At 42.3% G+C, this 288,358-nt stretch overlaps 3 protein-coding genes and 3 pseudogenes across 6 annotated transcripts; 3 read left to right on the top strand and 3 right to left on the bottom strand.

Moving 5' to 3' along the window:
- Positions 1-1,226, bottom strand: part of LOC114204122 (induced myeloid leukemia cell differentiation protein Mcl-1 homolog pseudogene) — a 1,235-nt pseudogene extending 9 nt beyond the window's left edge.
- A 4,042-nt stretch (positions 1,227-5,268) lies between these two features.
- Positions 5,269-6,503, bottom strand: LOC114204123 (induced myeloid leukemia cell differentiation protein Mcl-1 homolog pseudogene; annotated as a pseudogene).
- Positions 6,504-77,668: 71,165 nt separating this feature from the next.
- Positions 77,669-78,668, bottom strand: LOC114199688 (heterogeneous nuclear ribonucleoprotein A1-like; annotated as a pseudogene).
- An 18,982-nt stretch (positions 78,669-97,650) lies between these two features.
- SMG1 (SMG1 nonsense mediated mRNA decay associated PI3K related kinase) lies at positions 97,651-202,406 on the top strand. Of its 4 annotated transcripts, XM_088017389.1 has the most exons (64): positions 98,029-98,109; positions 124,025-124,082; positions 127,407-127,570; positions 128,100-128,255; positions 130,482-130,618; positions 131,608-131,666; positions 132,680-132,893; positions 135,812-135,937; positions 136,342-136,414; positions 137,780-137,877; positions 140,066-140,239; positions 141,905-142,129; positions 143,794-143,895; positions 144,551-144,820; positions 146,350-146,480; positions 146,656-146,817; positions 147,478-147,596; positions 148,256-148,343; positions 148,432-148,533; positions 149,219-149,359; positions 149,909-150,108; positions 150,517-150,713; positions 150,871-151,032; positions 152,020-152,174; positions 154,726-154,868; positions 155,009-155,210; positions 158,438-158,547; positions 159,234-159,381; positions 159,754-159,913; positions 160,942-161,062; positions 164,637-164,885; positions 165,181-165,465; positions 166,557-166,701; positions 166,834-166,972; positions 167,928-168,158; positions 168,261-168,438; positions 168,962-169,123; positions 169,667-169,884; positions 170,197-170,351; positions 171,966-172,188; positions 174,254-174,500; positions 174,895-175,124; positions 176,480-176,728; positions 177,231-177,369; positions 177,456-177,565; positions 177,680-177,898; positions 178,341-178,531; positions 179,253-179,425; positions 179,574-179,853; positions 180,723-180,995; positions 181,229-181,463; positions 181,727-181,953; positions 184,696-184,846; positions 184,962-185,151; positions 185,325-185,794; positions 187,526-187,663; positions 189,957-190,109; positions 191,208-191,387; positions 192,703-192,930; positions 193,606-193,817; positions 193,986-194,092; positions 195,094-195,273; positions 195,355-195,461; positions 197,917-202,406. In XM_088017389.1, the coding sequence occupies exons 2-64, from the start codon at positions 124,069-124,071 to the stop codon at positions 197,992-197,994; spliced, it is 10,905 nt and encodes a 3,634-aa protein (XP_087873515.1). In that variant the 5' UTR covers positions 98,029-98,109; positions 124,025-124,068; the 3' UTR covers positions 197,995-202,406. The 4 variants fall into 4 exon arrangements, with proteins under 4 accessions (XP_087873514.1, XP_087873513.1, XP_027947495.2 ...); XM_088017388.1 differs by lacking the exons at positions 98,029-98,109; positions 124,025-124,082 and adding an exon at positions 97,651-98,014; XM_088017387.1 differs by lacking the exon at positions 124,025-124,082 and having other exon boundaries at positions 97,651-98,109; positions 195,097-195,273.
- Positions 202,407-205,189: 2,783 nt separating this feature from the next.
- Positions 205,190-213,451, top strand: ARL6IP1 (ARL6 interacting reticulophagy regulator 1). The gene is made up of 6 exons (XM_028091691.2): positions 205,190-205,310; positions 207,513-207,646; positions 208,127-208,246; positions 210,485-210,602; positions 211,211-211,295; positions 211,710-213,451. Exons 1-6 carry the CDS (start codon positions 205,275-205,277, stop codon positions 211,826-211,828), a joined length of 612 nt encoding a protein of 203 aa, XP_027947492.1. The 5' UTR covers positions 205,190-205,274; the 3' UTR covers positions 211,829-213,451.
- A 6,114-nt stretch (positions 213,452-219,565) lies between these two features.
- RPS15A (ribosomal protein S15a) lies at positions 219,566-226,633 on the top strand. The gene is made up of 5 exons (XM_028091678.2): positions 219,566-219,659; positions 220,717-220,854; positions 221,488-221,567; positions 225,192-225,277; positions 226,500-226,633. The coding sequence occupies exons 2-5, from the start codon at positions 220,722-220,724 to the stop codon at positions 226,591-226,593; spliced, it is 393 nt and encodes a 130-aa protein (XP_027947479.1). The 5' UTR covers positions 219,566-219,659; positions 220,717-220,721; the 3' UTR covers positions 226,594-226,633.
- Positions 226,634-288,358: the final 61,725 nt, after the last annotated feature.

Genomic DNA, 288,358 nt, shown 5'->3' with positions numbered 1-288,358 from the left:
TAGATATGCCAAACCAACTCCTACTCCAACAACACCTGCAAGAGCCAGCAACACATTTCTGACGCCACCTTCTAGGTCCTGTACGTGGAAGGACTCCACAAACCCATCCCAGGCTCTTTGTTTCACTAGCCAGTCTCGTTTTGTCCTCACGAGAACATCTGTGATGCTTTCTGCTAAGGGTTCGATGCAGCTTTCTTGGTTTATCCTCTTCAAGTGTTTGGCCACAAAGGCACCAAAAGAAATAAGAGTCACAATCCTGCCCCAGTTTGTTACTCCGTCACTGAAAACGTGGACCATCACTGGACACAAAGATTTGACATCGTCTTCGTTTTTGATGTCCAGTTTCCGAAGCATACCTCGGAAGGCCGTCTCGTGGTTGCGCTGTAGCTGGTCCCCGACCCGTCGGAGGGCCTCTAACGCCTTCGGGCCGGCCGCCCCAGACCCGGCCAGTGGTCTCGCGTCCTTGGCGCCTGTTGCCTGCTCCCGAAGGTACCGAGAGATAATCTCCAGCGACTGCCGGTACAACTCGTCTTCCTCCTCCTCTGCTGGGGGTGGCGTCGAGGGCAGTGAGCCGTCCCTGCAAGGGCCACTGCTGGCCTCCCCGACCGACTCCAGCAAGGGCAGGACAGCCGGCCGCTTCCCCAGAGGTTCCGGCTCGTACCCGTCCAGCTCCTCTTCGGGCGACATGATGGCGTCGGCGGCTGGGCCTTCCATCTCTCCAGGCGGCGGCGACGCGCGGCGAGTGGGCTCGAAGAACAGCAGCCTCGGGGCGCGGGGGGCGTCGCGGTGACGTCGGGGCCCTCGGCGCTAACGGGCGAGGGCCGCGCGACCCTCCGGGCGTCCGGCGCAAGAGTGGCCGGGGCACTGGCGCCGGCGCTTCCGCCAATCCCCGCACCGGCTTCCCCTCCCCCTCCCTCCCGCCGGGCCGGGGCCTCCTTCCCCGAAGCCAAAAGCCGCCCTCCGGAAGAGGAGGCCCCGCCGCTGCCGGCCCCTAACCCGGCCGCCCCGCAGTGGAGGTTGAGTCCAGTTACTGCTGCCGCCTGCTGTGGGGCAGGCCCTGATTCCTCAGTGTAAGGAAACCTGTTTCCCCTTTTTTTCCCCTGTACCTTATCAGTATCTTAAGGGTCTTGGAGACATTTGGGATTTATGAAACGGACCTGCAGGCATTTGGCATTTGGGAAACACAATCCCTTGTCCCCAAAGAGGTAGGTGAGGGCTGTTATCATCTGGTCTTTTCGGGAACCCCAGACCAGCATTTAGGAGGTACACATTCCAGGCATCCGGGAATCCGTGCTCTCTTAGGTCACACTTCCGAGCAGCAGAGCCTAAGACAAGGACATATGTGCAAGTGACTTATTGAGGAAGTGTTCACAGGAGGAATTCGTATGGGAAAATGCATAATTAATCCTTTCATCTAGTGACTCATACATTTCCAATTTATTCTTTGTTGCTTATTTTCAAATTTGGGAAGTATATCCATATGCTTTGTTACAGTTTTCCATTCATTGAGCATACTTTCCAACAGATTCGATATAATCTGAATCTTTCCCCTGGCCTAGGGTGATCAGCTGTTGGGAAAGCAAAAGAAAGGACCCAACCACACCACAAGAACAACAGCAGCAAAAACCTAGGCTAAGCGCTATTGCATGGACAGCAACATGGCTGCCACTCCATTTCCCACTTCCAAATCTTGCACAAATATGTCTGCAGCTCCTGCTGACGGGGAACCCTAGAAGGAAGGGAGTTCTGAGAAAGGCATTTCCATTGTAGCTGAGGTGATATAATACAAATTCGACACAGTTTGTCAGCTCCAAATGACCAGCCCAGTGAAAGCTGGGGTTGGGGAGGAAACCCAAGTAACTTCTTTCCAACAGAGCTAATTCAAACAGAAGCATATTAAAGCCATGAAACAGCTTGGTTAGGGACAGTTCTTTGTACGGTGGAGGTGATATCACCATCATGACGACGATACACAAGTGACTACTATTTTCCCCCATGTAGTTGTGGAAGCATTAAAAAAACAAAAACAAATCCAAAAAAAACCAAGAACAAAAACCCAGGACCTACTTCCTTTATTTCTTCTACTATGACTAATTGAGAGTATTATTGAGTCATTAAAAGAAACAAAGTACTGACGCTACAGTGCAGATGAACTTTGAAAATATTAGGCTTGCTCTACATCAGATGTCGTGAGGAAGATGCAAATCAGAACAACAGTGAGACGGCACCACATACCTATTAGAATTGCCAAAATCCCGAAGGCTGACGTTAATAAACGCCGAGGAGGATGTGGAGCAACAGGAACGCGCATTAATTGCTGGTGGGAATGAATGCAAAACGGTACAGATACTTTGGAAGCCAGTTCGGTAGTTTCTTATAGAACTAAGCATACTTATGCCATGTGCAATGACATGGATAAAGCTGGAGAGTGGAATGCTAAGTGAAGTAAGTCTGTGAAAGACAAATACCAAATGATTTCACTCACATGTGGAATTTAAGAAACAAATGGAACAAAGAGGGTAAAAAGAGAGACAGAGACAAACCAAGAAACAGACGCTTAACTACAGAGAACACAGGGATGAAGGAGCACACTTGTGATCAACACTGGGTGACGTATGGGAGTGTTCTATCAATATATAACCCTGTATGTGAACTATCTGGAATTTAAATAAAAACTTTAAGGGGCGCCCGGATGGCTCAGTCGGTTAAGTGTCCTACTCTTGATTTCAGCTCAGGTCTCAATCTCAGGGTCATGAGTTCAAACCCCGCATTGGGCTCCACACTGGGTATGGAGGAGCCTCCTTTAAAAAAAAAGAGAATTCCATAAAAACTTTTTAAAAACCCACAAGACTACACATATTCTTACCATACAACCTAGCAATCATGCCTTTTGGTATTTACCCAAAGGGCTTGAAAACTTATGTCCACACAGAAACCTGCACATGGATGTTTCTAACAACTTGATTCACAGTTGGAAGCAACTGAGAGGTTAAGTAACTGGCCCAAGGTCACACAGTCGATAAATAGGAGATCTGGGATTTGGATCCCTCTTCGTCTGACTCTAGAACCTGCGCTCAGAATTGCTAAGTATGGCCTTGCATGACCAAGGTGGACTGTGACTTTCAGAAAGAAATACACTTGACAGAGGGACCCCAGACATACCCACATGCACACACATGCACACACGAGACAAAAACCAAAACCTCACAAAGTCAAAATTTACCCTTATTTTTTTTTAAAGATTTTATTTATTTCTTGGACAGAGAGAGACAGCGAGAGAGGGAACACAAGCAGGGGGAGTGGGAGAGGGAGAAGCGACTCCCTGTGGAGCAGGGAGCCCGATGGGGGGCTTGATCCCAGGACCCTGGGACCATGACCCGAGCCGAAAGCAGACGCTTAACGACTGACCCACCCCGGTGCCCCTAAAGTGTATCATTTCATGGCTTTTAGAACATTCCCAGGTGTGTGCACCCATGACAGTCATCCCTTTTGGAATATTTTAATTACCCGCAGAAGGAAACACACACCCTCCTTAGCCATCAGCCCCAAGCCCCTACCCCGGGCCAAGTAGGGTGGGTTTTTTTGTTTTGTTTTGTTTTAACTATGGATGAGACAGGGACATAAACATATCAATACATCACAGAGGTATTGCCCACCTATTTCACAATTTGCTCCCAGCAGGCAGGACCCAAAGTCCAAGTCCCAACATCAGCATTTCATTGCATTGGAATATTCATGCAAGTCCATGATATTTCTCCCATTCCAGCATCCCCCTCATGCTCTTAGAGACATTTCTAGGGTGAGGGGTAGGGGATGACACAACTATATGGTGCCATAACACTCCTCACTTTGTTTCCCTTTTTTTTCCCCCAAGCCATCATTTTACAATTTATTGACCAAACAAGGGATCGAGTATCTCTCATCCACTGATGGGATCTTTGTATATACACACTGTTAGTAAGTCCCATTTGGAACAGCTGAAAATCTTTTAGCAAAAGTTTTGAAGATGACCTCATAAACTCAATTTAAATTTTACCAGTTAAATTAGGTCAAGTGGAAGGAACTCAAATGAGTAGCTACTCGTCAATCAGAGCCCATTATTTTGTAAGGTATCAGCCCACATGCGCCCCCTGCCCCAAACTTAAACTCCACCTTGACTCAATTATTGAAAACCCACATGTAAGGCCGTGAAAGGATGAGTTCCCATCCCTCAGTTTCTCAATCCCAGGTTTAAAAAAATAAAAACAAAAACTAAGGAACACTTACCAACCAGATAGGAAAATTAAAGTCTGCATAGTTATGAATCAGAATTGTCCCATTACAACCAAGTTGTGTACAATTACACCAATTGGTTCTGTGTACAATCTAGAAGACCAGAACAATATTTAGAATACAAAAGCTGTAAGAAATAGGTTCCTAACTACACAAGTTCAAATGGGTATGCAAAAACTGATGTCTCTGGAGACTCTTCATCCCTTTACATTTCAAAGAAATAGACTTTCTGTAAAAATATATACAATTTTTACAGACAAATACATTTACAAGATGTTTTTACCTTAAAAATTGAGGCTATTCTCATATTTGCAACTCTAAGTATCGAGCCTTAAGTCGAGTATTCTTGGCCATCACCAGGCTATTAAAACTAAACCACTCAAACCAAGCCAAAGCAGAACAGGTAGAAAAGTCCTGAGCACTTGGACTTTCTATTCAGGAAGTATACCTGGGAAAGCTAATTACAGGGCAAAAGCTTCCCTTCACACTCTGTTGTACAGTACTCAGGCTTCTAGTCATAGTTCTATTAGCTGTAGCTTCAATCCATTTTATACAGATCAATGCCATTGCCACTGCTTCTCTTGTAACGCTATTAAGAAGTTAAGGAATTCAGTGGGCATATTTAATGGACTCTAGGACTAGCCTGGCTACTGGCCACTCTCCTGTTCTAGACGAGGAAATTAAGTCTCTTCAACCCCACCATCTTCACTAAATCGAAAAGTCCTCCTCCACGGCCTCCCAAAGTTTGCCTGTTGCTGAACTGACCTCTGCTTCTTTTAGACAGTGACTCTTCAAGGAGGACTACTTTTCCCATGTATTTATTCCTGTTAGCCATAATCCTCTTGCCACCTGCTGTTGTACGTTGCTAGCCTCGAACTCTTGGGGGTTACAGCCTGGACAGCTCAAAGTCCAGCTTCATAAATACCTTTGATTTCACAGGAGTCCTAGGGGGTTTTGGTGCGGGTTGGTTAAAAGTCAATCATTGCACTTAAAAGGCTATCTTATTAGATATGCCAAACCAACTCCTACTCCAACAACACCTGCAAGAGCCAGCAACACATTTCTGACGCCACCTTCTAGGTCCTGTACGTGGAAGGACTCCACAAACCCATCCCAGGCTCTTTGTTTCACTAGCCAGTCTCGTTTTGTCCTCACGAGAACATCTGTGATGCTTTCTGCTAAGGGTTCGATGCAGCTTTCTTGGTTTATCCTCTTCAAGTGTTTGGCCACAAAGGCACCAAAAGAAATAAGAGTCACAATCCTGCCCCAGTTTGTTACTCCGTCACTGAAAACGTGGACCATCACTGGACACAAAGATTTGACATCGTCTTCGTTTTTGATGTCCAGTTTCCGAAGCATACCTCGGAAGGCCGTCTCGTGGTTGCGCTGTAGCTGGTCCCCGACCCGTCGGAGGGCCTCTAACGCCTTCGGGCCGGCCGCCCCAGACCCGGCCAGTGGTCTCGCGTCCTTGGCGCCTGTTGCCTGCTCCCGAAGGTACCGAGAGATAATCTCCAGCGACTGCCGGTACAACTCGTCTTCCTCCTCCTCTGCTGGGGGTGGCGTCGAGGGCAGTGAGCCGTCCCTGCAAGGGCCACTGCTGGCCTCCCCGACCGACTCCAGCAAGGGCAGGACAGCCGGCCGCTTCCCCAGAGGTTCCGGCTCGTACCCGTCCAGCTCCTCTTCGGGCGACATGATGGCGTCGGCGGCTGGGCCTTCCATCTCTCCAGGCGGCGGCGACGCGCGGCGAGTGGGCTCGAAGAACAGCAGCCTCGGGGCGCGGGGGGCGTCGCGGTGACGTCGGGGCCCTCGGCGCTAACGGGCGAGGGCCGCGCGACCCTCCGGGCGTCCGGCGCAAGAGTGGCCGGGGCACTGGCGCCGGCGCTTCCGCCAATCCCCGCACCGGCTTCCCCTCCCCCTCCCTCCCGCCGGGCCGGGGCCTCCTTCCCCGAAGCCAAAAGCCGCCCTCCGGAAGAGGAGGCCCCGCCGCTGCCGGCCCCTAACCCGGCCGCCCCGCAGTGGAGGTTGAGTCCAGTTACTGCTGCCGCCTGCTGTGGGGCAGGCCCTGATTCCTCAGTGTAAGGAAACCTGTTTCCCCTTTTTTTCCCCTGTACCTTATCAGTATCTTAAGGGTCTTGGAGACATTTGGGATTTATGAAACGGACCTGCAGGCATTTGGCATTTGGGAAACACAATCCCTTGTCCCCAAAGAGGTAGGTGAGGGCTGTTATCATCTGGTCTTTTCGGGAACCCCAGACCAGCATTTAGGAGGTACACATTCCAGGCATCCGGGAATCCGTGCTCTCTTAGGTCACACTTCCGAGCAGCAGAGCCTAAGACAAGGACATATGTGCAAGTGACTTATTGAGGAAGTGTTCACAGGAGGAATTCGTATGGGAAAATGCATAATTAATCCTTTCATCTGGTGATTCATACATTTCCAATTTATTCTTTGTTGCTTATTTTCAAATTTGGGAAGTATATCCATCTGCTTTGTTACAGTTTTCCATTCATTGAGCATACTTTCCAACAGATTCGATATAATCTGAATCTTTCCCCTGGCCTAGGGTGATCAGCTGTTGGGAAAGCAAAAGAAAGGACCCAACCACACCACAGGAACAACAGCAGCAAAAACCTAGGCTAAGCGCTATTGCATGGACAGCAACATGGCTGCCACTCCATTTCCCACTTCCAAATCTTGCACAAATATGTCTGCAGCTCCTGCTGACGGGGAACCCTAGAAGGAAGGGAGTTCTGAGAAAAGCATTTCCATTGTAGCTGAGGTGATATAATACAAATTCGACACAGTTTGTCAGCTCCAAATGACCAGCCCAGTGAAAGCTGGGGTTGGGGAGGAAACCCAAGTAACTTCTTTCCAACAGAGCTAATTCAAACAGAAGCATATTAAAGCCATGAAACAGCTTGGTTAGGGACAGTTCTTTGTACGGTGGAGGTGATATCACCATCATGACGACGATACACAAGTGACTACTATTTTCCCCCATGTAGTTGTGGAAGCATTAAAAAAACAAAAACAAATCCAAAAAAAACCAAGAACAAAAACCCAGGACCTACTTCCTTTATTTCTTCTACTATGACTAATTGAGAGTATTATTGAGCCATTAAAAGAAACAAAGTACTGACGCTACAGTGCAGATGAACTTTGAAAATATTAGGCTTGCTCTACATCAGATGTCGTGAGGAAGATGCAAATCAGAACAACAGTGAGACGGCACCACATACCTATTAGAATTGCCAAAATCCCGAAGACTGACGTTAATAAACGCCGACGAGGATGTGGAGCAACAGGAACGCGCATTAATTGCTGGTGGGAATGAATGCAAAACGGTACAGATACTTTGGAAGCCAGTTCGGTAGTTTCTTATAGAACTAAGCATACTTATGCCATGTGCAATGACATGGATAAAGCTGGAGAGTGGAATGCTAAGTGAAGTAAGTCTGTGAAAGACAAATACCAAATGATTTCACTCACATGTGGAATTTAAGAAACAAATGGAACAAAGAGGGTAAAAAGAGAGACAGAGACAAACCAAGAAACAGACGCTTAACTACAGAGAACACAGGGATGAAGGAGCGCACTTGTGATCAACACTGGGTGACGTATGGGAGTGTTCTATCAATATATAACCCTGTATGTGAACTATCTGGAATTTAAATAAAAACTTTAAGGGGCGCCCGGATGGCTCAGTCGGTTAAGTGTCCTACTCTTGATTTCAGCTCAGGTCTCAATCTCAGGGTCATGAGTTCAAACCCCGCATTGGGCTCCACACTGGGTATGGAGGAGCCTCCTTTAAAAAAAAGAGAGAGAATTCCATAAAAACTTTTTAAAAACCCACAAGACTACACATATTCTTACCATACAACCTAGCAATCATGCCTTTTGGTATTTACCCAAAGGGCTTGAAAACTTATGTCCACACAGAAACCTGCACATGGATGTTTCTAACAACTTGATTCACAGTTGGAAGCAACTGAGAGGTTAAGTAACTGGCCCAAGGTCACACAGTCGATAAGTAGGAGATCTGGGATTTGGATCCCTCTTCGTCTGACTCTAGAACCTGCGCTCAGAATTGCTAAGTATGGCCTTGCATGACCAAGGTGGACTGTTGACTTTCAGAAAGAAATACACTTGACAGAGGGACCCCAGACATACCCACATGCACACACATGCACACACGAGACAAAAACCAAAATCTCACAAAGTCAAAATTTACCCTTATTTTTTTTTAAAGATTTTATTTATTTCTTGGACAGAGAGAGACACAGTGAGAGAGGGAAAGCAAGCAGGGGGAGTGGGAGAGGGAGAAGTAGGCTCCCCGCAGAGCAGGGAGCCCGATGTGGGGTTCCATCCCAGGACCCTGGGACCATGACCCAAGCCGAAGGCAGACGCTTAAGGATGAACCACCCAGGCACCTCAAAACTTACCCTTATTACATGGGATGCACTTTGATGTTTTCTAATCTCTTCTATTTTAATTTGTATTTATTTATTTATATGTTACATAATCTCCATGTTGAACCTGGGGCTTGAACTCACAACCCCAAAGAGTCACATGCTCTACTTACTGAGCCACCCAGGCGCCCCCTAATTATTTTTCTATATGGTTACACCCCACTAAATTTATTTCCACACCTACTAATGGATTGCCACCTGCAATTGGGCAGATCGCTATACTAAGCTATGCTAAGTCTTCAGCACTTAAACACTTACCGAGGATGACGACGAGCCAGGTGGTAAACTTGACTAGAGATCTCAAGAGAAATGAGACATGGCCCCTAGCTTCAGAGATTTTGCATTCTAGGGCAGAAGGGTCAGAGAAAGAAATGACTCATGTTATTTGCACATCTGTAATGTACCAAGCTCTTTGCCAGGCATGTACATACCTGATGTCACTGACTTTCAGGACAAGTGTATGAATTAGGCCAGTGCTTCTCAAATTCGAAGGTGCATGTGAATCACCTGAGGGTCTTGTTACAGTGCACATCCTGTTTCAGGTCTGGAGCAGGGCGCCGAGATGCTGTATATCTCACAAGCTCCCAGCCAATGCCTTTGCTATTAATCCAGGGATCCTACTTTGAGTGGTAAGGAGTCATTTATTTTTTAAGCTGATGATTGAGTTCTTATATACCAGGCATCATGCTCAGCACTCAGGATGTGAATGCAGAGGTCTGTGGTTGCAAACTTTGTGCTCACAGCCAAGGAAGTGGGAGCACTTGTGCTCAAGATGCAGGGAATGGAAATAATAGTAGATGGGACCGGGGTGGGGGAAGGGAGCCAGAACAAGGCCAGGCTCCAGGGCCAGTTTCCAGGGCCAGAGGGCCAGGCTCAGGGACAAGCGGGTAATTTTATGGGCAATTTGGCTGTCATGAAGGGCATGATGTGGCGAGCTGGTGGTCAGGGTAGGCTCACGTTTGTCCCTCCGGATTCCTTGCAGCCAAGAAGCCTCTGGCTCAGGGCAGGTCACATCAAACACATGCCCTGTGAGGCAGCGCTTCCTGCAATAGCCTTGGACTCTTCACTGGGTAGCTTCCAAATGAATCTTTGGGAACAGACTTGGCAAATAGCACAGTGGGTCTGGCCCCCAAAGGGCTCCACAGCCTGTGATCTGTCTATCCGGACACCTGCCCCTCAGCAAGACACTCAGCTTAACAATCAAAGCCACCATGGCTCTGAAATGCTCAGATATTTATTCCACTCACTCTCTGCAATTTGTTTTTGTATGATTTCTAGAGCTGGAGGGTTTCCAACCCCAGGGAACAGCTTAGTTAGACCATTGCTGACTGCAAAAAGATTCAGTGCCCTTCAACAGACACAAATGAAAGCCAGCCTTGTCCCACACCCTGTGGTAGGCATTGGGAGCACAGAAATTTGAAAATATGAAAAAGAGGTCCCAATGTGGTCATCCAAGCTACGTGGCCCCTACTGCTGAAAGGTGTCTCATAGGAAACCACATGGCCAGTAACCATAGGAAATAACGCTCAGACTCCATAATGAAGTAAAGTCTAGGACCCAGATGGGTCCATCCTTCAGATAGGCAAAAAGCTAAAAAACAGAAAAGATTTGTTGTTGTAGATATTCTGGTGAAATGGACACCCTCATACACTGTTGGGTCGTTTAAGTTGTAACGCTTTTGTGGAGGTAATTTGGAGGTTTCTAGCGAGAGGTGGGAATGCGTTCCATGGCCTTTGACTCCGTCATTTCCTTCCAAGAGCCCATCACTGAAGAAAGAGGCAAACGGAGGAAGCGGCATAAAAATCAAGAGGTCTGTGTTGTGAGCACATGTGCCTTGGGACTCCCATTGCGAGTCATGAAGGAATTGATAATCTGGACGTTCTGTAGGACAAGAGGGGACAGATCTAAAGAAATGTTGCTTGCTAACTGTCTTCTCACCCTACTCTTGTGCTGTTTCTCACCCTACTCTTGTGCTAACTGTCTTCTCACCCTACTCTTGTGCTAACTGTCTTCTCACCCTACTCTTGTGCTAACTGTTTCTCACCCTACTCTTGTGCCTCTGAAAACCCTGGATTATATCCAGCCTCCACCCTTGAGGGGCTTATAACCCAGTATGGGAGACAAGTGCTTACATAAAAATAATGAACTCGCAGCTGAGTGGGATGCATTCTGTAATGGGGGGACAATACCAGGAGCCAGTGCTTATCAAGGTCCCGCTGTGTGCCAGGCATTCCATTTGCATGATCTCGACTGAGGCTTTCTGAGAACTCAGTGGGCTAAATGACAGTATTCCCATTTTACTGATATGAAAACAGAGCTATGAAGAACTTAAGTAGTTTGGCCAAAGTCTCACGACTAGTAATTGGCCGAACGAGTCAAGATTCTGGCTCCAAGTTGGCTGATTCCAAAACCAGCACCCTCCCCATGATAATATCGCGGTCCTCCTGGGCTTTCTCACGGAGGTGCCCAAATTCAGATAACTTCCTGAGAGCCACCATGAGAAGCCACTGCCCTGGGGGCAGGGCTGTCTCTATTTTTTTTCTTTAAAATTTTTATTGTTATGTTAATCACCATACATTACATCATTAGTTTTTGATGTAGTGTTCCATGATTCATTGTTTGTGCATAACACCCAGTGCTCCACGCAGAACGTGAGGGCTGTCTCTATTTTATATGTTTAGCCAGGACCCTTAACTGGATTCCTGACTTAATTTGTATATCACTCAAAACGCAAAGGCATCCTAAGCGAGCAAATCTTGTGCGTACAGCGGGCACACGAGGAATCCCTACTTATTTATTCCTTCAGAATGATGGAAAGAGAGATGACATAGTGGTTAAGCACATAGGCTCTAGACCCAGACCACCAGGGTTTGAATCTCAGCTCCCATTTACTAGCTGGGTGACCTTGGGCATGTTACTTAACCTCTCTGTGCTTCAGTTACCAACAAACACCAAGTTTTGGTGAACTAAATGAGTTAATATTTGTGAAGCCCTTAGAACGGTGTCTGGCATCGAGGGGATGCTATTTGTTAATGCTTCAGTAGCTGGTGGGAAATTTCATCTTTATTTTCCTATATTTATATAGGAAATAGATTAATTTGGATAAAATTCAACTACATTTGTTTAGATAAAAATACATTGATGTTTTGGGATGAGACCACACTGTGCCCTTCCCTCAAAGGTCATGCTCAAACAACGAAACATGCCCCACTAAGATACCTTTCAAAGCGAGGGGTTTTATCTACCAAAGAGCCTCTGTTTTGTTTAGTATCATCATGGATGTTTGGATGTGGATTTGGACAGAGAAGGTGAATTGCTCCTCACACTAAAGGGATAAAGAGTTGAAGAGGAATCCAAGCAAGGCCAGACACTCAGGTTGGGTGCTAGATATGAGATGCAGTCAGAGCGTGGGCTCTGTGGTGTCCCAGCTGAAGAACTTGGGAGAACAGAAACACCCAGACAGACAACCAGGGGGATGACATGACCAGCTTAATGTGCCCCCTCTGTCCTGTGACCCCACAACTCCTCAGTGAAGTCAATCATTTCTCCCACATTCTTGGTGTGATCAGATCTCTGCAGAAATTGGTGTAGGGCATGGGTTCCGACTTAGGGTCTGGGTGGCGGGAGCACAGAGAGGCTGGGGGAACTGACATCCGGGTCTTAGCCAGGTAAGGTGCTCACTGGTGGCTTGCCATGTGGGAAAGCTGCAGCTCCCCGTGGTGACTGCTATGAGAACATCACATGGTTGGTGCTCACCTGCTGGGGCTGATGAGGTAGCCTCTTGGCCACAGGGATGGGAGCCCCACTCTGTTCCTGATGTCGCAGCGGTAGCCCTTCACTAGAGGAACTCCTGGGCTGGGTAACTAATTTGCTTAAAGTAAGTGAGCAGACACCCAAAATGAGTGTTCCTTTTGCCTTGGGCTGAGTTGAGAATGGGTGCAGGCAGTGGGAAGGAAAACAGGATTGGAAGGAGGGAAAAAAGGAACATATACTCTGTATTCCTGTATAAGCTAAGTTGGGTAACAAAGAGATCCCAAAATATGGTCATTTCTGGTTTGTTTGTTTTTGTTATTTATATTTTATTATGTTTATTGATTTATTATTGCTCGCTTTTGTAAGAGTTCAGAGGTGAGTGGTCTAGGCTGGTGGAGCAACTCTGATCCACACAGTCATTCAGGAAAGAAACTTCCTTCCATTTTGTTCTGTGTAATGGTGTTGCCACACCCATCCAACATTCACCCATGAGAAAAGGAAAGAGGAAAGGTACTTGGCAAGAAATCTCCTTTGAAGCAAGTAATGCAGAGGTCCCCATGGCAACTGCCCACCAGAGGGCCCCTGGTGCCCTCCAACCACCGCTGACTCAGACCAAAGCCATCCAACTTGCCACAGACTCCCCCATGCATCCCAGACAATCTCCTATTACTGTCCACTCATAAAACCGGTGACCTATATCACAAATACCCCAGGCAGGACTCCAGCCTAATTCAGAAGCCTCGAAATTCTCCAGCAGGCATTCCAAGACTTCCAAGGTCAAAAAGCCCAAGGTAACTTCACAGAAGAGCCAGGACTCCTCCAGGAATCTGGCCAAGCAGCCCCTGGAAAAGCCCCACGCCCAGCACTTTTGAGCTTAGCACCTCCTGCCACTTTGACCTCTGCCCCCTCCCACCAAAGTGGCTACAGGATCCAGAGCTTCAGTACCCTTACCCATCCCCAAGGCCACAGCATCTCCATCCCTGAGAACTGCCCAGCTGAGCTCAAGTTGCTGGGTCAGTTATGTATACCCAGGAAGAGCCTGAACCTGACCAAGTTTCCTCCCATGCAGCTAGCCTCCCCAGTAGCCAAAGGCAAAAGGGCAAGACCGAGCATAGGAGTGGGAAGCCCGCTTCTGCATTGGCCTGTTTCTCCTCAACCCAGACCCAGCAGCTCCTGGGAGTGATACTTCCTTTTCAGAATTTGACTCAGCAATGATTTCTCTCTCCTTTTTCTCTCTTTCTCTCACTCCTCCCGACTCCACCCCCCCCCCCCCAACCCCATCATCCTCTCCTTTGGACACTCACAGATTCTTCCCACCTTGGAAGGTAAGGCAGAAACTTCTAGTTGCCTATACATCAATTCACCTTTTATTCCTTCCAAAAGAATTCATATGCCTGGCTAGAAAAACTGTATTTCCCAGATTCCCTTTCAGGGAGAATTCTGGCCAATGAGATATGGAAATAGAAGTTGTTGGATAAGGTTTCTGGGAAAGCTCTCTGAAAGGGGGCTGACTCAGATGATAGTCATGCTTTTGCTCCTATCCCTTCCTTCCTGCCACTTGGATGGGAGAGCAGTGGCTGCAGCAACCACTTGTGACCATGAGATGACCTTGACATTGAAAGGCACATGCTAACGATGGTGTGGGGCAGAAAGCCAGAGGAACCTGGATCTCTGCTGACAATGCCGAACTGTCTTTCCGACTCTGGACACCTGCCTCCGGATTTTTTTCATGTGAGAGACAACGCTCTATCTTATAAAGCACCATTAATTAGATTCTCAAGCAGGGACAATTTTGTCTCCGAGGGGACACTGGGCGATGTCTGGAGATACATTATTGTTGTCACAACGTGGAGGAGTACTACCGGCATCTGGTGGGTAGAGGCCAGGGATATTGCTGATCACCCTATAACATACAGGATAGCCCTCCTTTCGCGCCCCCCCCCAACACACAGAATCATCTGGCTCAAAATATCAATGGCGCCAAGGCTGGGAACAGAGCTCTATAGGTACCGAAGCCCAATTTTTAGCTGGGCACAGGGCTGCCTGGAATAATGACCACATGTGACCAAGATCTGGCCAATGCAAGATGAGTGACTTTTATATCATGCCCTTAAAGGAAGAAGTGTGCCAGGAGGACCCCGCACCCCGTATGATGTCACAGAATGAGTCCCCACACTAGCTGGGACTTTTGCCTGAGAGAGAAAGGCAAACTTTCATCTTGTTAGAGCTGACATTATTTTGAGTTTTGGTTACAGCTGTCAAACCCTTGTGCCAACCAACACAAGGTAATATCTCCCTCACTCTTGCACATTCAGAGAACTTCTGGGCTCTGGCTGAAACTCTCTGGAGCGGCTGAGTATCTGCTTTGTTTTGGTAGCAGACCCTGAGGGATGGGAAAGCGCTTTTTAATGGCAATGGCGTCACCACCCCATGGCATTTGCTCTGTTAGTTTATGCCCACAAGTCATCTCTATTCGAGGTTGTCAGTTCATCACATTCCCAGACTTTGACTCAGCTCCATTAAGTCTTTGCTTACAGGGCCTCAGGCGGTCTCTTTATGCACAAAAACAATCTCCAGAATACAGAACAGGTGCACATTTCTGGAATTTTAATCTGTCATCCTGGGGAGACTGAAATGAAGGAGTAGGTGCCCAGTCTCTGCTGATGGGTTTGCTGTCCCAGCTGAGCACATCTCGGTTCCCTTGTTCGCTCGTCAAGCTTTGACGGGAGGCTGTGGCTGATCACCTGGATGTCATTAGGATCTCCACGGAGTCATGTCATCCACCCTGTTTCTCGCAGTCCGGGGCCACGTGGCACGTGTCTGGGACACATTGAACACAGTCAGAGGGGCAGTGGAAAAAAAGACTGGCCTGGATATTAAGATTATGTTGTTTCTTACTCCCAAGCCTGCCTTCAACTAGCTGCGTGATTCTTTCTGTTTGCAAGTGACAACACGTCAAAGGGCTTCAGGAGAAGAATAGGGGATTTATTGGCTCCTGTGACTAAGTCTAAAATCAAGGTATGGCTGGATCCAGGGACAATATTCACTGTGTTTCTGTATCTTGGACACTTGTTTCTTTACCATCTGCACGGCATGCATATGCTTCACACACCTTGTTCGAGACAACCCGATAATATGCCTCAGCTCCGAGTCACCTTGCCTTGGCCTGCTGCTTCCTTTGTCACCCTCACTCCTCAGGAGAACTTCTCCAGATGTGCTTTTCAGGTACAAACTGCCCATCCAGAGTCTACACCCCTCATCCCCTCCCTTATTGGGCTCTCGCCCCCCGGGCCACCATACACCTGCTCTAATCACCCCAGGACCAGGTAACAAACAATCAGGGACAGCCCCAATGCCCCAGAGTCTATTGAAATTATTCAAACCTGCCTCACCTGTTCCTTCCCACGGAAACCACAATAAAGACTCCTAACCGGGCACCTGGGTGGCTCAGTCGGTTAAGCGTCTGCCTTCTGCTCAGTTCTTAATCCCAGGGTCTTGGGATCGAGCCCCATGTCTGGCTCCCTGATCCGTGGGGAGGCTTCTTCTCCCTCTTTCTCTGCCTGCCACTCCTCCTGCTTGTGTTCACACGCTCTCTCTGTGTGTGTCAAATAAATAAAATCTTTTTTAACAAAATTAAGGCTCTTACCCACAGACCCTCCTCCCGGCCCTGCCTGGTGACTGCCCCTTGCATGCTGTCCCCCAGCATGTGACATGTACTCTCTCTCTCCATATCTGTGAGCATAACAAGTTATCTTTTTAATGGCAATCATCTCATCCGTTGACGTTGCCACACCTAAATAATAATAAAGCCTCTAAAACGGGGATGCAGACAGTGTCATCAGAAAGTCTCTCTCTCTCTCTCTCTCTCAGCACTGTTTTCCTTGGAGCTGGCTTCATTCGTAGATAAGCTTCCCCTAAGAGGTGACAGAGGTCAGCTGGCAGTCCCACTGCCCTTCATGGAGTTCAGTGGCCCCCACGGAAGGAGGGCTTCTCTTCCCACCAGGAGTCTTTTTTTTTTTTTAAGATTTTATTTATTTATTTGACAGAGAGACACAGCGAGAGAGGGAACACAAGCAGGGGGAGTGGGAGAGGGAGAAGCAGGCTTCCCGCAGAGCAGGGAGCCCGATGCGGGGCTCGACCCCAGGACCCTGGGATCATGACCTGAGCCGAAGGCAGATGCTTAAGGACTGAGCCACCCAGGCGCCCCCCCACCAGGAGTCTTATACTTGATTTCTATGAGCCTGACTTTGAGTGACACTCTAAGATTCGATCACCAACTACAGTTCTGGCGAATTCTGACACTGTCTACCTGGAGATAGCATAGACAGATCCTACAGGTGTCGGGCTCAGTCCTGCAAGACTGACCCCCACCCCCCACCTGGCTTCAGATGCCAATTGCAAGTCCAGGTTGTCACCTGTACTTCTGACCAATCAGCCATAAATTGCAGGTTTCCATGACCCCCTCCGTGGGTTTGATGAATTTGCTAGAGACAGTCACTGAATTCAGGAAAACATGTATTTACTAGATTGCTGGTTTATGATAAAAGAATAAAATTCAGGAACAGCCAGCTGAAAGAGATGCCTAGGGCAAGGTATGTAGGAAGGGGCGTGGAGCTTCCATGCTCTCTGAGTGGCCCCCCAGCCCCCCTCTCCCCAAATCTCCACATGTTCACCAACCTGGAAGCTCTCTGAAACCCATCCTTTTAGGTTTGTATGGAAGCTTTGTTACATAGGCAGGATTGATGAAATCATTGGCCTTGGTCATTGAGCTCAGTCCCCAGACTGTCTCTCCCCTCCCCAGAGTTGGGAGTGGGAGAGGTGTGGGACTGAAAGTTCCAACCCTCTCTCTATTCACAAGGTTAGCTCCACTGACAGCCTGCCCCCATCCTTAGATGATTAGCATAACAATCGATCCCATCACAGGAAAGTCTAAGGGTTTTAGGAGCTATGAGCCAGGAGCCTGTGGATGAAGAACAAATATTTATTTCTTGTTATAAATCACAATATCACATAGACCCATCCTTGAACCAATCCCTGTGGTCAGACAGATGGGGTACTCTGTATGATATAGCTCCCTTGGAGCTGGGGAGTGGGAGGGATCTATCCCACCCAAGCCATGGACTGAGAGTGGGAAGGCTGCTTCCCAGAACAAAAAGAAGGTATAGGACAAGAGAAACCCCTGAGTGGTCCCTACCTTAGTTTGGGTTCTCTAGAAGCAGATCCCAGAAACAAGGATTTGACATAAGTAGCTTATTTGTGAGATGACCCCAGAAAGCACCAGTAGGGCACGGGAAAGTGAGACAGGGAAGGGAAGGAAGCCAATACAGGGCGCATTCGTGAGTGGGTTACTGCTTAGGGCAGTTGGGACGCAATCCAGCTGGGGACCTCCGGGAGACTGTATAAAACTCATCTAAGGGACGAGGGAGTTGGGGCATTTATCCACCAGCTTCTATCTGTAACCGCTTGAAGCTACTTAGCTGGAGTGATTCGTGAGCAGACTCTTAGGGCCACCAAGTGGCCCAGACAGAAAATCACAGGTGCATGGCAGTAAGAAGCTGTGGGTCTGTACAGAATGATGCGGCCCCACCAGCATCTGCTACAGTCAGAGGTAAGACGTTTCCTCATGCAGCACCTCCTAAAGCATTCTCATTTGTGAAAGGAGATAATTAGACTAGAGGCTCTCTCATCTCCCTCTCCAAGGGGAATCCTAAAGCTTCCTCTCTGGGTTGAGGCACTGTAAGGTGGCGGCTGAGCGTTCAGGCTCTGAGGTGGGATTACCTGGTGGCTCAGCCAGAAAAACATAGGGCACCTGCTACAGTGTTTATTTTAAAAGAGTTTAACGAGGAGGTGGTACAACAGGCAGGACTAGCAGAAGCAGGGAGCTGGACCACCCCCGTCAGTACAGGAAGAGAGGATGTGTCCCCAGAGCCAGAGGAGAGCCAGAATGGGGGAGGAAGGGCCACTAGACAGAGCCTTGGCAGAGCAGAACTGCAGCCAGGAGGGGGGCGGGGGCAGGAAGGTGAGAAACAGTCAGATCTCTTCCTGTCCTCCAAGCCTCCCCCTGGCTGACCCCAGCTGGAAACCAGAGAACGAGGGAACCGGTCATGGAGGTCAGAGTGCCGGAGCACAGTGGGACAGAGAAGGGCAGCCACTGGATCTAAGGGGACAAAAGGAGGAAAAATCTGCCCGCCTGGATTCAACACCCAGTTCCTCTATTGACTAGCTGTGCAACGTTGGGCCAGTTGCTTCGCCTGTCTGTGCCTCAGTTTCCTCACCTATAGATTGATATCAGTATTAGTATCTACCACCTGGGGTGTTGTGAAGATTAACACCTATTGGGGCGCCTGGGTGGCTCCGTTGGTTAAGGGTCCTACTCTTGGTTTCGGCTCAGGTCATGATCTCAGGGTCATAGGATCGAGCCCTGTGTCAGGCTCCGTGCTCAGTGGGGAGTCTGCTTGGTGATTCTCTCCCTCTGCCCCTCCCCCCACTCATGAGCACGCACGCTCTCTCCCTCTCAAATAAATCTTAAAAAAAAAAAAGATTAACACCCATAAAAGCACTTAAAACAGTGCCAGGCATTTTGTAAATGATCAACAAACATTAGCCATTATTAATATTATCATATAATTATATCATTTATCCTAAATATTATCCTGTCAGCTATTAGCATGTGATAGCCCTGTGCTAAGTGCTAAATTGCTGTGAAGTTAAAACGTGATAAGATATGAAGAGACTTGAAAATTTAAGTGTACTCCCAGACGCTAAAGAGTATTATTATTTAGCCTAAAAAGATTTAATGAAGAAAGAGACTGCAGGCAGAGACAAAAGAAAAAAGAAAGGCAATAGGGGTGGGGTGGGGAGAGCTCTTGATTTTCCTTTCTCTGGGACTTTCCTTCCACATCCTGGGAAAAACCATCTGTCTGGACTTCACCAAGAGCAGATGTTAAAGGAGCAAAATATCCTCTTCACTGTAGATAAGTCAAGATAGATCTTTCCAGATGAATAGATAGTTATCTCTGGGAAGTGACTGAGAGGAGTCTGGCTCTCATGAAGTTCTACCGAAAGCTTTTCAGACCGTGGGATCCCTTCCGGGTTATTACGGAGAGCGAGGTGCATGACAAGCACACCAGACTGGGCGGGGGAGGGGGCTGTGGTTGGGGATCAGACCCCCTTCCCTGAATGCTTGCTAAGGGCCAGGCACTGTGCTGAGCACATACAAACATTAACTCATTAATCCTTCCTGCAAGGTGTTACTAGATTCCCCCATTTTACAGATGAGAACACCGAGGCTCAGAGGGCTCTAGGAATTTTCCCAGATCACGAAGCTGGTGCGTGGCTGGAACTCCAAAGCTCATGCTCTTTCCGGGACGCCTGAATCTAATTCCAGCTCAACCATGAACTTACTCTGTAAATTTATTCCTCTGTAATCCCAGGGAAGGCACTCCCCTCTCCGTGCAAACAGTAGAGTGATGGAGCCGGTCTAGGTGGTAATCTCTCCTTCCAGCTCCAAGTTCAAGGGAGGGGCCACAGTGTAAGTTCCACTGAAGCTCTTACCCAGGTAGAACCAAACCATAGCATGAACACCGTGTGTCAGGATTTCTCACAGCCAGCCTGCTTTATATTGGCCCTGTTATTTGAAAAATAATAAAAAATAAAAATAAAAAAGTTTGCAAAGTAAAAGTGTCAACTGGAATGGAAAACAATCCGAACATCTATTAACTGTAGAATGGGTAAATAGCCTAATACCATAATGGCTCTGGGTCTCACCTGGCTGAGTCAAGATGCCAGCTGGGGCGAGGTCTCCTCTGAGGCTGGGGTCCTCTTCCAGACTTCACTGGTTGTTGCCTGAGCTCAGTTCCTCCCCTCTGTGGGACTGAGGTTTCAGCTCCTGGAGGCTTCCCGCTCTTCCCCGCCACAGGGCCCTCTCCACACAGGGCTGTTTGCTTTTCCAAGGCCAACTGGAGAGCACCGAGGAGGCTTTGCATTTTTTCATTTCTTCTGTCTCTGACCTCTAGACCCAGATTCTAAGGGTTCGTGTGATTAAATCAGGCTCACTCAGGATAATCTCTCTTTTGGTAAACTGAACTACTAGGGACCTTAATTACATCTGCAACGTCCTTTGACTTCGCCGAATAATGTAACCTTATCAGCAGAGTGGTGCCTCACCATATTCCCACATCCCACCCACACTGCAGGGGAGGGGACTGTACAGGGAGTGGACACCGGGGCGCCATCTTGGACTCCTGCCTGTCACGACTGAGCAGTTACTATGTAGCAGGCTCTCTACTAATAGCTTTATATGGACTCATTTAATCTTCCCACCAGCCCTACAGAGCAGGGGCTGTTACTGTCCCTGTTGTACTGACGAGCAAGGTGAGGCCCCAAGAAGTTGAGTGACTGTGAAGACACAGCTAGTGAGTGGGTGCAGAGCCAGGGTTTGGACCCCCCGCCCCCGTCTCTCTCTCTCTCTTTCTCTGTGTCTCTCTTGTCTTGCACGTACACACACACACACACACACACACACACACACACACACACACACACAAAACACCTCCTCCGGTCCTTTCCTTCTCCACCCTTTTGGTGAATGTTTGCCTTCGGAGAGTCCTTCTGAAGGGTCCAAGGGGATGGGAATGTTTGAAGAAAGGAAGAGACAGGGAGCAACCTTAGGGATTGGTGTGATGACTGCGCACTTACTGTGTGCTATGCTAAGCTCTACTCTTCACATCCGAGATCTCACTCATCCTCCCAGCAACCCCAATTACTATTGTTATACCTGCTTGACTGACAAGGAGATGGGTGCTCAGAGAGGTTAAGCTACTTGCCAAAGTCACACAGTAAGCAACCAGGATGGAGGCCCGCTGACATGAGTCCAACCAACTGCTAGCTTTCCCCTGTACCCCAGGGCCTCTCCTCAGAGCCCTCTGGCTTCTCTACCATCTCATAGTGAGCTGACAAGGGAGCCCTGCTGCCCAAAACCTCAGCTCACCTAGAAGGGAGACCAAGAAGCAAACAGAAGGCCCTGGCTCTCCCTGTCTCCTAGCCTCCCAGCCTCCCGGCCTCCCAGCAACCTTGCCCTGCTTTGCATTCATGACAACATCAATCTTGTTCAAACCCCAGAGCCCATGAGCCCCACCACGCTGGCAGCCTCTGAGTCACCGCACCCCGGCAGACGGTGCTAAACTAATTTCCTCAGCATCTTTGGGAAGGATTTGGTTTCTGTCTCCCCAGCTAAGGGCCGTGCAGACAGTGGCAGGAGGCCAGCAGGACCCAGGGGGTCCCTTCCTTGTCTGGGAGAGCCCAGACTGAGATGTGATAAGATCCTGATTAGCAAAGTGGCTGGGGCTGGGAGAGGGTCCAGAAGGTCCAAGCTGAACTGAGGGATGGGACAGTAGGTGCCGAGTCACAGGGATGGTGCTACAACATCCCTGGAAATGCAACCACATAGAGAAAATTCTCATTGCCTTTTACAGTGACTTCCTGTGTATAAAGATGACTTTGTTACAACCCTACGAGGTAGGTACAATTTATTGTTGCCATTTTACAGATGAGGAAGCTGAGGCACAGAGCTCCAGTAACTTGCTCAAGGTCACAAACCTAGTAGGTGATAGAGCCAGATTTTTAACCCTGACCACCTGACTCAACAGGACACCACATCATTTGCCCATCCGGGTGCCCACGCGTCTGGGTCGGTCCAACCCAGAAGATAAAACAGTAAGTTGGTTAACTTCTTTCGCTCTCTGGAATTGGTTTTGAATTGGTCCCCAACTGGGTAGTAATGCTAGGCTTCAAACCAGGTCCACCCATCTTCTGGCTTCCCTTATAGGGCTCAAGGTGCTACTCCCCACTTGCTAATTCCATCACCAGAGGCAGCATAGAGTAACAGAAAAAGCCGGAGCAGAGGAGCCAAGTTCAAATTCTGGCTTTGCCACTGCCTATGATCTTGGGCACTTCTCTCTCTCTCTCTCTCTCCACACACACACACACCACACACCACACACACACACACACACACACACACACACACGTACGTAAGTATAAAGGCACACACTGAGGGGCACCTGGGTGGCTCAGTCGGTTAAGCGTCTGCCTTTGGCTCAGGTCCTGATCCCAGGGATCGAGCCCTGCAATGGGCTCCTTGCTCGGCAGGGAGTCTGCTTCTCCCTCTCCCTCTACCCCTCTCCCCTGCTTGTGAGCATGCACGCTTTCTCTCTCTCTCTCAAATAAATAAAGTGTTTTTTAAAAATAAAATAAAATTGTAGTAGCAGAGAGGCTGCATGTCTATTTCAACCTTGACCTTGCTTTGGCAGATGGAAATTAAGATTCTGCCAGATGAACTACTTTTAACCAAATCTTATTACAACAAAGCAATTAGTAATACAGTGGATATTTTGAGTACAATTCAGTGGCATTTAGTATAAAATGGCAAATTCTATGCTGTGTGATTTGCTGCAATAGAAAAGTATTCATTTGTTCATCCTAACAGTGTCACAAAGTCTGGGCTATTTTGGACAGATGATACGGGATCTGGGAGTTTCATATTATTATTTTATTCAAAGGATATTGCTGTCCATGCAGAGATATTTGGACAAGCAGAAGAGAGCAGTTTTCCCAGCCTGCAGTCTTGTGAACGTGCCCTACTGACTGACAGCGGAACTGTACGTAAATACAGCCAGCAGGCTCAGCTCTGCTCAGAACCAGGGCAAACCAAAAACGGTGACTGATTGTTCATAACCCCCACCCAAGCACCATCAACGACCTCTGTCAGAGCTGTGGCAGTGGCCCTGTAGAAGCAGCCTGAATACATTCTTGAAATGACTTCTCCATGGTTCATGATGCATCGTAAATTTATAAAGTTAGACACGCCTCCTCCAAAATGTCAGGCTGGAAAGAATATGACAGGCACCAGCATTTTAAAACCCAGTTATCCCAAACGACCAAAAATAAAGGCTTTGGAAGAATGCCACTTATCCCATTTGCCTTCCCTCCGGGTCAAGAGCTGCCGTATGGCTTTTGGAACTGAAAAACCTCAATGCCTCTGGTATTAGAAAGGTGGCCACTGCAGGTGAAAGCCAAGCGCCCTCTGTTCATCTTACTTGACATCATGATATTTTGGCCAGGCTTCTGGGTGACTGCTCAGAAAGGCACTGGCAGTCCATGGGTCTGGGCGTTCATGTGGTAGCAGGTGGGGATCAAACGTGCCTACTGGCGCCACCTGACATTCCCAAAGCCCTTGCTGGAGCCCATCATATGTGCAGGTGCTTTGAACGTGATGTTGGGCTTCAGCATAAAAGCTGGAGTCAAAATCCGCACGGGAGAATCTTAACATTTGTTTAATTTTTTTTTTTTAAAGCTCATAGATAGCAAAGAACTGTGTCTGTGATCGCCTGAGATTTTGTTTAGTTTTCATTTTCAGAGCCAACCAAAGATTTTATTCCTTCCACTTGGAGAAGGCCAAATCTCCGCTGAGCCCTGTTGATCCTTATCTGGCTTCTGGATCACATCCTCTTTGGATAATTGGCATCAGTGAACTCAACTTCCAGCCTTCCTTCTAGGAGACTGGGAGCCCATCACAGAAATATGGAGCCGTATTTGTACTTTCTTGACTCTGTAGGGAATGCAGGCAGGCTTCTGCATGAGACATAGATCTTGGCCTGATCGGGTCACCCCATCTCAAATCCAGTTCTCAACATCACTGGGAACAGCAGGGTTCCCCAGGAGCAAAGAAGCTATATTTTCAAATGGAACCCAACAGATTTGCAGTTAGAAGTAAAGTGAGATGTATTATTTTAACCTTACCACTGGTAACTCCAACCTACATATAACCAAGTCTTCTGGGATCAATCTTTCCTTTAATAATAGTGTCAGCTACAATGCTTTCAGCTGGAAGCATTAAAGCTTGCAGAAAACCCAGTTTAACTGGCTTAAGCAATGATAAATGTATAATCTCATATAATAGGATGAAATAATAAATAAGGCAAGAATGCTTATTCTCATCACTTCTTTTCAACGTTGTACTGGCAGTTCTTGCCATTGCAATAAAGCAAGAAAAAGAAATAAAGGAATAAAGATCAGAAGGGAAGAAGTAAAACAGTCTCTATTTGTAGATGATATAATTTACATAGAAGAGCCTAAAGAATCCACACAACAACCACTAGAACAAATGAGTTTAACAAGGTTGCAGAATAGGATCAATATATAAAACAATCATATAGGAAGGTACCTGAGGGGCAGGGATGTCCCTAATTGTTCAACAATATCATCAGGTACCTAAGTTCTTTAGAGCCTTCCACATTGCCAAATATAATGTTGTTTCTTATGGGTGCACAATGACTGACATGGGTCCAAAAATCACATCTCCATGGAGCAACATCCAAAGGTCAGAGCAAGAAAAGAGGACATACTTCCTCCTTGTGTCCATTTATAAGACATGGAAATTTTCACAGAGGCCCACCCCCGCCAGGCTTTCCTTCATCGGCCAGAATGGTATCAAATGCCAATTTATGAACCAGTCACTGGCCAAGGAAGCAGAATTACTAAGATTGGCTTGAAATATTCAGGATTTACCCCCCCCCCCCGCCATTCAGTGGGGCTGGGGAAGTAATTCTTTAAAGCTCATGACCACAGAATATCTGAACAAAACCAGAATATGGTTGATATGTAAGCAACTAACAGTATCTGTCATGATATCCTACACACAATTTGCCATGATATCCTACACACAGTTTCCACTAATCAAGCCACTGGGAGACCCCAAGCTGGTCATGAATAAGATCTTAGCTTCTGTCAACATCAATGTCTGCTGCCTCTGGGTAGCCTCCAGAACCCTGGCTTTCAATGCAACCAGCAAAATCCCTTCAGCTCCTCATTTATATATTCTTGAATGATTAAAAAAACAAACTTCTGTTGGGTGCCCGGGGGGTTCAGTTGGTTAAGTTATTAAGCATCTGCCTTCTGCTCAGGTCATGATCCCAGGATCCTGGGATTGAGTGCTACATTGGATTCCCTGCTCAGCAGGGAGTCTGCTTCTCCCTCTGCCCCTTCCACGTCCTCTCCCTGCTTATGTTCTCTCTCTCTTGCATGCATGCACACAAAAATAAATAAATAAAATCTTTAAAAAACAAAAAACCCTTCTGTTAAAAAAACAAAACAAAACTGGGGCACCTGGGTGGCTCAGTCAGTTAAGTGTCTGCCTTCGGCTCAGGCCATGATCCCAGGGTGCTGGGATCGAGCCCCATGTCAAGCTCCCTGCTCAGCGGGGAGCCTGCTTCTCCCTCTCCCTCTGCTCCCCTCCTGCTTGTGCTTGTTCTCTCCCTCTCTAATAAATAAATAAATAAAATCTTAAAAAAAAATTCTGTTTATAAGTACATTTTTAACTTTTCAAGGTGATTTCCCATCCTTTATATCATTCTCTCCACAGAACCAACTTCAGAAGCCCCAAGAGATTGAATGATGTCCCTAAAGTCACCAGGAACAGAGAAACCATGGTGTGTTGATGGCCTCGTATGCCCCAGAATGTGTACTAGGCATTCTATATGCATTGTTTCCTCTAATTCTTACTACAACCCAACAAGGTAGATTTTAGTACTATTCCCATTTTGTAAAGGAGTACTGAGGCACAGAGAAGTTATGTAACTTGTCTATGGTCACACAGCTAGTGAACAGAAGACCCAGGATAGACCTCAGGTCTATCTGACCCCCAGTGCCATGCTCTTTAGCCTCTAAATTAGATTTTTAAATCATCTGGTCCCAAATACCTATGCTCAGCTTGACTTATTTAGAGGTTAACTCATCTAATATTTCCCTTAATGTTTCTATCCATGTCAGCACATGGATATCATAGTCTTGGAAGGCAGAAACAAAGGAATGGGGGAAAGGGAGGCTATCTTTCATTTCTTTAATCTGGCAAATCTTTCTCTCACAAGCTCTCCCTTCTCCCAGCCCCTCACCCCTACCCGGCCACCACCGCCACCCTGCCACCACCCCACAACCTGCAATTCACTCACAGCCCTCCCATATCCACACATCCTACACAGTCTTGGTCCTATACCAGTTGTCCTCCAACCTGTCTTCCACTCACAGGGAATAAATTCTAGGCCTCCCTCAATTTTCTTTTTTCCAGCCACATGTCACACCTTTAACCCAGTTCTTGGTGCTCTTTTTCTGGTCCAACACTCTGGGAACCTTGTTGCGTGTGGCCAAGGATCCTGCTCAGTCAGTCAGGTCTGCCAAACCCCTAAGATCCCAGTTCCAATAAGAATTCCTTCCCTGTCAGAGTGGAAAAGCCAGCTGTATTGTATCCCATTCTTTCACATTCCCTGCTTAAACCTTTAGCCTGGGGCTCAGACCGGCCAGCACATCTATGAAAGAAGGCAGAAGGGGCTGCAGTTTTCAGGTAATGGAAGATTGCCCAGTCAAAAGGTCTCTCCCTCTCCCCATGTGAAACCTTACTGCGTCCCTCCTCCTTTTTGAACTCCTCTCCCATCCCTGACTCTCCCTTAGCCAGTCACACATAACCATCCCCACACCCCCAAGCACACCAGAGGCCAGGCCCCTGTAGCACCCACTTTTTACAGAACACTTCCTATCCTCAATTTCATTTAAAAAGACAATATAAAAACATCATTCCATGTGACCATCTCCTATCTCTCCAAGTACAATTTGCATTTAATTTTTCGAGGAGATGAGGAGGAACTCTTAATATCCCTCTTTTACTCTCTGATTTCATTATAAATTGCGAGAATTAAAGCAACATAATTATATCATTTAGGGAAGGTTTTCAGGAAATTGACATTACAAGGAAATTGAAGAAAAAGAAAAAAACCTGATCTTTTTTTATCTATTCAGTAAAAATTTGGAAAGAATAATACTGTACCTACACCTGCCTGTTCTCTCCAGTAGATGCTTTCCAACACCATTTTGAAAGTAGATGACATCAATATGAAAAGTGGAAATGTGTATCATGCAAACACTCTCACGATTCTAATCAAAAGAAATGTAGTTCAGCAAGAAGTTTAAAGCAGTAAAGGCAAATCGGTGGCTCTCAGGAGGGATTTGGTCCATAGATACTGTATGTGGTGGGACTTTTTCAAAACTAGTTGCCATAGATTTCTACCCCAATGGCTATTCCCAACTCCCTTCTTTCTTGCCATCCACTCTAGAGATTGAAAAAAGCCAGATACTTGTATTAATGTATCATCTCCTGAATTTGATTACTCTACTGTGGTTATGTGTAAGAAGAAACTTGTACTTGGGAAATACACGCTGGAATGTGTAGAGATGAAGGGCATTCTGTTTGCAACTTATTTTTATTGTTTTTTTATTTTTATTTTTTTAAGTGAGCTCTAGGCTCAACATGGGGCTTGAGCTCATGACCTCGAGATCAAGAGTCACATGGTCTACCAACTGAGCCAGCCAGACACCCCTGTACCTTATTTTTAAATAATTCAGAAAAAGTTGATATGAAAGAAATACAGAATTATAAAGCAAACATGGCAAAAAAAAAGTTAGTTGGGCAATGTGGGTAAAAGATATTTGGAAGCTGTTTATATTATTCTTGCCACTTTGCTGTAAGTTTGAAATTATTTCAAAATAAATTTACCAAAATTAATGAAAATAAGGGAAAATTTTTTAAAAATAAAAGAAAAAAGTCAGATACCATGTTATTCTATCTTGAGGCTAAAGGTGGTCGTGTGACCAAACCCTGATAAAAGGCACAGCCTCGGGGCGCCTGGGTGGCTCAGTCATTAAGTGTCTGCCTTCGGCTCGGGTCATGATCCCAGGGTCCTGTGTTCAAGCCCCGCATCAGGCTCCCTGCTCAGCAGGAAGCCTGCCTCTCCCTCTCCCACTCCCCCTGCTTGTGTTCCCTCTCTCACTGTGTCTCTCTCTGTCAAATAAATAAAATCTTAAAAAAAAAAAAGGCACAGCTTCATGAGGAGCACGCAGGGATGCCATCCCATCCTCTTATTCACAACTGGAATGGAGACATGATGCTGGAGCCGTGGTGGCCATTTGATGGTCATGAGACAAGACGAAGGGCAAAAAAAGCCAGTATGGGAAGGATAACTGCAGAGAGAAAAAGCCTGGTCCTTGATGACACTGCAATTACTGGGTCAGCTCTGTGACTACAGGTCTTTGGTTTCTTGTGTCTTTATGTTTTAAGCTGTTCGCGGTAACGTGTAGCCTAAAGCATTCCTAATATGGTTGCTGTGCTCAGTTTTTTGTTTAACTTCCCAGCATTTAAAGTCTAAAAATAAGAATCCCCAGTAGGTCCTTCTCCCATTTCAAGGAAGCCAAAGGGGAAGATATTCCCTCTTTCTCAGTTCCTGGGACATGGGACCCAGGTGTTGCCACTTGAAGGGCACACCTGGCATTATGAATGGAGGGGGCAGCTGGAAGGCAGTGGGGCTGATGGCCCGGGGGTGGGGGGCAGCATTGCCCAACGTCCCACGGCAGTGGTACCAACGTTAGCTTTTTACCAGGTACCTCCCTTGGCACAATCTTGCTATGTTCCCAGCTGCTGGGCCTCTCGTGGTTCTTGCCCATTTCCTGAGCCCAGCTCTATACCCTAAGGTCATTTTTTTTGAGCTGTTATGCCTTTCTATTAACCCTTCTGCTTAAGCCAACCACAGAGAATTCTGTTAGCAGTGGATAACCCTGACTGGTATAATTGTACACATCTAAAAATCAGAAAATTCACATCAAATCCCAAATTTCTGACTTGTTTTGAAAAGTCAGAAGATGATTCAATAGTGGGCCTTACTTCCCAGGCAGGAACAATAGACTGGTGCTGATAGCAGCCACCAACCCCCTTTAAGTGGTGCATTTTGGCTAGCTGCCAGGCATTTGGGCTTGCGTCTTCTAGTCATAGCTACCCATATTAAATGTGTTCTTTCCTTCCTTTAAATTTTATCAGAAATACTCAAAACGATAACATCCAGTTAACCCATCTTAACTCTCTGTCAAAATTTTTGGACATAGTCAAGTTCAGTGACTGGATGTAGTAAGCACCAATAAAAGTGGGTGAGTAAATGAATGTAAAGCATGACTGTAGCGCCTGGAGGTATCCAGCCCGGACAAAAGGACACTAAGTCTGTAAATAACCAAAAAGATAAGAGGTGAAAGAAGACTATGTGTGTTTTGGATTGACCCAAAAGTCAGAGCTAGAATCATAGTGTGGAATTTATACAAAAGCGAATTTCCATTTAGACTAAGAAAAACTGCAAATAATTTGAGCTGCTCTTCATGGAAGTGTCTGGCTGCTAAGTACAGAGTCAGACCTGTGGCTGGAGGCATTCATGCAAAGACTGAATCGGGACGGGGCAAGGATGTAGGAATCTCTGAGCTCTGTGGAGGGCAAGGTAGGACTTCTCGAAGTTGAATGTGCAGGAAAACCACCTGGGAATCCTGTTAATGTGCAGCCTGTAATTCAATAGGTCTGGAATGCAGCCAGAGGATTTGCATTTTTTTTTTATTTGAAGAATAGTTGACACACAACTGCATTAGTTTGAAGTGTAAGAGGTTCTGCATTTTTTTTAAAGGAAGTTGAGGATTTTATTTTATTTTATTTTATTTATTTATTTGAGAGAGAGAGAGAGCACATGAGAGGGGGAAGGGTCAGAGGGAGAAGCAGACTCCCTGCTGAGCAGGGAGCCTGATGTGGGACTGGATCCTGAGACTCCAGGATCATGACCTGAGCCAAAAGCAGTCGCTCAACCAACTGAGCCACCCAGGCGCCCGAGGTTCTGCATTTTTTAAAAATTTTATTTATTTATTTGAGAGAGAGAGCATGAGATGGGGGAGGGTCTGAGGGAGAAGCAGACTCACCGCTGAGCAGGGAGCCCGATGTGGGACTCGATCCCAGGACTCCAGGATCATGACCTGAGCAGAAGGCAGTCGCTTAACCAACTGAGCCACCCAGGCGCCCGGTTCTGCATTTTTTTAAAATGATTTATTTATTTATCTGAATGGGGAGGGGCAGAGGGAGCAGGAAAGAAAATCTGAAGCAGATTCCAGGCTCAGCACAGAGACCTCAACAACCCTGAGATCACCACCTGAGACGAAACCAAGAGCCAGACGTTAACCAACGGCGCCACCCCGGCGTCCCAGGAGGTTCTGCGTTTTTAACAAGTCCTCAGGGAATGCTGATGTTCCTGGTCCAAGACCACACTTGGAATAGCTGAGAGATTATCTCTGGGCCCCCTTAGCACTCTGATGTGCTATGAACCTACTTGAGGATGCCTGCAAGCTCCAAACGAATAGGGACCAAAGCTGTCCTGACTTCTGTTATAGCCCCAATACCTAGCACAGAGCATGACACATAGTAGGCGCTCAAAAAAAACCAACACAAAAACCTCACACATAACAATGTTATTGAGGAATACTACTCAGCAAAATAATGATGATGATGATGATGATGATGATGATGATTGACAGAAACCAGTCTCAAAATATTATCTAACATGTATGCTCACATCTATATGACATTCTTGAGAAAGTAAAGCTATCAGTGTTTGCCAGGAGTTAGGGATGGGGGGTAGAATGTAATTATAAAGGGAAAAAAACACAGCAGCGTTTTCTGGGGTGATGGAACTGTTCTGTATTCGGATTGTGGTGGCAGCTATAGACGTCTATACATACGTTAAAATCCATTGATCTGGGGTGCCTGGGTGGCTCAGTGGGTGAAGCATCCACCTTCAGCTCAGGTCAGGATCCTGGGTCTTGGGATCAAGCCCCCCATCGGGCTCCTTGCTCAGCGGAGAGCCTGCTTCTCCCTCTCCCTCTGCTGCTCCCCCTGCTTGTGCTCTCTCTCTGTGTCAAATAAATAAATAAAATCTTAAAAAAAAAATCCATTGATCTTCACACCAAACAAGGTCAGTTTTACTGTATGATAATTTTTTAAATTAAAGAGATATTTTTCAAAAATGATTTTTATCATTGAAAACGACATTTTTGGGGTGCCTGGGTGGTTTAGTCTTTAGGCGTCTGCCTTTGGCTCAGGTCATGATCCCAGGGTCCTGGGATAGAGCCCCGCATCGGGCTCCCCGCTTTGCGGGAAGCCTGCTTCTCCCTCTCCCACTTCCCCTGCTTGTGTTCCCCCTCTCACTGTGTCTCTCTCTGTCAAATAAATAAATAAAAAATCTTATTTAAAAAAAAAGGCGTCTGCCTTTGCCTCAGGTCATGATCCCAGGGTCCTGGGATCGAGCCCTGCATCGGGCTCCCCGCTCTGCGGGAAGCCGGCTTCTCCCTCTCCCACTCCCCCTGCTTGTGTTCCCTCTCTCGCTGTCTCTCTCTGTCAAATAAATCAAATAAATAAATAAATAAATAAATAAATAAATAAATAAATAAATCTTTCCCAAAAAACGACATTTTCAGAATCATATTAATGGAATACCTACCCTGGGCCAAGCCGGAGCCAGGGTAGGTATTGAGGATTCAAAGATGAAGAAAACAACCCCCCCCAACCTAGTTCTTCATTGTTGCTAAAACTACTCCAGGAAAATAATGATCCAAGAGCCATAAGTGACAAGTGGAGATGGAGAAACCATTTAAGTTTCCATCAGTTTGTAATCATCATTGTTGACACTGGGAATGAAGATGAGTGCTAATGACATCCTGCACTTTTGATGGGCTTGGAAAAAATTCCAGGAATGCTGCTCAAATTGCCTTATTTATTAGCCTGTCCCCACTTAACAAGTCCACATGTTTGCCTCCAGACTTAACCTTGTAGATTGTCAAATCCATCCAAGGGGAAAGCCAATTTGCATAATCCAGCCTAGCTGCCAACTGACAGATGAAACAGATTCAGCCCAGAGCACAGGGAATCTTGACTCAGAACTTGTCAAAATTCAAATACAGAAATCTAAAATGTAGAGACAACTGCTGCTGAGAGTTTGGTATATATTCCTCCGGAGGTTTTTTTTTTTCCCCATGCACATACTAACATCGGTACAAAAATTATTTGTTTTACAACATGGGATCGTACTGAGCGCACTGTCCCACAACTTGCTTGTTTTCGCACTGACAACAATGTGGACAGTTTCCCATCTCAGTGATAGAGACAGACTTTTGTTTGTTTTGGCAAGAGCTGCACTAGTAAACTATTATTGAAATATACCATCATTTAAAAAAAAAGGAAACATACCATCCTTTATTAACTGAGTCCCCTGTTGACAGATATTCGCATTTCTTGCGGTTTTCACTGTTACAAACTCTGTCGGTCAGGATGCTGCTGTAATTAATGCTACTGAAGACAAGAAAAGTTTATTTCTTGCTCATGATGTATTTCCATTATTTCTGCCCTGTGTCATCTCTGCTCTAGGAGCCAGCCTGATGGAGCAGCCATTATCTGAAATTTGCAGGACGGTGTAGCAGAGAGAAAAGAGGCGACAAGACACACCCTGGCTTAAAGCTTCTGACGGGAAGTGACGCATGTGACCTGCTCACCTTGGGGGGGCAGGCGCAAAACCAAGTCACATGACCAAGTCTGGGTTCAAATGGCAAGGAAGTATAATCCTCCCGCAGGGAAGGGAGCCAGGTAGTGGTGAAAATCAGTTTACCAGTGAGCATCCTCCTTCATGTATCTGTATATTCTTGGGTAGTTTTTCAGTTGACTTGGTCAAAACAAAGGAAACACCAGAATATGTGTTTACTTGAACAGTTAAGTAAATGGATAGCAATGGTGGAAACCAAGGCTCTCATTGTTGGAGTGGGAGATTATAAATAAGCAAGCAGAGGGATACTTGGGTGGCATGGTGGACGAGAGACCGACTCTTGGTTTCAGCTCAGGTCTGATCTCAGGGTCGTGAGATCGAGCCCTGCATCAGGCTCCGTGCTCAGCATGGAGTCTGCTTGTGTTTCTCTTCCCCTCTCCCTCTGCCCCTCCCCATTCTTCCTCATTCTAAAATAAATAAAATAAATATTAATAATTAAACAAGCAGAGAAGGCTAGAATGACCCATGTAGAACGGTTTACAGAAAGAGCAGTGTGAACTCATGTCAAGCTTAATATACATTCAGATGGTTCCATATAGAAATATTTACAGTTCTAACAGTATACACACAGGTTAGTATACAGATACTTTGCTCTGCGCGGTCTTCTGAGAGGACCAAGCAGCAAGAACACCTCGGTAGCAACAAGCACATTTAGCTCTCAGATCTAGGTTTGTAAAACCATTCTCCAATAAAATGAGGGATGGCTGATTCTAGCACGGGGCCAAGAAATACACAAGCTGAACCTGGAGCATCTTGTAGTGCCAGGAAGTAAGGAAATGTTCAAACACAAAATCACCATGATGGGGTATGTCAAAGGGACACAGGAGCTAACTGGAAGAGTTCCAGTGGCCAAAGCTGGAATAACTTGAGATTCAAAATAAATAAAATAACATTGGAATAGAACCTAAAGTAAAAGAAGAAAAAAAGAAAAGGAAAGAAAGAAAAGAAAAAAAAAAGACTCACGAGTGCATACTGATACAAATAAATAATTTAATAAATAAATAAATGGGGAGATGGACAAGAGATTCTCCTGCGCGAGAGAATTCTAAATAATTTAGATACTTTGCCTGAAAGGAGGCAGAACAGAATGTTGTACTCTTCCAGGATGAATTGCGCATACCGACTTCCTTCCAGAGAGCACAGCGTGAAAAGGGGAGCAGGCGCAGGAACAGCCATTTTGATGATCGTCTTTTACTAAATGAACCCCTTCTTGCACTCAGCTTCCTTGGGGGGAAAAAAGTGCAGATCAGACATTTACCCACTGTGTGACCCTGAGCAAATGCGTTATTTCTCTGAGCCTAAGCATGCATGTACAGTACCGGGCACGAAGTTCAGTAAGTGTTCCATTCGATTGTGGCTGAGTAGACACATCCTAGCGCATCGCAAGAGTGGGGATCTGCGGGCGCCTGGGTGGCTCAGATGGTTAAGCGTCTGCCTTCGGCTCAGGTCATGATCCCGGGGTCCTGGGATCGAGTCCCGCATCGGGCTCCCTGCTCAATGGGGAGCCTGCTTCTCCCTCTGCCTCTCTCTCTCCTCTCTCTCTCTGTCTCTCATGAATAAATAGGTAAAATCTTAAAAAAAATCAAATCTCATTAAAAAAAAAAAGAGTGGGGATCTGCAGTTTACACAATCAGTGCCATTCTGGTCTGGAGACAAACTATAACCAAAGGGAAAAACAAAGACTGCAACTACTATGTAAGAATTGGTTGTGGGTCTTCCATCTGCAGATGAAAGACCAGCTTGCCAGTGGCTTAAAAGATAAGAGTTCTGGCAGCGGAGAGCATCCAGGGCCCATCAGTTCGGTGGCTCAACAAAATCATCCAGTCCTCCATCTTCCTGCTCCGCCAGCCCCGCGTCTCCTCCTCTGATTGACCTGTGTGGTCACAAGCCGGGTGCCTCGGTTCCAAGCATCATGTGTAGCAGGAACACGTCCAGGGGGAGGAACAGGAACCTTTTCTTCTTTGTGCAACTGTTTTGAAAAACAAAGACCCTCTTTCCCAGGAGCTCCCAGAAGACGCCCCTCGTGCACCATTGTCCAGACCATTAGGTTTAGACGGATCAGGATTGACTCCGAGGAAGGCTGGGCGCGGGGTGAAAACTAGCACTCAGGAGGCGGGACAGAGAATGTAGTCTTCTCTCCTGTAGCCTTCTGAATACAAGTGAGAATGACGAGAATGCTTCCTTCCTTCTGTCATTAGAAAACAAAGTTAAGGGGCGCCTGGGTGGATTAGTCAGTTAAGCACTGGCCTCTTGACCTCAGCTCAGGTCTTGATCTCAGGGTCCTGAGTTCAAGCCCAGGGTTAAGCCTACATTAAAAAAACAAAAACAGGGCACCTGCGTGGCTCAGATGGTTAAGCGTCTGCCTTTGGCTCAGGTCATGATCTCAGGGTCCTGGGATCGAGTCCCGCATCGGGCTCCCTGCTCCGTGGAAGACTGCTTCTCCCTCTGCCTCTCTCTCTCACTCTGTCTCTCATGAATAAATAAATAAAATCTTAAAAAAAATAAAAATAAAAAAACAAAAACCAAGTTAATAACCATGTTCCCGTGACCACCACATATACCCCCAAAGCTAGATTTTCTCTGTAAGTCAGGCTATATAAGGTCCTACCCAATGCAGAGAGATGAAAAGGATGATCATTTGAAGACCCTTCTAATCTAAAAAGACTAAGGTTCTAAAACCTCTGTCTCTGTGACCTTGGACAAATACCTGCCATCCCTCTGAACTCCAATGTCTTTGATTATAAGATAAACGTGGTGCTATGTCTAATTAATTCCCCACTTCTTGAACTCAGCGCTTACAGATATTCCTTTTCAATGTACAAGCATAATCTTCTAATTAATATTTTGTCATCGACATGATTACATGTATTAAACAGGCAGATAGCCAATTGATTAAGCATGCAGACTGTATGAATATAAATCCCAAATTTGCAGCAAATCCATTGTTAGTGGCAGCGTGATATTAAATAGGTTCTTCAGTCACTTTAAACTTCCATTTCCTTGGCTGTAAAATAATAACATTTACCTCCTAGAAGAATTATATGAGACGAGGCCTATGAGGTGCTTGAAATGTGTCTGGCACATAATAAACACTCGATAAATGTGAATCCTTCTATTCAGGGTAGAATCCATACTGGCGTCCATTCTCCCATTTGTACTTTCTCTTCTGCCATTGTGTGGACACAAATTAGAATGATCAGGTAAGGGCTGCAGGGGGCCCATGGTGGGCAGAATAATGGCCACCCCAAATATGCCCACATCCTCATTCTCCAGAACACATGACTCTGTTACCGTACAGAAGGAAAAGGGCCTTTGCAGAGTAGCCTGGATCATCCAGGTGGGCCTAATCTAATCCCACGAGCCCTTAAAGATGGCGGAGGAGGAAGAAGGAGAGTCAGTCAGAGGGATTAGACAGGAGAGACTCAACTCACCGACACTGGCTCTGAAGACAGAGGGAGGGAACCGAGGAAGTTGACAGCTTCTAGAAGCTGAGAACAGCCCTCAGCTGACAACCCACAAGAAAACAGGGGCTTTGGTCTTATAATCACAAGGAACTGAATTCTGCCAAGTTGAACGAGCAGGGCAGTGAATCTCCCTCAGAGCCATCAGAGAGAACACAGCCCTGCTGTTGCCTTGATTTGAGCCCAGTGAGACCCATCTGGGGACTTCTGACCTACAGACCGGTAAGATAATAAATTTGTGGGAGCTTTTTAAAATCACTATTGTGGTAAAACAAAACAAAACAAAATAACACAATTTATCATCTGAAATTTTTTAAATTTATTTTTAAAAATTTTTTTAATTAATTCATTTATTTGAGAGAGAGAGAGCGCATACAAGCAGGGGCAGAGGGAGAGGCAGGCTCCCCGCTGAGCAGGGAGCCCAATGGGGGACTCAATCCCAGGACCCTGGTGTCATGACCTGAGCTGGAAGCAGACCCCTAACTGACTTGAGCCACCCAGGCACCCCTGTCTTAGCCATTTTTAAGTGTATGGTAGTGTTAGCTACATATCCACTGTTGTGCAACAGATCTCTAGAACTTTTTCATTTCCTGAAACTGAAGCTCTACTCTTTGAACAACGACAACCCCCCCCCCCAGCTTCTGGCGACAACCATTGCTACTTTCTGTAAAAAGGTGACTTTTTTTAGGGGCGCCTATCAAGAGCATGCAACTCTTGATTTGGGGTTGTGAGTTCAAGCCCCATGTTGGGTGTAGAGATTAAAATCTTCAAAAGTAGGGGCACCTGGGTGGCTCAGTCGTTAAGCGTCTGCCTTCGGCTCAGGTCATGGTCCTAGGGTCCTGGGATCAAGCCCCGCATCGGGCTCCCTGCTCCATGGGAAGCCTGCTTCTCCCTCTCCCACTCCCCCTGCTTGTGTTCCCTCTCTCGCTGTGTCTCTCTCTGTCAAATAAATTAAAAAAAAAAAAATCTAAAATCTTCAAAAGTAAAAAATAAGGGGCGCCTGGGTGGCTCAGTTGGTTAAGCCTCCGATTCTTGATTTCTGCTCGTGTCCTGTTCTCAGAGTCTTGGGATCAAGCCCGGTGTTGGGCTCCCTGCTCAGCAGGGAGTCTGCCTGAGGATTCTGTCTCTCCTTCTCTTTCTGCCCTTCCCCCTGCTCCCGCCCTCTCTCTCTCCAATAGTTAAAAAAAATAAATAAATAAGTAAAATAAATAAATAAGTAATAAATAAAAAGGTAACTACTTTAGATACCTCCTATTAAGTGGAATCACACAGTATTTGTCCTTTTGTAACTGATTTATTTCACTTAGCGTGAGGTCCCCAAGGTTCATGGCTGTTGCAGCATATGATGGGATCACTTTCCTTTTTAAGACTAAATAATCTTCCACTGCATGTCTGCGCCACATTTTGATTAACCATTCATCAGTTGGTGGACATTTAGGTTGCTTCTGCCCTCTAGCTGTTGTGACTAATGCTGCAATGAACTTGGGTGTGCAGATACCTCTTCAAGATCCTGTTTTCAATTATTTTGAATACCTATCCACAATTGGTTGGTTGCTGGATCGAACGGTAATACTATTTATAATTTTTTAAGGCACCTACATACTGTTTTCCATAGCAACTATACCATAAATTTGCGTTATTTTAAGCCACTAAATTTGGATTATCTGTTATGGTGGTGATTGGAAACTAATACTGAGCCTTTTTTTTTATTGATTTTTCCTTTTGTTTTTTTTTTTTTAAAGATTTTTTTTTTTTTTTGACACAGAGAGCACAAGCAGAGGGAGAAAGAGGGAGAAGCAGGCTCCCTGCTGAGCAAGGAGCCTGATGTGGGACTCGATCCCAGGACCCTGAGATCATGACCCGGGTTGAAGGCAGCCGCTCAACCGACTGAGCCACCCAGGCATCCCTTTCCTTTTGTTTTTAACCTCTCGATGTACAACATACACGCAGAAAAGTGCACCTACTGGAAACATACAGCTTTATAAGTGTTCACAATCTGAGCACACTTGTATAACCAGACCAGGAATCAGAATTTTTCAACCTTCTCCCCTCCACCCAGGACCTCTCTCATGCCTGGAAGGAGTCTGGAAATCATCTTTTCTGACTCCATTTTACAGAAGGAAAAACCAAAGGCCCAGGAAGGGTGCAGGCAGTACCACCATGTATTTATTTTTACACTTGATCTTGGCCAAAAGACCGAGAATTGATATTTTTTAAAATATGTGTGTTTCATGGAGCACCTGGCTGGCTTAGTCAGTAGAGCATGTGACTCTTGATCTCGGGGTTATAAGTTCAAGCCCTACGCTGGGTGTAGTGATTACTTAAAAATGAAGTCTTTGGGATGCCTGGGTGGCTCAGCTGGTTAGGTGTCTACCTTTGACTCAGGTCATGATCCCAGGGTCCTGGGATTGAGTCCTGCATCAGGCTTCTCACTCAGTGGAGAGCCTGCTTTTCTCTCTGCCTCTGCCTGCCACTACCCCTGCTTGTGCTCTCTCTCTCTCTCTCTGACAAATAAATAAATAAAATCTTAAGAAGAACAAACTGCCTAAAAAATTCTTTTTAAAAAATAAAATCTTAAAAATAATAAAATAAAATTAAAATATGCACATTTCAAATACCAAATACTCTTCAAAAATATTTAATAGATGAGATTGGTGGGGGTACGTGGGTGGTTCAGTCGGTTAAGCATCCAACTCGGCTTCAGCTCAGGTCGTGATCTCAGGGTCATGAGATCAAGCCCCACTACAAGCTCTGCACTCAGCATGGAGTCCGCTTAAGATTCTCTCTCACTCTCCCTCGGCCCCTCCCTCTCTCTCTTTCTCAAATAAATAAATAAACCGTTAAAAGAAAATAGATGGGATTGTTGGAGGAAAGAGAATCTTTCCTTTTCCAGGGAAATTCATTTTTAAATGAGTTTTAAAAGATCCCCTAGAGGATTTTTAATGTGTCATAAAAAGAAATTGTTCCATAAATTTGTGGAATTGTTTGTATAAACCATTTTTATTTAAAAAAAAGTTTTTTTAAAGATTTTATTTATTTATTTATTTGACAGAGAGAGACAGCGAGAACACAAACGGGGAGTGGGAGAGAGAGAGCAGGCTTTCTGCTAAGCAGGGAGCCCGATGCGGGGCTCGATCCCAGGAGTCTGGGATCATGACCTGAGCTGAAGGCAGATGCTTAACGACTGAGCCACCCAGGCGCCCGTCTGTAAACCATAAATGCAGACCCACCCATGATCTAAATGAATGAGAACAGAAGGGTTTTTTTTGTTGTTGTTTTTTGTTTGTTTTTTTACTTTTCAACTATGGCCTAGCCTCTTGCGCCACCTGCTGGTTTATTGTGGGAACCTCGTCACCGCGTAGGCAGTGGTTCGTTTTTTCAATGTATTGAACACACAAGTATCTTGCAGAGGAGACATTCATACACATATAATCAATGCAAAATTACGAGTTTAGTAAATTCAATGATGGCAAGTGATTCTCTAACCTAGCTGTTCATCAGATTCCCTGTAAAAATGCTGTTAGAATAACCTTCAGCACAAAACCCACACCCAGAGGTTTGTGCCCATTGGCCTGGAGTAGAGTCCAGGAAGTCGGTATTTTCTACTGACACCCAGTAAGACTTTTGATGCACAGACAAGCGTGGACAGAGTAGCTTGGTTTTGGAAGGGTTAGGCATAAAAGGAACTTTGAGAGTTGAATTTGATTATAAATACACTAAGTAAAACTCTGAGTACAGGGGCGCCTGGGTGGCTCAGTCGGTTGGGCATCTGCCTTCCGCCCAGGTCACGGTCCCAGGGTCCTGGGATGGAGTCCTGCATGGGGCTCCTTGCTCAGCGGGGAGCCTGCTTCTCCCTCTCCCTCTGCCTGCCGTGATCCTTGCTTGTGCACGTGTTCTCTCTGACAAAATCTTTTTTAAAAAGCTGAGTAAAACAAAGATGTTAGTAGTGGAAATCATCAGGGTAGAAGGGCAGTTATAATTGGAGAAAGCTGTAGAGTGTTTTGAGGGAGACAGAGACAGAGAAGTAGACAGAGAGAATACAGAGAATAGAGTTTTATGTGGGGAAGAGGAGGGAGAGAAAAAGCAAGGGGGGAAGATCAGGTCTTCCCAAACAGTCCCTCGCTACCAGAAAGCCACAGCAGGCTACCCAACCCCTACCACTGTACATCACTGCATCACATTTAAGGGCTCAAAAGGATGGAGACAGTAGCCATGCATCCCTGGGACATAGGGTCATGATAGGACCTGAGCTCCTGTCATGTGGCACAATATACCAAATACCGGCAAGTTCCCCAAGAGCGCTGTAAACCCCACCAGGGCAAGGACCCACGTGCCATTTTCACCACTGCCTGCTCCCTGTAGGTACTTACAGAAAAGACCCATTGAGTGGCTGTAGACCATACAGCACCGAGCTCTGAGGTCAGGTTGTACTGTCTCCCCACTCTCCCTGCTTGGCAGGGACAGGCACCTGAGCCCGCTGGAGCCAAACCTCTCTACTTCTACTTTCTGACACACTGATTGGTCCAAGGTGGGGTCATGTGACCCAAAATGAGCCAATCAGCATCCGTCCTTAGCCTTTTGGAACCTCAAGCTGGGAGACGTTTATTGAGTGCCTCCTAAGAGGAACTTACCCTTGAAGGTTTACTTCCAGCTTCGGTCATCTGTGAAACTATAAAAACAAGTCCGTTTTGAATTTCCCCATTTGAGAACAATTATTTGTTAAGCACTTAAAAAAAAGATTTATTTATTTATTTGAGAGAGAGAGAGAGATTGAGAGAGAGCCTGAGCAGGGGGAGGGGCAGAGGAAGAGAGAGAGTCCCAGTCAGACTCCCCACTGAGTGTGGAGCCTGACACAGGGCTTGATTCCAGGACTCTGAGATCATGACCTTAGCTGAAGTCAAGAGTGGACCACCTAACCCAGCAAGCCACCCACATGCCCCTGTTAAGCGCTTTTTTTATACCAAGGAATATGCTGTATGTAGTATCATGCCTCAAAAATCTTACAAGAGAGGTAATTTCTCATCTCCACTTTTCAAATGAAAAAAACTGAGATTTACCAGAAATGAAGCAATTTGCCCAAAGTCAAACAGCCAGGAAGTGCCCAAGTTTCGAATCAAGCTTAGATTTGGCTCCAGAGTTCAAGCTCTTAATTAATGGCTAAACCGATCTCATCTACATGATTCTGCTCTAAACATATCCCTAGTTCATTATGATTTCTTTGAAAACACCATTTCTAATGACTAGATCATTTTCACCTGAGGGATGTAGTATAGTTTGATTCCCAATTGTTGAATATTTCAGATCTTCTCAATATATGCCATTATAAGTGACATTTTGTTCCAAATGTAAATCAGCAAACTATAGCTTTGTGAGCCAAATCTGGTCCACCATCTATTTTTTTTTAAGATTTTATTTATTTATTTAAGAGAGAGAAAGAGCCCAAGCAGAGCAGAGGGAGAGGGAGAAGTGGGCCATGGGGCTCAATCCCAGGACCCCAGGATCATGACCTGAGTCGAAGGCAGCCGCTTAACCAGCGCCCCCCCACACCATCTATTTTTGTAAATAAAGTTTTATTGGAACACAGCCACATGCATTTATTTACATATTGCCTATGGCTCCTCTGTGCAGGTTGAGCAGTTGTGACAGAGACTCTATGTCCTACAAAGCCTCAACTATGTACAATCTGGCTCCTTACAGAAAAGGTTTGCTGGCCCATATTCTAAATATGTGGGGTCACTGATTATATTTTTAGGATAAACATATAGAATAAGAGTCAAGCTAAATTGCTTTCCAGAAAATTGGTCCTTGAACCACATTGCCACTAGCAGTTTATCTGAAGGGTCCATTGCCCATACCTTCCACCTTTACCAGCACTGGCCATTAAGCAAGTAGATGTAAGGTAGTCCACTGTTCTGGGTAGCGGCAAGACAGCAGTGACCAGAATATGCGAGTCATTGCCCTCAGGGAGCTTGTAATCTACTAAAGGGGTGAGGACATAAAAAAACAAAAAAACAAAAAAACAAAAAACCCACCTGCCAAGTAAACCTTTTATTTGTCAGGTGGTAGGAAGGTGCTGTGATAAAGACAAAAGAGGCAAAGGGAATAGTGACTATGAACAGAGTGGAGTGGAAAGGCTCAAAGGGTGACCACCACTTGTCACTGGGAAGATGATATTGGCGCAGAGACCTGAAGGCAGAGCATCCCCAGGAGAAGAAAAGGCAAATATAATGAACATGGTGTTTGCAGAATTCAGAGTGGTTATTTTTAACTCCACAGTAGCATTGTGCTGCGGCATACCTTCTTGGAGCCTGTAAGTGAGAAGTCGTTTCTATTCGACTCTGAAGTCCCTCGTTCTCCTGCAATGGCAGCAGCAGCCGATTTGCTTCGAGATTAGGTTGTGCTAAAGCTAACACCAAAATTAGTTTTCATTTCCTAAGTCAACAGTGGCTGACAGGACATTTGGGGGTGGAAAGCAGCCCAAATGAGCTGGGTAGAGGAGAAGAATCATCAGGGATTTCGTATTTTCTGGGGGAAGGAGAGGCATGCATCAGTGGCTGAGGGGAAATACTTGTACAAAAGGTGTTTTCGTAAAGCATTAGCAAGTAAAATCTCACTGTCATCTAAGATCCTTCCCTTTTTCTCATCCCCCTCATTCATTCAGTTGCCAAATCCTGTTCTGTCTCCCTCAAACGAGAACAGTTGATTTAGGAGCCTCATCTCACTGACCCTGACCTTTGTGGCTGCTGAACAGAGAGGGCTAGTTGTCCCTGATAACTAACCTCGCCTTCCTTCTTCCTTCCTGAGCACATGGCCATCCAAAATGAAGACTACATTTCCCAGGCTCCTCTGCTGCCAGTGAGGTCATGTGACTATGTCCTGACCTATCATATGTGATCAGAAACGATTGTGTGCAGTTTCCAGGTTGCGCCCTGAAAGGTGGGGAGCATGCTCTGCACCATCACCGTTCCCTCATCCCTCTGGCTGGAATGCAGACATGCTGGCAGGAGCTGGAGCAGCCGTTTGGATCATGAGGTGGCAGCTGTGTGTTCCACAATTCAGGCCCTAGACCTCCAAAATGGACTGTTTTGTTGAGAGAAACGAACATCTTATATTAGCACGATCTTCAATGGCCACTTTAGCTTTGTCATTTCCATAGCAATGTGCCCAGATGGATGCCTGCAGATATGCAAAGATACAAGGATATTTGCTGCCACATTATTGTAATTAAAAAGAAGCAGCCGGGGCACCCATCTGGCTCAGTCGGGAAAGCATGCAACTCCTGATCTCCAGATCGTTAGTTCAGGCCCCACGTTGAGCATAGGAAAGTGGAAAATTCTGGAATTTTATCAAATACTCAAGTGATCCCAATTGGGATGTGCACATGGGGGAAGCTGACTTTTAAGATTAAGATAGTCAAAACTACTTGAAATTATAACCATAATCATAATTAATTTATAATTACAATGTTTAACATCAGTTGACCTAAACAGCCCTTCCGGCACCCCACGTGGCGCATGCTTGAGACAGACTTTCTGGTTTAAGTGTGAATTAATTTGCGGATCCACCCCTGTGCGCTGAAAGTGAAAATTCTTGCTTGTGATAGGGAACGGAGGGCAATTGCCGAACCTTCCACACATGGCCACGAGAGGGCGCGCCAAAGTAGCCAAACCCGCCAAGGAACCGGGAGATCCCCAGGGAACCATTCCCTATCAAAAGACCATCTTAGTTTCAAAGGGTTGATAGGGGTCCCCACAGGGTGTTCACACTCGGTCTTCTCATAAGTAAACGGACGTAATTGCAATTTAATTTCTTCCAAATTGCATCAACAATTAAAGAGAAATTACTCCCTTCGCCCTTTCTATTTTTTTGCAATAGGCTCCTGGTAATTTCAGCAATTTAATGAAGTCCTTTGTGGGGAAGCAATTGGATTTCAATGACTTTCTCCCTGGAGCTCGACCCCTGGGTAGGATCTGCCTTCTCCGCCTATTTTTGACTTACTGTGAATCTCCCAACATCTTAATGCATCATTTTGCCTTTGTTGTCTGATAATAAATAATCTCCTTCCTCAGAACTAGGCATATAAATGTCTCTCTGTGGCCATCATGATTCATTTTTTCAAGTTCAAAAGGTAGAAAATAGAAAGCTTTTCTCTGGTTGGGCCCCTCCCTTCCTCCCTCACAGTGCCTTCTACCATAATTGCTTCTCTGGTCATTCATTCTTTTGCTCTCAGATCTACAAGCCTCTTAGCAATGCCTATTATGTACCAAGAAGGGTAGAAATTAATAGTACCTGGCCCACCTTTCATTCCTCAATTCTAGGCCCTGGAAAAAAGGAGTGGACCAAAAAAAACAAAAACAAACCTACCCTATTTCACAATCACCAAAAGGTAGAAACACCCAAATGTCCATAAACGGACAAATGAAATGCGGCTTATCCATACAATGGAATATTATTCAGCCATAAAAAGAAATGAAGTACTGATATATACAACATAGTGGATAAATCAAGGGGCACCTGGGTGGCTCAGGCAGGTAAGCAGCTGCCTTTGGTTCAGGTCATGGTCCCGGGGTCCTGGGATCGAGCCGCACGTCGGGCTCCCTGCTCATTGGGGAGTCTGCTTCTCCCTCTCGCTCTGCCCCTTCCCACCGCTTGTGCTCTCTCTCAAATAAATAAATAAAATCTTAAAAAAGAAAAACAACATACAACCATAGTGGATAAATCGCGGAAACATGTTAAGGGCGAGACATGTATTGCATGACTTCATTTATATGAAATGTCCGGAATAGGCAAACCCACTGAGACAGAAAGTAGATTAGTGTTTGCCAGGTGCAGGCTAGAGAGGATAATGGGGAAGGACTGCTTCACGGGCACAGGGTTCTCCTTCTGATGATGAAAATATCGGGGCACCTGGGTGGCTCAGTCGTTAAGAGTCTGCCTTCAGCTCAGGTCATGGTCCCGTTGTCCTGGGATTGAGCCCCGCATCGGGCTCCCTGCTCAGCGGGAAGCCTACTTCTCCCTCTCCCACTCCCCCTGCTTGTGTTCCCTCTCTCACTGTGTCTCTCTGTCAAATAAATAAATAAAATCTTAAAAAAAAAAATATCTTAGAACTAGAGAGAGGTGTGCTTGGAAAACGTGCATGCACTTGATGCCACTGATCTGTACACTTTACAGTGGTTCACTTACGTGAATTTCACATCAGTTAGAAAGAAAAAAGCCCTGCCCTTATAAGAGTTTGCCTTCTATTGGGAGCACACTGAATGTGAAGTAGATAATGTGTCACATGAGATACATTGAATCCACAATGATGCCCGATGCCTCTGAGTCACTCTCTTCTTTCTGCCAGTGTCCATCTTTTCCGTCCTGGGATTTCCAAGAAGTAGTAGGGCCTTTTTATTTGTAGGATGTAGAGAGCAGAAAATAGGAGGAGATTTACCTGAGATTCTCACCTTCCTGATTTCTGCTGCTTTATGGGACTTGGTTTCAGTGCTGACCAGGAATCTCGAGCCACAGTGGATGCTCAGAAGCCGATGAAGAATCTAGGTCGGGATCCACTGGAATGCAATCTCCCAGTCTTTAGTGATTCTGATGATGTGCAAGGCTGTCCTCTACCCACCAGTGGTGTTTTTTCCTGGTTTAGTCCAAGGGATCAGGGTGACACAATCCCAGTGGCTGCTTCCATGGAAATTTTGTGGCTACTGGGAACACAGGGGTAGTTTATATTTATATGCAAATAATATAAATATATATAAACATATGTTATATATAAATTTATTTAGGGCCTGCCCTAATGATTTCACTTGACTTAATTACCTCCTTAAAGGCCCTATCTCCAAATCCTGTCACATTCTAAGGCACTAGGGTTAGGATTTTAACATATGAATTTTGAGGGGATGCGGTTCAGCCCATAGCACTCTCTAACATATATGAGCACCTGGTATTATACAGTCCTCCACCAACTCAAAAAGATTTCTGATTCTTCCTCCTCCCCTCTTCCTGGTCCAACCACCTTAGTCAGACAGTCTGGTCTCTGAATCCAGCTGTCCTCAGAAAGTGACCATCTTCTCCTGGCCACTTCCTGAGTAATGATCAGAATGAAAGGGGTAGTGGAGTGACTTGTTTTCAAAATTCACAATTCCATCTTGACCATTTCTGGGCTATTAGCAATGCAGGCTATCCCTTCCTGGAATGTATTAGTCTGGATTCTCCAGAGAGACATAAACAACAGGAAACAGAAATCATATACGTATAATCATGGAGGCTAAGAAGTCCCAGATCTGTGGTAGGCAAGCTGGAGACCTAGAAGAGCTGATGGTATAAGTTCCATTTCAAGTCCCAATCCAAAGGGACTAGAAGGCTGGTGTCCCAGCTTGAAGACAGTCAAGCAGAGAGAAGAAATTCTTACTTGCTCAGTCATTTATTCTATTAGGATCTTCAGTGGGGTGGATAAGGCCCACTTATCCTGGGGAGGGTGATCAGCTTCACTCATTCTACTGCTTCAGATGTTCATATCATTTGTACACACCCAAGATATACAAGGAATAATGTTTGACCAAGTGTCTGGGCACCTCGTGCCCCAGTCAGTTTGACACATAAAATTAACCATTGTGGGGTAGAAACATAGCCAAAGAGGCCAAGGAGAATCCAACTTAATTCTGCGTCAGCCACCTCGACTCTTTTTGGATTAACATGGTCCTAGATCACAAGGATAATGAACATCTCACTGAATCCCCCTAAAATAGCACCCTAAAGTGGGGGCCATGGTGGTTCTCTGTAAGTTTTATAAAAATGCCCTTGTCCTTGAGCCAGCCTTTCAGACAAGAGGGCTTTGTGTGAGCAGGAGATGATTGGAAAAGGTGAGGTCACGGAATGGACACACTGATTTTTGTGGCAGTTGAGGAAGGAACACCTTGGAACTCCCAGAAGTATGGAGAAGGAAAGGACACCATTAGTCCTTTGTCTTTCAGAGCTACTTCTAGAGCTTTCCTCAACTAGGGAAATGCCCTCATTCCTAAGCTGCTGCAAATGCCTTAAATCTGTCTACTGGTTTGGCCACCACTCCCCTGCCTCCCCCTCCATGAGAAGGCTTTGATAATGATTTGATGATCACTGTTCTCCTTCACCTTACTGAGAAGTCTGCTGGGAACAGCCAGACTTGGCCCCAGCTCCCGTACCTCCCACACAAAACACCTGTCAACCTCTTTCCACTTCCATTCCCACAGTCATTGCTCAGTCAGTTGGGGGGTGGGGGGTGGAGAAATGCCCCAGCTGGTGGCATGAACAAACAGAACAGGTTAAACCAACTGCCCCCAGGTTGTTCCTCAACTATTCAAACTGTATGGGTGCCTTTAGGTCTACTAACTGGCCAGGAGAAGACATTTGAGACTGTGTCATCCCATACCCTCTGACTGGAATAAGCTCCACGTGGGATAATTGTGGGAGGCCCCAACATTTGTAAGCAACGCTCTCTTTCCACGAGGGCCATGTGCATTCTTATGTGGAAGCCAGATGTGAGCTTGTCTCTCTCCTGCAAAACACCATGACTTACGCCATAGGGTGGATGTGAGAGATCTTCAAGTGTTAAGGAAATGTCACAAGTAGATCCTGTAGCCTCCACAGATCAGCAGAGATCTCTCCAAAATGAGGCACCCTAATATAGCCAGGGCCATAGCCGGCTCATTATTTTTCACACCCTGTGGGCGGCTATCCCTGCAGCGGAAGTCATCCAATTAGAACAGGTGGTATGCAACTTGTCCCTGACCTTAGCTGGTGATTAAATGATACCACCTCATCCTTGGAAGACTTTCAGGTCCATCTCAACTCACTGGCCAGAGTTGTGATGGATGATGTAAGGGCTCCAGGCTTCCTTTTTGCAGGCCACAGGGGAGTCTGCACAATTGTTAGTACACTCTGCTGTATCTGGACCAGTGCCTTGGGCCAAGAGGAAAGGTCAGAACAAAAATTTAAGGAGAAAGCCACCTGGCTTTCTAAGGTGGATCCAGATGGTTTATGGTATTTATTCAGCTGGCTGGGTCCAAGACTATGGGTAGGAGAATTGCCAAGGCCAATACTATGGCTTGGAGTCCCGTGGACAGTAACCTTAATTAAATGCTGTTAAGGCAAAGTAAATGGATTCGGTTCTAGCTTCTGTGGGTCCGATTCATCGAAATGGCCAATGGAATGGTATACTCACGGGAGAATTTGCCAAAAGCCAAGACAGCGCTGTAGAAGTAATGGATAGACATTGTTAGGAGACAATTCTCTATGGGTCTCTTGTGTTTCTGTCTGTTTTATGAACAGAGCTTTTCCAGATTGTGTTTGTAAGGTTGTACAGCAAACAACCTTGGAAGATAGAGATAGGATCTCCTTCCAGAACAAAAGACAAATTTGTTTACTGTCTAATGTAGAATAGTAATGTCTCCCTCTGGGCAAAAGCCAGGCAGATTTATTGCCTGTTATGAAAGATTTGGGGCCTAAGCCTAAGCTTCTTTTTCTGTAATGCATCCCATTGTGTATGCAGGAATCCCTTGTCCCTTTTGCACTGCCCTTTGGGAATGGGGGTTGGGAAACTGGCACAAATACTGGTCCATCAGTCATTGTTCCTGCAGTGAGCAATAGTCTTTTGTCTCTGACCTAGGAGTCTTGTGCCATCTCCTAGCATCCATGAAGATGTGGCAGGTCATCTTATTCTTTTTCTATTTTTTTAAATATTTTATTTATTTATTTATTTATTTTTAAAAGATTTTACTTATTTATTTGAGATAGAGAGAGAATGAGAGATAGAGAGCACGAGAGGGAAGAGGGTCAGAGGGAGAAGCAGACTCCCTGCCAAGCGGGGATCCCGATGCGGGACTCGATCCCGGGACTCCAGGATCATGACCTGAGCCGAAGGCAGTCGCCTAACCAACTGAGCCACCCAGGCGCCCTATTTATTTATTTTAGAAAGAGAGAGAGTGCAGGTGGAAGAGCAGCCAAGGAGGGGAAGGGAGGGGGAAAGAATCTCAAGCCGACTCCACATTGGGAACAGAGCCCGACTGGGGGCTCAATCTCACAACCCTGACATCATGTCCTGAATTAAAACCAAGACTTAACCAAACTTAAACTAAACTTAACCAACTGAGCCACCCAGGCACCTCCCCCCCTTTTGTTTAAAGATTTATTCACCTATTTGAGAGAGAGAGAGAAAGAGAGAGAGAGCACAGGAATAGGTGGTGGGTCAGAGGGAAAGAATCTCCACTGATTGCAGAGCCTGATGCAGGGCTCGATCTCCATCTCACGACCCTGAAATCATGACCTGAGCGGAAATCAAGAGTTGGTTGGTTAACCAACTGAGCCACCCAGGTGCCCCTGGCAGGCCATCTTATTAACTGGCAAGTAGAATAGGGTCTCAGACCCTCGAAAGTTCTTGACAAATCCATCTAGCATGTTTTTAATTGAGAATCTATCTTCTAAGTACTTCTGTAAATGTTGTGTCCACAGAAATGAACAAAGCAAAGTCTGTCTTCATGAAGCTTATATTCCAATGGGACAGAATATGGCAGGGTAAATTGAGGCATCCTTTATACAGAGCAATTTGGCAGAACATATTTAAAACCTTAAAAAAAGGGGTACCTGGGTGGCTCAGTCGTTAAGCATCTGCCTTCGGCTCAGGTCATGATCCCAGGGTCCTGGGATCAAGCCCCACATTGGGTTCCCTGCTCAGCAGGAAGCCTGCTTCTCCCTCTCCCACTCCCCCTGCTTGTGTTCCCTCTCTCGCTGTGTCTCTCTCTGTCAAATAAATAAATAAAATCTTTTAAAAAAAGAATATAAAAGTAATTTATTAAAAATAAAATAAAATAAATTAGGGGCGCCTGGGTGGCTCAGTTGGTTAAGCGGCTGCCTTCGGCTCAGGTCATGATCCTGGAGTCCCGGGGGAACCTGCTTCTCCCTCTGACTCTCCCCCCTCTCATGTACTCTCTCTCTCTCTCTCTCTCTCTCTCTCATTCTCACTCTCTCAAATAATCTTTAAAAAAATAAATAAAAATAAAATAAAATAAAATAAATAAAACCTTAAAAAATATGCCTACCTCTTAAGCAATTATAAAGAATTCATCCCAAGGGGTGCCTGGCTGGCTTAGCCCGTGGGGCACATGACTCTTGATCTCAGGGTTGTGAGTTCAAGCCCCACATTGGGTGTAGAGATTACTTAAAAATAAAATCTTTTTTTTTTTTAAAGATTTTATTTGTTTATTTGAGAGAGAGAATGAGAGAGAGAGAGCACATGAGAAGGGGGAGAGTCAGAGGGAGAAGCAGACTCCCTGCTGAGCAGGGAGCCTGATGCGGGACTCGATCCTGGGACTCCAGGATCATGACCTGAGCCGAAGGCAGTCACTTAACCAACTGAGCCACCCAGGCGCCCAAAAATAAAATCTTAAAAAACATTAGACAAGTAGTCAAAAACATGTGCTCAATGGAAGTGTTTTCTAAACTTTTGTCATTCAGGCACCAAGTTCATAGTCTGTGTTCTGTCCACCTGCCACCATACTATTTTGTTAGTCTTTTTAACTGCTCAAGATATTTAGTTAAATAAATTTTATTTTTTTTTTAAGATTTTATTTATTTATTTGAAAGAAACAGAGAGGGGCGCCTGGGTGACTCAGTTAGTTAAGCGACAGCTTTCGGCTCAGGTCATGATCCCAGGGTCCTGGGATCGAGCCCGGCATCGGGCTCCCTGCTCTGCGGGAAGCCTGTTTCTCCCTCTCCCACTCCCCCTGCTTGTGTTCCCTCTCTCACTGTCTCTCTCTCTCTCTCTCTATTAAATAAATAAAATCTTAAAAAAAAATACAAAAATAAAAAAATAAAAAAAAAGAAAGAGACAGAGATAGCGAGAGCAGGAACACAAGCAGGGGGAGTGGGAGAGGGAGAAGCAGGCTTCCCCCTGAGCAGGGAGCCCGATGCGGGGCTCGATCCCAGGACCCTGGGATCATGAAGGTAGACGCTTAACGACTGAGCCACTCAGGTGCCCCTAAATAAATTTTATTTTAAAATTAAACATCATGTGACCATCAAAAATGCCAGTTACATTGTTTCTGATAATATATAATACATAAGCAAATACACATAATATGTATTTAAATAAATATATAATTACTTAAATATTTTAAAATGTATCAATGTACTGGGGCGCCTGGGTGGCTCAGTTGGTTAAGCGACTGCCTTCGGCTCAGGTCATGATCCTGGACTCCCGGGATCGAGTCCCACATCGGGCTTCCTGCTCAGCAGGGAGTCTGCTTCTCCCTCTGACCCTCTTCCCTCTCGTGCTCTCTATCTCTCATTCTCTCTCTCTCTCTGAAATAAATAAATAAAATCTTTAAAAAAAAATCTATCAATGTACTATTCAGAATCATTCTGTATCATTCCAGTTACACAGATCCCATTATGAGAAGTTACAGCTCTTTAACATCAAAAAATTGGAAACATTGTCTACGGTTAAACAAGTTGCAGTATATTGGGTTTTGGGGATTTTTAAAGATTTTATTTATTTATTTGAGAGAGAGAGAGAGAGAGAACGAGCAGTGGGGAGGGGCAGAGGGAGAAGCAGACTCCCTGCTGAGCAGGAAGTCCAATGCAGGGTCTGATGCCAGGATCCCAAGATCATGACCTGAGCTGAAGAGAGATGCTTAACCACCTGAGTCACCCAGGCGCCTCTGTAGTATATTTGTATAAGTTAAAGGAATGTTAGCAGGCATTCCAAGTGATGATATAATGTATATTTATTGTCATAGATAAAATATAAATAGAAAATAAAGCAAGTTCATAATAATGTTATTCCATTTAAATATATAGTTATACATATTACCTATGTTACATACATATAACATATATGAATGTATGTTATACATATTACATATATTTATTTATATACAAGTATAGGAAATATTCTAGAAGGATTAATTGTCTTTGATTAGAACCATGCTTAAAATTTTTTTTTGGTTTTGCTAAAAAGAAGTTTAGTTTTTTGCTGTTATTTTTAAGGCCAGAGAAAAGTAATTCACTACATTTATATGCTCTGGGGGGAAATATGATGATTTATATGCTCTGGGGGAATATATGCTCTGGGGGAAAATATGCTCTGTATTGATCTAAACATTCACACTTGAAAAAACCTCATAAAGTTATTTGACTCTGACCTGGACATTGGAAAGATGGAGACATTGTGACCCACTCAGATTGACTGACATGTCTAAAGTCACACATTGCATTTACATTAGTGATGGAAAGAAATAGGGCATGGGTGATTTGTTGTGAAATGAACATGATGGACATGGTCTTTTTTTTTTTTAAGATTTTATTTCTTAAGTAATCTCTATACCCAATGTGGGGCTCGAACTCACAACCCTGAGATCAAGAGCTGCACGCTCTATCACCTGAGCCAGCCAGGCGCCCCCATGATGGACATGGTCTTATGTTCAAATTCAATCCTATTACATCCTTATATCCTGGCTGAGGCAACTTGGTTGAGTTAACTTTTCTGAGCCAACATTTCCTCATCTTTGAAATGGGAATAATGTTTCCCTCAGGGAATCTTTGTGAAATTTTTAACAGCATGGTTGCCTACCCTTTGTCGGTTACCACTTCCACCTGGGGCAGCAATGGGCCTTTATCAGCATGCCCATTTCCATGATGCCCAAGTGACACGGTCTCTGTCAAAGACTAATAAGCTGAGGAAAGCTTCTGGGAAAGCTTTTGCCTTGTGGAATCAGATCCTGTCCCTTTCTGCTTCCTGTTTGCTCCTGCTGGTCTTGTCATAGATAAAATATAAATAGAAAACAAAGCAAGCTACGGGCGCCTGGGTGGCTCAGTTGGTTAAGCGACTGCCTTCAGCTCAGGTCATGATCTCAGGGTCCTGGGATCGAGCCCTGCATCAGGCTCCCTGCTCGGCGGGAAGCCTGCTTCTCCCTCTGACCCTCCCCCTGCTTGTGTTCCCTCTCTCGCTGTCTCTCTCTCTCTCTGTCAATTAAATAAATGAATAAAATCTTTAAAAAAAAAAGAAAACAAAGCAAGCTCATAATAGTGTTATCCATTTGAATATATAATAATGTTATCCCATTTGAATAGTATACATATTACCTATGTTACATACATATAACATATATTACATGAATATATGTTATACATATTACATATATTTATTTACATACAAGTATAGGAAATATTCTAGAAGGATTGGCAATACTGAGAGGGATGCAAGTGGAGCAGCTGTGACACAGTCATGGAAATTTATGCATGAAGGCAGAATCCAGCATGCTGAAGATAGCAGAAAGGAAAGAGAAAAGGCCTGGGATGCCATTGTTTTTTTCAAATTAACATATAATGTATTACTGGCCTGAGAGGTACAGGTCTGTTATTCATCAGTCTTATATAACACCCAGTGCCCATTACATCACATGCCCTCCTGAACGTCCGTCACTCAGTTACCCCATCCCTCCTTCCCTCTGCCCTCCAGCAACGCTCAATGTGTTTCCTATGATGAAGAGTCTCTTATGGTTTTTCTCCTTCTCTGGCTTCATCTTGTTTTTTTTTTTTCCTCTCTTCCCCTATGGTCCTCTGTTTTGTTTCTTAAATTCCACACACCAGTGAGATCATATCATAATTGTCTTTCTCTGACTGACTTTTTTCGCTTAGCGTAATACCCTCTGGCTCCATCCATGTTGTTGCAAATGGCAAGATTTCAATTTTTGATGGCTGCGTAATATTCCATTGTGTATATATACCACTTCTTCTTTATCCATTCATCTGTTGATGGATATCTGAGCTCTTTCTATAGTTTGGCTATTGTGGACATTGCTGGTATAAACACTGGGGTGCAGGTGCCCCTTCAGATCCCTACATTTGTATCTTTGGGGTAAATACCCAGTAGTGCACTTGTGGGTCGTAGGGTAGCTCTATTTTCACTTTTTGAGGAACCTCCACACTGTTTTCCAGAGTGGATGCGCCAGCTTGCATTCCCACCAACAGTGTGGGAGTGTTCCCCTTTCTCTAAGATGGCATTATTATTGAACACTGCCCCAGTGGGCTGCCTGCTTTCAGACTCCCTGTTGGAGAAAAACAGAAATGCCTATTTGGCTAAGCCAAAGAGGTATATTGGAAGATCTGTCCCAATGATTTCCTGCTCTGTAGTAGAATTCTCCATCTATACTAGCCTCATGGAGGGTGTCCTTTCCCATGTCTTGACTTCGGTCTTCATCATGTGATTTGCATTGTCTAATGGGATATTGGCTGATGAAATGGAAGCAAGGCCTTAAAATAAATATGTTTGTGCAGCTGCATTTGCCATCTTGCATCCCCGCCATTTCCATGAAAAGAACATGCCTTGAGAAACCTGCTGGTTTCAGAAGAGATGTGGGAAGCAGGGCTTAAACTCAGGGCCTGGCACTAAACCCAACCCACAACGGTCACCTTCAGCCAATCCACAGATGTATGAGCCAGAAAAAAATGTTGGCCCTCATATGCCACTGAGATTTGGGGATTGTTCATTATCTAGCAATAGCTAATGAATATATCTATTATAGTCACATGTTGTTACTTTTCCTTAAAAAAAGCATTCTTGGGGCGCCTAGGTGGCTCAGTTGTTAAGCATCTGCCTTTGGCTCAGGTCATGATTCCAGGCTCCTGGGATCGAGCCCCACATCGGGCTCCCTGCTCAGTGGGAAGCCTGCTTCTCCCTCTCCCACTCCCCCTGCCTGTGTTCCCTCTCTCACTGTCTCTCTCTGTCAAATAAATAAATAAAATCTTAAAAAAAAAAGCATTCTTAAATATAAACAAGTAACACGTAAAGGGTGCCTGGTACCTACGAGATATTCAGTAAATATCACTGTCTTTTTACTCTGCCACACAATATCATTTCTGGAAAAGGAAGACATTTCTTTGAGTGTTAGTTGGCCTTTGGTTTTGGTCTGTGGCTCCTTCAGTGGATTTTCACCTGGGATTCAATCATTCCCATTGGGTCTATCTTTCCACTATAACGTTATTCCAGACTTCAAGAAAGAAATTAAAACCAGTCCTCAGCAGCATGGGCTATGGATGTCAGATTCAAAGAACTGAGGTTTCTGGCATGGGATTAATAATTACAACCAAAAGATTTATGGAAAAGTATCAAAATACTGACTTTGGGCTCCGTCGTAAGAAACAGTAACTTAAATCAGTCCGTGAACTGTCCCTTTTTTATTTTAGTTGTACCTTTTCTGTGTGTGCTGAGGCTGTAATACAAGGTGACTGCTAATGGTCTCTTGCTGCTAAATGCTCAGGCCAAGCCACAGAGACTGTTTGCATAGCAGGAGACATTGATCTCATGATACTGTCCAGTTATAGTGACTGTGGGTATTATACTGAGCCACTGAGAGGCTGAAGTGCCCTTGACTTCAGGGTTCTGTTCTTGGGCAGCTGACCTTCCAGGAGCTCAGGGGATAGAGCTGTTGGTTGTGTAAGCCGAACTGCTAAATCAAGAGCAGACTTCCGCCTAGACTTGCCACTTGGTATGCTCCAAGACCAGCAGTGTTGGCACCACCCAGGGACAGGTTAGAAATACAGATTCTCAGGCCCAGCCCCAGATCTACTGACTCAGAATCTGCACTGTAGCAAGATCTCCAGATGAGTCTTTCTTTTTTCAGGTTTAAAAAATTGAGATATAATTTGCATACCAGAAGTTCACCTTTTTATTTTTTTATTTTTTTAAGATTTTATTTATTTGTTTGACACGGAGAGAGAGAGAGAGAGAGAGAGCACAAGCAGGGGGGATGGCAGGCAGAGGGAGAGGGAGAAGCAGGCCTCCCGCAGAGCAAGGAGCCCGATGCGGGGCTCGATCCTGGGACCCTGGGATCATGACCTGAGCAGAAGGCAGATGCCCAACCGACTGAGCCACCCAGGTGCCCCACGTTCACCTTTTTATTTATTTTTTATTTTTTTAAAAGAGTTTATTTATTTGACAGAGAGAGACACAGTGAGAGAGGGAACACAAGCAGGGGGAGTGAGAGGGGGAGAGGCAGGCTTCCCGCGGAGCAGGGAGCCTGATGCGGGGCTCGATCTGGAATCACGACTTGAGCCGAAGGCAGACGCTTAACGACTGAGCCACCCAGGCGCCCCCAAGTTCACCTTTTTAAAATGGACCATTCTCTGGGTTTTAGTATAGTCCCAAAGATGTGCATCCATCACCACTGTCTAATCCCAGGACATTTTCATTAGCTCAAAAACAAAAATCATTCTCAATAGGAATCATTCCCCATGGTCCCCTCCCCCAAGCCCGGGCAACGACTTGTCTACTTCCTGTCTCGATAGACTTGCCTGTTCTGGACGTGTCACATATGTGGAATCAAGCTGTCTATGGCCTTTTGTATCTGGCTTCTATCGCTTAGTGTAATGTTCTCAAGTTTCATCCCTACTAGAGCATGCATCAATACTTCATTCTGTTTTTTGGATGAGTATTATTTCTTTGTGTGGATACATCACATTTCATTGAGCTGTTCATCCGCTGATAAACACTGGAGTTGTTTCCACATTTTGTCTATTATCAATAATGCTGCAATGAACATGTAAGTACAAGTTTTTATGGGGACATATGTTTCCATTTCTCTTGGGTATTTACACGTAGGAGTTTGCTGGGTCAAATGGTAACTCCCTGTTAACCCTTTAGAGGAACTGCCAGACTCTTTCTAAACTGGTGACACCATTTTGCAATCCCACCCACAGTGTTTGAGGGTTTCAGTTTCTCCACATCCTCATCAACACGTGTTATTGTCCTGTTTTGTTGTTGTTAATTGTAGTAAAATATATATTAACATAGAATTGACCATTTGAGCCATTTTTCAGTGAACAGTTCAGTGGTATTAAGTACATTTATATTCTTGTGCAACCCTCCCTACCATCCATCTCTAGATGTCTTAATCTTAGAAAACTGTAACTCTATAGCCCTTAAACAATAACTCCCCATTTCCCTGGGGCACCTGGGTGGCTCAGTCGTTAAGCGTCTGCCTTCGGCTCAGGTCATGATCCTGGGGTCCTGGGATCGAGTCCCGCATCGGGCTCCCTGCTCTGCTGGAAGCCCGCTTCTCCCTCTCCCACTCCTCCTGCTTGTGTTCCCTCTCTCGCTGTGTTTCTCTCTGTCAAATAAATAAATAAAATCTTAAAAAAAAAAAAAATAACTCCCCATTTCCCTCCTCCCATCAACGCCTGGCAACCACCATTCTAGTTGTGATTTTGACTACGCTAGGTACCTCATATTAGAGGTATCATATAGTAGTTGTTCTGTGTGTGTGTCTAATTTATTTCATTTAGCATACTGAATTCAAGTTTCATCCATGTTATAGCATGTGTCAGAATTTTCTTCCTTAATAAGCCTGAATAACCTTCCACTCTGCATATAGCACATCGTGTTCATCCATTCATCTGTGGATGGGCACCTGGGCTCCATCCAGGTTCCACCTATTGTGAGTTCTACTGCTATGAACATGAGTGTACACATATCTCTTAGAGGTCTTGCTTTTAATTCTTTGAAACATTGTAAAAATTCAAATTTCAGAAATGGAATTTCTGGGTCATATGATAATGCTATGTTTAATTTTTTTTTGAGGACCCACCCTACCATGTTCCATAGTGACAGAACCAATTTCTGTTCCCAACATCAATACACAGTGTAATAATTTCCCTACATCCTTGCCAACACCTGTCATTCTCTGTTTTCTTTGATAATATCTATTCTGATGTGTAGGAGGTGGTATGTCATTGGGGTTTTAATTTGCATTTCCCTAATGATGAGTGATGTCGAGCATCTTTTTGTTGGTGCTTATTAGCTGTTTGTATATCTTCTTTGAAGAAATGTCTATTCAAGTCCTTTGTCCATTTTTAAATTGGGTTGTTTTGCTGCTGTTGAGTTACAGTTCTCTATGTATTCTAGATACTAATCCCTTGTCAGATATGTGGTTTGCAAATATTTTCTCCTGCTCTGTGAATTGCTTTCTCACTCTGTTGATGGTGCCTTTTGATACACAAAACTTTTTAATTTTCATGAAAACAACTGGTTTATGTTTTCTTTTGTTGCCAGAGCCTTTGGTGTCTTATCCAAGAAAACACTGCCAGATCCAAGTTTGTGAAGCTTTTGCCCTGTGTTTTCTTCTAAGAGCTTTATAGTGTTAGCTCTTACATTCAGATCTTTAATTCACTTTATGTTAATTTTGCATACGGTGTTCCCTCTGAAGACACAACTTGATTCTTTTGCATGTGAATATTCAGTTTTCAGAGCCAGTGTAAAGTACTCTGTCTTATCCTAACCCCTACCCCTCACCCTTCAGTGCTTTTCCTCCATGCGCCCCACTCTTTTTATATCTTGTTCATGCTTTTTTTTCTTTTTAAGTAAGCTCAAGCCCAATGTAAGGCTTTAACTCAAGACCCCAAGATCAAGAGTCACATGCTCTACCGACTGAACTGCCAGGCGCCCCTCTTTTTCATATTCTTAAAAAACAAAAGTCAACCTAGAAACTTCGTTCAGTGACTCATGCAACAGGCAACATCTCAAACAAACAGAAAGAAGTGCCAGTGAGCTGGACAAAATAGAAGGCTTTTATAGGCAGAAGAGGGCAGGAAAGGAACTAATAGAGAGTGGATTGTTGCAGGCAAGGTCACCTTCTTTAGGGGGCAGGGGGTTTCTATCATGTAAATTACCTCCCTGGAACTGACCAGGTAATTTCATGTTGATTGGTTGAAGGTTACATTCCTGGGTGAGGCTGAAGCTGCAATTTACTTAGATATCAAGTCTTGGTTTGCTGACATGGGACTTAACACAAGTCACTCTATTTTGGGCCTCTTGTCTCTCACTCTCGCTCTCTCTCTCTTTTTTTTTTTTCTCTTTAACAGTACCACTGATTAAACTGAATTGTAATTGCCTATTTACTTATCTGTCTCCTCCACTAAACTCCAAGCTCAGTGAAGGCAGGAACCATGCTTTTCCTACCCTGCCCCCCACTGTATCTCCAGCGCTTGGCATAGAGTAGATAATCAGAAAATATGTACCTGTGTGAAATAATAATTCTATTTGATCTTGGTCCCTGGCTCCTGGTACAGAGCTCCAAATACTCTTGGAGTCTCCAGAGTGATAGGATTATCCTTTGTTATTCCTAACAAGCCCCTTTAGTCAACTCTGAGTTTATGCTAATCAGGTGATTATGGATGGGACTGTTCAATAGCCTCAGGATGGGGCCAGGGCGGGTTGCCACAAAGACCAAGCTTGTGATTAGAGGGTGGGAACTTTCAGCCCCACCTGCCGACCTCTGGGGTGGGGGGGTGGGGGGGGAGTGAGCGGAGAGCTGGAGATGGAGCCATAGAAAGACTTTGGAACATGAAGTAGTGAGATTGGTGAATTTTGAGTTGATGAACATATCAAGGTGCTGGGAGGATAGCACGCCTGAGGAGGGTAAGGATGCTTCATGCACCTCTCTCTCCACACCTTGTCTATGCATCTCTTCCATTGGCTGCTTCCTGACTTTTAGCCTTTGTCATAAATTGATAAAAATAAGTGAAATATATTCCTGAATTCTGTGAAACATTGTAGCAAATTAGAACCCCCAAATTTGTTGGTCAGAAGTCTGTGGGTGGCCTGAGACTTGTGCCTGGCATCTAAAGTGGGGTCGAGGGGCACCTGGGTGACTCAGTCAGTTGAGCGTCTGCCTTTGGCTCAGGTCATGATCCCAGGGTCCCGGGATCGAGCCCCACATCGGGCTCCCTGCTCCGCGGGAAGCCTGCTTCTCCCTCTGTCCCTTTTCCCCCTGCTTCTGCTCGCTCTGTTTCAAATAAAAAATATTTTTAAAAAATCTTAAATAAATAAAGTGGGGGTGGGACACCTGGGTGCCACAGTGAGCTAAGCATCCGATTCCTGATTTTGGCTCAAGTCATGATCTCAGGGTCCTGAGATGGAGCCCTGAGTCAGGCTCCATGCTCAGTGGGGAGTCTGCTTTTCTCCCTCTCCCTCTGTGCGCCCCCCTCACACTTAACTTATTTGACAGAGAGAGAGAGAGTTCAAGCAGGGGGAGTGGCAGGCACAGGGAGAAGCAGGCTCCTGCTGAGCAGAGAGCCGGACATGGGGCTGGATCCCAGGTCCCTGGGATCATGACCCGAGCCAAAGACAGATGCTTAACGGACTGAGCCACCCAGGCGCCCCTAAATAAATCTTAATAAATAAATAAATAAATAAATTAATTAATTAAAAAAATAGAGGAAGTCCTGGGGCACCTGGCTGGCTTAGTCAGTGGAGTGTGTGACTCTTGATCTCAGGGTTATGGGCTCAAGTCCCATGTGGGATATAGAGATTATTTTAAAATAACATTTTTAAAAAATATTTTATTTATTTATTTGACAGAGAGAGACACACAACGAGAGAGGGAACACAAGCAGGGGGAGTGGGAGAGGGAGAAGCAGGCTTCCTGTGGAGCAGGGAGCCTGATGCAGGGTTTGATCCCAGGACCCTGGGATCATGACCTGAGCTGAAAGCAGATGCTTAGCCGACTGAGCCACCCAGGCGCCCCTAAAAATAACATCTTTAAAAAAAGTGGGGGCAGTCGTGTGGGACACAACTCTTTAACTTGTGGGATCTGACACTACGGGTAGCATTAGAACTGAATTGTTGGACAGCCAGTTGGTGTTGGAGAATCAGAGAACGGGTGTTGGAAAAAAACCCCATGCAGGTGTCCAGTAAATAGTAGTTATTTTTATAATCATTATTACCAGCACCCTACTCCAGCCTTTACAAACTCACGCAGAGATATGTGAGTATTTTCCATTTGTGTTTCCTTCTGCACAGAATTTAAGCTCATTTAGACATCTATATTTCTGATTAATGAGCTAGAGATAATGATTAAACCTGGGACTAGAGCTTAAGATGGCTCTTTGAACTTTTCTGAAATTGTCTACTTTAACACCTTTGGAAGGAAAATGCATCCAGGATGATAACTTCAAAGTAAAGAACTTCGTATCCATTTAGCAATCAAAAAAAGTAAAGGATAAAAACACATCTTGAGATTAAAGCAGGGGAGGCAGGGGAGGCAGCGGGTGGTAGGGGGACATTTTCAGCTAATTGAATTGAGTATTTCCTTTTCATCCTTGGCTGCTAAGATTAATGTTGGTTTTGAAGGCAGGATACAGTGGCTGGGAGAAAATTTGGCATGAAGTTTGCTGGAAACAATTATAGAAAACTGTAGAGATAACAACTTGGAGACTCTTGGTGTGGTACTAGGACAGAGATTTCATTCAACTCAAGGCTGGATTAAGTCCTTCAGGAGCCTTAAACCCCGGAAAATATTGCAGCATATAATGCAGTGTGTCTTCCTAATGGAATGCACTCTAAGGGACAAATCACCTGTGAAATGTTCTTGCCCCAAAATAGTTAGCCTGAATCCAATCACGCCTCTAGAAGTAACTTCCAGCATGCCAGAAAGACAGGGAGGAGAGTTAGCACCAGGAGGAAGCCAATCAGATGCATTTGGAAGGTGGGCCATCTTTTGTGACAACGGACCTGATTTTTTTAAAAGTTAATGTCGCTCATTTCAGAAAGTTCATTGTTATTGTAAAGAGACACTACTGATTTTTGTCTTTTGGTTCTAATCTGTGTGTGTGTGTGTGTGTGTGTGTGTGTGTGTGTGTGTGTGTGTGGAGTGTTTAAGGTTTTCTTCCTATTAGAATCATGTCACCTGAAAACAGATAATTTTACTTCTTCCTTTCCATTTAGATGCCTTTTCTTTCTTTATCATGTCTAACTGCTCTGGCTAGGACTTGCAGTTCCGTGTGGAATAGGAGTGGTGAGAGTGGGCATCCTTGTCTTGTTCCCGATCTTAGAAGAAAAGCTTTTAGTTTTTTACCACTGAGTATGAGGTTACCTGTGGGCTTTTCACATTTGGTCTTTATTGTGTTGAGGTAAGTTCCTTAAATAGCTAATTTGTTCAGATGTGTTTTATCATGAAAGGGTATATTGGATTTTTATCAGATGCTTTTTCTGCGTCAATTGAGATAATCATGTGATTTTTATCCTTCATTCTGCTAATTTGGTGTATCTCATTGATTGATTTGGGTATGTTAAACTATCCTGGTATCCTAGGGATGCGTCTGTCTTGTCATGGTGTATGATTCTTATAATGTGTTGTTGAATTCAGTTTGTTAATACCATGATGAAGATTTTTACGTCTATATTCATCAGGGATATTGGCCTGTAGTCTTCTTGTAATGTCTTTGTCCAGCTTTGTTATCAGAGTGATGCTGGCCTCATAAAATGAGTTTGGGAGTGTTCCCTCTTCTATTTTTTTTTTTTTTGGAAGGGTTTAAAAAGGATAGGAATCAATTCTATAACATAGATGAACTTGGAGGACTAAGTAAAAGAAACCAGACGCAGAAGAAAAAATACCATACATTTCCATTCATATTAGGAATCGAAAACACTCAAACTAGGAAGCAGAAAGTAGCATGGTGGTTTCCAGGGGCTGGAAGGAAGGGGAATCCAGGAGGTTGTTGGTCTAAGGGAACAGAGTTTCAGGGACCCAAGATAGAAAAGTCCTAGAAATCTACCGTACAGCATGTAGTGCCTACTACATATAGTTAATGATACAAGCAGGGGGCGCCCCTACAACACTTTTTATGGTGATGGTGTCACAGGTGTAAACTTACCCTCAGACTCATCAAGATATATACATTGAATATGTACAGTCTGTATCAAAAAAAAAAAAAAAAAGTCCATGTCACTGAGAAAGTAGACCGGGGTTTGCCAGGGGCTGGGGGGAGGAAAACAGGAAGTTAATGTGTAACAGGTGCAGCGTTTCAGTTCTGCGAGCTGAAAATGTTCTGGGGACGGATGGTGGTGATGGCTGCACAATGGTGTGAATGAACTTCACGCCATTGAACTGTACAGTTAAAAATGGTTAGGATGGGGGTGCCTGGATGGCTCAGTCATTAAGCGTCTGCCTTCGGCTCACGTCATGATCCCGGGGTCCTGGGATGGAGCACCGCATCGGGCTCCCTGCTCAGTGGGAAGCCTGCTTCTCCCTCTCCCACTCCCCCTGCTTGTGTTCCCTCTCTCGCTGTGTCTCTCTGTCAAATAAATAAATTTAAAAAAAAATCAAATAAAAATGGTTAGGATGGCAAATCTTATGTGTGCTTGATACGATTTTTTTTCACGTCAGTGAGAAAAAGGAAAAGATGGAAAGACATGAGAGGGGTGTTCTGTATGAAAAGAGATTAAAGAGACGACTATAGCTGGCACACGTGAATTTTAACAGCATCCTGGTTTGAGAAAACAAAGCAGTCTTAGAGGCATTCTGAAGACAACCGGGGCATGGACTGGATAAGAGACACAGTTCATAATTATCGTTAATTCCCTTAGGCCGGATGATGCCCGGAGATCTCTCAGGAGAATGTCTTTATTCCTACAGCGCAGGCACTGAAGTATTTAGGGATCAAGTGTCCATGATGTCTGCAACTTCCTTTCAATTGGTTCTGAAAAATTAAAAAAAAAATAAAGTCCAATAAAAACAAAAATAAATAAATAACAGAGAGTGCAAATGACAAAATGTTAACACTTGTTGAATCCAGGCAGAAGGCGCGCTGGCCCTCATGGTATCCTCTTTCTGAACTTGAGGGGTGTGTGAAAGTTTTCATAAGAAGATGATGATAGGATAAAATGACGATGATTACTCTTCGTCCTTTTTCTTAGGCGGTTCAAGATAGAAACAAAACCAACAGCAAGGTGGTGGGAGGAGGGATGAATAGCTGAAGCACAGGGGATTTTTTTCAGGCAGTGGAACTTTTCTGTGTGATACCGAAAGGGTGTATACATGATGTTTTGCATTTGTTGAAACCCATAGAACTGCACACCACAAGGAGTAAACCCTAACGTTAAGTTATGAGCTTTAGTTAACAATACCATACAGTATTGGCTCATCAATTGTAACAAAACTACCACATTGATGCAAATTAATAATAATAGAGGACATTTAAGGGAAGAGAGGATGTAAGGGCACTGTCTGTACTTTCTGCTCAATTTTTCTGTAAACCTGCTCTTTGTGTAAAGCTGCTGTGAAAAATAAGAGTCTAGGGGCGCCTGGCTGGCTCAGTCAGAAGAGCATGTGAATCTTGATCTTGGGCTTGTGGGTTCGAGCCCCACACTGGGTTAAACAAATACACTTAACAACTTAAACAAATACACTTTAGGGGCATCTGGGTAGCTCAGTCATTAAGCGTCTGCCTTCAGCTCAGCTCATGATCCTGGGGTCCTGGGATCGAGCCCCACATTGGGCTCCCTACTCCGTGGGAAGACTGCTCCTCCCTCTCCCACTTCCCCTGTTTGTGTTCCCTCTCTCGCTGTGTCTCTGTCAGATAAATAAAATCTAAAAAACAAAACAAAACAAAACAAAAAAATAAATACATTTTAAAAAATAAATAAAAAATAAAGTCTATTAACAACCATAATATAGTTAATCTTAAAAAATAAAGGTAGAGAAATCAAGGGGAAAATTAAGGTGTAATAATGATCTGAGAAAGTACTAGTCAGAAATTCATGCACTGGGGTATTATGTAATTATAAAATATGGGCCACAAATGTGGCTCTGAGCTTCACAGAAGCTAGACAAAGAGGGAAACACATGATAAAAAAACATATTTACTGGGACACCTGGGTAGCTCAGTCAGTTAAGCATCTGCCTTTGGCTCAGGTTACAATCCTGGACTGCCGGATCGAGCCCCGCCTAGCCTCAGCATCCAGGCTCCCTACTCAGTGGGGAGTCTGCTTCTCCCTCTCCCTCTGCCCCTCCCCAAACTCGTGCTCTTTCTCTCTCTCTCGCTCACTCTGTCTCTCAAATTAAAACAAAAAAAATCTTCTTAAAAAGTTAAAAAGATTTAAAAAATTAATTAAAATTAAAATCTTAAGAAAAATAAAAATTTATTTAATAGAGGGTAAGATTTTTATTTTAAGATTTTATTTATTTATGTGACAGAAAGAGAGAGAGCACAAGCAGGGGGGAGCGGCAAGCCGAGGGGGAGGGAGAAGCAGGCTTCCTGCTGAGCAGAGAGCCCCATGCAGGGCTTGAACCCATGACCTGAGCAGAAGGCAGACTCTTAACCAACTGAGCCACCCGGGTGCCCCGAGGGTAAGATGTTTTCTGGAAGGATGGGAAGAAAATAAGAAAGAAGTCTCTTCCATGGGTCCTAAAAAAAAAAAAAAACTAATATGTTTTGTAATTGTTCATCCTTGATATTCCTAAAATGTATTCAAAAGCAAGTTTCCTGGACTCCCCAGGAGGTCATGGCCACTCCTGGCTCCTGCTGCCTGAGTCTTTTTTCTCTTATTTTCTTGATAAACCTTTTGCAATGGAAAAAAAAAAAAAAGCAAGTTTCATGTGTCAGTTATTACAAATAAAATTGGGACCATAGTAATAGAGGGGGAAAACCTCTAGGCAGCAAAAGGAATGTAAGGAAGTACACAAAGTTCTCCTTTCTTCTGTTTTCGCAGAATGACAAGTTCATTGCTTTTATCCAACTATCAAATATCAAATTCTTTGCGGGGGTGGGGGTTCCCCTCTTTGGCTATTGGTACTAATCCCAGTTGGGTAATCCAGCCCCAATACAGCTCTTTGCTTTAGCAAATATTTGCTCAACAAATATTGACATTTTGATATCTGTCAAGTGCCAGGCATTAGGTTTGGTTCTGAGACCACAAAGGTAAAAAACAAAAATTCCTGCCTTCAAGGAACTGAGACACTGAGGGGAAGGAAGGGGACTAACCAGCAAATCTCATCCTCGTGCCATGAGCCCGAAATGATCTGGTGTCAGAATGATAGTGGCAGCAGCAAGGCAGCTTCACCACTGAGGCTGTGAGTCACTGAAACTTGAAAAAAGAGAAGCCACCTGCCAACGCATGGGGAGGAAGAGGCAGAGGCAACGGCGGGGTCTGGCGGGGAGGGCGGCGCGTGCTATCGAGTGTACACTGTTAGAATACAGGTTGTACCAGGTTTACAGCTGGAAAGGTGGGCAGGGACCAGGTCTGGGGGCTCCAGAAAGCCTCTTTCTAGAGTTTAGAACATGATGGTGACCAGGAGGCTGCTATGCAGAGCAGTCTCCAAGGCAGAAATAGGTTGTTTGGGAAAATGTCCCCTGGCTGTTTTGGAGGAGCCCACACTGAAGGCAGCTAGACCAGTTCTGAGCTCTTGCTGCAATGAAGGAATGACCCGGGAATGGAGCCAGGGGAAGGGGATGGATTCACTGGGCATTCTGGAGTAGAACCAACAGGACTTTTTTTTTTTTTTTTTAAACTGCGAAGGGCTTGGCATGGCTGTGGCCCTGTGTAGCACTTTGCACTTTTTATTTTTTTTAAGATTTAATTTATTTATTTGACAGAGAGAGACACAGCGAGAGAGGGAACACAAGCAGGGGGAGTGGGAGAGGGAGAAGCAGGCTCCCTGCTTGGCAGGGAGCCCGATGCGGGGTTGGGGAGAACAAGCGGGAGGAGGTAGGCTGACTCCTACCTTCCAGGCAGGGCTCTGGGGTGATCCTGGGTGTGGAAACTAGGTGAAGAGCTGCGAGAGGAACAGAGGAGGTCACCCGTAAGTCTGGGACAGGTTTAATCCCAGGGGACCTGTGCATGTCCTGGTAGAGACGGTGAGCTGGCCACTCCATGGGCAGGTGTAGAGGTCTAGAGAGAGAGTGTGGCTGGGCTAAGACCAGAGAGTGTGCTGTGGGCCTGAGTGTCCCAGCGGGGGACTGTAGAAGGACCACACTGGCCCCTCCTCAGCAGCGTGTGCTCACACCATCAATGGCCCCGCCCAGGGGATGGAGGTTGTGGAAATAGACAAAGACTATCCAAAGGAGAACAAATAGATGCTGTATACTCAGAGCTGGCTATATACCAAGGGAGTCGGCCCCCATTATATGCGTTTTGGCAGAGAGTCAAAGGCAGACAGAGGAGTGGGAAAGCTTTATTGTTAAAAAAAAAAAAAAAAAAGTTGGCGGGGGGAGCACCTGGTTGGCTCAGTCGGTGGAGCATGCGACTCTTGATCTCGGGGTTGTGAGTTCAAGGCCCATGTTGGGTGTGGAGTCTACTTAAAAAATAAAAATGAAAAAAATTGTAAAAACTTTATTAAGAAAAATAAAGAGGGAAGGATCCAGGTGTGTCCCCATTGGAGGCTATTGGCATGAAGAAGTCAGAAGTGGGCTAACTAGAAGCAGGGCATCCTATGTGATTGGTGAGGCTTTCTCTACCTTTGGCTTTCTCTAGTTGGTCCTAAGATAGAAGCAGGGACACCACATAGGGAAGCTGTCAGTGACTAATCAAATCCTGGCCTTTTAGGGCCAGTTGTTACTAGGGCTGTTGTGTGGCTCCCAGGCTGGTTACTGTAGACACTGGGCTGCAGACTGAGGGCCCGAGTTCTATTTTTTTTCCTAAAGATTTTTTAAAATTTATTCATTTGAGACAGAGAAAGAGGGCATGAGAAGGGTAGAGGCAGAGGGAGAGGGAGAAGCACACTCCCTGCTGAGCGAGGAGCCTGACTCGGGGCTCGATCCCAGGACCCAGGACCCGGAGATCATGACCTGAACCAAAGGCAGATGCTTAACCATCTGAGCCACCCAGGCGCCCCAGAGTTCTGCTTTTATATAAGATCTGGCCATTGTTCATCATCTATTCTGTCTATCAAGATGTGGCAATGAACCTACCAGCTATAGTCCTGGCCCTCAAGGAGCTGAGACAGGCACTAAGCAAGCAAACAAATCCACTATCAAGACCCTTACATCCAAGTCCTCAGTCCTTTTACTGTCCTTTTCAACTGGTTCATATTTTTCAGGGACACTCAGCCATGTCTCAAAGCATCTTGATCTTAGAACTCTGATAGGTTTTCAAACAAAAACGTGTACATAAATGTTTATCACAGAGCTATTTACAACAGACCCAAAGTGGGAACAACTCAGCTGTCTTATCAATAGATGAATGAACAAAATATGGGATATCCATACAATGAAATATTATTCAGCCCCAACAAGGAATGGGGTGCTAATCAACAAGACGACATGGATGAACCTTGAAAACATTATGCTTAGTGGAAGAAGCCAGATGCAAAAAACCACATACTCCACTTAAATGAAATGTCCAGAATAGGCAAATTCATAGACAGAGAAAGCAGATTAGCTGTTGCCAGGGGCTGGGGTGAGGGGAAACATGGGAAGTGACTGCTTAATGGGTACCAGGTTTCTTTTGGGGATGGTGAAAAAGTTCTGGAACTAGGTAGTGGTTATGGCTGCACAACATTGTGAATGTCCTTTATGCCACACAATTGTACACTTTAAAATGGTTAAAATGGCAAATGCTAGGGGCACCTGGGTGGCTCAGTTGGTTAAGCGTCTGCCTTCGGCTTAGGTCATGATCTCAGGGTCCTGGGATTGAGCTCCTGTCACATCAGGCTCCCTGCTCAGTGGGGAGTCTGCTTCTCCCTCTCCCACTCTCCCTGCTTGTGTTCCCTCTCTTGCTGTGTCTCTCTCTGTCAAATAAATAAATAAAAGCTTTATAAAAAAAAGGAAAGAAAATTCATTTTTTTAATGAAAATATCAGTTCCTGGATAATTAATAAGTTTCAAATATAAAATACACAGTGATATCATAGAAAAGACAGCTTTCACTCAGTTTGGTAGGTTCACTGTCTCAACAAACTCAATTATTATTTACGTGAAATGGGTTATCCTTTCAAAGGCTTGTACATGATAACAAAGCCAGTAGTTAAATAATGACAAGTAAAAAGGTGATTTTGTATTTGATAAATGCCACAGTGTTCACATTTAAAAGATATCTAATGTAGAACAATAACTCAGTTTGAATGATTGCAAAGTGACTTTAATGCCATAATGTAACCGTGTTAAAGCAATAGCAATGAACTTTTTTTTTTGAGTCAAATGACTGCTTCTTTTTCTTTTTCTTTTCTTTTTTTTTGAGAGAGAGAGAGCAAGTGCGTGCAAGCAGGGGATGGGGGGTTAGGGGCAGAGGAAGAGGGGGAGAGAGAGAATCTTTAGCAGACTTGGTGCTGAGCATGGAGCCTGATGGGGAGGCTTGATCTCCTGACCCTGAGATCATGACCTGAGCTGAAACCAAGAGTTGGATGCTTAACTGGCTGAGTCACCTAGGCACCCCTGGTTCTTTTTCTGTTATTCATTGGAAAACTATCAATCTCACAAGGTGATTCCCAGTCTCACTCTCCTATTGAGTACAATTTATTCTCTCCTTTCTAGAGAGCCACCCAGGCGCCCCAATAAGTGAATAAATCTTTAAAAAAAAAAAAACTCCTTAGATTCCGGAAAGAAAAGACTGTCCATCAAAAATAATATCCATGAAGGGCGCCTGGGTGGCTCAGTTGGTTAAGCGACTGCCTTCGGCTCAGGTCATGATCCTGGAGTCCCGGGATCGAGTCCCACATCGGGCTCCCTGCTCAGCAGGGAGTCTGCTTCTCCCTCTGACCCTCTTCCTTCTCGTGCTTTCTATCTCTCGTTCTCTCTCTCTCTCTCAAATAAATAAATAAAATCTTAAAAAAAAAATAATATCCATGATATTCCAAGCATATCCTGGATCAGATATGGCCCACAGGTCCCCTTGTTTGCAACCTCTTCACTCTGGTTGCATGGGTTCTCAGCTCTGGCTATTCTTGGGAATCACTTTGGACTAAAAAAGGCCTCAGAGAAATCACTTTGGACTAAACAACAACAACAACAACAACAACAAAAATCCTACCCCCAGAGATCGGATTTACATGGTCTGCCGTGGAGCATGTGTATATTTTTAAAGCGCTCCAGTTGATTATGAAGTGTAGGCGCTGTTCCCTCCTTCAGCCAATTACACGTACTAATCCCTGGAGCCCCATCCAATACACACTGGAGGAGGGCAGATTTCCAACTGCTCTGGGTCCAAAAGTCAATTCATTTAACCTGTTCCTGTTCCTGTTCCTGCCCCAAGGCTGTTGCCTATAAACACTGCCATAAAGGACGGGAGTCTTTCTCTTGCTCATTAATCCTTCTACCTGTTAGAGAAAAACACCTCTTCTTGCCCGGAGTGAGGAGCAAAATCATTAATGACCATTGCCAACGAAGTCAGAACGCAGAGGCAACTAGCCAGGGGGCAGATGTGGGAAAGAGTCGGCTTGTAGCTTTTTCTGCCAAGTGCCCTGGTCTGTTTAAAATCCTGGGGTACTTGGGACGCCTGGGTGGTTCAGTTGGTTAACCAACTGCCTTTGGCTTGGGTCACGATCCCAGGGTCCTGGGATTGAGCCCCACATTGGGCTCCCTGCTTCTCCCTCTCCATCTGCCTCTGCCTGCCGTTCCCCCTGCTTGTGCTCTCTCACTCTCTCTGTCAAATAAATAAATACACAAAATCTTAAAAAAAGAATCCTGGGGTACTTGAATCTTGGCTGTAGTCAAAGGAGCCCCCCCCCCCCCCACAGCTGGAGGCCAGCTGCCTGGCTCAGGGGCCCTTAATAGCCTCTCTTGCTCTTTACCTTGGCTTCCATGGTCTGGTCCGCTGTATCAGTCAGGATTCAACACAGAAACACTGTAGGTTATGGGATAAGAGATTTCTTCTAGGATTTAGACCTTACAGAGGTGAAACAGGAGCTAGGAAAGGGACGATCCAGGAGGGAAGCTAGAGGGTCAAAGGAAGCACTTCACCAGTCCGTCTAAGCAGCCAAGCGTGTTTGGCCACCATAATGGAACAGCCAAGGGAAGGCTCTCTGGCAGGCGGTGCCTCTATGTAGCTACTGCCACCAAGCATCTGGAGGTGGGACAGGGACAGCTGTTGGTCAGCAGGGTCAGCAGGCAGGAAAAGAGCTGGATGCAGAGCCGAGGAGAGCAGACACGTGGAACCTGCAGGCATCCCCTGCATCTTCTCGTCTATCACTGTGTCTGACCACAGTGACTTCCAGGCATGGATGCTGGTGCACCTGCTCTTGCCTCTTCTGGCCAAACTGAACAGGGAAGAGGATCCTAGGAAACGTATTTCCAACTTAATCGAGTTGACCCGATACAAACCACACATCCCTGCATTCCTCTCTTGCCTCTTCTGGCCATCGCCTTCTGTGATGGTGAATTTATGTGGTATCTTGAGCTGGGCCCTGAGATGTCCAGACAGACACCTGGTTGAACATCGCTCTGGGTGAACCCGGGAAGTTGTTTTGGAAGGAGATTAGCATTTGGATCAGTAGACTGAGTGAAGCAGATTGCCCTCCCCGATGTGGGTGGGCCTCAGCCAATCTGTTGAAGACCTGAATAGAACAAAAAGCCTGAGGAAGAGGGAATTCTCCATCCCTGCCTGAGTATAGATGCTGGCACACCTGTCTTCCCGTGCCTCTGGATGGGCACCTGCACCACCAGCACTCCTGGGTCATGAGCCTTCAGACTCAGAACTTACAACCACTGGTTCCATTGGTTCTCAGACCTTCAAGTTTGGACTGGAACTACACCACTGGCCTTCCTGGGCTTCCAGCAGATTGTGGGATTTAGCCTCCATAATCACACGAGCCAATTCCCTTTCTCTCTCTCTCTTTCTCTCTCCTGTGGGTTTTCTTTCCCTGGAGAATCCTGACTAAGACCCTGTCTGTCCTACACACTCTTCTTTAAGTTCCCAGAAGTTCCCAAGTTCTTTCCCACCTCAAGGACATTTCACGTCAAGCTGAAATGTTCTCCCCCCTCCCCCCAACTCCTCATCTGGCTCTTTTTGTCTCATCCTCTAAGGCCCAGCTAAAGTCACTGTCCCTGGACCTCCAGTATAAGTTATCTTCCTGTTATTCTTCTCCCGTGTGTATGACTTGGGGTTGTATATATACAACAAAGAGAGAGGCACCTGGGTGACTCAGTTGAATGTCTGGCTCTTGGTTTTGGCTCAGGTCATGGTGTCAAGGTCCTGGGATAAAGCTCTTTGAGGGCAGGGATTATGTCTATTTTGTTTACCATTGTAAACCCAGTGCCTGGCATACAGTAGGTTCAAAACATACCTACTAAATGGACAAACATAGTCTTTTTTTTTTTTTTTTAAGTAATCTCTATACCCAGTGTGGGGCTCAAACTCACCACCCTGAGATCAAGGGTCACATGCTCCACCGATTGAGCCAGTCAGGTACTCCCAAACATAGTTATTTTCAAGGCCACTATTTAATACAGTATTTTGGAGGAAAAAAAAAAGATGGTCCCTTGCCTAATATATGACTTTATTTTGCTATATAATTTATGGTGTACATATGTCAAAACAAACCAAAACAAAAATACTTAAAGTCTCTGCCAGCAGGCAAAAATTAACCTTACTACCCACTAACCCTGCCGGGATCCCCCATTGGTCTGGTAAAACCATTAGAAGCAATAGCTAAAACTTTGCGGTGTAATTAAATCACTAGCTCTCAGCAGGAGTTTTAATAGCCACCACGCAAGGTCTAGAAAGTTTCTATGGCTTAATGGCCCACATACATTCAGAGCTCTACAGGCTGCTTTAGTGTCTATATATTTTCTCTGTGAGAATGCTTTATCCGAAGAGACTATTTTGCTTAAAAAATTTTTTTTCCAAAAAAATTCCAAACAGTTATAATCCCAGTGCAGAGTTTTCTACCACAATACATGAGCTAATGAATGCGAAGAAGTTTGTGGACTCCCTGAGACCTAGAAAGTTTCCCACATCTCCAGGGTTATTTTTCTGTAAGGATTAAACAAACTTGCAACAGGTAATAAATAAGTCCTAGAGATCTAATGCATAGTAATTGTATAGTGAATACAGACCACAGTACTGCATCCTGATCATCAAAATTGCCAAGAGACTAGATCCTTTTCTTTTAAGATTTTATTTTATTATTATTTTTAAAGATTTTATTTTTATTTTTTTAAAGACTTTATTTATTTATTCATGAGAGACAGAGGGAGAGAGAGAGAGAGAGAGAAAAGAAGAGGGAGAAGCAGACTCCCAAGGAGCAGGGAGCCTGATGCGGGACTCGATCCCAGGACCCTGGGATCATGACCTGAGCCGAAGGCAGATGCTTAACCATCTGAGGCACCCAGGCGCCCTAAGATTTTATTTTTAAGTAACCTCCACACCCAACGTGGGGCTTGAATAGGAGTTCGAGAGTCATTTCCTCCACTGACTGAGCCAGCCAGAGGCCCCAGCGAAGAGACTAGATCTTAATTATTCCAACCACTAAAAGGAAATAATTATGTGATATAATAGAGGTGCTAATTATCAGTACAGTGGCAATCAAATGACAATACATAAATGTATCAAATCAACATGTTGTACACCTGAAATTTACATAATGTTATATATCAAAATTTTTTCAGTTTAAAAAATGCTACTTAACTCAAACTACTGATTATGAAAATGTCCCTGAAAAGGCGCCTGGGTGGCTCAGTTGGTTAAGTGACTGCCTTCAGCTCAAGTCATGATCCCAGAGTCCTGGGATCGAGTGCCACATGGGGCTCCTGGCTCAGCGGGGAGGCTGCTTCTCCCTCTGACCCTCTCCCCTCTGGTGCTGTTTCTCTCTCGCTCGCTCTCTAATAAATAAATAAATAAAATCTTAAAAAAAAAAAAAAAAGAAAATGTCCCTGAAAGAAAATAAATAGGTAAGTAAAGGAATTTTCTTTGGGGAAGATAAAAGTGAATATTTAAAAAGAGCTGCTAGGCCTTACCTCTGCTTTGTCTTAATGCTTGCTTAGCTGTAGCATGCGTTTTCTTTCTTTCTTTCTTTCTTTCTTTCTTTCTTTCTTTCTTTCTTTCTTTCTTTCTTTCTTTCTTTCTTTCTTTCTTTCTTCCTTCCTTCCTTCCTTCCTTCCTTCCTTCCTTCCTTCCTTCCTTCCTTCCTTCCTTCCTTTCTTTTAAGATTTTATTTATTTATTTGTCAGAGAGAGAGGGAGAGAGAGAGAACAAGCAGGGAGACTGGCAGGCAGAGGGAAAAGCAGGCTCCCCGCCGAGCAAGGAGCCCTATATGGGACTGGATCCCACGACCCTGGGATCGCGACCTGAGCTGCAGGCAGACACTTAACTGACTGAGCCACCCAGGTGTCCTGCTTCTTTCTTTTTTTAATGTAAAAAAAAAAAAGAATTAAAAGCTGGCAGAAACTTTATATGGATTTGGAAAATAACTCTTTGGAGTAAGGAGCTCAGTATTTTCGGGAACGGCCCTGGATGTTGAACATTCTTCCATCTGGTTCCCATAAGAATTCTTACTCCTTCTACCACTTCTCAATGTCCCTGTGGTTACAGCTGAGCTCTTCCCCCCTTTGCCTAAGAAGCAGAGCCGCAAAAGCACCTCTGGAATGGAATCATGGACTTTAACCAAAGCGAGTTTGGATGTTCTACCACCATCCAGACTTGGTGGGAAATCTCCAGCTTGCCCAGGGCCAGGCATTCACTCTCACCATCAGCACCACCTCTCTGGGGACAGACGAGGAGGCCACCAGCTTCTATTCTAGAGGGGCTACAACTGGCCCGAACCATCACAAAGGGGGTTGTCCACACGACATGGACAGGTTGGAGTGCTGACATAAAGCAGGTTCATGCAGTGGCTGTAAATGGTGTACAGTCCTTTCCAGGTGACAAGATGAACACAGCCAACATAGCTTCCAAGCTCTGGTAATTTATGCTGACTTAAGTGCTTAAGTGAAGATCAGTGCCTCCCCAGGACTCGTCTCTGTGTTCTCTCTTTCCTGGCCCACGGGCAGTGGTCCTCCAAGTGTGATTCCCCAGACCAGCGGAATCAGCAGCACTTGGTTAGAAGTGGGAATTCTCAGGCCTCACCCAGACCAACTAAAATCCCGCAGGGTGGGGCCTAGCAATGTGTGTGTCTTTACAAACCCTTCTGGTGACCCTGAGGTATGCTAAAGTTGGCAAACCACACTGCTGTAGCCTGGGGCATTGCTTCTCAAACTGAGCATTGTACTAGAAGCTCCTGGGAAGCCATGGAAAATCCTAATGCCCAGGCTTCACCCACACAAATTAAATCAGGATCTGGTGGGAGAGACCCAGACATCAGTACTTCTTCCAGATCCCCCGGGTGACTCAGGTGGGCAAGTCTGAGGACCAGTGGTCTTACTCTAGGGCCTTGAGGCCCAAGAACGTGCTCCCTGGACCTGCAGCTTCAGCATGGCCTGGGAGCTGGTTAGAAATGTAGAGTCTCAGGCCCCAGCCCAGACTTGCTGAAGCCTTCTGCACTTTCACAGGATCCCCAGTGACTGGAAAGCACATTAAAATGTGACAAGCACTGGGGGGTCTGAGGGGTTCAGTCGGTTAAGCATCTGCCTTTGGCTCAGGTCATGATCTCAGGGTCCTGGGATCTGACTCCCTGCTCGGTGGGGAGTCTGCTTCTCCTTTTCTCTCTCTCTCTCTCTCTCTCTCTCTCTCGGCTCCTTCCCCTTGCTTATGTTCACTCGCATGTGCTCTCTCTCTCTCTCTCTCTCTCAAAAATAAATAAATAAATAAAATCTTTTTAAAAAATGTGACCAGTACTGACCTTTGGGTGCAAAAAACACATCTGAAGTATTTCTGACTTACAGATCAATGATTTACTGAATTGGGTCCAGAGGTTCTTGCTTTTGTCTTTCCGGTTCTCTGTGGCACTCCCTCGCCCCCCTCCCCCATCGGTGGATGCCCTGGCTGGGGGAAGGGAGAACAGCAGGGGGAGAGGAATTAAATTCAATGAGCACCTTAAGGGGGCCCTACAGAATGAGGTAGGCAGGAAGAAACATTTTAATTAACATTTGGACATGGTTCTGGAGGTGTGCTGTTCACCAGATTATTAAGCACCACTTTATGTAATATAGTCCCTGGAGGCCCCCTTGTAAACCAACTGGTTCTTACTCTCCCACCCTCCAATGTCTAATTTCATTCTTTCCTCACCATCTCACCAGATCACTACTGAGTGATTTAGAAAGTGAAACCAAGGCTGGCTCCAAATTGGAATAAATATTAACCGGGATTTATTATTTCCTTAACGAATACGAAGAAGAGTTCCAGATTTGAATAGGCCAACTTTGGGGTGACTGGCTGGCTCAGTCGGGAGAGAATGTCACTCTTGATCTCTGGGTCATGAGTTTGATCCCCATCTTGGGTTGTAGAGATTACTTAAAAAACATTAAAAAAAAGGCCGACTTTGTGACCAAGGGCAATAGAAATTTTGTGATTTTTTAACTGACAAGATTTTTAAAAATAAACCCAATCTATATTTTTAGTCGTTCTCCTCATCTTGAAAATATACTCTCACCTTTGTAGCTGTGTGTTTATGCACAGTCATGACAAACACGGATCTTTTACAATGCTGCATATCCTGGGCAGCAGGGTGTGGGAAAAGGCATGGAGTGAAGGTCCCTGGATCCCTTATAGCAAGTCACTATGCTACACAGGGCCTCATTTTTCTTGCTTCTATAACAAGGGAGTTTGACAGTTGAGGTTCAAATTTAAATGCCTTCACGAGCCTAGATGGAAATCTAAATGGAAATCTAAATGCGCTTAAGAGCAGCCCCTACTCAGCCCCTCTCTCCTTGTTAACCTGTAGGAATGTGGGTCCAGTGTTGTCAGATTTCAAGAGAAGAAAAAAAATCTGAATTTTTGTTCGCAATTTCCCAATGTTTGGAATGTTGAGAACTAATATAACTTGGTGGTTTTTGTAGTTTTTTTAAGATTTGATTTATTTATTTGACACCGAGAGAGAGAGAGAGAGAGAGAGAGAGAGAGAGAGAGCGAGAGCGAGCAAGCACAAGCAGGGGGAACAGGAGAGGGAGAAGCAGGCTCCCCGCTAAGCAGGAAGCCGGAGGCAGGGCTCCATCCCAGGACCCTGGGATTATGACCTGAGCCAAAGGCAGATGCTTAACCGACTGAGTCACCCAGGCACTCTTTTGTGTTTTTTTGTTTTGTTTTGTCTTTTAAAAAGACACATTTATTCAGCGTCATGATCAGACTATTACATTTAGCAATCAACAGCATGGGTGCAAAAAAAAAAAAATCTACATTAAAACCCTTTGTTGGAATGCTTTACACTTTCCACAGAACAGAAACTAAAATAACCTGTTTTACAGTTAGTCACAAATACAGTCCTTGAGTTTTTTGCCCATACACATGAGGATTGTCTAAAACATGTCTTCTTTGTAGCAGCTCGGGCCTGCCGCCACTGTGCTTGGCTGAGTTCACAAATCTCTGTAACCTGTAGCTTCCCCGTCCCTCCTCTGGCTCTCCTCTCCTGCTAAGCTTTGTTTCCTGGCAGTAATTAAAACCTTCTGCCACTGCCGTAGCTACTGCTGCTGCTGGAACCACCATAGCCACCCTGGTTTTGTGGTTTGGCAAAGTATTGGCCTCCTGGACCACCCTAGGGGCCAGAGCTTCTGCCTCCAAAATTTCCTCCTTTCATGGGTCCAAGGTTTGAGGATTGATTGTTGTAACTGCCAAAATCATTATAGCTTCCGCCACCTCCAGAGCTGCTTCCATCATTACCAAATCCGTTGTAGGCATCCCCACGGCCACCTTATCCACCACCGCCTCGACTGCCACCAGAGCCACCTCGGCCACTGAAGTTCCCTCCACGACCAAAGTCGTCATTCCCACCAGAACCACCTCCACGACCAGCACCAAAGCTTCCAGAACCACTTCGACCTCTTCAGCTGGATGAAGCACTAGCCATCTCTTGCTTAGGTAGGGCTTTCCTTACTTCACAGGTGTGGCCATTCACAGCATGGTATTTTTGAATGACAATCTTGTCTACAGAGTCATGGGCATCAAATGTTACGAAAGCAAAACCTCTCTTTTTGCCACTGCCTCGGTCAGTCATGATCTCGATCATTTCAATTTTCCCATACTGTTCAAAATAATCTCTTAGAAGATCTTCTTCAGTGCCTTCTTTAAGGCCACCAACAAAAGTCTTTCTCACAGTTAAGTGGGCACCAGGTCTTTGAGAACCTTCTCTTGAGACAGCCCTCTTTGGTTCCACAACTCTCCCATCCACCTTGTGTGGCCTTGCGCTCATGGCCGCATCCACCTCCTCCACAGCGGCATACGTGACAAACCCAAAGCCTCTGAAGTGCTTGGTGTTTGGATCTTTCATTACCACACAGTCCGTAAGCGGTCCCCGTTGCTCAAAATGGCTCCTCAGACTCTCATCGGTTGTTTCAAAGCTCAAACCTCCGATGAAGAGTTTCTGCAGCTGTTCAGGCTCTTTGGGAGACTCTGACTTAGACATGAGGGCGGTGGGAGGGGAGACTTTAACGATGCTTACTCGGCGGCGTCCACGGGCAGAAAGGAGTAATCTAACGAATTATCTCTGTTTTGTTTTGTTTTTATTGCAGAATCTGAAAGCCACTCACTCACAACACTCCTGAGGCCATCCATCACCTGGGGCCTGCAAGGTAATGACCTCTAGACTAAGTGATATTCCAGGACTCTTAGAATTCCATGCTACCCCTTTAATGAATCTGTTGTTTTTTGGGTAGTCATATCTGTGTCTCTAGTTTATTCTTTCAGTAAATATTTGAGTACCCATTATAAGCTGGAAACCATGGTCAATTAAAAAAAAAAAGAAAAAGAAAGAAAGAAAGAAAAGAAAAAAAGAATGACAGGGTTTCTACTTTTAGGCGAGCAAATGCGAGAGCTAAGTGAAATGCACCTATGTAGAATAAGGCTTCCTGAATAATTAGGCTTGTTGAAAAAGTCTAAGGAAAGGCAGACCTGCTTCTTTAGCCAGATGCACAATCTTTCTGAGGCTTGATATTTTCATCTGTAAAATGGGGAGAATAATACCTGTCCATCAAGACTGTGTGAAGGTTAGAATTCTGTCTATAAAGTGCCTGGCATGTGGTAGATGCTTAGAAAGTAATGCTAACTAGCACGACTACTGTTATTATTACATTATAAACTTCTTGCAGTTAGGGGTTGGGGCTGGTTGAAAGCATGCAGTGGCATTTCTCAACTTGTAAGCAGCAGGTTGCTTTCCCAAAGGGTATACTTTGTTTCCCCACGGAGACAGCATCAACTGGTTACTTCCCCAAGGCAAATCTGGAAAAGCCCCTCTAAACTGTAGGGTGGTCTCAATATTGCACAATGGTAATTTTTCTAAAAACCAGAAAGCAGCACTGATGTGATGCAAATACATCAGAGAAGGTCTTTTTCACCAATGATGATACAAGGCTTTTTGCTTGTTGTGAGTGGTGCTTGAGATTCTAAGGCAGGTTTAATTAGAATACCAAGAGCAAGAGTTGCATACTTGGTGATTTTGAAGGGGGCTTCTAGGGATGTGTAAAGGCCTTTAAGATGGATGATTCATGGGTTTTTTAAGTTTGCCTAATTGCAGTTGAAAATACATAACTTTCCTTTTTCTTGAGATACTTATTTCTAACACTGATTTCACACTTACCCTTCAAGCACCATCTTTAAGCTGATGACTCTTGAATTTGCAGCTTCAGGCCACATTCTTATATATCCAGCTCCCAGCTTGCATCTCTCCTTGGAGATCTCAAACACATCTTGGATTTAACATGGTCAGAACAGAACTTTTCACCCAAATTTGCCTCCTCCCAAGTCTTTCCTTTACCAATAAATGGTATCATCATACACTGGTTGCTCAGGTCAAACGTTGAGAAATATCTTAATTTTTTTACATCACACCCCACATCCTATCCCTCATGTAAGCCTGTGTGCTTTAGCTCCAATATCCCATAACATTATATTAAAGTGTGATCACTTCCCACCATGTGTACTTGATAGGTCAGTTCAAGCTACTGTTGTCTCTACTCCAACAGCCTACTAACCAATGTCTCTACCTCTCCCACTTCTACCCATAAATGGCAGCCTGAGTGATCTGAAAGCATACATGACGTTTCTCCCTTTCTCACAATCCTCCAAAGACTTTGCATTGCAGGTGGAATAAAACCCAGACCTGTTATGATGCCCCACAAAGCTCTGGTTGATATTGCCTTTGCCCACCCCCCCCCCCCCACCGAGTTAGACAGCTCAGCCAACCTCCACTTGGGGCTTTCTCTCTCTCTGTCAAATAATTAAATAAAATCTTTAAAGATTTTTTAAAATTTTTTATTTATTCATGAGAGACAGAGAGAGAGAGATAGGCAGAGGGAGAAGCAGGCTCCCAAGGAGCCGGGAGCCCGATGCGGGACTCCATCCCAGGACCCTGGGATCATCACCTGAGCCAAAGGCAGACACTTAACCATCTGAGCCACCCAGGCGCCCCAATAAATAAAATCTTTAAAAAAAAATTACATTGATATGATTGGGGAATTAAGATTTAATGCATTTATATGTCAAAATGAGTGGTTAAGATAATTCTATCGGTCAGAAAAGGGAGATTTCCTTCAGGTCTTAGAGTAAAGATAAATTGTATGTAAGAGTTGATTTCCCCAGGGGGTTGGGAGGGGAGGGTGCTGCCTGGGTGGCTCAGTCAGTTAAGTGTCAGACTCTTTTTTTTTTTTTCTTCTTAGAGAGAGCGTGCACAAGCAGGGGATAGGGGCAGAGGGAGAGGGAGAACCAGACTCCTCGCTGAGCAGAGAGCCCCATGTGGGACTCGATCCTAGGACCCCGAGATCACGACCCGAGCTGAAGGCAGACGCTTAACCAACTGAACCACCCAGGTGCCCTGTGTCAGACTCTTGATTTCAGCTCAGGTCGTAATCTGAGGGTCATGAGTTGGAGCCCTGAGTTGGGCTCCACACTGGGCATGGAGCCTGCTTAAGATTCTCTCTCCCTCTCCCTCTGCCCCTCACCCCGATCGTGCGAAGCTCAATCTCTCTCTCAAAAAAAAAAAAAAAAAAAAAAGAATTGATTTGGGCCTCAAAAGGTAGAAATTTTAGGTCTTGTGAGGAGGCCCGGGGAGAGAATTTTTTTTTTTTAATTTTATTTATTTATTCATGAGAGACAGAGAGAGAGAGAGAAGCAGAGGGAGAAGCAGGCTCCCAAGGAGCAGGGAGCCTGATGTGGGACTCGACCCCAGGACCCCGGGATCACGACCTGAGCTGAAGGCAGACGCTCAACCATCTGAGCCACCCAGGCGCCCCGGGGAGAGAATTCTTAGCAGAGACTATGATGAACTAAACAATGCCCGTGGGAAAGCTTGTATCTTTAGAGCTGCCCAGATACAGTGTCAGCATCCTTTAGACAGTGCTCAATCAAGGATACATACTTATCCTTTATCTAGCACAGCACTGTCCAATAGAAACATAATTTGAGCTATATGTATAATTTTAAACTTTCTACTAGCCACCTTTAAAAAAAAGGAAAGAGAAACAAGTCAAATTAATTTTAATAGTATATTTGCCATAACCCAATGTAGGTAAAATATCACTTCATATAATCAATATAAAAATTATTAATGAGATATTTTACACTCTGTTTTTAGGTAATAAGTCTTTGAAAGCTGGTGCATATTTTACTTAGAGCATGTCTCAGTGAAAACCAGCCACATTCCAAAGTACTCAATAGACACAAGTGGCCAGTGGCTACCATATTAGATAACATCAATCTAAACTACCACTCTTTTTTTTTTTAAGTACATTCTAGGCCCAGTGCGGTGCCTGAACTCATGACCTAGAGATTAAGCATTGCGTACTTTTTTTTTTTAAGATTTTATTTATTTATTTGACAGAGAGGGACACAGCGAGAGAGGGGATGCAAGCAGGGGGAGCGAGAGAGGGAGAAGCAGGCTTCCCGCAGAGTAGGAAGCCAGATGTGGGGCTCGATCCCAGGACCCTGGGATCATGACCTGAGCCGAAGGCAGATGCTCAACGACTGAGGCACCCAGGCGCCCAGCATTGCGTACTCTTAAGGACTGAGCCATCCAGGTGCCTCTAAAGTACCACTCTTATTCACATGTTCTTTCTTCCAAAAAGTTTGAATACAGTTAATTAGGTTTCAACAGTTTTCCCAAACTCTATTCTGATGGACATGACTGATGCTAGCAATATTTTTAATCTAAAAACTATTTCTGTAAATAACACATGAGAAAATCTATTGGGGCACCTGGCTGGCTCACTCTCGATCCTGGGGTAATGAGTTTGAGCCCCACATTGGGTATAGAGCTTACTTAACTGTAAAATATGAAAAATTATTAACTCATTACTTTTAAAATTAAATTACTAATTAATTTTAAAAAATAGAGAGGACGTGGAGAAAAAAGAACCCTTGTGCAGTCCTGGTGGGAATGCAAACTGTTGCAGCCACTGTGGAAAACAGTATGGAGTTTCCTCAAAAATTTAAAAATAGAATTACCGTATGATCCTGTAATTCCACGGCTGGATATTTACCCAAAGAATATGAAAACACTAATTCGAAAAGATATATGCACCCCTATGTTTATTGCAGCATTGTTTACAATAGCCGAGTTATGGAAGCAGCCCAAGTGCCCACCAATAGATGAATGGAAAAGAAGATGTGGTATATATAGAGTATATAGTAATATACACAATGGAATATTACTTAGCCATAAAAAAGAATGAAATCTTGCCATTTACAACAACACAGGTGGATCTCAAGAGTATAATGCTAAGCAAAATAAGTCAGAGGAAGGCAAATAGCATATGATTTCACTCATATGTGGAATTTAAGAAACAAAACAAACAAACAAATAAACAGACAAATCAAAAACCAAAACCAAAACCAGACTCTGAACTATAGAGAACATACTAATGCTCACCAGAGGGGAGGTGCCTGGGGGACGGGTGAAATAGATAAAGGGGTTAAAGAGTACATTTAACATGATCAGCACTGAGTAATGTATTGTTGAATTGTTGAATCAATATATTGTACACCTGAACTAATATAACACTGCATGTTAACTATGCAGGAATTAAAGTAAAATACAATAAAAAAAAGTTTCCATTATGCAAGATGAAAAAAATAAAAAGTAAGAAAATTAAAAGTAAAAGTTAGAGATGGCTGAGGCACCTTGATGGCTCAGTCAGTTGAATATCCAACTCTTGATTTCGGCTTGGGTTTGTGGGATCAAGCCCTGCATCCGGCTCCATGCTCGGCCGGGAGTCTGTTTGTCCCTCGCCCTCTGCTCCTCCCTCTTTTCTCTCTTTCTCTCTCAAATAAACAAATAAAAAATCTTTTAAAAAATATTAAACATTGTTATTTTCATTTGCTGTTAATCTTAGGAAGGCAGAGTTATTAAATAGAGAACACTACTCGTTCATATGACTTGTTCTTTCTTTCTCTCTCTTTTTACCATTTTAAAAATTGTGGTAAAATATACATAACATAAAATTTATCATTTATGTGTGCAGTCCTATGACATTGAGTACATTCACATTGTCATGCTACCATCACCACCATCCACCTCCAGAAACTTTTCATCCTCCCATTAAATAATCACCCACTAAATATTAACTCCCTGACTCTCCCTCCCTATCCACCCTTGACAACCACCATTCTACTTTCTATCTCTATGAATTTGAGTATTCTAGGTACCTCATATAAGTGGAGTCACACAGTATCCATCCTTTTGCATATGGCTTATTTCACTTGGATGATATCTTCAAGTTTCACCTAGGGGCGCCTGGCTGGCTCAGTTGGTGGATCAAGCAACTCTGGATCTCAGGGTTTGTAAGTTTGAGCCCCATGTTGGGTGTAGAGGTGACTGAAAAATAAAATCTTAAAAAAAAAGTTTCATCTATATTGTAGCATATGTCAGAATTTCCTTCCTTGGCCTCATTTTTCTTTCCTTCCTTTTTAAGTCTGATTAATACTCCACTGTATGTATATACTACCTTTAGCTTATCCATTTGTCCATCAAAGGACACTTGGGTTGCTTCCACCTTTTGGCTAGTGTGAATAACGCTGCCCTGCACGTGGGTGTACAAATAATCTGTGTGAGTCCCTGCTTTCCATTCCTTTGGGTATATATACCCAGTAGAATTGCTGAATCATATACTTCTATTCCTTAATTTGTTGAGGAACTTCCGTACTGTTTTACATAGTGGCTGTACCATTTTCTACACTCACAGCAATGTGCAAGTGTTCTGATTTCTCCATATCCTCACCAACACTTGTTATTTTGAGTTTGTTTGTTATTTACTTATAATTGCCATCCTACTGGGTACAAAGTGCTATCTTACTGTGTGGGTTTTTTGTTGGTCGGTTGGTTGGTTGGTTGGTTGGTTTTAAATAGGCTCTACACCCAACATGGGGCTGGAATTCATGATCCTGAGATCAAGAGTCACATGCTCTACTGACTGAGCCAGCCAGGTGTTCCTGTGGCTTTCTTTTGAACTTCTCTAAGGATTAGTGATGATGAACATCTTTGCATGTGCTTATGAGCCATTTCTATATCTTCTTTGGAGAAATGTCTATTCGAGTCCTTTGCCCGTTTTTTCAATTGAGTTGTTTGTTCTTTTGTCATTGTTGAGATGTAGGAGTTCTTCATATATTCTGGATATGGACCCTTTTTCAGATATATGATTTGCAAATATTTTCTCCCATTCTATGGGTTTCCCTTTCCCTCTCTTGATAGTGTCCTTTGATGTGCAAAAGTTCTTAATTAAGCCGTAGTCCAACTTAATCTACTTTTCTTTTGATTGCCTCTACTTTTGTTATCAGATAAAGAGATCAATGTCTTCCTAGTCAATGAACTCTGCCAACATAGTCTAAAAGTTAAACAGAGGCACCCTTAATATTTTAATCTACTGACAAACAAAAGTGTTTGTTTGTTTGTTTGTTTTCTGGAAAACACTGTGAAATTTTTCGAATGCATGTTCTCAAGAGTCCTTCCGAATAGCCTTTCAGAAGTTTGCTTACTTACGAGTACAACCTCTCCTTCCTGTGCTAAGCCTGGGCCTCTGAGTCCTTTCCCACTCCTCACCTGCCCTGTGCTGTAGCACAGACACTGATCCCCAAAGCCTGCATTTTCCAGGCTCTCCTGTGAGCTGACTCCCAGCTGGGTTGAACCAGTAACAGTCACTGGCCTGAGATTGGAGGGCAGGAGGAAGGCAGAAGCCAGAGCATTTATCTTCTCTTTCTCTGCCTCTGAATCACCTTCATGGCTCCAGTGCCCAGGGGAAAGACCTGGCCCAGATTTTCTCTCAGGTGTGACCAGGGCCCCGTGGGCTCTGGCAGCACCCCCTTTTGTCTTTTCAGCTCCAGGAGTGGTGGTGGCTCATGCTGATGTGAGTTGTTGGATTGCCTCACTGTTCAGCCAGGGGCTTTCGGGAGACAGCTGGTAAAACTGACCAAGGAAATAATAAGAAAATTTAGTAAAGGAACTGTTGATAGAGGGGTGGGCAGAGTTCCTTGTTAAGATTTTTTTTATTTATTTGTCAGAGAGAGAGAGGGAGCACAAGCAGGAGGAGTGGGAGAGGGAGAAGCAGGCTTCCCGCTGAGCAGGGAGCCCCATGCGGGGCTCAATCCCAGGACTCTGGGATCATGACCTGAGCTGAAGGCAGATGCCCAACCGACTAATCCACCCAGGCGTCCCTGGCAGAGTTCTGATAAACTAACAAAGGAGACACGGTAACCCCGGGCTAGTAACAGCAAGGAGCTTCTGTCACCCTTAGGCTATGGCAAAGGTAGCTGGATGAAGACAGCTGTAGGGCAGGGACTGTGGCCTTCAGTTGAGGGATGCAGCCACCTCCAGGTGAACTGCAGGGATGAAGCTGGAGGAATAAACATCCAGACATCACTGTGCTCCGACTCTCCCATCTGGTGGTGCCTGCTATTGGCAGAACTCAACCCAGAAGACAGGGACAGGGACCCCATGAATGCAGTCCATACAGGTCAACCTCTGGGGTCCAGAGCAGGGAGGAGAAGGTTGGAGAGCAGATCTGCAAGGACAAATGGAAAGTAGCAGGTACATCCACTCACGCATTGTCCCGTTTGGCTTTTCAGCGGCCAAGGCACACATTCCCATGGTCTGTGTACGGAAAATGGACTGTGTTATGACTCTTACTCTTACTACTTTGCAATAATATGCCTTTAAGAAAGATCGTGCTCTACCAGGGATGGGCAAGCCAAAGCCTGTAGACCAAATATAGCCAGCTGCCTGTTTTTGTAATTAGATTTTTTGCTAAGGCACCGCCCACTCATTCGTTGACATCAGCTCGGGCTGCTTTTCTACAACTGTGGCAGAGTTGAGTCGTTTCAACAGAGATCACATGGCCTGCACGGTCTAACTTATTTATTCTCTGGCCTTTTACAGGAAAAGTTTGCTGACCCCTGTGCTCTACCCATTATACCAGGCAGAACCGGTTACATAACTTGTAGGTCCTTCTGAAAAATGAAAACGCACAGCCCCTTCTTCAAAATCCATTAAGTATTTCAAGATGGCAGCAGCAGAGCATTAAGGAGAACTTAGGGCTTTTCTAAGTGAGGAGGTCACGTCATGTGAAACTGCACAGATCCCGCTCCTACGTCTATGAACACATATAGAATGTTTTCTTGCCGAATACCATGGCTGCATGGTAATCCAATTATTTCACTATTCCTGGCGGTTTCAGGAGCAGGATATATGGAATTTGATTTAATGGCAGTGTTCTAGGGGTGTGGAGATCTACCAGAACAGGAGGATTATTTGAGGGAGAATTTTCACAATGTGACAATTTTTCCATTAGAGAAAACTTAGAAACAGAGAACAGAACAGAGAGACCAATAGACACAGTATGTTAACATATACCTGCTACTATCCTTCTGGGGTACCTCCCACCAGTTTTTCTCGATGAACATATATGGAGAAAAAAAATTAAACCTGGTTCTCCAAAACATATCTCACTGGTGAAAATGACTAGGTGTTTAGAATTCTATGCATCATTTTGGTATATTATAACATGGTCAGAAAAATGGTCCTCCTTATAGGCCCCTCTGGTGGTTTTCAGGTAAGGGGGTGTCTCTGGCATTAGGTAGCCCAGTTTCTGCCACTTATCAAGCTGTGTGGCCTGGGGCAGGTAACTCACTGCATTTTTCCAAGTGCAGTTTCTTCCTATGGGGAAAAAAAAAAGATTTGATAATATTTACCTTCTAGAGTTTGAGAAATAGTGGTGGTTAGAAATAAATATAATTAAGATGAATGATCATTATTATGTTAACAAAATGGTAGAAAAGGTGGGTTCTGCTCTTGAATTGGGGAGCACAGGGCCAGGCTTCATCATTTATTAGCTCTCTGCTATCCCTGGGGTTCGCTGAGAATAAACATTTCCCAAACACTCACTGATGATTTGGAGATTAGGCTATTATTTTTCTACATCCTATTATTTTCGTATTTGTTTCCTTTACCCGAGGTGATGTAATACTCGGCCATCTGCTTCCCCTTCATCCAAAAGCCACCTGAAATCATGCTTTTTCTGAGAAGCTTCTTCCAGGGCCCAGCAGGGAGAGTCCCCTAAGAGGTGGCATGCTTGGGGGACAGTCCAAACACCGTGCCAAGCAGAGTGACCTTCAAATCATTTTAGCACAAAAGACCTTCCAGAATAAGCCTTCATTTGCTCCTTTGGCATAGGACGAAGTGATTGTTTCAGTTATGACACATAGCGCAGTCCACTAAAGAGGCCAAAAGACTCTATGTCAGCAAGAAGCTCTGGAGGGAAATATTTACCCCTGTCTTACCTGATAGGCAATTTCACTCTTTTACGGAATTAAGCCTGGGCCACCTGGCTGGCTTAGTAGGTAGAGCAGGCAACTCTTGATCTCGGGGTTGTAAGTTCCAGCCTCACGTTGGGTGTAGAGATTACCTGAAAAAACAAAATCATTAAAAAATTTTCAACTCCTATTTCCTAGCAATGTTACCTTGGGCAAGTCATGTGCTTTATAACCTCTGCTTCATCATCTATAAAATGAGAAGAAGAAGAGCAATCAACTTTATGTGCTAGGGTTGAGGATTCAGTAAGCAATGAGCTAGTTATATAAAGCCCTTAGCACCGTGACTGGCAAGTAACAAGTGCCCAGTATATATTAGTTAGTGTTACTATGAATTGTGTGTCATCACCATCATCATCGGATTTGGGTGACTTCCAAGCAGTGACAACAAAAACTAAAGGCACCACTCTCCTTTACCCTGACTTTAACTTCCATCTGTATACTTCCTCTTCCTGTCCCCATCACACATTAATATCCCTTCTCTTCAACTCAACCTCTGGGGCCGTGGCTTTAGGCAAGATGCTAATAAGAAGGCTATTGCTGGTGAGGAACTAAGGGAAAGACTCTAGAAGTGAGGGATTAACACAAGAGGAAGAAACCTAAGGCTAGACTGCTCGGAGCTCCCTCTGAAAGCCAGAGAGAAAGGAAGGTGTGGTATCTCTCTGTTATCTCTGGCTTGCTGATTAATATTCAAAGCAAAAAGTTTTGCTCTCAAGCAGTCCACTTCTTCAGAAAGACATTGACCAGGTAAAGGAAAGAGATATACACAGGATATCTTTTTTAAAATGTTAAATGATAACTGTACCAACAAGACATGGCAATGATTTACTGCTGGAGATTTTATTTACGAAATCTGCATTTTATTTACATATGTCCCACATACTGCTTTAATCTTCAGAAGCAAAGGAGCTGGTTATTTTAGTAGCAACCAGGCAAATCCTTGGGTGCTTCCAGGGCCAAGCTTGGGAGAATCTCACTCTGTGTTTTCTCCACTTCATAAGTCACAAATAGCTTTGGCCGGGCATCATCGTCCTCCCATTTTATTGTTTGGAGAATGCATGAGCCACTGGGCAGCACGTCTTGTGCCCTGATTCATAGAAGCTTGGCCCTTGCCTCAAGCTGAGGCAGCCTGAGTGGAGATTTCAAATGTGTCATGAGTTTCCCGGCCAAATTCCTTCAAGCACCAACTCGAAAACTCAAAAATAGCCCTTACTGAGGGAGCTTGACCTGTGACAAAGATTTCCTAGCTGGGAGCATGTATAAGAGGGCTGCTGTTTTTCTTTTTTAAAAATCTGCTTTAATGTCTCTATGATGTGAATTTGCTTTTAAGATTGTATTTGAAAAAAATCACTCTTGTACTTGAGTCTCCTGTTTGAGAATAGGGTTCCTTAATTCTTAGAGCCGAATTGGGGTTAGTCTTGTGCCAGATCTAAGGATTAAAGGAAACAAGAGGGAGCCTTAGCTTTTGTTTACTTGGGGTATCAATTTAAGTCTCTATCTAGGAAATTTGGAAGATCTATCTAGAAAAATCCTGGTGGTTAAGGACCCTGTGGTTGGCCTATGTTCAAATTCTGATGCCAGGGTCTTTCAGAAGATAAAGGCTCAAGTCATCTCAGAGATTTTGAGGTTCTGATATAAAAAATATAAGAATGTATAAGAAATAGCCAACAGGGCACAGAATATGTGGTATATTTTAGGAGTTCTCTTTTTACAACTGAGCACTTTTAACACAAAGGGGAAAAACCCCAATAATGCAATATAATTACTTATTCACCAGGTAATGATTATCATTTATTAGGAAGTATTCATGCATAACCCCTATAGGGGTGTGGACTGGTAAGTGTGCACTATTTTATTTTATTTATTTATTTATTTATTGTTTTTTTTAAAAGATTTTATTTATTTGAGAGAGGGAGAGAAAACACATGGAGGGGGGAGGGTCAGAGGGAGAAGCAGACTCCCCGCTGAGCAGGGAGCCCCATGCAGGACTTGATCCTTGGACTCCGGGATCATGACCTGAGCCAAAGACAGTCGTTTTACCAACTGAGCCACCCAGGCGCCCCTATTTTATTTATTTTTTTAAAGGTGCACAATTTTAAATTCCTGACTTCTTTCCCATCAGTGTGTCTCTGGGACTCTGGGTATAATAACTCATTAGGCAATAAAGTCCAAGGTCTAAATCTGGGGCCTTTGATGAATGTGAGGTGAGGACCATATGACTCTTCTGTCCCTGCCTGTGAGAGTCCTTGTCTGTCACCAGCTGTGTGACTTTAGGCAGGCTGCTCAGTTCCTGTTGGCATCAGAGATACCGATGTCCTAGCGTGGTTTTGGAAATTTCCATGAAGTAACTCACACAGAGCATTTGGCTCCGTAGCTGGCATTAGTAAATGCTCAGTAAACATTAGCTGGAGTTGGTCTCTATCATTAGAGCTAAGACTCTATAGGTTGGCCAAATTTATTTATTTATTTATTTGAGAAAGAGAGAGAGCCCAAGCAAGGGGAACTGCAGGCAGAGGGAGAAGCAGGCTTCCCACAGAGCAAGGAGCCCAATGCAGGGCTTGGATCCAGGACCCTGAGATCATGACCTGAGCCGAAGGCAGACGCTTAACCGACTGAGCCACCCAGGCACCCCGGTCAAAGTTTATTTAATTGGTCTCTGTGGGTCACTGCCACACCCTGAGGGTATCCATTCTTTGTCTATTCATTCAACACATAATTATTGAATGCTTACTTTTAGTTTTTAAACAAATTTTGTTTTACAACTACCATGTTTGTATTCTAATTAGGAAGCCAGCAATAAGCAAGAAAAAAAAATTACCCATGATCCCATGGATCACAGGACATTAATATTAGGCACATTTAATGCATTTTCCTTTTTTCTCCTTCCTGTTTTCTCCTCCTTTTTTATTTTTCATTTATTTTTATTTTATTTTATTTTTTTAAAAAAGATTTATTTATTTTATTTATTTGAGGGGCACCTCAGTGGCTCAGTTGGTTGGGTGTCTGCCTTCGGCTCAGGTCATGATCCCAGGGTCCTGGGATCGAGCCCCACATTGGGCTCCCTGCTCAGTGGGGAGTCTGCTTCTCCCTCTCCCTCTGCCTGCCACTCTCCCTGCTTGGGCTCTCTCTCTCAAATAAATAAATAAAAGATTTATTTAAAAAAATTTATTTATTTGAGAGAAAGAGAGAGACCGTGGGGGAGGGGCAGAGAGAGAGGGAGAGAGAAAATCTTCAAGTGGACTCCGAACAGGGGGCTTGATCTCACAACCGTGAGATCGTATCTGAGCTGAAATCAAGAGCCAGCCGCTTAACCGAGGGAGCCACCCAGGCACATCACTCCTCCTTTTTTTTTTTTAACTGAGTGGAGGAAACAGTACATACTTACTTCTGAATCTCATGATTTTTTTTAACACATTAACATAATATTTTCCTGATTCCATTAAGAATTCTCCATAAATATAAGTTTTTAAGAGAGAGACAGAGAACAAACAGGGAGAGCAGCAGAGGGAGAGGGAGAAGCAGACTCCCCGCTGAGCAGGGAGCCTAATTCGGGGCTTGATCCCAGGACCCTGTGATCATGACTTGAGATGAAGGCAGATGCTTAACCAACTGAGCCACCAGGTGCCCCTATAAATATAATTTTTAATGGCTGCACAAAATTCCAACTATGAATATACTGTCCCCTAATCAGTTTCCTATTGGTGAGCATTGAGATAATGTTCCTTTTTTCCCCCCTTTGGGCTATTAATAAGTAAAAATGAGAATAATACTTTTGTATCGATGTTGGTTCATATTTTAGATAATTTCCATTTCATTCTTCCATTAACAACTATTTTTTGAGTGTTTACTCTGGGTCAGGTGCTGTGCTGTGTGCTGAGGATCCGGGGGGTAGAGATGGACAGGTGTGGACTTGGCTTTCACAGATAGAGCTCCTATTCTAAGAGTGAGACAGATAATAAATGTACAAAGAAACCCAATACTTGCAGATAGTGATGGGTGCTGCCAAGAAAAGAAATAGGGTGTGTGACAGATCGTCCCTAATAAGGGCATTGGGCAGGGAGGTCAGGGAAAACCTCTCAGAATAATTGAGATGGGTCATGGAAAACAGTGCAAGGACTAAGGTGAGGCAGATGAGGTGCCTAGACCGCCAAATATTAGGGAGGCACTCACTGGCAGGTCTGTCTGCACCTGTGTGGGTTTGGCATTTGCATGACCTTGAGAGGGAGTGCCTCCTTCAATTTGGCACCCTAGGCACTTCACTCACCTCACCCAAGTCCCAAACCTGATGGCAACAAATATAGGAAAGGCATTCCAGGCAGAGGGAAGAACAGCAAATCAGTCCCTGTGACAGGAACAGAGGGATAGAAGTGCTAAGGGAGGGGAGAAGTGCTAAGGGAGCCATGAAGCAGAACCACCAAAAGAAACAAGATATCATTTTTTGAAAGTTTTGAGAGTTGATCACATTTGATGTATTTTTTTTAAGTATCCGTGTAGTTGCCATGGGAAAAACTGGGCTTTCACTTCTTTTTCTGCCCCCCAGTGGTTTAGAACTGTTTTTAAAACTCACATATATTGGGAGGCAAGGTTGGGGTAGGGGGACACCAATAAACTTTTTCAGGGCTTAAGGGCTTGAAGGTGGTATTTCTCAGAGATGGTTGCACTTTATATTTTTTTATTTGTTTAAAAGATTTCACTTATTTATTTGACACAGAGAGAGCACAAGCAGGGGTTGTGGCAGGCAGAGGGAGAGGGAGAACCAGTCTCCCCACAGAGCAGGGGGAGCTCGATGTGGGACTGGATCCCAGGACCTCGGGATCAAGCCCTGAGCTGAAGGCAGTCACTTAACCAACTGAGCCACCCAGGTGCCCTTGGTTGCACTTTAGAATCCCCTGTGGAAGCCTTAAAAATACACTGATGCCTGGGAGTCCTTGGTTGGCTCAGGTCTGCAGAGCATGCAACTCTTGATCTGAGGGTCGTGAGTTTGAGTCCCACTTTGGGCTTAGAGATTACTTAAAAAAAAAAAAAGACTGATGACTGAAATTCAGATTTAATTGGTCCGGGGTGCAGCCTAGGTGTGGGGATTTTACTATGAAGACAAAATTGATAACCACCACTAGGATCTTGTTCTGGGTATGCGCTGTTTGGGTAAGATGTTTACAATGTAGAAGAAACTAGCTTTTATAGACTCCTGTAGGCTCTTAGTTTTATCTTAAGAAGAATGGGAAGCCATTAATGGGTTTTAAGTAAGATGGTGACATGATCTGATTTTTATTTGTAAAGAAAATCACTGACACGCCTGGCTGAGCATGTGATTCTTGATATTGGAGTTGTAAATTCGAGGCCCACGTTGCATGTAGAGATTACTAAAAAAAAAAAGTGAAATCTTTAGGGCTCCTGGGTGGCTCAGTCAGTTAAGTGTCTGCCTTCGGCTCAGGTCATGATCCTAGGGTCCTGGGATGGAGTCACACGTGAGCTCCCTGCTCAGGGGGGAGTCTGCTTCTCCCTCTGCCCCTTCCCTGCTCCCCCCTTCACAAAAATAAATAAATAAAATCTTTTTTTTAAGTGAAATCTTTAAAAAAAAGTTAAAGAAAATCACTTTGGCTGCAGTGTGACAAATTTCCATAGGATAGATTCCCGGAAGCGGAATTACTGGGGGAACGATATTAACAATTTTGAGTCTTTGGATACACACTCTTTTTTTTTTCTTTAAATTTTTTATTGTTATGTTAATCACCATACATTACATCATTAGTTTTTGATGTAGTGTTCCATGATTGTTTGTGAATAACACCCAGTGCTCCACGCGGAACATGCACTCTTTAATACCCATCACCAGGCTAACCCATCCCCCAGCCCCTCCCCTCTAGAACCTTCAGTTTGTTTTTCAGAGTCCATCATCTCTCATGGTTTGTCTCCCCCTTTGATTCCCCCCCTTCATTCTTCCCCTCCTGCTATCTTCTTCTTCTTCTTTTTTTCTTAACATATATTGCATTATTTGTTTCAGAGGTACAGATCTGTGATTCAACACTTTTGCACAATTCACAGCGCTCACCATAGCACATACCCTCCCCAATGTCTATCACCAAGCCACGCCATCCCTCCCACCCCCCACCACTCCAGCAACCCTCAGTTTGTTTCCTGAGATTAAGATGGATACACACTCTTAAATTGCTTTCCAGTAAGTTGCTGCCAAATGACATTCACCTACCTTCTGTGTCCTCATACTGCTTCTTTGCCAACACTGAGTGCTTTTGAGGGTTAATTATTTCTGTGGGACAAGTACAAGAAAAGAAGCAGTTGTTGGAGCAACTGGACACAACCCCGGTCAGCTACCTTTTTTCCTTCTTTGTTGGTCAAATATTACCCAAATAGCCATGTACTTCAGAGAAGTTGTAGATCTGATTTCTAGCTAACATTTATTGTTTACTGTGTGGCAGGCACTGTGCAAAGTGCTTTACGTGCAAGATCTGTGTTAATTCTCTCAACATTCTTTTTTTTTAAAGATTTTATTTATTTATTTGACACACAGAGAGAGAGAGAGAGAGATCACAAGCAAGGGGGAAGGGGCCAGAGGGAGAGGGAGAAGCAGGCTCCTGGCTAAGCAGGGAGCCCGATGCGGGGCTTGATCCCAGGACCCTGGGATCATGACCTGAGCCGAAGGCGGACGCTTAACAACTGAGCCACCCGGGTGCCCCTGACATTTTTCTTCAGGGTCTAAGGTTCTGGTTATTGTGCTGCAAATCATTTTGGAATCTGACATAATTTGGTCCCTGCACCACTGTTAGGAAGTCAGAATGATTAATTGGCCACATAAGCCATTTGCTCATGGGTCTGAAGGGAGGAGAGGAGTGTTAACTCACCTGGAAGATAAAAACTATAAGATCTGAGGAAAGCAGGTCCAAGGAAGCTCAGAACTTACAATTAAGGAAAGGTTTTGGGAGTGGGGCCTTTCTAGTCACATTGCAAGAAAGGCTTGCATGGTGTTGGAAAGAAGGGAAATTGAGGAAAAATAAATATTTTAGTCATTTATAATAATAGATGTATCTTTCTGACTCCTACTCCCAGAGTTCCTTGAGGACAGAGATGGATGGAGTCTTGATTACTGTCCTGTCCCCAAATGCTTAGTTAGTGGATGCTGAATAAATTTGGCTGAGTGTTGAATGAAAGAATAAATCAGGATTAGGCTGTACATTCAAAATTTATGGGAGGCAAATGTATTCATTATTGTTTATATAAGTAAACATTAATTAAAAACAAATAGAACCCAAATATCTTGTGGCAGGAATAATAGTCTCCCAGAGAGGACTGAGTGAGGGAACCCTAATCCTGGGATTCTATTCAAGAAGGGCTTTTTATTTTCATAGAAGAGTAGGAAAGATGGACGCCTGGGTGGCTCAGTTGGTTGAGTGACTGCCTTTGGCTCAGGTCATGATCCTTGAGTCCCGGGATCGAGTCCCTCATCGGGCTCCCTGCTCGGCGGGGAGTCTCCTCCCTCTGACCCTCCCCCATCTCATGCTCTCTCTATCTCATTCTCTCTCTCAAATAAATAAATAAAATTAAAAAAAAAAAAGAAGAGTAGGAAAGAGGCAATGATTAACAGGGAAGAAAGGACACCTCTCCTTGGGACTCTTACTACAAACTGGTAGGCCCCTTCCTCATATCCTCTCCTCAGCAAGAGGGAGATAGGCAAGTGTGGGGGTACCTAGGGCAAATTTTTGGATGGAGTGTGTACATGAGATATATCCCTCTTAATGTACGTCTTTTTTTTTAAAGATTTTCTTTCTTTATATGACAGAGTGGGATTGAGAATTGGGGGAGGGGCAAAGGAGAGGGGGAGAAAGAATCTCAAGGAGATTCCACATTGAGCCTGGGGTCTAATGTGAGGCTCAATCTCACCACCCTGAGATCATGACCGGAGCTGAAATCAAGAGTCATACTTTGTTTTTTTTAAGATTTTATTTATTTATTTGAGAGACAGAGACAGAGAGAGCAGGAGGGGGGAGGAAGCAGAGGTAGAGGGAGAAGCAGACTCCCTACTGAGCAGGGAGCCTGACATGGGACACCGGGCTGAATCCCAGGACCCGGATGTCATGACCTGAGTGGAAGGCAGACGCTTAACCGACTGAGCCACACAGGTGACCCTTAATGTAGGTCTTATTTAAACTTTTTTTTTTTTGAACATATGTGGATGGCTATACTTGGGTCTGACCTAGTGGGGATTTCTTTATTGAGTCAAATATCAGCCCCAGTTCAGAGGTTTCTTTTTACCTGAATGGGGGGAAGCAAGGTGAGGGGAGAAAAGTTCTTTTTCAAAATCTTAACTTTCCATCTTTTAAATCTGGCAGGATGATACCTGAGTGAGGGATTCGTGGGCATAAGCAAGGAGCCCAAGGCTGAAACGGTATGCCTGTGGAAATATCAAAGTCTTATGATCTTCAAGTACTGTAAGTAACAATTTTTTTAAAGGTTTTATTTATTTATTTGAGAGAGAGAATGAGAGATAGAGAGCACGAGAGGGAAGAGGGTCAGAGGGAGAAGCAGACTCCCTGCCGAGCAGGGAGCCCGATGCGGGACTCGATCCCGGGACTCCAGGATCATGACCTGAGCCGAAGGCAGTCGCTCAACCAACTGAGCCACCCAGGCGCCCTAAGTAACAATTTTTAATTACACAAAAAAATAGACTGTCTTCTTGCAACGTAAAATGGGTTAAGACCCTCTGTGTTGACATGAAGACACTGTTGACCGTCCTCCCCAAAGGTAGCTCCCCTGTTTGATGTGCATCTTGGTCAGCTTTCCTCTGTGGATCTGCATCCACATTATGTATCAGATGCTTTAGTGAAATCTTTCCGGGGCACCGTGGGGGTGGGGGGGAAGTGCTCAGGTGTGCAACCCTGCCCCTACCAGCCAGATTCTTTCCGGTGGGGAAGGTGGGCAAGTGTTAAGGTGGGAGGATTTCTAAGCACATTTCACATTGCAGGGGACAGGGATTGCAGGGCACAGGGGATTGCCTTTTCTCCCTCTATTTAGTTTTTTACAATGTGAAGAGACGGTGAAGGTGTAAGGACTCCATGGGCACATTTCAGGTGGGGGCTGGGTAGGTGGATATCCACCCTCTCTTTTTTATTTTTACTTTTTACCGTATAGGGTGGGGAAAATGGGCACACGTGAGCCCTAAAGAGATGCCTGCGTGTGCGCGCGCGTCTCTGTGAGCGCGCGCGCAAAGGGCACCCCAGGTCCTTTATTGGATGTCTGTTTACACCTGACTGCCCAGCCCTCCCGGGTCTGGTGCTTTCTGGAGAGCATTTGGGAGGGTGTGCGCGTGGGGGTGGTGGCCGAGATCCCCTCTCCCATGATACCCCGCGGCGGGGCGGAGACCTTAGCGCGGTCCGCGGGGAGTGGAGGCGAGCTCGGGGCGCGGGAGGGCGACCCGCTCGCCCTGCCCTCCCGGCCCCGCCCCCCGTGGCCGGCCCCGCCCCCGCAGCCGGCCCCGCCCCTCTCTCCTGGCCCGGCGGGCGCCGGCACCGCCCCTCGCTCCCAGCATGCCGTGCGGCAGCGGCAGCGGCGGCGCGGCGGGCGGAGCCGGGAGGCGGGGAAGCAGTGGCTGTGTGAGCGTGAGGAGCCGCCGCCACCGCCTCCTCCTCGCCGTCCTCTTCCTCTTGGGTCCCGGCGTCGCGGGCCGCCCTCGGCCCTGGAAGAGACGTCGCCTCCCCTTCCTCCGCCTCCCCCTCGCGGCGCCACTCCCGCCTCCTCGTCCTGCGCTGCGGGCTCAGGCGGAACCCGGAACGGCCGTCAGCCTCCCCCGCCCTCCGCCGCCGCCTCCTCCTCCTCCTTCTCCTCCTCCTCCTTCTTCTTTTCGGCTTCCTCCTCAGCCCCGGGCGGGACCAGAGTGTCGGCGGCGGTCGGTTCGGGCGGCGACTCGCGCTTCTTTGGGCAGCGGCGTTTGGCCATGTCGTGTCGGGGAAGGTAATGAGCCGCAGAGCCCCGGGGTCTCGGCTGAGCAGCGGCGGCGGCGGCGGCGGCACCAAGTACCCGCGGAGCTGGAATGACTGGCAACCCAGGTGGGTGAGCCGGCACCCAGTCCGCCGCCCCGACCCCTGGGCCCCGCCTCGGGCGGGCCGAGGCCTACGGCCATCCGACTGGGAGGCGCGGCCTAGGCCCTCCACCCCGCCCCGGGAACCGAGCGCGGCTTCCTGGGTCCCCTCCCGCCCCGGCTGGGGGAGGAAGGCCGTGGGAGGCGAGGCCTAAATGTCTCCCCTCTCTGCCTTTCAGTTTTGGGGCTGGAGCTGAGACCCAGGGCGGCGGGCGAAGGCACTGGCCTAGGAGTTGGGTCAAGAATGGTGAAGAAAGGGGCCTGGTGGTGGGGGCCTTTCTGGTTAACACCCACCAAGTTGGAATTTGAGTTGGGGGATCCTGGGAGTCCAGGACCCTCTCTGTTACCCATTCACTTCTTGGTCCCTCACCTCTCAAGCCCCCACGTAAAAGAGCTCCTTAACTATGATCTCTTCTGTGAGGCCCCCCCCACGTGTTAATATTTCAAAAAACAAAACCCCCAACACTCGAAGGGTTTACTCTGACTTTAGGCTGGGCAGTTGTGGGGCATGAAATGAGGTTGATGAGGACGACCACTCTCGTCCTGGGAAATGAAATTTTCCTCAAGTGCAAGGAGCAGTTCCTCTGGTGGAGAGCAATTCATACTTGGTGTTTTTGAGAACACCCTAAGAGGAGTAGAGAATTTCCTCTTGCATGGAGGGCATTTGGTCTCAGACCTCTTTGGAGCCTCCTTGGAATTGAATATATTTGGAGCATCAACTTTTTTTATATACACTTTCTGTTTGTTTCTGATTAATCATGGGGCACACTTGTGCCTCATTTAGGACTGAGTGTCTAGAAAAACTTCCTAAATGTATATAATGTTTTAGGGTTAGTTGATTTGTGGAGTTTTCATACTTTGAAGCACACTTGACTGTAACTGGTCAAGTAAGTGTTAAGACAGGTTGTTGGGATGACTTTGGCTTCCTGATGGTTACATGTAACTTCAGCAGTGCTGGAAATAATTTAAGATGTTAGAATGTAACATTTTAAGACTTGATAGAAAAATCTTTTGGGTAAATGGGCGGTAACACATCTTAGTCTGTTTAATATGCCTTCCCAAATCCTATGTCTCTTGAGAACTATTTATATATAACTAGGTGACTTTAAAAGTTAATGCCTGACTCTAGAATTGAGAAGTTAAGTAGTTTTAAAAAAAATTGAAAAGCATACCTTTACTTGTCCTTTACCACTTAGGGTTTGTGAATGCTTTAAATACAATCAGTTGACTAGTTTTAAGTAAGTGTTATCTGTAATTGATATTCTTAGTTGTTTTATACTTTCATTGAAATGTCTGAAATAGCTTTTTTTCTTGCATCTAATGAAATTAGATGATTAATGAGCTTGAATTTGACAGCTCTTTGACGGTTGGATTTTCCATTATTTTGCAGTATTGTGGTCAGCGTATATGAAAAAATTTAGTATCCCTTTACAAGACTAACGTGCTCCTCACAAATAATCCTAGAGCTTTTGGAAAAGAATGAATTGTAGCTTGTAATTCTAAATAAATGGAGTAGTGAAGTTGCAGCCACCTGCTGGGGTCACTTGACTTCATTTGACAGATATGAAACAATGGCTTATATATTTATGGAATATATACATGGATTATAAATATTATCCATGTTTTCTTCTTTCACGTGTTCTATTTCTTGGCTGTGTATGGTGCGTTTGTTGGGGAGAGGATGTAAGCTTTCTTTAGAGCTATTCTCTGTAACAAAGTCTCAGAACTTATTGCCTAGGTAGAGGGATACTGTGAGATATAGTTCGTCATGGAGTTTAACATAACAGTTAGGATGTCGGAAATATTTGACTTTTTTGTAGAAGAGGGAACGGAGAAGTAAGGACAGTATCCCATAGCAGAACTTGATTGTGGGGTTGCCATAGTTGTTTTGTTAAACGTCAGTAAAGAACCTTGTTTGCCAAGTCATAATTTTCACAACTTAAATTTGAGGTTGTTCTGTCCGCTCTTCAGAAAGGTGACAGACTCCAGTTAACTGACAGAATAGAGGTTTGGTTTAAATATTTATTTTTCTAAACATCTTCAAAAGCAGGCAGATTGCTGCATGTGAATCATTTTGGTTTTTAGAAAAATTGTTTGCCTTTCTGTACCATTACTTCTCAGATTTTATTTTTATTATTTTCTTAGGTCTAGACTTTTGAACAAGTGGGGTATAAAAAAACAATTCTTGTCGGTTTCTCTTAGTGTTAATTTGTCAGTTAATTTGGAAACAGACTGTTTAGTCAGTCATGGGCACACGTGATCTTCACACATATTGACAGGAAGTGCTCCAGGTGGCTGAATACACTAGTGTCAAATGGCAAAAGAGCAAGCCCATCTTTGCTAGAAGCCTACCTTTAGCAGAAAGCATTTATAAAGCGCTGGTTGATAGTCTTCCTTTTCATTCACATTAAGATTTAAGAATGATTAGGCAAATGAATGGTTTTATCATTGCCACTAGCCAAAGTATGTTTTTTTCTTGACTTTGTTTTGGAATATAATCTTCTAGTTGTACCAATCAAGATAGAGATTGGAATGACTTTATTTTTATTTTTATTTTTATTTTTTTTATTTTTTTAAAGATTTTATTTATTTATTTGAGAGAGAGAGAATGAGAGATAGAGAGCACGAGAGGGAAGAGGGTCAGAGGGAGAAGCAGACTCCCCGCCGCGCAGGGAGCCCGATGCGGGACTCGATCCCGGGACTCCAGGATCATGACCTGAGCCGAAGGCAGTCGCTTAACCAACTGAGCCACCCAGGCGCCCCTGGAATGACTTTTTAAAAGTAAATATATAATTATTACACATTTTATTATTCCAAAATGACATGACTAATTTGACATTGGAGTCAAATATAGTTTAGTTTGGAAGCATTCAGGTCAACAGAAAACAAGATTTTACTTCCACACTTTGGAGTCTTAGACTTTAACAGATTTATATTGGGTGTTTTACAGTGCCCAAACTTAAGATCTTTCTACAGTTCTATAATGATAAAACTGTATATTAAAAATAGCTTCCATTTTTGGTAGAATGTAGACAGATTAAAGTTATCAAAAGTACAAGTATCTTTTTTTTTTTTTTTAAAGATTTTATTTATTTATTTGAGAGAGAGAGAATGAGAGAGAGAGAGAGCACATGAGAGGGGGGAGGGTCAGAGGGAGAAGCAGACTCCTTGCTGAGCAGGGAGCCCGATGTGGGACTCGATCCCGGGACTCCAGGATCATGACCTGAGCCGAAGGCAGTTGCTTAAGCAACTGAGCCACCCAGGCGCCCAAAAGTACAAGTATCTTTATTCTCCGTTGTCACAGACCAAAAAACAGGAAGAGTGTTGTGAAGGTAAAGCCAGAAACTAGTATGTCTGGCATTGTGAGAAACTGGATTTTTGAAATCAGAGTTGTCTCTTTAGCCTTTTATGAATCTGTATACTATTTGAAGTCCACAGATAAATAATACTGTGAAATACATTAAAGAAAAATGAAGTGGAGTTACATATTTTATAGCCATAAATAGAGCTTTAGTAGAATTTAATGGTTACCAATTCTGTACCACAGATTTTCAAGTACACTATGGGGGTTTATCAGATAACTGTGTATGGGTGTTTGTGGGGAAAGTTTGTTTTTTCCATTATAAAATAAAACATATGCTTCATGAAACATTTGGCAATTACATCTTTAAATTGAACCTTTTTTCCCCTTCTGTTTTGATTCCTTTTTAAGTTGGGACCATAACTGGATGGTATTTTAATAACAGGAGATTATGTAACATTCTAATGCAATGAAAATATTTGGCTTTAGGAAATATTGATCCTTGAGGCATTTTTATGACTAATAGAGCCACTATGTTTAAGGAGGTTATAGGTTAATATGGGATAAAGGACTTGGGAAAGGTGAAGTATTATATGGATAGTAATTGTGATATAATTTTTGCTATTTTTATATGTAATAGAGTTTAAAACTTGGAGAGCCAGAGGATGAAAAACTGTGCAATTGAGAAGGGAGCAGCAGGACCATGAAATTTGATCCATTTTGACAGTAAATTTGGGGGGTCTCAACGCCCCCCCCAAAGTAAGTAAGGAAGTGGCAAATGCAGGTTGTCCTTGGTAAAAAATTTCCAGTTTGATTAGAAGGATGGGGTAGTTTTGAGGAGTGATACAGATAAGAGAGAGAGGTCCAGAGCTATATTGGAGCTGTATTGTAGGCCTTGAATCATAGCTTAAAGAGACTGCTAAATACCTGAATATTCTGTTTGTAATTCATGATTTAAATTCAGACAAAAGTATTCAGCCCAGTATGTGGGAATTTCCATAAGCAAAAGCCCCTCATGAGTTACCTGGTGTTGATTGAGGATGGTCGTTATAGTGGTAATTTTTGTCTGCTCACAATTCAGTTTAGGTTAGGATTCTTTTTTTTTTAAGATTTTATTTATTTACTTGAGAGAGAATGAGAGAGAGAGCACATGAGAGGGGGGAGGGTCAGAGGGAGAAACAGACTCCCTGCTGAGCAGGGAGCCCGATGCGGGACTCGATCCCGGGACTCCAGGATCATGACCTGAGCTGAAGGCAGTCGCTTAACCAACTGAGCCACCCAAGCGCCCTAGATTAGGATTCTTTTTTTTTTTTTTTAAAGATTTTATTTATTTGACAGAGAGAGACACAGAGAGGGAACACAAGCGGGGGGAGTGGGAGAGGGAGAAGCAGGCCTCCCACTAAGCAAGGAGCCCGATGTGGGGCTCGATCCCAGGACCCTGAGATCATGACCTGAGCCGAAGGCAGATGCTTAACGACTGAGCCACCCAGGCGCCCCTAGGTTAGGATTCTTAAATGGAATGATCATACACAGAAAATACAGTGTGGTCCATGGTGTCTTTTTTTTTTTTTTTTTTAATTTGACAGAGACACAGCGAGAGAGGCAACACAAGTAGGGGGAGTGGGAGAGGGAGAAACAGGCTTCCCGCTGAGCAGGGAGCCCGATGTGGGGCTCGATCCCACAACTCCGGGATCATGACCTGAGCCGAAGACGGCGCTTAACGACTGAGCCACCCAGGTGCCCCCCATGGTGTCTTTTGTGAACAGTGAATTCTCACAACTTTTTTTTTTCTCCCCTATATTCCTTATGCTATACCTTTTATTCCTCTGAGTTACTCCAGAACTGGAAGCCTGTATCTCTCACTCCACTTCACCCATTTTCCCATTCCCCTACCCTGCTCCCCTCTCGCAGCCATCAGTTTGTTCTGTCTTTATGGGTCTGTTTTTACTTTTTGTTTGTTGGTTTATTTGAATTCTCACTACTTTTAAATTTAAGATTTCCTGCCTTCACTGCCTTGCATATAGTAGATATCTGCTTACTTGCCTTTCTAATTTTTTCTAATCACCTAAAATAAATCCCTGGGGTTCTTTTCAGTGGACCTCCCTTTATGGATTCACACAAGCAGTTGTTTGGTGTCTCTTCATGTTGTTACTATTTTGGTTACCTGTCTTTGGCTATCTTAAAGTTTTCTCAGAACTCATTTTTTTGGGGGGACTACAGAGTAAAACTTACCACCTTTTGTATGAGGCCTAACAGTAAAGATTGCAGGTATTTTGTGGTTTAGTTTCTATTGGAAATATTCAAGTTTATTATACTTTAATTTTTTTAAAAATGTGGAATGTAACCTATTAAGTTCCTGTTTTGACATTTGTGTTTTTATAGTGTTAGTTTTTCTCCATTTGTATTAGTTGATTGTGTATTTCCTTTCCTGAATTCTTTTCTGTACTCCACTGTTACTTTTTTTTTAGATTATATGGACATATGTATAGATCTTAAGTGAATTTTGACAAATGTATGACCCCACTCAAGATACAGATACACATTGATTTTCAGTTGGATTACACTCCCTTTCCACCCCTGCTCCCCAACCCCCCAACTGTGTACAGGTAGATCTTGCCTTAAAATTTACTGTAGAAAGGAAATCTTAGAATATTCTTATGATTTCTTACCAACTTAATGTTTCTGTGGATTGATAATCTTGTTGTCTTCAACATATTTCTTTCTTTCTTTCTTTTTTTTGCTATAAACATACTTTCTTGGGATATCTAAACATCATTTGAAAACAGTTTCAGATGGTGGCTCGCTCCTTAACTTCTTGAGATATTTTAGTCCTGGGATACACAAGATCGCCTCTTCTTGGCCAAGTTTATTTCTGTCAGCTGCAGGTTCATGTACCTTTCTTTACCCTCTGGATACCTACTGCTGCTTATTTGTTTTCCATGCTCTGCCCAGTTTAAACCTTGTACTTACCTTAAAATTCCTACCCTGCTACTTCTGCCCTCTGAGATCCCTCTGCCCTCTGAGATCCCTCTTCTCTTGCAACAGTTCTGCAGTGAAAGTTAACTTGTGCTTATCACCTCAGTGATTGATCTCTTAAGTCCCTGAGGGCTGAGCCTGTCCTTTTCTCCTTTGCTTCTGTGTCTTACTTGCCCTAAAGCACTCCCGAAGTTCATTTCTGCCTTAGGGTCTTTGCATTCACTGTTCGTGCTGTGTAGCTACTGTCTGGATTGCTCTTCTCAGAGTACAATGACCTGGATGCCCTCATGCTGTCTCAGCGTAAATGTCACCCCTCACTGAGAAGAGGCATCCTTCTCTAACATTTCACCCTGGGTTTTCTTCATTGCACATAACACTGTCTGAAATTTTCCTGTGTGTCAGCCCCAATAAAACATAACCTTCACATGTGCATGCATCTTAATGGTTTTACCCTGCATCCCTTCTTACATGCTAGTGCGTCAGTTACTGGGGATGCCTGGCTGGCTCAGTTGGTAGAGCATGTGACTCTTGATCTTGGGGTCATGAGCTTACTTAAAAAATAGTATACCCGATATTTGAGGGTCCTTCCTCAAGTAAATACATGAAAATGGAATTCTGCAAGTTTGTATTTAGAGTTAACTCTAGTTTATAATACTGTTAACTGTGGGAGGCATTTTGAGGGGAGCTGTTCCTTGTATAGCAGCCTGGTTAGCCTGAGGCAGCAATTTAAATAAGCTGATTGAACAGGTTTAAAGAGACATTGTTCTAGTGTCGCCAGATCTTTTACAGAAGAAAAAATATTTTCATAGGTTTTATCCATCTTGAAAAAAATACCTTGCTCACATATTTAAAGATCTTTTACGCATTGACATCTTACCCCTTATCTATTGTACGTATTTGTACATTGTTTAAACAATCTAATCACTAAAAAGTTAAGCACTGGGTTGTCCCTTCTGGCATTCCACTAGAATGCCTGAGTCCTTGTTGTATGCCTGCTGATGGGGAATTAATGAAATAAAAATTTTCCAGAACCAGGGGCACCTGGCTGGCTGGGTCAGTAGAGAGCATGTGACTCTTGATCTCCGGGTCCTGAGTTGAAATCAACTTCCGTGTTGGGAGTAGAGCTTCCAAAGAAAAAAGTAAAAAAAAAAAAAGTTTCCAGAATCAACAGATATCTCAACATGGTGAATTCCTTTTTTCATATTAATTTTCATACCTTTTCAAAAAAGGAAATTGTATTCTTTCTTTTAAAGATTATTTATTTATTTGATAGGGAACAGAAGCCGGGCGGGGGGGAGTGGGAGAGGGAGAGGGAGAAGCAGGCTTCCCGCAGAGTGGGGAGCCCGATGCAGGGCTTGATCCCAGGACCCTGGGATCATGACCTGAGCCGAAGGCAGATGTTTAACGACAGCTATGCAGGTGCCCCAAGGGAATTGTATTCTTGTTGGAAATTACTTTTTTTTGGAGCTTAATGTTGCTGTTCATATTAACGTAGTATGTCTAGGATTTCATGTTTATTATTTTAAAAACTTTTATTTATCAATATTTTATTTTTGAGAGAGAGAGAGAAAAAGGGGGAGAGGGAGAGAGGATCGTAAGCAGGCTCCACACCCAATGCAGAGCCCAGTGTGGGGCTCAGTCTCTCAACCCCTGAGATCATGACCTGAGCTGAAATGGAGTAAGATGTTTCACTGACTGAGCCACCCAAGCGCCCCTATTTAAAAACCTTTTAAAGGCTTCCCGTGTTTGTTTATTTGTTTATTTAAAGATTTATTTATTAGAGAGCAGGCAGGGGGAGGAGCAGAGGGAGAGAGAATCCTGAAGCAGGCTCCCCTCAAGAGTGCGGAGCCCAACGCAGACCCGATCCCAGGACCCCGAGATCATGACCTGAGCCAAAAGTTCAACTGACTGAGCCACCCAGGTGCCCCTAAAGGCTTTTTTGCGTTTATTTTAAAAATCTTTTTTTAGAGAGGTTTCTGGTATCAGAATAAATTTTGTTTTGTTTTGTTTTTTTGGTATGGAACTTCCTAAGTTACGTTATTTCTTTTTTTTTTTTAAAGTTTATTTGAGAGAGAATGAGAGCGAGCGAGCGAGAGCACAAGAGGGGGAGTAAAAGAGGGAGAAGTAGACTCCCTGCCTAGCAGGGAGCTGGACGCTGGACTTGATACCAGGACTCGAGGATCATGACCTGAGCTGAAGGCAGTCACTCAACCAACTGAGCCACCCAGGCGCCCTGTTTCTTAGTTTATAAGAAGAGACACTACTTTTCCTTTTCTTTCTTTTTAGCATCTTTTTTTTAAAAAATATTTTATTTATTTAGAAAGCACGGGCAGGCAGGAAGGAGGGGCAAAGGAAGAAAGAGAGAGAGAATCTTAAGTGGACTCAGCACTGAGCGCAGAGCCCAATGCAGGACTTGATCTCACGACCCAGAGGTCATGACCTGAGCTGAAATCAAGAGTCCAGTGCTTAACTGACTGAGCCACCCAGGTGCTTCTCTTTTAAGCATCTTAAAGAACCTCAACAGTGCTCTTAGAGTTCACAAAAAAATTACTAATGGCTCTACAATGGTCTAAGATAATTGTATATTCATGTGTGTTTGCATATTTTTAAAAATCCAAAATACGTAATACCTTTTCTATTGAATGGGAAGAAGTTTCCACTAATAAGTATGGCTTGGACTATATACTGACAAGATACTCATTTTTCCTCCATATATGACAGCATTGGCAACATTGTCTTTTTTACTGAAGCTCTTTGAATTTAATTTTTTCCTTTTTATTTAAATTTGTTCCTTGAAAATTTGTTTTTCTGATCCTTAGCATTTTAATCTTCTCATTTTATTTTTTGTTATTTTTAATTAAGTAGGCCCCTTTTTGTTATTTTTAATTAAGTAGGCCTCATGCGCAACATGGGGCTTGAACTCATGACCCTGAGATCAAGAGTTTAATGCTTTACTGACTGAGCCAGCCAGGTGCCCCAATCTGATTATATTTATTTATTTATTTATTTTTAAAAGATTTTATTTATGTATTTGAGAAAAGAGAGTACGAGCAGGGAGAGAGGAAAAGGGAGAGGGAGAAGCAGTCTCCCTACTGAGCAGGGAGCCCAACACCGGGCTGGATCCCAGTACCCCGAGATCACAACCTGAGGCAAAGGCAGACGCCGCCTCCCATCTGATTTTAAAAGAGGGATGTGTTTGTGTGTGTGTGTTTAAAATTTTAACTTTCATCTTGGAATATTTAGTTCTTTGAAGCAACCCATGAACAACTCTTTGGTGTTCATCTTCTTTTGAGGGTCTCCCTGTTTTATATTCCTGGTAATATGAATCCTGGAATTCCTTGCCTGAAGTGCAACACTTTATTTCCAGACTCTTTGTTTTGATTCTAACACTGGACATTCAGATTCATTGCCCTAATGCCAGATTCTATGTTGGCTTCCTGAGATTTGCCAGAATTCAGACAGAAAAACCTATTAATTGAGGGAAAGGTGTCAAATTTTTGTCCTCTATAGAATGGGGCTCTGATTATGTTAGATTCTGATAAAAAAAATTCCAGTGATCACCAGTATCACATAGTATGGTGCAGTTGAATTTTTCTTGCCTATCTTTATATACTTCAGGTAAATGTGAAGAAAAATGAAAGTGTAGCAGGTTTCCCAACAGCAGTACTATGAAACTTGAGATTCAGTGTTTATTCTTTAGTTGGGTTTAAAGGAATCTACCTGGGGTCATCTGACTAGCTCAGTTGTAGAGCATGTGACTCTTGATCTCAGGGTTGAGTTTAAGCCACATGTTGAGAGTAGAGTTTACTTAAAAAAAAAAAAAAAAGAAATCCACCTTAAGACACTGTTGTTTTTGAAGGACTTGAGTTAGAATTCTGACCATGAAAAAATGATTAATTCTGTCATAATTTGAAATATTGATAGCATTTATTTTTATTTTCTTATTGATAGCATTTTAGTGTGTGATATCTTATTCCTTTTTTTGAAAATACTGAAATGAAGGGACACCTGGGTGGCTCAGTTGATTCAGTGTCCAACTCTTACTTTGGCTCAGGTCATGATTTCAGAGTTGTGAGATCCAGCCCCAAGTCATGCTCTGTGCTTGGCACGGAGTCTGCTTGGGATTCTCTCTCTGTCTCCCTCTGCCCCTCATCCTGCACGTGTTTTCTCTCTCTCTCTCTCAAATAAATAAAATCTTAAAAAAATACTGAAATTAAAATTGAAGTTATGTTTAATGAAGGTTGTATGTGTGGGGAGTAACCAAATGGCTGACTGTAAAACAAAGTTTTATAAAAGAAGCCTTTATTTAGGTGGCCTATCTTGTATAGTTACTGGAATGCTAGTATTCCCTATGTTTTTACTGTTATTAGGATATAAAAATTACACCAGTAGTGCTGTTCTTCCCACACTTAGTTCATTTAAAAATCCACTTGCTGTCTTAGTATAATTGCATTGGAGAAGTTAGAAATAGAACCGGTGTGTTTTATGTTTTTTTCTCAGGTGTATTTATTTTTAAGAATATGTGCATTTTTAGTATTGATCCTTCACAAATATTTATCTTAGGAAAGGCTGGTGTCATGAAAATAACAGTGGAGTAAAAATGGGAAGACAAAGGTCCTTTGTAATGGCACTACCCAGTTGTTCCTCTCAGGAGGTAATTCTTGCCTTCCCTAAGATGTAGGGTTATGGGTGTTCAGGTTTGGAAAATTACTTTCAAAATTATTTAAGTGCTACACAAATGCTATTTATATGTTGCCATGTCTGAATCAAATTTGGAATTTCAAAGATCTTCCCTCTTTTATCTCTTCTTCAGAAAGTTTTAGAATTTATTACACGCATGCGCACACTCACACTCTAGTTAACATTTCATTTTTTTTTTTAACTTACTGTATACTTTTTTAAAGATTTTATTGGGGTGCCCGGGTGGCTCAGTCAGTTAAGCATCTGCCTTCGGCTCAGGTCATGATCCCAGGGTCCTGGGATTGAGTCCTTTATAAGGCTCCTTGCTCATTGGGGAGCCTGCTTCTCCCTCTGCCACTGCTCCTCCTGCTTGTGCACTCGCTTTCTCTGACAAGTAAATAAAAAATATATATATATTTTTAAAGATTTTATTTATTTGACAGAGAGAGACACAGTGAGAGAGGGAACACAAGCAGGGGAGTGGGAGAGGGAGAAGCAGGCTTCCCGCTGAGGAGGGAGCCCGATGCGGGACTTGATCCCAGGACCCTGGGATCATGACCTGAGCCAAAGGCAGATGCTTAACTGACTGGGCCACCCAGGCGCCCCAATAAATAAAATCTTTAAAGAAAAAAATAAAATTTTATTTATTTACATTCAATTAATTAACATACAGTTATTACTAGTTTCAAAGGTAGAGTTCAGTGATTCATCAGTTCATTTTTTTTCTTCTAGTACTCGTGTGTGTGTGCACACGTGTGTAGTAATTCTAAAGATTTCATAAAGAGTGAATAATTCAGGGTATATGAATCGAAGCACATATAATTGTTAAATTTCTATTAGGTGTGGCATATGTCATTTTTAATATTATATGAAATACTGTGATAAATGATATTTATTTAAAAAATGTGTGGATATGCAATTAGTTGCTCTCCAGGATAATAGAGGTTCTCTTTCTATATTTTTTTGTGTGCTACCATTATGTAAGCCTGCTTCAAGTTGGCTAATGAGGAATTTGACTGTAAATCTGCATCATTCTATATTTTTTCTCTTTATCTTACTAATCACACTTAAAGAACTTGATGCCACTTGAAATTGTGAGCCAGAAAAAAAGAATCTAATCTTTGTGACTACTTGCATACATTGGAGGGCAGGTGCCAGTGGAATAAATAGAGAAGGTGTGGATTAAAAGGTAGTTTGTACCTTGGTTAACTTTTGTTATACAGTTGGAATTTAAAGACCTAATTCTTTAAGAATTCCAGTTGAATGCTGCATTGCTCCCCCTCTTCTCCACCATCTGGTACTGTTTTAAAGGGAGTATGGGGGGGCGCCTAGGTGGCTTAGTTGGTTAAGCATCTGGCTTCTGCTCAGGTCATGTTCTCAGGGTCCTGGGATTGAGCCCCACATCGGGGTCCCTGTTCAGTGGGGAGTCTGCTTCTCCCTCTCCCTTTTCCCCCTTCATGCTCTCTCTCTCTCAAATAAATAAAATCTTAAAAAAAAGAATCAGCGTTCTTTAAAAAATAAAAAACGGAGTAGGGAGGATAGATCATGAAATCATAGAAAGGCTATACTCTGCCACTGTAATAGTTTGAAGTACTTAAAAAAGAAGACCACATATATTTTCTGAACAAAGATAGGAATTAATGAAATTTTATGTCATTTTTATGAGAAGGTATACAGTGTTAAGCTATCATGAGATTTTGGTACTATTTTAAATTATGTCACTACGAATTGACTCAATCAGTAAATGCTGTCTCCTAAGAAACTTTGTATCTGGAAACATTGATTTTTCTCTTTTGTTGTAAAAGGGAATTATGAAAATTTCTATTTTTAAACCTGTTTAGTATAAAATCTGACAATAAAAAGATGTGGTTTGTATAGACCTTGTGGGTTTAAAGTGGCTGAAGCGATGATTTTATATTGTTTCATAGCTTTCTTAAACTTAAGACTTAATACTTTTTTTTATTTTAGTCCCCCCCCCCTTTTTTTTAAGTAATCTCTACACCCAGTGTGGGGCTAGAACCCACAACCCTGAGATCAGGAGTTGCACGCTCCACCAATGGAGCCAGCCAGGTGCCCCAAGGCTAAATACTTTTAAATACCTCAATATATTTCATGCTGTGGCTGAGCACAGTGGGAGCGCTGTTTCCCAGCACTTGATTGCCACTTGCTAGTATGTTTCAGTAACTACCAAAACTGTCTTCCTTTAATGAATTTTCTAATAGAAGAATAGTGTGATTATTTTGAAAAGTATCTTCCTTTCCCAGCTAATTGATTTAGGAGGCCATATCTTTTGAGATTTATTTATGAGACCTTTCTATTTATTTATATTTAAATAGTAGGAAGTAGTTATTTCAAGATCACCCCTAAAACAGAGGTCCCAGTGCTTAAGTAGGAGAGTTTACCGTATGTATTTACCTCTGATTAGAGGTAGTATGTTTCTTTACCATCGTACACCAGGAGACCTACGGAGCTAGGTCTTATAGGTGTTATAGGGGATGTTGAAAGGAATCAGTCTGTTTAAAAGTCCACCTGTAGTCTCAGTATAGAACCAAGGTTTTTTTAGATTCTTCTCTAAGGTATATTTATTTAAGAGGGTTGGGGCAGGGGTAATGTGTATAATTTGAGAGTGCCCTGAAGATATTTCTGTTAGTTTCTTACTCTTTTTAAGAATTACTAGTGTGGAGGGGTGCGTGGGTGGCTCAGTTGGTTAAGTGTCTGCCTTCTGTTCAGGTCATGATCCTGGGATCCGCTCTTTGCTCAGTGGGGAGCCTGCTTCTCCCTCTTCCTCTTTCTACCGCTCCCCTTGCTTGTGCACGCGCACTCTCTGTCAAATGAATAAGTAAAATCTTTAAAAAAAAAAAAAGGAATTACTAGTGTGGAATATGAAATTCAGTAAGTGTTTTTCCCATAATTGCCATCATATTTATGTTACATGTCAAGGGCTTCATGATAGAATATTGCTCTGTTGATACCCTAAAACCTTGACTATGCCCAAGATTTGTAGGGTGTATCGTACCATGTGGCAGTAGTGCCTAACTTGATAATAGTTTTCTTTCTTTATTTTTTTTTAAAGAAATATTTTCTTTTTTTTTTTAATTTTTAAGATTATTTATTTATTTATTTGACAGAGAGAGAGAGAGAGAGTGAGAGCAGGAACACAAGCAGGGGGCGTGGGAGAGGGAGAAGCAGGCTTCCCGCCAAGCGGGGAGCCCGATGCGGGGCTCGATCCCAGGACCCTGGGATCATGACCTGAGCCGAAGGCAGACGCTTAACGACTGAGCCACCCAGGCGCCCCGATAATAGTTTTCTTTAAAAGTACGCATGTCTAAATTCCATAATATTTGGTTTTTCTTAACGTGTTACAAGTGATTTTTGGCAATCACATCATTTTTCTTGACCAGTGTCACCAACAAAAAAAAGTTGTAATGATGTTTAACTTTTACACAGTACCTTTATTTTATTTTAATTTTTTAAAAGATTTTATTTATTTATTTGACAGAGAGAGACACAGCAAGAGAGGGAACACAAGCGGGGGAGCAGGAGAGGGAGAAGCAGGCTCCCCACCGAGCAGAGAGCCCGATGTGGGGCTTGATTCCAGGATCCCGGGATCATGACCTGAGCCGAAGGCAGACGCTTAATGCCTGAGCCACCCAGGCGCCCCCGTACTTTTATTTTTGAAAGAGACTACAGTGCCTTTTAGGATTATTTTTAAAGGGAAGATTTAAAATATGTAATTGTTGGAGAATCTCACAAGCATATCAGTCCCTTGGGGATACGTTTGAGTCTATTAGAGGAACTTTATCTGAATAACTCTACAGTCAGTATTTGCCTATTTTCAGGACTTTTTAAAGGTGGCTGCACACATTTTTTTTTTTTTTAAGATTTTATTTATTTATTTGACAGCACAAGCAGGGGGAGCGGCAGGAAGAGGGACACGGAGAGGGAGAAGCAGACTCCCCACCGAGCAAGGAGCCCGATGTGGGGCTCGATCTAGGACCCTGGGATCATGACCCGAGCCGAAGGCAGATGCTTAACAGACTGAGCCACCCAGGCGCCCCAGTTGCACACATTTTTATGCTGATAAAACCCTCTGCCTTTTCCTTGCTTATAGAATCCCAGTCTGGTTTCAAGACTCTTCCTTTTGGGATTTCTGTAGTATTTAACTGTTAGTGATTCTTCTCAAACCTTCTCTGTTTTAACGGGCTATGTTTGGCATTTAACTGGAGAACCTCAGGGGGGTGTGGGTGAAGGGGGTGGACAGGTTTCTTTGTAGACTTTTTGTCTTTTTGTCCTTCCTCTGCTAGGGAGGTCATGGAGTAAGAGATTTCCTTTCAATCTTGGCAATTTCCCAGGCTGAATGGTATGTTTCTAAAGTACTTCCAGGACTTGCTGACAAAAGAGGAAGATAAGCGATACAAATGGGAGCTGAAGCAGGGTTTCTTTTTAAGGCAGTCAGCTAGCTTGGGTTAAAAATAAAGGCCAGGAGAAAGTGAGTCAAATTAACATGGTGCCTTAGATTGACGAACCTTTAGGTGAACTATTATTTAGCATAAACAGAATTATTTCTGTTAAATACAGAACCCTGAATTCACATTTGTATTGGAGATTGAAAGCATACCAGATTTTGTAACTGCAAATATTCTTAATGCCTGGTAAGATAAGAATTTATGCTAGATGAGGTACAGAGCCTTGGTATACTTAAATTAGCAGTGGATTTCTCCTGTCTCTGTCTCAGCCAGTGATTTTCTGATTTTGCCAGGCTTAGTGGTTTGACTCTTTCTGAAACAATATTTTTGTGCTGTCTCAGTGGTCAGTAAGAATTTAGCCACAGTTTTGAAAACTATCAACGTGGGTAGGTGATAAAATATTAATAATTTATAGTGCGTTTCTTTTTGTGCATTTCTTTCTTATGAAAATAAACTGCTACAGGGACTATATTAGGTATTTCTCAGGCATGGATAGAGTGAAATTGCTATTTTGCTAGAAATTTAGAATTTTTTCTGTTAATGTCAGTAACGGTTATCTTTTACTGATATAAGGACTGTTTTGTTTCTTTCTGTATCTTGGCTAGCTAGGCTAATCCTTTCTGAGCTTTAAGTTCCAGTTCTTAGGCCTGATTAATTAATTCAGACACTAACAGGCTTTGGTTTCATTGGAAAGCACAGTGACTTAAAGCTGGTGCCATGTTTTGCTTTTCCCCTTAGAATGGTTAAATATGGTAGGCAATGTAAGACCTGAAATACTGAAGTACTAAAAATAAATCAACAGTCTTTCCCTTATCTTTTTATACCTTTATTGTAAAGATCTGTTTCCTTTAAAGTCAGATTTATTGGGGTGCCTGGGTGGCTCAGTCGGTTAAGCGTCTGCCTTCTCAGGTCATGATACCATGGTCCTCTGTGGAGCCTGCTCTTCCCTCTCCCTTTTACCCTCCCCCTCACTCTTGTGCTCTCCCTCTGTCTCTCTTTCTCAAAATAAATAAAATCTTTTTTTTTTTAAGATTTTATTTATTTGTGAGAGAGAGAGAAATAGCACGAGAGGGGAGAAGGTCAGAGGGAGAAGCAGGCTCCCCGCTGAGCAGGGATCCTGATGTGGGACTCGATCCCGGGACTCCAGAATCATGACCTGAGCCGAAGGCAGTCGCTTAACCAACTGAGCCACCCAGGCGCCCAATAAATAAAATCTTTAAAAAATTTTTTAAAAAGTCAGATTTATTGAGGTATAATTTACATGCTGTATAGTTCTTTGAGTTTTGACCAATGTATGTAATGTTGTAAACATGACCACTGCAGTCAAGCTATAGAATAGTTCCATCATCCCAAACCATTTCCTTGTGCCCCTTTGTAGTCAGTATCTACTCTCAGCCCTTGATAACCTCTGGTCTTTTTTTTTCCCCTATAATTTGATCTTTTCAAGAAAGCCATAAATTTTTTTTTTTTTTAAGGAATTTTTTTTGGGGGGTGATGCCTGGGTGGCTTGGTCAGTTAAGTGTCTGCCCTTGGCTCCGGTCATGGTCCCAGGGTCCTGGGATCAAGTCCCACCTCAGGCTCCCTGCTTAGCAGGGAGTCTGCTTTTCCCTTGGCCTACTGTTCCCCCTGCTTGTGCTCTCTCTCTCTCTCAAATAAATAAAATCTTAAAAAAAAAAAAGATTAAAAAAAATTTTTTTTTAAAGCTTTTATTTATTTATTTGACAGAGAGAGATACAGTGAGAGAAGAAACACAAGCGGGAGTGGGAGAGGGAGAAGCAGGCCTCCCACCGAGCAGGGAGCCCGATGTGGGGCTCGATCCCAGAACCCTGGGACCATGACCTGAGCCGAAGGCAGACGCTTAACGCCTGAGCCACCCAGATGCCCCCCTGTTTTTAATTCTCGAGTAATCTCTACACCCAGTTTGTGGCTCAAACTCACAACCCCAAGATCAAGAGTTGCATGCTCGGGCGCCTGGGTGGCTCAGTTGGTTAAGGAACTGCCTTTGGCTCAGGTCATGATCCTGGAGTCCTGGGATCGAGTCCTGCATCGGGCTCCCTGCTCAGTGGGGAGTCTGCTTCTCCCTCTGATCCTCTTCCCTCTTGTGCTCTCTATCTCTCATTCTCTTTCTCTCAAATAAATAATAAAATAAAATCTTTAAAAAAAAAAAAAAGAGTTGCATGCTCCACCAAGTGAGCCACCCAGGTGCTCCAAGAATGTCCTAAATCTTTAAAAAATTGTGGTAAAATGCACATAAATTTTATTATTTTACAAATCAGTCTACCAAGTACAGTTGACCCTTAAACAGTGTGGGGGTTGGGGTGCTGACACCTCCCCCTGCCCCCCCAGTTGAAAATCTGTATATAACTTTGGACTTCCCTGAAACTTAACTACTAATAGCCAGCTGTTGACTGGAAGCCTTACAATAATATAAGTAGTCAGCTAACACATATCTTGTGTGTTGTATGTATTATTTACTGTGTTCTTATAATAGAGAAAAGAAAATGTTAAAATCATAAGAGAAAGTACATTTACAGTACTGTGCTGTATGTATTGTAAAAAAAAAATCTGCATGTAAGTGGACTGGTCCAGTTCAAATCCGTGTTGTTCAAGGGTCAGCTGTACTTCATGATGTACAGCCATCACCACTGTCTAGTTCCAGAATTTTTCATCATCCCAAACAGAAACCCAGTTTTTTAAGTAGTCACTTCCTATTCTCCCCTTCTCTCAGCCCCTGGCAACCACAAATCTGCTTTCTCTTTGGATTTGCCTATTCTGGATATTTACCATAAATGGAATCATATACTATGTAGTCTTTTGTTTCTAGCCTCTTTCACTTGGCATAATGTTTTCAGGGTTCATCCATATTGTGGCAGGTATCATTATTTCGTTCCTTTTTATGGAATCTTACATGGAATTTACAATCTTTTTTATCCATTCATCCTTTGATGGACTTTGGGGTTTCCACCTTTAGTTTATTGTGAATAGTGTTGTGGTGCATATTCACATACAAATTTCTGTGAGAAGACCTGTTGTCAGCTCTTTTGGGCATATACCTAGGAGTGGATTTGCTGGGTCAAATGGTAATTTTTTGCTTAACTTGAGGAATTGCCAAGTTTTTCTAAAGTGGTTGTACCATTTTACATTCCCTTCAGTTATGTATGAGGATTTCATTTTCTCAGTATATTTGCAACACTGGTAGTTTTTTGTGTTTTTTTTTTAAACTATGGCTATCCCAGTGCGTGTGAATTCTCACTGTGGTTTTGATTTACATTTTCCTAATCACTAATGATGTTGAGCAATTTTTCATGTGCTTATTGGCTGTTTGTGTATCTTTGGAGAAATATAGCTGTTCAAATCTTTAGCCCATTTAAAAATTGGATTGTCTTTGTGTTGAGTTTGTAAGAGTTCATTATGTATTTTGGATACTAGACTCTTAGAAGATACATGATTGCAAATATTTTTGCTGATTTTGTGAGTTGTCTTTTCACTCTTGATATAGTGCCCTTTGATGCGACAAAAATAAGGCTTTAAAAATGCATATTTTTATAAAATAAAAATTCAGAATTCATTTAAATATATTGCTGAAGCCAGCCCTTTCTAATTTTGGTGGCTTTTCTGTGTTCATAAAAGTCACTCTTTTTTTTTTTAAGATTTTATTTATTTAATTTGAGAGAGAGACAAAAAGAGCACGCATGCAACCACAGGTTGGGGGAGGGGAGAGGGAGAGAGAGCCGTAGACTCCCCGCTGAGTAGGAAGCTGGACACGGGGCTCCATCCCAGGACCCCAAGATCATGACTTGAGCTGAAGGCAGATGCTTAACTGACTGAGCCACACAGGCACCTCTTGAAAGTTACTTTTTTTTTTTTAAGATTTTTATTTATTTATTTGATAGAGACAGTGAGAGAGGGAACACAAGCAGGGGGAGTGGGAGAGGGAGAAGCAGGTTCCCCGAGCGGGGAGCCCAGTGCAGGGCTCCATCCCAGGACCCCGGGATCATGACGTGAGGCACTGAGCTACCCAGGTGCCCCAAGAAAGTTACTCATATGCATAGATCACATTTTAGTTATGGAAGTTTAACTTAGAAGACTAATTTTTACTTAATTTAAATAATTGTAATAGAGTTTGAACCAAGATCATCTTCTAGTCTGTCCGTACCCCTCCCTTCTCTATGCTGCAACCACTATGCTGTTCTCTTTTCCCTATGAAAGTTTGTGTGGTGTAATATAGTACCCTCTGCTAACATCTCAAACAAGTGAGCAAATTGAAGCTAGTATATAAATATAACTACTAAGTGCAAACTAGTGTGGTACATACTTTGAGAGTTTGAGGAAGGGGCTGGATAATGAGATTTTTTTTTTCCCTGAAATCACAGAGCATTTTATACTCCTAATTGGAACTTCAACTGACTTTACAGTTCTTTCCTTTCTAGATTATAAATTCTTACAGGGTTGGAACCATCTTAGTTCACCTTTTGGGGTCATAAGCTCTTAGTCAATGCTCTTGTAGTAAATGATCAAGAAAATACTGATTTTGATAGAATGCTTTGTAGAGGAAGTGTGGGTTGAAGAAAAGTTAGTGTTTGTTTAGGTTAGGGAACTGTATTCCACAGTTGAAAGGCCTCAGTTATGAGAATGGGTGATCATTTAGTCAACAAGTAATTTATATTCCATCTAGTCAGTGGGGTATATTCCATCTAGTCAGTGGGGGTGTGTGGTAGGCAACACTGAGAGTCCCCTGCCCTTCTGGTATTTACAGTCTCCTGGCAGAACACGTTTAAATGAGCTTCTTAATGGGGCGCCTGGGTGGCTCAGTCATTAAGCATCTGCCTTCGGCTCAGGTCATGATCCCAGGGTCCTGGGATCGAGCCCTGTGTTGGGCTCCCTGCTCAGGGGGAGCCTGCTTCTCCCTCTTCCACTCCCTCTGCTTGTTTTCTCTCTCACTGTCTCTGTCAAATTAAAAAAAAAAAGACAACAAAACTTTAAATAAGCTTCTCAAATCATCTAAGAGCTAAAGGAACTATTAGGTTCTCTGGTAGCACATATATAGCGGGACTACTAGCCAGACTCGGGAATCAGAAACTTTTCAAAGGAAAGCTGATGCTTGGAGGATAAAGAGAAATAAGCTAGGATCAGCAAAGAGTGAGGACAAAGCCATTCCAGGCTGACTGGCTGAGCAAGGTGATTCTTTCTGTGGCAATGAAAGATTAGAATGGATGGGGCATAGAGTGTAAAAGGGGTGGTTGGTAGAGATTTAGCTAAAAAGGGAAGTAAGGTACATAGGATGATAAGGGCAGTGAGAGGATATCAGATTTCTGTTTTATGATACTAATATTGGAATGTGGAGGAGAGATGGGATAGAGAGGAGAATTGGAAGTGGGAAACATATTGTCTGACTGATCAAATAGTGCCATTTATTAGAAAGTAGTGCTTAGATGATGGCACCATTTATTAAAATGGGGATTCTGGGAAGAAAGGAGCCAGTTGTTATGTTTGAGGCATTAGAACATTGAGATTGTTTTATTTATTTAAAATATTTTATTTATTTGACAGATACAGCAAGAGAGGGGACACAAGCAGAGGGAGTGGGAGAGGGAGAAGCAGGCTCCCCGCTGAGCAGGAAGCCCCATGCGGGGCTCCATCCCAGGACCCTGGGATCATGACCTGAGCCAATCCCCTTAACTTCCCTTAATATTTTCCTCACACCAATCTGTTAAAATTCCAACCCTGGATAAACCCTAGTATCAATTATCCATCCAGCTGAGCCACCCAGGCACCCCGAGATTGGTTTTTAAAAAGTTGGGTACATAGGTCTGGACCTCAGAGTGGACGTCAATGATGGAGGCCTAGATCAAGGAGTCGATGTTATACAGGTGGTAAATATTGCCATTGGCATGGATTGAGAAAGTCAGAGTGAGATGAATAGAGGCCTAGGGTCAGGCTTTGAGATACCTCAAGATTTTGGGGTTTGGTAGAGGAGGTTGAACAAGCCCTCAGAAGTTCCTGAGAAAGTAGAACCAGGTAGGAAGAAATACAGAGTACTTCATCCCATAAGCCAAAGGAAGGGAAGAATCTGGTTACTTTGAATTCTCAGGATCTCAGCACAGAGGGTTATTGTAAGAATTTTAAAAAGAGGTTTTCATTCAGCCCACCTCATTCCTCTGCAAGGCACCTTTGTGCAGGCCACAACCTGCTTAACTCTACTTAGCAGCCCTGTGCAAGCTGCTGAGAGGATGAGTAAGATAAAGCCTGAAGTAGGTGTTTAGCAACCTGGGCTCATAGTTGGTTTTGCTGAAAGTAATGGGGCAGAAGTTGGATCAGCGTGGATTGAGGAGCCAGTAGAAGTGAAAAAACAGGGTGGGGAGTAGGGACAACTCTTAGTTTGCAGAGAGTGAAGGCAGATTGTTTGGTGGAGGTCATGTGGGATTGATGGAGTTTTTGTTTTCTAATATTTTTTAAATATGTTTTTGTATCTTTAAATGGGAAACATTAAAATTTTACATGTGTAAAGAGAAGATTCAGTTCAATGGGAAAGAAGAAAAGGGTATTTGCAAAGTTAAGAGAAGGTGGAAGTAGATGGAATCCCAATCAAGGCTTAGAATTGGGTGCAGATGTGTGATGGTATCTTCTTTTTTCTTGGTGAACCAGAGAGACAGAGAAGTGTGTGTGTGTGTGTGTGTGTGTGTGTGTGTGTGTGTGTGTGTAGGGGGGTTAGGAGAGTATTTTGGAATCTGAAGAGAATGGGGCAGGTCTGGATAATGCATGTAGAGAATGGGAGATGAACGTTGGGAGGACGTGGGGATGTGGTGCTTACTTACGGATGATGGATAATTGATACTAGGGTTTATCCAGGGTTGGAATTTTAACAGATTGGTGTGAGGAAAATATTAAGGGAGGTTAAGGGGATTGGCAAGAGTGTTACTGAAATGATAGACTATAAACTCAAAGCTGAAAGGAGGTGAAGAAGGAAGAAAGTACTTGGACTGGGAAAAAGTAGAGAGTCACTGGAATTAAAGTTACTTGGAAAACAACAACAATTAGAGTGGTATTGAGAGAGAGTGTGAATAGACAGTTGTCAAAAGTAAGTCATCAGGGGACATTGAGCAAGATGAACTAAAAAGGGGTTATGGAATTTTAGAGACAAGTAGGCCACAAGTGGCAGCTCCTCCTTTTGCAGGAACAGTTTCACTGGAGTGCTGATGGTGGCACCCAGGTTACAGTGAATTGAAAAGTGAGCGAAGATGAGGAAGGTAAATTTTTCCCAAGAGTTTTGGCTGTGAAGAGTCTAGACAATGAGAATTAGAAGGAAAAAGGGCGTTAAGAGTTTGTCCCCCCCTTTTTAAAGTAGGCTCCATGCCCCAATGTGGGGCTTGAACTTGTGACCCCAAGATCTAGAGTCGCATGCTCTACAGACAGAGCCAGCCAGGATCCCCAAGATTCTGATTTTTGTTGTTGAAAGGAAAACTCGAGGGTGCTCATGTGTTGATGAATGATGAGCAGTAGCAAAGTGGGAGATCCACAGCATGCCTCAGAAAATAGGGGCAATGTATGGATTCAGAGCATTGCTGTAGATAAGACATTCACTTGTTCCATGATGTGTGGGTGATGGGAGGAAAGGCTTTGTGTCAACATGTGGGTGAATTTGTGGGTTTGCTGGAAGGAAGTTGGCAGGCACTGGTGGAGTGCTGAAAACTTAAAAGTTAAACAGAACTTAATTCTTGCTCTGCCTTTTACCAGATGTGCAGCTTTCGGTCAGTTATGGAACCTTACGTAGACGGCAATTTATTATCTTTAGTGATCATAATAGGATTATGTTAAAGATGAAATGAAGTACTAAATATATGTAAACTGCTTGGCTCAGTTGCTTACCAGATGTGGTAGGAGCTCAAAACTGTTAGTCCTTACTATTGAGAGTGCTGTAGAAGAATGACTTGCATTTCTCGTGAAGCAGGAATGTGGAAGGTCATGTACTGGAAGAGCTGGGGAAAGGAGGAAGGTGCAAAAAGTCTGAAAACTGTCTTGGAAAGGAGAGAACCCTGGCTAGGGAAACACGGGAAGTATTGAAGACCCAGTTGTAGACTGAAAATTACCTGGGGGTGGTATGTTGACCAGCCTTTACACTGAGGACAATTCTGCGCATGTAGAGCAAAGGTTAAAATCTAATGTAGTACCCTCCTAGAGTTGCTTTGTTTGTCCCTTCTGGTTAATTTGGCTAGAGCTCAATCAGTAGAGGGTGTTTGAGAGTCCTTGGAAGGGAAATTATACTGAAGTCAAATCTTTACTATGTTTGCTAAAGATGTTATTAATAAAATTTACAATCTTTAAAATTTTGGGTTAGGGCATGTTCAGTGATTTTAAATATCGATGCAGAGTTAGAGGGAACATGGTCCATAAAACCAGCCTTACTCGGGCGCCTGGGTGGCTCAGTTGGTTAAGCGACTGCCTTCGGCTCAGGTCATGATCCTGGAGTCCCGGGATCGAGTCCCACATCAGGCTTCCTGCTCAGCAGGGAGTCTGCTTCTCTCTCTGACCCTCTTCCCTCTCATGCTTTCTATCTCTCATTCTCTCTCTCTCTCAAATAAATAAATAAAATCTTTAAAAAAAAAAAAAACCAGCCTTACTTCTGATACCAGGTCCAAGTTCAGGGGTCCCTAAGACTACTCTTAGGTTGCATAAGTCACCAGAAGGACTTACTGAACTCATTGAAAGCTGTTCTACTCATGGTTACAGTTTATTACAGCTAAAAGATTCAGATTAAAATCAGCTACTGGTGAAGGCCCATACAGCAGAGTCCAGAAAGGTTTTGAATGCAGAGCTTCCAATTGTCCTTTCCTTGTGAAGTCATGAACACAATATTACTCTTCTGGTGTTGATGTGTGACACACAATACGCATGGAGTATTACCCACCATGGAAGCTCACCCAGGTATTGTTGTCTAGAGTTTTTTTATTGGGACTCCATGATCAACTGCCTACATACGTAAACTTAGTTTCCAGCCCTTCTGGAGGTTGAGCTAGTCCTTGGGACTCAAAGCCCCTTTACCCTCATAAATCACAGTGTTATACTTTCTGGTGTGGCCCAAAGCCTCCAGGTGAACAAGGGCACTTTTATTAGGCATGACATTCTAAGACTTCAGAGATTACCTTCCAGAAGCCAAGGGTAAAGGCCAGATGGACCTCCTTTGGTCTTGGTGAGATTATTTACAGTTTTACAAAAATAGTTAAAATAATATTTTCATATTTTGAGTCTACATTGCTATTTAGTTGAGTTTGATTAGTGATGGAAAATTGGTAAGAGAACCCATAAATAGATAATTAAGATTTGGTATTACATACATTTAATACTTAAGTAGGGAAGTTTCATCAAGAAATTATATTAACTTAATATTACAGTGCTGCAAAACCGATGTAAACTCATAATTTTGGCAAGATGGTTCAGTTCTGTTTTACTAAATTTGAACTCACTATTTTCTCTTGTGGGAAGAGTTTCAAATAGTGAAGTCCATGAGCCTCCCAAATGAATTTTTTAGCCATAGATTCATATTTCATAGTATAGTTTCACCTTTTCATCTATTCCTCATGAAACATGTCTGAATCCAGGTGAGTAACAGGCATCATAGGGAAAGCCTTGAATTTATTTCTAAAAGATAAATCATTTTCAAGTGGTATTAACTGTTAGTAAGGAAAAACTCACAGCATATTCTACAACTACTTTATGACAGTGACACTATTTTTGCCCATCATTGGTTTCGAGAATAAATGCATTCCCACCTCATTGGCTTAAGTGCAAATCTCATTTCCTGGTTGATATCCATTACAAATTAGATTTCACCCGTGAGAGCAAAAACCCTTAATAAGCCTAGTTAAAAACAACTTGAAGCAGTATGATGCTTATTCCAGTGGCACTACTAGGTGTGGTGTTTGCATCAAGTCATTTTGGGGTGCTTTATGGAAATGCTTCCTGATAGGGAATTCCCTGAATTCATACTTCCAGAGTGGTGCTTTTTGTTGTTGTTGTTGTTGCATTTTAGTGCTTACAAGAACTGGACGAGACCACATGTAGCCAGGAGATACTATATCCCCTTGCACACGGTGGATTGTTGATGTGAGGTCTGAGGATTTGGGTCATTCAAAATAAATGACCTCTCAGATTTATTACATTTTCTGTATACTGAGAATAGGTAACTAAATGAGCGGTAACTATATTTGCATGTGGTTTGTATGTTAAGTTAACATTTAAATTCTCTTATGTACTAAAAAGTTTTTTTGGTTTGCCACCTTAAGCCTCTCTCCCTTCAAAGGCACAGAGTGGCTTTCCATCTCCATTTTTGCTTCAGCATATGAACCCTAGAGGGCCATAGTACAACTAAAAGCACCTAACCCATGAATGATATTTGCTTCATGTTTGAACAACAAATGTTTTAACCCACTGTCTTCACTAATATTGTAACTACTGTCTTACAGATTGACTTGATGCAAAACATCACAAAGGCTCCATATTATACAGTATGCGATTTTTGAGGTATGAGCTTTAGAAACTTACCTCTCATGTGGCATGTACATCAGGCTTTAACTTCACTTTAATCATTTGGGGGAAATTTATGCATTTCTCTTTTTTCTCTCTCTCTCCATAATATTTTTAGAGTATTAAAGGGGCTGTGGAGGTATTTTTGATCCTTGCTAGTATGATTCTTAGTTTTAACAGATAGATTTTTTCTTATCACTAAACAGACACTACTTTCTGGCAGATGATAGCTTTTTCAGCCCTTATAACTGGCTTAACATTTATACCTGCCTCTTTGAATTCAAGTCTGTATTTTGTGCCTTTGATTGCCTCATTTTAAGTGCTCATTTCCGCTCGTTAACAGTTTTCTATTTATTGGACTTGGTGGTGGTGGTGGTGCTAACAGCCTGGTACTGACTTTTTTTGAGACCTAAGCAGTCTTGATATTAAAAAAATCAAGATTTCATATAAATGCTGAGCCATTTTGTGCTTTTGGATTCAGACTACCTATAACTTGAATTCTGGTTGGAAATGTTTTGATCAGTTTGTTTTAAAAGAATGTGGCAACCAGTGAGTTTTTAGACAGTTCTGAGACAGTAGTTCTAACCCTAGTGATTTTTTTTGTTGTTGTTGTTATATTTCTGAAAACCCAAACTTGGGGGGCGGGGGAGGTAGAACTTGGTGTTCATAACTCATGGGATTTTAAAACCTATATTTCTAATAAATTGGGAAGTTGTTCCCCATTCTTTTTTTCCAGTTTAGTTTGAAATCAAATGCTTTGTAGGTAGAAATGAATTTGTTGGTAGGAGATTGCTTAATTTCTTCATTGAAGAACTTAAAATCAATTGCTATGTATTGGGTATGAAAACTTGTTTTGGTTGTATTCCTGTGCTGTTGAACTGCCTATATATTATTTGTCTGTTAGACTGGAAATCTTGAGTTTAGTATTATGGTCTTAACTTTTTTTTTAAGATTTGTTTATTAGAGAGAGAGTGAACATGGGGAGGAGGGGCAGAGGGAGAGGGAATCTTAAGACTGTTCTGAGTGTAGAGCCCTATGTGGAGCTTTGTCTCACAACTCTTGAGATCATGACCTGAGCTGAAACCAAGAGTCGGAAGCTTAACCGACTGCACCACCCGGGTGCCCCAGGGTCTTACTAACTTTGAGCATACCCTGTAAGTTAAGTATTAGTATCTCGTTTAAGCCTCACAACAACTTTACAGGTGAGATAGGTATTATCCCCATTTTATGCAAGAAACAACTGAGGCTTGGAGATTAAGTACCTTGTGGAAAGTCCCACTTACTTTCCGTGTTGGAGTTGGGATTTGAGCCCAAATCATTTTTTAACCCACATTTTCTGCTGCCTTATGTTTACTGCTATGTCCCCAGAAGAATGATACAAATACTTAACTCTTTGTAGTAAAGGTAGTATATGTGATACATAAACATAATTTAAACAAAATTCAGACATTTTAAATATTGGTAGATTTTTGTTATCTTGTATCTGTTCATTTGCTAGCAGCTTACTTATCCAGGTTGTGTTAGGTGTCATACATATAGCCAAGTTCAAAGTCTGTCAGAAAAGCTCTTAAGCTCTCTTTTATTTTTGATTTCCCGTCCAGAAATTTATGTTACTTTATGGTTTATTGTAGGTGCACCTTTAATGTGCTATTTTTAAAAACATGGGAGATGCCATTACATTTGTTTTAAAAAGCTCTCATGCACCATTTAGTGTTAATGGTACTTAAATGCTTATAGATTAATATGCTTAGAAAAAGTTTTCTTTTTTTTCTTGAAATTTCATAAATTATATTTTTTCATCTATTGGAAATACTGAGCTTTGTTGATAAGTGAACTCTGGATATTTGAAGAAGATACTCCATTATGGAGCCTTAGTCATTTTCATATGCTAGGGTCAGAATTTTATCAAGTTTCCAATTGAGAGTCTTTAGGAATAATTTAGATTTGTGCCATTTACCCAAGTTTAATTGGACCTATTGTTTGCATTCCATATTAACAGTGGTTTCAGTAAGTATAGATCAGGTTGTCTGACTGAACTTATGCTAAGTTCCATGTTTAGTATTTTTGTGGGTGGGGCAAAGAAAAAATGATAAATTGAAATATATAAACAAACACTGAATTCATTTTTATATAAGAGGGAGGAGCTGCAAGGGTTGAGGAATAGGCTAGTTTCTGCTTTTTCCAGTGTCCTCAAGTTTCCCAAATAATTGTGGGTTCAGAAGGTGTTTTTAGTACATACCATAAAAGTGATTTTTTTCAGAAAGTTGTTCCTCAGAAGTAGTATCAATAGGACAGGAGCTTTTTTCTTGGTATTTTTCATATGGTGTTGTAGTGTTGTCTTATTTCTTGATGCTTTATGTTTGTTTGATGGTTGGAAGAATGAGGCTCATGAGAAATTATGAGACTCAGCTCCTGGTTGTATTGATGAGGACATTGAGGCCTAGAACTGATCCTTAGATAAGGATAAGGACTAATGTTACCTTGGGGCTGCACCACTTGTTTATTAATGGCCAAGTATCAGGGATTATTCTACACAGTACTTGACTTTTAAATAGATGATGGACTGCAACCTTCAATTTCAGCTTTATTGGAGTTCTGATATCTTATTTTTATTTTTCTCAATTTTTGTAATTTTAATAAGTGTCTATAGCTAAGGCATCTTCAGTGAAGTCTCCAATACATTAAAATAATCTTACTTTCCCCCTAATGTGTTTTTATATCCTGTCAAGCTTGCTTTCAAATATCGTTCTGTAATTTACTTTCCCACCAAATAATCCACCAAAACTTAGGAATTCAGGTGAGAGAGAGAGAGACTATGTGCCACATTGCCCCTGCCTTATATGTTGCCAGTGCTTTTTATTTTTATGACTGGGAAAACTGTAACTTTTCCACTGATTAACCTCTCCTGGGAGGAGAGCTGAGGAAGAATGATTCCTTTTATCAAATCATGTGAAGAGAATCCTGGACAAGGGTGACCAACTGTCTTATTTTGCCTTGCACTGACGGGGGGCGGTTCATGGACATGGGATTTCCATTGCTAAAATTGTTAACCCTTGACCACAGCAGGATGAGTTGGTCACTCTGATCCTGGTAATTATCCGTATTTCTGAATGGGTCTGTAGAAGAGAAGGGGCTGAACAGCTAGCTTTGCATTCATTGACAATCTCTTCCCTATTGAAAGACTTATTAGTAATTGGAGTGCTTATTTATAATAATGATTTAAAAATTAGAGTGGCAGGAGAGGCTTGAATAAAAGATTTATGAGTTGGGCTGTGAAAATATTTGTTTAAAGTTTAATCTTATACTTTTCTCTCTTTACAGAACTGATAGTGCATCAGCCGACCCAGATACTTTAAAATATTCTTCATCCAGAGATCGGGGTGGGTCTTCTTCTTATGGACTGCAACCTTCGAATTCAGCTGTGGTGTCTCGGCAAAGGCACGATGATACCAGAGTCCACACTGACATACAGAATGACGAAAAGGGTATATATGCTTCTTTTATTGTTAGAGGCATGTTTTTTTGTTTGTTTTTTAACCTACCAGCCTTTCCCTAGCTTTCTCTTTCCCTCTGTTTTTCTCCCTTACTTCTCTCTTTTTTTTAATATGCTTAAGATATAAATATTAAATAAGTGCTGTTGTTGAAACTTCATAATAAGTTTACCCCTTCGTTAAAAATTTTTTTAAATTTTCGTACATTATAATACACATAGGCAGTTTCCTTGCCACCCAAAATATCACAAAGGCTGAAAGTCTCCTGACTACTATCTCTCCTCTAGACTTTTAAAAGTTTTTAAAGGGCAAAATCTGACTTAATTTAGTTTATATTTCTCTTATCTTCTGTGGATGGACAAAATGAAATCAGGATGATTACAAAGCCGGGGCAGCGCAAGGGAAGAGTAGGAGAAGCAAAGTCTGGTTGAGCTGTAGATGGCTAGTAAGATCCTGAACTGTCAGGAATTGATTGAGTAAAGCAAAGAACCCTATTAAAATATGTAAATGTCTTTGTTTTTAGGTGGCTACAGCGTCAATGGAGGATCTGGGGAAAATACTTATGGTCGGAAGTCGTTGGGGCAAGAGCTGAGGGTTAACAATGTGACCAGCCCTGAGTTCACCAGTATTCAGCATGGCAGTCGTGCGTTAGCCATCAAAGACATGAGGAAATCACAGGGTAAGATTGGACAAACTGGGGGCCAGTGACAAATGCCTCCACAAACACCTGTATCCTTTCTTTCCCCTGGATGCGGTATTCTTCTTCTTTTTTTAAAACATTGATTATGTATCTATCTATCTATCTATCTATTTATTTATTTATTTATATTTGACAGAGAGATAGAGCACAAGTAGGCAGAGAGGCAGGCAGAAGGAGAAGGAGAAGCAGGCTTCCCGAGCAGGGAGCCTGATGGGGGGCTCGGTCCCAGGACCCTGGGATCATGACCTGAGCCGAAAGCAGCTGCTTAACCAACTGAGCCACCCGGGCGCCCCAAGATTTTTTATTTTTTATTAGAGCACATGCAGGGGGAGCGGCAGGCAGAGGGAGAAGGCGGCTCCCCGCCGAGTAGGGAGCCCGATATGGGACTCGATCCCATGACCCCGGGATCATGACCTGAGCTGAAGGCAGTCGCTTAACCATCTGAGCCACCCAGGCACCCTGGATGCCGTATTTCTTACTAATGCTTTGCACACGAGTTGGTTCGTTTACTTCGAGTTGAAAAACGTGTACAGATGATAATTGTTTGCATTCTTTCTCCTGTAAACTGTTTCTTAGATTAAATCCTCACAGGAAAGGCTTTAATACTTTTTTAGAGTACACTTTCTAGAGAATTCTCCTAAAGATTTGAAGTCTAGATGAGATTTAAAGAAATTATTTTTATGGTCATAGTGGATAATGAATGTCTGGTGTGTGGTGGACTCTCCCTGCAGCAAGTCTTTGAACTCTAAGGGTCTGTAGGGGCTATGGGTATAAATGGAATGGGTGCTTTTCTAAAGTTAAGTATGCTGATAGCACCTTCTGCCTTATAACACAGCCTCACTGTATAGGTAAAGTACCTTGAATGTGAGGTGATCATTAGTTTTCTAAAAGAGAATTTATTCTGTTGGTAAAGCTAAGTATGAAATCAGGATTTCTGATTTATATACTTTTTTGGATGTAGTCACTCTTTGGACATTTAGTTTATGACCATTTGCTCCCACGGGGTTGTGTATATGTACGTGTTGTGCGTATGTGCGTGTTGTGTGTGTGTGTGCGTGTTGTGTGTATCTTGGTGCGTATCTTTGTGCATCAGGCTGCTTTTTTTTTTTTTTTTTTGCATATGGCTTTTAAAAAATGAATTCTTTTGGATAAATTTTCAGAAGTGGACCCACTAGTCGGAGGCTATGCTGTTTCTTAAGAGTGTTTGAAGCCCTTGACTTTGGTATGATAGAAGCTAGAAAGTGAGTCCAAAGATAATTGAGTCTAGTTCTTTCTCCTGTGAGGCTCAGAGTTAAGTAGTTTGCTTGTGGCAGAATTGTAAATAGAGCCTAGATTTCCTGGCTTGTAACCTGATGACATTTTCAGTGTCCATCTTTACTGAAATACTCAATGGGCTAGGGATTAAAAAGAATCATTTTCCTTCCCTCAGATGTTGTAATTTCTTTTAGTAATTTTTTTCCATGCCTTAGAAATGGAACTATTAGACCCTTTAATGTGGTTTGTATTTACTGTAAGTTGGTTAATCATGAAATAGCACACCTGAAAATATAAAAAGAAAAATTTAGTACTTAAATGTATTTTTATTGGGCAATTGTTTGAGCATTCTTGCTTGTTCTTGTCCTTAAAAAACAAAGGGCAGAACAGTTCTGGTTTGCCACTTCCCCAGTGGCATCATGCCTTGTACATGGTTGGTGGTAATTAGACATTTGTTGAACTGAATGTTTGATTGCAGTTTACAAAAACTTTGTCTTAGGAAAATAATGATAATGTGAACAAGAGACTTCTCTCCACTGGCTACCACGTGCCCTCACTGGATACCGTGAGAATTAGAAGCATCTAGCCTCTTTTCAGCCTGGTTGAGACTTTATCCCTAACCTGTAGACGTTTCTTACCTGCACTCATGCTCTTTACCTGGATGTCGAAAAGATTATGGAACAAGTCTGAAGAAAGTAATTTCTAAGCTGCTCTTTTTTTCTCTCAACTGGTCCTCTGGAATGAGGTCTTTGCTTAGGTCTGTCTTTTTTGAGGGTCTGCTTTGTGCCTAGCAGTCTGCTGGAATTTGGCTTCTAGTGACAAGTGTGATGGGACCTGCATTCGGTTGAAGTTCTACTGTTTAGTGGACTGTGATTTTTGATGTACTTTAAAATATTTGGGTTGTAAAGTTTCTGTGTTTATACTCAATGCATAACATGTTTATTTTCACAGAGCGATCGATGTCTTACTCTGATGAGTCTCGACTGTCGAATCTTCTTCGGAGGATCACCCGGGAAGACGACAGAGACCGAAGACTGGCTACTGTAAAGCAGTTGAAAGAATTTATTCAGCAACCAGAAAATAAGCTGGTGAGTACAATATGGAAGTGTTGATAACTTTTGTGTTTCCATAATGAAATAGATAATGCTATCTGGAGTGGTTTAAGAAGGAAAAAATTTTGCTTCTTAGGAAAAATAACAGGGATTCCTTATTCTAGGTTAATTTGGCCTATATTATAATGATTGAGAACTTGATGACCCTGATGTGTAATTTACCTGCCATTGGTGGATTCACACTGGTGTCTTCTACAATAAAGTGCTTTTAACCTCTAATACATTTATTCTGTTGTCCTCAGAATTTTATTTTCTGTATGCCAGGACAGACTATGTCTTTGTTTTTCATATGTGAAATTGGGATTGGGGTGTGTGTATTTTGTTGATGGGTAGGTGTGGTCTGGTTGTCAGGGCTAACTAAATGGAAAAATCCTTTAAAGAAAAAAGTTGAGGAGCAGTTATAAATTTCTCTCCGGTCTGAGTAATTCTCCTAATGTGAAATAAGAACTTGATATAGAGCAGGAAAAAATTAATGAGAATGGTATGGTGAGTCAAATAATACTTGGTTCAAAGCAAGTTTTCTGCCTCCCCTCATTTTATTATGAAAAAATTAAAATATATAGCAAATGAAATTTTTGAAAACATTTCAAATATATATAGATACTGAATATCATATGTCTGCCATCTAAATTCTGTTAACATTTTATCATGTTGCTTTGTTACCTATCTCTTCACCTCATCAGTCCATCTCTTAATGCATTTCAGAATAAATAGCTAAGCTTTTTGAGTTTATGTTTTTCATTGATGATCATGGCAGTACATAGGAATGGATAAATTTCTTTCAGAATCTGAAAGGAAACTTGTAATACTCCTGATACATACTAATTGCAGACTGGGAATAATAAGAAAAGGAAGGTGTGCTGTTTGATTAGAATTTTGAGGGGGACGCAAGTAAAAAGTACACAATGTTATTGAAAGTATAGGAATTTGAAGTTTTTATACATGTGGTTTTTTTTTTTTTTAAGGTACTAGTTAAACAATTGGATAATATCTTGGCTGCTGTACATGATGTGCTTAATGAAAGGTAAGTAACCAGTGGGTAATTTTAAGACTGTATTTTTAGGAATTATTAAAAAATGTACAAGAAGGTAAACCCATTGGTAGCTTCATTTATGAATATCTACTTAATGTTTTACTGGGTTCTCCTGCCATCTTTATCTATGTTAAAGTATTTATATGTTAATTACCATTGAATACAATTGGAATCCACTTGAAATGCCTTTTTTTCTTTTTTTTTTTTTTCTAATTTGTCAACATGACTGAGTAATTGAGCATTGACTTGTGGAATGCCATAAACTCTTAATGCAGGCATGAATGAATGCGATTAACTTTTGTAAACTAGAGAATTTTGACACTGCTTAGAGAATAGAGGTGAAAGGGAGCTTCCTTCTTTGGGCAACAGTGGATTCAGACCACCTGCTCTACGAGGCTACTGGGGTTCTCCACAAAGGTGTGCAGTCTGTTCTTCGTATGGGGATTCCCAAAGAATTGCAGTGTTGGAAAGCACCAAAAACTCATCTCAGCAGGTCACGAACCTTACTGCTTTTTGATGGTTTCATTTTATATAGTTAGTTATTAATATACTTAAATCAGTGCTGTTATCTTGTTAAGTTTGTTGTGCTTTAACTAGTACCATTTCCTGTTTTATAGTCCTTACCTACTGAACACTACATCATATGTAGTTATTTGTAGTGTGTTTTATCTGATCCTTGTTGCTGCCCTTTTCTGTGGATTATTTAATGTAGCTTGAGATGGAATTTGAAGCCTGATTTTTTAGTATTTCTGGGCCTTTCCTTACTGTTTGTGAATAATTGATTCTGTAAAAGAAAAGCTAATGTGTCTAACAAAGGTACTTTTGGGCACTGTGGGATAGAGTAAAGAGCATATTTAAAGATAAAGTTTCAATCTTTTATGTAGTTTGAATAGAAAATTAAAAAAAATCGTTGAAGACATTCTTTTGTAAAATGTCATTCTTGTCATCTTTGAAAGCTTAAACCTTTCATGTGTTTTATTTTGTTTGCATTGAAATAAACACAGTAGCAAATTGCTTCAGGAGTTGAGACAGGAGGGAGCTTGCTGTCTTGGCCTTCTTTGTGCTTCTCTGAGCTATGAGGCTGAGAAGATCTTCAAATGGATTTTTAGCAAATTTAGCTCATCTGCAAAAGATGAAGTTAAACTCCTCTACTTATGTGCCACCTACAAAGCATTAGAGACTGTAGGAGAAAAGAAAGCCTTTTCATCTGTAATGCAGGTAAGAATGGGGGGGGGAAATTGATGGATTTGGGAAGAAAATTATCCTTAACAATTTTCTAGTAATGTTTTTGGAGAGGAACTTGGAGAAAGGAAACTTGGTATAGGGGTTATCTACTGATAGTAAATATGATATAAATAACATTTCTCTTTCTGAGTTTGAGTTAAAGGATACAAATTAAAGGTAGATTTAAAATAAGTTAGATTTTTCTTTTGTCTTTTCGCTTTTTTGAAGCTTTCCTTTGAATTTTGCTTAGTACTAGCATCATTTGCACATTTGAAAATAGGAACTCAGTGAGGACAGCTGGATAGGAGGGGACTTGACTTTTCAGAGGGAGACAAAAACTGAACGACACAACTCATTCTAGGCCTTTTTACGTTTAATAATATGTCCAAAATTCTTATTCCAAGTGATATAAAATAATTTTGTGTAAATGAAAACCAGCCTTACTTAGCTTTATTTCACTTTTGTGTGAGTATATTAAAAGATCGTTCTCAGTTTAAGTTTGAGCAAAGTTACAAGCAGTTAAATTTTTGTTAAGTAGGTGTGAGAGAGCAGAGAGCAGGGTGAGGGGCAGAGGTAGAAGCAGACGTAGAAGCAGACTCCCTGCTAAGCAGGGAGCCTGATGCGGGACTTGATTCCAGGACTCCAAGCTGAAGGCAGACGTCTAACCTACTGAGCCACCCAGGTGCCCCAGATATCTTTTATTTATATGTGTTCTTTACAATTGATGATACGCTTTATTTTGCTTAAGTCACTTTAAATGATAGAGTCTGTTTTTTAAAAATCCATTTTTCTTTAATTATAGAGGTTATGTGAAAAATTTTGGGAAAGATTCAGAAAATTATCTATAACTAAATATCATAACACCAAATTAGGCTTATTCTGCATATAGTTTTAATATTTTGAACATTTCGGGCGCCTGGGTGGCTCAGATGGTTAAGCGTCTGCCTTCGGCTCAGGTCGTGATCCCAGGGTCCTGGGATCGAGTCCCGTGTCGGGCTCCCTGCTCCTTGGGAGCCTGCTTCTCCCTCTGCCTCTCTCTCTCTCTCTGTCTTTCATGAATAAATAAATAAAATCTTTTTAAAAAAATATTTTGAACATTTCTCCAAATATTTATTTTGAAAATTTTCAAATCCACAGGAAAACATGTGGACCAGTATAATAAATACCCATATATCCTTTATCTAGGTTTGTCACTTACTAGCATTTTGCTACACTTGTTTTATTTCTACACACATAGTTCAGCTTTTTTGTTGAACTATTTGAAATTACACACGTCATGGCAATTCACCCTATAATGCCTCAGCATACATCCCCTAAAAATAAGGCTGTTCTCTTATATTAACAAAATTATTATCATACCTAAGAAAATTAATTTTATTACATAATGTAATCGATATTCAAACTTCTGCCCTTAAGATATCTTTTACAGCTTTTGTGTTACCTGACCCAGGATTCCGCCAAGACTTGTGTATAGTTTGGTGCTGTGCCTCTTTAATCGCTATTAATTAGAACAGTTCACACCTTTTTTGTCCCTCCTTTTTGTGGAATGTTCTACTTCCTGGGTTTGTCTGATTGCTATTTCCTGATTTTAAACCTTTTGGTCATGAATACTTCCGGGGTTCATTCTTACTGTTGCATCACACCGGCAGGCACATAGCTTCAGTTTGTCTTCCTGTCAGGGATGAAGAGTTTGATCACACTTGGTTGAGGTGATGACCCCCAGAATTTTTCTGTTGTGGAGGCTTATTTTTCTCCTTTTGTAATTAGTAATCTGGGCATGATACCTTGAGACCTTCTGAATATCCTGTTTTTTAGTTCTAGTCCACTCAGTGGTTTCGGCCCCCATTCATATTCTGTACCTGTGTACATTATAGCATTGGCTGTGCAAGATGTTAGGTACTTTTACAGTTCTAGCATTTTTTCTGTAGTTATACCTCATTCTTTTGTAAAGAAGAGCTTTACGTTTTAGGAAAAAATGGTTTCTAACAGCTGCAAAATATTGTCAGTGGCATGCCATATATTTGTTTAAAAAATAGATCTATAGGGATGCCTGGGTGGCTCATTCGTTGAGCGTCTGCCTTCGGCTCAGGTCGTGATCCCAGGGTCCTGGAATCGAGCCCCACATTGGACTCCCTGCTCAGTGGGAAGCCTGCTTCTCCCTCTCCCACTCCTCCTGTGTTCCCTCTCTCGCTGTGTCTCTCTCTGTCCAATAAATAAATAAAATCTTAAAAAAATAAAAAAAATAAAAAATAGATCTATATATAGTGGTAACATGAGCCTGCATGTCTGTTATTCATGTGTTGGGGCCATGCTAATCTTCTCTAAATCATTCAAATTTGAAGCAAGTACTAATAACCTAAAGCATAAATTTTATAAAATTTGCTATAAATTTTGAATTGGAAAGTAATTGAGGTACTTTAAAGAAAAGTTTTCCAAACACATCTTAATTTTTGTTCTTGAAATTTAATCAAGTCCATGGTATTAAAGAGAGCACTTAGGAATAATGTGAACAGACACTACTTAGGAATAATATTAAGAGACATTAAAGAAGGGGAAACTATTTATTTTCAGCCTGTTCATGGTGGAATGAAATGTTTTCAACTTATTTTTTAGCTAAAACTGCAGACTTTGTTTTCTTTGGTATCATAATCAATTTTAGATAAAATCACTTTTTTTAAAAAATGATTTTGTTTATTGAGAGAGAGAGCGCACACGCTCGCACGAGAGGGGTGAAGGGCAGAGGAAGAAGCAGACTCCCTGCTGAGCAGGGAGCCCTACTCCAAGGCTCAATCCCAGGACCCGGGGGTCATGACCTGAGCCAAAGATAAAGTCATTTTCAAATAATGAGCCCAACATGCTCGTTTTCTTCCTGTTTTGTTGAATATTCATGGTTTATAACTTTTATTTTTTAGCTTGTAATGACCAGCCTACAGTCCATTCTTGAAAATGTGGATACACCAGAATTACTTTGCAAATGTGTTAAGTGCATTCTTTTGGTGGCTCGATGTTACCCTCATATTTTCAGCACTAATTTTAGGGTGAGTTCCCTGACTCCCTCTGTTCGTATGATGGGGAGAAGGATTGGTTGTGTGTCTAAGGACTTTGGGAATCAGAGAGAAAACAAAGCTTCTGCTTCTTGGAGTATAATCAGTGATGCTTGAGGGTCCAGGATAGAATGGTGCAGTAATACAGTTTTTATAAATACCATCTGTACTTTCTGACATTAATACCTCAAAATATTTAAAGAAAAAACATTTCCTTAAGGTCATAAACAAAGTTCCATTATTCTCTTGCCCTGCCCTCTCCCTTTCTAAGTTTGTATAATGTCAAATAGATAGAGCGCAGATGCTTTTTCTAGGATTTCTTAATCTGAAATGGTCCACAGGAGAAGTAGCAGTTAGACCTTAAGATGATTAGCCTTTTTCTCTTTGTCTCCACTCAGGATACAGTTGATATATTAGTTGGATGGCATATAGATCATACTCAGAAACCTTCGCTCACACAGCAGGTGTCTGGTAAGTTATTCAGCATGTATCAGTCATTTAAATGTTATGGAAAGGAGCTCTGGTTTCTCAGAGTCAAGCATACTATTTCTTTCATAATGCAAGAAAAATAATTGCTTCACAGGAATAATTTGGTTATTACATATTTTTTCTTTTTTTAAAGATTTTATTTATTTGTCCGAGAGAGAGCACAGCAGGGGGAGCAGCAGGCAGAGGGAGAAGCAGACTCCCTCCTTAGCAAGGAGCTCGATATGGGACTGTCTCCCAGGACCCCGGGATCATGACCTGAGCTGAAGGCAGACGTTTAACTGACTGAGCCACCCAGGCACCCCAATAATTTGGTTGTTATAAATGAACATTACTTGTTAGCGGAATTTATCCTTTCAGAGGAAGACTGTGTACTTCGTAGTAGGTAGGGGAGAGTAAGTACAGATTGTAATGTTGCCCCTGTGAGAAATTGACTTTTCACGAGTCATTTGTAGTGTGTGCTGGTGGCAGGAGACATTACAGTGGCAATACTTGAGTGTAGATTGAAAGATCCTGGATATTTGTGACTTGTTTTCCTGGTTATTAAAAGAAAAAAAAAAAAAAACAGGGTACCTGGGTGGCTCAGATGCTTAAGTGTCTGCCTTCGGCTCAGGTCATGATCCCAGGGTACTGGGATCGAGTCCCACATTAGGCTCCCTGCTCCTTGGGGAGCCAGCTTCTCCCTCTGCCCCCCTCCCCCCCCGTCTCTCTCTCTGTCTCTCATGAATAAAGAAATAAAATCTTAAAAAAAAGTTTATATCATATCTACGTATTTAAAAAAAATTAAAAAAACCAAATGGATGAATTTGGGGAATTGTTTAAATGATAAATTTATTTTATTTTTTTTTATTTAAGTGAATGACTGGCACGACTCATTTGGACTGAATTTCAGCTTGTTTCAGGTGCTATAGTTTCTCTTAGCTTAATTGGTGCAGTGGACTTTGAAATTGGATGTACCACTGAGAGTGGTTCTCACCCATTTCCACTGGAGAGATTAGTGGACATCTTTGTGGTTGGTTGGGGTTCTGGAGTAGAAAGCCAGGCTGGTGGCAGATTGTGGCATTTTAGTCTAAGCCTTGTGTATATTAACAATATGGATATTAAATCTGCTAAAAAATAAGGACTAAGAATCACATTTTAATTTCTGGAGACTTCATTTTTGCAGCATTAAAAGAGACTTTGGTTCATCATGATCAGCATGTTTAATAGTTAATAGTTCTAATTTCATGAAATAGAGCATTGTTTAAGGGTATGCAACTTGAAAACCAGATAACTTTAAAACAAGGCTTTTAGATATATTTTTAAGTTGGATTTTTTGTTTTTTCCACTCTTGAATGTTTTGATTCCTAGGGTGGTTGCAGAGTTTGGAGCCGTTTTGGGTAGCTGATCTTGCATTTTCTACCACTCTTCTTGGTCAGTTTCTAGAGGACATGGAGGCATATGCTGAGGTGAGTATGTAGAAAGTTATTTCCTAAAATTTCAGTTAAGAACAAAACAAAAATCTTAAACAGTGCTACATTTATTTTATTTTTTTTTTAATTTTTTTTTAAAGATTTTATTTATTTGAGAGAGAGGTGTGCACACAGGGGTGGGGAGGGCAAAGGGAGAGCACGAAGCAGGCTCCCTACTGAGCAGGAACCTCTTGTAGGGCTTGATCCCAGGACCCTGGGATCATGACCTGAGCCAAAGGCAGATGCTTAACCGACTGAGACACCCAGGTGCCCCTAACAGTGCTAGATATATTTTAAAATAATTCAGACCACTTGACATTTAAATAGAAATTACAAGACCGTTGCAATATTAAAAAAATTTTTTTAGATGCTTTTTTTTTTTTTTAAAGATTTTGTTTATTTATTTGACACAGCAAGACAGTGAGAGAGGGAACACAAGCAGGGGGAGTGGGAGAGGGAGAAGCAGTCTTTCAGCTGAGCGGGGAGCCAGATACAGGGCTCGATCCCAGGACCCTGGGATCATGACCTGAGCCAAAGGCAGATGCTTAATGACTGACTGAGCCACTCAGGTGCCCCTAGACGCTGTTTTTAAGTTACCAGCTGAATTACCAGAAAGACTGAAAGAAAAATAGCAGGCCTCATTTTGCAAAGGTTGAAATATTCCTGGTAGCTAGTAGTTTTCAGACATTTCCTACAGTTCATTTTTATTTTTTGATACCAAAAGTATATTAAAAGTAACGTGAATTGATGTTGTATAAAAGCCCCTAAAGACTTTTCTTTTACATATATTGGGGATCTTGGGTCATGCTTTGCAGGAAAAGACTTGGCTCTAGCAAATTTTTGTGACTATACCAGTATAGTATGGCAACTTTAAGCGTGCTACTGAAGTCTCTGGTATTGGGTCTTGGCTTTCTTCGCTCACTGGTCATGACTTAAATTGGCCATGTCCTCTGAGAACTTCTTTGTGGTTCTTCCTTACTCAGGCCTACCATGATTCTCGCTTGGTATTTAAGGCTCCTATAATGATTTAGCTTCAGCTATGCTATTTCGAGCCTTTCAGAGAAGAGTGGAAGGAAAATTTTGCTTCTACATGTTTCTTTGCCTCCACACCTAGAATATCTCTTTTCCTACCTTTAATGCTGATCTACCTCACTGAAGCTGCCCATTCTGGTTGTAGAGATTCTCCCCCTTGGTATCCATAAGATGAAATTCTCTTCTATTATTTTGTGTGCTTAATTATATGTAGGTGTATGTTGGTTCTAGTATCCCATTTTTTGCTAATCTTTTCTTTTGAGTATATCTTATTTCCTTAACTAGATTTGTAAACCAGATTTTCTAATTTAACACTTCTCCTCCCCCATTTGCCCTTTGTGTGCATAATGTTGGTGTGGGGGATTATTGAGTTGAGTGGCTCAAAGAATACCTGGAATAAGATTTTAGCAGAAACCAATTCAGGAATGGCAAAAGTTTCTGGCTCCATTTGTACCTATATATAACAGAGCATATGTACTATTTATTTTTCCCCCACTACCTTTCTGAGTTGGTATGAGAAATTTTTTATTTTGTTGTTTTAAGATTTTATTTATTTGACTGAGAGAGACACAGCAAGTGAGGGAACACAAGCAGGGGGAGTGGGAGAGGGAGAAGCAGGGAGCCCGATGTGGGACTCGATCCCAGGACCCTGGGACCATGACCTGAGCTGAAGGCAGATGCGTAACTGACTGAGTCACCCAGGCGTCCCTGAGAAGTTATTTTCTTAATCTGCTGAGGTTACTTTTGGCTTATTTAAGTATAGATTTGTTAATTAGTGAAGTATAATTTACTTTTACATTTAGATTCATGTTCCTTTCTCTAACAGATTACTTTTTAATTTAATTTAATTTTAATTTTTGGTGATGGGGCCAGAGGTAGAGGGAGAGAGAATCTTAGGCAATCTTAGGCAAGCTCCATGCCCAGCGTGGAGCCTGATGCAGGGCTCGATCTCACAACCCTGAGATCATGACCTGAGCCAAAATTGAGAGTCAGATGCTTAACCAGTTGAGCCACCCAGGCGCCCCCATGTTTATTTTTCTGATAGGCTAAAATAAAGATTTGTAAAAACAAAGTTAATTGACTTAAAAACTGGGAGTTTGTTTGTTTTGAACAATGTGCTCCTTAAATAAGAGTGCTGTGATTACATATCTAGGACCTCAGCCATGTGGCCTCTGGGGAGTCAGTGGATGAAGATGTTCCTCCTCCATCGGTGTCGCTACCCAAGCTGGCCGCGCTTCTCCGGGTGTTCAGTACTGTAGTGAGGAGCATTGGGGAACGCTTCAGCCCAATTCGGGGTCCTCCAATCACTGAGGCATATGTAACAGATGTAAGTGTCTTTAGGAGTTTTAAGTATCATTCAAAAACAAAATTGTTGTGTATTGTAAGTGCTTCTTTTTCTTTACCTAGTGAACTGTGTTACTAACTCTTCATTTGTTTTGTATGTATGTACACATGTGGCTACTTTAAATTGCCAGAAAAGTAGGGAATCCTATTAATATCCCATCTCCTTTCTGTCCCCTCCCCTATATGAGAAAAAGGCTATACTGCATTTTAAAATGTGCATGAACTTTTTTTTCATGAGATCCTTCATAGGTTGATTATTCTTTTTTTATATCCTTTTAAAATCTTTCTTTAAAAGTAATATTTTAATTTTTGCTTTATAATTACTGAGTTTAGTTTTTCAACATAATGAGAATAATGCATTGTAGAGAAAGCCTCAAAAAGTAATTTTTTCTGAGCATGACAGGATGAAACAACTTGATAGTCTGACATCCAAGATTATAAAGATACAAGAACTTAAATGTTTAGTAGTCTGAGATCAGTTATAAAGGCAGCATGATTACCACACTTGAGCAGCCCCAAACATTAGCTGTACTCTGCTACAGTTCACTGAGTGGCTCAGTGTAATAGACGTGAGAAATGAACCTGCCCCTGTACTGTTCTTGAATAAGAAGGGAGAAACATGCATGATATAGTCATAAAATATTAAATGATTAAAATTTTACTGTTAAGATACAAGTCTAACTTTTATTTATTTCTGTTGAACACATTGCCAAATAAAATAGGATATTAATTTTATATGACTTTTTGCTAGGTTAATTGTGTGAACAGAAATGTCAGATCCTGAAGATAATTAAAACCAGAATTTTGATATTTTAAACCTGAACAAGATGATTTAATGTCTTCATTTTATTTATTCCTTTCTAAAAGTTGGTGGTTTGATAACTGTGTCAATGTTGAAATAAAGGCAATAAATTCAGATGTAAAACAAAAGGAAAGAAAATAATCATTTCCCAGGATAGTTACATATTTAATGTATTCTTGTATGAATGTCTTTTAGGCCTTCTTAACCTATAGGTTTAAAGCCTATATGTAGTGATTGTTGAAAATTACAGAAAGATATACTGTATCACTTAGTTTCTTATTTTTATTAGAAATTTAGTATATTAATATTGACTTGTTTAGTGGGGTTTTTGGTTAGAAATTACATGTTATGAATGAGAGACTTAACCTTTCCAAAGAGATCATCAGTACATGAACATTCATAAACTAAGGTGACTTGGGTATTTAGTTTTAAAAGATTGATTACCAAAAGCCCAAGTGCTTTATTGCAGGAAGATTATTCTCATGGCAGGTTATTCCTGTGTTTAATGCTACTGTTGAAGTACTGGTGTATTTCATGAATATAAAAATTCTGAGCTTTGGTTACTTTGGCTGGGGGAGAGAGGGTGATAGAAATTGGGTATAAGGGAAATAGAGGATGCATTTTCTGTCACAACAGTACTTTAGACTATTTTAGGCAAGATCATTTTTGCATATTTTACTAAAGATACCCTTTATTATTCAGCCACCGAGAGCGAGAATATTAAGAGACTACTGACAAGGCAGGCAGTTAATTTTCAGTTCAAACTGCATTAAATAGAAACTATTTTCTTACTTTGTGGAAGCATGTGAATTTTTTTAAAAAGCTGCTTGTTCTCCCCATTTGCAGGTTCTATACAGAGTAATGAGATGTGTGACGGCTGCAAACCAAGTGTTTTTTTCTGAGGCTGTGTTGACAGCTGCTAATGAGTGTGTTGGTGTTTTGCTCGGCAGCTTGGATCCTAGCATGACTATACATTGTGACATGGTCATTACATACGGATTAGATCAGCTGGAGAACTGCCAGACTTGCGGTACAGATTATAGCATCTCAGTCTTGAATTTACTCACATTGGTATGTGAATTCTTTTTTCCTTGCTTTTTCATACGGAATTTATTCGGGCCCTTAAATTTAAATTAGTGTGGAAGAAATGAGGGCCTTGGTTTTTTATGTTTGTTTTTTTAAAGAGTGCATTAGTCTTATTTATATAATCTAGCTTGCTTTTGCTCTGTTATCTGTTTACTTTTAGTGTTTGATCTCAGGGTAGTTTTTATTCCTTTTCTTCTTTTTTTTCTTTGATGAAATGTTGTCTTTCATGTAAGACTACCTAGTATTCCTGATAAGTATCATATAGGTACTTGATAACTATTTAGGAAGACCTTGTTATGTTTTGTTTCCCATATGAAACTTGTTTTATAATTTTTATTCTTAACCATAAATATTCTTCCTTCTCTCCCCCATTTATTATGGACATTTTGAAGTATATTAAAAAAAAAACAGAATAGCATAATGAATCTCTGTATACTTAATACTCTTTCTTATAAATAGAAACACATGGTCTATCTGGTTTCATCTAGGCCTCTCTGACTGCCTGCCTCTTCCTTGCTGTGTCTCCATCCCCAACTGGATTGTTTTATTTATTTATTTATTTATTATTTTTTAAAGATTTATTTGAGAGAGAGAGAGAGAGAGATCACAGTGGGGGGGTGGGCAGAGGGAGAAGCAGGCTCCCAGCTGAGCAGGGAGCCCGATGTGGGGCTTGATCCCAGGACCCTGGGATCATGACCTGTGCCGAAGGCAGACGCTTAACTGACTGAGCCACCCAGGTGCCCCGCCAGCTGGATTGTTTTAAAGCAAATTCTAGGTGATACTCTGCTGAACATTTCTGTCAAAAGTTATACCTCTCTTTGCCAATGTAAAAAAAAAGTAGCCCATGTTTAATTAAGTATAGATACATATATCCTATATAGGTATCTAGACGTTTTACTGTCATAATGTTAAGGCCTTAAAATACAGTTTAGATATATTACTTCTTTAATTAATAGATATTTTTCAGAGTAGTTTTTAGGTTTACACAAAAATTGAGCCTTAGGTGTGGAGTTCCCATACGCTCTCCCACAGTAGTTTCCCTCATTATTATTATTTTTTTTAAGATTTTGTTTATGTGTCAGAGCGTGCGCACACAAGCAGGGGGAGTGGTAGGCAGACAGAGAAGCAGACTCCCTGCTGAGCAAGGAGCCCCATGGGGGACTCGATCCCAGGACCCTGGGATCATGACCTGAGCCGAAGGCAGACAGTTAACTGACTGAGCCACCCAGGTGTCCCAGTTTCCCTCATTATTAACGTCTTGCTTTAGTGTGGAACATTTATTACAGTTGATGAACCAAATTGACACGTTATTTACTGAGGTCTGTAGTTTACCTTAGGGTTCACTCTCTGGATTGTACATTTTGTGGGTTTTGACAAGTGAATAATGCCACATATTCATTATTGTAGTATCATATGGAATAGTGAAACCTAAAAATGTCTTGTGCTCCACCTGTTCATCCCTCCTGAATCCCTGGTAACTATGGATACTACTGTCTCCATAGTTTTGCCTTTTCCAGAATGGCATATCGTTGGAATCATAGTGTGTAGCCATGTCAGATGGGCTTCTTTCAGTTAACTTGATGCATGTAAAGTTCCCCCATGTCCTGTTGTGTCTTGGTAGCTCACTTCTTTTTATTTTATTCTTTTAGATTGTTGAACAGATAAATACAAAACTGCCATCATCATTTGTAGAAAAACTGTTCATACCATCATCTAAACTACTATTTTTGCGTTATCATAAAGAAAAGGAGGTAAGTGTTGCATTGACAAGGACTTTAGTAACTTTAGTCATTGAAGAGTTGATTCAAGTTACTTACTAGGCTATATAAATGAAATGGAGTGAAATGATAAATGTTTTAAAATATAGTGATTAAATGATTTATATAACTTAGTATTTGCTGATTGTTGTACTGTGCCACATATTCTTATCAGATTTCCATAATTTCTTTTTATTAAGTTTGTTTTATTAAAATTTCATAAAACAGGCAGCTGTATTAAGTCATAAATTCAGAGATACTGTGTATGTCATAAATTTCATTATTAGCTTCTCAGCTGACTCCCAGTCAAAACCACTACAGGCTTTCCAAGTAGATAGAGGAAAAGTAATTGTAATAAATAGCTCTTTTTATGTGTGTTTTGATCCCAGCCACTTTTTAAAAATGGCCTTTTAAGAACTTTTTATTTAGAGGACTCTGGAATAAAGTTTTGAAGATTTTTATAAACTTACTGACATAAATTTACTGACACATGTAGCTTCCCTAAGGTTGGGTTTTTAAAAAAATTTAGGTCTTTGGTGTTTTGGACAGTGAATTTATTGGTCTTAAAATTAATTTGTACCATCACATTATGCAGTTAGTAATTTTCTTTTCCGTTTAATTATCACTTTCCTGAATTCTCTCTTTAAAGGTTGTTGCTGTAGCCCATGCTGTTTATCAAGCAGTGCTCAGCCTGAAGAATATTCCTGTTTTGGAGACTGCCTATAAATTAATTTTGGGGGAAATGACTTGTGCCCTAAACAACCTGCTACATAGTCTACAACTTCCTGATGCCTGCTCTGAAATAAAACATGAGGCTTTTAAAAATCACATATTCAATGTAGACAATGCAAAATTTGTAGTTATATTTGACCTCAGTGCCCTGACTACAATTGGAAATGCCAAAAACTCACTAATTGGGGTGAGTTTTTACTTGCAGTGCTTTGTTTTATTCTCACTTAAGCCTCTCTTCATTGCATGTTTACCTATCTTATTTACTACTATTACCATGTCAGTATCTCCAGAGTCACTGTAGAACCCACTGCCATATGTGGGACATGCCTGGATCATTAAAATTGACAGGAATGTTTTCTTGCCATTGTATTTCGCTTTCCTCTTCCTTTCTTTGACAACACTTCAAAGACTTTTTGTATTTTATCTTTTAAAAAATGTCTTTTATACATTTGTATGTATTCTAGCATGCCTATAAAACATTTGTCAACATTTTTCACAGCTCAGATTTGTATAGTTCTTTTAATTTGCAGCTCCTTCTTCCCTGCTTTTCTCCCCTTCACTAACGTTAGTGCCTACATATGGTCTTCCTTTTTGAGTGCCTACTTTTCTCTAGGAATATTCATATATTCTTTTGGGAATAGAATAAAGATTTCCTCTTTTTAAGAAATTTGACATGACCTTGCTTTTGATTGATAATTATTATTGCTTTATTTTTTTCCCTTCTGTTAGACCTTGCAGGATTGGAAGACATTACTTCTAATAAAAAAAAAAGGAAGGGATAAAGTTTTCTAAAAGAGAAGGGAGGGGAAAGTCAAATTTGATGTTTAGATTTGCATGCTTTCCTGATTAGATTGTTGCCTTGTGTCACTTGATGAGTAGCAGTTCCTTCCCCCACTGCTAGTCATGGCTGATGGTGTACAGTAAACTCTACTCAGACCCTAAAATTTCATTGTTGAGGAATTCACATTGTATATAGATTTGAGGAGGTTTTTTGTCTTGCATTCTGGAAACAGAGTGGGTCAGGAAGGGGCAGTCAGGTGTAATGGAGTGTATTAGCAGCAGAAGGAAAAGGGAAGGGTGGGTAAAGCTTAGGAGTGGCAGGATGTTCCTCTTTTCTCATTGGATAGGGCACCTTGCCATGTGTAGTGTATCGAAGATTGAGAGGCAGTTTGCTACATTGGGGGGTACAGAGGATTTTGTTTAAATCAGGACTCAGTAGACTGCAGCCTGTGGGCCAAATACAGCTGAGTATCTTTTTCTCTTCCTTTTTTTAAAAAAAATTACTTTATTTGAGAGACAGAGCGAGCACGAGCATAAGCAGGGAGAGGGGCAGGAGGAGAGGGAGAAGCAGGCTCCCCAGTGGGCAAAGAGCCTACCACGGGGCTCGATCCCAGGACCCTGAGATCATGACCTGAGCCGAAGGCAGACGCTTAACCGACTGAGCCACCCAGGCACCTGTTTTTTTCTCTTTTTTTAAAAAAATATCTTTATTGCTATAAATCAAACATCGTACAATTCCCACTTAAAGTGTACAGCTCAGGGACACCTGGGTGACTCAGTCGGTGAAGCATCCAACTCTTGATTTCGGCTCAGGTCATGAGCCATCCAGGCGCCCCTGTCATTTTAACTTTTAAAAATGTATACACATATTTTGAGGAATAAGCTCGTGTGTGTCTTGGAGGAGCCAAACATTTGTTTTCTTTTGTACATCATCAGATGTGGGCGCTATCTCCAACTGTCTTTGCCCTGCTGAGTAAGAATCTGATGATTGTGCATGGTGACCTGGCTGTTCACTTCCCCGCCATTCAGTATGCTGTGCTCTACACGTTGTATTCTCATTGTACCAGGTACTGTACTGTACAGATACTTCTTGTAAACAGGGTTTTGTTTTGTTTTTTTCATTTTTATAGGGGAGGATGGGCTCTTGAAAGTACAGATTTTTAAAAATACATGTTGACTTTGGAGTTGTTTTTTTTTTTTTTAAATTAGAGCTGAAAAGATGATTTTTCCTTTGTCTTCCAGGCACGATCACTTTATATCTAGTAGTCTTAGTTCTTCATCCCCATCTTTGTTTGATGGAGCTGTGATAAGTACTGTAACTACAGCTACAAAAAAACATTTCTCAATTATACTGAATCTCCTGGGAATATTGCTTAAGAAAGATAATCTTAACCAGGATACAAGGTAACTAAATAATATTTCCTAATATTAAGTATTCTTAACTTTTATTAACTTAGCTATGTAATTTGACGATAGGAAATCCAGATTATTGAGATAGTAGGGTGGAGCAGCTTCATTATGAAACACTTCAAAATACGGCTTTATTATTTAGGATTTCTTGTTCTTTCCCAAAAGAATTAAATGAAACCTCCCTGCCCTGCAATGTTTTGTAGAAGAATGTATCTGTAGAGGTTTTTTTATATTCTTTGCACCAACTTAATGCTAGTTTGGGGAAATTTTTCTTTTTCTTTCTTTCTTTTTTTTTTTTAAGATTTTATTTATTTGAGAAAGCGTGCGAGCATGAGCAGGGGGAAAGGGGAAGGGGAGAGGGAAAAGCAGCCTCCCCACTGAGCAGGGGGCCCCACATGGGGCTCCATCCTAGGATCCTGAGATCATGACCTGAGCTGAAGGCAGACCTTAACTGATTGAGCCACCCAGGCACCCCGGGGAAATTTTTTAAAAGGCATACAACTTTTTGACAAAGGAATTTCTATAGTTTCAGTTTTTGTTTCCTGTTGCTTGAGATATTTAAAGAAACCAAAAGCAAAGTAATGTAAGAAGAATATATTTTTATATTTTTCTTTCTCTTTTAATGTAAAGTCAACTGGCTATTTTGTATTTCAGGAAACTGTTAATGACCTGGGCTTTGGAAGTGGCTGTTTTAATGAAGAAGTCTGAAACATATGCACCTTTATTTTCTCTTCCATCTTTCCATAAATTTTGCAAAGGCCTTTTAGCCAACAGTAAGATTCTGTGATTTTTAAAAATTCTGTTACCTGCTCTTAAAAGGGATCTTTGGTCATGAGAGAAAGATCGTCACTTGAACATTTTCATAACATGAAATGTATAATTCCTATCTCAGTGGCAGATGCATAATCTGTCTTAACTTATTTTTCTTTTTTAAAGATTTTATTTATTTGGCAGAGAGAGACAGCGAGAGAGGGAACACAAGCAGGGGGAGTGGGAGAGGGAGAAGCAGGCTTCCCGCTGAGCAGGGAGCCCAGTGCTGGGCTCGATCCAGGACACTGGGATCATGACCTGAGCCGAAGGCAGATGCTTAATGACTGAGCCACCCAGGCGCCCCTGTCTTAACTTATTCTTAATATGTAAATTATTTTTAAGTGATTGTCACATTTTTAAGCTGATGTGAATGTTTTTACATTCTGTATACTTTTAAATCTCCTTCAGAAAATGGTTGAGGTGAAGGCTCGTGACTTTGAGTGGGTTTTGTTGAATGTGTGATTTTCCCAAATGTTACTGCCATCAAGGGTTCTAGGCAGGAGCAGGGCCTAGTCCATGGGAGGCACTTAACTGTTTGTGGAATGAGTGAGTGGGTTCAGGAAGTTAGGACATGCTGGCATGTAATTTTGGCAAGCTGAAAGTGTCTTTTAATTTCTAATAGCTCTTGTTGAAGATGTGAGTATCTGTCTGCAAGCATGCAGCAGTCTACATGCTTTGTCGTCTTCTTTGCCAGATGATCTTCTACAGAGGTATGGACTAAAGACCCTATCATCTCACCTGATCCTAATAACTTAAAGCTGCTTCCACACTCACGTTATCTGTTTCATCTTTCTGTAGGTGTGTTGATGTTTGCCGTGTTCAACTTGTCCATAGTGGAACTCGTATTCGACAAGCATTTGGAAAACTGTTGAAGTCAATTCCTTTAGATGTTGTTTTGAGGTATAACAGTTGTGTTGGAACAAAAGCATCCCACTGTTCAGACTGCCTAGTAGTCCTTTAGGAAGAGACAAATTGCCTAATAGTGAATTAATGTCACATCTCGTATGGCACCTCTCAGTGATTGAAGAGATGTCAGAGGATCAAATTGTGCAGGTCTAGAAGAAAGTAACGAAGTTTAATATTTTTTATAAACTTAGAAGCTCATGATAAGTACTGAATAACTTATATAATATATGATAATTTTTTTAAAAAAACATTTTATTTATTTATTTGACAGAGACAACAAGAGAGGGAACAGAAGCAGGGGGAGTGGGAGAGGGAGAAGCAGGCTTCCCGCTGAGCAGAGAGCCCAATGCGGGGCTGGATCCCAGGACCCTGGGATCATGACCTAAGCCGAAGGCAGATGCCCAATGACTGAGCTACCCAGGCGCCCCTATCTATAATAATTTATATAATATATAACACATGCCAAAATGTGTTTCTTAGTACAGTTACTTGAAAAATTCAAGTGTAATCTTTATTGTTTTTAAGTTAATTTTCAAGTTGTAACATCTCTTATTTTGAAGTCTCAGTTTTATTTTTTCATTTCTACATTTAGTTAGCAAGGAAATAGCCCATTTACAGTATGAAGTAACCTTTTAACTAAAACATTTTGTGTAACAGTGACTTTATTTTCTTTCTCCAGCAATAACAATCACACAGAAATTCAAGAAATTTCTTTAGCATTAAGAAGTCACATGTGCAAAGCACCAAGTAACACATTCCATCCACAAGATTTCTCTGATGTTATTAGTTTTGTTTTGTATGGGAATTCTCACAGAACAGGGTAAGATTTTCCCTGACTCCTTCATGTGCGAAAATAACTTAAATATTCTTGAATATCTTGACCCTATTCCCATTTTGAGGAGAAAATATGTCCGGAGTGGCAGAACAGAAAGTGATACCTTCTCAAATGGGTTACTTTTGTTTTCGGCAGTAAGAAGAATTGCTTTGAAGATAGTATCTGAAGAAACAAAAATGGGTTTTGAGATTGAAATATTTTGACAGTTAACTGCTCTGACCTAGTCATGAATGCTTTGGGGAGAGGCCTAGGGACATAGACATTCTGCAGATGCTTAGTTGCAATGAATGTTTTATCCTGGTAGCTGAAGTGTCATAAGCCATTTACCCCTAATAAGCCATCCACACCATACCCCATCCTGTTTTACTGTAAAAGACCTCACAATGAAAGGTAGGGTTATAATGCTGCTCAGTGTTAAAGGTTTTGCCTTTTTGAGGTAGGAAAAATTGTAATCCCCTACTCCTATTCCCCTGGCAATTTTTTTTTTTTAATGAATTTGTCATTGTCTGTTAAATATGAAACTGCTTTTCCCAGGAAGGACAATTGGTTAGAAAGATTGTTCTATAGCTGCCAGAGACTGGATAAGCGTGACCAATCAACAATTCCCCGAAATCTTCTAAAGACAGATGCTATCCTTTGGCAGTGGGCTATTTGGGAGGCAGCACAGTTCACTGTCCTCTCTAAGTTGAGAACCCCATTGGGCAGAGCTCAGGATACCTTCCAGACCATTGAAGGTAATCAGCTCTTTGTGCTTTTTCAAACTTTGTGATATAAATACTTTCAAACCCTTCTTACAGTAAGAAATAATGGACTTCTTATCTTTGTTAGAACAAGAATTTGAGAGTATACACTTTGTTTTTCTTTAATACTCTGACAATCTTTCAGGTACTATTTGTTAGAATAAACTTTAATCAAGTAATTGTGTTGACAACAACATGGTATCTACTTTTGTTCAAAAACTAGGGGATTTGTGTAGAGAAAACACTTTTTTCCCCTAAAATAGATCTTTCATGTTGGGAGTTTTGTTTTTAAATGATGGATGTACAGAGGATGCTTGATAAATGTGGTTTTGTGAAATTATCTCCAACTTCTAGAATCTTTAAAGATTTCTTTTAAATTTGGAATGTTGTCTTTGCTTTAAGGTATCATTAGAAGTCTTGCAGCTCACACATTAAATCCCGATCAAGATGTTAGTCAGTGGACAACTGCAGACAATGATGAAGGCCACAGTAGCAACCAGCTTAGACTTGTTCTTCTTCTGCAGTATCTGGAAAATTTGGAGAAGTTAATGTATAATGCATATGAAGGGTGCGCTAATGCATTAACATCACCTCCCAAGGTTGGTTTCAGTGGGCTGAGTGTTGCTTTGTAGCATTTTCATGGGCAAGCCTGGCAGTGCGTGTAGAGCTGAAATCACCATACTCTTGTGTATTTGAGACATCTGTACCTAGAATCTTGAAACCAGTCCTGAGTTCTTCTTTTTCTTTATTCTAAAGGTCATTAGGACTTTTTTTTATACTAATCGCCAAACTTGCCAAGACTGGCTGACGCGGATCCGACTCTCCATTATGAGGGTTGGGTTGTTGGCAGGCCAGCCTGCTGTGACCGTGAGACACGGCTTTGACTTGCTTACAGAAATGAAGACAAATCTATCTCAGGTAAAGTGTATTTGGAGTTAGTTTTAAATCTGTTAATTAGAAAAATTTGAGTTTAATTCCTTTATTGTGATTTAATCTATGGATGAAATAAGTTAAAATTTCTTTTCATTCAAAACCTACATTTCAGAGGTTTTTGATTCAATATTTTGTATAAGCAGTAACTTCCAAAGTCACCTATTCATATTTTGTGCTTATAACATATCAAAATATGTATCACTTAATGTTTAAGATTGGAACTTTAAAGGTAATTCTTACAAATTTTTAGAAGAAAATTCTCATCATAATTTTAAAGAATTGTATAATGTATAGGAACGTATATATAATTTATAATGTATGCAAAGGTACATATAATGTTATATGGGGAAAGTGCTGGCTTATAGATGGGTCCAGTAAGTGGAATCCAAAAATAACAAATGTTTATTTTTAAAGATTTTATTTATTTGACAGAGACAGTGAGAGAGGGAATACAAGCAGGGGGAGTGGGAGAGGGAGAAGCAGGCTTCTTGCTGAGCAGGGAGCCTGTTGGGGGCTTGATCCCAGGGCCCTGGGATCATGATGTGAGCTGAAGGCAGACGCTTAATGACTGAGCCACCCAAGCGCCCTGCAAATGCTTATTAATTAGATATAATATCAGTAAGCAATATTCAGACATAAAATTAATCTTTTAATTCATGGTTATTTATATTTGATTTTTGCTGTATAATTACTTGACATGTTACTCGTATAGATACCACAGTTTCAGTGTTTGGGTAACTTAGTTTGTAAAGATTGACACCCATGTGTTGTTAAGGTTGTTAGATTTTGTAGATACATTATGCGTAAATTTTCAAGAATTCTAATAATACAATACCATTGTTGTAAAAATAACTGTTAAATACATTGGCCTTTAAATGGGCTTAGATTGTGATCAGTAGTTGTAAATTTAGTAGATACTTAAATTTTAGTGGTATTGAGATCTATGATTAATTTTTCTGAATGAACTCTCAGGGGAATGAATTGGAAGTAACCATCATGATGGTGGTAGAAGCGCTGTGTGAGCTTCATTGTCCTGAAGCTATACAGGGACTTGCTGTCTGGTCATCTTCCATTGTTGGAAAGAATCTTCTCTGGATTAATTCAGTGGCCCAGCAGGCTGAAGGGAGGTAAGTTGGAAGGAAGGAAATAGGTGATAGGATGTCTTTACATTTATTTTATTTTATTTTATATATTTTTTTTAAAGATTTTATTTGTTTATTTGAGAGAGAGAGAATGAGAGAGAGAGAGCATGAGAGGGAAGAGGGTCAGAGGGAGAAGCAGACTCCCCGCCGAGCAGGGAGCCCGATGCGGGACTCGATCCCGGGACTCCAGGATCATGACCCGAGCCGAAGGCAGTCGTCCAACCAACTGAGCCACCCAGGCGCCCCAGTCTTTACATTTAAATCCTCTATTCCTGGGGCGCCTGGGTGCCTCAGTCATTAAGCATCTGCCTTCAGCTCTCCCTCTCCCAATCCCCCTGCTTATGTTCCCTCTCTTGCTGTGTCTCTCTCTGTCAAATAAATAAAAATCTTAAAAAAAAAAAATCCTCTGTATTCCTGGCTAACATTGTAGTTAAATGTTAAAACAGCTTTGTTCAGTTTCAGCAATTGAAACTTGCTGTAAGTCATTTTACTAGCAGTCATCTTTAGTCTGTTCTTTAAGTAGAGCAAAACTTAGATGCCTTTCTTATTTATGGATTAGTAAGCAATCTTCCTTAAAGTAAGATCTGCCCATTGTTTTGTAAATTAATTTCTTTCTCTCTCCTTCCTTCTCTCTTTCTCTCTCTCCTTCTCTTTCTTCCCCTATTTCTTTCCATGTTTCTGTCTCTCTTTCTTGATAGGGAGCAGGGAAAAGGGACAGAGGGAGAGGGAGAGGAATTTCAAGGGCGCTCCGTGCCTGGCACAGAGCCTGATGTGGGGATTGATCTCTCATGATCCTGAGATCATGACTTCAGCCTAAATCAGGAGTCAGATGCTTAACCAACTGAGCTACCCAGGCGCCCCATACTTGTTCTATATATTTTTGAACTTGATCTGTAATTGATAACCTTTCATTTCAGAGTCTGGTACAAACTAGAGTACTTGCTCATTAGCCCTGTGTACTCAGCATTTAAACTTCATGATTTCGCTAGGTAAATGAACATGAACCATTATAGTCTGTGTATATTTTTGTCAGTTTTACCAAATCTTGAAAATGTAGGAAATAAAGAACTGCTCATAATTCCATCTGCCAGTGAAAACTGTTTTGGTGTACATGCCATTTTAGTTCTTTTTTTCTTTCATATACAGTCTTTTCCCAGAAATCACTGTTTTTGCTGGTTACCTCATTTTGCTTTTGCCACTCAGCAATATTTTAAAAAATATTTTTCTATGTTAAATATTCTACAGTGTTAATTTTATTGAAAGGTAAGGTTATTTTTGATGTTTTTTACTAATCTTAATGTACCATGGCACTTAATTTTTTAAACTGTAGCTTATAGTTGTGTTTATTTTCTTTGAATTCATTCCTTCAAGTTGATTTATTAGAAGAAAGGCTATAAACCATAAGGGTTATGGTACATTCTTTTGCTAAGTTACTGTACAGAAAACCGTTTTCCAGTTTAATCCTTAACAAAAGAATAATAATAACCCCTTCCCCTCACCTTTGTTGAGTACTGAGGGTCACTGAAAAACAGCCCTGCCATCATCATCAGTGAAGATAGTTTTAATTTACATTTGTTTATTAATGATTAATAGTAGGACTTTCCCCATATGTTCTGTTGATCATTTGTGATTTTTTAAAATGTAAATTATGTCTTCATGGGCTCTCATTTTTTCCTGTATTGATCTGTGAGATTTTATTATACAGTAAGATTGTTGATGCTAATTCTTGATTTGTAATTTGTTTTTAATATTTATGGTGTTTTTGGTACTTAAAAGTTTCAAATTATGTCATTAGTATCTGTTACTTTGAGTTCTTTTTAAAAATTCTTCTTTTTAGCCTTTGTGTACATTGAAATCAGATACTTATCAGTATTTTCTGTTATATATATTTTTTAAAGTAAAGGATACCTTTGTGGTTTTTCCCTAAGATTTTATTTATTTATTTGAGAGAAAGAGAGAACAAGTGGTGGGAAGGGGCAGAGGGAGAGAGAGAGAAGCAGACTCCCTGCTGAGCAGGGAGCCTGCTGTGGGGCTTGATCCTGGGACCCTGAGATGATGACCCGAGCCCAAGGCACGTAACCACTTAACTGACAACCACCCAGGCGCCCCTTCTGTTACTGTATTATGCCTTTTTTTTTCTTTTAAGATTCTATTTATTTATTTGAGAGAGTTGTGCACAGTAGGGAAGGACAGAGGGAGAGGGTGAAAGTCTGAGGAGACTCCACACTGAGTGAGACGCCTGGTGTGGGGCTTGAGATCATGGCCTGAGCCGAAACCAGGAGTCCAGACGCCCAACCAACTGTGCCACGCAGGCGCCCCTCCCCTTTTTTTTTTATTTTTGAATTTATTTTCATTTGTTGGAGGAAAAACATAATTTTGTTCACTTCAACCCCACACAAAATAATTAACTCATTGTCTCCACTCGGTTTATTTATTTCCTCGCTCAATTTGTTGAGTGATTAATTTTTTTTTTTTTTTTTTGGAAGTGAAGTCTGTGGGTAATTAAAAATAAAGACTGTTTGAATTTGCATTAAAGGTTTGAAAAGGCCTCTGTAGAGTACCAGGAGCACTTGTGCGCCATGACAGGTATTGATTGCTGCATCTCCAGCTTTGAGAAATCTGTTCTCACGTTGGCCAACGCTGGGCGTAACAGTGCCAGCCCCAAACATTCTCTGAACGGTGAGCATCTGGAATTTAAATAAAAAGCTGTAGTCAGATAGTTTGTACTGATGATCTTACTGTGTATTTTTAGATTTCTGTGCTCTTTAAAATATTTATAACTGCCCTGGATCTCTGTTGTATGAAATACATTCACTCAGGTGAATCCAGAAAAACTGTGTTGTCCAAGCCAACTGACTCTTCCCCTGAGGTTATAAATTATTTGGGAAATAAAGCGTGTGAGTGCTACATTTCCATTGCTGATTGGGCTGCCGTACAGGAGTGGCAGAATGCTATCCACGACTTGAAGAAGAGTACCGGCAGCACTTCTCTCAACCTGAAAGCTGATTTCAACTACATAAAGTAAGGACTTTTTTTCATTTAAATAAATTTTCAGTAGCTTTAAAGTCTTCCTCTACGGCAGAAAAATATTAAAATCGGTCATATCTACTATTGCAAGATATTTGAAGTTCTAATAATATTGCTGTTTGAAAATGACTACAGTGAGAAACCAACATTAGAGGTGAGGAAGGTATTCATGCAGTGGGAAAACAGTCTTGTCACTGTTGAAACAGTCATTCGATACTGATTCTTAGAGCTTACAAAATAAACATAAAGAGAAATTTGTTACTGCTTTAGAAAGGGTCACATTTGATGACTGTTTCTAAAGTAGGTTTGAATTGATTGAAAATATTCTAAGGAGTGCAGAGTTTATGAATATTTGTAAATTAAATTCCCTTTCTTGTCTTTTTTCTTGTTCCTCTGTGTATTAATCCCTTAATTTTATTTTTTTAAAATTTTTTATTATGTTAATCACCATATATTACATCATTAGTTTTTGATGTAGTGTTCCATGATTCATTGTTTGTTCATTAATCCCTTAATTTTAAATGTATGTACTGGGGGCACCTGGCTGTCTCAGTCGGTGGAGCATGCGACTCTCAATCTTGGGGTCATGAGTTCGAGTCCCACATTGGGTGTTGAGATTACTTAAATAAATAAATATTTAAATTGAAAAACCCCACAAAGTATATGTAGTGAATTAATCCTTTAATTCAAAATCTGCATACCCGTAAGTGGCTTGGACACGGGTCATTAGCTTTCCTTCCCATTGAGAAGCCCAGCTTCTAAAAAGTAAATGTTAATGGGTAATTTCTCCATTGACCATGTACTATATGCCAGTCAGTGGGGTGCAACATTTCATGAAACACGAATTCTGACCCTTGAGGAGCTCCTTTCTAGAGGAGACACAGACACACAGACAAGGTTGGGAATGCCATCAGCATGACATTTGAGCAAAGACTTGAGGAAACAGATCTGATGGAAGAATGATGTGCTTTGAATGTTCTGGAAATACCCTGGAGGCCACTCTTGATGAAGCAGAGTGAATAATAAGAGATAAGGGTAGAGAGTAGGACTGTGAGGAGGACTTCGAGTCCTAATAAGAAGAGAAAATCTTAGGTGAGATTTGAACAGGAGAGGCATGTCCTGATCTGACTTAGTGGTTCACTCTGCTGTGTTGTGAAGAGACTGTAGGTGGATTGATGGCAAGGGTGGCGGCATGTAGACCACTAATCTGTGGGTCAAAGGTAGAGGGAGAAACAGACACTATTAATTGAAGTAGGAGCACACAGAACAATGAGGTGTGTTTAAGGTGCAAATGAAACATGCAGAGGAGATTGTTTAATAAGCAATTAAGAATTGGATTTGGAGCAAAGGAGAAAAGTCTAAGATAGAGAATGATTTGGGGATCATTTGCATGTAGGTGACAGTAAAAAACCTTCTTTTAAACTCTATACTCCAGAGCCTTTGTAATCTACCCAGTTACAGATAAAGCTCTGGGGATGGGTGAGTGAAAAGTAAAGAGGGCCAAGGACAGAATCGTTACGAGCATCTTTTTTAAAGGAGGGGAGGTGAAGCCATTGATAAAAAACACAAAGACACTGAGGAAGGAAGAGTTCCGAGATGTAGGAGAACCAACTGGGGTAGTCTGCCTTGTTAGGAGCTCCAGAGACTGCACGCAAGAAGAGCTTTGGAGAGAGAGAGAGAGGAGAAGCAGCCAGGCTGAATACTATTGAGTAGTGAAGAAACTTGGAAATCAAAAGTTCTCTAAAGATTACTTGGGTAGTGAGTTTTTCATGAAGTCAAGGAGAGGAAGCTGTGGCTGGAGGAGAATGTTGTGTATTGAAGTATTGGAGAGATTAAGTGTTCTTTTAAGCTCAGGGGAAGGAGTGACTAGAAAGCAGAGGTTGAAGAAACAGGATAAAGAACATTGATTGAAGGATTAACTGGAAAAAAGGACCCACCTTTTTTGCACCCAAGGAAAGTAGTTGGATATGGACAGAGTTTTGGGAGCGGGTAGATGGTGGATTAAGAGTAGAGGAAATGAAAGCCTGTGGGGCTGTGTGTGTGTGTGCGTGTGTGTGTTGAGGAGTCTGTCATTAGCTGAGAGTGTGAGGGCATTGTAGAGCCTAGTGGGGAAGCAGGGAACCTACCTCTGGAGAGGAGTCAGACCCTGTAGCGGCAGGAATGATAAGGGTGTTGTTACCAAACCTCGACAGTTCATCAGTTGCGGCTCACATGAGAAGCGTGTGGTTGCCTTGGCCCAGGCTTGGAGCTTTTAAGGGGGAGGCAGATGCAGTCATTGATGTTACATTTCTAGTGCTGGATTCAGGCTGCGTTGTAAGGGGGGGGGAACAAGAAAAGAAGAGTAGATTAATGGAGAAGAGATTAAGAAACGGAGTCGTTGTCTTGGTTGGAAAGCAGCTATAGTAGGAATGAGAACAGTGTTCTGAAAGTAGCAGCCAGTAGGTAGGGAGCTAGAAGGCCTCTCGTCCTAGCATTAGAGGCATGAGGAGATGGAAAGGAAGAATTCTTTTAAAGGAGAGAAACAGCGGGGTGCCTGGGTGGCTCAGTTGTTAAGCATTTGCCTTTGCTCAGGTCATGATCCCAGGGTCCTGGGATCGAGCCCTATGTTGGGCTCCCTGCTTAGCAGGAAGCCTGCTTCTCCCTCTCCTACTCCCCCTGCTTGCGTTCCCTCTCTCACTCTCTGTCAAATAAATAAAATCTTAAAAAAAAAAAAAGCTTCTGTGAAACACGTTGAACAAGGGAGAGAGGGAGGGAGGCCAGTAGTGAAAGGTGGGATGAGATGGAAGGCTGAGATAATAGAATAGGAGCCCTCCAGGGGCCTGGGCTTTAGGTGGGGAATGGGGCCATGTAGCGAATTTAGAGGTAGTTTGGGGAGAATCACATGTTGGCAATGCCCTGCAAGATCTGTCAGTTTGTTGGATGGTCTCCCAAAGATAACAGGCTACAAAAAGAGTAAGGAAACATGGAGGGGTGAGTATGCTAAACTGTGAATGACTACGATAGCTGTAGCTTTCTGGTTTGCCACTCCGATTTTAGTGCTAATTAAATTGGTAGTCACATCTTGAAAATAGAAATAAAAAATGATGGCCCACATAGAAGGAACCTCATCAAGAGAATGCTGTGTAACTGTGCTGTGTTTTTCCAGAATTTGTTCTACTTTTTTTGAATGATCCCACAGGCTGGATAAGTGTAATACAAGCTAACTGGTATTTTAATTACAGATCACTAAGCAGTTTTGAATCTGGAGAATTTGTTGAATGTACTGAGCAATTAGAATTGTTACCAGGAGAAAATATCAGTCTACTTGCTGGAGGATCAAAAGAGAAAATAGGTATTTGAAATAATAATCTTAGAATTAAGTATTTTATAGACAAGTTGCTCAAGATGTTTGGCTTAGTATTTTACTGGAAAATCTGGAAGTTTTTGTACATTTATTTTGGAGCAGAATCATACGTGAAGGAACATCTTTAGGTCTGTTTTACTTATATTTGATTTGGCAAATAAAAATAGTTTGAGTAAAATTAAACTAAAAAAAGACTATCGTAAGACTTTGAGATTTATCTAGCCACGTTTGAAAAAGTTTAAGTAGTCTTTAAGCTAAATATTTTTCTTGACCTTTTACTGTGGTTCATTAACTTTCTTACCACAACTGGAACATTGTGTAAAATATTAACACTAAAGTTAGTATGGTGAGTGGTTTGTGTGTTACCAGTAAGTTGCTAGATTCAGTAAGGTTTGCAGAGTAGGGCTAGATTTGCCCCTTTAAATGTAGTAGGTTGATTTACAGATTTTTGGAACTTTGGAAATCAGCTGTTTTGAGGCAGATCTGAGATATAATTTGAATGTGGACTATATTTTTTATATAGCTATCAGAAATGCTTAGTCATAGTGTTCAGCTGGCTGAATTTAAATATGAAAGAATGTTCTCATTGGTGATAACTTTTCAGTATTGTCAAAATACCACTCTTAACACATTAAAAGCAAATTAACTTCATGGAATTTATTTAACTTCTGTAGATATGAAAAAACTTCTTCCTAATATGTTAAGTCCTGATCCAAGGGAACTTCAGAAATCCATTGAAGTTCAGTTGTTGAGAAGTTCTGTTTGTCTGGCAACTGCTTTAAACCATATGGAACAAGATCAGAAGTGGCAGTCCATAACTGAGTAAGTTTAATCCTAAAGAGGTTGGTGTGCACTATGTATACCGTATGGTAAATGTATGTGCTTTGGGGAGGAGTCGATTACGTGATCACTACAATGTTAGTCATGACAGCTTCATTTTTGTTGTAGAAGTCGTATGATACAAGAATGCCACTTGGCAACATATATAGAGGTTGAAACTAACTAAATTGTAGAAATCCCCAGAAGCATGTCTTGACTTGCTTATGTAATTTTACTAAAGGGCAGGCAGCTCCTCTTCCTTCCTCCTCTTTGGATGCCACTGTAGTAGCATCTTACCAAACCACCTTATCCCTTCAGTGATTACACAGGTTGGAAAATCTCATTTATTAATTGACAGTGAATATTGTGTTTCAGAAATGTGGTAAAGTACTTGAAGCAAACCTCCCGCATAGCTATTGGACCACTGAGACTTTCTACTTTAACAGTTTCACAGTCTCTGCCAGTTCTAAGTACCTTACAGCTGTATTGCTCTTCTGCTTTGGAGAACACAGTTTCTAGCAGACTTTCAACAGAGGTGTGTATATATGTGTCCTTATCAGGATGTTCTTCTGAACATTAATAGGCATTCGTGTGGGAAAATTTTTTTTTTTTTTTAAGATTTATTAATGTGAGAGAGACCATGGAGAAGGGGCAGAGGGAGAGAATGTCAAGCAGACTCCCCGCTGAGCCTGGAGCCCAGCTTAGGGCTCAATCCCACACCTTTGAGATCATGACCTGAGCCAAAACCAAGAGTCAGATACCCAACTGACTGAGCCACCCAGGCGCCCCAAGATTTTTTTGAATTTTTAAAGTAGCATTTGTTGGACAAGCTAGTAAACCCAGAAATCTAAAATGTCATTTTCAGGCACATTTTCATTTGAGAAGTGTGTGAGGCAGATGGAGGAACCTAAGATATATCATTTCAAGGATGGCTAATTACTTAATTTTTTCCTTTTTTTTTTTTTTTTTGGAAGAAGAGTTGTGTATATAAATATGTTTTCCATTGATAGGTGTTATAAATTGTAGATTTGATTAAAACAAAGACTCTCTTGGGCACCTGGCTGGCTCAGTTGGTAGAGTATGCAGCTCCTGATCTCAGGGTTGTGAGTTCAAGCCCCACATTGGGCGAACAGCTTACTTTAAAAAAAAAAAAAAAAGTTAATAATAATAATGGTGACACCTCATCCTCTTCCAGATAGGGTAAAGTTTAAACCAAAGATGGGCCCTTCCCAAGGGAATTATAGTCTTTGAGAATCTGCTTATAAAGCCAATAGTTTTATGTTTCTCTGTAATTCAACTTCTTTATAGTAAATATGCTGTGTTTATTTTTTATAAAATGTGCTTTATTCAGTATATTGATAAATTGGAATTTTTTTTCCCCCCCAAAATAAAGATTTTGCTCTTACAATGTCTTTCCTCTTGTGATCAGAAGATAGTGAAGAAAGTGGAGAGTTTAATTAGATGAGCCTGGAGTAGTTGGCTTATGGGGGTTACAGCTTACCTCAACCTACGAACATATAAGGAGGCTGTTTATATTAAGTGGTTTTGGTTTTTCTCTGGCAGGATTGTCTTATTCCACTCTTCAGTGAAGCTCTGCGTTCATGTAAACAGCATGATGTGAGGCCATGGATGCAGGCATTAAGATACACCATGTACCAGAGTCAATTGTTGGAGAAAATAAAAGGTAATTAGGTTGGTTTTTTAATAGCTTTGATTGAGATACAGTTTTTTAATAGCTTTGATTGAGATATAACTTACACATTTTAAGTGTACAATTCCATGAGTTTTGACACATCTTCACCAGTGTAACCACCAATATAATCAGGATACAAAACATTGATCTTACCCCATAAAGTTTCCTTATGCCTCTTCCCAGTCACCTCTCCCATCTGTCCTGTCCTGGACAACCGCTGATTTGTCTTCTATCACTGTAGATTAGACATGTCTTTTTTTTTTTTTTTTAAGATTTTATTTATTTATTTGACAGAGAGAGACATAGCGAGAGAGGGAACACAAGCAGGGGGAGTGGGAGAGGGAGAAGCAGGCTTCCCGCGGAGCAGGGAGCCCGATGCGGGGCTCGATCCCAGGACCCTGGGATCATGACCTGAGCCGAAGGCAGACGCTTAACGACTGAGCCACCCAGGTGCCCGAGATTAGAAATGTCTTTACTAAAGTTTTATATAAATGGCGTCCTACAGCTCTCTTGTGTTTGGCTTCTCTCATTCAGCATTTTATTTTTAAGGTTCCCCTATGTTTTGTGCAGTAGTACTGTGATCCTTCCTGTTGTTGAGTACTGCCCATTCTATGGGTATACCATAATTTATCTCTGGGTCTTTTGGTAGATATTGGAGTTGTTTATTTTAAAATTTGGATTGTTATGTATAAAACTGCTATGAAATTCACGTACAGGTCTCTGGGTGGACATATATTTGTGTTTCTCTTGAGTAAATGCCTATGAGTCAAATTGTTGGGTCATATAGTTTAATGTTAAAAATAGTTTGACATTTTTTAAAAAGTTTTGTACATTTCTTCTGGCATCTTCATCCTTGGTAGTGCTGGTCTTTAATTTTAGTCACTGGCACCAGTGTATAATAGTACCTCATTGTTTTATTTGCATTTTCCTGGTGATTAATGAGATTGAGCATCTTTTCATTTGCATAGTGGCCATTGTATATCTTACTTTGTTAAGTGTTCAAATCCTGCCCATTTTTAATCAAGTCATAGACTTGTTTATTTGTTCTGGATACAAATTCTTTGTCAGATACAATGTACTGCGAATGTTAAGTTTTAAACACTCCAAATGAATAGAGAAGTAGTACTTGTATATATAGGGGCACCTGGGTGGCTCAGTCGTTAAGCGTCTGCCTTCAGCTCGAGTCATGATCCCAGGGTCCTGGGATCGAGCCCTGCATCAGGCTCTTTGCTCTTCGGGAAGCCTGCTTCTCCCTCTCCCACTCCCCCTGCTTGTGTTCCCTCTCTCGCTGTGTCTCTCTGTCAAATAAATAAATAAAATCTTAAAAAAAAAATACTTGTATATATATTAGTAGGTCTCTCTCTTTTTTTTTAAGTAGGTGTCATTTTTAAACTTTTTTAAATTTTTTATTTTTTTTTAGTAGGTCTCATTTTTAAGAAAGAAATGTCTATCATGTTAAAGGGATGCTAGCAATTTATTGATTAAAAATTGAAAAGTTGCCAGAATTCTGTAGAAGCTTAGTTGAAAATGTAGCTAAGGTTACTGAATACATTTGTGTATTAAATTTCAAGTAAGGTTTTGGTGGGGTATGGACTTGGATTGCAGACTGATTGCTGGGAACTGTGACTCACATGGACCTTCCTTGCCATATACACTTGGGTTGGATCCTTAGCCCAACATTTGCAAGTGGAAGGACCTTAGGGCAAGCCTATTAAACTTCTGAGTCACTTTCCTCTTCAGTTATGGGTATTTACTTGCTCAGGAGATTCTTATAAGGATTACAGGAATTAGCACAGAGCATGGCATATACTAGGACTACAAATATCCTCTTTCTCATCCTTCCCTTATTGAACAAGTTTTAAAATTGGGAATAAAAAGTCAGTAACCCAGCGGTTATAGTTGGAGACAGAACTCCACTCCTCCTCACTTTTTTTCCTTCTTCAGGAGGTGCTTATGAAGTGTTTACTTTGTGCCACGTATTGTGCTCCAAGTTGGGATGTAACGGTGAACAGGACAAGCCTGTTTTCTGCATTCCAGGGACCACAGTGATTCTAGTCAGTAGGGAAATCGTCAGACAAGGATCAGCAGTATGGTGTGCTGAGTGGAAGTGCTTGTACATGGTGCTAAGGAACATGCAACAAGGGCACAGATTGAATCCTAGGGATCAGTTAGAACAGGATTTGGGGAGGAAGTAACATTTAAGCTGATACATAAGGGAGGTAGGGATGAGATGGAAGGCAGTAGAGAGGTTGGAAAAAAATATGTGAAGGCCAGCGGCATTAATGAAAGATTCTTAGGTGACAGTTTGCGTAAGGGAGAGTGGGAAGAGAGGAAGCTGAAGGAGATTGAGATTGGAATGAAATGCAAGATATCAGCGCCTTTCAAGGCAAATTCAGGAGTTGGGGTTTTGTCAGGGGCGGTGGGAAGTCATCAAAGGGAAGTTTAAAGTTCATATTTACCATTGTGTAAGATATTTCATTTGCAGGTTGGAGAATGGACTAGAAGAGGATAAGACTGGGGGCAGAGGGACCAGGTAGGCTGCCACTACCAGTTAGGTAGTGGCAGAAGGGATAGAAAAAAATGGATACGATATATGGGCTGCAAGTAGAGTCTTAGGATGACTGGCAGGCACCTGCTCAGGTAGCCAGGTTGATCATATGCCTTTCCTTGAGAAAGGAGTAACAGGAGAAGGAAGTAGAAGGTTTGGAGGGTGGTAGAAAATGGATTCCACTTGACACAGGTTAAAAGTGCCCTTTAGGGTGCCTGGGTGGCTCAGTTGGTTAAGCGACTGCCTTCGGCTCAGGTCATGATCCTGGAGTCCTGGGATCGAGTCCCACATCTGGCTCCCTGCTCGGCAGGGAGTCTGCTTCTCCCTCTGACCCTCTTCCCAATCTTGTGCTCTCTATCTCTCATTCTCTCTCTCTCAAATAAATAAATAAAATCTTTAAAAAAATAAAAAAAATAAAGTGCCCTTTAAATACCTGAGTATAGGTGACTGGTAAGCAGGTGGGACTCAGATCTGGCTAGAGATAAAGAGTGAAGAGTCATCAGCATTTATATGGTAATTGAAGCTACAGGAGCAGATGATACTGTCCAGGGAGAATATGCAGAGTAAGAAGAGTAGAGAGCCTAGCACCGACCCTGAGGAACACCAGTTTTAATGGATAGGTAGTAGATGAGAAGGAGACTGAGGATTCTTCAGAAAGGTAGGAGTGAACCAGGAGAGAATGGCATGAGAGATGGTCTGGCCTTACTCTCTTTCCCCACCCTTTGGCCTAGGCCCTTTACTAAAAAGATCTAGAAACTGAAAAGCTAATTTCTTGTAGTGAATGATTTTTACTTTGCTTCATCGTTTGCTTATTTATATTTTAACAAACATGTACTGTTTATTGTATGCCAAGCACTGTGCTAGCTGCTAGGAATTTAAAGATAATGAAAAATGAGTTACCTTTATTTAGGGAGTTGATAGGGAAGGGAAAATGGCTGGGGAAGAATTTTTGGCCGTGTGTCTGTGCAGTCTGGGCTAGACTAATCAAGGACTAATGAAACGTTTTCTTTTCTCTAGAACAAACAGTTCCAATTAGAAGCCATCTCATGGAATTAGGTCTAACAGCAGCAAAATTTGCTAGAAAACGAGGGAATGTTTCACTTGCAACAAGACTTCTGGCACAGTGTAGTGAGGTTCAGCTGGGAAAGACTACTACTGCACAGGATTTAGTCCAGCATTTTAAAAAACTATCAACTCAAGGTCAAGTGGATGAAAAATGGGGGCCTGAACTTGACATTGAAAAAACCAAATTGCTATATACAGCAGGTTAGTAAAATGAACTGTGGTTAATGTCTGACTAAAATGAAAATCATGTGTATGAAAATGTGTATGCTGTAAGGCAATATTAGAAAAGCTGATTTTTGTTTCAACTGTGGCAGAATATTTGTACCTTGAATAATAAATTACCTGTAATTGACTTACCTTTGTAATTTGGTGCTTTTAGAACGGTATGATCTAGAGATCATTGATTACCACCGATTTTACATTGTTACTTCACCCTGAAATACTGTTAATCATTTGCATATAAGGCTTCTAAGGACTGGTTTTTGGTTTTCTATAGGCCAGTCAACACATGCAATGGAAATGTTAAGTTCTTGTGCCATATCTTTCTGCAAGTCTGCCAAAGCTGAATATGCAGTTGCCAAGTCAATTCTGACACTGGCTAAATGGATCCAGGCAGAATGGAAAGAAATTTCAGGGCAGCTGAAACAGGTTTATAGAGCTCAGCAACAGCAGAACTTCACAGGTCTTTCTACTCTGTCTAAAAACATACTTGCTTTAATAGAACTGCCATCTGTTAATACAATGGAAGAAGAGTATCCTCGGATTGAGAGCGAATCTACAGGTAGGCTTTCTTTATTTTACTAGCTTTAAAATACCAATTTTAGAAGTTATTTCTCCACTGTTTTAAAATTTACAATGTTAAGCTGGCTGTAACTTGCCGCAAAAATTGTTTGCATGGAAATTTAGTATACTATACCGTTTGGAAGTAATTAAAACACATTTCTTTAGTATTTAATGCCACTGTGGAAGTCACCTAACTCTGCTGACTTCTGGCCTTCCCAGGCCACAGTGCTTTTATGGACTTGGATGTTTTGCCGGCAAGAAGGTCCTGCTCCAGATACCTAAATCCCACCTCACGCTGGAAGGAGCAAGAAAGATACACGGTAGTTGCCTGTGGTCTCCTTGGCTCCTAGAGCACAGAAGCTCTAGAAGATGAAAGTTTCACATTCTGACAGTAGTGCTAGTAATAGAAAGGTACTTGACAAATAGGGTAGTTCATTCAGTGTTGGGAGTGTCTGTTCTGTCCAGGTTTTACAGAGTGGGAGATAGTTAACCTCTTTGCTGATGAGAATATACTTTCATTTTTGTTGTAATGAAGCCTAGGATTTTAATTACTTAGGTTGGTCTTATAAAATAATTATAATCTATGTAATTTACAGTCTTGATATTCATAAGGGATGTGTCCTGTGATTATTATAAATCTTGGCAGATGGCATTATAGCGGGTGTGAATAAAGATATTTACCTCATGAATTTTTTGACTGAATGAGATTGTATACTGATCACCTATATATTATTTTTTGCCAGAACGTTCAAGCTTAGCCTAATCACGAGGAAAGAGCCAGTCATATCTAGAATTTAAGACATTGTACAACACGTGTGACACCTGTGTTGTCATGAGAGATATTTATGCAGTTTACAGGGTGATAATTTAAACTGACTTGTGAAGCTGAGTGATTTCAGTATATTAGCCTTTTAGAAAAGCATAGTAAAAATGTGTTTTTTTGATCAAATTTTACTGTAATATTCTGGAAATTAGTGATAGCTTACGGAAAATAAATCCCGGAAAATGCCATTTGAAATTTATGAAGGTAACATTGCTGAGTCCTTTCTTTCTTTCTTTCTTTCTTTTTTTTTTTGTCCATTATGGCAGTGCATATTGGAGTTGGAGAACCTGACTTCATTTTGGGACAGTTGTATCACCTGTCTTCAGTACAGGCGCCTGAAGTAGCCAAATCTTGGGCAGCATTGGCTAGTTGGGCTTATAGGTGGGGCAGAAAGGTGGTTGATAATGCCAGGTATGTATGTTGAAATGCGTAATTTATTTACTGCATTACAGGATAGAGATTTGAAATGTCTGCTGACATGTTTTGGTAGCTTGACATGACAAGTTTTGGTAGCTGGAACCAGTGACTTGTTTATTTTTATAGTCAGGGAGAAGGTGTTCGTCTGCTGCCTAGAGAAAAATCTGAAGTTCAGAATCTGCTTCCAGACACTATAACTGAAGAAGAAAAAGAGAGAATATATGGTATTCTTGGACAGGCTGTGTGTCGCCCAGCTGGGATTCAGGCAAGGGAAACATCATACGGTCTTTGGGGAGAAATGGTGTCAAGATCACTGTTTTAATTCATTGATTTTGAAGAGGCTGATCACATATACTTGATTAAATGTTGAATGGGGTTTAGGCAGTTACTGTTACAAATGAAAACTTTTGAGTTTTAAGATGAAAGTGTGTTATGATACTTCTCTAAGGAGAATGTAATACCTTGAGAAATCATTTCCTTAAGGTCCTGTTACAATAGGTGAAGTTTGTTTTATGTGAATTAAATTTCTCTTTTAATCGATGATCAGAAATTAGGTTCTTGACACTAGCTTGGGACCTTTCAAAGTACACCAGTGCCTGAATACCACCCCAGATACTCTGAGTGGGAAGTGGGTGTATGTATTTAAGCTTACTCGGTGATTCTAATTCATAGCTGGAGTTGAAAACCAGTAGACTAAATGAGCTGTAGGATTTATTCTCTCTCAGCTCAGAGTCCTATTAATTCTAGAATGTTAGAGCTATTGAGTTTTTAGATAGACTTTAAAAGTGTGGATTTTATTTCATAGGCTAAACTGTACTGACTCATCTTGCTCTAGACCAGCATGTGTCATGTGTGCCAGAGCTGGCATTATGTATGTGCCCATTACTATAAAGAGAGGAAAGTCTGTTGTGAGTGAATTCTGTTTACATTCAAGCCTCAAACTTAAACAGATTACATTTAATGTTCTGCAAGCAGAGTATGTACTGTAACTTAGAAGCATTTAAAGTACCAAAAAAAAAAAGTCTTATATCCTTCATTAGCTGCATCAGTAAGTACATCGTAGAGTGCCTCAATGATACTGCTGTAGCATGTATGAAACTAGATGTGAAGTAATGTTTCGTAGATGAGAAAAATGCTTTCATAGGATAGGAAAATCATGTACCTTCCCCCCCCACTTTTGTGTTAAAAAAAACAGCATTTTATGCCCCAATTTTCTTCAGGATGAAGATATAACGCTTCAGATAACAGAAAGTGAAGATAATGAGGAAGATGACATGGTTGATGTTATCTGGCGTCAGTTAATCTCAGGTTGCCCGTGGCTTTCAGAACTTGATGAAAGTGCGACAGAAGGAGTTATTAAAGTGTGGAGAAAGGTTGTAGATAGGATCTTCAGCCTGTACAAGCTGTCTTGCAGCGCGTATTTTACTTTCCTTAAACTCAATGCTGGTCAGGTAGGTAGCACGGTGTTCGGTTCTAAGAAAATGTACTTGACGTTTTTTTCCTAGCAGATGAAAACAGTGTTCTTATTTCTGCCTTTCACCTTCCCCCCTTAGATTCCTTTAGATGAAGACGACCCTAGGCTACATTTGAGTCACAGAGCAGAGCAGAGTACTGATGATGTGATTGTGATGGCCACACTGCGCTTGCTCAGGCTGCTCGTCAAACACGCCGGCGAGCTGAGGCAGTATCTGGAACATGGCTTGGAAACAACGCCTACTGCCCCATGGAGAGGTAGTGGTCTAAGTGAAATGTTTGAGGAAAAGTTATTTCTGGGTAGGATACATAAGACAATAAACAAGCATCATAGTTTCTTTATGTTTATTATTTTAGTGTGTTACAGAATACGTAAGTTGATAGGACACCATGAACTGCATGTGACATACTCTTCTCTCTCGCCTTTCATAGAACTAGAAGGGTGACAGGCAGGAGCTTTATGGATACAAAGTGAATTTTGGAGACAGTGGTGAAAATAAGTTTCAAAAATTTTTGTATGCCTTTTGTTAAAAATTATCTCTGTCTTTTACAGGCATTTGTAGAAAATACATTTTGCCAGAACATTGTTGAATTGCTTTGCATTTTGATTATAGCTCTAACGAAACTTGCAAAACAAGAACTATTGTTAGGTTCTTTGTTAACACAGGGAGAAATTTGAGGCCCTTAAAACTGATTCTGACACACATGAGGTTTTATGCTTTTGTATCTACCATGTTGACAGTTTTTAATAACTTTATCCTTCTTTCTTCTTATCCTGAAGGAATTATCCCACAGCTTTTCTCACGCTTAAACCATCCTGAAGTATATGTGCGTCAAAGTATTTGTAACCTTCTCTGCCGAGTGGCTCAAGATTCCCCACATCTCATACTGTACCCTGCAATAGTGGGTACCATATCACTTAGTACTGAATCGCAGGCTTCAGGTATGGAATATTAAAATACTGCTACTTTAAGTAGAAATTATTTTGCAGATAATGTGTTAGGTAAATTTTTTTCAGCTTTCTGTTAAATAGTTGATGGAGTTTGTGGTTTTTTTCAGTAATAATAATTATTGTTTATTGAGGTGGTAACTGCTATGTCCAGCACTAGGGGATGTACTTAACACATGCGCCTCAATCTCACAGTAACCCATTTAGGCTTAGAGAAATTGAGTCCGTGCTCTCAGGTTCACCGATGAGCTGAGTAAATGGTAGATAAGGATGAAACCAAGCTCTAGACTCTGGCTGTGAGAAAGCTGTTGAGACTCATTTTTTCATTTATCTTCCATTTGCTTATAATATTAATAAATATAAAAGCTTACTTTGTGAAAAGGCAGAATGTCCATGATGTTTGGTTAATTTAATGCATGGAAGGCAAATTCGTTAAGTGAGTGCTGGAGTCGAATAGATTACCAATGTTTTCCTTAACTCAACATGCGCGCATAGGAGAAAATCGAAAGTGTACCTAATTTTTCTATTTTCTTATAGGAAATAAGTTTTCCTCTGCAATTCCAACTTTGCTTGGCAATATTCAAGGAGAAGAGTTGCTGGTTTCTGAATGTGAGGGAGGAAGCCCTCCTGCTTCTCAGGATAGCAATAAGGATGAGCCTAAAAGTGGATTAAATGAAGACCAAGCCATGATGCAGGATTGCTACAGCAAAATTGTAGATAAGCTGTCCTCTGCAAACCCAACTATGGTGTTACAGGTACAAAACACAATATGCATGTTTTTAAACAATTTTTATTATATTCCCCTCTCCTCCAAAGAACAACCTAAAAACAAAACCCATAAAAACTGTCATGGAAATATTTGAAGAACAAAAAGGCTTTTGGAATAATCGAAATTGGCTTTACAATTCAGTATTGGTTTTATAAGTCTGTGTTTATAGAATTAGTAATCAACGTTCTCTGATCGAATAATGAACAAAAAATGCACACACGGAACTTGTAGTTTCTAGTGTTTGCAAAACTGTGTGTGAACTTGTAGAAGAGCATATTTGCATGTACTGTGCGTGCAGGTTCAGATGCTTGTGGCTGAGCTGCGCAGGGTTACTGTTCTCTGGGATGAGCTCTGGCTGGGAGTTCTGCTACAGCAACACATGTATGTCCTGAGACGGATCCAGCAGCTGGAAGATGAGGTGAAGAGAGTCCAGAACAACAATACCTTACGCAAGTATGTTTTCATACACTTTTACTCTGAAAATGAAGCTACCTCCCACTCCCCCTTTTTAATGTAAAATATACAAAACATAAAACTTGTTATTTTAACCAATTTTAAGTGTATAATTGAGTCACGTTAAGTTTACAGTGTTGTGCAACCATCACTACTGTTGATTTCAGGAACTTATTCATCCCAAACATAAGCTCTGTACCCACTAAACACTAACTCTCCATTGCCCCTTAACCCTAGTGCCTCTTTATCACTATTCTACTTTTTGTCTCTGTGAATTTGACTACTCTGAGTACCTCACAAAGTGGAATCAAAGGTATTTTTCCCTTTGTGTCTAGCTAATTTCACTTAGCATGTTTTGAAGGTTCATCCAAGTTGTAACATGTATTAGAATTTCCTTCCTTTAGCACTGAGTAATACTCCATTGTATGGATATACCACATTCTGTTTTGCAGTCATCTGTCAATGGACATTTGGGTTACCACCTTTTGGTTATTGAGAACAAGGTTTCTATGAACAATAGTGTACAAGTATCTGTTTGACCCCCTGTTTTTTTATTATTTTTGTATATGATCCAATGGATTTGCCTGGGTCATAGTGTTACTCTATGTTTAACTTATGGGGGGATCACTAGCCTGTTTTCCTGCGCCACTTTATATTCCCACCAAAAGTGCACGAGTGTTCCAGTATCTCCATATCTTCGTCAGTATTTGTTATTTCTTGTTTTTTAATATGGTAGACATCCTAATGCATATGAAGTGGTATCTCATTGTGGTTTGGACTTGAATTTCTCTAACAACTCATGATGTTAAACATCTTTTTGTGTGCTTTTTGATCATTTGAATATCTTCTTACTTGAAATGTCTATTCAAGTCTTTTTCCCATTTTTGAATTGGGTTGTTTGGGGAGGTTTTGTTATTGATTTAGGAGTTCGCTCTGTATTCTGGATATTAACCCCTTTCAGATACATGATTTGCAAATATTTTTTCCCATTTTGTGCATTCTTTTCACTCTCTTAATAGTGTCTTTTGTTGCTGGTAACCCCGTTTTTCTGTTTTTGTTGCCTATGCCTTGTGCCATACCCAAGAAATGATTGGCAAATCCAGTGTCCAGAAGCCTTTCCCCTACATTCTTTCCTTTTTTTTTTTTTTTTAAGATTTTATTTATTTATTTGACAGAGAGATAGTGAGAGAGGGAACACAAGCAGGGCGAGTGGTAGAGGGAGAAGCAGGCTTCTTGCTGAGCAGGGAGCCCGAAGTGGGGCTTGATCCCAGGACCCTGATCATGACCTGAGCCACACAGATGCCCCTCCCCTACATTCTTTCCTAAGAGTCTTAGGTCTAAAGGTCTTTGATCCAATTTGAGTTATTTTTTTACATGATCGTATAAGGAAGGTAAGGGTCCGACTTCATTCTTTGCGAGTAGATACCTAGTTTTCTCAGCACCAGGTGTTGAAAAGCTGCCTCTTTCATGTGCTGGATATTTTTACAATGCTGCGTTTTAAGTTATTGTGCAAATATTTTATTTATTTTAGCTTATTCTTTGATACTGTTTACTTACATTAGATGCATTTAAACTCTTGTATGTTTGTAAAACTCTCGATGTCTTCCTGGTCAGGGAAGAGAAAATTGCAATCATGCGGGAAAAGCACACAGCTTTGATGAAGCCCATTGTGTTTGCTTTGGAGCATGTAAGGAGTATCACTGCAGCCCCTGCAGAAACACCTCATGAAAAGTGGTTTCAGGATAACTATGGTGAAGCAATTGAAAATGCTCTTGAAAAGCTGAAGACGCCGTCAAATCCTGCAAAGCCTGGAAGCAGCTGGATTCCATTTAAAGAGGTACAGAAAAATCTCAAGAATGCTACTAAAATGGGAAATTCCGTATGAGATACAAAATTTGAATATGGGAACTCTCCTTACTTGGAATGTGAAAGATTTTGTAGGCCCGTGGAAGGCAGCCTATGACCAGTTGCTTATAAGGAATGTGGAGAGAGGTATTTTCTTCATTTTGAGAATTTGGGAGCTAATGGGCCTAGGGCAGCAAACTTTTATCTATAGAGGGTTCACACTAGGAAGAATATACTGTAAGAAATTAGTTAAGGAAGGGGTCTGGCCTTGAACTAAATACTGATGGCTGGCTTTTTGTCTTCATAAGAGATTACAAAATTTAATCTTCTATCTATATTGCCTTTCTTAGGGGTGAGTATTAAGTATTTCTAACAGACAAAATATTCACATATAGCAACATCAATATTTATAAATAACTGTTTGAAAATCAATTCTGCATAGGCTATTTGGGGATGATTAGCATATTTAAGTATTTGAGAATCCTTATCTTTTTTTTTTTAAGATTTTATTTATTAGAGAGCACAAGAGCGAGCCAGCAGGAGTAGGGGGCAGAGGGAGAGGGAGAAGCAGGCTCCCAATGGAGCAGGGAGAACAATGTGGGACTCAATCCCAGGACCCCGGGATCGTGACCTGAGCTGAAGGCAGACACTTAACCAACTGAGCCACCCAGGCACCTGAGAATCCTTATCTTTTATGTTGTGGTCTCCTTAATCTGTATTTACTTTGGTTTTTATCTGGTATAGCAACAGCACCATTATTTGGGGAGCCTATTTATTACCTTGTAGCTTTCTCTTTTTTTATCCTTTTCTTTCTTGATCCCTTACCTTTATTGCTCCTGATTTCCTTACTTTATAGCAATGAGAAAACCATTAAAAGGTGCGCTGTAGAAACAAAGAGTACACCTGACTTTAGTAAATACTATCCAGAGGAAACGAACAAATGCTAAATTCATAGTAAATAGCTAGAAGCGGAAGACTAGAACACTAACATGAAGGATGAAGTTTATTGTGTGTGGCCTAGCTAAAACTTGTTTCCTTGCATTCCAGCAGCAGTTTCTTGCTTCTTTGTCTCCTTTTCAATAAATCAACTAAGAAAACCAGAGGAAGAGATAAGAGGAATACTTAAAAAAAAATTGTTATTTATTGATACATTTCTAAAGGATGTGTTTAGTTTCTGCCTGTTTCTAAACTTCATATAAATGAGACCTTACATATATACGTGTGTGTGTGTGTGTGTGTGTGTGTGTGTGTGTGTATCTGTGTTTATTCCATAACTGATGGGTCAGCATTAGGATTTTATGATTCATCCATATTTTGTATACAGCTGAGCATTGATATATTATGGGAAAATGCTACAGTTTATCCATTTTGTCCTGTCTCTGGCTACTTGGGGTGTTTCCAGTTGTCTTTTTCCTTTTATGGAACAAAGCTCACTGAAGATTGATAAAACATTTTTCACATGAAAGCAGAGCACAGAATTAATTCAGGAGCACATTATTAAGTTAGCTAAGTAGGGATACAACTGTACATGCGATCCACTCCCAATGAGTTATTAGAAGGGGTTATGGTGTTAATTCTGCATACTTCAAGTGGTCAGAGCTCTAAATTGTTACCAACTTTTCAAGTGGCTTCTAAGGGTGTGTCTACTCTACATCCAGCAGCTGTCAGTTTTATCTTTTGCTCTATTGTAAGGACTTAATTGAATTGATTTGGCATTGGTAAAACGTAGCTTAACACGGGGAATTAGCTTGCTACAGCACTGAATTTTGTGATCACAGCAGTGCTTTCCTTCCATCTACTGTGATTGCATTGGTTGTTTGGACAGAGAAGAAGAGACAGGTCTGAACAAAGTAGAAATCACCTAGGTCATATCAGCACACCAGTATTTCCTCTTTCAGGTTGGCCCAAGTATGTAACATGAAATTAAATTTGGGAACTACAATACGAAATTTCTGTATTGGTGTTTTAAGTTTACTTTTATGCCAAATTGAATGTGGAAGAAAGTTAAGTGTTGCAGTGATAACGTAAACCTGTTTTTCCCCATCTTATAAATATAGATAATGCTGAGTTTGCAACAGAGAGCACAGAAACGTGCAAGTTATATCTTGCGTCTTGAAGAAATCAGCCCATGGCTGGCTGCCATGACTAACACCGAAATTGCTCTTCCTGGAGAAGTGTCAGCTAGAGACACTGTCACAATCCACAGTGTGGGCGGAACGATCACCATCTTACCTACCAAAACCAAGCCAAAGAAACTTCTCTTTCTAGGGTCAGATGGCAAGAGCTATCCTTATCTTTTCAAAGGTGGGATTTAAAAGAAGAGCCTTAATTTGATTATGGATGCTTTGGGTATGAATGTGCTGGGAGAGGATTGTTCCAGGTGAATAGCCTGGATTGTCTTGTATCTTCTGTGATTTTGAATGGAAGTGGTTGGAGCCTGTGTAGTAAGATTTTCCATTCCTTGTCGTCTCTTTGCTTAAGAACTTATGCGAGCAGAACTGAGGTACAGCTAATAATGCTAGTATCTAATACCTTGTGACTGAATGGAATGTTCTCTAATGCTCCCATTGTGCTCTCTTGGCTCTCAGTTCTTGACTGCTACTGTTGATTGAGAGGAAACACAAAAGTGATACATTTGTAACCCCATCCCCACCCCATTTGGTCACCTCTCTAGCTACTTTAAATTTTGTTTCCATAGGATTAGAAGATTTACATTTGGATGAGAGAATAATGCAGTTCCTGTCTATTGTGAATACCATGTTTGCTACAATCAATCGCCAGGAAACACCCCGTTTCCATGCCCGACACTATTCCGTAACGCCACTAGGAACACGCTCGGGACTTATCCAGTGGGTGGATGGAGCCACACCCTTATTTGGTCTTTACAAACGATGGCAACAACGGGAAGCTGCCTTACAAGCACAGAAGGTTGATAAATTCAGATATACATGTACTTTTATTTGAATTTCCATAAAAACATATATTAGTCTCTTTCTTGTTCTGTGTGACTCATAGGCTTACTGTACTTGAGCATTTTGGTAAGTTTATAAATGTTACAGAACAGACTTTTGAAATATTTAGGAAAGTGTTTCTGAGGCACATTTAAATAAAGTTTTAAGAGGTGGAAATGGTGACATTTGGTTAATCTTATTCTAGACAAATACAGGGGGAGCAGGTAGGGTGGTAGTGTGGCTGTTAATCAGTGTAAGTTGATATTTCACATTTTAATGATTTTTTTTATTGGGCTTACTAGGGGTCTTTTTTTAATATTTTAAAGACTTTATTTGAGCAAGAGAGTGTGGGCGAGAGAGAATGAGACGGGGGGAGGCAGAGGGAGAAGGAGAGGCAGACTCCCTGCTGAGCAGGGAGCCCATGCGGGGCTCCATCACGGGATCCCAGGATCACAGACAGGGTCCCAGGATCACGAGCCAAGAAGGTGGACACAACCGACTGAGCCACCCAGGCACCTCCTAGGGTCTTTTAAATTAAATTTACAAAGAAGAGAGCTTTGAAAACCAGTTTCTTTTAAATTAATTACGTAAAAAAGAAACAACTTTATATTATATTTAGAGTTAATTACTGTGATGTCATATTTTGTGCCTCTGAAATTTATGATTTTGATTTAGACTAGGGATTTAATTTAGAATTCATTTAGCTAAGCATCTGAGTGCTTAGTATATATGCCAGGAACAGTACTAAGTGCTACAGAAATAAAAATAAATTTTATACAGTCTCAACCTCAAGAGTCCATATCTAGCCAAAATAATTATTCTAATTATGGTGGATATGGGAAGGAGCAAAAGTTTGAAAGGGGTCAAGTTTAAAAAATAAGCATAGGAGACTGCAGAACAATTACTGAGGGTTAAACGAGAGATGGGAATTAGAGAGGGGATATCAGTTTTTGTCTGAATACTGTTAATTTTATATTGACGGTTGAGTTGTATCAGTGAAGAATGAAATTTGTGCATAAATGAATGATAAATTTTCAGTAGAATTATAGATTACAAAGAAGAATGTAAATGTTGAGTTTGAATTGGAGAGCAAGAAAATAGAACAGTAGACCAAGTTTTCAATGAAGTGGTAGAACTTAATTAAGAGAAAGATAGGTAGGTTGTAAGAAAGATACATAGTCCAGAAGAATTATTTATTTGGTATGTGCAGTTTGGCTGGGAAGGTGGAGAACGCCGCTCAAAAACCAGTTTTTAAAATACTATATTCAAAGTAATCTTTATCTTTATTTAAATAAAGTTGATTTTTTTTTTCTTAAAAAAAATTTTTTTAAGGCCCAAGATTCCTACCAAACTCCTCAGAATCCTGGAATTGTACCTCGTCCTAGTGAACTTTATTATAGTAAAATTGGCCCTGCTTTAAAAGCAGTTGGGCTTAGTCTGGATGTGTCCCGACGGGATTGGCCTCTTCATGTAATGAAGGCGGTATTAGAAGAGTTAATGGAGGCCACCCCCCCAAATCTCCTTGCTAAAGAGCTTTGGTCATCTTGCACCACACCTGATGAATGGTGGAGAGTCACACAGGTATGTGTTTTGTTTTGGGGTGTAATCAATATTACTGTTTCTTTTGCCTGCTTCCTGTCTAGTCTGTGTTGTTCACCCTCCTCCTCTTCCCCCTTTGTCTCACTCCAGACGTGGTAGTTTGAGACCTGTATTCGAGTCTTGCGTTGCACTTATTTTCATAAGGCATGGCCATGACTGTGTGAGGGCAGAACAGAGGGGATTATGGATGAAATGAAAAGAATAAAAGCTTGAGAAAGGGAAAAACTAGGGAGGCTGAAAATAGTTGTTTTGTTTTAAATCTAGCATTCGAATACTAAGTAGGACCAACAGGGACCATAATGTCGTCTGCTGCTCAGTGCAGAGCCTCTGGGACCACTTGCAGCATCCCTGAGGAGTGCTATTTAGAAACGAGGAAGTGGGATTATGGAATTGTGTAAATTTTGGAGCATCAAACCATGTTGGAAGGAAAGTTGCTGATGGTGTTACATCTTGCTCTCCCCACCCACTCTCCCCTCTTGTTTAGTCTTATGCCAGATCTACTGCAGTCATGTCTATGGTCGGATACATAATTGGCCTTGGAGATAGACATCTGGATAATGTTCTTATAGATATGACGACAGGAGAGGTGGTTCACATAGATTACAATGTTTGCTTTGAAAAAGGTAAAAATAAGTGGGACTTTTACATTTATATGAGGGTCAAATGTTTTTGATAAAAGGACAAAAATAGAACAATTTGTCTTTTCAAGGTAAAAGCCTTAGAGTTCCTGAGAAAGTACCTTTTCGAATGACACAGAATATTGAAACAGCACTGGGTGTAACTGGAGTAGAAGGTGTTTTTAGGCTTTCATGTGAGCAGGTACGCTATTTCTCTCATACCTTTTAATGTATCTGTTAAATCCTGTGGAATGAAAAACTGCATTTGAATGAGGAAACTTGTGGCAAAACCTGATTAAAACACCTCTGAAAACAGGTTCTACACATCATGCGGCGTGGCAGAGAGACTCTGCTGACATTGCTGGAGGCCTTTGTGTATGACCCCCTGGTGGACTGGACGGCTGGGGGCGAGGCGGGGTTTGCTGGCGCTGTCTATGGTGGAGGTGGCCAGCAGGCTGAGAGCAAGCAGAGCAAGAGAGAGATGGAGCGAGAGATCACCCGCAGCCTCTTTTCTTCCAGAGTAGCTGAAATTAAGGTGAAGGCAACGATAAGTCATCACCATCGTTTTACTAGTGTTAACATGTCCATCAAAAAGCTGGGTAAAACTATCCTTTAAAAAAATATTTTTGAAAGACTGTCCTGTATAATATTGTGTCAGTGAAATAGGGCGATTTGATGTCTTTTTAGTAGGAAATGCTCCCATACAAAGACATAAAATATATTGTGTGGCGTGGTGGTAACTACATGGTGTTGTTGAGATTTGAGTCTCAGTTTATGGCTATGTAAACTTGAATGCAGTGGTTATCATTATCTGTAAAATACACGTGGTTCCATCATCCCCTCAGGGGTTTAAATAAGAGATTTAAATAGAGTAATATATCCAGGATGTCCATCTAACATGATCCTTGTAGCAGATGTCATCATATCTCACAGTTGACCCTGTAAGAATTTCCCTAATCATAATTACCTTTTTACAGGTGAACTGGTTTAAGAATAGGGATGAGATGCTGGTTGTGCTTCCCAAGCTGGACAGCAGCTTAGACGAATACCTAACCTTACAAGAGCAACTGACAGACGTGGAAAAACTGCAAGGCAAATTGCTGGAAGAAATAGAGTTTCTAGAAGGAGCTGAAGGAGTGGACCATCCTTCTCACACTCTGCAGCACAGGTTTAAAAGTGTTGAACACTTGTTTCTACATATATGCCATTAAGGAGAATTTTCATATTTGTGTAAACATTGTCAACTTGAATTAGAATTATTAAGCAGTTTACGTAAATGATAGAACCTTTCCCATGGAATGCAATTGTGAATTAATACATAGGAATTCACTTAAATTTTCTGCTTTATTATATTAAATTGAAATGTTTGCATAATTATGGGAGATAAGTGGATATAGTGGTTAGAATATGAACTTGGATTCAGAAAACCTGAGGTTTGGGTTTCTCTCTACAGTTCGTGTCTGGATCCTTATTCATTAGTACAGTGGTAAGTATTTTATCCACTTTGCTGAATTAAGCATTAAGCTAAATAGAATGAACTAAGTGAATGAACCTTGTACAGTGCAGGTGCTTGGTAAAAAAGGGTAAGTATGCAAGTGCCACACACTGCATGAGTCTCTGAGGTGAAAAGATCTGTGAAGTATCCATCGTTTACACTAAAGATAACTCAACACCTGGCAGGTGTGGTGGGTTTTGAAAATGTTTTACTTAAAATGTTGTTGAGTATAGTTGAGAGAAATATGGGGAAAACCAGAGAAGTAAGGGACATTTGAGCAGTGCCCTTAAGATTGAAAAGGAGCTTACCAGGTAGTCCCAAGTATGAGCAAAATCAAGGTTATGAAAGTACATAGAAGGAAGAAGCAATTTAAAAGTTTTTTCCCTCCTATTAGGTATTCTGAACATACTCAACTACAGACTCAGCAAAGGGCTGTTCAGGAAGCAATCCAGGTGAAGCTGAATGAATTTGAACAGTGGATAACACATTATCAGGCTGCGTTCAATAATTTAGAAGCAACACAGCTTGCAAGTTTGCTTCAGGAGATAAGCTCACAAATGGACCTTGGTATGGGTTGATTTATCTTAGATACACATGTTGAGCATGTGAGTTTTGTATTTCTGTGTTTATGTGTGGGGTTGTGGTTTGTGCTCCTTTCAACGACTGCTGGTTTGGAGTAGTTTCACCGTGATTAATAATTGTCTTTTACCAAAAGGTCCTCCAAGCTATGTGCCAGCGACAGCGTTTCTGCAGAATGCTGGCCAGGCGCACTTGATTAGCCAGTGTGAGCAGCTGGAGGGGGAAGCGGGCGCTCTTCTCCAGCAGAGGCGCTCTGTGCTCCGAGGCTGTCTGGAACAGCTGCATCACTATGCCACCGTAGCTCTGCAGTATCCAAAGGCCATATTTCAGAAACATCGAATTGAGCAGTGGAAGACCTGGATGGAGGAACTCATCTGTAACACCACAGTAGAGCGCTGTCAAGAACTCTACAGGAAGTATGTTGATCACACTTTTCTTGACTTCTCATGGGATTAAATGCAAAGTTGTTTTCAAATTATCATTATCATGTGTGCATAATATTTCATTTTTCGGAAAGAAATGGTTGTTGGATGGAAGCTGAATGGGGTCCTTTTTTTCTTGGTTTTAAGAAGATTTGAGGTCATGTTTTCTCTTTTAAGATGGTGTGTTTTTCCTAATTAATTAAAATGTATCCCAGTGTCAGAGTTATGGAATCAGGGTAAAGAGAGCTAAACTCATTTGAGCTATTGCTGACTCACAAGTCGTCTGGGAAAATTACTTGAGCTCTTGAGACTTTTTCTTATCTGTAAAAATGGAAATCATGGTTTCTACTATTTAAGATTTGGGGATCGATCAGAGGCAATATTCTCCAGTGTAAATGGGAACTTTTGGGGTGCCTGGGTGGCTCAGTCAGTTGGGTGTCTGCCTTTGGCTCAGGTCATGATCCCCGGGGTCCTGGATTGAGACTTGCATCAGGCTCCCTGCTCTGCGAGGAGCCTGCTTCTCCCTCTGCCTCTCTCTCTGTCTCTCATGAATAAATAAATAAAATCTTTTAAAAAAAATAAATAAATCGGGCTCCTGGGTGGCTCAGTCATTAAGTGTCTGCCTTCGGCTCAGGTCATGATCCCAGGGTTCTCGGATCGAGCCCCGTATCGGGCTCCCTGCTCGGCGGGAAGCCTGCTTCTCCCTCTCCACCCCTTCTGCTTGTGTTCCCTTTCTTGCTGTGTCTCTCTCTGTCAAATAAATAAATAAAATCTTTAAAAAAAATAAATAAATAAAATGGGAACTTTCTTTACAAGCAGGAGGTGGTTACATTGTAAACGAGCATCTCTCTCTCTTTGTGTAGATACGAAATGCAGTATGCTCCCCAGCCTCCCCCAACAGTGTGTCAGTTCATCAGCGCCACGGAAATGACTCTGCAGCGGTACGCAGCTGACATCAACAGCCGGCTTATCAGACAAGTGGAACGCTTGAAACAGGAAGCCGTCACTGTACCTGTTTGTGAGGATCAGTTGAAGGAAATTGAACGTTGCATTAAAGTTTTCCTTCACGAGAACGGAGAAGAAGGATCTTTGAGTCTAGCAAGTGTTATTATTTCTGCCCTTTGTACTCTTACAAGGTGAGTTAGCCAACTTTGTACTAAGACCATTTTGTTGTCTCGAAAACATTCATACTTAATGAGATTTCCTGTCCCTTTTGTTTAATACCAAACTTAAGGTATGCTTTGACTTTCATTTCATTAGTCTAGCCCACCGTTAGGCTGCTTTACTTCCTTTCCAAGTTTGAGGTATCCGCTTTTGTGTGTGAGTATAGCTGAGTAGGTTTCACTGTACAAACCCTTGTTGCCTTTAGGCGTAACCTGATGATGGAAGGTGCTGCTTCTAGTGCTGGCGAGCAGCTAGTGGATCTGACCTCTCGGGATGGAGCCTGGTTCTTGGAAGAGCTCTGCAGTATGAGCGGGAACGTCACTTGCCTGGTGCAGTTACTGAAGCAGTGCCACCTGGTGCCACAAGACTTAGACATTCCGAACCCAGTGGAAGCTTCTGAGGCAGTTCACTTAGCTAACGGAGTGTACACCTCACTTCAGGTGAGCGCTTTTAAATTAACTTAAAATTGATAAGTTTGTTTTAGATATTAAACATTGTTCTTTTTATTGCTGGTTCAGAAAAGCAATTTGACTTACCCCTTTTAATGTTGCTTAATCGATCATTTAAAGATCAGTGTGACGTTTGTAGCCAGAAGTTGGTTACAGTTGCATAAGTTTATTCTTAACACATGGCATTAAACCTCTAAATGTATAACTTATCTAAATTCAGTAAACATTAAAATATATTTTTCACATATTTATAGGAATTAAATTCAAATTTCCGGCAAATCATATTTCCAGAAGCACTGAGATGTTTAATGAAAGGAGAATACACATTAGAAAGTATGCTTCATGAGCTGGACAGTCTTATTGAGCAGACAACTGACGGCGTTCCCCTGCAGACTCTAGTTGAATCACTTCAGGCCTATTTAAGAAATGCAGCTATGGGACTGGAGGAGGAAACTCATGCTCATTACATCGATGTTGCCAGGCAAGTGGATGGTAGCTATGACAGAGCTGGGGAAGTCGGATGACAGGTTCTGGGCTCTGTGCTGCAAGTTTAGTTTTAATTTTACAGCAGATAGAATTACTTAAAAATGCTTCTATACACATCTTAAAATTTTTTGTTATTTTACTTATTTATTTTTAAGGATTTTATTTATTTATTCATGAGAGAGAGAGAGAGAGAGGTAGAGGCAGAGGGAGAAGCAGGCTCGTTGCAGGACTCAATTCCAGGACCCCAGGATCATGACCTGAGCCGAAGGCAGACGCTCAACCAAGTGAGCCACCCAAGCGCCCTATACAGATCTTTTTACAAAGTTTATTTATTTGGGGGGCGCCTTGGTGACTCGGTTAAGCTTATGCCTTCGGCTCAGGTCATGATTCTGGGGCCCTGGGATCGAGCCCTGCATCGGGCTCCCTGCTCAGCGGGGAGTCTCCTTCTCCCTCTGCCCTCTGCCCCTTCCCACCGGTTGTTCTTTCTCTATTAAATCTTTAAAAAAAATAGTTTATTTATTTGGAAATAATTACAGATTGACAGGAAGTTGTACAACACATGTGTGCAGGGACGTCTTCTGCAGGCTCCATCCTTCCTGTGGTGTTAGCATCTTGCAGACTCTACTTCTGTGGCACCACCACGAAGTGGATGTCAGTACAGTTGACAGAGCTTACTGAGATTCCCCAGTGACACATGCACTGGGTGTGTAGCTCCGTGCAGTTTTATCACATACACACTATACTTTGAGTGTTGTGGTTTCACCATATGTGTGCTGCACACACGCAAAGTGGAGTGTGTTATTTTTTAATCCAGCCCTTGGAACACCATGGAAGCATCTGAGCCAGTTTAGGTAATAGAGTATACACCTCAATTCAGGTGAATGCTTCTAAGTTTGCTTAAACTTTATAAGTTTGTTTTAGATACTGAACATGGTGTTTTTCATCTCTGAAATCCAGAAAAAACAGTTTGACTTTGGAACCTGCAAAGGTTGGGTGGTTCTTCCAGCCATGCACTATGTCCCTAGCTAAGCTGTAAGCCCCTTTATCTCTGGTGACTTAAGACCTCTTTCTTCGGCATTCTGGTGTCGAGTTTACCCTAGAAAGTATAATTGAGAGAGAAGAAATGGATTGACCTACCACTTCCTCCCGTGAGAAAATTCAAAGAAAAGAAAGTAGAATAGTATAATGAACCTTCATTTTTCCACCTTTGGTAATTATCTGCACCTGCTTAAATTGTTTAAATTATTTATGTTGTTTAAATTGTACCACCTCGATTATTTTGAAGCAGGTATTTTTTCATTTTTAAATACTACAGGAAGTACATATATCTAAAATACAAACTTACGTTTCTTAATCATGGTGCCGTTACTTCACCCCAGAAGTTAATAATTCTTCAATGTTTTCTGTTATCTGCATTCAAAATTTTCCTATTTATGTTTCTTTATAGTTGTGTCACCATACAGTATAAAAAATTAGTAGTTATAGCATAAACTAAATGTCAGCTAGATGATGATTTAGGTTATTTGCACAACAGCTTTATCATTTAAATTTCTAACATTATTTAAAAAGATGCTAAGTCGATACACCTTTCTTTCTCACTAAATTTCAGCTCTCATTTATCTCCCTTTAATATCTAATTCAGATTTCTCTTACCGTCAAATAGATGATTATTTACTTTTCATGTATGATTTGGGTGACAAACTTCATGCCTGGGGTTCTCTTACAGCTTGTTTGTACCTTGTTTTGGAGAAACTTTGATTATCTCAAGAAAAAAATTGTATACCATCTTGTAGCTCTTTTTTCTATTAGAAATTGCTCTGGTTAGTCTTTTTAAATTCTCTTAATAGTTTTATAGTTATTTCTGTGTGTGTGTGTGATAAAGTTGAAAATCTAGTTAACATTAGTAACATGAACTGATACTAGTTGTAGGTATCAGGATTGCTGTTTTTGATTTTTTATATAATATGGTCAGAATAGTGTCCGGATACAGAAGCCATGGTGCAAGTCTTAAGTTAATGATAACGTACAGGGTGAATTTCTGAGGACTTATACTCATCTATGCAGTATTCAAAACCAGGTGTGCCACAAATGGCAGGCCTTTGAGTTTATGGTCTGTAGTTGACTCTGTCATATATGTGACAGTGTAAACATAGTTGACAATTTTTGCTAAGTCCTCCAGCTTTAGAATTACATGATTTTTGACATCTATTGAGGGTTTGTATTATTTTACATTCTTTCTGTAAAGTGAGACTGTAATATCTTACATAGTTCTTTTTAAAATTGTCATAATTCAAGTTTGCATAAAATTTAATCATGTGAACATTTACTAATACTGAATTGGAACCATTAACTTCACATTGTGATGGCACTACATGTCATTTTATCCTAACACTCTGTCCTGCATTCAAAAAGATTTCTAGGGGTGCCTGGGTGGATCAGTTGGTTAAGCATCTGACTCTTGATTCCGGCTCAGGTCGTGATCTAGCGGTCCTGGGATTGAGCCCCGTGTGGGGCTCTGCGCTCAGCTAGGAGTCTGACTGAGAATTCTCTCTCTCGCCCTCTGCCCCTCCTCCTGCTTGTGGTCTTTCTCTCTCTCTCTCAAATAAATAAACCTTTAATGAAAAAGGATTTATTTTCTAGATTGCATGCTAGCTGTGACTCTTGCTGACCTTTTGTGTTCTCCCCCAAATGTATTATTCTTCAGTTAGGATTTTAATTCCCTTTTCTTTTTCTCCAGAATACTTCATGCTCAGTATGGTGAATTAATCCAACCAAGAAATGGTTCCGTTGATGAAACACCAAAAATGTCAGCTGGCCAGATGCTTTTGGTAGCATTTGATGGCATGTTTGCCCAAGTCGAAACTGCTTTTGGCTTATTAGTTGAAAAGGTAAATATTTTTCATTTATTTCAAATTATTTTAAGAATAAATAATGCACGTGTTGTAAAGTAGTTGTTCACTGTGTGGAGAGTGGAGAAATGAACTTTCTTTCTTTTTTACATAGTTAAACAAGATGGAAATTCCCGTAGCTTGGCGAAAGATTGACATTATAAGGGAAGCCAGGAGTACCCAAGTCAATTTTTTTGATGACGATAATCACCGGCAGGTGCTAGAAGAGATTTTCTTTCTGAAAAGACTACAGACAATTAAGGAGTTCTTTAGGCTCTGTGGTACCTTTTCTAAAACTCTATCAGGTAATCTTTCACATTTAAACATGCTGGATTTACTTGTGTAGAACTTTGGAAGGGGGCAGGATGGAGTAGGCTTAATTTAATTGTATGTTCATAAGGTCTTGTTTTTAAATAAGCATCATTATTACCTTATTTAACTTTGCATGAAATAGTTTAAGAAAATATTCCTTTTTTAGGATCGAGTTCACTTGAAGATCAGAATACTGTAAATGGACCTGTACAGATTGTCAATGTGAAAACCCTTTTTAGAAACTCTTGTTTCAGTGAAGACCAGATGGCCAAACCTATAAAGGCATTCACAGCTGACTTTGTGAGGCAGCTCTTGATTGGACTACCGAACCAAGCCCTAGGACTCACCCTCTGCAGTTTTATCAGTGCTCTAGGGGTAGACATTATTGCTCAAGTGGAGGCAAAGGATTTTGGAGCTGAAAGCAAAGTTTCTGTCGATGATCTTTGTAAGAAAGCGGTGGAGCACAACATTCAGATTGGGAAGTTCTCTCAGTTGGTCATGAACAGGGCAACTGTGTTAGCAAGTTCCTATGATACCGCCTGGAAGAAGCATGACTTGGTGCGCAGGCTGGAAACCAGTATTTCTTCTTGTAAGACAAGCCTGCAGCGTGTTCAGCTGCATATTGCCATGTTTCAAGTAAGTATTTTTCTAATGTGTTTTCCTCCACTATAGGAATTTGAAAGCCGGGGGAATTAATATAAAACAATATAAAGAAAAAAATATTTAAATGTCCTGAATTGTGCCAGCCCGCAGCAAAGCCAGCTTTTTGAAAAGCATTTTGTTATTTCCAGTTTTTTCCTTGTTTCTGTTCCCTATAGTTGAGAATATTTTGTGTTTACACTTTGTGACCTTTAACTTTGTTTCCATCAATATCGTATGGTTGGTATTATCTGTGTCATTAAGTATTACTTGTAAATATAATTTCTAATGGTTGAATTTATTTGTTATGTGAATATGCCTCCTATATTACTTAACATATAATTAAGATTTTCTAAAGTGACTTCTGTTTCTGTGTTGCTCTAATGATGTGACAGCTTTGTGCATGAATCCGTCATCATGTGGAATTTGTTTTTAGGGGCCTGTTTTTGTCCTTGATTATTTAGGAGACAGTATGACAACATAGGCTTTAAGGGTGAGATGGATTTGGATTCAGGTATATGAATTTGAGTTTAATTCTCCCTGAAGTGGGGACCATACCTCTCACCAAGGTTGAAGACTATGAGGGTTAAAAATGATGTTTTATATAAGACACTAAGCACAGTTATGTAAGACACTAAGCACAGTATAAATTGTAGCCCTTCTTCTTTCTTCTTTTCTTCTTCTTTCTTTTTTTTCCCTTCCAAATATAGGCTTCAGTATTGTCTGTAGCTTCAAACAGGTTGTGTAATTCATGGAGTAAATTTGGGGGCTGCATTTTCCTAGGATCTGTTTTGGCACAAACAGTGGTTACTTTGTATTATTTTATGGGAAAGCTGCTTCCCGATGGTGGAGTTGGTGGCTTCAGCTCAGTGCATGGGATCAGTGTATTTCCTTCTCTGTGCTTTTATCATGAGCTGATGTGTTTTTAGTTTATAAATTAAGAAATGTAATTTATTCACATTTTGAAATTGTATTATATATTAACGGTCTTTCTAGCACATTGGAATCTTTTTGTATTTTTTTTTCTAAAAAATGTAAGTTTTATTATACATTCTAGTTTCTTCCCTTAAAATATGGACAACTGTATGGAAAATGTTGTAAAAATACTTACAATTTTGTTGATCTGAACAAATGTTCATCATTTTAAGCCCTAAGTTCAATGTATTACTTTTAAATTGTAGCCCAAAAGTCTCATGGGCTTTCTGGGGCCTCCCTTAAAACATACAAGATGGCTTGATCCTCTGTGAGCAGTTGCCTGCCCCTTTCTGCAACTTCTAGGTTCTCTGTAGAATTCTTTGTTCTGTGACTGCTGCCATCATTTCTTTTAGTTACTTGCTTAGCCTCAGCTGGACAGTCTTCACCTCTCCACCCACTATCCCCCCATGCCTTTTCCAACCTCTTAACTGGAGATACCTTTTGGGGGGATTGTATACTAGACTTTTACATAGCCTTGGAAACATCTTCAGAATTACTACTTAGATGTTGCATATCACTGATCCAAGACGTCTTATTTAATATCAGCCATTCTCTGCATTAGGAAATATTTCACCTGGTGATTCTTTTGTAATGTTTCTGCTATTACAACTTCTCTGCCTCCCTCACTTTGCTGCAGCTGGGTTTTTTTTTTCTCTTCCCCCAGTCCTAATTCACACCTCTCCTCCCTTTATCTCAAGTTGTTGTTGTTTTTTTTTCCTGCTGATTTGATTACATTGCCTTTTCTTTGAACAGTGGCAGCATGAAGACCTCCTTATCAATAGACCACAAGCCATGTCAGTCACACCCCCCCCTCGGTCTGCCATCCTAACCAGCATGAAAAAGAAACTCCATACTCTGAGCCAGATTGAAACTTCAATTGCAACAGTTCAGGTGTGTTTTGTCAGACCTTAACTTGAAGCACACTCACTTTGAGAAATAACCTACACTGTGATAAGGTGTTCAGTCTATCTACATGTCTGTCCTTGGCTGCTAAGTCACAGGGGCATACTCCTTTTGCACTTTTCTTTTTAATTTATATCTTTTTTTCTTACCCTCCAAAGTAACCAAATCTTATGGTACCAGTGTATTTTTAACCAGGAATAGAGACATACTAAATATTTCAGGTTTTTAATGGATTTGATGATTGCTCTGCCTTTATATGTTAAGGGAACCTTGGTGATTAGAAAAACTTGAGCATTTAATTTGTTTTTTGAAAGGCACATAAGCAGTTATATCTGGCTTACTATTCATATCTAAAAAGCTTAGGCATTTTTTTTTTCATTTCGAGGAGAGTGCGCATGCGTGTGTGTCCCCATGAGTCAGGAGGGTCAAAGGGAGAGGGAGAGAGAATCTTAAGCAGGCTTCACAGCTCAGCACAGACCCTGACGCAGGGCTCGATCTCACAACTCTGAGATAATGACCTGATCCGAAATCAAGAGTTGGACGCTTAACTAACGCATGCACCCTGCTTAGGCATTTTTTATGTGTAGTTAATGATATTTTATGCTGTCAAAGGCAATAGAACATTTTCCTGACTACTATTATTGAGTGTATTTCTTTCTTTTTCTTTTTTTAAAGATTTTTATTTATTTATTTGACAGAGAGACACAGCGAGAGAGGGAACACAAGTGCGGGGGAGTGGGAGAGGGAGAAGCAGGCTTCCCGCTGGGCAGGGAGCCTGCTGTGGGGCTTGATCTCAGGACCCTGGTGTCATGACCTGAGCCAAAGGCAGATGCTTAACGACTGAGCCACCCAGGTGCCCCACTGAGTGTATTTCTTTATCATTTCTGCCTCATAATTTAATCTCACCTTCCTTTTTAAAATAAACAGGTCTTGATGATGGTTATCTATGTTTTCATATTGTGTCTCCTTACTCTGACTTACATGACTGAGTACTCATGTACTCAGTAGTAACTGACATTTTTCTGTTCATTTTACAAATTAATTTTGTATGAAATCAAGTATAATCACTTCTGTAATTTTTACATTTTTAATGAAGTGTTTCTGGAGCTCACTTCTTTGAAGATTTTGAAATATCTTTTCTCTACAGTATATTAGGCCTAGTTTTCAATTTTGGAGAATGAATATACCTGCTCTTTGCGATTTTAGAGGTGTGTTTCTGTGAGAGAAAGAGGGAGAGAAGCACAGAAAAGACAGAGGATGTGAATTCCTCCACCTGAAGTATTGAATAAATAATGGGATAACTTTGTTATATAAAACCTTCCTTATAATATGGATAGATTTTTTTTACTGTTATTTATGAACTTTTGAATTTGGGAGAGTTTTATTTTCATCTTTCATAATCAAAAATATAAATGGATTTTTTAAATTAAGTTTTTTATTTTAATTCTAGTTAAGATACAGGGTTATATTAGTGTACAGTATAGTGATTCAGTAGTGCTATACATGACTCCGTGCTCATTGTGATAAGTGTACTCTTTAATCCCCATTGTCTCTTTTACCCCTCCCCGCATTCACCTCCCCTCTGGTAACTACCAGTTTGTTCTCTTGTTAAGAGTCCGTTTCTTGGTTTGTCTCTCTTTTTTTTCCCCCTTTATTCATTTGTTTGTTTCTCAAATTACATATATGAGTGAAATCATATATTTGTCTTTTTCTGAATGACTTATTTCGCTTAGCATTATACTCTCTAGCTCCATCTATGTTGTTGTAAATGGTAAATGGATTTTTTTATAGATAGCACATAAGGGCATTAGGAATTTGATGTAGAAGGTGTTTCATTTTAAAGACTACTTTATTTAAAAATGAAAATCTTGGGGTGCTTGGGTGGCTCAGTCGGTTGAGCATCCAACTCTTGGTTTGGCTCAGGTCATGATCTCATGAGTCATGGGGTTGAGCCCTACATCAGGCTCTGTGCTCAGGGGGGAGTCTGCTTGAAAGATTCTCTCCCTCTGCCCCTCCCTCCACTTGCTCACTCTTTTTCTGAAGTAAGTAGAAGCAAATTTTAAGACAAACTGAAAGCCAGTTCTTAACCTCCCCAGACATGTTTAGCCTTAAATATTCAAAGTGAAATAAAGATTAATTCCAGTAGATGTTATGTTAAAGTGTTTTCTAAATTACGTATGTCCCATCCTGCTTCTTTTGAATCTCTCTTATATTTGTATAAAATGCTCACCAGGAATTGGAGAGTGTCAAATATTCACTGAGGTTCTGCTGGCTTTTGTAGGAAAAACTAGCAGCCCTTGAAGCAAGTATTGAACAGCGACTCAAGTGGGCAGGTGGTGCCAACCCCGCACTGGCCCCCGTACTACAGGATTTTGAAGCGACAATAGCTGAAAGAAGAAATCTTGTCCTTAAAGAGAGCCAACGAGCAAGCCAGGTATCGTGACCCACGTGCGCCGCCTTTGTTTCCACTTACGGGGTTCGACGACTGATTGGAAGTTATGCGTGGGATAGCCAGGGGTAGCTTGAGTCCACCCTCTAGTTCACAGTGCTGGGAAGAGGGGCTGATAGGCCTTGGTGGGAAGGGCTCCCTTAGGCTGAGCTCGCAGCCAGTTATTTCCCTAGACCTTTACTGCCTCCTAGCTAAATATAAAGTGGATTCAGCCTCTGTTGGAAAATAATGAGTTTAATTCCATATTTGTCTAAGGTTCTCTTTATGCAACTGTGGTGACTCTGTGGCAATAAAATGTCTTTATGACCTTGTGTTCCGCCAGAGTTTGTGGATTAACTTCGTTATGATTGGGGGAAGGGGACAAAAAGCAAAAAAAAAAAAAAAAAAAAAAAAAAAAAGTAATTTTCAATCAGGTATAAAATTAGGCTAATACAGTGATTCTCATATCCTCGTAACCAATTAAAATTTAGTGATTATCAACTTAAGTCCCACTTTATTTCCTCTATACTTCCTATTCCTCCTTCCCATCCCATTTTTAATGAAATCCCAAATATTCTATCATTTTTATCTGTACATATTTCAGTATGTATTTAAAAAGGTGAGAACTATTTACATAATCACAATAGTACTATCATACCTTAAAAGATGTGCATTATATTGTCAAATGTCCAGTTAGTATTTTGTGATCTTTATTGTGAGGTTAGGCAAGAGTTGAAGCAGAAGGGCAACATTCCAAATTGGAAATTTGGACATAGCACAAATAAACTGCAGCTGAACATGATAACGGTTTTTTTATGAAGTAAATTTTCTGGGTGAACGCAAACATGTAGAAGATACTTTTACATATTGTCCTTAGGTGCTTTTAACCATCTTACACCTAAAGACATCAACCAAAACAAGGTGCATTTATTCATAGCCTTTATCAGGATTAGATCTATTTCCCAAAAGAGTCGTTCATACATTTTTCAGGACCAATTGTGGTTCTGAATTCTGGAAATGAATAGGTAGTATTTTTTCATGTCAAATTAAAATTACATTTCCTCCCTTATTGTGATGGTTCCATTCCTCTTTGCCTCTTCACAGGTCACTTTCCTCTGCAGCAATATCATTCATTTTGAAAGTTTACGAACTAGAACTGCAGAAGCCTTAAACCTGGATGCTGCATTATTTGAACTAATCAAACGATGTCAGCAAATGTGTTCATTTGCATCACAGTTTAACAGTTCGGTCTCTGAGTTAGAGCTTCGTCTATTACAGAGAGTGGTGAGTCTTGAATCTTGGTGTGGGAGTAAAGAGATTAGTTGTTGAAAATGATAAGGCCAGGATTATGCCCTCGAAGTCCATGTAATATATTCACTCAGTTTACATTTATGCAGTGTGTGTCCTGTATATAAAATATTGTTATGGGATCTAATGATTAAATCTAGGGGTACCTGGCTGGCTTGTTTGGTGGAGGATGTGATTCTTGATCTCCGGGTTGAGTTTGAGCCCCACATTGGATGTAGAGATTACTTAAAAATAAAATCTTTTTTTTTTTTTTTAAGATTTTATTTGAGAGAGAGAGAATGAGAGATAGAGAGCACGAGAGGGAAGAGGGTCAGAGGGAGAAGCAGACTCCCTAATGAGCAGGGAGCCCGATGTGGGACTCGATCCCGGGACTCCAGGATCATGACCTGAGCTGAAGGCAGTCGCTTAACCAACTGAGCCACCCAGGCACTCTTAAAGATAAAATCTTAAAAAAAAAAAAAAAAAAAATGATGATTAAATCTTGCTCTTAGCCCCCCAAGGAACCTATTGATAATAAATAATACAATGAATTAAAAAGTTAAAAGAATTCTCAGAGCCATAATTGGAAGTACTGTGGAGGTTCAGAGGGGAGGAGAAATTCAATGTATAGCAAATGACTTAGATGCACTGAAAATAGGGTAGCAGACAGAGGGCTAGGGGAAGGTGAATGCTGGACAGGAAGTTGAGTCCAGAAATAACAAGTTGATAAATTAGGTGTTTATATTTTGTGGGAAGGTTTTAGGCTGTGTATTAATTAAAAACCTCCTGTGTCTTTTTTTTTTTTTAAAGATTTTATTCATTTATTTGACACAGAGAGAAAACGAGAGAGGGAACACAAGCAGGGGGAGTGGGAGAGGGAGAAGCAGGCTTCCTGCTGAGCAGAGAGCCTGATGTGGGGCTCGATCCCAGGACCCTGGGATCAGGACCTGAGCCAAAGGCAGACGCTTAACGACTGAGCCACCCAGGCACCCCCCCCCCCGTGTCTTTTTAACGAGTGATTTACACTGGGGTCCTAGATACAGATCATCTTTGAAATTCTAGATATATATTTTATGTCTAAATTTTAAGCATTTATTCCCTGTGTGATTATGCAGAAAAGTTAAAAATTTTAATCTGTATTTCATAGATTATTTAAATTATTAAGTACTATTATTTACATAATTAGTTCATGACTTAGCAAATGAGGTTCTTTGTGTCAGCTTGAGTTACTAATACCTTTTGATGGTGGTGATAAAGGAAAGAATCTTATATTATTCCATCTGATACTTAAACAAATGTTCGTTCTGTTTAGGACACCAGTCTTGAACATCCTATTGGCAGTTCTGAATGGCTTTTGTCAGCACACAAACAATTGACCCAGGATATGTCTACTCAGAGGGCAATTCAGACAGAGAAGGAGCAGCAGATAGAAACAGTCTGTGAAACAATTCAGAATCTGGTTGATAATATAAAGACTGTGCTCACTGGTCATAACCGGCAACTTGGAGATGTCAAACATCTCCTGAAAGCGATGGCTAAGGTAAGACTAATACCACTGACACACAGTTAACTCCCTCCTTTTGTAAAATTACAGTACATAAAAATACATAGTTGATTTGGTAAAATAATGACATAAACAAAAACACCTTCTCTCAGGTCACATCTTCCCATTTGTTTGTAATTGAGTTACTTTGTGTTTTTATCAACTTTTTTTTCCTTTTTTAAAGCAGGTTGTATTCTGATTTTGTACCCAGAGAAACTGAGGGTTAAAGAGATTGATTCACCCAAAGTCTATAACTTAACAATAGAGCTGAAACTTGAATGTAGCCTCAGAGTGTTTCGATCTCCCCAAAATCTTTTCCTCCTCCCAACCCTTATTCCTAGGCTCATAGGAGTTTGTCTCCAAAATGATTTCTTCTCTTTTCCCTCCAGTAGCCTATGTAATTTACATAGTAAGGAAACTGAGCCCCCAGAAAACGCTAAATAACTTCATCATTGCAAAACAGCAGATCATTTAACTTGGGGATTTGTTTTTACTTGGAGTTTTTATTTTTACTGGAAATAAGATTTCTGTAGAAAAGGAGTTCCAGTGTAATAAACAGATTAAACACATATTTGAAAAACACTTATTACTTGTTATCCAAAAGGTGACTGTCTTATGAGTAACTATTGAACCAAATTCCATTTCTCTTAATTCTTACCATACTGAGTCCAGGATGAGGAAGCTGCTCTGGCCGACGGGGAAGATGTTCCCTATGAGAACAGTGTGCGACAATTCTTAGCCGAATATAAATCATGGCAGGACAACATTCAGACAGCGCTCTTTACCTTAGTCCAGGCTATGGGTCAGGTGCGAAGTCAGGAACATGTTGAAATGCTCCAGGAAATAACTCCCACCTTGAAAGAACTGAAAACACAAAGTCAGAGGTAAGAATGCCTTCTGGCCTAAATTGAAAATGTAGTCAGAACATAAGCAAAACATCTGGTATTGTAAGTTTTGCTTAATTCAGCTACGTTTTTTCAGTTTTGTTCATATTTATAAGCAGTTACCTGGTGAAGCATTTCATAAATAAGCTATTTTATTTTGTATTTCAGTATCTATAATAATTTAGTGGGTTTTGCATCACCCTTAGTCACCGATGCAACAAATGAATGTTCAAGTCCAACGTCATCTGCTACTTATCAGCCATCCTTTGCTGCAGGTATGACTTCTCTACTTCAAAAAAGACCTGAATCTTGATCTGTTAATAATGACACATAGATGCTAAGGTGTTTAATTATACTTTTAAGTGTCTAATATGTTCGTAGTCATCACCTTTTTAAAGGGCTTTTCTGTCACAACTCAAACTGAACACATTTTGGTTTAATTTTAAAAGTACTTGTGTGAGAAACGGGGCACCTAGGTGGCTCAGTTGATAGGCGTCTGCCTTCGGCTTGGGTCATAATCCCAGGGTCCTGGGATGGAGCCCCACATGGGCTCCCTGCTCCGCGGGAAGCCTGCTTCTCCCTCTCCCACTCCCCCTGCTTGTGTTCCCTCTCTTGCTGTGTCTCTCTTTGTCAAACAAATAAAATCTTAAAAAAAAAAAAAAGGTACTTGTGTGAGAAAGTAGAAATATCTTGTGTTTAAATCCTCTTTAAATGATTTATGAATATAAAATACATGCTTGTTGGAAAATTTTTAAAAAATAGGAAAATTTGTAGTTTCATTCCAGTTGGAGGTAAAACCATTACATATTTCTTGTTGGACTTGTGTGTATATGTGTGCATACACATGCACAAATTGGGATCATTCTGTGAATGCAGTTCTTGTTGCCTTTTCCCACTTAATATTAAATTGGGAATTTCCTTGCCATCAGATAATCTTTTAGAAAATGACTTAATGCCCCAATTTAATATATCATTCTATGTCTTTACTGTATCAATCCCACATCGTTGGACAGTTAATATATTTACAGTTTTTTGATGCCACAACAGCAGTGAGCATCATTGCACAATTTGTTTTTGAATGTCTAGCTCTTTAGGCTGTATTTTTAGGAGGACAGTATTTCAAGGGATAAGGACTTGAAGGTTGTAAAATCGTATTTCTGTTCATGGCTCTACATTTGTAGTTGATGTTTGAGAGAGCACTGCCCTGCTCTCTCCTCTTTGTCTCCCTCCATCTCTTCTGTTTACGTGTGAATTGAGCCACCCACTCTCTCTATAGCAGTCCGGAGCAACACTGGCCAGAAGACTCAGCCTGATGTCATGTCACAGAATGCTAGAAAGCTGATTCAGAAAAATCTTGCCACATCAGCAGATACTCCACCAAGCACCATTCCAGGAACTGGCAAGAGTGTTGCTTGTAGTCCTAAAAAGGCCGTCAGAGACCCTAAAACAGGGAAAGGTAATTAGTTAGAATAAGGATGCATTAAATATTTATACAAAGTGGTGGTTTGACTTAATGTATGTTTCCGTTGCTTCGTAGCTGTGCAAGAGAGAAACTCCTATGCAGTGAGTGTGTGGAAGAGGGTGAAAGCCAAGCTAGAGGGCCGTGATGTTGATCCGAATAGGAGGATGTCAGTTGCTGAACAGGTGACCATTTTTTAAACTTGATGTATCCATTTTAATGCTGCTGAAACAGTACAGGTTTAAGGATACCCTCACCCATGTCCTTGGTGGTTCATCAAGAAATAAGGAACTGAAATTTATTTTCAGAATTCAGAAGATTTTGAGTAATGGTAGTTCTGGAGTTGTCAAATAATAGTCACTGTTTTATTCTGATTCTACCCTTTTAGCACATTTCCTTTCTCCCCAGCCCTCTTCTAACAGAAATTTAAGGTGTGACTTGACCCCCTCTCTCTCCTCCTCCAGAGAGCAGTTAAGTTGCATTTTAAAGAGGATTATCTGAAGGTTTCCAGTGAAACCAGGGTGAAGTTTGGGGTGCAGGAATAGTATCTATAAAGTGTTTGGGGGTGTCAGTTTGTCTGAACTCATTACTCTGAAATTTTCTCATTAGTGTTATTAGAATTGTATATATAAATTTGAGAACGAATACCCACCCCCTGCCCCGGCTTTTTATTTTGAAATTTTTAAACCTACAGAAATGTTGTAGGAATGCCCATGTACTCTACTCTTTACCTAGATTTAGTAAACCAGTTGTGTTCCTACAGTTGCTTCATCTTTCTACGTATGTGTGCATACACTGTTTTTCAGAGCCATGTGAGAGTTATACAACACTTCATGCCTAAATATTTCAATATATATCTCCTAAACAAAACATTATTATTAACTCAGGAAACTCACTATTGATGTTAACATTGACTGTTAACTCACATGTAGTGCATATTCAGATTTCTTCAGTTATCCCAAAATGGCCTTTATTGCTTAGCCCCCGCAGATCTGGTCAAGGCTCATCTTGAATTTCATATATACTTGTTCTACTTTTAGTTGCCTTTAATATCTAGAGCAGCTCCTGCGGATTTTGTTTTTTTTCCTTTTATGACATTGACCTTTCTGATGTGTTCAGACCATTTTGTAGAACGTGCCTCACTGTGTATTTGTCCGATATTTTCCTCATAATTAGGAATCAACATTTTTGGCAGGGATACTATGTCAGTGATGTGTTTTTTGTGTGTGCCATCTTTTGTGTTATTTAGTTAGGTCATTTGGTCAAGGATAGTGTTCTCCTGAATTCTCCTTTACAGATGTACCTTCTCTTCCGTGGGGTAAAAATTTAAGACTGTGAATATCCTATTTTCTAATGTCTTGACATCCACAATTCAGTTTTAACATCAGCAAGGAAAGGTCTTTTTTATATTTTAAATGCTATTACATAGCTGTGTAGGACCTGAAATTAAACTCTTCTTGGTCAAGAATTATTTCCTTATAAATTGTCAGGTTTGGGGGGAAAAACCCACAAAACAAAACACATGGATAATGAGTTAGGGGTATCTTTGCTTCAGAAGCTTTCTGGTAGGTTAATGGCTTGTGTACTTTCAGGATGGTCTATTTTTTTTTTTTTTTTAAAGATTTGTTTGAGAGAGCGAGAAAGAGAGAGAGTACATGAGAGGGGGGAGGGTCAGAGGGAGAAGCAGGCTCCTTGCTGAGCAGGGAGCCTGATGTGGGACTCGATCCTGGGACTCCAGGATCATGACCTGAGCCGAAGGCAGTGGCTTAACCAACTGAGCCACCCAGGTGCCCTATTTTTTTTTTTTTTTTTAAGATTTTATTTATTTGAGAGAGAGAGCATGCACATGAGCCAGGGGAGGGGCAAAGGCTGAGGGAGAAGCAGAATCCCTGCTGAGCAGGACTCTGGGCTCCATCCCAGACAATGGATCCTGGTCATCCCAGGATCATGACCCTGAGCCAAAGGCAGACCCTTAATGGAGCTTTGGTGCTCCATGACTGTCTATCTTTAGTTGTCTGTTCATTTGTTTGAAGGATGGTTGGCTATGGTGCTTTTTATTGTGTTACTAAATTTCATATGAAAGAGAGTTAATGGGCTCACAGGAGTGGGGTAAGTATAGAGATCTTGATGCACGACTTTTGGTATAAATCGTCATTCAGCAGCCATATATTGAGCATTTAACATACAATTGGGCCCTCTGGATTCTGTGCATATAGAGATGATTGTATCTCTTACTATAAAGGAAAATTTAGCTGAGTCAGAATCAATAGACATTTGTCGAGCACCCAACTGTATTTCAGAATCTGCTATGCACTTTTTTTTTTTTTACACTGCTTAGGCATTTACTTAGTGACTTCATGTGTGTACCCCAAGAGCACCTGTGGGGTCAGTGGGGGTTCTGTCTTCATCTAAGGATTTACAAGGCTCAAAGGGATTGTAACTTTCCCAAGACACACGTTTTGTAGGCTGTGGAATTATGAGAGAAGCTCAGGTTACTTAACCATTCCCCCATAGCACCTACACATCCTTTGGGTAATTAATCTGGGTGATTAGAAACTTACTCTTGAACAACTCCTAGAACTCATATATGTCCTTTAAAGGTCTAAATTGTTTAAAATATTCTCCTGCCTACTTTTACAGGTTGACTATGTCATTAAGGAAGCAACTAATCTAGATAACTTGGCTCAGCTGTATGAAGGTTGGACAGCCTGGGTATGAATGGTGAGACAGTAGATGAGTCTGGTTAAGCGAGGTCAGACATCCACCAGAATCAACTCAGCCTCAGGCATCCAAAGCCACACCACAGTCGGTGGTGATGCAACTGGGGGCTTACTCTGAGGAACCCTAGGAAATCTCGGTGCGCTAGGAAGTGAATCCTGCAGGACAGCTGCACTCAGGGATACGCCCAACACCATGGCCTGCAACCCCAGGGTCAAGGGTGAAAGAAAGAAAGCTCACCGCCTGAACATGGAGATTGTCTTTCTGCCACAGAACAGCTGCAAACGTGTCAGGAGGTTAGCTGCAGAAAGAAATCGGGATGCCGCGGAGCACAGAGTGATTTGGAACTCCATTCCACCTGACCCTGTGTGTACAATCCAGGAAAAAACAAACCCCGCTCAGAAACAGAGAAAACTGGGGCCGCGAAGAAATCACAGCCAAGGAAGTTTTGATGCATTCAGATTCTCGTGTAACACTTGTTGCTTGGCAACAGTACTGGTTGGGTTGACCAGTAGGTACAAAAAGACTATGCGATAAGAATTTCAGAAATGGACTGGAAATGGAGAGCTATGTAACAGATACACTACATTGGAAGAACTTACTTCTGAAATGAAGGGAAAAAAAAACTACCCGTTGTCCTCCTCCCTAATCCCACACCATCTATCCACTCCCCCCCTTTACCTGATCTAATAGATTAGCCATCTTTCTAATTTACTTTTATTTCAATCCTTGTATTTCATATGCTTCCATCTCGATGTTGTTAACAATTTATATTTGGAGTGATAAACAGAAATTTCTCCAAAACGACTGATAACATGGAAAATTCAAGGATTATTTAAAGGTCTGATGATCCCATACAAAATATAATTCTGGTTATTTAAGTCATTTCTGTGATTCTATCATGTACAGTTTCCAGAATTGTCACTGTGCATTCAAAAGTAATGAATCTAACAGACATTTGATTTAATGTACACTCCCCTTTGCTTATAGTGTGCATTTTTGGGAGGTCATTCAAATTTTCCCTCTTCTGCGATTGCTGTAGTTTCTTTCATAGAAAGTAGCTAATCCAATGTAATCTTTTACCTTTTTAAAAACCAGGATAGAATAGCTATTAGAGTTTTACATAGTTGATGACAGATTAACAATAAAGTGATGTTCTGGTGGAGGTAGAGTGAGATGTTTTTTAATTCAGTTTTCTCATTTGATACTTTTAATTTCCACTTCGTAAATTATAATTGCTTTAGTTTACCTGGCATTTTAGGACATGTACGTGAAACATCAGCAAAGATGAGAACCACCACCATCTTTTCTTATGTTCAGTTATTAGTCTGTGAAGTACTTTACTTTTTGCACAATTTTAATAGTTTGCTGTGAATTCATAATCAAGGTTTCTTTAAATTTAGTATTGCACTTCAGTATTGTAAACTGAATTGTTGATCCAAAATAAAAATCGAGACTAGAATAGGATTCGTAAAATCACGTATCAACACAAAGTAGAACACAAAATCTTGATTGTTTGAGTACATTTTTCCTGCATTTGAGAGGTTAGGACTGTGATCATTTCTTGTTGCCAGTCTTCACAGACAAACTTGAAGGGTATTAAGGAAAAATTTTACATAGCTCTGGCCTTTTCTGTATTCTGATTGCCACATTAATCTATTCACATACCCATGAGAGAATGCATCTCAGTGCTTTTCTAATACTTAGGCAAGCATTGCAAGAAAGGTGGTATTTTCAAATACCCTTGTGTCTGATAGCAAGTTAAGGAACCTAGTATGTCAAATTTTATTTTCTTCATTCATTTGAACCTTATTTTCACAATCAAAACAACCTATCTGGAACAATAGTGCCATACTGTGTTAAGCACGTTGCTTTATTTCATAGAGGCTGTGTGGGAGTTACTGCATTCATCACTTGATTACCTCTGCTCTCTGAAAAGTAAAGTCTTTTCATCAACATTCTTTATTGTCGTGAGGAAAAACTTTTATCACAATGATAAAACAAATTCACACTAGTTTGTCCCTACAGGTAGTATTCAGAAATTGCTTTTTCTTTGGTAAAGAAGAATTCATTTTATTGCCTGTGAATTTCAGGCTTCAGAGGTACCTGGCACCTTACCCAAGCAAAAACAAAACAGCTTTATATCAGAAACCTGTGCCTCTGGTAAATTATCCATCACTTTTATTTCAAAATGGTCCCTTAGAGAACAGTGTGGCATATGCATGTTTGGTTGTGGGGCAGATGTGAATAACTGAGGACTTATTACTGCACTCTGGACAGTAAGACCCCAGTCCGTGCAGTTTGGCTTCCTCTGGGAAGTCATTCTGCCGAGTAGCCTTGGTATTTTGAACTGTTAACAAGCAAATTCTGCAGATTTAATCACTGGTGAAAGGTCCTGGTGATAGAGCAGATTGAGAAGACAGGGCTGTATTTGGGGGATTATCTTGTAAAATAAAGTTCAGAGTGCTTTTGTTATGAAGTCATTTTTGATGATACAGAATACCTGTGGAAAACCAGGGATCTGCTCCTCTCTTTTCCTTTCTCTCTAAGATTCAGGGGGTATAGAATAACCTACAACCTCTTCAATTCAGAGTACCCTTGGAAATGGAAGTTTATCTTGTGTTTTGTTGTCTTTGATTTTCTAAAATTGAATTTTAGTTGGTTATCTCTACAAAGCTGTGGAGGCTTATTTGGTTTATGGAGCTGTGTGTATTTCTCTTTTAGTTTTTCTTTTGTGTCTTGCAGGATCTCATTCTTTCTGGTCATGACTTCTTAACATAGTTTGCTAGATTATTAACATTGTGTCTGGCACTTGTGGTGAGTTGTTTTTGAGCTATGTGAGATTTCTGTGTGTGAACTGATAATCAAGCTCTTGATTGCTTCCCTAAATTGTTTTTTAGAGCCCAAACCCCAGGTTCAGGGTGAGGGTTTGTAATACAAAGAAAAACTTCCATCAGTTCTGCCCTTAACACTTGCCACTATTACCTAAGCTTAGTATGTAGTTTTCTTAATATTGTCTATGTTTGGTGTTATCGGCATTGTTTTTAATTGTAGTTGTTCTGATGTGTGAAATTTAAGGAAAGAGCCATTAAAATATGCCGAGCAGGGCAATGCAAGTACAGCCAAATATTAGAGTTGATGTGCAATCTTAGGTCCTTTTAAATCTGGGGTATTATAGGCAGTACTTTAAATTGAAAAGTCTTCCTGGCCTATTTTCCTCCACATATTTGTAATTACTCTGGGGGCATACTTGTTTTGGCAGTACTAAAATCAAAGGAGCTGGTTCTTCTTTTCTCCTAATTCTTTTCATATTAAAGGAAGCACCTACAATTAGCCTGTTAGTCCTATTCATATACATCAAAAATCAGTGAATGCTTTACTGTTAGCACACGTACCTTTGTTTTAGACGAAATTAGATGAATGTGAAAACCAGTGACCTTCCTTTCTCTATCTTGGGCTTGTAAAATGTCAGTAATTTAGAGCTAGGACTGCCCTGCCCGGCCTTTAAATCAAGGAGGTAGACTATAGTGATGTAAGGGTCACTTAAAGAAGGTAGATTTTATTTTCAATACATTGGTTGTATTAGGAACATTCCTCCGATGAGGAAAACTAGCTTAGTGTTACAAATTTTTCCAAACATTGCAGAAGGGGAAATCCACTGTATTCTGAACCCCTAAGGGTTTGTTGCACTTTTCCTCCTTTTTAAAAGCCTGGGTAACAGTGTCACCATCCCTTATGTGTACAAAAGGGCAAAGGGACTCTGACTGAGAAGCTCTCCGGGTTCAAGGGTTAGTTGTACAACAGGAACCCCTTGGAGTCCCTTGTTTTTCTATGGGAATTTGGGCTTACTAGGGAAAAGCTGTTTGTTGTGCTACTGTAAAACTGTCATACAAGGAGTTTGATTTTTGAAGATGGTAAACTCAAGGAATTGCATGTTGTTCTGAAATGCAGGCTTGTAGAATGTTTTTCTTTCAAAACAGGCTGATTTTTTTCTTTTCCTGGCAGTCCAAGTTTCAGCTCCTGTTTCAAGTTCTTGTGTCAAGTTATTTTTCTGGTTTAAATTTCTCTTATATTTCCACCTGTAATGTCAGTGGCAGCAGCATACTTCACTTGTTAATTTACCCTTACCATCAGAGCAAGTTGAGTTGAACTGAATCTTCCTTGTCCTAGTAACATTGTATAAATAAAGTGGCTTCTCTGTACAAAAGGTTGTAATGCCTCCTGATGGATATAATTTTGTGATTGTATTTAAGATTAAAAGTTGAATAAATCACACCAGCTTCCTGAAAAATGTTTGTAATGCATCTTTTGGAAAACAAAAATACATGCCTACTTTCTGCATATTTGCATTAACACAGCAAAGATTGTATGAAAAACGTTTTTCAGAAAATAAAGTCTTAAAAGATGTAGCATTTAAGCTCTGGATTTATTGGTTGAAGTAGGTTCCAGAAAACTTACTTTTGGAATATGGGTAGAGGTTTGGTTTTTTTAAAGTATTAATACCTCCAAAAATGTTTTTAAAGCTCAGTTCTCAACGTATTTTTTTTTTTAAGAATTTTTTTATCTCCACACCCAATGTGGGACTTAAACCACAACCCTGAGATCAAGAGTCACATGCTCTACTGACTTAAGCCAGCCAGGCACCACTCAATTTTTTTTCCTTAAGATTTTAGTTTGACAGAGAGCGTGCGCACGAGAGAGAACACAAGCAGGGAGAGTGGGAGAGGGAGAAGAAGGCTTCCCGCGGAGCAGGGAGCCCGGTGCCGCCTGATCCCATAACCCTGGGATCATGACCTGAGCCAAAGGCAGACGCTTTACAGTTGACTGAGCCACCCAGGCGCCCCTGTAATTTTTTTTTTTTTAATCCTCGAAGTACTATAGTATTTTTGAGCAGCAGTGAAAATTTTAATTCTATGGGTAAGTTCTAGTATTGTGTAATTTGTTAAGCTTAACTTTGTCAGTATTGAGAAACAAAACCACAGGACATTATTGATATGTGTATTCCCCTGGGGTGTGAAAGCTCTGAAGGAAAATACAATTAAAATGTCTGGCTTGTTTTAAATATCTGGAAATCAGATTGCATTTTGTTGCTAGATCATTATAAGAAGATTTATGTTAACTGTGTTGTCATGGGGCACCTTTCAAAAGATCATATCCTCTTTTTATAGTACAAAAACAAAGCTCAAAAGAAAGCACTAAGGCTCAGGTCATGATCCTGGAGTCCCTGGATCGAGTCCCGCTTCGGGCTCCCCGCTGGGGGAGTCTGCTTCTCCCTGTGACCCTCCCCCCTCCCATGTGTTCGCTCTCTCATTCTCTCTGTCTCGAGTGGATGAATAAAATCTTTAAAAAAAAAACAACACTAAGGGTAGGTGTTTTTAAATAATTAAACCAATTGGAAGTTTACAGAAAGACCTTGTACCAGTGCTCCTGGACTGTGAAGTTGCAAATAGGTGTGGGAGCAAATTCTTTGAGTAACAAAAATACTGGGGAGAGGGGAGCCTGTGCTGCTTGAGTTGCTTCAGTTTTTTTCACCTACCTCAATTTCATAAGCTGGTGTTGAAGTCTTAAGCTGTAGGTAGGGAACTTGGGTGAACCAGAAGCATTTTGTAGCAGAGACTGATTTCCCAAAGTAGAAATGTCATTTTTAAAGCATAAAAATTCTGTGGCTTCCTTGGAAGGAGATACTTCTGTGTCTCTACCAAGATTTTGCACTCAGTGCTTAGTATATTCACTATGTGGCTGTGGATTGGGACCTTTTAATTTTCTTTTGAAGAGGGAGGCCAGGGCCTGCTCCTCAAACTTCATAGCTTTAAAATCTCCCCAAATGGGATCTCTGTATCAACTGTTGCATCTTACCTACAAAACCGTATTTTCCCCCCAAAGTGGCCCTTTATTGAAGAGTCCCCTTCCTTTGCAAAGGCACAGACACTCCTCCCACCCCCAAGATCCACAGTAAATTTCACACCCTTCCATGAAACTCATACTGCTCCTGTCCCCACTGGCTTTCTTAGGGGCAGCATGTGTTCTCTTAAGAATCTGGGTAGTTATTTAAGGAATTCTTTTAAAATAAATTTGTGGCATAATAAAGGTGATTATAAAAATGATAAAAGGCTGAAAGGTAAAAGCTATGGTAAGGTTTCCTGAAACATCTCTGACCAGGTCAACATTTGGCATGACTGAAAAAGCACTTAATGCATTTTGAAATCTTGCAGAGAAAAGACGTGGAAGTAATTCATCTTAGTATTATCTAGTAGTTACTCTAGTTCCTAAATTACTGATGAATCCCACTGCTTAGCAGAGGGTTTACAGATTTCCTTATCAAGACCTCCAGTGTAAGCAAGGTTCTGTCAAAAACCAGACCCTTCATGGAGAAGGAGCTCGTCGTTTCATAAGTAACCGAAACGCCCCGTCCCACAAAGGTTTTCCCTGAAGACCCACATGAATAAGCCACCTTCGTAAATCGGTGCTTTTTTCCCCAAGTTGGGAGAACTATGCCCAGATTCCCTCCTCCTTTCTCCATCTAGCTAAGGCCTTACTCTTAATGGTTAGATGGGGTAAACTGCCGACAATTTACAGAAACAGCTCTTTCCACTCGTCCTCAAAACCTCATGGGGTGGGCACAAGTGTCCGCGTCTCAAGACTGGACTAAACAGTTGCCCAGGGGCCGGGCCAGGGCGGCGAGAGCGGCCGCAGGGGGGGCGCAGCGACAGCGATGGGCACCGGGCCTCTCTGATCACAGCGAGGTCAGCGTCACGCGCCCATCTCTGCCCTGCGCCGGATAATGCGTGTCCTGTTTCTTCAAGGACTCAATTCCCGCAAATCTCTTTAGCTGCTTTGAACTCCAGCAGAAGAGGGTCCGAGAGCTACCATGGCCGCCACCCCTGGTTCTACCGCGGACAGACCAAGGCGCGGTGGGGGGGTGGGGGGGGAGGAAAAGCAGCGGCCGTTCAACCGCTTCCGAAAGACCTGGGCGGGGCGTCACACTGCTCCTGGGCACTGGTTGGTTGTTCCTTGTCCCCGCCCCCTCGCCCTGAGCGGCCTCCGTCTCCTTTGACCTCAATTTCAAGCCATGCGCTGGACAGCGGTTGGTCGGGCTCCCCCGAAACTTGAGTTCAATCCACCCAATGAGGAGCGGGCTTCGCGGAGACTGTCGGGAAAGGTGGCTGGCCTATATAAGCGGCCTGCGGGGCGTGCCCTAGCGTTAGGGTTGCTGTGTGGGTCTCTGTGGAAACCTTGTTTGGGGGGCGGTGTGCGCCCGCTAAGGCAGCGCCTCAGGGACGATGGCGGAGGGAGATAATCGCAGCACAAACCTGCTGGTGAGTCGTGAGGGAACCAAGCAGGGCCTCCGGACTTGGGTGGGCTTCTCCTGGCGGCGCTTGCGGCCTCGTTCCTATCACCCGTGGTGGGCCCGGCCCTTCCCTCCCGGTTCCCAGGCGCAGGCGACGACGTCCGCCCCTTGGGCCTCTTGGGTAGGTGCAGTGTGGCGGTCACTAGACGTGTCAACCCCTAACATCCCCTGGGGAAGGTACAGGACGGGGTGAGGAGGGCGCGTGATCTGGCACCGCGAATGGGGAATGAAAAGGAAGTGGGAGAAGGGGGGCGCCTGCGATAAGCCTGGGGTGAAGCCTGGGGCAGAGGGCCGCGAGGGGCCTGTCGAGCGCTCTTGAGCCCCGGGCCCCCAGTCATACCCGAGTTTCCCCCTCTTTGATTTCAACCAGGCTGACCTTTCGTTCTTTTTCCCCCACACTTGGACAGGGGTGGAGGGTCAAAGGGCCGCTGCCGAAATTTGTTAGAGCTGGCACAGCTTAAACCGCAGGGAGGCTGTGAGCTCAACGCAGGGAACTGGGACCAGGGTCCAGCAGGAAGGACAGTGGGAGGACCTTGCGTTTGTCTGGAGGTTGTAAAGGAGGGGTGTGTGTGTGTCACGGGATGACTTTAGAATAAGCAGGGGTCTGAAGAAACTGCAGTGACGTATCACAGGCGGACAAATTTAACCTCACTACGAGTTTCACGGCTCGATCTAGGCAAAAACGAGAGAGAGCCTTGCCTTTTGTCCGTTGCCACAATGAATAGAGGACCCAAAGAATTTAATCTTTGAAGTTTGACATTCCAAGAGCCCAGGTGCTAATGAATTAAGTGACTTTGCAGGGAAGTTTTGATTGTGCGAGAGATTTTCATTTTGCATTGGTTTCTAGAAATGCATGACCTGTTCGTTTAAACACACACAAACACACTTCTCTTTAGTTAGCATAGTTAGCCCCAGCCAGGTTCCAGTTAAAGAGGATTGCTTGAAGCACAAAGAATTGCCCAAATTCACACAGTTTATTGAAATGACAGATCCTGGCCTGGAGTTCGGCTGCTCTTTCCAGCAGAGCAGTGTAACTTTAAGGAGAACAAAGCCTTTGGCTTTGGATATCCTGGGTTCAGATCTTTTAACCTCTCTTGTATCTGTTACTTCATCTGTAAAATGAGGTTTGTAACAATACCACCCTTTTAGCATATTGGGAGGATTAATTAAAGTATAAGCATATAAAATACATAAAGAGTTTCTGGCACATAGTAATCTCATATTTAACTATATCAAGCATGATATATAAAGTCAGAAATGTTGGAGTCACCTAAGTGATGAGTGTGGCACAGATAGATAGCAACTTTATTAAGATTGGGCTGCACTGTCCTCTGTCTTTTGTATATTTCTCAGTGATAACATTTATAAGGGCACATGGGTTTCTGTCAGTTCTTTTTCCTGTACCAAAATCAGTTTAGGGGCTTTTTGCCACATTGACTCATTCCAGAAGTCTACTTTCAGCAGATTTTCAGATTTGCAGAGAAATTTGAAGTCTAACCAAATGTCCTGGTAAGTGTAAGAAGCACTCATTGTATTGAGATATATTGAGCTTAAGATGCCTCATGTAATTTGGTGAAAGTAGTTTTACTTAATTGTGCAACTGATGCCAGCATCTAAATGATTCCATTACACAAAGCTATTTTAAAAATTGAATGCTGTTCAGGGAGAGGCTTTCCTAATGGATTTAGAAGTAGGGGTATAAATCAATGAAATGACAAAACAACAGATCAATTCTCACCACCTGAAAAATGAGCAAACGTAAGGCGATCTAATTTTATATTTTGGGTGCTGCCACTTAGTAATGCATGACTTTGAGAAAGCTAGTTACCCATTCTGAGGTCACTTTTCTTTGTTAAATGGGTCTCATTATCCCATACACTATGAGGGGCTCTATAAGGATTGTTACATGATGTATGAAGAGTAGCCCACTGCTTGGACTTGGAAGGTGAGTGTTAAATGATAGGTTGGCCTCCCCCCCGCCCCTCCCCCGGCCCCGCGCATTTGATTTCTGTCTTTGGTACCAGATTTGCAGAATTTTTTAGGACCTAATTTAAGATAGTGACTTGGTTGAGAGCTGTTTTACATTCTTGGTGTCTTAAAAAAATTTAACTCTCTAGGAAGAAATGTTGGGAGTAGTAAAATGATTGCTTTACATGTTGGTCTTATGTAGGCTGCAGAGACTGCAAGTCTGGAAGAGCAGCTGCAGGGATGGGGAGAAGTGATGCTGATGGCTGATAAAGTCCTCAGATGGGAAAGAGCCTGGTTTCCACCTGCCATCATGGGTGTGGTTTCTTTGGTGTTTCTGTAAGTGAGCTATTAAATTACTGTGGATTGTGCTTGTTATTAAAAAGGGCTCAGGTAATACACAGCCTCCATTTTTGAAAGTGCCTTAAGTCTTTTGTAATGTGTAATCTGTAAAGAATGCCTTTTCTTGGAGCAGTTCTCCTAGTTTTCAGAATTTGTAGTACTTAGTAAACTTGGTAACTTAAAGCAGTTGAATAAATCAGTGGCTCTCACACTTTTTGGCCTTAGGACCCTTTACACTCCTAAAAAGTATTGAGGACCCCAAGGAGCTTTTGTCTCTTGATATTTACATTAACCATTGCAACTATGATGTCATCACATTCTGAAGCTTCCTGGAAAACCACTTGTGAGAAACTGAGAATGAAAAAGGCAGATAAAACATCTTTGAGACCCAAAAGACTTAAGTGAATAAACAGCTTCAGCTAGTAATAGTAATGACTATGTTTTTCTAACCTTCATTTTTTTTTTTTTCTAAAACAGGACTATCTACTATCTAGATCCATCTGTTCTGTCCGGTGTTTCCTGTTTTGTTATGTTTTTGTGCTTGGCTGACTACCTTGTTCCCATTCTAGCTCCTAGAATTTTTGGCTCCAATAAATGGTAGGTGGTATAATGATTTTGCTAGTTTCTGTGAAGTTACTGAACCTGGTGGCTGTGATTAGTGTGCTGTAATTAAGCACATAGAATTGTCCCAACTATTGGATACCTAGGGGTTAGGATTGTTGCTTTTATATGAAGAGTTTCTTAGCCGATTCAGTTATAAATCATGAATTTCCAGTACTTATATCTCCATAGTTCTTTTATAGTTTAGCATTTATTTATTTATTTTTAAGATTTTAGTTTTGCAAGCGTGAGCAGGAGCCTGGGGGGCGCGGGGTGTAGAGGGAGAAGCAGACTCCCAGCTGAGCCGGATCCTGGGATCATGACCTGAGCCGAAGGCAGGCTTAACCCACTGAGCCACCCAGGGATCTTAGCATTTATTTCACCTTTTTTTCCTTTCTAGACCTTTTATTGAAGTGAGGTTTTTTGAGGTAATGTTTATTCAAGTATTGCAGAACTCGTACTGAGCTTTTCATAGAAATAGTATGTTTATATTTTACATTTATTTTCTTTTTTATTTAAGATACTATAGTTTGCAGGCTATTTTTGAATGAATATAAAAACAGTAACGTAAATTTTTGTCCATTTATTGAGCAGCTATTTATTGAATGTCTACTTTTTTGTTAGGCACTGTTCTGAGTGCTGTGAAATATTTTGACTCTTAAGATGCATCTTGTGTTTAAGGTTGATGTTGACACAGTGTAGTGGTAGTTAGCTAAATGCATAGAAAGTGCTTCAGAACAGATGCATTAAAGTATTTTAACTTCCCTCTGGAATGTTGCATTTCTCACTTTTGATCCAAATAATCAACAAAACTAGATGCTGGAGTAGATTTTTTTTTTTTTTTTTTTTTTTTTTTGGTCCTAGTTGCTTTTCTCCCTTGGTTGTTTAATTTGATCAGTAGTCTACATGTGCCTTTAGTTTTTTTTTGTTCCCTGATAATAGCAAATTATAAAATAATTCTGTAAAATAAATAATTTTAAATACATGCCTTATGGATCTTTTAAGAACAAATTTGGACATTTTAGGAAATTTGCTTAAGTTATGGGATAATTAAGCATTTTATTTAAAAATGTTTCCCCTCTAGCAGAAAGGATTAGTGTTAGGAAATGCGCTTTGAATTGTTTTTCACATGTAGTAATGAGTTAGGCTACTGTTTTTTGGGCAAGTTTGTAATCATGTAATGCAGCAACTTAACAAAGGAAATCTACTTCTGACCTTGACCTTATTAGTCAGATGACATTCTAATCTGCTAATTCATAACTCCTGGAGAAAAGTTTTCAGAAATAAACACTGGTAGTTTCATGGTAATCAGTATGTGGCTCAGTCCAGAGCAGTTTTATTTTTTGATCTTTTTTAAGATTTTTTGATCTTAATGAGGAAGGAAGAACACTGTTGCATAGCCACAATTCAGCCTTGACCATGGGTGGCGTTTAACATCTAGTTGTTTACAAGAAGTTCCAGGGCTTATCAGGAACCCTTCTGCTGTATCTATCACTGCAGTTTTACAGGGACTGGAACTAGAGGAGCAAAAGGAATCTACCCCCCCCAGAGTAGGTTCTATGCCAATATATCTGTATAGCAAAGACAGTATAAGGGTGAACTTTTTTTTTTTTAATCAGAATCCAAAAAACATTAAAAAAGGCTTTCTTGGATTATCTTTTTATATTTTTACTGCTGTTTTGTTTGTATTTTCCCTCACTGGAACTAAATTTATAAAGAATTTGGATTTGAGCTGTTCGTTGCTGCCTTCGCATCAAGTGTATGAAGCCCAGTTGAGGGTATTATGCTTGGAATGGAGTAGTTATTATCTTAGTGAAGAGTGTGCAGACAGAGCTGCAGGGTAGAAACTCATCGTCTTCCTCAAAATAGTGAGACACTGATGGGCTACAACCCAGAATTCTTTTGGATTTGAAAAATAATATAGGAGGAGAGAAATTAATTTATACTGATTTCTGCATGGCCCATAGTAGCCTTGAGTCTTTTGTTACTATAATTAACCAAACGTGGTTTTAGAAGGACAGATTACCATTGCTTTGTACATACACATGTCTTTACGTAAAAACTTATTCCTGAGTTTTCTTAATGGTAAAGAAACTTTTTCACGATTATAAGATAACGTGAATTGTTTTTTATTTAAACTTTATTTAGGGGATAGCTTTTTAAATTTAAGAGGATGATGTATTTCTGTTTACTATAAAGACTTGCTTATAGTGAAGGGGAAAATTTTTTTTGTAGGACCACTGAGCAACAGCAAAGATTCCATGAAATTTGTAGCAATCTGGTAAAAACTCGACGCAGAGCTGTGGGCTGGTGGAAACGCCTCTTTACACTAAAGGAAGAAAAGCCTAAAATGGTACTTTTTTAGTTTTGACTTATTTCAGTAAAGCAAAATTTTAACATTGGGTCTATTTTTACTTCATTGTAGTCTAATGATAGCCTTTGTTTTAATAGTTTGATATTTATATTCAGTAGTTTGATATTTATCATTATCCATTGGTTTAACTCCTCTTGAGTACATTCATAAATGTTTGTATGAATTAGACTGAATTACTGGAAGTTAAATTCCATTTCCATTTAATTTTGTACTCTAGTGGAGCAAAATTTTTGTTTTTACTTATTGAAATAAAAAGACAAATACTTAAAAAGCATTTGTTCTCTTATCTCTTAGCTTCACATAAGGTCACAATGTGAATTATTAATTGTAAAAGTAGTATAATTTATTGTAAATTAATTTATACAGAGAATTATAGTAATTCTAGGAGGGAATGTGTGTAAATTCCATGAAGTAGATCTAGTGGAGTTTTCTATGGATTTTATATAATATATAAATACCAAGTCTCTAAAGAAAAGTGGATAAAGACTGGATTATTTTATTTTCCAACCTTTGAAACAACATCCTACAGTTAAGCTTCCTAGTCTTCTTCTAGGAGCTGATAAATTTTTGTTGTTTTCATTATTCAGTACTTCATGACCATGATTGTTTCTCTTGCTGCGGTTGCTTGGGTGGGACAGCAAGTCCACAACCTGCTGCTCACCTACCTGATAGGTAAGTCTTTGAGGAAGAACTATAGGCATATTCTGGCCACTGAAGTCTGTTTGGAACTTAGTCAACAAATATGTGTGTGTTTATCAAGATTAAGGCACAGATGGAGGATTGGGAATATAGAGAGATGACTAAAACCCATGTCCTTGTTTTCTGGGAGTTTGTGGTCATACAGTAAATTAAAACATAATAACCAAGGTAGAAAGTGACATGCGAGAGGTAAAAGTAAGCAGTGTGTGTTATTTGAGGTTGAGGGGTGTGATAGCAGAAGTTTCTGGGGATAAATACAATGAAAGTAATGGATTTTTTATTGGTTCCTCCCATTAGAGTGCCTAATAGTCTGGGAAACTACTTCTATAAAATGTAATAATCTAGAGGAAATTAATTGCTGTCTCCTTCATTTTGTTTATTTTTAAGTGACTTTCTTACTGTTGCTTCCTGGATTAAACCAGCATGGAATCATTTTGAAGTACATTGGAATGGCCAAAAGGGAGATAAATAAGCTTCTCAAACAAAAAGAAAAGAAAAATGAATAATGCATCTGCTTTATTCAGTGTAATGAATGGCATATACATTGTCCTTGGGAACAGTTTCTGTTATGCTGTCTGGATACTAAAATGTTACAGAAGTAGCTCTTTGCTCTCCCTCTTTTGCCTTTAGTGCGTAGAAATTCAGACTTGCCGAGTAAGGCTTTATGCATAGTGTCTTCATGTGAAGTGTAGCTGGATGCATTCTCATCAGTTGGCCTTATATGGACAACTCATTCGTGAGTACGACTTGTTTTGATTTTTCTCCACCCAGGTTAATTGCATTCTTACTTTTAGGCAACTTCCTTTAAAATAATATAGTGGTGAACTTCACCTTTTAGTACAGTTAACTGTGACTTTGGATAATTAATTGTTCCAGTTGATCTTTGCTTTAGCTAGATACAAGTTAGTGGTCTGTGGCTACAGGAAGCTGGTTCTACTGTCTGCTTCCACAGTCTGCTTAAACTGCCTGGCTTCATGAATACAGAGACCAAGTTGACCACTTCCAATGAAGAGACCAATTAAGATTCATTCCTCATGCTGTTTCTATACAATGGGAGAAGAATCCTCTGGAATAAAATGAAACCAATTCCATGCCCTAGTATGTGCTGGTTTCTGCCTTTGAAAAACTTAGTAATTTGTAAGAAACATTGATCTTTCCTCCCAAATGGGGAATATGACAGGCTTTGAGCTCGTCTCTCGTTGCTCTTAGACTTCAAGTTAGTAGATCCTTAGAGGCTTTTTAACAGCAGGCTTCCAGAAGTTTGTGTTTAGGATTTTTAGCATATTTTTAATTTCAGGTTTTCAGCCGACTGAAACTAAAGTACATAATAGGTTAAGACTCAGGTCTATGACCTTCACTCCAACACCAGCCAATAAAGGACAGAAGTCTTCCTATACTTAGTCAAGAGTCATTTCAGTAGAAAATAATCTTAGCCTACTAATTTTTCGAGACCAGACTAAGCCTTTGGAGGTAAGCCTCAAGATTCTTATTTGAAGGTAATTGCTGGCTGCTTTGGCCCCCAGAGATTTGGCACAGGAGGTGGTGTTTATGCTGGCATCTGACTTTTTTCCTAGATCTCTCTCTCTGAAGAGTGCAAGGGCTGCTGGGGAGAGCAGACTTTTGGCGACGATAGGTGGCCTCTGGTCTACAGAGATTTTGTAACTGCTTGGAAAGTGTCTTAGAATCATTCTCCCTTTCAGTAGCTAGAAATTTAGAATAGCTGAAATCTGTAGGCATGAACCTCTGAGGGCCGAAAATGTGACATTTGGGAACAGTTCTTAAACTCTGATTAACTAGCTGTAATATAGTTTTGTGAATTTACTGCACTGATGCTGGACCTTGTGGTATATCTGTCCCTAATAAGTGTTTTCTCCCCTTCAATATTACTGTAAACAGTGGCACCCATTGTAGTATATGTTTGATTTTTTTTTTTTAATGTTTCCTATGAAAACTACAAACTACCTTAATTTTTACATGTGTTTCCTCATTGTAGATAAGCCTATCTTGCTATCTGGATTTTTTTGTGTATATGTGTTCTACCAATTAACTACTTTGCAGTTTTAATCTTGTATTATTTCTTCTACTTTGTTTTGTGTAAAAGGGGGAAAATAAAAAAGCTGGAATCCCTCCTTGTGTGTCTTCCTTTCTTTTTTATACCTTAGCTGTTAAGGTGTTTACATTGTTTACATGATTGGATTTGTGCATCTGGTTAATGAACAAACCTAGGTGATCATTATGTGCCTACATGGTTCTCTTTAAGAACAGAATGAAAGAAAAGGTATACATTCATTCCTCCAGCAAACATTCAGGCACCATGCTAGATGGAAAAGGAGACAGTAAGTGATGGCCAAAGATGAGCGTGAGAGGACCACACTGGACGAACAGGCAGGGAACGATGGAGGCTCGCGAGACGTCCTGTCATGATTATCTCTGCTTCAGGGCCCAGCTCAGAGTTCAGTGCTTGCTTATTGGTGTTTGACTTCTGTCTGCACTTTGAACTCTTAATTATGAAAAATTTTAAATTGGGGGGCACCCTGCTCATGCAGTCGGTAGAGCATGTGACTCTTGATCTCTGGGTTGTGAGTTGGAGCCCCACAACGGGCATAGAGTTTACTTAAAAAAATGGATGTTTTTATCAGTGGGCCTCATTATTTATACTTCGTGGGTCTTGGGAACAGATTCAAATGACAAGCCCTCTGACCCTTGCCCCTCCCACCAAAAGTTTGGCTTCTTAGAATCTCCTGGGGTTTTGGTGATATCCAGAAAAGGGAAATTTTAACCCGGTCACTGTAGATCTCTCCATGGTCACCTGATATTTGAAGTGCTGGTCTTCTACTATGCATCTGTGATTCATTCTCAGGCTAGTCTCATTTGGCTGGCTTCCCAGGCCAGCTGTGGCCACAGCAAAAGTCCCTTTTTGACATTTGCCTTGGTACCACCTCCAGTGGAGGTCCCATCATCCAAGATTTACAGGATACTGAGAGGAGGTCATTTGCAGTTAGTTGTGTGAAGAGTGAATGGGGGCGCTTGGCTGGCTCAATTGGTAGAGCATGTGACTCTTGACCTCAGGGTTGTGAGTTCAAGCCCTACATTACGCATAGAACCTACTTTAAAAAAAAAACAACACTCTTAGTGCCCTGTCTACAGAAAAAAAAAAAGTGAAGGGATTTTTGAGTTTTTACCAGTTGGTTTTTACCAGCAGTTTATCTTCCACATGTTAACATTTTAACAAGTCAGATCACAGTCCTATTTGAAGATCTCTGAGCAAGCAGGTTCCAGTTTGCCTGCAGCATAAATCACAAACTTGTGAGGCGATTTACAACTGGCCCTCTGTTCTGCCATTCCTTCACCCTGTTTTCCAATTTCAGCCTAGCTATTCTGAGATTTCTATTTGTCTTTATAGGATTCCATTCCCTCCTAGTTCTTGGAGCCGTCTACTGCCCCACACACCCTTCCTATTTTGGGATCAGGTAGTCCTAGATTCAAACCCCATTAAGTAATTTACCTAGTAGCTTAGACAAGAAACCACTTTTTTGCTTTGACTTTTCTTTTTAAGATTATTCATTTGAGAGAGTGAGGAAAAGTGAGAGTGGGGGGGAGGGGCAGGAAGAGAGGGAGAGAGAAACTCCCTCCAGCAGACTCCCTGCTGAGCACAGAGCCCAACGTGTGGCTTGACCTCAAGACTTTGAGACCGTGACCCAAGCTGAAATCAAGAGTTGGATGCCCAAACAACTGAGCCCCTGCCTTTTTTTTTTTTAGGATTTTATTTACACATTTGACAGAACACAAGCAGGCGGAGCAGCAGGCAGAGGGAGAGACAGAAGCAAGCTCCTCACGGAGCAGAGAGCCGGACATGGGGCTTGATCCCAGGAACGTGGGTTCATGACCTGAGCCAAAGGCAGACATTTAATCTGACTGAGCCACCCAGTGCCCCTGACTTTTTAAATTGAGAGCAAATTGTCAGTTTCAAATTGAATTTAGTTATCTCATTTGTGAAATGAGGGTAAAAGTACAGATCTCATAGAGGGGCATTATACATTTGTTTTGAGGATTCTATGAGTTCATAGAAAGGAAGCACATAGCAGCAGTTTGGTAGCCTTAGCACAATTCAGGACACAGATCAAATGGCACTTCTGTGAAATCTTTAGCAACTTTCCAGGCCAACTCTGCATCCCCACAGCATTTCATATCGGCATCCCATATAGCAAACTGTCTGGTATTGTATTCTTAGAGGTCTGTTTTCCCTGTTGGGATCTGAACCTCTTAAGGTCAGAAACACTGGGGCGCCTGGGTGGCTCAGTTGTTAAAGCTTCTGCCTTCAGCTCAGGTCATGGTCCCAGGGTCATGGGATCGAGCCCCACATCGGGCTCCCTGCTTGGCGGGAAGCCTGCTTCTCCCTCTCCCACTCCCCCTGCTTGTGTTCCCTCTCTCGCTGTGTCTCTCTCTCTCTCTCTCTGTCAAATAAATAAATAAAATCTTTAAAAAAAAAGAAAGGTCAGAAACATCTTTGTCCCCGCAGGGTCTGGTACAACATGGGGCACATGGAAGACACTCAGATGTTGAATGAATGAATGAAGTGTATAAAGAGATAGTGGATGGTGCTATTTTTCTATTTATGTACAGGAAGGCTATTGAAGGAAAGTGGGTTTCTTAGCTCCCCACTGTTGCTAATGCCCTCAGTTAAGGTGAACTCCACATTTTTAGTAAACAAAACATTAAGTGTACAGATAATCAGTTAATCAAAATAATTTTCATTAAAAAAGCAAATGGGAGGGGCACCTGGGTGGGTGGCTCAGTCAGTGAAGGATCTGCCTCCGGCTCAGGTCATGATCCCAGGGGTCTGGGATTGAGTCCTGCGTCGAGCTCCTTCCTCAGCGGCGAGCCTGCTTCTCCCTCCCTCTGCTGCTCCCCCTGCTTGTGCTCTCTCTCTCTCTTGCTTGCTATCTCTGTCTCTCTGTCAAATAAATAAATAAGATCTTAAAAAAAAAACAAATAGGAAAAAAGAAACAGGGCACCTGGGTGGCTCAATGTGTTAAAGCATCCAACTCCTGATTTCGGCTCAGGTCATGATCTCATGGTTGCAAGATCCAGCCCCAAGTCAGGCTCCAGGCTGGGCATGGAGCCTGCTTAAGATTCTCTCCCGGCGCTGGGATCGAGGCCCGCATCGGGCTTCCTGCTCAGCGGAGAGCCTGCTTCTCCCTCTCCCGCTCCCCCTGCTTGTGTTCCCTCTCTCACTCTCTCTCTCTCTGTCAAATAAATAAAATCTTTAAAAAAAATAAAAAATCCATCACCTAACAGCCATCTTAAAAAAAACAAAAAACAAAACTCTCTCTCCTCGGGGTAACTGGCTGATGGACATTAAGGAGGGCACGTGATGTAATGAGCACTGGGTGTTACATGCAACTGATGAATCATTGTACCCTACCTCTGAAACTAGTAATATACTCTGTTAATTAACTGAATTTAAATAAAAAACTGATAAAAAAGAATTCTCTCCCTCCATCCCCTCTCTAAAAAATAAATGAAGGGGCGCCTGGGTGGCTCAGTTGGTTAAGCGGCTGCCTTCAGCTCAGGTCATGATCCCAGGGTCCTGGGATCAAGCCCCTCATCGGCTCCCTGCTCAGTGGGAAGCCTGCTTCTCCCTCTGCCACTCCCCCTGCTTGTGTTCCCTCTCTCGCTGTCTCTCTGTCAAATAAATAATAAAAAAATCTTAAAAAATAAAAAATGAAAAAGCAAATGGTCCTTTTGTAATGTAAATTATAAGAGAATTCTATATCCTGGAGATGTACAAACTGAGAGTTTTGCTTTCCTCAAGGTTCATTTAGGTTATCTCTACAGTGAGCGTGGGGCTTGAACTCACAACCCCCCAGATCAAGTCACATGCTCTACCAGCTGAGCCAGGCAGGCGCCCATCAGGGTTCATTTAGGATTTGAGAAGTGGTAGGGGTGTGGTGGGGTGAGAGACTATACCAATAACTAATGTTGATTTAGCCCTCACTCTGCCAGACTCTGTGTTAATTTATTTTTTTCTTACTGAAGTATAGTTGATGAACAATGTTATAGTAGAGGTGTACAACATAGTGAATCGACAATTCTGTATATTACAGTGTTCACCACTGTAAGTGTAGTTACCATCTGTCACCATATGACATTATTATAATGTGTTAATCTCTTTTATATGGATTATTTCACCTATCCTCACAGCAACTTCAAGTGATTGTGAGCATCATTCCCATTTTACAGATGGGGAAACTGATTTGCCCATTCATTTATTCATCAAATATGTATGAAGGGCCTATTGTATACCAGATTAATTTTTCTAGAAGCTGTGAATACAACCATGAACAATACTGACCAAATATGTCCTTGCTTGGAACTTAATGGAGACAGGTAAATACACTTCCAATATTTCAGGTGGAAAGTGCTATGGAGAAAACTTAAGCAGGGCAATGGACTTATGGGGAACGGGGAGAAGGCTCTATGAGTGAGTGTGTGTGACTGAATAAAGAGCTGAGGAAAGCTGGGAAGCAAGCTTCGTGGCAAATTGAAGAAAGGTTCAAGTTAGAGGGAAAAGCAAATGCAAAGGCCCTGAGGTGGAGTATACTTGGGGTGTTCAAAGAAAAGCAAGCTAGGGGAGAATGGTGGGGAATGGTCTTGGTGTGCTGGTGCTTGGAGGCAGGTGTGCACATCACGGAGGACCTTGTAAGCTTTCATAAGGAAATCTGGATTTTGCTGAGGGTGATGCGAGCCCTTGGAGACTGTATGATCTGACTTAGGCTTTAAAAAGGTTATTCTGGCTACCATGTGGGAAAAACGGGTGGTAGAGGGAGGTCAAGGATGAAACAGCAAGGTAAGTAGGCTATTGCAAATATTTCAGATGTTAGGTAACTAGCCTCAGGTCACTCAGCTGCAGAGAGGGCTGAGCCAGAATTTACTCCCAGAGTATCAGACCCTGGATTCAAGCAACAGCTAAAACTCCCTGTTGTTTCCATTGTCAAAATACATTGAGTATTTACTACATGTCAGACATCTGGCAAGCCCTTTGCCCCATTATCTCATCTGATCCTCACAATCATTTTCTTTTAAGTAGGCTCCGGGCCCAGCGAGGAGCCCAAGGCAGGCCTTGAACTCACCACCCTGAGATCATGACCTGAGCTGAGATCAAAAGTCCCCCCTCAACCAACTGAGCCACCTAGATGCCCCCCAATAACTTTTAAGAGGGAAGTAGTATTATCAACCCCCAGAGAAAGTAAGAGACCTAACAAAGTTAGTTCTTAATCAACCCTGAGTTATTTATTTATTTATTTATTTATTTATTTATTTATTTATTTATTTATTTAAGATTTTATTTATTTGACAGAGAGAGACACAGGGAGAGAGGGAACACAAGCAGAGGGAGTGGGAGAGGGAGAAGCGGACTTCGCGCCCAGCAGGGAGCCTGACGTGGGGCCTGGTCCCAAGACCCTGGGATCATGACCCCAGTCGAAGGCAGACGCTTAACGACTGAGCCAGCCAGGTGCCCCTGAGTGTTTATTTTGAAACGTTTGCGGCTTCTTCCAAACTGTATCCCAGAAGGAGAAAGAATCATTTTGGAGCCCCCGTAAACAAGTTATAAGAGTTAGGGTGAGTCTGGGCACCTGGGTGTCTCAGTCGGTTGGGCGTCTGCCTTCCACTCAGGTCATGATCCTAGAGTCCTGGGATCGAGGCCCCTGATCCGGCTCCTTGGTCGGTGGGGAACCTGCTTCTCCCTCTGCCCCTTACCCCCGCTCCTGTGCACGCTCTCTCTCTCTCAAATAAATAGATAAATAATCTTAAAAAAAAAAAGTTAGGGAGAGTCATAAAGGTAGCGCCGACTTAAAAAATATTTTTGACTTCTTTGAAAAAATAATCTATACGTAGATTTGAAAAAACAAAGTTGTGTAAGGAGAAAAGCAAGTCTTTCCAGTTCCTAAGGCCCCCTTCAGGGGCAGTTATCGATTTGTTCGGGTCCTTTGAGACCCGCAATTATAAATACCCAAATATAAAAATTTATTCTAAATGGTGAACTCTTATTACAACAGAAATTAGCAAATATCTAGGCCCTTTTCAGTTTTTCATTTTTACAGATTAAATGCCAGAAGGAAGTTACCTCTATCTTTTCCCTTGGTCTCCCCTGGAGCGGTCGATTCTATCGACTCTCTACGTCTCACCCCTTAAGAGGCTCCGCCCCTTCGTCCGCCTTCCACCAGGCGCTGTATTTTTTTGGCTCGCCTTTGAAAGTCTCGCGATAGGCCACCCGCTTCCCATAACTCCGTGCGCTCACCGCTCCCGTCCTTTTTCCGCCATCTTTCCGTGCGGGTGAGTATCTCTGTCTGAGCCGCTCAACATCATCCGTTGGCTATCCGGGCCATCCTGCAGTCTGAGCCTCGACTTCGGTGCTGTGTGATGATGCCACGGCCCTCCTGGGCCGAGGATGCTGCCCTTGCGGGGGCTTGGGCAGGCGTAGGGGAGAGTCATGCTGTTCGCCTCACGCTCTGTATTTTGGGGAGGCCGGCCTATGAAGCTCAGGCCGCAGCACTGGCGGGAACCGGAGCTGTCGACCGTTCGGAGAGGCGGTAGCCCCAGCTTGGTCGGCGGCTCCAGGACCTCCCTTCAGTAGTTGGGGCAGCGCCTTGGCTCCGGGCGGCGGGAAGCATCGGGGACGGTGGCCGACGTGGGCTGTGCAGCTTCCCATTACTGCCGCCGCGCTGTGAGCTTAGGAGGCTGAGGCCACTGAGCAGGGAAGACTGCATTCTGCCTGGGATGGCAGTTTGCAGGGCACTAACCTGGATCTTCTGGGCTCCAGGATTTCCCTTGAGACTTGATCGGGCTTGAGGAGGCAGGTTGGATCCTTAGAGTCGGGGCTTGAAGCATGCTTTGGCCTCCATCCTTAGCTTTCCCAGCGTTACTAGAATGTCTTGCAGTTCGTGCCCATTAGGATGGAGTCGAGTCTGGTGCACGTAAAAAGTTCTGCTTGCCACTGTGGTACGGTTGTTGTCAGGACACGGTGGCTGGCGCAAGAACGGACGTTCTGTTAGTTATGAGTGTTAGTGAAAGTGGTATCTTTTGGATGTTAGGACAAGACTGACGTTGAGTGGGTTGATTTAAAGGACAGTGTTAATAGTACAGGTGCTGCCGGATTTGAAAAGTTTGGAAGACATACCCGGTGATGCTCAGGGCCCCGTTCTGAATAACGGACCGACTGTAGTTGATATTGTTTTGGTAGCTGACATTGCGCTGGGGAACCTGTCTGCTTAGAGATAGGACAACTTAATGGTAGAGGCAGAAAGAAAAGGAGGTGTTCCTACTGGAATGATAGGGTGCCTTTTGAATTTGAGAATGCTGGTAAAACCTCTGTTTTTCCTCCTCTGAACAGCCATAATGGTGCGCATGAATGTCCTGGCAGATGCTCTCAAGAGCATTAACAATGCTGAGAAGAGAGGCAAACGCCAGGTTCTTATTAGGCCGTGCTCCAAAGTCATCGTCCGGTTTCTCACTGTGATGATGAAGCATGGTAAGTGTGTTGTTGTGTCTTAAGTTTTCATGTGAGAATATTAAAGGAATCAGTTGTGTAGAAATGAAGGGTGCAGGAGAGGACTGCGAAGATGGGGGAGCAAGGTGGCAGTCATACTGGGGAGCTAAGATAGTTGAGTAGGGCTGTGGACAGGATAGCTTGGACAGACGCTATTTTGAGAAAGTTAGGACTGTTGAAAGGAGGAAGTTTGTGACTCTTGCTCTGCTAGTAGTTCGGGAGCTAACCTGGCCTTTGTGTAGTACCGCAGCTGCAACATGCCATCCAGCATGCCACTGAACAGGTCCCGAGCTCTTCTAAGGGCTTTGGGATGGAAAGGGGAATTGTTACATGTCTTGGGGCACAAATTAGCCTTTGGGATGGGCAAGGGGAAAATAATCCCCCTGTTAGAATTGTAGAGTGGGTGGTTTTTGGGTGTTGGCCCCTAAGTTTAAAATATTAGGCTCTAAAAGTTTTGATTCAGAGCAACTGTCTTTGCCAAAGCTGATTAGAGAAACAGTCACTGAGATGATGTGAAAGAACCCAGTAGGCCAACAGTGGGAGTACTAGAGCATAAATATTTAGGTCTCTCAAACTCATATCTGCCCTTTTAATACAGCCAGTTATTTTCTGTAGGTTACATTGGCGAATTTGAAATCATTGATGATCACAGAGCGGGGAAGATTGTTGTGAACCTCACGGGCAGGTTAAACAAGGTAAGAATTGACTATTTTCCACAACGAAGATTCTTAAGAATTATCAAACATGGTGTTAAACATGTTGTAATTTCCCTTGTAAGACCAAATTTGTGTTGTGCTTGCTCTATCTAGGTGAAAAAGGGGAGTTGATTAAAATCATTAATTTTTATATCACATTTTGATTGATTTTTTTCTCCAGGATTGTATTTGATCTAGAATTGTTAGTTGACCTAATGTTTGTGGGGTATGGGCCATCTGAAGGGAGATGCTGGAGGGTGGGGGTGAAAGGAGCACCTGATGGTACTGGTGTTTGAATATTGGATGGTCTGCTGCCTGCCCACTGGCTTGAACTTAACGCCGTCCAAGGGGGGGGCTTTAATCCTAGATGTAAATAACTTTGTTCCTTCTCTCTTTTGCTGATTTATGTTGTGTTTTTTGAACTGAATGTGGTTCTCTAACAATATTAATATTTATATTTTTGCTGGTATGGGCTGTATGGGTGTCTGAATTTTGTACTCCCTTTCAGTTTGACTTGTCAGCATAACCTAGGGGATCTATTTGATCTTTTGACTTTGTGGCTTAATTTACTGCATGTATTTTGGGGATAGGTGTCTGTAACAAGTTAGGGTCCCTGAATTGCTACCCTGCTTTTTGTGTTCAGGTTTCTAGCTTTCAGATTTACAAGGAGCCTGACATCCTGTGGTCCAACACAGATGAGGGGAAAACAGGCCCAGAAATGAGTCGTGGTTAGTGGCAGGGGCCAGATTGATTGGTAAGGTTATTCCCTGGTCCAACAATTTGTTGTACAAAGTTGCTTCCCTATATAGTGAACTTGCTTCATGTGTGGGTGGATACCTAATGTTAGATCAAAACTACTGGGTGTGAAGTTTTTACGAGGGGTTAGAAGAGTTTTCAAGTTAATTTTGAGACTGTATTTTGTTATTGTTAGCCCTTAGACTCCCAACGCCAAAGTAGAATTTGGATTCACTATTGTTTCTCACTTTGACCCTTACAGTGTGTTCTTGAAGTAGAAAAGGGTGTGTTTTTTTTTTTCCCTAATTTTAGGAGTTGGGATCCTGAGATAGGAGTTACGCTCAAAGTCTCCCAACAAGTTGGTAGCCATTGGAGGAGCTGGTTCCAGTACGTAGTTTATAGCACATCTTTAAACTGTCCTCCATGAGATTGACTTGATGTTAAAAAACAACAAAAACCCCAAAAAATCTTAGTTGGTTAAGGACTGTGCACCGAATTCCTCTTGAATATTCACTATATATAAAACTTGAGAAATAAACATGAGAAATAAGTTTGAGCCGAGAATTTCCCAAGTGGAACTCATTTATGGCATCCTTGTTCTGTGGTAACATAATTTGAAACATTCTGGCTAAGAGGTAGTTGAAATCCAGACCCTGCTCCTTAGCTGTCTGACCTTTTTTTTTTTTCCAGATCTTATTTATTTGAGAGAAGAGAGAGAACGAGGGCGGGTAGAGGCAGAGGCAGAGGGAGAAGCAGGCTCTCCGCTGAGCAGGGCCCTGAGATAGTGACCTGAGTCAAAGGCAGACGCTTAACCGACTGAGCCACCTAGGCACCCCTAGCTATTTGACTTTGGTTGGGTAAAACAAATTCCAGTTTTCAGTTTCTCTGAAGTTGAGTTTTCCTCCTTTGTAGGACAGTGTTTCCGTAGTTACCTTCATGCAAGAGATGGGTATACCCCATACTGTGGAAGTTTAATGGGGCTGAAAAGTAAGGTAGTGTTAGAAATTATATGAGAATTCTGGTTTGGTCACATCCTAAGATCTGTCTGGTTTGGGAGAGGTTCAGTTCTATTAGCTGAGTGAGGGATTTTGCTGCTGGAATAAATAAAATCCCTGGTGTGGAGTGGAGGCCTCAGAAGAGTCTATTTGGAGAAAGGACTGTATTTCCCTATTCCTATGTCCATATTGTGGGATTGCCCTTGACAGTTGACACTGTAGCTGTTAAGATCATGTCATGAAAAGGAGAACCTGAGTGAACCTCTGACTTAGAGGATTTGGGCCATTTTCAGTTGTTTGGGTTCAGATCCGCTTGTGGAAGTGTAACTGTGTTAAAAGATTGAGTAAGTTCTAACCTCATAGTCTCCTTTAGTTTTCTCTTAGGTATTTTGGAACTTGTGTAGATGTGGGCACACAAGTGTCTAACTGCTGTCTTAGTTCTCTGGAGTTTACACTTTAATGGTACTAATCCTAAGTGTTCTCACATGATCCATTTCTGGTGTATAAATAGGAACCTTTCTGCGTTGATACTTTCAAGTGTATGAGTGATTTGTAGAGTAGGGATGTGAGCAGGGTTGGGGTCATGTTTAGCTCTAATGAAGGAGTCTTTTGATTCCCTCAGCTTTTACTTTGTAAACCCAGTTGATCTAGCAAATAGCCTGCTAGTAGATGTTTGAACGTTTATTGTGTTTTAAGATTTTTATATAACTGAATTAGAGTTGAGTAGAGTAGGCTTGGGTAGAGTTCTCACATTGGAAGATAATTGTTGCTTTGTCACAGTAGCAAACAGGTGGGATAACTAAGAACTCTGCTCTTCCTGCCTTCCACCCATTCTGCCAGATTAGTTTGGAAAATCTTGGCTGGGGTTGTAAATGTATCCTGGTAGTTTGCTGATGTGGAATACCAGTTCTTAGATTTTAGTTTAGTGTCTGGAATTTGTTTTTTAAAAATTCTAATATTTTGCACTTTTAGTTTATAGGTGAAGGACTTGAGACCCTCATTCATTTCAGCCTCACTATGTAAAAAAATTTTGACTATAATTTTGTCTTAAGGCTTGGTCTCTTAACCTCTTTAAAATCTGGCCATTTGTTCTGGGACAGCTCCCTAGCCCGTAGAGATGTACGCTTTGAACCTGACCTTCCCCTGTATTGCCTTGGGTTCTCCCTCTTCTGTTGACTTTATTTATATTTTTAAATTTAAAGATTTTATTTGACAGAGAAAGAGCATAAGCAGGGGTTTCAGCAGGCAGAGGGAAAAGCGGACTCCTACTGACATGGGGTTTGATCCCAGCACCCTGGATCAGGACCTGAGGTGAAGGCAGATGCTTAGCCCGCTGACTGAGCCACCCAGGCACCCCTTCTGTTGACTTTTTTTCTTCTTGCATATTTTTCAAAAAAATTTATTCAAATTCAATTAGCCAAGTAAAGTGCATCATTGGTTTTTGATACAGTGTTCAGTGATTCATCAGTTCTGTATAACATGCAGTGCTCACCACATCATGTGTTGACTTTTTAAATAGTTTTTCTCTCCCTAGGTAGGCAATAGTCCTAACTCCAAATGACTTTTTTTTTTAAGGATTTTATTTATTTATTTGACAGACACAGCGAGAGCAGGAACACAAGCAGGAGGAGTGGGAGAGGGAGAAGCAGGCTTCCGCCGAGCAGGGAGCCCGATGCGGGGCTCCATCCCAGGACCCTGGGATCATGACCTGAGCTGAAGGCAGACGCTTAACGGCTGAGCCACCCAGGCGCCCCTCAAGTGACATTTATATCAAGATGGCACAGAATAGTTACCCATGAAATGTTGATTTGGCTGGTTTCTGAATGCTGTTTGTGTACTAAGTTTCTCTGTTATTGGTAAGATGTGAACAATGTTTTCTTTTATGCTTTTACAGTGTGGAGTGATCAGCCCCAGATTCGATGTGCAACTGAAAGATCTAGAAAAATGGCAGAATAACCTGCTCCCTTCCCGCCAGTTTGGGTGAGTCAATTTTCCTCATTTAAAAGAAAATAGCAATGCTAAAGATTGCTGTGGTGCAGTTTGACTTGAGCTGAGTTTTTTGTTTGTTTGGCTCTTGTTGTTATTATAGTAGTATTTGTCTCCATCCCCAACCGTCTTGACTCAAGGATTAATTGTTAGGTGTTGCCACATTTCATGTGCTAGGCTTCAGGTTCTGAGAGACCTGTGAGAGTCCAGGCTAACTGAGAGACAGCAGATTTGTGTCCCCTTAAATGTCTGCTCTTTTGGCTCAGTGCATATAGTTGATACTGTGTTCATTGGGATCCCGTTCTATGGCTGGAATCACTTCTGAACCCTAGGCTTCTGGAGAAACTCAGTTTCTTCATTCTTGGTAAGAGATGGAGTTCAAATCCTTGCTTTCCTAGTTTAAAGCTGTGAGGCCTTGGGTAGCTCATGGCCTTGGTTTCTTCATCTGTAAAAATGGTAATTATTCTCTTAAATTATTTTATCATCTGATTTAATTCTGGTAAAGAACTTCAGTATCTGACACAACACAGTAAGTGCTTATCTGTTTGTGGTTAAGAACTTAAGCCCCCACCCTCTCCCCAATCATATATTTGGTGATGTGGCTGAATTTACTCCCAGTTCATGGTTACTGTGTTACAGGTACAGTGCTATGAGTGAGTCATTTCTGATTGTAATTATGATACTGATGTTAATGCCTCAGAGTTGGCATACCACTTTATGTGTCTTACCTCCATCCCCATAGTAACCCATGAGGTAGCCAGGCCAAGTGGGATTTCCACTGTCCACCTGACTGTCTCTTTACAGTAGCTTGTCTGTGATCATGTAAGTGGCAGAAACAATTCAGTCAAGTTTATAGCAGCACTTTATTGCTTTAAACTCTGTCTCCTTACCTGAGAACAGAAAGTGGCATTTTGAAATTAAAGGAGTTCAGTCTTCATTTTCAATTAAGCTTAACAGCATTGTTTCTCGGTGTTAGCTGAGGGCAAGGCTGTGTGAGTGTGTTGTGTAGCTGAGGTCTTTGGATTTGGGTGTTTGGGTCCCAGGAGCTATGTCTGCACTGCTGGCCAAGTAGGCAGTATTAGTTTCTGCGTCTTGTTATGGGAAAGCGTCTTAAGCACTTATGAATGTTGGTCTTTTTCTGTACCAGAAAGCCGCTCTGTGTTGAACTATTTTTAGGAAAAAACTCACCAGCATTTTCTTTTTTAACTCTCCATAGTTTCATTGTACTGACAACCTCAGCTGGCATCATGGACCATGAAGAAGCAAGACGAAAACACACAGGAGGGAAAATCCTGGGATTCTTTTTCTAGGGATGTAATACATACTTGCAAATAAAATGCCTCAATGGACTCTGGTGCTTCACTCGGTCGTTTTGAACTTTACAGCAGAGTTAGCAGGAGCATCTGCAGCAGTGTACAGCCTTTGTGTTAACTGGGGAGTGCTGTTTCCCTGAAGTGAACAAGGAAGTCTTGACTTGTGCTAACCCCACCATCCATGTCATGGCTCCCCAGAGGAGGTTGTATCTAGCCCTGGATGGCTGAATCTGGGTTGGGGTCCAGGTAGTGATGCTTTCTCTTCTGGAGTCTTATATTAACCCTGGAAGGAGTGGTGCCTTTCCTGTTTTTAGCTTGACAATACACATTTCATGCACAGTTGTTTACTGTGCTAACGATACGACCTGGCTACAGTTAACTGTGTAAGTGCTCATAAGGAAGCAGGCAGGAAGCAGACAGAGCCCACAATCACTAAGATGCATCTCAAAGTAAATTTGGATGGCATGTTAATAACATTTTAGCAGTATGTGTTGGTAAGACGTCATTTAGGAAAATGAAACCTCGTTTTAAAAACTAGTTTTTCTGTAAACCTGTCACAAATGTATTCCTGGACTAGAGAAGAATTAGTTTGCTGGGCCACTTCACCTGGGGGAATGCTTGTAAAGACCTCCACCACCAGCAGGTAGGGCGGCTTCTGTGAAGTACAGCAGGGCTCCACTGCCCCTTTGTAAGCAGTGCTGTCCAGTAATGGAACAAGAACCACTTTTAGTGGCGATGTAAAACTATTAAACAGTTTGGATTGGTTTTTTAATAACATTTGTGTTCAAAATGATACATTTCCAACATGTTGATAATGGAATTTTACTCCTTGTAATAAGTCTCTGAAATTATGTATGCTGTACATTTATTTACACTTAAGGCACGTTTTAATTGTGGCTAGCCACTTTACGTAGCCACATGTGGCTGGTGTTCATGTTGGACAGCACAGGCTAGACTTGATTCTTGGAAGGGCTAGGTCTGGCCAAAGAGAAAGCTTGGAGGAGAGCCCAGATAGGTCATTGTGCACCTGGCCAAGCTATATTTGTCAGGCAGGGGAGTGGGATGAATGGGGGCAGCTCACAGCATTTAGTCATGTAAAGCAAAGTAAAAAAAAAAAAAAAAAAAAAAACGGCCACATTGCAGCCCTGATTCCAAGAAGTCTAACCTCAAATAGGATGTGAAGTGTTAAGAGCTGTTGGATGTATAGGTTTGATTTTTTTTTTTTCCCTTTTCAGAAGAGGATACTTTAGGGCGCCTGGGTGGCTCAGTTGGTTAAGCGACTGCCTTCGGCTCAGGTCATGATCCTGGACTCCTGGGATCGAGTCCCGCATCGGGCTCCCTGCTCAGCAGGGAGTCTGCTTCTCCCTCTGACCCTCTTCCCTCTCGTGCTCTCTCTCATTCTCTCTCTCTCTCAAATAAAATCTTAAAAAAAAAAAAAGGATACTTTAAACTGTTTAGATTGTTTTGGTAACTCATCTAGAACACGACTTTCTGGTAGGTCAGGCAGTTTTCAACACTCTGGTATCTCAGTCTGGGTAGGGATGTTGAATTTATCACTGCCCTGGTTGTAAAGTGATCTCTGGCAAGTGACAACTTCTGTGGGTCTCCCTGTGTTAGGTAAAAAGAGAAAAATGACTCCGTGGGGATGCTAAGTGAGAGCACACTTGAAACAGCCCAGGACTGGGTCATGGCAAGCATTCAGTAATAGTAACTGAAAGGGATTACTGTAAGATGTGGGAACTAGCAAGGAATGCCAAGACTGGCCCTAGAGATGTGTTAAGCAATGGCCCCGGTTAGTAGGCCTCACTTGGTAAAATGTTAGAAGAAAGCCAGTTGGCATGTGTATCTGGGTTTAGGGCCTCTCATGTTTGGAAGACCATGCATAATAAACATGGGCTTTAGGGGTTTAACAGACCAGAAATAAAGTTTCTGCTAAGTAGCTTTGATTTCCTCATCTGCATAATGGGAATAAGGGAAAACCTTCAAAGTTGTTAGGGGAAAGATGAGATTATGTAAAGTACAGTTAATTAGTACTTGATAGTCATATATACGGTTGAGTTTGTCAGACATAGGTGGAGTGAGTCCAGAAGAATCTTCAAAGAGCCGATTGTTGATCGTTTCTGTTAATGTCAAGATTGTAAGCTCTTGGAAGACAGGTCAGGTTTTGTTTACTATTGTATCTCACCCCTAACCTTACTGCTTGTCACAGTGGATGCTTCAGTAAGTACATCTTGATTGAATGAATCTTCATCTTCCTGGGCACTGATACCAGATACTAAAATAGGACAAGAAAATGGCCCCATTTGTCCCCACCATTTAGTGGGGGATCCAATGTCCTTTGAAGTGGTCAAGGGTAGAAAAAAGTAGGTGCTGAGGTAGGGAAAATTGGGTGGCCAGTTGATGGATTTAATAGCACAGGTCCCTTGTGTTTATGGGGAAGCAGATGGCTTTAGCCCATATTTCTGAGACCCAGTAAATAGACCCAGTAAACATGAGCTGTGGGCTGGTTGGCCCAGGTTAGACTCCCAAGGTTTGAGGGTCTGGAGACAGTTTAGGTTCCTCTTGGCAGGAAAACTTGCCTCAGGTGTGCTGTGAACCCAGTGTTCCCTCCCAGCCTGCCACTGCCACAGGCCGGCGGAGGTTAGGGGAATTAGGGTGGTGAGGAGTGACAGCTGCTTGGACCTACCAGATGCACTTTGAGGCAGTGTTAAAAGGGGCCTTAGCACCTATCCAGACCCTGGGTTCTTAACCTAAAATCTATTGACATGTCAGAGACGAACTTTCTGAAAAGAACATGCAAAATTGGTGACAGCCACGCATTTTTCTGGAGAGATTCCATACAGCATAGAGCCTTTGATCAGAAACTGAAAGAAATAGGTCAGAAGAACCACCACACAGATGTCCATGATCAGTGCATCCTATGTTCTCATTTAGAGGTGGTTTTGCCTTAACCTCTGGGTAATGTGGGTTAACTCTGGTAATGTTGCTAGATAGAAGAGCACGGAGTTCTCTGGGCAAGGGAGAGGGGTCTTGGTCTGGTCAACATCTGAGAGGTGATTTTTTTCACTGAAGGCTAGGGAGTTTCCACTCCTGACCCCAAACAAAGCAAAGCTCTGGGAGATCCCAAATCTGATTCTCACTTGGCTTTCCAGTCTAATCCACTATTCTTCCAAACACCCACCAATCGTAATTCTAAATTGAACCCTTATGTGCCCCACTTCTGAGCCTTTGCTTAAGGCTCCCCCTGCCATGCCTTTTTCCTGTTCCCTGGAGATGTTCCTAAAAAGCCAGCTTAAAAAGTCACTTCTGCCATCAATCTTCCCTCCAAACGAACATGTACTGTTAATCTTTTCTTCTAAAAATACAAATGCCTTAGTAAGACTAATAGTTTTTAGTGCTTATTGAATTTTACTATATGCCAGGTGTGGAACTAAGCTTACATACACCACCTCATTTAATCTTGACAATTCTACATCGTGGCTACTATTAACTGGCTCTAGTTTTTCAAGTGAATAAAGTGAAGCACAAGAGTTGTGAAACCATTGGTTCAAGATAACTACAAAGTGCCAAAGTCGGTTTCAATGCAGACTGTTTCCTGGTCCTTAAGTTCTGTCTTGCCTTCTGGTCTTTAATGAGTATAAGATGTTTACCACGTGTAGGCATTTGGGCTACAAGTGTGTACAAACATCTAGTCCCTGCCCTCATTGGAGCTTATTAACCTATATAAACTGAGCTCTACACAGGGGAACCTGTGCACGACCATCTCTGTGTGACCAGCGTGTAGTCTCTATAAAAAGTCCTCTCTCCCTCATGGCCCTTGGAGCATATGCCTTTTTTTTTTTTTTTTTTTTTTTGAGAACATGCTTTTAAAAGTGGAATCCTGTCTAGCATCTGTGCTATACTATGTTGAGTCCACAGAATTCCTGGACCCAAGAATCAGGAATAGAGTGGGATATAGCATTTTACAAGGTCATTGTCATGGCACCCAGGTCCCCCCTTTTTATGTTTGAATGATCTAATGAGCAATGAAATTGCTGAAGACCACACAAGATAAGCCAAGGGAGGCAGTAAAAAAAAATGAATGCTTACGAGAATGGACTTATCAAATGCTGGCCTCAGTCACTAGCTGTGTGACCTTGGTGAGTTCCCTTGCCTGTGTGTCTGTTTCCTCATCTTTAATATGGGGATAATAGTAATACTAACTGTGATGGTTGTGAAGATCACATACAATGCTTGTAAAGTGCTGGAGTGGTAAATTAGAGCTGTTTGCGAAATACTCCGGTTCTCCCCTTGCTGGGCACATGTACTTTGCAATGTGACCAGTTTTGGCCAATGAATTTGCTGTGAATGAACAGCAAGTGATGTCTTACAAGCTGGAGCCTAAGTGGCTAGTGGGAGACTTCTGTGCCTGTTTTCTTTCTGTACCAAGGAGTAGCTGCTCTATTACTCCAGGCCTCAGAGTGGCAATGCAGAGATGCAGCAGTGAGCGTAGGAAGAACAAGAAGTCCCCTGATGACTTGGATTTGTTACCAACGTACTGATACAAGCAATCTCTGAGATTTAGTAAGGGTTTGCTGAATTACAAAAAAAGAATAGGATGGGACACAGAATAACAAACGGGATTCTTTGGCTGGATATGATGTAGCATTTGTTGTTCTGAATGTGGTTTTTTCCCCATTAACCACCTCTGTCCACCTTCCACGTGTCCACAGGGTCTTAAATATCCCCAGCCCCCAGCCGTTTGACAGATAGTCCCTGAATGGGGCACCTACCTCAAACCAGGTTGAAGATGCCTTAGGATATTTTGAACTTGGAAGATGTGAAGTTTTTCTCTCTAAAATGGGGGAAATTGTAAGGTAAAAATACTGAGTGCTCTTGATTGTCATAATTTCTGCCATGTGGAAAAAGTTACGTGGGATTGTCTATGAGCAGCACAGATAAGCTAGATCAGGTCTTCATGTGTTGGAGTCTGGGCTCTTCGTGAGATGCTGTTCTACCTCTTTCCATGTTGTATTTTGTGAGCAAGAAATAACATTCTCCTCTTTTACTTAAAAAGGGCGCCTGGATGGCTCACTTGGTTAAGCGACTGCCTTCGGCTCAGGTCATGATCCTGGAGTCCCGGGATTGAGTCCCACATCGGGCCCCCTGCTCAGCGGGGAGTCTGTTTCTCCCTCTGACCCTCTTCCTTCTCGTGCTCTCTCTCATTCTCTCTCTCAAATAAATAAAATCTTAAAAAAAAACAAGAAATCTTAAAAAATAAGAAGTACTTGGTTGAGCTAAAAGTTACTGGTTTGAGCTAAATTCTAGGCATTCGTTTGTAAACAAACTAATACAACTCTAGTTCCAACTCTTTCATTACTGTGCTCTGGGACTTAGTGGGGTTCAATCTTGTCCTTTCTCACATGAGGGCTGGGATAGTGGTCCTACCCACTTTAGCAGTCAGTGCAACAAAACAGAAACCCCTCAAGCTAATTTAATTTATTAAAGGATTTAAGGTAACTCACGGAATTTCTGGAAGGGCCAGAGAATTGGTTGGAGGCTTTGCGGCTAGGCATGACGTTTTTGTCCCACCTCTGGCCCATTGTTTGGAGGACTGCTGTAGCTTTGTCTAGACACCACCGCTTCCTCTGTGATCCCATGTCCCTGACATGCTCCTGAGTTCTTTGCCCCTGCCATTTCCAGAAGCTTGAGGTTTCTCTGTCACCCTTACTAGAATAACCTTGGTACTATGGACATTTTGGGTTGGGTAATTCTTTGTTGGGGCAGGAGTGGAGGGGAACCTGTCTTGTGCCTTGTAGGATGTTTAGTAACATTCGTGTCCTCTCCACTCTAGATGCCACTTGAGACAACCAAAAATGTCTCCAGGCATGGTCACATCCCCCTGCCAGACTCAGTCACCCCAGGCTGAGGAGCAGTGCTCTGTGGATCAGAAGTTCACACCCCAACTGCAGGCAGGCAGTGCCAGGGCAGAACAAAAATAGGCCTATGTGCCATAGATCTGTATATTTAAAAGTTATAGTTAAAGCTAACAAGCTGTTTAGTAAAATAATGTTCTATTCTCCTACCTTGACAGCTTCATAACAACAAAACCCCAAACAAATCTTTTTATGTGATGAAGTTGGCAGAATATCAAAGAAAACAATTTAATAGTTGCATATATTTGAGTAAATTGATGGGACAGCAGTATTTGCAAGAGAAATAAGATGTTCATGCATTATAAACTATTATATATTTATTCCTTAAAATTTCTCTTGCCTTCATTTTCATAAAGTCAATAAATATGTTGTTATCATAAAAGTTTTTGTGTAATTTATGTTCTGCTGGCAGTAACGACCTAAAGGACAAAAAAGAAAAGGTTTTCAGGATTTACAATTTCAGAATGTAAAAAATTTTGATTATATTTTTATAGAAAAATGTAAGTGAAAGTTAATGTAAAAATTTTAATGTTCAGAAAACTCGGTGAAGTTGTTTTCTAAAAATATTCAAAAGTATTAAAATTACAGGGCAAAATACAAAGTATAAGTGATATCAAAGTTTTAAATCAAAATTGTTTAAAGTTGAAAATCTTAAATATATTTTGAAAACTTTATTAATCTTATGTAATATTTTTATTACATAACTTTTTGCATTTCTAGTATTCATTGTCAATCTAGTTGCTAATGTAAAGAATTGGTGTCACCTCATATGTCTTGTGTCTGGGTCTGCTCCATATAAATTAGTGGTATAAATTGTTTAAATTGTAGAATGTTCCTCTGCTATAATAAGCTGAGAACATGAGGAGAAGCTGAAAAATGGATGCTCAGCTTTGCTGTTAATCTAGAATCTGTTGCATGCATGCCACTTGAAAAGAAGTTGTTAATTTGTCATTTCTCTTAAGTGTTTTCAACACTTCCTTATACTCCGAAACCGTGTCTGTCTACAACATTGGCAGAGGCTGCAACCCATAAACCTGTGACCTTCAGATACAGTTGCCTTTTGTTGAGAGATTTTAGGGCAAGAAGTGAGGAGAACATTCCTTGGGGCCTGAACAGTGTTAGTTATGAAATGGTATGTTTAGGATTACAGATCATGCTGAGCCAGTGCTGAGCATATGATCCTGAGTGACAAGAGCACCCCGTGCTCCTTAATACATTTGTTTTTTGATGTATTCTGAGTTGCAGGGCCAGTCTTACGAGGATCTAAGTGCACTACTGGCTGGAGGGAGACTGCGGAGGCCTCCACCTTGGGGATCTTCAGACTCACAGCATAAGGATTTCCTCCAAACACAGAGTGCGCAAAAAGTGCTGGGCAACCAAAAATGGTAGAATAGAAAAATCTAGGGCTCTGTCCCTCTCCCAGTACAACTAATGAACTGGCCAAATCTGTCAGAATCAGCTTTTGAAGAACTCCGGAATCTAGTGAAAAACTTAAAACAGGGAAAACTTGGTGAAGAGAGAAACTGCAGCTTTCCGGTGAGAGAGTGCCATGGCGTTTTAAATGCCATGAGGGTGGGCACCCACATGTCTCGTGCTGGTTGCTGGTGCTGGAGGAAGCAATATAGAACTTACTCTCAAGGAATGTGAATGTGGGTGTCCTGTCTGGTGCCTCCCTCAAGGACAGGTGGAAAGACTTCCTGTACCTTCACTCAGGGTGTTCCCAGGGGCGATGGCTTTTGCTGAAAACATTTAAAGGCACAGGTACTGGCTTCAGCAGCCGGGGACAACACTTGGGACAAGTAATAGACAAGAAACCTGGGAAAGAAGAGGTTGGGGCAGAGATATGTGTGGGAATAGGGCTTTTCAAAGCTTCCGCATATGCCTGGGAATTGAGAAGAGCCACGTGCAAACGAAGAGTGAGAACCAAACTCAGCAAAGGCCTGAGAACACTCTAAGCTTTGATCTCTTGGCTGGCCTTCAGGCTCTGTGTGAGAAGAAAGTGAAACTATGGCAGAGTTCTAAGCAGCCAGGCTAAGTGTTCGAGGACTTAGCTCTGACACGGTTCCATTTTGCAAAGATGTAGGAGAGTAATTTTTCTTTCCTTAAAAAAAAAAGTTTCTTTTGTTGGCTCCAGACATTTAAGGTAACTGTCAAGATACCAGCTATCCGATAAGCTAAAGGAACACCGACTTCAGTGGCAAAGAGCACAGACCTCACGCAAATAGTTGAGGAAAGTCTATAAGCAAGCAAGCAGCCGTAACCCATAATAGGCAGCAGTAAACCCTGAGAGGAGGGGAAATCTGACTTTCAGAGTTGCCACGTATTCAAAATAGCCCGTATTCAACAACAACAAAAATCATAAGCTGTTCAAAGAAACAAGAAATTATGGCCTTACACAGAGAAAAAAGAAAAATATAGAAACTGTCCATGAGGCAGCCCAGTTTATTGGACTTACTAGACAGAAACCTTAAACTAATGGTCTTAAATATGCTCAAAGAGCTGAAGGAAACCAGGAGAACAATGTCTCAGCATATACAGAGTATCAGTAAAGAGAGAGGAATGTAGAAAAGGCACCAAATAGAAATTTTGGAGCTGAAGAGTATAATAACTGAAGTGAAAAATGTATTCACTAGAGGGGCTCAGCAGATTTGTGCAGGCAGGAGAAGGAACCCCTGAACTTAAAGACAGGTCAATTGAGATTATTCAGTCTGCAGAGCAGAAGGAGAGAAGAACGAAGAAAGTGGTCAGAGCCTGAGACCCGTGGTACACCATCAAGAATGTAATGTGCATAAATGGGAGTCCCAGAAGGAATAAAGACAAACCTAGATCAATAGAATAGAATGAGAGTCTAGAAACACACAAATACCATACATCTATGGTCAAATTTTGATAAGGGTACTAAAATTATTTAATGGAGAAAGAATAGTCTTTTCAACACGTGCCAAGACAAGTGGGTATTCACGTGCAAAAGAAAGTTGGACCTTGGGGCGCCTGGGTGGCTCAGTCGTAAAGCGTCTGCCTTCGGCTCAGGTCATGAGCCCTGCTTGTGTTCCTTCTCTCACTGTGTCTCTGTCAAATAAATAAATAAAATCTTTAAAAAAAGAAAGAAAAAGTTGAACTCACGTCATATACAAAAATTAATATTCAGAATGGATCAAAGACCTAAATGTAACAGCTAAAACTAAATAAACTCTTGGAAGAAAATGTGATATGTTTTCATGACCGTGAATTTGACAGTGGATTCTTAGATATGACACCAAAAGTGCAACAACAATAAAATAGATACACTTGACTATATCACAATTGAAAACCTTCATACATCAAAGGATACTATCGAGAAAGTGAAGAGACAACTTACAGAATGGGGAAAGATAGTGCAAATCATGTATCTGATGAGTGCCTCGTATCCAGAATGTATAATGGGCTGTCATAACTCAACAACAAAAAGGCGAGGTAATTAAAAAATGGGCAGAGGATTTGAATAGACATTTCTCCAAAGGAGACGTAGTACAAATGGCCAATAAGCACACGAAAAGATGCTCACTATCATTAATTGTGAGGGAAATGTCAGTCAAAACCACAGCAATACCACTTCACAATAGGATGGCTATCATAAAAAAATGGAAAGAAAACAAGTATTGGTGAGAATGTGGGGGAATTGGAACCCTCAGACATTGCTGCTGGGAATGTGACATGGTGCAGCCACGGTGGAAAACAGTGTGGTTAACCATGGAATTACTGTATGACCCAACAATCTACTCTGAGGTACATAGTCTGAGGTACGTTCTTTGTATCTATACAGAGTTGAAAACGTGTATTCAAACAAATACTTGTATACAAATGTTCATAGCACTATTCACAATAGAGCCAACATGTGGGACTGACTGAAACGTATGTCACATGTTGAATGAATAATCCGAATGTGGTCTGTCCATACAGTGGAGTATCACTTTTCAGCCCTAAAAAGGGAAGAAGCACTGATGCATGCTCTAATGTGGATGAACCTCAAAAACATGCCAAGTGAAAGAAGCCAGACTCAAAAGGTCACACATTGTATTATTCCATTTATATGAGCCATCCAGAATGGGTAGATCTATAGAGACAGCAGACTCGTGGTTATGGTGGGCTGGGAAGAGGGAGGAATGGGGATGCCTGCTTAATGGGTATGGGCTTCCCTTTGGGATACGAATATGTTTTGGAATATAGAAATGATGATTTTACAACATTGTGAATGTGCTAGGGGGCGCCTGGATGGCTCAGTCGTTAAGCATCTGCCTTCAGCTTGGGTCATGATCCCGGAGTCCTGGGATCGAGTCCCGTATCAGGCTCCCTGCTTGGTGAGCCTGCTTCTCCCTCTCCCTCTGCTGTTCCCCCTGCTTGTGCTCTCTCTCTCTCTCTCTCTGTCAAATAAATAAATAAAATCTTTAAAACAAAACAACATTGTGAATGTGCTAAATGCCACTGAATTGTACACTTTAAAATGGTTAATTTTATGTTATGTGAATTTTACCTCAATAAAAAAAAAAAGTGCTGCACAGCCTGAAAATGTGGATGTCTCCCACCCTGCCGCAAAGAGGGGTGAGGTCTGGTGATGTTCTTGGAAGTGAAGTTTTTTACAGGTATATTTGGGGTCTCTTCCGAGTGGGATTTAAATGTGTCTTGATATGTCGGACAAATGGCAGGGAGGCGGGACCATGAAGAGGCCTAAGAAAGAACCAGACAGCCCCGTTAATCTAAGAAAAGGGGTATTCCTGAGTTTGGCCTTGTCCTTTGGTGCAGCCCTTTTTGGAGACGTTCCCAGATCTGTTCCTGGACAGAGGGTTTGGATGTAAACTTTTGAGAGTCTGTTTCTCTAAAGTTTGTAAGTCCCATTAGGGACCCCTCTGACAGAGTGTAAGACACACAAGAGGAGAGAGAATCATCCTCTCCTGCTCTCCTAGATTGCTGTGGGACCTGATACCACAAGGTCCTCAGGGCACCCGAGGCAGCCCCTCCTGGAGCAGATGCTTCCTGATGGAGCAGGGCTCCTTTGTGACCATAGGTGAGGCACCACTTGGGGCCTCCCAGAAATACTAGAGCACTTTGCGGAAAGTGTAGACCCCTGGGAGCCAGTAGGGCAGTGGGCTGGTGAGATGATGAGTCACTATTAATGTTAATTCAAATTACATGGGCAGCAAATCCTCATATAACAAGAAATGTTCTAAGTATTATAAGGATTCTTTTAAACCGGGCAGACATCGCTCCCGTCAGCAGGAGTCCCGAACTTGGGACAGCGTCTGGCACATCAGAGGTCCTCAAAAAATACATATTTTTTAAATAAATGAATACTATTATGTTGTGTAAGTTCTTTTTAACAGCCAACATTTCTTTTTTTCTTCTCTGTGAAGGGGAAAAAGAGAAATGGCGTCGAGGAAAAGTGAACCCAAATCATCTTGAATTACCAACTCTCTTTCTCTTGCTTCCTTTCTGCACTAAAGATAAAGGCGTCTTTTGGGGCTGTGAGGATGGGACTGTGTTCAGAATAGGTGGATGCACATGGGGTAACACTGAGGCATAGTGCCTGAAGTGTTCTGTCTTGCCGTTAAAGTACCAACATGGGCTGGTTTGAATGGGGTTGCACGTCTGTAGCCTCTTAGCCAAGAGTGCAGCGTGGCACGGGAAAGCTGCCGAGAGCCCCCTGGGAGCACGCAGCTTCAGCTGAGGAGGTGCGGGTGTGGGTGTGGGTGGGTGGGGAGGTGCCCGGGGAGAGGGGGTCCACGCCCAGCTGTGCTTCCAGCACGATTGCTCCCAGAGCGGAGAGAAGGTGCCGTGTCCCCACCTCCTGAGGCATCCGAAGGACGGGCTTGTAGAAGGTAACAGCAGCTGTGGGAGTGGGAGTGTGGAGGCGGGCAGGGCTTGACAGCTTGATAGTAGGCCTGTAGCCTTCTTCCCTTGGAGCTTCCCTTGTTTTGTCTGTGGAAAGGGATGGCAGTGATGATAGTCACACTCGTACTCTGCACACTGTGGTCCAGCCACTGCTCGTACAATAACTCCACGAACGTTCCTATCAGCATTATGAGGTAGGTACTGTGATTATACACATTTTCCAGATGTGGAAGTGGAGTAGGGTTGACCCTACTCTCTGTCCCTCAGTCCCTGTGTTTCGCCCCCACTGGGGCACGCACCACATATTTAAGTGCCTGATCAAGAGCCAGTTTGTCCTGTTGGCCCTCAAAGGATCAGAGAGGTTCACAGGAGAACACACACACAGGATACGGCTGGTCCCCTGAGTGTGATTCTGGGGGCCTCTCCGGTAGAGGCTGGGAAATGTGGGCAGCCCCCTCCCCAGTCCATTCTAGCAGTCTGCTTGTTAGAGCAAAATCCAGATGTCAGAGATGTCGATTTTCTTTGTTTCTTTCCCCTGAAATAGAATGTAGGTCTGGTGTGGGGAGGGGGGGGAAGAATCTGGTGATTCATATTTTCTGCTTATTTGGCTCCTGGCTGAATGGGAATTTGCATTACTTAGTGTCTGCCTTTTTCCCTGGGAATCAAAATAAGTTTCCCGTTCAATTACTAAGCAAATTTCACAGCCAAATAATCCTCTTATTTTTACAAGTGGGATTTCCCTTGGTGGAGGGTGTCTGGATTCTCTCAGTAGTTGATCCTTCTCAAGTCTTCTGTTCCTGCCGTCGTAGTCTGTGCAGGAAGTTAAAGCTTTCATTCATGGATTAAGAGCTTCTAAAACAGCTTTTGGGAGACTTTGACCTTGCAAGCCAGGGGTGACTTCTTGAGTTCTGTTCACCAGCTGGGGGGTAAGAGTTTGTGCCCCCTACCTGTTCTTCCATTTATCAGCTTTGGATGTGGTCACACAAGCGACATCTTTTGCAGAGCTGGGGCCTGGGGTCAGTGGACACAGAATAGGAAGAGAAGAGAGCAGTGTGTATGGTCCAGTATGCTCAGCCCAGGCTAATCAGGAAGAACAAAACACAAACCAAAAAACTCCTCTGCGGCCCTTGAGATGGAGTTTAAACCAGACTTGCTGAAGGGCCATGTCTGGGAAGCCCACAGAGAGGCTCAGTTTTCTTTCCATTCAGTCCCATTTTACCATCAGATTGTAGGCTTTTTGGGGTCAACTCAGCCAGCTTTCTTCCTTCTCCTTCCTCTTAGGCCATCATGTATGCAGAATGATGATTTGATATACACTCCTGGGGCCCTGACAATTACTGTTCTACTCTGTGTTTCTGAGTTTGATTTTTTCTTTTTTTTTTGGTTTCACATATAAGTGATACCATACAGAATTTATCTTTGGCTTATTCACTTACCATAATGCTCTCCAGGCTCCCGCCTGTTGTTGCAAATGGCAAGATTTTCTTCTTTCTAATGGCTGAATAATATTCCATCATATATATGTATACAACGCATTTCTTTTGTCCATTCACCCATCGGTGGACACTTAGGTTGTTTCCATATTTTGGCCATTGTGAATAATGCTGCAACGAACTTGGGAGTATAGATATCTTTTCCAGATTATGATTTCCTTTCCTTTGGCTATATACCCAGAATTGGGATTGCCGGATCATATGGTGGTTCTACTTTTAATTTTTTGAGGAGCCTCCCTACCGTTTTCTGTAACGGCTGTACCAGTTTACATTCTCGTTAACAGTGGACAAGGGTTCTCTTTCCTCTACATCCTCACCAACATTTGTTCTCTCTTCTCTTTTTGATAACAGCCGTTCTGACCGGTGTGAGGTGGTACTTCAGTGTGGTTTTGACTTGCATTTCCCTGAAGATGAGTGATGTTGAGCACACTTTCATGTACTTGTTGGCCATCTATATGTCTTCTTTGAAAAATGCCTATGTAGATCCTTTGCCCATTTTAAATCAGATTTTTTTTTTGCTATTGAGTTTATGAACTCCTTATATTAGATATTAACCCCTTATCAGATAGATAGTTGGCAAATATTTTCTCCCATTCTTTAGGTTGCCTTTTCATTTTGTTGGTTGTTTCCTTTGCTGTACAGAAGCTGTTTAGTTTGATGTAGTCCCACTTCTTTTTGCTTTTGTTGCCTGTGCCTTTGGGGGTGTCCTATCCAAAAAAAAATCACCGCCAAGACTAATGTCAAGGAGCTTTTTTCTATGTTTTCATGGAGGAGTTTTACAGTTTTAGGTACATTTAAGTCTTTAATCCATTTCACATTAATTTTCGTGAGTGGTTAAGAGTCCAATTTCATTCTTCTGCATGTAGCTCTCCAGTTTTCCCAAAACCTTTCCCCATTGTGTGTTCTTGGCACCATTGTCAAAAATAAGTTGACTGTATATGTGGACTCTCTATTCTGTTCCGTTGGTCTTGTGTTTGTTTTAATGCCAGTACCATACTATTTTTGATTACTCTAGCTTTGTAATAAGAGTTTGAAATTGGGAAGTGTGATGCCTCCAGCTTTGTTCTTTCTCAAGATTGCTTTGGCTATTCAGGATCTTTTGTGGTTCCATACAAATTTTAGGATTCTTTCTTTTATTTCTGTGAAAAATGTCTTTGGAATTTTGATAGAGATTGCATCAAATCTATAGATTGCTTTGGGTAGTATAGACATTTGAGAATATTAATTCTTCCAATGCATGAGCATGAGATACCTCTCCATTTATTTGTGTCTTCTTCAGTTTCTTTCATCAGTGTCTTATAATTTGCAGTGTACTGGTTCTTTACCTCCTTGATTAAATACATATATTCCTAAAACAATATTTTATTGTTTTGATGCAATTGTAAATGGGAAGGATTTTTTTAAAAGATTTATTTATTTATTTACTTTAGAGAGGGAGAGAGTGTGCAAGTGGGGGGAGGGGCAGAGGGAGAGGGAGAGAAATCCCCAAGCAGATTCCCTGCTGAGGGTGGAGCTTGATGCAGGGCTCCATGCAGGGCTTGATCTGAGGACCTTGAGATCATGACCTGAGCTGAAATCAAGAGCTTAACCGACTGAGCCACCCGGTGCCCCTGGGATTGCTTTCTGAATTTCTCTTTTATATAGTTAGTTTTTTTGATAGTGTATAGAATGCAATTGATTTTTATATATTGACTTTGTATCCTGTAATTTTACTGGATTGATTTATTCTAACAGTTTTTTTGGTGGGGTCTTTAGGGTTTTCTATATATAATATCATGTTATCTGCAGACAGAGACAACTTAATTTTCCTTCTGATTTGGATGCCTTTTATTTTTTCTTGCCTAATTGCTCTTGTCTAATTCCAGTACTATATTGAATGGAAGTGGTGACAGTGGGCATCCTTACCTTATTCCTAATCTTAGAGGAAAAATTTTAGCTTTTCATCATTGAGTATGATGTTAGCTGTAGACTTGTCCTGTATGGCCATTATTATGTTGACTTATATTTCTTCTATACCCAGTCTGTTGAGAGCTTTTATCATGAAAGAATGCAGAATGTTGTTGAATGATTTTAATGCATCTATTGAGATGATCATATGATTTTTATCCTTCATTCTTTAATGTGGTGTGTCTCATTGATTGGCCTGTGTATGTTGAATCATCCTTACAGACTAGGGATACATCCTACTTGATCATGCTGTATGATCCTTATAATGTTCTGTTGAATTTGGTTTGCTTGTATTTCATTGAGGCTTTTTGAATCTATGCTCACCAGGGATACTGGAGTGTAACTTTCTTTTCTTGTAGTGTCTTTGTCTGGTTACGGTATCAAGATAATGCTGGCCTTAAATGTAAGTTTGGATGTGTTTCCTTCTCTTCAATTTGTTTGGAAGAGTTTGAGGAGAATTGGGGTTTTAATTCTTTAAGTTCTTGGTAGAATTTGCTATTGAAGCCATCTGGTCCTGGGTTTTTCTTTGTTGAGAGTTTTTTTTTTTTTTTTTAAAGATTTTATTTATTTGAGAGAGAGAGAACACAAGTGGTGGGGAGGGGCAGAGGGAGATGGAGAAGCAGACTCCCCACTGAGTGGGGAGCCTGATGTGGGGCTCTATCCCAGAACCCTGGGATCATGACCTGAGCTGAAGGCAGATGCTTAACTGATTGAGTCACCCAGGCTCCCCTCTTGAGTGATTTGCGATTACTGATCAGTCTCCTTACTACTTAGAGATCTGCAGATTTTCTATTTCTTCATGGTTCAGTTGTGATAGGTTGTATGTTTCTAGGAATTTATCTGTTTCTTCTAGTTAACCCAGTTTGTTGGCATATAAATGTTCACAGTAGTCTCTTTGAGCCTTTCTATTTCTGCATTGTAATATCTTCTCTTTCATTTATGATTTTATTTGAGTCCTCTCTCGCTTTTTCTTACTCTTCTTTTTCTAGTTCTTTGAGTTGTAAAGTTATTTGAGATTGTTCTTTTTTTCTTAATGTAGCCATTTAATTGGAACTGCTTTTGTTGAATCCTGTAAGTTTTGGTATGTTGCATTTCCATTTTTGTTTGTTTCAAGAAGGTTTTTTTTTTTTTTTTTTTTTTTTAAGTTTACTTATTTATTTAAGTAATCTCTATACCCAGTGTGGGCTCAAACTCATGACCGGGAGATCAAGAGTCATATGCTGTACTGACTGAGCCAGCCAGGCATCCCTGTTTCAAGATATTTCTTGATTTTCCTTTTAGTTTCTTCGATCCTTTGGTTGTTTAGGAGTATTGTTTAATTTCCACATATTTGTCAATTTTCCAACTTTCCCACTTTTACTGATTTCTAGTTTCATACTCTTATGGTTGGAAGAGATAGTTGATTTGACTTCAGTCTTCTTAAATTTTGTGAAGACTTGATCTGTAACCTAATATTTGACCTATCCAGGAGAATGTTTCATCTGCACTTGAGAAGAGTGTGTGTTCTATTGCTATTGGATGGAGTATTCTGTAGATGTCTGTTAGGTCCATCTGGTCTAAAGTGTAGTTCAAGTCCAGTATTCCATTTTGATTTTCTATCTGGATGATCCATTCATGGTTGAAACGGAGGATTGACACCCCCTGCTATTGTTGCATTGCTGTCTATTTCTGCCTTCAGATATGTTACTATTTGCTTAATATATTTAGGTTCTGTGATGTTGAATGCATATATATTTACAGTCATTATATCTTCTTTTTTTTTAAAGATTTTATTTATTTATTTGACAGAGAGAGACACAGCAAGAGAGGGAACACAAGCAGGGGGAATGGGAGAGGGAGAAGCAGGCCTCCTGCTGAGCGGGGAACCTGATGCGGGGCTTGATCCCGGGACCCTGGGATCATGACCTGAGTCAAAGGCAGATGCTTAACGACTGAGCCACCCAGGCACCCCTTATTATATCTTCTTGATGAATGACCCCTTTATCATTATACAATGGCCTTCTTTTTACTTAAAAGTCTGTTTTGTCTGATGTAAGTATAACTACCTCTGCTCTCTTTTAGTTTCCATTTGCATGGAATATCTTTTTCCATCTCTTCACTTGCGGCTTATATGTGTCCTTAAGGCCGAAGTGAGTGAGTAGACAGCATCTATTGGGTCTTTTTTTTTTTTTTAATCCATTTTTTAAAATCCATTTAGTCACTCTCTTCCTTTTGATTGGATAATCTAATCCATGTACATTTGAAGTAATTATTGATAGGTAAGGACTTATTATTGCCATCTTGTTTTCTTTTTCTTTCTTTCTCTCTCTCTCTTTTTTTTTTTTGTAGTTCTGTTGTACCTTTCTTCCTCTCTTGCTGCTTTCCTTTGTGAATGGATGGTTTTAGTATAGTGGTATGCTTTGATTCCTTTCTTTTTCTGTTTTGTATCTACTATAGTTTTTTTCTTTGTGATTACCATAAGGTTTATAGGATATACTTGTAACCATCTTATACTTATAACTGCCTCTTTTAAGCTAATAACAACTTAAACTTTGATTGCTTACAAAAACTGCCCTTTTTATTTTTTGCTGTCACAATTTACCTCTTTCTGTTTGTGTATCTGTTAACAAATTATTGTAACCATTGTTATTTTTAACTGGGTACCAAGGCATCTAGGCCACCCAGAAAGTCACTCTTGGTGCTTCATGGGGAAATTGGTGCACATGAAGCAGAGCCTGACTGTTTTCATAGGCAAATCACCCTGGGATCTCTCTTACTTGTTAGATAACCAGCATTCTGTAACAGAAGTTTCCCCATTATCAACCACCTCAGGTGCCTCTGTTGCTCATGTTGAGCTTGCAGAACTGACTGAGTTATTGTTGGGTTCCTGGAATTGGGACTCTTTGGCAGTCCCCAGACTGACAGAAACTGCCTCAGTACTTGGCTATCCCCTTGCCAAGCTGGGAACCCCCTAGCTTTGATGGGGGCGGGTTAAGGTCCGAGTTAACTTAAGGCAGCTCTGCTGTGGTAGAACATTTCCAGTGTCTGTGTATTTCAACATTCGTCAGAACAAGGGTGAAAGATCGGGGTCTGTGCCCTTCAAGAGAAATATAATGTCAGCCATATGTGTAGTTTAAACATTTTCTGATCACTGTATTGAGAAAAGTGGCAAGACCAAGAGAGACGAAAACATGGGTCTCCACAAAGTCTTGCGCATGACTGTTAGCAGCATTACTCAAAATGGCCAAAATATGGAAAAAACTCACATGTTTACCAAATGATGAACGGATAAACAAAATGTGATCTATCCAGACAAGGGGATATTGTTTGGCAATAAAAAGAAGTGAAGTAGTGACATCTGCTATACCATGGATGAACTGTGAAAACATGCTGAGTGAAAGGATCCAGACACAAAAGACCCTGTATTGTATGATTTCACTTCTATGAAATGTCCAGAACAGGCAAATCCACAGGGACAGGAAGTAGAATAGTTGTGGCCAAGGGCTGAGGGAAAAAGGAAATGGGGAGGGACTGCTAATGAGTACCTGGTTTCTTTTTGAAGTTATGAAAATGTTCTAAAATTGATTGTGGTAATGGTTGTACAGCTTTGTGAATATACTAAAAATGAGTGAGTCACACACTTTTTTAAAAGTTTTTAAAAAAATTATTTGAGAGACAGAGAGAGCAAGAGCGGGAGTGGGGGGAAGAACAGAAGGAGAGGGAGAAGCAGACTCCCCGCTGAGCAGGGACCCCGATGAAGGGCTCAATCTCAGGACCCCGGGATCATGACCTGAATCTAACTAAGTCAGATGCTTAACTGACTGAGCCACCCTGGCGCTCCTCAGTTATTTAAGTAAGCTCTACCCCCAATGTGGGGATCGAACTCATGACTCCAAGATCAAGAGTCAGATGTTCCTCTAAGCCAGTCAGGTGCCCCAAGTTACCCACTTTAAATGGGTGAATTGTATGGTATGTGAATTATAGATCAACAAAAACAGTTTGAAAAGAGAAAAAAGAGGGGTAGCTGGCTGACTCAGGTGGAGGAGTGTGTGACTCTTGATCTCAGGGCCAGGAGTTTGAGCCCCACGTGGGGTTTTGAGATTACTTAAATAAAAAAAAGAAACTTAAAAAAACAAAAAATAAAAAGGGAAAAAAGAAACAGGTAAAGTTAATTTTACTAATATATTTAACTCAGAATGTCCAAAATAGTATTTAAAAAGACATAATCAATGTAAAGATTTTACATTCTTTTTTTTTTTTTTTTTGGTAACAAATCTTTGAAATCTGGTGTGTGTTTTATAGTTATGGCCCACCACTTTGGACTGGCCACATAACAAGGGCTCAGCAGCCACGTTCAGTCAGTGGCTTCCATATTGGAAGGTGCAAATCTTGGTAGTTCTTAGCTTCCTACCGGCAAAAGTCTCTCGGTCTTCCTGCCCCTCTTCCTTTACAAATCCAAACAGGCCTGGGTTCAAATCACTTTTTGCCATTCACTAGGAGTACAACTTTGAGCCTGTTACTTAATCTTTCTAAATGAGTTTTCCTTTCTGTGAAATGGGCGCAGTTAAAGAGGGATTGCGGTCGGGGTTAATTGAGATAATCAGCATGAAGTTATAGAATGATGCTTGGCTTACAGGATTCAATCAATGTTAGTTGTTATTTTTTTTTCCTGACCTCGCAAGGCAGGACAGCCTGTGTACTCAGGTGAGAAAGACTTGGGACCGGAGAACTTGGGCTCAAACCCTGGTCCTGTCACATACAAGCTGGCTTGTGGAGGAGCCTGTTACATCTGCAGACCGGCCACACCCACAGCCCCCTCGGAGAGTTCTTTACTCTCAGTTACCCCACTTTGCACCTTAGGACCCAGGATGCAGCTGATTGGACAGGAGTGGACACCCACCTTAAGGGTAGACAACATCTAGGCTGGTCAGAGGACTGTGAGGCAGCCCCATGTGAGACATCCAACCCACGGGGAGACTGGGGACCAGTTGAACAGTTCCGATCCTTTCTTTTGATGAATTTGTTTTTTGTTGTTGTTGTTCTATTTTTTTTTAATTTACATTTTGTTAGTTAACATTTTGTTAGTGCAATATTGGTTTCTGTAGTAGACTTCAGTGATTCATCACTTCCTTACAACACCCAGTGCTCATCACACGTGCCCTCCTCAGTACCCACCGCCCATCTAGCCCATCCCCCACCCACCTCCCTCCATCAACCCTCAGTTTGTTTTATTGTTAAGAGTCACTTATGGTTTGTTTCCCCCCTCTCCTTTTCCTCTTCTCCCCCTTCCGTATGTTCATCTGTTTTCTTTCTTAAATTCCACATATGAGTGAAATCATATGGTATTTGTCTTTCTCTGACTGACTTATTTCACTTAGCATAATGCACTCTAGTTCCATCCGTGTCATTGCAAACGGCAAGATTTCATTCTTTTTGATGGCCAAGTAATATTCCATTGTATATATACACCACACCTTTTTCAAAAAAAAATGATTTATTTTAGAGAGAGAGAGTAGGGGGAGAGGCAGAGGGAGAGGGAGAGAGAGAATCCTCAAGCAGACTCCCCACTGAGTACAGAGCCTGATGCGGGGCTCGTTCTCAGGACCCTGAGATCATGACCTGAGCCAAAATCAAGAGTTGGACTCCAACTGAGCCACCCAGGTGCCCCTATACCTCATCTTCTTTATTCATTCATCAGTTGATGGACATTTGGACTCTCTTCATAGTTTGGCTCTTGTTGATAATACTGATGTAAACATTGGGGTGCATGTATCCCTTTGAATCCGAAATTTTGTATCCTTTGGGTAAGTACCTAGTAGGGCAATTGCTGGATCATAGGGTAATTCTATTTTTTAACTTTTTAAGGAATTTCCATACTGTTGTCCAGTGTGGCCACACCAGTTTGCATTCCCACCAACAGTTCTTTTGCTGAATTTGAATATGAGACGTAGAGGAAAGATTAGAGTCGATATTGGGGATAGAAGCCTCGAGACATGGAGAAGGAAAGTTCTAAGAAGCCTTAAGTCAACATAAGCTATGGATGAGCCATGAATTAGCAGGAACTCTGAGTCAGCAGAAATTGAGACAGAGAACAGAGTGAGGACAGCAGAGGAATAGGCCAAGACCCAGAGGTGCTGAGTCAGCAGGATAGTGGAGCCCCAGCATACGGGCCTGGGATGCCCCGATGAGGGGTATCCAAGAGTGCTGACGCTGAGTTACAGAGCTGCATGCATCCGCTGACTAGAGCTACTGCTGTTACAGCCTCTAGGAGGTTGGGTGGCTAAGACTTTGGTCTTCCCAGTCTCCTAATGAAACCTGAGAATGTTTCTCTTCCTTGCAACCTACAAGAACCTGACTGACGACACCAGCCACCTCAAAACTCCTCTGAGACTGTTGGGGAATAGGGACGGCTGTGGCCTTTGGGTTCAGCATCCTTCCTTGGGGGCAGTGACTTTTATCTGACACTTTGCAGTTCTGGGCCTGCCAGTCATGGGACTCCACCTTCCAGCTGGCCACATTATCCAGGCTGGCCTGGACAGTCTCCACTGCAGGGATGTGTTTCTCATGTAGAGACACCTCCAGGGAATCTTGAGAGAGCCCCTGGGTGCCGCTGGCTTGGATCTTCCTGTTTTCCAAGGCCTGTTTATTTTGCTCTTATGTTCTGGGACTTTCCAAATGGCCTTTACAAATCCCCTTTCCTTTTTAAGGTAATAATGCTAACTGGACACACACCTTGCAGGGTTGTTTTCAAGTGAAACAAGTGACTCCCGGACAGATTCGCCTTCCTGCCCCTGCTCACTCCCTCTGCAGCCCTTTCCTGTTCCACCTGACCTGTCTGCACTCCCTACTTAACATACCTGAAATAGCCCAGTGTTTTTTTCCCTTCGAAGGAGGATTCTTTTTTTTTTTTTTTTTAAGATTTTATTTATTTATTTGACAGAGAGAGGGACAGCGAGAGAGAAACACAAACAGGGGGAGTGGGAGAGGGAGAAGCAGGCTTCCCGCCGAGCAGGGAGCCCGATTTGGGGCTTGATCCCAGGATCCTGGCTGGGATCATGACCTGAGCCGAAGGCAGATGCTTAACCGACTGAGCCACCCAGGCGCCCCTGAAGGAGGATTCTAAGCCTAAACCAGCTCCCAGTTTACCATAGGCTTTGCCAAGTCCTTGCCCAGCGCCTTTTCAGGCTTCCGTTTCTCTTCATAATGTAAGCATATGTGAGGACTCTAGGATCTAAATCAGACGGGGCTCCTCTCTGCAGTACCACAGTACTCCCTGTAGGTGGCAGCATGTCACCGCAAATGTCCCGGAATGTTGGCTCAGGTGCTCAAGAGCAACCAAGAGAGGGCGTGGGAGATGCTGGGGTAGAGCACTCGCTAGCCACGGAGGAGAGGAGGTAGGAGGTAGGAGGTAGGAAAGTGGACTCTCACTGGCCTTGAGACAAAAGAGAGTTGAGGTCTGGAGGGCAGGAGTAGTTGGTGTACCCAATCCATCCACCCATCTGTCCATCCATCCATCCAGCAAATATTTTTAAGCACCTGTGCCAGGCTCTGGAGATGGTGCAATGAACAAGACAGACACCCGTAGTCCCTCTCCTCACTAAGCTGGCACTCCACTGCAAATATTCCCCCCCCCCCCAGCCTCCAACAGCCCTCATGTAGCACACCTGTGCCTTCTGGGCTTGTTTCCTCATCTGTAAAATGGGATAGTAAACCATGTACCTCTCAGGTCCGTGGTGAGGCTTAGGTGCTGGCTCCCAGTCTGTGTTTTTACCCTGGCTCTCAGTCCCACCTCTCCCTTCACAGGAACCGAAAACTGCTAAACGCTGCATCCGGGCGAGGGCTCAGTGCCCTCTCTGTATCCAAGGGAAGCACCGGCCAGTCCACCCTTCTGCAAAGTCTAGTTAAGCCTTGAAATTGAAGGAAACCCCAGGCCTGTGAGAAACCCCAGAAACATCAGAGGTTTGAATTTGATGGTTTGTATCTATTTTAGGTTTCGGTGAAGAAACATTTCTAAGGAAAGAAGTTGGAGACATAATTCTACTGATATATATCATCCTTGGTGATATACATATACATGTATACACACCCGTATATATGCACACTGAGATATATACACACATGTGCTGATATTTATCATACTTGCTGATACGTATATACGTGTATACACACACAATGTTGTATATCACATGCTGAGATACATGTATGTGTGTACATACACACTGATATGCTGATATTCATATACAGACATACATATGTGTATACACAAATACACATTGGTATATATCATGCAGACTGACAATGTATCATATACATATCACATGCTGACATGTATCATATAATATACATGTATATGCATGTACACACATACATACTGATATATATCATATATACTGACAGGCATGCACACACATATTCACACTGATGTACATCATACATATACACACACATACATATGAGAATAATTGATAGGACCTTTTACTAAGTGTCAAGGTTGCTTTTATCCTTCTAGATGATTGTAAAGACTTTGGGCCTATCTGTTGTGCAATTCTAGCATTTCTAATATTATTATCCTATTTCTATTGTTATCATAGCCTGCCCCTTTACTTTTTAATGTAAACCAGATGTCATCTGGGGACCTTTTTGTGCCTTGTAATCTCAAAAAGTTTTCCCTGAAGGTCCCTTGTCCTGCCCCCACCTCTATTCCATTTCTGAGAAGGTCTCCGGGACCTCTCTAGGATTTCTGCTAACTCCTGCCTTTTTGTCCCCCTGGGGCTCTGTTTCCTGGTGGGCTGCCTCTGACTTGCAGCAAATCACATTCTTTTTTTTTATGTTATGTTAATCACCATACATTACAGCAAATCACATTCTTTTTTTTTTTTTAAAGATTTTATTTATTTGACAGAGAGAGACACAGCGAGAGAGGGAACACAAGCTCGGAGAGGGAGAGAGGGAGAAGCAGGTTTCCTGCCGAGCAGGGAGCCCGGTATGGGGCTCGAACCCAGGACCCTGGGATCATGACCCGAGCTGAAGGCAGACGCTTAATGACTGAACCACCCAGGCACCCCAGCAAATCACATTCTTAAAAAAAAAATTTTTTTTAAAGATTTTATTTATTTATTTGCCAGAGAGAGAGGCGGGGAGAGTACAAGCAGGGGGAGTGGCAGGCAGAGGGAGAAGCAGACTCCCCATTAAGCAAGGAGCCCGATGCGGGACTTGATCCCAGGACCCTGAGATCATGACCTGAGCCGAAGGCAGCTGCTTAACCATCTGAGCCACCCAGGCGCCCCCCGCCAATTTTTTTTTAACAGCAACAGCAACTACAAAAACTTTATTCACACAATTCAAACTAGGCTTCTGTGAGTCTAATGGACTCTAAGGAGGCTTGTGGGAGGTGTCCTGGGAGGGATCACATGTCAGATCACCTGACGCCCTCATACTCCCCATTGCTCATAGCTTTGCCCACCATCTCTCACCTCCCATTTGCTGATTTGCCCCAGGCACACTGCGTCCTTCTCCATCCGTTCTGCCAGTCTTATCCCTGGAGGACTGGGGATTCTTTGAAGCTGGGGTGTCAGCTGGCAGCGAGCCCCGTGGAAACTCACGTGGGGTGATTAAATGCACATGCTCTGTAGTCAGATGTTTGACCCAAGAAAGAAGGAAAATGTAGGAGAAAGAACATAAGAGTTGGCTTTGATCACTACCTCCACAGGCCTAGGTCTGGCAATTAGGGGAGAGCACAGGGCATGTGGCAGGTCCAGATTCAGGAGTCCGTCATCATGATTAGCAGGTATCTGCAGCCTTGAGAAAAGATTCGTCTCTTAGAAAGCTAGTGCCCTCTGACCTCCAGGCCCCCCTAGCACATGGCTTATCTGCAAGCTCCTTCCTCTCATTGCTTGGCCAGCCCCAAGCCTCCTGTGGAAGGCTTTCTGCATCCACCTGGGCTGGATTAGGTGTCTTTGTTGACTCACAAGAGGTCCAAGACCTCAGACAAATGTACTTTCTTTTCTTAGCCACCTCTGAGGCAGGGCTGGTTGAAGACCAAGCATCTCAATGACAGTATCACTTTGCTTCTCTTCTTCTCAGTTAATTGACTTAGATCTTGTGCTAAGGGATGCTGCCTGTGGGTCCTGGAGCCTGCTAGGAACAAGGCAGAGTGGGGCAGGTAAAGACTCTTTCTCTTCGCCTGACATGTAAAATCAGGAAATCTAGGAATTATGTGGTCTGACTTGGGGCCTGTTGGAGTATAAAGACCCAGCTGTGAATGCAGAGTAGTGGTTTGAAAGGGCAGGCGCAGAGAGGTGAAGTGACTTGCCTGGAGGCCACACAGCTTACTGGGTCAGAGCTGAGATTTGAACCCCGGGCGTGGCTGACTTGGCACTGGGTTCTTTTCAGTATAGGATCCATCCAGCCTCACATACCTATTCTAGAAGAAGGGAATTGGTGAGGTAGGTGTGTGCTATGGGAGAGGAGCTTATTGGCTAGGACTGCAAGCTGGTGCTGGATCCCATGGGACCTTGGGGTGAGGAACTGGCAGGGGACACCCTGAAATTGAGATGCAGACCCAAGATTCCAGGAGAGAGGAGCTGACAATGAGAAGGCCCTGGTCAGGGGCACTGTATAAAGGGGCGCAAGGGGGTAGGTGGGAGAAGGGAAGTGGCACTCAGTCGGGACCACAGGAAGTTCCAGATTTTGGGTTGGAGTTGGAAAGTACCAGCATTTCCTATTTCAACTGAAAACCAGAAGGAGATAAAGTTTTTTCTTTATAAAAGGGAGATGAACGCAAAATTTGCACAGGAAACAGTGATCTACAGAGTGGGGCCAGAAGTCACCAAATAAATGTGGTAATCTCGAGGAGAACATCTTAAAATTCATTTGAGGTAGATCAGAGCCCGAAGCTCTTTAAAATGGGGACCTCCCAGAGGAGCCACCAGGGTACAAGAGGAAGACTTAGATGCTGGGCAAAACATAAAAAAAAAAAAAGAAAAAAAAAAGAAAAGAAAAGAAGGGGCACCTGGGTGGCTCAGTCGGTTAACTGTCCAACTCTTGGTTTTGGCTCAGGTCATGATCTCATGGGCTGTGAGCTCAAGCCCTGCTTCAGACTCTGCACTCAGTGGGGAGTCTGCTTGAAGAGTCTCTCCCTCTGCCCCTCCCCCCACCTACAGTCTCCCTCTCTCTCTCTCAAATAAATAAATAAATAAATCTTAAAAAAAAAAACAACAACCCAAACTCCAATATGAAAACAAGAAAGCCCATCACAACCATCATTATCAACAGCAGCAGCGGCCACTTGCTAGAGTGATATTCTGCGCATCCAATGACTTCCCATCTCCTTCAGACTCAACGCCATATCTTCTCACTGGCCTTTTAAGGCCCCATGCCCTCTAGCTCGGCATTGCTTCTCTGACCCTCTCATTACTTATTACTCTCCTCTCCCTCCTTCTCCCTGGCTGCACTGGCCCTTGGGGTGGCTCCAACACACCAGGCTCCCTCCTGCCTCAAGACATTTGCCTGTGCTCTCTCTCCTCTGCCTGGAATGCTCTTCCCAGACAACCTTATGATATCCTCCCTCACTTCCTGCAGGCTTTCTAGAGGTCCCCTTCTCAACAAGACTGTCCCTGATGACACGTCTAAATTTGCAGAGCTCCTTCTCCCTCTTCCACTCCTGAATATCCTTATCCACTTCTGCATCCAAAAGTTTCCCCACAGAGGATGCCTGGGTGGCTCAGTTGGTTACGCGTCTGCCTTCAGCTCAGGTCATGATCCCAGGGTGCTGGGATTGAGTCCCACGTTGGGCTCCCTGCTCAGTGCCTGCTGCTCCCCCTGCTTGTGCTCTCTCTGTCTGGCAAATAAATAAACAAAATCTTGTAAAAAAATAAAATAAAATTTTCCCCACCGGACTTATTGCCATATTCATACCATATATTTCTGTTTCTTGTGTATCTTTCTCCACAGGAATGAAAGCTCTGTGAGGGCATGGGATTCTGGAACAGGCCTGGCACAGAGTAGGCGCTCAGTATTTGTTCTTGAATGAGGGAGTCATGGATGAGGGTTCATGCTTCAGAGCTGTGGGCTGAAGCAACACATCCAATATGGCTGATGTTTGGGAGTTCTGTTCTGAGAGGGTCTGGCTTTGAGGGTCCCCAGGACCCAGGGTGTGACACTCCACCCCTTGGGCAATATCTGGGACCAATACCTGATGGACGGGGGGTGGGGGATTTGGGGGACTCAGTCTCATCCTAATAATCCCATCCCCGTGGAAATCACCGCTAACTCACTGCTAATGAGGTGAGCAGAACTGCTTCTTTAATCACTAATGAGAATATTCTAGTCCCTGTAAACAAACAGCTCACAGTTTATTCATTGGGAAGAAAGAAAGATGTGCAGAAAGAAGGGGGCACCGTCCTGGAGGGAGGAATGTCAAGATGTTGAAGTTGAGTTCCTCAGAGTAATTGGTTTACGATGCTCCCGGTCAAGGAAATTACTTCCAATCAGGAGCTGTCTACACAATTTCCCACTAATTGCCACCAGGTGCCGTGGTAGGGTAATGAGTTTTGGGGCACAGGGGACTTGGATGTGGTGAGCCAAGAGGGTCATTTTGGGTTTTGATCTGAGGTAGGCTGAACTTCAGCATCCTTCTTTTTGTTAAGGAAGGCTTCTTCTTTGGCCAGAGTTGTATTGATCCAGAGGGTGCTAGACCAGGGAAAATGTGGAAAGACGCAGACCTAGGATTGGGCCACCAAGCCCGGACCCCAGGGGGCTAGAAGCTGCCTAGTTGAGAGACATATTCTTGGACTCCTTACTCCTCACATAGAATCTGTCACCAAATCCATCAGTTTTGCCTCCAGAGCATCTCTCGGCTCTGTCCAGTTCTCTCCGCCTCCACTGCCACCATCTCCTCTCACCTGGTAACCAGAGTGGCTGCCTCATAGGCCTCTCTCCTTCTTCCCTTATTCTCCTCCTTCACCCCATAACCCTGAGAGGTTACCCTGTGAAGGTGAAAGTCCCCTGCCCTACACACGTTAGGGGGCTCCTGATATCTTGAGGATAAAAGACCAAAATGCTCCAAAATCCGCACTGCCTGGCCCCCACCCACTTCTCAGCTTTGTCTTTCACCATTTCCTCCAGCCCAACTCAGCAACTGAGCTTCCATGCTGCTCATGACCTCATTTTTTTACTTTAGGACTTTGACCGTATTTCCTTTGCACAGAATGACCGTTCTTGTCCTTTGCCAGGCTGGCTCCTTGTCCTTTAGGTCGCAGCTCAGGTGTCTCATTTCCAGGAAGCCCTGTCTGATGCCACCCACCTTTCTGCCCCAAGGAGAGGTTAGCGTGGCAGGTTGCATTTTCCAAAGATGGCGGCAACACTATCTCTCGTCCCACAGGCTCTTCTTACAAAGTGACCTTGATGTTCCTCCCACTGAGGGGTGGGGTGGGACTTATGTCCTGTCTCCTTGAATTTAGGCATACCTTTGTGACGGCTTCCATCCAGAGAGTACAGCAGAAGTGATGCTTTGTGACCCCTGAGGCTGGAGCGTAATATTGCCGTACACTTCTGTCTTCTCTTGGGGCCCAATCCCAGGGTGTGAGGAAGCCCATATTAACCCACACGGAGAGACTTCCTGGAGAGGTTCCTGTAGGTGTTCTGGATAATAGGCCACTGGAGGTCTTAGCCAACAACCTGCATTAACCAGCAGATGTGCCTGAGGATGCTTCCAGATGATTCCATAACATTGCCTAGTACACCCAACCCTAGAATCAATTGTAATTTCTTGTTTAAAAGATACATTCTTGGGGCGCCTGGGTGGCTCAGTTGGTTAAGCTGTTGCCTTTGGCTCAGGTCATGGTCTCAGGGTCCTGGGATCGAGCCTCGAGTCGGGCTCCCTGCTCAGCGGGGTTCTGCTTCTCTCTCTCTCCCTCTGCCTTTCCCCTCCTGCTCGTGCTCTCTCTTTCTCTCACAAATAAATAATAAAATCTTTAAAAAGATAAAATATACATTCTCCTCCTCTAAGAAGAATACAAAACTAAAGTCCCTTTAGCCACCATCCCTACTTCCCACCCTTGCGATTATGAATGTGGTTTGTATCCTTAAGGGCCTTAAAATACTTGTACATACATCTGTACGCCCTTTAGTTTTGTTTTAAAAGCCAATGGTACACCACGTTGTAATGTGTATTTCATAACTTGATTTTCTTCACTTGGCAATGTGTTTCTGAGACTAGTCCTTGCTGATACATATAGATCTTGTTAATTTCTCAGAGCTTCTGTATAGCATTTTATTATTTCTTATCTTTTTCCAAGCTATTCCTGTGCTGATGGATGCTTCGGTTGCATCTCCTTCCTTGCTTCTGCAAATAGCACTTCAGTGAGCCTACTGCATGGGCCTCCTCACGCCTACCTGCGTGGCGGGATTCTGAAGGCCATCACTTCTCAACGTGGCCGCAGATAAAACCACCTGGAAGATTTATGATCACACCAGTGCTCACCCTCAAAGATTCTTAATTAATTTCCTAAGATTTTAAGATTTTCTGAAATCTTGAAAGATTTCAACTGGACTGATCAGGAGGTAAACACCAGTGGTTCCAGAAACTTCCAAGGGCTTTGAATGTGTGTCCAGGGTTGCGACCCACTGCTCCAGGGTGTACCGCGGGGGTGAAGGTGGTCGAATTGTTCTGTCAAGTGGGATGCACAAGCCATCATTAGTAGGCACCGCCCCATGGCTTTTCCAGGCGGCTGGCCTGATCTGCGTCATCACCGGTGGTGTGTGAGCCAACAGTGATTGTTCTCATACGAACAGATGAATACAAGTCACTGCAGCACAGGGAGCCAGAGCCCACCACCACTGTACAAACAGCCTCTGAATGGCCCATGCCTTGCCTATAGCCCATACACTCTGGGCTGCAGCAAGGCATGCAATGCTTCATGTCCTTAGGTGGCAGTGTGGGACAGCTGCAAAGCCGCTGGGCTGGGGATGAAAGCCTGGATTCTAGTTCAGACCCGGACTCTCACCGCCGCCCGCCCCCCCCCGCCCTGTGTGTGGTTACCCCGCACGTCCCCCTGCTAAGCCCCAGCGTTCTCACCCTCGAAGGAAGGAAAGCTTTGACTGCCCTGTGCGAGGTTGCCCTCACTCTGCCGGGTGGGCTGGGTGGAGAGCTGTATCCAGCCAGGTGGTCAGAGCAAGGGCTCCAGGGCCTGGTTCTCGGTCTTCCCTGTACCTAGGCCCCTTCTCAGAGTCATGCTTTTAATATAGAATCCCAGAGGATTACACAGGCAATCAGATGTGTGTGTGTGTGTGTGTGTGTGAATACACAAATACATTTTTAAGGTTTATTGAGGTTTAATTGACAAAAATTAACTGACAAAAGGTTTATTGCAGCTTAATTGATACTTAAAGTATACAATGTGATGATGTGATATTTGTATACACTACGAAAGGATTTCCACCATCCAGTTAGTTAAGACATCCATCACCTCACATATTTACCGCCCCTTGTTTTGTGAGAACATTTAAATCCTACTCTCTAAGCAAATGTCAGTGATAAAATACCACGTCTAATGTTATACATTAGCTCCTCAGAACTTACTCGTCTCATGACTGGAAGTCGGTACCCCCTCCCCCTTCCCTCCACCCTCCAGCCCCTGGCAACCCCTTTTCTACTCTCTGTTTCTATGATTTTGACTGTTTTTGTTTTTTTTTTTTTTTAGGTTCCACACGTAAGTGGACAATCCAGTATTTGCTTTCTCCGTCTGGCTTATTTCAGGCAACCAATTATGGTGAAATACACTTACCAAAATATTACAAAGCCACACTCTGATATAGCAGTAGGCATGCTTTATTATCAGACCAGAGAATAAGACCTGGTGGTGGGCCGGCCACGTTATTATGATTGTAATTGCAAGGCAGTGATGAGTTTAAATGATAGTCCAAGATACCCGCAGCAAATGTAACGGGATATGAAACTATGTTTGGTTCCAATTGGTGACAAAGTCGTGGGGGCTGGGACCACAGCTGCAGCTTGATGCCGACCTTCCTAATGGAAGGAAATGCAACTTTTCATTTAGATGTTAAGAAAATTAAGTGGCACTACCTTTCTTCATCCCAGTTCACCGACCCCAGGTGAAGAGCCCTGTTGGACTTGGATAGACTAGGGCGCCAGCCCCTGCCCTACGGCTTCCTATGTGGGATGTTCGTGGGAATTGTTCTTTCTCCCTGTGCCTCGAGTTTCTTGTCTATAAAATGGGTGTGAGACTAGTGAGCTCACAGAGCTGCTGGGAAGAGTACACACGATCAGCCAAATTCAGCACACATTTAACTATTTAAAATTTTATTTTAATGGGTAAGGACATTCACATGACATCTGCCCTCTTGACAAACAAGATAAAAGATCTTTTTTTTCTTTCTTTTTTAAAAATTTTTTTATTGTTATGTTAATCACCATATATTACATAATTTGTTTTGGTGTAGTGTTCCATGATTCATTGTTTGTTCATAACACCCAGTGCTCCATGCAGAATGTGCCCTCTTTAATACCCATCACCAGGCTAACCCATCCCCCTACCCTCCTCCCCTCTAGAACCCTCAATTTGTTTTTCAGAGTCCATCATCTCTCCTGGTTCGTCTCCCCCTCTGACTTACTCCCCTTCATTCTTCCTCTCCTGCAATCTTCTTCTTTTTCTTTTTTCTTAAAATATGTTGCGTTATTTGTTTCAGAAGTACAGATCCGTGATTCAACAGTCTTACACAATTCACAGCGCTCACCGTAGCACATATCTTCCCCAATGTCTATCACCCAGTCACCCCATCCCTCCCCCCCCGACCACTCCAGCAACCCTCAGTTTGTTCCTGAGATTAAGAATTCCTCATATCAGTGAGGTCATATGATACATGTCTTTCTCTGATTGACTTATTTCACTCAGCATAACACCCTCCAGTTCCATCCACGTCGCTGCAAATGGCAAGATCTCATTCCTTTGGATGGCTGCATAATATTCCATTGTGTATATATACCACATCTTCTTTATCCATTCATCTGTCGATGGACATCTTGGCTCTTTCCACAGTTTGGCTATGGTGGACATTGCTGCTATAAACATTGGGGTGCACGTACCCCTTCGGGTCCCTACATTTGTATCTTTGTGGTAAATACCCAGTAGTGCAATTGCTGGATCGAACGGTAGCTCTAATTTCAACTGTTTGAGGAACCTCCATACTGTTTTCCAGAGGGGTTGCACCAGCTTGCATTCCCACCAACAGTGTAGGAGGGTTCCCCTTTCTCCACATCCCTGCCAACATCTGTCGTTCCCTGACTTGTTAATTTTAGCCATTCTGACGGGTGTGAGGTGGTATCTCATTGAGGTTTTGATTTGGATTTCCCTGATGCCGAGCGATGTTGAGCACTTTTTCATGTGCCTGTTGGCCATTTGGATGTCTTCTTTGGAAAAATGTCTGTTCATGTCTTCTGCCCATTTCTTGATTGGATTATTTGTTCTTTGGGTGTTGAGTTTGATAAGTTCTTTATAGATGTTGGATACTAGCCCTTTATCTGATATGTCATTTGCAAATATTTTCTCCCATTCTGTCGGTTGTCTTTTGGTTTTGTGAACTGTTTCTTTTGCTGTGCAAAAGCTTTTTATCTTCATGAAATCCCAATAGTTCATTTTTGCCCTGGCTTCCTGTGCCTTTGGTGATGTTTCTAGGAAGAAGTTGCTGCGGCTGAGGTTGAAGAGGTTGCTACCTGTGTTCTCCTTTAGGATTTGGATGGACTCCTGTCTCATGTTTAGGTCTTTCAACCATTTGGAGTCTATTTTTGTGTGTGGTGTAAGGAAATGGTCCAGTTTCATTCTTCTGCATGTGGCTGTCCAATTTTCCCAACACCATTTGTTGAAGAGACTGTCTTTTTTCCACTGGACATTCTTTCCTGCTTTGTCAAAGATAAGTTGACCATAGAGTTGAGGGTCCATTTCTGGGCTCTCGATTCTGTTCCATTGATCTATGTGTCTGTTTTTGTGCCAGTACCATACTGTCTTGATGATGACAGCTTTGTAATAGAGCTGGAAGTCCGGAATTGTGATGCCGCCAGCTTTGCTTTTCTTTTTCAATATTCCTCTGGCTATTCGGGGTCTCTTCTGGTTCCATACAAGATCTTTTTTTTTTTTAAGAGTTTATTTATTTATTTGACAGAGAGAGAGATAGCGAGAGCAGGAACACAGGCAGGGGGAGTGGGAGTGGGAGAGGGAGAAGCAGGCTCTCCACTGAGCAGGGAACGCGACACGGGGCTCGATCCCAGGACACTGGGATCAAGACTCGAGCTGAAGGCAGACACTTAACTGACTGAGCCACCCAGGTGTCCCAAAGATGACAGATCTTGACAAGGACGTGGGGAGATTGGAGCCCTTGCACAAGGTCGGTGAGCGTGCAAAATGGTGTACCTCCTATGGGCAACAATTTGGCCTTCCTTGAACAATGAAGAACAACTACAGTATGATCCAGTGATCCCATTTTGGGGTATTTATCCAAAAGAATCAAAACTGGGACCTAAAGGAGATACCAGCACCCCCATGTTCACTGCAGCACCATCTACACTAGCCCAAGATACGGAAACAACGCAAGTGTCTGTTGACAGATGAGAGGATCACGAAAACGTGGTGAATATATACAATGCAACAGCACTCCGCATTAAAAAAGAAGGAAATTTGGCATGCTGTGATGACAGGGATGAGCATGCTGAGTATTTATTGAGCACTGCTCTGTGCTTGGGCTGTCTTTTGGGGCTGGGACTCTGTACTGTATGAGAGAGGCAAAATCCCTGCCCTCATGGGATTTATATTCTAGGAGCAGAGACAGGGAACCAGCAGGCAAATTTATACGGTTTCAGGTAATCATGAGGGCTGTGATGAAAACGGACCAGGTGTTATAACAGAGAACAAACACCCGGTGCAGGTGACATTAGATCAGGGAATCAGGGGATCCTAACACACAAGAATGATATTAATGCATCAGAGGAGAGACTGTATTTGAAGCCCTTGGCGCAATGCCCGGCACGTAGTGTAGGCTCGATGTGTGTTGGCCATAGCGATGCTGTGGCTGCCGGACCGCAGTGCTCCCCCCCCTGCCCCACCCACTGGCTGGCAGTTCCCCGGGGGTGCAGACCCCCCGGCTCACCGTGGCTGGGGCTGGCACTGCCCACTGTACTTGGGGCTGGCGGAGCGTGGGGTGATGCGGGCAAGGAGAAGGCCGTGTCCCTGTCAGAACGGGATCTGAGGGAAGCAGTTCTGATTAAAGGAAGATAAAGTCTTCTCTCTGCTGTGTCTTGCGGGGAGAGCGAAGCAATCAATAGGTCTCGCAGATCAGTGGAGGGTGCTTGGAATCTGGCAGCACAGGGCTTTTTAATTAAAGCTGTAACTGTGAGAAAAGGTAGCTGCCTAATTTCTGCAGCTTGTGTTTCGGTCTGCCTGCCAGAAATTGGACAAGTCAATGCACTTCCAGAGGCTCCAAGGATCTTGATGAGGTGGCCTCCGGTTTTGGGGGAGGGCCAGACCCTGCCAGGACGAACATCTGGATGGCCAGAGTGACAGGTGGCAATTCTGCGGGCAAAGGTGTGGCAGTTAGACACCCACAGCAGCTGTGATCAATCAGTTGCACTTTCTGGGAAGGCAATGGCCCTTCCCAGACAGCAAAGATTTGTCTTCCAAAACACTGGCTCTGTCCAAAGATGTCAACATTACTTTAAACAAGATATTTCCTTTTATTATGAAATAGAGCCTCACCACTTAAGTTGTGGTCCACGGGCCAGCAGCATCGGCATCGGCTGCTGGGACAATGTCAAAAGTAGAGAGTCTCGGGGCGCCTGGGTGGCTCAGTCTTTAAGCATCTGCCTTTGGCTCAGGTCACGATCCCAGGGGCCTGGGATCCAGCCCTGCATCGGGCTCCCTGCTCAGCAGGAAGCCTGCTTCTCCCTCTCCTACTACCCCTGCTTGTGTTCCCTCTCTCTCTCTATGTCAAATAAATAAAATTAAAAAAAAAAAAAGCAGAGAGTCTCAAGGCCCTGCCCAAAACCTCCTCTGTCAGAATCGGCATTTTAACGAGATCCTTAGGAAATTCATGGGCACAGTCAAGTGTGAGAAGTGCTGAGATTAGGAGACCTGAAGGCAAATCAGTCCGTTGCCAAGGTGTAAACCTTATTTAAAATCCTGAAAAGAAAGTAAAAAAAAAAAAAAAAGGATTACATTCATGAGACAATTTGAACACTTATTAGATATTTGAGGACAATAAGGATTAACTTGGCAGCTGTGATAATGGTTGTGTGGTTGTATTAAAAAACAGCCCTTATCTTTTAGAGTTACACTTGGAAATACTTAAAGATGAAGTGATTTTTTTTGGGGGGGGGTCTGGCATTTGTTGCAAAACGCTGGTGGAGGCAGAGCTTGGGGTACAGATGAAGTAGGACTGCCCATGGGTTGATGGGTTGATGGTTCAGAGCCCTGGGTCTGGCATATGAAGATGCATTATACCAGTTTGTTTACTTCGCATATGTTTAAAACGCTCCATAAGAAAAAAGACGATGAAATATAACATTCTGGTCCAAAGCACATAAAACATGAAGGTATTATGAAGGAATAATGATGCAGGTGAACATTTGTGCATCTACTACTGGGTCATTTTCAGCCATGCCCCCCTCCCCAGAACCCCTTCCCTCCCACTTTCTTGGTGGGTGTCACCCCTCTGCCCATGGAGTTACCTGGGGAGACTTTACAAAATAACAGTCAAAGACCCTCCAGACCAGTGAAAACCGAATCCCTGGGGGGGGAGGTCGGGGGGGGGGGAATGGGTGGGTGGAGCACAGGTGATTCTAAGACGTACCCCAGTTGAGAATTAATGAGTTTGTCGAACTTTTCATGTAAATCACAAGATCTTTGTGTTTGAGTTTTTCAATGAACTTACATTTCTGTTGTGCCAAACAGGCCATTTCACGGACAGTTTCTCATGGAGCACCGAGGTGCCGGATAGTTTTGTAAACATAGGTTGCCTGGGGCAGTGGACATTGCACCCCGTTTTTGAAAATCATGACAGGAGTTACCACTTACTGAGCACTTTCTACATGCCTGGCCCTGTGTTAGATACTTTATATATTTATTACATTTAATGTGGAGTCAGCATCACTATCCCCATTTACTGATGGACAAACTGAGGCTTAGGGAAACTGTGTGGTTTGCTCACGGTCACCCAATTTGGAAAGCGCAGAGTGTCTGACTCACTGCTCTTCACCATCCTGTCATGCTGCTTGTGATGGATCTTGAGGGAGTTTAGGGTCATTCCATAACCCACGAAGAACTGGGATTGAACACAGTATGACCTTTACTACTTAAGTTATGTGCCTTTGGGGCACCTGGGTGACTCAGTCGGTTAGGCGTCTGACTCTTGATTTCGGCTCAGGCCATGATCTCTGATCTCAGGGTCATGGGATTGACCCATTGTTGGGCTCCATGCTCAGTGGGGAATCTTCTTGGGACTCTCTCTCTCTCTCTGCCTTCCCCCACCCCCATGCTCTCTCTCTCAAATAAATAAGTCTTAAAAAAGAAGTTATGTGCCTTTGGGAAAAATCACTTTGAGCTGAGTTGTGTGTGTCAAACGGGGACATTGCTGCTTTGTGTTCTCCAGCTGACAACCTCTTACTCATCTGTCAAAGGTGCATCAATTGTCACAGGGCAGGGAGGCAGGAAATGCCTCTACATTTCAAGTGACCTCCTGGCTAAACCCGAGTGAGTCACGCCCTCCTCCAGCCTCACGGAGCACTTGTCCACGCCTCTAAGAGTAGTTGGCAGGAGCCCTGCCCTCAGGGTGCAAGGCACCCGCCTCATAAGGACAGGCACTGTTTTGTAGTCATCTTGGTGTCTGAAGAACCCAGCCCAGGGGCAGTGCATGTCTGTGACTGGAATGACAGGATGAGGGTTCTGTTCAACCACCAAAGCTTTGGCCAGAGCATATGATCTCATGATCTAATATCCCGTGTGCTGAGCTGCGTCAGAGAGGCACAGGACAGTGGTTAGGAGCTGGGGCTCTTAATTCACACCACCTGGGTTCAAATCCCAGCACTGCTACTTCTGAGCAGAAGGACCTGGGGCAGGTTAGTTTACTTCTTTAGGCCTCCTTTCCCTTCTCTGAAAATCGAGTAACAACAGTATTACCTCTCAGGGTTATTGTCCGGATGGGATAGGTTAGTATTTGAAAATTGCTTAGGAACGCCTGGGTGGCTCAGTCGTTAAGCGTCTGCCTTTGGCTCAGGTCATGATCTCAGGGTCCTGGGATCGAGCCCCGCATCAGGCTCCCTGCTCTGAGGGAAGCCTGTTTCTCCCTCTCCCACTCCCCCTGCTTGTGTTCCCTCTCTCGCTGTGTCTCTCTCTGTCAAATAAATAAAATCTTTTTTAAAAAAGAAAAGAAAAGAAAATTGCTTAGACCATGGCTGGTAGTGCCGTGTGGAGCTGGCAGCAAAAGGAAGAATTGGTAATAGTGGCTCTGTCTTTATTGAGAACTTTTTTTTTTTTGGTCCATCATGGATATTTTTACATTCATTTTGATTTTTTGGGAATATTGCACCGAAATATTATTTAGTCTGATGACCGGGTTTTTTTGGTGCCCTCTTAAATTTTGCCTCCAAAGGCAAGTGCCTTGTTGGCCTCACCCTCATCCTGGCTCTGGCCCTTAGGAAGCAACATGCAAGTTTTCATTCGTCTGGAGGGGGCTCAGTGTTGTTATATTAAAAAAAAAATTATATGTATACACTACTTGTGCAGCACCTACTATACTGCTCTGGCATTGGGGATGGAACTGTGAATAGATATTCATAGCCATGGTTCTTGCCCTCAGGGAGTTGATGGCTTGCTGATGATAATCACCACTAATTGAGCACTTACTGTATGCCAGGCTTGGTGCAAGTGATACTTTCATGAATCCTTACAGTGATTTCTTAGGAGGGAATCATTATATTCATTTTGCAGATGAAGGAACTGGACTTAGAGCAATTGAGCAGCTTGTCCGAGGCCACAAAGTTAAGAGGGGGATACCCCTGTCTTTCAGCCCACACCATCCAAGCTCTTTTTGCCAATGATCTTTGAGTGAGGTGGGAGCTTTGTCCCTACCTTCTGCAAGAACATCTTGGATGCCGAAGAAATCAGTTGGATTTTTTTGGGAATCCCATTGCGGGGTTTCTCTAAATACTCATTTCTCAGGAAGCTCCAAATCTAGAGCGGGAGGGGCCAGGGGAGGAGCCTCCCCCTTTCAGAGCCGGTTTGAGCAACCACCAGCCATTGACCCATTCCCTGCGCGGAGAAGAAGACGGTGTTGAAAAATCTCTGAGACAAGGCTTTGGTGTGGTCTGAAGGGACTGGAGAAGAAGCCCCGGAGTCTTCTGGCAAAGGGGGGAGAGGGAGGAAGGGAGACAGACAGTAGGATGAAGGGAGGCCAGGAGGGGCAGAGGAAAAGGAGCAGGAAGGCCAGCAGACAGCCTCTCGGGCAAAGGGCTTTTGAAGGTATCCGAAATGCAGAATAGCATTTCCCCACAGGGTTTCTGTTAGACAGCTGTCCTCCCAACCCCGGAGGGAGCCTGGTTTCTTCCATCAGCCTGGAAGAGACAGTTCAGGGACCTGGGCCTGGTGGCCGTGGCCACTCCCACCGCAAAGGCTTATGGTGATGTTTGAGATGAAGGTCTGAAGTTCAAGGGCCAGCACACAGGAGGTCAGCCTCCTTCTTTCTAACCAGGGGCTCCTCCCTTGGAGAGATAAGAAATTGCTCCCGAGAGGCAATAGCTACAACTTATAAACGGCTTACTGTGTATCAAGTGCTTTCATTTAACCCACAAAAATAGCTATTATTATCATCACCTGTTCTGTAGGTGATGGAAGGAGGTTCAGGGAGCCTCTAATAACGTATACAAGGTCACATTGCCTGCAAATGTTTGTCCTGTGGGGACCTCGCCTCTGTCCAAGAGGGTGGCCACTGGCCACATATGGCCACTGAGCATGACAAATATGCCTAGTGTGAAGAAGGGAGTGAATTTTAAATTTTATTTAACTTCAATTTACATTTAAGAACTGAAGCAGTGTATTTTTTTCTGTGAAAACGACTTGATTGTTTTAGTGGGATTCCATTTCACTTTAGCTGTTGAAAATTTAATGTCCAAATTGAAACTGTTGTAAAGTACCCATGGGCATTAGAAGACTTAGTATACATAACAAAAGAATGTAAAACATCTCATTAATAATTTTTTTTGAAGTTTGTTTATTTATTTAAGTAATCTCCATACCCAATGTGGGGCCTGAACTCACAACCCCGAGATCAAGAGTCACATGTGCTTCTGACAGCCATCCAGGTGCCCCTCCCTTAATAATTTCTTAATATTGATTACATGTTGAAATTAAAATATCTTGGATATAGTAAACCAAGTAAAACATTATTAAAATTAATTTCACCTTTTAATAAAAATTATTAAATGTGGCCACTAGAAAATTTAAAACAATGTCAGTGGTTTGCAATATAATTCTATTGGACCAGCACTGAGCTAGAGTATGAACCCAGGAAGTCTGCATCTGGAGTTCAGGATTTTGACCATTACATGATATCGTCTGCCCCTTGAGTACAGAGGTGTGTCAGGTGGCATACCTATTTGGAGGGTGTAGGCTGGAGTGACACTGAGAGTTCTCTAGAATTTCAGACTCCTCTTCCTCCAGCATCAGGTATCTCCTTCAAGACCTAGTTCTACCCAGAGTGGCCTTTTGGATGTAATGACTTCCCAGCAACCTCAACTAACCAAGAGTTTCTATTGGACAGGAGAACAGAAGCTTCCTTCATTCTCATTCCTCTGTCCCTTCATTCAGCAAAGGCTATTGAATTTCTAATGTGTGCCAGGCCCTGTGAACAAAAAACAGAAAACAGCCCCTGTCCTCATGGAGTTAACATTCTACTGGGGAAGGCAAAAATAAAAAAGAGAAATATATAGAAGTATAGGAACTTAGTGATGGACGCCAAGAAGAAACAGGGAAAGCAGGAGGTGTGTGGGAGGTGTTGGGGACTGTATTGGTTTCTTACAGCTGCTGTAACAAATGACTACTAAACAACCCATATTTATTATCTCACAGTTGTGGGGGTCTGAAGTCTAAAGTGGGTCTGCATGGCTGCATTCCTTCTGGCGGCTCCAAGGGAGAATCCATTTCCTTGCCTTGTCCAGCTTGTAAAGGCTACTCGCATTCCTTGGTTGCTGGCTGTGCATCACTTCAACCTCTGCTTCCTTGTCATGTCTCCTTCTCTGTCCCTGGATACTCTGCCTCCCTCTAAAAGTACCCTTGTGATGTGATTTAGCTCACCCAGACAATCTCCTCATCTCAAAATCCTTATTTAATCACATTTGCAACATTTACAACCTCCCTTTTGCTATGAAAGGTAACATATTCACTGGTTCCAGGGATCAGGATGTGGACATCTTTGAAGGAGGGCATTATTCTGTCTACCACAGGGGCTGAAATTTGAGATAAGATGACCAGGGAAGGACTCATTGAGATGACATTTGAGTAAAGACCTGAGGGAGTAAGGGAGTATACCGATACCTGGTGAAAGAGCCTTCTGGACAGAGGAAAAAGCATGTGCAAAGGTCCTGAGGTAGAAGTATGGCTGGTATGTTTGAAGATGAGCAGAGAAGCCAGCATGTCTGGAGCAGAGAGATCTAGGGGCAGAATGGTAGGAAATGACATCAGAGAGGTAATATGGAGTGGGCATGGGAGGGGAGAGGTAGATCATGAAGGGCCTTGTAGATGATTTTAAGAAATGTATCTTATAGGGTCACCTGGGCGGCTCAGTTGGTTAAGTGCCTAACTCTTGATTTCGGCTCAGGTCATGATCTCGGAGTCCTGGGATGGAGCCCCACGGGGGCTCTGCGCTCAGTAGGGAGTCTGCTTGAGATTCTTTCTCTCCCTCCTCTGCCTGCCCCTGCTTTGTGCATGCTCTGTCTCTCAAATAAATAAATAAATCTTTTAAAAAAATGTATCTTATATTCTGAATGAGATGGGAAGACTTTAGAGGCTTCTTCTAAGTATATATTCGATAATTAACTGTGCAAAAAATCTAAAACCGAGTGAAAAGAAAAATGCAAAGTGGGGTATAAACATGTAAAAGGGCATATGGAAATATGGAGGGATATAACTGAGTGCAGGGATCAGCATAGGCAAAGAATTAAGCCTTTAATGTGTGAGGGGAAACGGGTTAATGTCTTTATTTTTCAGAGAACTCAAATCAATAAGACAAGCCCCGAAAGTGGGTAGAAAGACAAGCAAAGGGGTGTGAAGAGACAACTCGAAAAAGATGAAAAGCAATTAGCTGGGCACATGGGGAAATGGTCAGCCTAACCAGTAATCAAAGAAATGCAAATTAGAACCACAAACGGGCTACATTTCCATCTCGTGAGGATTTTAAGGACAATAATGCCAGCTTTGGCCAGCCTGGCTTGAGGTAGACTCAGGAACACTGGCTGCAGGGGGTCTGACCCTTTTGGGCAACCCTTTGACGCTGGCTCTCAAGACCTTAAACATGGGCATTCTGGTTGGCAGAAGGAAACCAAGGCTTGTAATCTAGCCCAAGGACATAATTCTAAATCCAGAGACAGCTCTGTTCATGGCAGCCAAACAACAGAGACAACCAAACTGTAAACAATAGATTAAATAGGCCACGGGGGTCATTCCTTTGATATTTTTGTCAAGTAATATTAATTAAATGCTAGCCATGTGCCAAGCAATTTCTAGGTGCTAGGAATACAGCCACGAAAAAAACACCCCAACTCACTGGACCCCATGGGACTCATTCTAGTGAAGGAGAAAGGACATTAAAAAAGCAAAGACGTGAACGTGTTACATGCCGAAGAAGAGCAAAGCAGGGTTATGTGGCAGGGAGTGATGGAGATTTGTAGGGTGAGTAACTGCCCCAGTTTGCTGGGGATGGGGATGGGGATGGGGCGGGGGGAGGTTCCCAGCATACGGGATTTTCAGTTTTATTATTTATTTATTTATATATTTTATATTTATTAAGTAGGCTCCATGCCCGGCCTGGAGCCCAGTGTGGGGGCTGGAACTCACGACCCTGAGATCAAGACCTGAGCTGAGATCAAGAGTCAGACACTCAGGCGCCTGGGTGGCTCAGTCGGTTGAGCGACTGCCTTCGGCTCAGGTCATGATCCTGAAGTCCCGGGATCGAGTCCCGCATCGGGCTCCCTGCTCGGCGGGGAGTCTGCTTCTCCCTCTGACCCTCTTCCCTCTCGTGCTCTCTGTCTCTCATTCTCTCTCTCTCAAATAAATAAATAAAATCTTTAAAAAATAAAGAGAGATGCTCAACCAGCTGAGCCATCCAGGTTTCCCAGGATTTTCAGTTTTAAAACTGGGACGGTCCTTGGGCAACTGAGATAAGTTGGTCAACCGAAGAAGGGCAACCTTCTGATGGGCTGGTCAGGGCCTTTCTGAGGAGGTGGCGTTTGACTCAGGACCCAGTGAAGCAAGGCAGGGAACTATGGGCATGCTAGCAAAGTAGCTTTCTAGGTAGAGAGAACAGTGTGTACAAAGGCCCTGAGGCAGGAGTGTTCTTGGGGACATTTGAAGGACTAAAAGAAGGTCAGGGTGTCTGAAGCATAACGCCAGGGAAGAGAGTAGTAGGAGATAGGTTGCAGAGGAGGAGGGAGGGGCTGGCCTCTGACCCTTGTAGGAAAGGGAAAGAACTTGGGATTTTACTTTAAGCCCCGTCAGGGAAATGAAATGGTATAATTTATGATTTTAGAAAGATCCCTTTGGCAGTTGTGTGGAGAAAGGAATGTTGGTGAGTGCGGGGTGGGAGGCAGGGTGGACTCAGATAGACCCGATGGGAGGTGGTTATAATCAAGGGCAGTGGTCTTGAACACAAGCATGCATCAGAATCACCTGCAGGGCTTGTTAAACACGGCCCCTGGCCCTGCCCGTGGAGACGGCATTTCTCACAAGACGCTGAGGTTGCTGGCCCGGATCGCTCCAAGTAGCTACCACTTGGAGTGGCAAAGAGCCAGGAGAGAGGTCATGGTGACTTGCACTAAGGTGGTATCAGTGCAGAAGTCAAGTCTTGTCTGAGTTGTGTTTTATTTTTATTTTTTGAAAGATTTTATTTATTTATTTGACAGAGAGCGAGAGAGCACGAGAGAGTGAGCACGAGCAGGGCAGGATGCTGCAGAGGGAGAGAGAGAAGCAGACTTCCCACTGAGCCAGGACCCCGACGCGGGGCTCGATCCCGGGACCCCGGGATCATGACCTGAGCCGAAGGCAGACGCTTAACGACTGAGCCACCCGGGTGCCCCTATTTTATTTTATTTTTTAAAGATTTTATTTATTTATTTGAGAGAGTTTAGGAGCTGGGGGAGGGACAGAGGGAGAGGGAGAAGCAGACTTCCCGCCGAACAGGGAGCCCGATGTGGGGCTCCATCCCAGGACCCTGGGATCATGACCTGAGCCAAAGGCAGATGCTTAACCCACTGAGCCACCCAGGTGCCTCCATCAGAAGATTTTAAACCGAAGATTGTAAAATCGGATTTGGGTGTCAGAATGTTTTGGCAGTTGAGGGAATGGAGAGAAGACTCTGGGTGGAGGGTTAGGAGTTCTCTTTGGGCAAGTTGTGCAAACGTTCTGGGCCTAAATGTCTCTTGGTTCAAGAAGGCAGATTATATTTTCTCTTGCAACATACAAGAATTCATAAAATAAAGTGACACCAAATCACAGGAATGTAGGTGGATGGGCTCTCACCAAATGGAGAGCGTGTGTCTGAGAGCAGTTTGAGCTAGGACATAGACACTGAGGCAGGTGTGGAGGACCTTGGGGGACACTCGAGACTGAAAGCAGTCGCTCTCCCAGGCTGCTGATCTGGAGGAGTGAGGGGAGGACATGTGACTGCTGGGGGAGATATAGTCTGGCCAGAGCAGTCAGAGAATCATGTGAAGAATGACCCCACCCGTTAAGGCTGTAAGGACACTCCCAGCAAACTGGTGTAAAATCAAGCTGTGCTGGGTGGAGTGGCTGCAGGGATTTATTTAGTGATGATTACTAAGGCGAATTTCACTTCGGTTCGCAAGGGTGCAATTAAACATGCAAATGCTATAACAAAGTTAAAAGTTCTTACACATGTAACGATTCTATCTAAGGATCAAATATGATGATGGTAGACGTGAAAATACTTGATGGGCTACGGAGCCCTGCGTTACAATTCCTGCTTGCTGATGCATCTCTGTAGGGTAGGCTGGGTACCCCCGCCCCCAGACTCTCAGTCCAGTGCTTGCTCTTCTACTGCATGGCCTTGTTTGCCACGAGCCCCAGGCAAGGGACTGACTGTCCTGCAGGGCTGTGCGAAAAAAGCATCGTAGACACATGTCCCTTTTCCAGTCACCTGTGCTTCCTTCCTGGGCTTTCCTTTCCTGGTCACCATGGCAACTGTTAGGCATCCAGGTATGAGTATCAGCCTGGCTCTGGGGTCTGAAACACTCCCTCTTGCCCCTAGCTCACTTCTGGGTCCAGATCATGATTTCCGGCTGCTCTGAACCAAGGAGTTTGAGAAAATAAGAGCCCATGGCAAAAAGGGTCTGACGTCATGGTTCAGAACTCTGGCTTGTGTCTTTGGGGGGGACCTGGTTCAAATCCTGGCTCTGTCACTTGCTAGTTGTGGGATCTTGGGAAAGCCTCTGTGTCATTCTGGGTTCTCCAAGGGGAAGACATGGCTCTGGGAAGCAACGTGCAAGGACTTGATTAGGTGAAACACTTGGTTGAAGAGGTCCCAAGTCTGACTCTGAGCTAAGGGGAGAAGGTTGGGTGGCGTGCATCTGGGCAGTGCAGCTTAAAAAAGGTTGAAGGGTCCCATGTCAGAGGAATCCTGTGTTTTCTAGGACTGGGCTTGCCTTAGTTTCCCTGCTGTCCTCTATCCCTGATGGATTTCAGGTCCAGCAGGTGCACTGTCATGGTTCCTGTACCCCTAACTTCTCACAATACTGGCTGCCATCAAATGAGACAAAGCATGAGAAGCACCTCCTAGGAGATCCAGCATAGAGTGAGCACTCAACACATTGTAGCTCTTATTACAAGTTTCTTTTTTCTTTTGTTACCAAGCGTTCCCTAGATCAGAGGCTGCTAATTCAGATTCCCTGTAAATGAGTAGGCCAGGTCTAACACTGTAGGGAGTGGTAGGGACTGTGGTAAATTAAGGAGTACATGCCCCACTTAAAACATTTTTTTTTAAAGATTTTATTTATTTATTTGACAGAGAGAGAGAGACAGAGAGAGCAGGAACACAAGCAGGGGGAGTGGGAGGGGGAGAAGCAGGCTTCCTGCTGAGCAGGGAGCCGGATGCGGGACTCGATCCCAGGACCCTGGGATCATGACCTGAGCCGAACGCAGACACTTAACGACAGAGCCACCCAGGCACCCCACTTAAAACATTTTGAAAAGTAACCTGATCCAGCCAAAGCAGACACATCTGTGGGCTGAATTTTGTCTCTGGCCGTCCATTTTAAAACCTCTGCCTTATACGCACAACATTGTCTGTAACAATTTCTGAGATTCTGGGTTTGCAAAAGCCAGGTTAGTTTAATTAAAAGAAAACAAAAATAGTTGGGTTGTTTTTGTTTTTTTCTCCCCCCATTGCTGACTAATTTACAGTGTATTTGACCAAATGGAGAGATCTGACTGGTTGATTATGGTTGTCTTTTCTTTTCTTCTTTTTAGAGGTTTTATTTATTTATTTGACAGAGAGAGAGAGAGGGAACACAAGCAGGAGGAGTCGGAGAGGGAGAAGCAGGCTTCCCATGGAGCAGGGAGCCCGATGCGGGGCTCGGTCCCAGGACCCTGGGATCACGACCTGAGCCGAAGGCAGACACTTAATGACTGAGCCACCCAGGCGCCCCTGATTGTGGTTTTCTACAGAGCATCGGTGTTGCCTTGTCTGAGAGGTTTAGAACATGGATGTGGGCTATGAATGGCATGAGTTGGGGTCCTTGGCTCTCCCAGTTTCTGGCTATGGGATCTTGGGCAATTTGTGCCATCTCTCTGGAGCTTGGGGATAATTATGATATTCCCCTATGGGGTTTCTATGAGGATTAGTACCTGGAAGCTTAGAAAGGTGCCTGGACCAAGTAAGGCTGAAGAAGTGATATTATTCTGGGGTTGGGTGAGGGAAAGAGAACCTGGCTTTTCTTCATTGTTTTATTTCACACAAGCCTAAAATGTAATGGTCAGGATAACACCCAAATAGGAATGAGTTTCTCCTACCCTGGTGATGTGATCGTATATAATAATGTCACTTACATAAGCTTCTCTACCTCCCTGGTAAAGCCACCCACGCTCTGCTCCGCTTTATGCCGTGAAAGAATTTTTCTCCCACAGGGAAAGAGACACCCAACTTCATACTAATTATCCCTGGAAAGCCGGGACCAATAGGGGGTGCTGGAAAAGGTGGATTTGTCAGTGAGCTGAGGGAGAAAGCCTTGGGAAGCAGTGAGTCAGGCCTGGAGACCTCAGAGGGGCCAGTGGGGTCACGGAGTCAGAGGTGAACTGGGGCCTTCCCCAGATGAGGCGGGCTCAGCCTAGCCTCAGAGGAAAAGCGTGCGTGAGCCAGCAGCCCTCGGCAGATAAACGCTGATCTGCCGGTTCCTTTCTTGGTGCTTTCAAATCTGAAACATGTTCTGCATGTGACGCAGGCTCGTTGTGGAAGAATGTAGAAAATAGAGGGGAGCAAAATAGAAGTGTTAAAGTCAGAGTTTGTTCAGCCCTAAGTGTGGGAATCAATCTCAAACTGGTGCAGGTGATTCAAGAGAATGTTTTGGTCCCTAGGACAGGGATGTTTCAGGGACGAATCAGGCAGGGCTCTAACCAGGGCTCAAAGACCTCAGAAAGGATGCTCTCTTGCAGAAGAGGTCTAAAAGTAAACACGATTAACCCCAGACTAATTCCTAGCGTTTGAACCACCCTGCTAGAAAGGAAGAGTCTCAGGGATGGATGTATGGGTATCCCATGTGTATCCTTGAGCCAATCCCTGGGGCTACAAATATATGGTCAGATTGGACAGGTTCGTGAGCCAATGGCCTGAGGAGGTGGAACCAAGGCAAGTCTCCCTTGAAATACAGCAATAGGTTTCCCACAGGAAGGAGGGTTTCTGTTCCAGAAGGAAGAGGGGAAGGGGACGAGTTGATGAAAACAATGGGAGTTACTGTAAGAAGCAAGTACACATTTCTTTCTTTCTTTCTTTCTTTTTTTAAGGTTTTATTTATTTATTTGAGAAAGAGAGAGGGCACGCATGAGTGGGGGGAGGGGCAGAGGGAGAGAGAGAAGCAATCTCCCCACTGAGCAGGGAGCCCAACGTGGGGCTCGATCCCAGGATCCTGAGATCATGACTAGAGCTGAAGGCAGACGCTTAACCGACTGAGCCACCCAGGTGCCCCAGCAAGTACAAATTTCTAATACCCCCACCAGAAATAAGGGCTGCTACCTTCTTTACGTAGATCCTTCCAGAGTTCCTTACTTACTTTCTTATGTGTCTATACTTAGAAGTATATATAGTAGACATCTAGAACATTGGAATATCCTAGGCAAACTTTTATAGACTGATTTTGACTGCCTCCTTCAAAAATATCAATTATGTATCTCGAAATCCAAAGGGTTTATTTCCTTCGTCAGAAAATTGAAGAATATAGACAAGCAAAAATGAAATATAATTTATGACTGGTTGCAGCAGACAGTGGGACTTTCAAGAAGGCAAGTTAAAGGCAAGATTGAAATACAGGACTTGTTACGTCTCCTCTCATCACAGCCTATAGTCCTTCTTTGTAGTGCTTTCCATGTTTATAATTACTAATTACTTGTAGTGGCTTATGTAAAATCATTTCATTATGAAATATCTCAGGTTTCATACAAAACTATAGACTGATATAGTGAACAACCATTTACACATCACTCAGCTTGAGAATCATAACCTAACGGGGGCACCTGGGTGGCTCAGTGGGTTAAGCCTCTGACTCTTGATTTCGGCTCAGGTCATGCTCTCAGGGTCGTGAGACCGAGCTCCACATAGGGCTCCACACTGACACGGAGCCTGCTTGGGATTCTCTCTCTCCCTCTCCATCTGTGCCACCCCCACCCCCTGCAAGTGTGCTCTCTCAAAAAACAAAAAGAAATGTAACATAACAAATGCCATCTCAGCCTGCTGGACCCGTCTCAGTCTTGTGTCCCTTCCCCTCTCTCTGCCTGCCCAGTGATGAACTTTATCCTCCAGTTGTGTTTTTTATTCCATGCACGTTTAACAAAAATTTTTTTTAAAGTTTATATATTTATTTTTAGTAACCTCTATACCAAGGTGGGGCTCAAACTCATGACCTGAGATCATGAGTCACATGTTCCACTGACTGAGCCAGCCAGGCACCCCTCCATGCAGATTTTATGCTTTGATTGTGTATATATATTCTGTAACCAACATAGAGTATTCTGTTGCATAATTTAAAACTTTAATTTTTTATTTACTTTTTATTTTATTTTATTTTATTTTTTTATTAGGTTAGTGACCATACAGTACTTCATTAGTTTTTGGTATAGTGCTCCACAATTGATTGTTTACATATAACACAGTGCTCCATGCAATATGCGCCCTCCTTAATACCTATTACCAGACTAATCCATCCCTCCACCCCTCAGTTTGGTTCCCGGAGTCCATAGTCTCTCGTGGTTCAGTCTCCTCCTCTGATTCCCCCCTTCATTTTTCCCTTCCTTCCCCTGTAGTCCTCCGTGCTATTCCTTACGTTCCACAACTAAGTGAAACCATGTGATAATTGTCTTTCTCTGCTTGACTTATTTCGCTTAGCATAATCCCCTCCAGTCCCATCCATGTCGATGCAAATGATGGGTATTCATCCTTTCTGATGGCTGAGTGATATTCCATTGTATATATGGGCCACATCTTCTTTATCCATTCATCTATTCTCTTACACCATACACAAAGATAAACTCAGCTGTGGCTGCACCTTAGAACCACCTGGGACACGTAAAAGGCAATCCCATCAGTCACGCTGCACCCCGTGACCAAGCAAATCAAAATTTCCGGGTTAGGATCTGGAGCGTTGGTGGTTTTTTGTTTTTTTTTTTTTTAAAGCTCCCTGTTGATTCCCAGTGTGTGGTCCTGGTCAAGAGCCCCCTACTTAAGATAAACTCAAAATAGATGAAAGACCTCAATGTGAGACAGGAATCCATCAAAATCCTAGAGGAGAACGTAGGCAGTAACCTCTTCCACATCGGCCACAGCAACTTCTTTCAAGACACATCCCCAAAGGCTAGTGAAACAAAAGCAAAAATGAACTTTTGGGACTTCATCCAGATAAAAAGCTTCTGCACAGCAAAGGAAACAGTCAACAAAACAGGCAACCGACAGAATGGGAGAAGATATTTGCAAACGACACTACAGATAAAGGGCTGGTATCCAAGATCTATAAAGAACTTCTCAAACTCAACACCCAAAAAAAATAATCAAGTCAAAAAATGGGTAGAAGACATGAACAGACACTTATCCAAAGAAGACATACAAATGGCTAACAGACACAGGAAAAAGTATTCAACATCATTAGCCATCATGTAAAACTTTAAATAGAATTCTGCTTTACAAATCATTTCATGACAGCCTTTTTTTTCACTTATTTTTTTCAATTTATCAAAATTGTGTTTCACATATTCCACTATTCAATTATTTTGCTAATACTATTAGTGTTAATTTGTTATGATTGCATTGTACTGTACAACTATATCACAATTTATTTATCCATTCTCCTGTAAGTGGGCACTCAGGTTGTTTCTGTTTGTCTCCTTCTTCTTTCTCTTCTTCTTCTTAAATTTTAAGTAAGCTCCACGTCGATGTGGGGCTTGAACTCACGACCCTGAGATCAAGAGTCGCTTGCTGTACTGACTGAGCCAGCCAGGCGCCCCTCTGTCCTGAGCATTTCTCCTTGTGAAAACTGATGGAGCTTCTCCAGGCGCGCGGTATATACCCAGGAATGGAACTGAGGGGCTGTAAAATCTACACATCTCCAACTTGACTAGATCTCATTAAACTGCTTTGCTGAGCAGTTGTACCAATCTTCGCTCTTACCAGTCTTCCATGAGACTTCCTGTTTCTCTAGCACTTGCTTTTGTTAGATTCTCACTCTTTGCCAGTGTGATGTGTATGAACTGCAGGTCCTTCACACCCATCGTTCAGTCCTGGAGAGCTGGAATCATATTGTCTTGTTTGCCATGGTTTTCCTGGCACTCAGCACAGCTCCTGGCATGTGGTAGGTGCTCAGTATTTGGGGTTGACCGAGCAACAGTTTTCTGCTTCCCCCCATTTGCTGGAGAGGATGCCTGTTCTCCAGGGAGCCTGCTTCCTCCTACCCCTCTCACCTGAAGATCAGAGACCTCTCGTGCACAAAATGGAGAGGACAGTCTGGCTACCCTGTTTGCCTTTCATTTGAACACTGATTCTCAAAATCCTATGCAGGTGCATCAGAATCACCTGGAGGGCTTGTGGAAACACGGATGGTGGGGTACAACCCCCCTGAAACTTCCTGTGCGGGAGGTCCAGGGTGGTCCAAGAATTCACATTTCTTTTTTAAAAAATTTTTTTATTGTTATGTTAACCACCATACATTACATCATTAGTTTTTGATGTAGTGTTCCATGATTCATTGTTTGTGCATAACACCCAGTGCTCCATGCAGAATGTGCCCTCTTTAATACCCATCACCAGGCTAACCCATCCCCCTACCTTCCTCCCCTCTAGAACCCTCAGTTTGTTTTTCAGAGTCCATCATCTCTCATGGTTCGTCTCCCCCTCCGATTTACCCCCCTTCATTCTTCCCCTCCTGCTATCTTTTTTTTTTTCTTAACATATATTGCATTATTTGTTTCGGAGGTACAGATCTGTGATTCAACAGTCTTGCACAATTCACAGCGCTCACCATAGCACGTACCCTCCCCGATGTCTATCACCCAGCCACCCCATCCCTCCCACCCCCCACCCCTAGAATTCACATTTCTAACGAGTGCCTAGGTGGTGTTGATGCTGCTGGTTTGGGAAGCACACCTTGAGAAACATTATGTTGGAGAGACATCCAATCCAGACATTTTGGGTATGTTCTGTGTGGAATGTCCCTAAAGAGGCCAAACGCAAAACTTCAAAAGTCATTCCAAAAGTGGATAGCAGAAGAAATAAAACTCACATCTAGCTCCAGTTGCCTGGGATAGGGAAAGGAAGAGCCTGAAGTCTGGGTCCCTAGGATATTCAAGACAGGTGGCAGCCCTTACAAAGACTGATGTAATTCAGTAAGAATGTAGAGGGCAACCCCTGGCGCGTTTTCCTATCTTCCACAAGATTTCAAGCCAGGATCTTCTTTTTCTACCGATACTCCTGAGATCATCCTCATCTTCTCTTCTTTCCCCTCCTCCCCCTCGTTCTTCTTCAGCTTCGTCAAACATTCATCTTTTTTAAAAAAGATTTTATTTATTTATTTGACAGAGAGAGACACAGCAGAGAGGGAACCCAAGCAGGGGGAGGGGGAGAGGGAGAAGCAGGCTTCCCGCGGAGCAGGGAGCCCGATGCGGGGCTCGATCCCAGGACCCTGGGACCATGACCCGAGCCGAAGGCAGACGCTTAATGACTGAGCCGCCCAGGCGCCCAATGTCAAACATTCTTTTAATTCAAGTCTAGACTTGATCGTCATGATACCACAGTCAAGATAGCTGCCCTTTATGGGGGGCTTGGTTGTAAGTGCTTTATAATCTCATCAGCATCATCGCACCTAATCCTTAGGTCTCCCCAACTCCAATGTCGTGTTCTTTATTATTCCTGTACACTGTATTTCTGTGAGCATTGGTCCCTTCATTCATTCCTTCATTCATACCTTCACCAAATATTTACTAAGCACCTGCTATTTGAGAGGCACTCTGCTGCCGATGTGGGCAAACAAGACAGACAAAATCCTTATTATAGTGCTTACAATCTCTTATTATTCCAGTCTGTAAAAAGAGGTGATACTATTCCTCCCTCAGGGTTGCTGTAGGGATTAGGGAAATGTGTGTCTGGCACATAGTAAGTGCTCAATTAATGTTGGCTCCTGACCTTCTTTACCCCCAAGAGCTGGTAGCTTTCTATTCACATATGTGGGGGAGAACGGTTGGAACCAATTCTGAGAGACTGACTCTGTTCTTCTAGAAGGACACATTTCACATTTCACTGTGTTTTTTTTTTAAGATTTTATTTATTTATTTAGAGAGAGGGTGAGTGGGGGGAGGGGCAGAGGGAGCGGGAGGGAGAGAATCTCAAGCAGACTCTGTGCTGAGCTGGGAACCCGATCCCCCTGAGATCATGACCTGAGCCAAAATCAACAGTCAGACAACTGATGGAGCCGCCTGCACTGTTTTTAAAATTCATGCAGCCTACACCCTATTAACCCACCTGAGCAAATGCTTATTTTCCTGGTCTCTGTGGCCAAGACTCAGGTTTTTGCTCCTCTCTGCCTCCTTGTCCCCCTCATCTTCCTCCCATTCCAGCCGGGATCTCAGACTATACATGAGTTTCGACAGACCAATGCTTTGGGAAAGCTTTGTGCAATTTTGAGAGATGAAAGATGGAAGAATATGGGCTCCAGGCAACTGGTGTGATGGAGAATAGAGGAAAAAGGTAAGAGAAATGTGCAGCTTAGGAGGATGTTTGCATGGGCAACGAGAGAAAAATAAGTAACAAATGTCTACTTAGAGCTATTTTCCTTCAAGCCTCTGGAGCCTTTGAGGAACAGGGATAGGAGCAATCTACATTTTAGGAATCCGGGCTGCTGTTTATGTAATTTCCACCTTCGGGGGCTTCAGCTCCGTCTTCGCTGAGTGCTAGTCATTTCTTTGTCAGGCTCAGTTTTAGTCATTTTCATCCCCTCCCCCCACCCAGGACGAGGGTTTAACTGTACAACATAATCGATGCACTGAAGCCCAAATTGGAGGTCTCTCTCTCACGACAGACAAGATAGTTCAGAAGGGAAATGTCACATGAAAATTGTACATTTCTTTCCACAGGCCTGGCAGAAAGCTACACCTGGATTCTTGCAGCTGAACCCATGTAACTGGCAGCTGGACTTTTCTACCCAGTTACCCCCTTGTGGTGAGTGAAACACTCAGGGGTCATTCCTCCTCAACCTTGTGACCTTGGGCAAGGTCCCTGTTGTATCAGATCCTCAGCTTTTTTCATCTGTGGAAAGATAACCACGACAAAATACATACCCTGAGGTGGTTACAGTGGGGACGGTTAAATGAGATACAGTTTAGAAATTCTCATCATAGTATCTGGAGCATGTTTACATTCTATAAATAAGAGCAAAAACTTCTTACTGTCCAAACTTGTCTCGTGGAAAGGTCTGAAGCTTATACAGCAGTGTAGGGAAAGTGGAATTCTATGGACCCTGCTCCATCTGTTTGTCCTGCCACCCCTGGGACTTTGGGAAAGTCATTTCCCTCTCTGAGACTCTGTTTTGTCCCAGTTTGGCCGGGTGGAGAAACTGAGGGGAAGGTTGGGGGCTTTTAAGAACCAAGGAAACAGTAAAGAATAACCTACATGTAATGTGCTGTATGTATAATATACTATGTGATATATACTATTTTATATATTTTATATGCACTGTATAATACGTAAATATATAAGAAACTCTCAACTACACTATATTATATGTAGCACATTATATAGAATATACCCACTGTTTAGTAGATATAATATACACTACATGGTATATAGTATCTAGTAAATTGTATGTATATAAAATGTACCATAGCATGCTACATATTATACATTGCATAATGTATATAATATACACTATAAATATAAGCATATATGATACATGTTCGATCATGTATACCATGTAACATGAATAGCACATATATATACCATATATTGTTTATATTGTGTGATACATACTACATGTAGTATATAATATATGTGATATATATACACCATCTAACATACTACAATAAGATACTATATGCTACATTCAGCATAATGTATTGTTAGTATAATATATAATATACTATATATTATATAGATTTATATAATATAGATGCCACACTATTATTATATACTGTATAATATATATACTTTATATAATATGGTATGCTATGTAATATATACTGTATTTAAGCAACGTTAATTTATATAATATACCATATTCATGATATATGCTATTTACTATGTAATACACCATGTATAATATGGCAAAAGTGAAAGTTTCTTGTGAACTGAAAAGCCATAATTAACAGGAGAAGCTAATAGTCCCACAGAGATGTAAATGACTGCTATGGTTTATTTTATTTTTATTTATTTATATTTTTTCAATGACTGACATGGTTTGAAGTGTGACCGAGACTCACTCATAATAGTTTACGTTTTACCCCTTGCTCCCCTCTCCCTCTACCCCAGATATTTCTCTTGTGTCTTTACTGCTCAGGGAATGGCACCAGCCTCCTCCCGGGTACTCATCAAAGAGCCGGGGGTCACATTGCCCCTCTTCCTTTCCTCCCACTCCCACGCCCTGCTGTCTAGTCCTTTGGCTGCCCAGTTGGTTCTGTCTGTTCTACCTCCAAAGCGGGGCCCAGATCTGCCCCACTGTTGCCCAGGTCCAGCCACATCATCACCTGCCGAGACAACTACAGGAGCCCCTTCGCTGTTTTCCCTCCTCCTTCCCTTGCCTCTTCATAAGCCACCCTTCACACAGTAGCCTCCGTCTCTTAAGGGAGTAAATCTGATCACGTTACTTCTCAGTTGAAACGTGATGGGCTTTTCCATCACGTTTAGGATAAAACCTGAACTCCTTGCTTTGGTCTGGGAGGCCCTTTTGGCCCTGACTCCTGACATCTGATTTTGTCTGGTATTACTGCCCTGATCCACTTGGTTCAGCCCACTCCCACACATTGGTGACGGTTCAACTCTTGAGTATGTTGTACCTGATGCACTGCAGGGCTTTTGCACCTGCTGTTCCCATGACCTGGAATGCCCTTCTCCCAGATATCCACATGGCCCACTCCGTCACTTCACTCAGGACTCTACTCAAATGTCACTTTATCAAGGAGGACTTTCCTGACTACCCTATAGTGTATCATGTCTGTCCCCTCACTGTGTCCTGTCTGGCTATATATATATATATATATAGAGAGAGAGAGAGAGAGAGAGAGGGAGAGAGCAAGCGAGCAGCTATGTCCACATAGCAGATATATATCAGAAACTCTCAACTATACTGTATATATGTAGCACATTATGTAGACTATACACACTATTTAGTATATGCAACATATACTACATAATATATAGCATCTAATATATATTATATGTATACTTTCTAGCATGTGTGTGTGTATCTAGTGTATATATCCAGTACGTTCTACGTCCTCCATGTGAGAGAAGAGCTCCATAACACTGCTGTGTGAGTTTTAAGTCTTCCCATAAAAAAAAAAAGGGTTTAGATAGTGAGAAATCCCATAGCTGCAGTTTAGGGAGGATTACCATGTGCCAGGTATGTGCCGAGGTTTCTTTCTTTCTTTTTAATTCTATTTCATGTAACCCTCACCATCATAGCAATGACTTGAAGTGTGTGTTACTTCAGGAGGGGAAGTCAGCTCAGAACCAATGTTGTTGTTGTCAGCAATAATAGGAGTAAGGGTCCTTAAATGAGTGAGTGGATGTACAACAGGTGGCCTGTTCTGAAAGCTAGTTCACATTGTATGTGAACACAAAGCACTTGGTTTCAGGAGTGGCTTGAGTGGTGGACAGTAAGATAGTCTGGAAGGTGAGACGTCCTCTTGCTCATTTCCAGAAGAGTCCTTATCCTGGCTCACCGTGGAGGCCCCAGGATTTATTAGGGAAGGCAACCTTTCCTCACCCCCCACTGCCCACAGATCCACGGCCCGAGGCTTCTGAGAAATGTCTCCCCTAGTCCTCAGGGACAAGCATCCCTGGCATCCAGGGCCTGTACCTTTCACTGCATCGGTGATAAACCTTGAGCCGAATCCGAGTTAGTGGCCCTGTGTTCTGTCATCTGGGAGACCTCCTGACTTCGTGTGGTACACTCACAGCCACGTGCCCTTTTATTTATGACTTTTATGGAGTCTTCTGTGCCGTCGTAAATTGACCAACCCTCTAGCCGGTTTGAACCCTCATCAGGAAGCTGTCATCAAAGTGAATCACATTCTCAGTGGCTGTTCCTTCCCCAAAGGTTCATTGCAGAGGCTGGGATGTTTCCTGCAACTTGCTTAGAGTATCTGTCAGCTCCTGGCAGCCCAGACCCGCTAAGCCCGGATGATTTTTTTCCCCATTGGGAAAAAAAAAGGTGAAGTAAAAAGAGAAGAGGAAATGACTGTATTTGGTAAGGGGGGTCTTTGATGGTAGTATAGCATTCTGGAACAGGTTCAATTTCTGCAGCTGTGAAGTAGGTGAAGTTGACATACTTTCATTTCTGGCCCAGAAATATTCTGAATAATTCTCATACCAGGGATTTGGGACAAGGTAGAGATCGACCTTTTCCCAGGGGTATCTGAGAACCAGCAACTTAAGTAGAAATGGAGATTGGACCTTGGACTTGGGATGGACTTGAGTGGAAGTGATTTCTCTAAAAGCAAAAGGTACTTGAGAGTTCATAACAGCTCCACAGACATCTGTCAGGCCCTATGCTGAGAGCACAACGTGCAGTATCTCCCTCATCTCTCAACACCCCTCTGTTGAGTCCCCATTTTACAGAAAGGGAGGCCCACAGAGCTTATATGACTATACAGCTTCTTCCAGGTCACGTGGATACTAAGTGGTAGGGCCAGCAGTTGAACCCAGATCATATTGTGATTTTATCAAAATTCATCCATTTTAATGTACAGTCCACTGATTTTTAGTAAACTTTAAAATATATGCAACCGTCACTTCGATCCAGTTTTAGAAATTTCCATTTGCCCTCCAAAAGATCCCTCGTGTTCATTTGAATTCAGTCTGCATTCCCATCTGTAGCTCCAGGCAACCCACTAATCTTCTCTACGTCTCTGTGAATTTGCTTTTCTCTGGACATTTTATATAAATGGAATCCTATAATATGTGGTCTTTTCATCTGGCTTCTTTAATTTATCCAGAGGTACATCTGTGTTGTTGCAACTAACAGTAGTTCATTCATTTTCATACTGTTCTACTGTATGGGTATAACACAGTTCATGTATCCGTTGACCAGTTGATAGACCCTTAGATTATTCCCATTTCCTAGCCGTTATAAATAATTCTGCTATGACCATTCACGTGCACGGCTTTGTGTGGATGTATGCCTTCATTCTTTTAGGTAGATTCCTAGGAGTAGAATTGCTGGATTTAATGGCAAGTTTGTGTTTAACTTTACAGAAAACTACCAAAGTGTTTTTAGAGTCACTGTTCCATTTTACATTGAACTCAGGTCCTGTGACACTAAAGTTCTTATTCTTTTTTTTTTTTTTTAAGATTTTATTTATTTATTGATTTGACAGAGAGAGACACAGCAAGAGAGGGAACACAAGCAGGGGCAGAGGGAGAGGGAGAAGCAGGCTTCCCACTGAGCAGGGAGCCCGATGGCGGGGCTCGATCCCAGGACCCTGGGATCATGACCTGAGCTGAAGGCAGACGCCTAATGACTGAGCCACCCAGGCGCCCCAAATTTCATATTCTTAATCACTGTGTTATATATATGTCTCACGTTGCCCCATGCCACTAATAATCGATTAATGTGGAGTCATCCTTATGTACATGTCTCGCATTACTCCATGCTGTTAATAATTTATTAATTTCAACAATCATTGCATGATGTCTGTTCTGTGCTGGTCCTGGTCCTGGAAGGTAGGAATAGAGAGGTCAAAGATAAGATTTTTTCCTGCCTTCTGCGGTAGATTGGATTATTAATCACAATTCCTCTGCCATATGACCTTGCAGTGCACTAGATGAGCAGAGTGGATTTCCCCTCCAAGGACTTGGGCTGTTAAGCAGGAAAAGGCAGTCTCCTGCGTGTGGTCATTTGACCCCAGCTTGGCCTTATAAGAATGGGTTTGAGCCTGGAATATTTCTTTCCTGGGAGATTCAATGCTCTGTCTGTGCTGGGCTTATGGCCTTGTGAGGGAATATCTTTCTCTGTTCCCAGCTTCATGTGTACTCCTTCATTCTCCTTAAAGCACATGAGCCAATGACTCTCATGCACACCCCCAGCTTTCTGTATTTCAGAACCCAGTGGGAAGGGTCGGATTCCTTCAGCAGCATGAATCGGCTGTGGGATGGATCCACTGGCCATGGGGTACTGATGGGACATTGCACAGGGCTGGCTCTTGTGTACTCTCTCTCTCTTCTTGCTGTATGTAAGTGCTGGACCATACTGAGCCTTGTGTCCCTGCAGTCTGTTTTCAGCAAATCATGTGCTGGTCTCTCCATTGGGTGCGCTTATCTGCGTTTGAACTTTGGCTGCGCTCATGTTATCTTCTATCCTGTAGCACAGTCTGACTACCCAGTGAAATGGTGAAATACTGGGCTTGGCTATGTGACTTGTGGATGGCCAAGGGAGCGTTAGTGGGTATGATGCAAACAGGCACCTCAAATGTGTTTGTGTGTTTTTGTTCACCTTCTTGAACTCTTACAACCCACCATAGAAAAGTGTACCCTACTTAGCTGCCGCTCCTTCTGCCTGAGGCTGGGAACAAGCATGTGGAGCAGCCCTGATCTAACTCACACTTTAAAGCTAAGTGCAGATCACCTGTCTCTCCTTTTAAAAATGTGATGGGTCACGTTGATTCCAGTGCTGGCCATTGGATGGCGCTGTCAACTTGGGACGGCTTGGTTGCTGTGCTGGTTGTAAATACCTGCCCTGCCATAATCTGTACATAATCTGTACCTCTGGGGCCAGGAGTTTGCACACTGTATTTTCTGTGCTTCTCTGACAGCTGGCTTCCTGTTGGGGGGCACTGGCTGGAAGTCAGAAGGTGGGAAAAGGAGGGGAATTTCTGTAGTTGTAGTGGCAGCGGCAGAGGTGGGGTGATTCCAGACTCCCTCATCCCAGGCAGAGGCAGCACCCTTTGTGCAGTACTAGCCCCAGAGGAGGTGGCCCCTTTTTGGAAACTCAAGAGACTGTAGCAGTATCTCCAACAGTACACTGGGTGCAGGCTCATGGATCCAACCCAGAAGCATTTGCAGCTTCTGATCTCTGGTTATCACCCTTCCACTTTCCACTTTTCAAACCCCCTTTTTATTTTATTTTATTTTAATTTTAGGTAGTTAACATACAGTGCAGTATTGGTTTCTGGAGTAAACTCAGTGATTCATCACTTACATACAACACTCAGTGCTTATTGCAACAAGTGCCCTGATTAATGCCTATCCCCCATCTAGCCCATCGCCTACCAACCTCCCTCCATTGACCCTCAGTTTGTTCTCTATCATGAAGAGTCTCTTATGGCTTGTTTCCCTCTCTCCTTTTTTCTTTCCCCCCTTCCCATATGTTCATCTGTTTTCTTTCTTAAATTCCACTTATTTCACTTAGCATAATACACTCTAGCTCTATGCACTTTGTTGCAAATGGTAAGATTTCATTTTTTTGATGGCTGCATAACATTCCATTGTATATACATACCACATCTTCTTTATCCATTCATCAGTTGATGGACATTTGGGCTCTCCCTATAGTTTGGCTGTTGTTGATAATGCCGCTATAAACATCAGGGTACATGTACCCCTTCGAATCTGTATTTTTGTACTCTTTGGGTACCTAGTAGCACAATTCCTGCATTGTATGGTAGTTCTGTTTTTTACTTTTTGAGAAACCTCCACATTTTTGTCCAGAGTGGCTGCACCAGTTTGCACTCCCACCAACAGTGCATGAGGGTTCTTTTTTTCTCCACATCCTCACCAGCATCTGTTGTTTCCTGGTTTGTTAGTTTTAGCCATTCTGACAGGTGTAAGGTGACACCTCATCACGGTTTTGATTTGTATTTCCCTGATGATGAGTGATATTGAGCATCTTTTCATGTGTCTGTTAGCCATCTGGATCAGAGCCCCCTTAATAATTGTTCTTCCATCCTCCCCCCAAATCCTTATAATTGATTCCTTTGTTTGGAACACCTAGAGTGGTTTCTGCTTTGCTGATATTATTTTTTTAAAAAAGATTTTATTAATTTGTCAGGGAGAGAGAGAGAGACAGAGAGAGCACAAGCAGGGGGGAGCGGCAGACAGAGGGAGAGGGAGAAGCAGACTCCCCGCTGAGCAGGGAGCCTGATGACAGACTCCATCCCAGGACCCCGGGATCATGACCTGAGCCGAAGGCAGACGCTTAACCCACTGAGCCACCCAGGCGTCCCTGCTTTGCTATTATTGCTTTCTGAAGCACAAGCATAGGAAACCACTGATCTTGGGGTGGGTGGGAGGAGGGGAATGATGAGAAATTATCCACATTTGTGTATGAGAAAAACACTGGCCAACCTTAATTCTAGAGGTTCAGGAGGGCTTCCAAATTATATCTATACCTATGCCTATATCATCCGTATCATCTATATCTATATAATTATCTCTCTATATACATATAGATAACTTTTTTTTTTTTTTTTTTTTTTTTTTTACGTAGGCTCAATGCCCATCATGGAGCCCAATGCAGGGCTTGAACTCACAACCCTGAGATCAAGACCTGAGCTGAGATCAAGAGCTAGACATTTAACTGACTGAGCCACCCAGGCGCCCCTTCAAAATTATATTTGTGAATTCTTTTTCTTCTTATTTTTTTGTATCATGATGCATTGAACATAGATAGTCAATGATTGGATGCCAGCTAATCAATGCTGTGACTTCTCTTAGGACTTTTTTTTTTTTAAGATTTTATTTATTTATTTGACACAGAGAGAGAGAGAGCACAAGTAGGCAGAGCAGCAGGCAGAGGGAGAGGGAGAAGCAGGCTTCCCGCCGAGCAGGGAGCCAGATGCAGGGCTCTATCCCAGGACCCTGGGATCATGACCTGAGCCGAAGGCAGATGCTTAACGGACTGAGCCACCCAGGTGCCCCTCTCTTGGGACTTTTGATTTCTTGTTTGTCCTGAAGATCAGCTGAACGGAACCAGTGATACACTTAGTTTAATTGGACATCATTCCTGGAACTCTGATTCTTTCTCTCCTACCTTGGCCTCCCACATGAAGTTAGTGACTCCAGGAGGCAGGCCAGCTAAGCACTAAGCAACACGGCTCACAAAATGGTGATCTTCCTACTCTTAGCTCTCCAGCCTGCCTCAGCTTACCTCTTTCTCAGAATCCACATGGCCCCTTTTACCGAAGCCCATCAAGATCCAGTTTTATAGACGACGTCAGGAGGAGTGATTAGGACTGGAGAAACAGGCCCCCAGGCACCGTTGCTAAAATGTCTCCTGAGGTCTGCAACAGACCCCAAGGTCTCTGTTGATTACTTTAAGCAAAGCTCTTCAATTTCTCTGCGGGGAACTTCTCTCTAAGTGACTACAATCAGGTTAGG

This window comes from Eumetopias jubatus, unplaced genomic scaffold (genome assembly GCF_037043125.1).
Source record: "Eumetopias jubatus isolate StellerSeaLion01/CBP00866 unplaced genomic scaffold, mEumJub1_p1.0 scaffold_12, whole genome shotgun sequence".
In the NCBI taxonomy this organism is placed as follows: Eukaryota; Metazoa; Chordata; class Mammalia; order Carnivora; family Otariidae; genus Eumetopias; species Eumetopias jubatus.
The sequence above is the reverse complement of the archived record's forward strand: the minus strand, read 5'-3'. Positions and strand labels throughout refer to the sequence as shown.

What these genes read in the sequence shown, in the direction of transcription:
- SMG1 (XM_028091694.2), top strand. Translation starts at nt 98,018, where the DNA reads ATGAGCCGCAGAGCCCCGGGGTCTCGGCTGAGCAGCGGCGGCGGCGGC. An exon ending in AGACATGAGGAAATCACAGG is followed by an intron (nt 128,256 to 130,481) that starts GTAAGATTGGAC and finishes TTATTTTCACAG; the next exon opens with AGCGATCGATGTCTTACTCT. An exon ending in AATCTTAACCAGGATACAAG is followed by an intron (nt 146,818 to 147,477) that starts GTAACTAAATAA and finishes TTTGTATTTCAG; the next exon opens with GAAACTGTTAATGACCTGGG.
- ARL6IP1 (XM_028091691.2), top strand. Translation starts at nt 205,275, where the DNA reads ATGGCGGAGGGAGATAATCGCAGCACAAACCTGCTG. An exon ending in GTGGTTTCTTTGGTGTTTCT is followed by an intron (nt 207,647 to 208,126) that starts GTAAGTGAGCTA and finishes TTTCTAAAACAG; the next exon opens with GACTATCTACTATCTAGATC. An exon ending in GCTGCTCACCTACCTGATAG is followed by an intron (nt 211,296 to 211,709) that starts GTAAGTCTTTGA and finishes TTTATTTTTAAG; the next exon opens with TGACTTTCTTACTGTTGCTT.
- RPS15A (XM_028091678.2), top strand. Translation starts at nt 220,722, where the DNA reads ATGGTGCGCATGAATGTCCTGGCAGATGCTCTCAAGAGCATTAACAAT. An exon ending in CACTGTGATGATGAAGCATG is followed by an intron (nt 220,855 to 221,487) that starts GTAAGTGTGTTG and finishes TATTTTCTGTAG; the next exon opens with GTTACATTGGCGAATTTGAA. An exon ending in TCACGGGCAGGTTAAACAAG is followed by an intron (nt 221,568 to 225,191) that starts GTAAGAATTGAC and finishes ATGCTTTTACAG; the next exon opens with TGTGGAGTGATCAGCCCCAG.